This window comes from Dromaius novaehollandiae, chromosome 16 (genome assembly GCF_036370855.1).
Source record: "Dromaius novaehollandiae isolate bDroNov1 chromosome 16, bDroNov1.hap1, whole genome shotgun sequence".
Classification (NCBI taxonomy): domain Eukaryota; kingdom Metazoa; phylum Chordata; class Aves; order Casuariiformes; family Dromaiidae; genus Dromaius; species Dromaius novaehollandiae.
In genome coordinates, this window is record NC_088113.1 from 14,020,139 (window position 1) to 14,259,338 (window position 239,200).

Here is a 239,200-nt window from a genome sequence, read left to right on the forward strand (position 1 = left end):
AGCTACAAATTATTTATTGATTTTTCTCTAATATTATGAAGTTCTAAAGAATAATTACTGGTGTAATAGTTAGCCACGTTGTTATGAGAATTGTAAGCCCCTTTGCTTAATGCATGGCATATGTCTGAGGCATTCAGCTAATTCACATATCTGTCTGCACTATTAATAGAGAAGGTTACATGCCAATTATCCCGGGTTCAATCAGCCTGTTAGGATACAATAGCTGCAGTGTTCACACACTTGATGTGCCACATTCCTCACAGACATTATAAGCAGCTGGTCCAGATAAGACCACGGGGGCTTTAATATTTAGGAATCGCTCCTTCGCCCAACCTGGATTGCGATTTTTTTTATTGTCACCCTAACTGAGGTGCCTTTGTTACCTCTAATCTCTGTATTTTTAGATTCAGAAGTACTGAAGTCAACTGACATGTCCCTCCTGTTAGGAGGGAACGCAGGCCGCTGGAAACGGCTGTGGCGAACCCGTAGACACAACAGACTCAGGAGTTCCCCAAATTCCCCCAAACCAACAGCATTCTCCCGTCATGAGGAGGCACGTTCGTACCTCCCGTATCACCCAAACCTGGAAGAAGGAGCATGTTGACAAGACCCTGTTCCATACCAAATTCTTCATCTCATTTCATTATTTTGCCCGCTTTATTTAAAAACACAAAATAAAACCTGAAAAGAAACATTAGTTTAGCTTGACGTTGTTGCCATTCTGTATCTTACTATGACATTTTGGGGACAGCAACTTTGGAGAGCGTATTCTCCCTTTGTACAACCTAGCTAAAGGTACGAAACAGAGGGCAAACAACCAGATGGAGGGTGCCCCGTCCGCTGGCGCAGCGGCTGCGCGGGGATTTGGCCGCATGCAGAGCAGCCGTTGGGCTGTTCCCATGGAGATCCGCCTGCTGCGCTCCAGCACGGCAGCGGCTCCTTCCCGCTTCCCACAGAGAGATGCCCCCCCCCCCCTCCTCCTCCGCTTATCTATGGGCATTCTAGGTAACATTTAAACACCTATAAAACAAGCCATTATATTTTCAAACGATTAGGAGAAAAGTGTTTGCTGAGATTTGTGAAACTTGCAGCAAAATTAATGGAAGCCTAAACTGAATAAAAATTGAGGCCTTGCGGGGCACACACCCAACTTACACATACTCTAAACTTTTTTCCACTACAATTAGTCGTTCTTCATATTTGTTTGAAGATAAAATTAAGCTTATCTCTGCAGGACTTGTTTCCAGACCACCCCAGATGTGTGTGAAACAGTCTGAGAAAATTACATATAACATTTTAATTCTCAAAGCAGAACAACAACAACAACAACAACAACACAACCCACACAGAATAATTCTAGGAAAAATGCAAAGCGCGATAACTTATGGAGCCATTATCTATTTACTAAAAAAAAGAAACACATGCGAAGCTCTTGTACAAAATAAAGTGTAGGATGAAACAATCGTGTTAACAATGCTCTCAGGTATGTAGGATGGCTAATGGATACTAAGTCGGGCCATGTGGGCTGGATGCTTCATTAGTAACCTAGAATTACATTTTTCTTCATCTTTGTGCATTTTTTGCACGTTTGTGAATTTTAACATAAATGATTATAAATTTGTATGCATATATTTGTGAATATATGTACATCTATATGTACATTTATATGTTATTTGTAGGAAACGACAGGTGCCAGTCCCTGTGTTCCTAGCCTTACAAAAATCTTGCCTCACGCATGGTCAGATATTAAACTTTCCTCCCTCCGAATGCCTCTGAACTGCTGAGCTCCGGAAACGCCGCCACGCCGGCGGGCGTGGAGTGCCTCCACCCGAGGAGGGCTGCCTGCGCCGCTCGGCTCTGGAGCATCCCCTTCCCCTTAGCGCGAACGTCAGAGAGCACTTTCAGCAGAGCTGCTGCAATTTCAGTGACGACTGAGCCTTATTTCTATGAAACTGGCGGACTCAGAGGAGGAGAGAGCGTGCCCAAATGAGGGGAAAGCCGGGAAAATCCCAGCAGTGTTCACCAGGCAGGTGAGGGGCAGCACGTCCCTGCTGCAGCCTGTAGTCAGGGCAGCAGCAGGCCAGGGAGGACAGATCCGAGAGAGGAGGAGTATCGCAGTTGGATGGGGGGAGTCCTGGAGTTTCTCGCCGAGTGGGAATGGGCATAGTGCCTACTGTCATGGTGGTAGCACAGAAAGCTGTAAGAGTAGGTACCACAAGTGCAAAGGAAACTGAGGTTCATTAGCTCTCCTCAGAAAATAAATTGCTTAAAAGAGAGTTTGCACAGATGCTTGTGCCTGGAGAGCATTCGCACAGCTTTGCATATGCACGTGCAAAAGTTCGGTGTCGGATACGGGCACGCTGCTGCTTGGCTCAGGTGCCGTGCCTGTCTAATGGCACTATTAGTACCTAATCACTTTATAAATATTAATGTATGAAGGGCACTTCCCAGATTAAAAACACACACGCGTGCGTGCACACCAGCCACGACACTGCGCAGCGTCCTGCAAGGTCCTCCTGCAAGGTCCCGCAACGCCGTCTCCCCTGCGAGGCAGCAGCCCGTCCTGCCCAGGGGCGCAGGAGCGCCAGTCCCCTTATTCCCACCGCTGCGTTGTGCTTCCTCATACTCCATTTGATAACTGTCACATGTATTTTGAGACTAAACCCTTTAGAAAGTACACAGTGCTGCTTCTCTGGGGGATTCATAGGGGACCCCTTGGTGTTGCTGTATCACAAACACCAGGCGACGGTAACCAGCTCTGGCCAGGGGCTTCGGAGACGTGATCTGTCCCCTATGAAGTGTGTCAGCATTCGCAGGTACTTCCAACACACGGTCTAAAGAAAGTGACAGGAGATTAATCTGACAGCGTAAGTAGAAGATTCTTGTTCCACTGAAATTGCAGAGAGCGCTTTAAAAGAGGATTCGCGTTCAGCTCGCTGCGTAGGAGCAGAGCAGGAGCTGCAGATGACCCCGGGAGCCCGGCTGCACGAGTAAGTGACTGCCCTGCTTTTAATGAAGTCACTCGAGTACGGCTGAACAGCACAGCAGAGCAGTAAAGTCAATAGAGTTAAACTCTCCCGGCTTTAAACAAGACTGGCCAGTTACGCAGCTTCGCGGAAAATTACACCGAGGTCCCCACGCGGAGAACGGCCACTTCTCCGAGCAACTGGGCCAGGCCAAAGCAGCGCCATCCACCACACTGTCCTGGAGGCGATCCGCAAGTCCCCGGGGGGGGGGGGGGGGGGAGGAATAAATTCTGAAGTCAACGATAGTTCATAAACAAACAAAACGAAATTTCACACTGTAAACGTAACCTGGTACTAAGTGCCCTGCGTGTCATTCAGCAGGAACGCAGTGCCCACCTAGGCTTGCCGGTGGCTTCCCACCCACTGAGAGCGCGCATTTGCAAGTGACCTGCCCTCTGAAAGGCACGATACTCCTGAAGAGGGCCTGATGGGCTGGCACCTGGCCTTAAACCGCTTTTATCTATTGAAAAAGGCTTGCCTGAATTAACCATTTTAAAGAAGAGCCCTCTGTTTTCGCATACTGTAGTTAACCCATTAAAGGGACAACATGATCGCTCACGACTCTCCCCCCAGGTTTTCATCTTTCCTCTCCAGCTGGAGGAAACGGTCCTGCGCAAAACCAAGCTGCTTCCCATAACTGCTCAGCAGTGCTGAGGTGGCTGCGTAACCTCCTGCCTCAGCTTATTCAAACCGAGCACTTCCTCCTGAGTAATTTTGGGTCCTGCGCCTTGATGCAAAGCTTAGAAATTAGATCATGACCTTTCCTATCAGAGGTGCGGTAAACAGATACTGTGGGCCGGGTTCAGGACCTGCAACTCTAGGGATGTAAGTGAAAATTCAGCTAAATACGTGTGTGTAAATATATACAAAGATTTTTTATTAAATGATAGCTTATGATAAGGCCATGTTGATAAATAACATTATCAATGTCAAAAATACACTTACAAGTTTTATGTCTTTTTCTTTTTTATTTCTTTTTTTCTTTTTGCTTCTTTCATGGAGTATTTAAAACACTGTACAGCTGTACAGGCAGCAGAAACTGCTTAACTGGCCATGGCAAGGCAGGAGGATCTGACAACCATGAAAAGGAAGTTGCACATCATATTAAAAAAAGAAAAAAAAAAGCTAGAACTGTCTGCAATGGTAATAGACAAATAGAAAAAGGGAAAGTAGCAAACAAAACATTACCTGGAAAAAATAAATGTTCTCAAACCGAAAGCAGAACTTTTAAAGAGTAAGATCCTCAATTTGCAGCTATACCTAAGAAAAAGCTAAGGAAATCAGTGGACTAATTGATCCTAGAAGCAACCTGACTCCTCTTTAGGGCTTTTATGCTTGCAAAAGAGGGTGGAGGAAAACGAGGCAAGAATAACCAGTAGCAAGAAACCCTCCTCTCCCCAGAAAACCCACATCAGGTCTGAGGTGGAAATCTTGAGAGAAAACCTGGTTCCACTTAAATAAATAGGAACATGGCTATTTATTTCACTAAGATTAAGATCTTAGCCTAGGTGATAGAATTATTTCTGTAGACACTGAAGATTTACTGCCCCTGTCACAGGAAGAAAACCTAAAATGACTCGTTTGATCCAAAGTGAGCTGCTGGAAGTCCTACCATTCAACAGGAAAAACTATATTTGATGGAAGGAAACAGGCACTACCATCAGAGGGACCAAGCTGGGCGTTTGCCAGGTGCAATACCTTAAAACTATGGTCCTGATGATGTCTTATGATGTCCTGATCTAAATTTACAACTATATGGGTCCCATCCTATCCTGTCTGTGGGGCATCTAGGTCACGTGAGAAATGAGCAACAATGAAGTCAGCAGCCAGCAGAACATATCTATCATTTTTACATAATATTTGCATTTCTATATTGCCACTGTCCAGCAGAATAGTAGAGAGGGAGAGTGAGATGAATGCATTATTAGAACGGTTAAGTAGGGAGCTAGACAGAAGAGGCCAACAACCACATTACACTAGTGATTCATTTTCTGATTTTTACTATTCCACTGTGTGAGAAATTCTGGGGAAATCCTGAATCCTTTGGTGTCAGCAGCAAAACTCATTAATTTCAAGAGAACAGGATGAATATTTGTACTAGAGACAGGTCCCCACAGTCACCAGGTTCCATATTCAAGACTATATTTACAGAGTGAGTGAAATTAGGCTGAATTTAGATATCTTATCCTTGTGTGATATTTATCCAAAACAGACTTCTCAAATTCCTTACAAATCCTTAGAATAACTTTTAACCAAGTATTCAGATTGCACTGGACCAGTCTGCTCTAGATATCAGAAATGGTGATTTTTCTAAGCTTCCTTCACCAAAAATAGATCAAAGAAAAAGCTGGTAAACAACATGTAGGTTCCCATGAGCTAGCCTACAGAATCAGCCTGGAAAAATCCTACAGAAAAGAAAATATTAGTAGTGATATCTTATATGATTTATATTGGGTAGTTCTCAGGAACCCCAGTGATGAACGAGGACCTCAGGAGAATCCTAACACAGAACAAAGAGGTCCCAGAGGCCTCACAGTTTAGAGATTACAGGACTGTAAATATTAAATAGTACTGACTGCGGTGTATTTTCCTTAGGAGCCATACAGTTAAGAAAATAGTACCTACGAGACAAATTACATGATATGAGTTCCTTCCAGTAACATTATATTCTACAGTCCACAACTTCTGAAGCGTGGGGTTTTCATTGACCAAGCCGAGATATTAAGGAGTCTCAGACTGAGTAATATAAACGTACCCCGCAATGAGCAAATGGGGCTGACACATATGTTATTCACATCCTGATGCACTGTTTGTGCAATCTTTAACTTTGGAAACGATTTGGACAATACTATTAAGTGCAGAGGCATAGTGAAGAAATATGCTGTGGAATCCCGATCGCGGACAAACAGCAGACGCGATGATTGCTCTTGGGTTAGAAGAATATGTAAATGAAACGGCCAGAGAGACCCGAACCTATGCATGCTACATATTTATCTAAGCATAACTGTGCTGTGGAACAACCAAATCTCAGTGTATTCAGGAAATAAAGTTGTCTAACAGGATGTTATCAGAAGGAAATAAAGTAACTCAGTTTCTTAGGTATACTTATCGTGAGTTATTATTAGTTTTCCTGAATACACACAAACGAGGCCTTCAGTACAGTATCTAAACAGAATGTTATGACACAGTCATTGCTTTACCTTCAGGCAAAAAGGTAGTAAGTCTATTAGATGACTAATTATTATGTTTAATTATAAAACAAGCTGGTTACAGTAACAACATGCTCACCCAAAAATATAACTAGTAATAATAAATGATATCCACCAATTCTTTAAAGCCAGATAATAGCCTAAAGAAATTGAGGATATTACACAGTAGAAAAAAAACAGCCTCAAAAAAGCTCCTCATTTCCTTTGAGGCCTTTGCCCTCTGTTTGGAAATGTGGAAAAACATTTTTCTAAGATGAATGTCTTGTGTTACTGCAGCATGATTACATTAGTACCACAAGAGAAGAAAGAAACAGTGCAAACATGTGCACTGATTTTCATCACATGCATGGGAGTGTTTCTTGTAACACACATTTGTGTGAAGAAATCCCTACCAGTTCAGATACGCTGCTGATTGGAGTGTCATATCTGAAGTCCAATAGTTACACCAAGGGATTTTTTATTCTAATTCTTTGTTGAATTGGGTTTTTTGTAAAATGAAATAAAAAAAGAATATTAGGCCTCTGCTGAATTTTTTCAGGCTGACTCTTCATCCCATGAGTGATAATTTGGAAGGTTAATTTCTGTTCAGCTGTTTTGTCTTTTGTTTTCTAATTTGCACAACTGAAACTCAGGCGGTCAATAAACTGATACACCAGAACTGACTCAGCGCTCGAGTATGTCAGTGTATCTTGGGTGTGACTCCGCTGAAGTCAATTTGGGATAAAATTAAAATAAAAGTGAGCGTGAAGGGCACTCTGCGTGCCCCGTGCACACCAGGCGGCACAACGTGACAGCGATGGAGCCCCTTCGAGGGGTCCCCTCCTCCATCGCCTGCAGAAGTGGTTGCTACCCCCGAGATACACGATGCTGTGAAGAATGAGGCTTTGGAGCCCGAAGCATGTCTCTGGTAAACCCCATGTACACACACCGAAGAGAAACAGTCAGAAAGCACCAAGCCTGCTGAGTAAAGAAAATCTGCAAAAGGTCAGGGACTGAGAAAACACAGATCGGCCGAGCGCTGCGTGTTCGAAGGCAGACACCCTCGTTTTTGGTTTCATCTTTCGGCAGCTGTAAAAAACCCAGGCCCTCGCCCTCCCCCTTGCTGGCGATGGAGGCGTTCCTGCGCGCTCGCTCGCTGGGACGCGGCGGCTCTTCCTCATTCACGCGCCCCAGCTCGACGCCGCGGGAGACGCAGGATCCAATTAAGGTGGGGCCCAGCCCCGCGCCGAGCTCCGCATCCATGGGAGAGGCAAGGACACCAGCGAGTGTTGCAAAATAATTAAGGAAACTGTTCTTAATAGCAGAGGCCACTCCTGGCTGTCAGAAACAAAAGGCATTAATATTAACAGCATAAGAAAGAGAAGGCGGCAGATTATTTTAGGATAGGCATGCCAGTGTAAAACTGTAAGTGTTTTAACTCAGACCTGCTTTGAAGGGCATAAAAATTAAATAGGATCACAACTGTTCATAAAATTGTTGCTGAAACTCTTTCTGTTTCCTGGTCTGCTGTTGCTCAGGCCCCTTAAAATTTGGCACCAGGAACAACTCTCAAGAATATAGCTTTCCACTTATAGAAAGGCTATATATGTTCCCCACAGAGAGATGAACCTAAAGCTGAGAGCAAGCTCTGTATTGTCATTAGATCGTCATGAGCGCTTGCACTGGGAACTCAGATAGGAAGAGTATGCCAATTTTTTTTTTTTTATGTTTTATTTAATAAAACCCAGTGAACCATGTGCTTAAAGTTAAGCACATGTTTAAAATGCTTAAGGAAATAGGAATGGCTTAATGCATGTCTTTAGAGGGACTGAGCTGATAAGACAGATTACAGTTTTACCACAGAACTGACACAAAAATGGATTCAAAAATCTCTTTTGAACTAAAAACAGCTATAATACAAGCTTTGTCTCCACCAAGGACTTCTGGCTTAGTAACCAGCAAACTGATTTTTTATTACGTAAATTAAAAAAAAATCCTAACTGTGCTCTCATGCCATTTTTGCTAGCTCTTTTGAAAACAAACTATGAAGTCTTATTTGTACAGTTCTGACATTCTTGGTGCAGCCCAAGTGGTGAATTTAAACTGGCCCAGTAATACTAATATAACTTCATTGATGACTATTCCTCTTGGAGTGCAGCCAGCCAGCTAAGTACAGTTGTGTAAGAATAATTCAATAAACCAGAAAACTTGCCCATGTGGGCGAGCCCACATGACTTTTATTCCTGGCATATATCCCCTCAGTTTCGGCAAACAGGATTTCTGGGGGAAAGGACTGGCTTTTTCTTTTACCTTTTAACAGCTCAAAACCCCTGATCCATGACTGCATGGATTAATTAACATTAATCCATTCACTATTAATGTTAATTAATATTAATTGGCAAATTGCAGCTCGTCTGACCACAGTCTCTCTCCTTTGCAACCTACCAGCAGCGGTGCAGCACAGCTGCACTGACGCGCTCCCCGGGGACAGCGTGCTACATGTGACAGCAAGGACCCCATTTAAGTAAACAGTAAGATATAAAGCTGTTCGGGAGCAACCATCCGTGCTGTTAGGTGGCCAGGCCACAGCAAGGGATCGCGTCGGGCAAGGAGGGTGAAGCCCCAGCGGGAGCAGCGCTCCTGCCAGCCCAGCCCCAGCCCCAGCCCCAGCCCCAGCCGCGCATTTGGCCACAGCCTGAATTTCTTCCCTTCCCTGCCACCCCTCTCTCTCCTCTAACAATCAAACCAAAAAAAAAAAAAGAAAAAGTCAGTATTAAAATTAGAGGTTGTTAGGCAACTTAGCTAAATTTATATCCATTCTCAGCCCTCCGCTGCTTCCTTAGGAGAGCAGCTTTCCTGCAGCAGGGTTGTTGCTGTACATCTATCACTCTCTTTTCCAGGCTGCACAATGGTAAACACCTGTTCATTTAGCAGCTGATGGAAGACATAATAGCTGTGTAACTGTAAATAGTCAGCAGCTGTAAACGCTGATGCAAATCATACCTAAATGATTGAAAGAGCTGACAGAGCTCATTATGTGTCCTGGAAGCAAAGCCGCTCTGCTCTCATGGCATTTCATTTTTCCGGAGCCGCGACAAGCCTGGTTTTGCTCAAGTCAGGGGATGGAAGCACATTCTCTATTAGATCTAAGAATCTGCAACACCTTACTCCTGCGGTTAAAGTTTTAAAGTGATCTTCTGATAAGAGTTACTGTGCTCTGGCTCCTGTCCCAGCTCTGCTGAGGGCAGAGCCTGCAAGATGTATGTGAAGTTGCAACGCTAGAAGATTAGTTGCGAGTGGAAGCGAATGGTGAAACTGCCTGTTCTAACTGAAAATGACACTAGTTTCAAAAATACCTATGGTAACACCGTTCAGAAAACCGTTTTTAAAAAGCAGCTCACTGCCAACAAACTGCTTCTCCCAGGAGTCTTTGGCCAACTGGTACTTGCTATTCCCAAACGGGTAATGGCTCCAACTAAGGTTTTGTTTAAGGTCCTCCCCTGCGTGCCACAGCCGGGCTCAGTCTGCTCGGCGGCACGCGCAGCCGGCACGCTGCTTTTCCATGGTTAGTCGGGAGCGGCACGGTTTAGCGGCTAAATCACGGGGCTGGAGTTCAGGAAGCTTGAGCTGTATCGGTGCTGCTAACTGACGCTGGGACCGGCTTCCCAGGAAAAGGCCCTGGGCGTGTGTGCGATGGGAGCAGGGGGCAGCGGCCTCCCTGCAGCGCGGGCACGCTGGGCACGCCGCTGTGGCTGTCCTGCCTGCCTTGCCTCCTGAGGGAACACCGACGGTTTTAACTACGACAAAATGTTCTGCGGCTGAGGGTCAAACGTGCTTTTCAAGCAGTTCCCCGCTGGCGGCACTTAAATTCGGAGTTTAAGGAGAGGGAAGGGCATCGCACCTCCCGGCCGCGCCGGGTTGGGGGGTGCTGGGCTGTGAGCTCGCTGCCGCGGGGCTGGTTTGGGGCTACAGGTGCTTCTGCAAACACACAAACGTTTCGGTAGAGCTGTTTCTGGAAAAGCACTTAGGGGCTTCAGGAAGCTGGCTTACCTCCCCCAGCACCAGCTGAAGGACTTGTCGTCAGGACTCAAGCTGAACTCGGGTTCCCGGCCGTCGCCCGTGAGGCTCGGACATGAGGCCGCGGGTTTTGCGGAGAGCCAGGGCGCCGGGGGCAAGCGGGAGCCCCGGCGGGCGCTGCCTCCTCCCGATGGCACGGCCACCCCAGCCCCAGGCCGCCAGCCAGCACTGCAAGGCCACTGCCGCTCGCTCCCACGACGGAGGCGCCTTACTCTAGCAAAACTCCACGTTTGCTGCGCTAGCATCTGCCAGCCTCCTCCTTTCTGAAGCAAAAAAAAGCTACACCAGCAAACGCGCACTTCTGCCTGTATAATTGCTTCAACCCGACAGGATTTTTGCTCTTGAGGTTGGATAGTCATCGAACTAGCCTCCACTTCAGCCAAAGCCTGATTATGAACTTCTTTACGCCAACGCAAGCACACGGACACAACCGTGCTTGCGCGTCGTCTCCTGCTGCAGCTCCTGGACGAAGCTAAGCCACCAGCACCCGGTCTGCTGCCGAAACGGCAGCACCAGCCTCCGCGGCTGATGCCAGGCCGGGGAACCGAGCTGCTGAGGACAAACACAGACGCAGCGAGGAGTCACACCAGATCAGAGTTACTGCATAACCACAGGGCAAATGCTTATGTTCACATAAAAATGCCACCCAAAAATGGCATAACCTGATTGAACACGACTGCATCGGCAAATGTTTCTCCTGAACACCTGCCCAGCATCTTCTAAGCACCTTATAGAAATTAACTAAATTAATCTAAATTTGGAGATACAGGTTGAATGTATTTCTGTATCATTTATTGCCCAGACAAAATATTTATGAGCAGGGATTTTATTATTGCATTATCTGTTTTTATAAAGCCTCAGCTAAAAGAAGGAAACCTACAAAATAGGAAATTATATTCTTAAACACGTTTCTTTAGCAATGACTGTTAAAATCTTTATAATTTTACCTTTTAGCCACTGACATGTTATCTGTGACAATACAAAAACCTGCGAAACATGATTAATTGCAAAGCATTGCTTGTAACTATTTTTATCCTAAACACTGTTTCAGGATACTGATTAATTAATTTCATGACATAAAATAATGTCTCATGTTATAAATAAGAGCATTCTTTAATAGCTTTAACTGCATGTCTTCTTTCTTTCTGGCTCCCCTCTTCCTCCTACTCCAGCAGTGTCAAATTGCATTGGAGTCAATTAAGAACTGCTCATTTATTATACACACCTTGTTAAAGCAAGAAGGATAATTGAATGCCAAGGCTCCCTTTCGTTCATGTCCATGATTTAAAGTAACACGATAGGTAATAAGGATTTTTGAGATTAGATGGCTTATAAATAGATGTATAGGATTTTTTTAAAAGGCCCTATTGTAAGAAGGCCCATTTCTTTGATTTTAACTATTGAAGTGTGCATTAACCTGTGGGGTTGATGTTGCAGGGACAGGGGGATTAAGCCCTTTTCTGAATTTCTGTAAGCGAAAGGTTTTATTGGAGGAGGAGAACGAGGAGGGTGGCAAAGGCAAAAAGACAGCTGGGGAATGAATGATGAGCAGGATCCTTTGTGCCACCATTTGGTTTTAACACTAGGATTGCTGTGAAATGGTGGCTGTTGCTAATGCAGTGGCAGCACAAAAATATCCCAGCTGTGATCCCTTCTGGTTAAGCAAGGTGATGTAAAAAGGAGAGAGAGAAAAAAGAATCTCCCCAACATCTTTTAGTGTCTCTTGCTTTTGACAATGATGAATACAGAATGAGAAATAAACTTCTGTCTTATGCATGCATGGTTAGGTCCATTCATTACACCTGTACTACATGGATATTATCAAAAGAAGAAAGACTGAACTATTAAAAAGCACACTTTGCTTCAAAGTCCATCAAAACCTGGACTCCATCTAAAATCTTGGAGTTACTAAATAAAAACATATTAGAGATTCTGGAGAGGTACTTTGGACCCAGATCGATAGCCAGATTCATAGAAACGAGTTTCATCTTACTGGCCTCAATGCGAATGAAAGGTCCCACTAGCCGTATTCACTATGATGGTGAGCTGAATCTGGCCAAATACAGTTTATCTATGCGTAGGTAGCATGTAAAAGTATCTCTTTTATGAAAATCTCCCATTTCATAGGTGTCTTTTTCCAGAAAAGGAGAAGGATTTACTTTACAAAAGTAAAACATAGGCAGTTTTTCCCCACAGTGCCTGTTTTCATACTGCCTTCTTTTAGACCACTCTTATGCATAAGCAAAAATCTGAGTAGTCATTTTTTCCCCCCAGAGGAATGTACATACAAATCAGATAAAGTAAGGTTCAAACTACTGAAATTTGCACCCATAAATTACAGTTCAGACAAGAAAGCCTTGCCTGAGCCATGCTGAAAAATATCTCCTTAAATGTTCCTTCCTTCTAAGCAAGAGCAGTCTAGTTCATTCAAGGTGACTCATTTAAATACATATTTAAGGCCAAATGTCATTTCACTATTATTTATTAGCTGAACACAAAGTCCCCAAACAGAATTGCAAAGCCACAGTCCCTAACTTGAGGAGTTTGCAGCACAGTCACTACAGATTTATTTCGCTGCTTCCGAGAGATTAATTTACTCCAGAGGCTTTAAAATATTAATTCTCAGGTATAATAGAAAAAACCTCTTCAGGAACAGTTACCGGTTCCACATTCCAGCTGTCTGGTAAAGTTAAATATGCTGGATGTTTTCTGAACCAATACAAAGCAATTAGACTCGATTGTGGTTTAATGATTCTCCAAATGCCTTTTTTGTTTCGTGCCTTTGTCCTCGGGCTCTTCCTATTGCGCCGGCCTAGCCAAGGGCGGATGATAAAGTGTGCACGTTTGATTGGGAGCTTTGAATAAGAATTCGTTCCTAACAGCTTTTTTCCCCTCCAGGAAATAATAGTATGAAGTAAATAAATAAACAAGCAAGCAAATAAGAAAGTGCCTCTGCCCCACTTCCTCGAAGAAAGCAGTTTTGCTGCATTCTCTGTTTTGCTGCTTTTCCTGTGGGCCTCTTCCTCCCAGGCAGCCCCCCCCCGGGCAGCGTGGCAGCGCAGTGCGAGGAGGTTTCAAATGCCGATGTTTAAATGTTTTCAGCGAATATATTAATTCCAGTGGACAAGCCTTTAGCGTTGTGCTGAAACAGCAGCCTGAACACGGTGTCTTTAGCAGATCCTATAAGGTGATGACAGCTGGCAAGGAGTTGATAAACGCCATTCCTCCGAAAGATAGATGTAAACCAAACCTCAAACCTCTGGCGATTTATTCACAAATCCAATTATTTTACAATAACATCCTAAGTTTAAGGGAATGTGAATTTTAAAAAGCAGGAAAACAGCTTGGGCTTGGCTTTTATTTTTAAGAATTTAGCAAAACATGCTGTAAAATGCAAAAGTCAAAACAAAAGGAGGGTAGGAAGAAGACATTAATATTCTCCACTTGCATGGATCCCGGCTCCCTGCTGCGAGGGCTTCACACGCATGTCTTAATACCTGACTCCAAGCTAGTCCAGAATTGCAGAGCAAGTGCCCGCTCTTTTTTTGAGGTAATAGTATCTTTAGAAGATTGGAAGGAGCAGGTGAATTTCTGGGGTAATCTAGCTAGACAGCAGCACTGCTACGGCGAGCACACCCACGCTCGTGTGGGCCCCTCTCAACTTCGTGCTGACCCCGTGGGTGGGTGCCGGGGTGGGCCGCAGGACACAGACCGGGAGCCGGGGCCCGCGGAGCCGGGCCAGCCGGAGGGTTGGCGTGTGCTGCGGCTCAGCTGCCCGTCGCCACGCGCGGCGCGGGGCTAACAGTGATCATCGTCATCGCGGGGCAGCTCTGCCGGCAGAGCGGAGGGGAGGCGACCCCGATCCCGTCTGCCAGCAACAGCTCAAGAGGGGTTGAAGCAGGAGATGCTTTCCGGAGTCACCGCTGGATCCGGAAGAAGGCTGTGAATTACTGAATATCCCCCCTTATATTACTCCCTTAGTGAACCCGGGGAGCCGGGCTGATGCACTGCATTTTGGAGGATATTGGGAAAGAGGTGGAGGCACATCCCAAGCGCAGAAAGCAAAGCCTTCAACAATTTAATCTCGTTTTAAGGACACAGCTAGGTCGCCATCCACAGTTTTCTGTGCATTGTGACAAGGTCAGGGGACCATGGCAGCAAGAGCACATGGAGACAGAACTTGTTTTAAGATGTGATTGACACGGATATGGTCATGCTTAAAGCAGTTAAGCAAATTGGCCCACTATGGACCCAGCAATCACAGAGCTACTTGACTACCACAGCAACAATGAGGAGTAACCGAGTGCTTTTAAAGCATAAAACTTCCCTTAACTATCTTGTACTCTCGGCGAAGTGGAGATGGCCCAAGGGTGTGCGCATCCGCTCACCTCCCAGGTGTGCAGCCACCAGGGAGCCAGCTGGCAGCACCGCTGCCTCCCTCCTGCACACATCTGCAGCGTCCCCACGCAAACATTCGGTCCGCAAGAACGTGCTGTGGATTTGGGACAACACCTGGAGGCTTTTAGTTCTATAAAACATTTTGGCAGCTTGTTACAGGACCATAAGTCTGCTTAAAGATGTTTCAGGGTCATTATGCCCTTCTTACTGATAAACGCTCTCATAATATTATGGTTTCTTTATTAAAAAAAAGACTTACATTTTACTAGCAAAATAAAATATGCCTGAGTGGTTTTAATTTTGTATAGAAACCTCAGACTTTGGTCAGGGGAACCGTAGGTGCAGCTCTCTGTTAATTTTAGAAAAGGACACATGTGGGAGCCATGAAATGGAAGTTGCTGACATGCACACCACAAAAAAAAAAAAAAAAAAAAAAAAGAAAAAAAAAAGAGAGAGAGAGAGAGAGAGAGAAAAGACAGTTACCCCTGCTGCTTTCTTTTAGAACATAACTGCATGTAAACACAGCTTGACAAAAGCCCAGCGCAGGCACTGGCAGATGTTTGGTCAGTTGTGCTGTGTAATACTTTTGGCACATACAGATCTCTCTCTCTTTTTTTTTTCCCTCTACTGTTCATGCACTAAAGTGCTCACAGTTTTTGCATACCTGAATCACACAAGCCAAATATTTGCTGTGCACATACACCATGGGTCAGAGCGAGATCCAAAACTTCAGGGCCTCATTCAGAACTCTGCTTTGCGAATCCTGAAGTTCAGTTAATTGATTTTTTTGGTGACTAGTTCTAAAAAAAGCGATCTTTTGGACTGTATATTTTCAGGAGAAACTTTCCCTTGCAAAAAGGCCCTGTCCATAAAGAAAATCTGCTGCTCCTTGAGAAGGCACTTCCCATGGTGTAAGGAGGATAACTGTGCTCCAGGACAAGCAAGGAAACACTCGTGTGCCAGGGCAGCAGAAGCCGAAGCCTTGAATAAATAAGACACATAATAGAGACCCAAGATATATGTAAGTGTGCCTGTAGTCATGATGACAGGTTAATCCATGTTATAGCTTTGTTCAAACCAAAGGAATTGCACCACAGAGAATCCTGGCCCACTGGCAGGCCATACACTCCACCTGCTTTGAAAGCCCTTCAGCTGCTACTTAAAACATTGAGATGTTCCACTTTCATACACAATATGCCATCACATGTTTGCAGAGAACAAATCTCAAATTTCAAATCTGTCTGTGGTTATTTTCTTCCTACTAATAATCAATGGAGCTACATCTGATCTGATTCTGGCCTGCTGGGAAAGGTGTGTGAACCTGTGACATAGTATATGCTTTCAAGTTTTATCAATATCAATGCCAGTTAAGTGACTTCAGAATAAAATCAATGGCCACCACCAAATCCTCATTCTGCATCCTAGCCACAAGCCACTGAACGGGTAGTCCTGGCTGCTCTCCAGGCGGGCAGCTCCGAGAGCACGTGCAGGAAAACCCGATGAAGCACGAGGATGGGGCCCCGGGCCCCTCTGCTCCTAAAGCTCCCGTTCCAACCACCACCTAGACCTCTGCTAAACTCCGTGTTTTACTGATCCCCCAAACGGACAAATATATATATAGCTGTATTTATATATATACATATTTAAGCACAGAAATACTCATGCAACCTCCACATGGGGCTTTTCCGATGCAAATTGCATCAAGTAAACTGTAGCTGTGTGTTGACCGCACAGAACGACATCTAAGGCAGAAATTTCTCGTCCTTATTTCAGAAAGGAGCACGTGACGAGAGACTCACTTGCTCTACATACTTTAAAATTCTTTCATACCAGTTGACCCACTTGCTTGGCTGTAGTGGAGGTTTTAAATAGGCACAATGTTCATGGATTTGATTCATAAAGAATTAGGATGCTTACTGTGTGAAAGCATTTACAGAGATTCAACAGTTTCTTTTTTTAAATCAGCATCTTAATGACTCATTGGGAGTGCCTGCACACAAACTCACATAAAAACCCCCTCAAATGATGACTTATAGTAATTTTTTTAGGGTATGTGTCAATGATTGTAGAATAGGTAGCATTATAATTTGTCAAATCTTATTTGGTGTCTGGGCAAGTTTTCTTAAAAAAGTCCAATTATCTAAAATATTTTGGGGTATTTTCATTGGAAAATTTGAAAGTTATTGTCATCTACTGCATCTGCCTACATGAAGGAAATTTTATAGTTCCCACTGAGGTTATCATTTGTTCAGCTGCATAGGTGGGAGTCTTTATTTAGACAAAGCGCGAGCAAATTTCAGCATTTTTAGACTGTGTCGGCTGCTTTTGACCACAGACAGCTAACGCCAGTTCCTCAAAAGGTGGTATGTAGAGTTTGTTAATAAAGCAGTTTTATTGAGGAAGGTGCCCACGTCCACATGACCACGGGAAGAAAACTGAGGCACAGGTTACGTGATTTGCTCAAGATCACAGAACAGAACATGTCCTAACTCCAAAGGTACACCCTGTGGAGCAGGCTCTCCTGCTGATTCATTTTCAGCTGGGATTTTCCAAATGCAGTCTCTGTATTTCAACCCGTGCAGCATCTCCCGAATTCCAGCTAAATGCTTTGTGCCCCTCAGGAGACCGCACACATAACTGCTTGCTAATTATTCACCCTATTTGTTGTTGCAATATAACTCCCAAATTCTCTTTGGTTGCTTTCAAACTCAGATATAAGCATCCTATTTTCTGAATGCTAATATTTTTTAAATATATTAACATTTTAAAGTGATGAGAATTATAGTGAAAATTAAGATTTATTCCTTGATTTATATTACATCTACTTTAACTGTAAAGTTAGTACAAGTGGCAGCAGAAAATAGCAACATGAGCATCACAGCTTTAAATAGTATATTGCTTAGCCTAAAAATGTGTTATTTATTATTGTCTGAAAACTCCCATACATCTCTTAGCCCAACTGTCCCTACAGAAACATTTACAGAAAAAGTTGTGTTTCTAACCAAGAATGATACGTTACTTTTGTTTCATGCATGTACTGTATCTAATACTGTGGCTGTTAAGATCTTAGGTCATGGAAACAAGAGAAAAGAAGATATTAACATATCAATGAAACACTCTCCTCAGGAGCCATGGAATGGGAACAATATTTGCATCTACAGTTTGTTAACAGCACAGGCAAGACTGCTAGTGAAAATTCTTAAATTAGGGTTTAATGTGATGGTCTCTGTTTTCAAAAGAGAAACAAAGAGCCACCACAAAACCCACGTGTTCAGAAGTGGCTTGTTCTGTGTAAATATCACAGTAAATCACCAGTGAAAACCTGAGCCCCTTTTGGTTAGGTGAAGAATAAACTCCTGGAATAACAAACGAACCCAGAACGGCTTTGCGGTCGTCTTCTTTGGCTTCCAACCAGAAAAATTATGTAGCTAATTGTAAGTAGCGTTGCTCAAGGTATAATAAATTCATTTTCTTATTTACTTGAAAACATTATCGCTTCACAAAAGCACAGAAATCACCACATAGAACAAGACCTGTGGCTCGCAAGAGAAGCATCTTCTCCCCAATATCGGTCAGTCTTGTCTGCTACAGTCCAAGACCTTGCACTAGAAGATCCTGCCCATAGCAGATTTACTTTCTAATCCACATCTGTTAATAGTGTCTCATGCCTTGAAGGTTGCCAAGAAGCTGTAATTTTTTTTCTTGCCCCATCTAATGTACCTATGGCTATTTCTGATACACATCCAACCTTCGGGGCTGCAAGAACATCTTGTGATAGTGAGTTCCATGGGATATTTGTGTTGCACGGCAAAAAGTTTTTCCTTTAGCGATTTTAAACATGTCAGTCATCTCTCAGCCACCTTTGTTTATGAAGTACTTCTTGCTGAAATAAGATCCAACACAGTATTCCAGATGACATCACACCATTAATATATATCTATTTTTATTTTCTATCACATTCCTTATACGGTCTAATATATAAAAAAAGAAATTGAAATACTGACTGAATGCTGAATATAGATCCCATTAAACTGCCTTCAATCATGCTCAGGTCTTTTTTCACACTTGAAGAGCTCATTGGAAAAAATAAATTTTTTCTTTGAAACCACCTGTCAATGGAATTGGTAGCATATTCACTCTCAAGTTATATTTAAACATGTTGTTGGAATGAAAACAAATATCAAGACATCAGAGTTTTTCACAAAAGGGAACTGTTTACTGGAGAACCTTGTCAGTCAGTTTGCCTAGGTCTTCCAAGACATTATCCTTTCCTTAGGACTGAAAATCAGCTGAACCTGATGAATGCTCAGTATTTCTGAAATTATGGCCACTTATTCTGGAAAATAAACATGGAATTAGGGGACTGCCCATAGCCAATCCTCTCTGAAAACCATTAACTGGGTGATTTTATGTAGCGCTAAGAACTTAGCGTAAATTTTAACTTCCAAACTATGAGTTAAAGGGCCCAGTTTTCAGAGCGATGAGCACCTCTAGGTTCTACAAAAGCCACGGTGGACTCTAGCACTTCATAAAAATCAGGCCCCATGTTGTTTATTTAATATATTTTTAAAAGATTTTCTTTGCTTTAGTCCACTAACAACTAATTAAGCTGCATCCAGATTAAGAGACTGAGCCAAGAATTACAGGATATACCACATGCTTTCTCAAGGCAAATATTTACAGTTGTTTGTAGGGTTGATGTCTTTGACATCTATCTTCTACACATAGGCCATTAAAAAATGCAACATCACAAAAATCACCACATGACATTATGTGAAAGATTTGCTTTTTGAAAAGCAAGATGTATTCAACGCCAGCTTGCAAATTGTTTTGCAGATGCTATTTCTATAATGCTGGCATGGCTCCTTTTAGCAAGGGGGGCTGGTGGGGGGGAGAGAGAAACATAAAAGACTTAGATCAAAGATTCTTTTTTGGTAGGCAAAGGCTTCTGGCTTCTTTTTCCTAATAGAAAAAGTTTGTGATATCAGAGGAGACCGCACATCAAGCAGGGTTATGCAGCCCAGCTTTAGCATTCCCTTTATTCGTGCTTTGTGCTTGCTGCAGCTCCCTTGTCACTGTGTTGGGATTTCACGGGGGCCTCTGTGGGATTTAGAGAACACAGGCAGAAAATGTTGTAGAAATAAAGACTTCTGGTAATTTGTTTATCATTCCTGTTAGAGTAACCTTATGACTGACTGTCCTGAGTAAGTTTAATCCACTGAAGGGCTCCAATGGCTTCTCAGTGCTCTCAGTAAGCACTGAATGCCTTTATGCCTAATGGTGGCACGGCTGCGTGGGAGAGAGCAAGATCCTCCGAGCAAAGACAGTAAGGCACTGCCTGTCTTTTCTAAAAGCACATGCACCTCTGATTTCAACAGGAACAGATAAAAGCTTGCTTCCTTGGAAGAATCGGACAGTTATGCAAATAGAAATTTAAAATAAACAGATGTACATATAGCATGAGGCTGTCCAAAGCACTCACCGTTGCCTCAGTTCTGCAGCCACTCAAATTTAGGATAAAGCTTCCATTTTCTTAATGAGCTATGCCCAGGGTCCACGTGTCTGACCCGGCTGGTGACTGGTCAGCAGGCTTTCCCTGCAGGTTGCAGACGCAGCGCTGGCAGCTCAGGCAGCTCCCGGGGTCCCTGTGCTCCCCCCCACCGCCGGCCTGCAAGCGAGCTGAATGCGAGCAGCACCGCTCACGCCGAGCGTGGGTAGCACAGTGGTATGCGCCTCTTCCAGCCAACTCAGCAAATGGAGTTTGTCAAGTTACTAAATATATTAAAGTATAGACTTCAAAAGCCCCCGATCGGAAGATGGTGACAATGAAGGGCACCATGCAAACAAATAATCTAGCACTGTAGACCTGTTTAAGAGCTGGAAGAAGGGTAGAGAAGATTTTTCTCTCCCTCACCCCCATGGTTTTCAGGAAAAGGTCTTTGAACTTCTTTATCTGAGCACTTATATTTTTATTACAGGAAATTAAGAGGCTGAATGATGTGTGATTCAACTGTAGATCCATGGACATGAAATGAAGTCATAATAAAACATTTTAATATGAAATTAAAACTATAAGCTTGACTCTCCTACTTCTGACCTCCGCTCTATGCAGGGGCAACTACATAGTGGGAGGCTACAATTGCTCCTTCATTGTACTTCCCCAATAGCTGTTTAGGCAAGTTATGCGCTGCTTTAAATCATAATACTGGCCATGGAGTTCCTAAGGGCACATCTCAGTTGCATAACAGAAGGCAGCCCAGAGATGCCTGGCCAGTGCATGCACGTGGCAGGGTCGGGTGCTAGTTTGGTTTTACATTAGCACGGTTCTGCATATGCGCTCATACTGCATATGACTGGTCTTGTCATGCTGGTGAGTCCCAGCCCATTAATTTATTCTGCCCCCTCCTAATTCTGTGGAAAAGCAATACAATAAGATGTGACACTGAGAAGGTCTGGGATACAGATTTTGGTCTTAGCTTCAGAAGGAAAAAGTCAAGAATAGAGATTAGGCAAGAGAAAGTTGCTTTTTTTCTTCTTCCCCACGCTTTTTTTTTTTGCTTTGAATATTGCCACTTGGGAAGAATAAATGCAGCCATTCGGAGGATGTCATGGTGCTGCTAGCTGAGCTCGCAGAGGAAAACCATGTGAAAACTGTAAGCATTAGTCAAAGAAATCAAACTAATGCTCTAATCAGGTGCAGCTAAAATCTGTAATGTCCAATAACAGACAATCGGGGTAACTGGAAGAGCGCCAAACAACCCAACAATACAAATTTAGTTTTCCAGGGAGGGCCTCTCACACTAAACTCAAAAAATCAGCAGAGAGTGGAGGCTGCAGCCTGGCATTACAGCAAAACCAGTCCAATGGCTCATCCCACCCCCTTCGCCTCCCTTGTGCCAGCCTGATACTGCTCTGAGCACAGAGATCTGGTTCAGGGAGCTAAACCAGCCAAATACTAACAGCTCTTTTCTGACACTGAAGCTCTGTGAAATGACAAACGAGTGCTAGTGCCAGCACAAGGAAAGCAGCAAGAATATGTATCTGTGCGCAGAAGAGGAAAACCCTATCAGCTAGTCATTAGCTCGGGTACACCGTGGTGTTACTGGTAAAAAAAAGCAAACCGGAGTACTCGAATTTCCTGCCTGTTCTCTGTATGAGAACTAGAACTAGGATTTGCAATGAAACAGGCCACGGTTTGACAGCATGTGTGTGTTAGTACAACAGATTTACATCAACTGTTTTGAATTTACAATGGAATTGCATGTGTAAATCTGAATACCTAATAGCAGAAACAATAACCTCACGCCTGGGCTTCCAGAACAGTTCTCCGGTGGGTCGTTTAGTTCTCGCTTACTGGGCTACCTGATCTCCAAGGGAATATTTGAGTCATGCTAATCTTTAAATAGCTATCTGCTTCCAATAACCAAATACAACATTTTTCTCAGTCTTTGGAAGCCATTCAGAGAACTCTCTGGCAAATAAATCAGGTGCATATCTGCAAACTGGGTCCCATTTCTTCATTAATTAAGACTGTAATGGAAACACAGGGGAACTCACGTGATGAGAGGGTGGACTAGATGACCTCCTCAGGTCCCTTCCAATATGAATTATCTTACAATCCTATGATCCTGTGAGAGTGATTTTTCCTTTGTTCAGGACAGCTACTTTGGATAGAAACTAATCACCTGCAGTCCTGGAGAAAACAGCTCTTCCACCTCCTCATGCAAGTCAATGAGGCATACACTGCTCAGTGTGGGGAAAAAACGTTAACAGTTTTCTGCAAGATGCCTTTCACCAGGCATGGCTTGCTAAATGGGATACCTTGCTCCCACTCTTTACCCTTCATAGGGCATTGCTTATTCTGCCTTTCACATCAAATTTCTACTTAGAGATCTGCTCCATATTCCTGGGCCAGATCTTTCAGGCAGGCCTTTCCTTATCTCTTTGCTAAAATGGAAACAACAAGGGTAGACAGGAAAATGGTGTGAAGACTCAGAAATAATAGTTCAAAACACCCAGGAGAAGAACCACAGTCTGGCCTGCTAAAATAAAATAGACACATGGGCACATTATTCCAGGAATGTAAATACCGGCTGGGGTGTGATGACTCAGGTTGGGACAACTGTCCCTCGTGCACAGCTCAGTACCTCAGCTCATGTGGTATCTAAAGAAAGTGCCCCTTGCCGACGCCGGGATGCTGGCTTACGCAGCAACGCAACGCCCGCCGACGTGCCAAGCCTGGGTGACTAACGCAGGGGGCACGCTCGCACCCTGCGCGGGGGGAAGTCGGGACGTGACGAAGCCGAGAGCGGTGAGCACTGAAAAGCAGTGCCGTGGGGGACAGAAACAAGGCACAGAGAAGTGAAGTGACACAGAGCAGGGACCTGGAAATAAACAGAGGAGAATCAAAACCGAAGCTTGTATTTTCTGTTACCCAAATCTGAAATGAAAGATTTGTCCCTGTTCCATGCAATCTTTGCCTTTTTTTACGCTCTTAACCATCTCACATGCTGTCCAGAGTGCTCAAGTAAACGATTAAAAGCTGAGAGGATGCAGAAGACACTAGGACAGGGACTGTCTCTTTTGGTGCAGCACCTAGAACAGTGATCCTGGTCTGTGAATGCAGATTATACTCCCAGTACACAATAGTAACACTGATACGGTTGGTGTTATAGAAAGTATTTGTCCTACCAACAATTAAAAAACAAATAAAAGACATCTATTGAAACAGCTGATATTGCAGCATCTTTGTTACTGCTTCAGAATCAGTTCTTCCACCTGTAGTATTTGGCTTCCCATTTGCATTTAAAAGGATATGAAATATACAGTAACAAAACAGTCTTAGAACAAATAGGCCCAAGGAGACAAGTAAAAGAGGAAGTGAAAGGCTTAAAAAATAAAAATAAGAGTGAGACATAACACTTGTCTTTGACATTATTTGCTGATATGTCAAAATTGAAAAGTCACGTGGAAATGGTGCAAGTTTTGCCTTAGATACGAGTTCACTTGTCTGTCAGACGCTTTGCTCTTACCCTTAGTAATCCACGTATGAAACCAAGGACTCCCAAGGTGTGCAGCCTTCAGTCAGCCTTCCAGGCATAATGCCATGAAGCCAAAACTCTTCCACGCCATGGAAAACCTTGGAGTAGTTTTTGTTTTCCTTTCCAAATTAGAATTAAGGGAGATTTGAAAACATCAAAATTTTGCCATGAAACCTGGGAAATCAGCCAGCTGTACTAGAAATGCCTCTTCCAACAGCCTAACCAAGACATTCCCAAGCATAGCTCAGTTAGTCATTTTCTGTGAAGGCCATCACTGTGTCGTGCCACAACAGCAGATGCCCATGGCTCGACCCTGGCTTGCAAGACTGAGCAGAAAGAAACCTGCCTCTTCCCAAACTCCTCCTCTTACGTGGTGGAGAAAACAGCTGCAGCTACTGGGCCATGAGCATGGGTACTATGTGGCCTCTCCCATCTCCACCGGGGAGAAGCTAGCAGGACCCTGTTTCCTTGGTGTATCACTTTGAAATGGCTTGTGGATCACTATGGGATCTGTGCTTGCGTTTAGGAACGCTTATTTCAATTTATAACTTATGTTAAAATAGCCCCAGAAGCCCTGAACTTGATCAGAATCATGATATCCCACATCTTTCTCAATCCAGGTGAATGACTGGTAGAGACAATCCACAGCAAATTGAAATGACTTTCCAGACATCAAACAGAAAGTGAAAGTCCACCGCAAAACCAGAAACAGGAACCAGTCTTCCCCAAATCCTGGCAATCCCATGTTCACTAGATGATACAGCGCCTGCATCCAGCTCACACGGACCGTTCGCTACAGGACTCTCTTTGTTCATATTGGCGCAACTACAAGCCGTCATCAAGTATTTATAGCTTCAACCAGACTTTTGTGCAATGCCAGCAGATTGGGAGATATTAAGATGGGTCAGTTTAGCTTCAGGAGTTGAACTCTTCTATATTGGGGGATTGCTTAGATCCAAGATTTTGGATCGACATCTTAGAGACAAACAAAACATCTCAATTCACACTGCATATTCGAAGCCCTCAGCCTGGATTATCAGAAGCCCATTGACATAAATATAAACTTTCTGTGAGGACCTCTAAATCTGTAAGCAAAACGTACAGAACAGAACTACAAGGATGATGGCAGTTACAGTACAGAAGTCTTCTTTAGTTTTGAGGGATACATGTAGAAGTATTTTCAAGAAAAATTATATCCACTTTTTAGGCTATAACAGCCAGTGTTCAAAAGAGAATTTTGAGAGGCCTCAGTGTTGGGTCAGTATGTAAAATCTTCTTTGAATTCAGTGGGACCACAGCTAAATGCATTGGAAAGCCCTAACCTTGATGACTATGATACAGATTACCCAAGAATGAACACAGAGCTATACAAAACTCTGAAAGATGACCAACACAGAGCAAAAATAAGAGAAATCTGTTTTGGCCTTTTACTAAAGGATGTGTTATAAGAAGAGAGCTGAAAGGGGACTTCTCCCTCTTGCTAATTTAGAAATTAGAAAGGCAACTCCTAAACCTGACCAATTTCTGACAGATACAGACTTAATGAAATAACAGTACCACAATAGCCAAGAAGACCAAAGTGTCGCAATCAGGAGGGGAAGGGAGTTTTATCTAGTGTGTCACAAATGCTATTTGTTTGGTTAAACACTTTCTAAAAGTTATTGGCTTGCATGTTAATGAAAGGACACTAGGGCAATTTCGGTCCAGGCTGTCCTGCCTTTCCAAGTAATGCAAGAAATTACAATAAATATTTCACTTCAGAGAGAAAAAAAAGTTGTGTTGCTGTTTAAAAAAAACCACACAAACAAGAAAAAATTAAAGAGAAAATATCTTTTTTTCTCTAGTTCTTCTCAAAAGAAACACAAACTAAAGCACAACAATCCCCTTCTTCCCAAATGCCACTTCGTAGGCTCTCTTTATAATTAGAAAGAATAATTTAAAAAACCATCAAGAAATCCTTTGCCAATCTTTTCAGACTCTTTTCAGTTACACTGTATAATTCTCCTGAATAAATCTCCTCCATTTCACAGCATCTTTATTTAGGAAGCTTTTCTGAGGTTATTTCTAGGAAAAAGAAACTAGGAAATTACAATATTTGCTGTTGTTTCAGTACTGGGGTTTTCTTTCTTCTTCTAATGTGGTCATCCATAGACAACCGGAATGTACAGGAGCAACCCAGCACTCACGAGAATAAAGTTCAAAAATAATTTTATCACAGACCTAAAAAAATGCAAGCCTGGTAATTTTTCCTAATCCCTTCTGCCAAGAAACAGAAATGCTTTCTGGTTCATCGAGCAAATTGGTGGGTTTGGATTCCAGAAATCCCGATATCCTCACAAAGGCAGCCATTCTGAGCGACCAGGTTACGTGTCTAGAATTCTGGCCCGGTGCCACCGTGTTAATAAATACAAGTGTTGAATTCAGCTGGATTTAAAGATTGCGTTCTTTGCTTGAGCAAGTCTGCAAGTGCCAAAGTTGTAAAATTATCGCTGTGGCTTGTGCTTTGAAACTTGGAGACACCGTGGCAGATAAAGCATGGCTCTGATCCTGCAAAGAGGATCAGATGGGCAGGTCTCGCACGGAGCCCAGCTGACTGCAGTGACCTAAAACAGCGGTTTGCTGCATGGAACTATAAAAAAGGAGATTTCACAACCTGTAGCAAATCAAACACACAGATAAACTACCTGGCATCTGTAATCGGGCTTTTAATTTTGTTTTTAGAATAGGAATTCTAAAAGAGAAGAGAAACCAGTTAAAAACATGAATGTAAGAGCAGGGTTAGAATTGTTTCTTTCTGGTCTTTGTGTGCTCTATTTCATTAAAAAGAATTTCATTTTCTTCAATAAAATGGATTATATTGCATCATTAGTAACAATAATCAAATAGAACTTCAATAAAACCCTCCCAACAGTTTTTTTTTTTTTTTTAGTTAAAATACAGCTGATATTGATTTTTTTGAAAACTTTACTGTGTCTTTATTACACAGGACAACATTTGTGTTTTATATTATACAATGGCAGTTCTCAGAGCTGAACAATTCCAGGCAAAAGATTTATTTTCCTGTCTGTTCCAGTTCATCAAAAAATCTGAATTACTCAAAATATATTTGTTATTCAGAGTTAGTCAGTAGATACTATCTGCAATTACAGGTTAACAACTAGACAGACTTTTCTTGTGCAGAATAACCAGATCCATTTTACAGATTAAAAGCTGAGGCAAAAGGGGCATCTAATACTACATAAAACCAGCAGCACATACTACCTTCCTGTTCAAGCCCTGGACCACACAGGCTGAGACTGGTCAGATCCTTTGCAGTTCACTACCTGCTCACATTCACTTAAGGAGAGTCATCCTCCAATTTTATGCATGCAGTGCACTCATACCTGTCTATGCCAACACTCAAAGCTTTATCAATACCAGTTTCTACATATGCAAGACTGTTAACAACTTGAGCTTTGTTGTTTTTTGTTGTTGTTGTTGTTGTTTTGTGTTACTGTTTTTCAGTAAGTTTAAGTGCCAAGGAACTGCCATCACTTAAGTAGCCTAGAGGCAACTCCTCCTCCATCTTACATCTTAGTTCTCCTAATTGCTTTATGCTCCCTTTTGCTCTTCCTGAAAATTTGAAACTGCACTGGCATTAGCAAGAAAAAAAAATGCTGGCCCCCTCCCCCAACTCTGGTACAGATATAGGCTCAGGCCTGACTGAAAGCCTGGTTTCATGAGCAAAACTATTATTTGATTTGAAATGACTCAAATAAAGATTCTGCTCTGAATGTCTTCAGGGAAAACTGTTCATAAAATCCTTTTGTTATTAGCACAGATAGTTTGTTATTGGCATACTGTAATAAAGAAATACATCTGGATTGTCGCTGTCTGCACGAGAGATACGGCTTATCCATCCAGGTGCCGAATGCTCTGGCTTCTGGATTAAAGCGCGTTCAACACAACATAGCTCCCCATAGAAAGCTGAATCCAATTCTTTACAGTCTGTAGTAGCAAAGGTGCAGACAGGACCTAGCTGAAATTCAGAAGATTCCTTCTTTTCCTTACCCTTGAAATGCTTCCTTCAGTATGCCCAAGGAAGAAATACTGAGCATCTCCTTGAAGAATATGGTGAAAATTCCTGTGCTGATTTTTGTACCAGTAGGAATGGGCCCCAGGAGTATGGAAGCCAATTCAATCTTATTTTTTGCTTTAAATTAGGTCTTTCATTTACCAGTCCCCAGATTCCTAAGGAGCATAAAACAGCTATCCACCAGCACTATCCCAGGAGCAGGAGGAGTTTGTCAAAGAACAGGAATGAGGTTTTCTTCCTGTGCTGGAACTGGGTGTAGAGCAGGAGTGAAAGCACAGAGACTACTTGAATGCTCTGTTTTACAGGGACAGCTCAAGCTATTATTAACATTTCAGAGGTTCCTCATAGCCACTGAAGGATTTAATTGCTTTAGCCTAATGAAACTCTGCCACACCCCTTTGTTTTTCCTAGGATGGGGACACACAGAGCCGGGGGAGGGGAAGAGAAGAAGGAAAAAGGAAGAAAACAAATTTTTTTGTAAACTTGCTAGGTGCTTTTAACTACAGTATAGCAACTAATTGGCCAAAACAGTCCAATGACTCTAATGTTATGAAACCAGTCATTATTTGCATGATCAAAGCTCGTGAGACATTTGCCATTTTTTCAGACCCTGACCACACATGTGTTTGAAGACTTCCCCACTTTTCCCCACTTTAGGACTTTTCAAATCACAGATGCTTCAGCTGTACCTCATCATTTACATTGCTTCATGAGATCAACACATTCTTTGCAAATGAAGTGCATGTAAATATACATATGCATATATTTACACACCAAATGAAATACATACATTTGCAGAAGTGCATGCATATATATCAAGCTGTATGCTTTACTTCTGTATTTGTATAGCTCAAAAAAACAGTGTAGGTTTAACACTGTAATTTTTATGATTGTAATTCAAATGCTTGGGAGATATGTATAGTGCAACATCTCATCCTAGACATGTTGTACTGTACTAAGAACAGTTGGGAAGCATTTTTATCCATAAAAATGTTACTCACGAAGGCTGCCTCACTGAAATGATTTGTGATCCTCAAGTAAAGATCAGTCACAAGTAATAACTGGCTTAATATTTAAAATCAATGCCAAGAAGCTGCTGGAAGTTAGTGTCTGTCCACATCAGGATTGAATTGATCTGTCTCCACACTAAAAATACATTGAGAAACTTCTCTTACCGTAAGCTAGAACAAGAAGCTTCTAATTGTTTTACAAAAAAAGTTGAAGGTGTATACCACATCAGTCATTGGGGGGAAAAAAAAGCGGGTGAAGGTGTGATGACAGTTCAGTGTCTATTTTTATTCTAAGATATACTTGTGTCTACAGGGCAAATTTCTCAGATCTTGCTTTTACCTTCCATATTCATCTTCTGCTACTTGGCCTTTGCAGAAGACAGTGGGAACTGAAAAGGCAACTGGACATTCCATGCAGCTCGGAGGGAAGAACTTTGCTGCAGTATGCCTTCAGATAGAGCTTTTATGGTTAACCTTCAAAAATCTCTCACTTTCTCCCCACTTCTTATTCCTTAACAACATTTTCAGTATGAGCACCTGTATATTTAACTGTTGTAGTCAGAACAGAACCAAAAGGTCTTAACACGGAATCAAAAGCATGATTCCTCCTCCTCTTATCTTGTCATCATCTTAGAAAGTAGTGAAATGTCCTCAGACTTGTCAAAGGTCATTTTCAGGAATGCAAAAGTGTTCTGAGAAAAAAATAACTTTTCCCTTCTCATGACTTTAGTAGGATGAGGCCATTTGATTTCATTCACTATGAGAAATAAGTTTTTGCAATTATTTCACATATTGCAGATCTAAATATCTTTCTCCAAAATATTTGCTTAGCATCAGACAGTCTTCTAGCCATAGTCTGCTTACCTGACAATGTTAGATTTATTTTTTGGTCTTTTCCTCTACTTTTTCCCTGAAGTGTGGCCCACTAAATCCAGACAAAAGGAATGAATGAAGTTATTTAACTTTGAGAGATTCAACAAATATAATGAGAGATTAACCTACCAAATATTAAGCCCCTTAGCCAGCTGAGCACTGAGCTTATGGTTTCAGCTGTTCTGCTGTTTTTTCTTCAGTAAGTGCAGATTTTAAAAGGTTGGCAGATAATAATAATACAAAGACCCAGGTATTTTTTTAAACCAGTGGTACAAAGGAAGTGGTTTTGTTGCTAACAGGCACGCTGTTTGGGAAATTAAGATAATGAAAGTTCATCACCACAGACAAATTGTGACTGCACCCCATACAATCTGACCTCAAGCTTGAGTTACTGATGGATACAATCCTTCCTAATCCCCCAACAAAGCAAATTCACACCCCCTGAGCTGTTAGAAGAAATTTAACTTCTGTATGCATAGGTTTAAAGGAAGAAAAGGAAAATAATAAAACCAAAACAAACCAAATCTGTAACAGTAGAAGAGAGAGTGGGAGAGAGAAAAACAGCTGCAACAATAGATGAGGGGTTTTTTAACATGTACATAGGGCAAACACATCCCAGTGCTTTTGTGAATATTTGGCAAAAGGGTCAATCTTTGAAGCAAATGTAATAAATAGATACTAGATCAACGCTAAGTATAGTGCCTTCAAACAAAGAAAACTAAGGGATGGCATATCCCTGGGCATGTTCGGAAATTAAGGGTCCACCTTAGGAAACAGTAGCAAAATAGTCGCTGTGTGATCCGCTGTAATTCTGAAATTCTTGATGCTGCTATAGGGAAGGTCACATAAAATATTCAGTCTACCATTGATGCAGGACTGATCACAGTAGAAAGTTAGCACTGATACAGCAGCACCCACACAAGTTAATATTGATATATTTGATGTTTACATAAAACCTCAGTCAAGATGAAGGTATGACATTATGTCTATTTGGGGGCCTAAGAGGAAAATATAGTCAATTTAATAAAAAAAATCAGCCATTTTTCTAACACATACTTTTTTTTTTACTAGATCTGGTTTATAAAGTGTCACTGTCCCAGCTCAGCAAGTGTCATAATTATTTCCCATGTGGTCAAGAAAGGCCCCATAGAAGGCTGCCAAATTTCATTTACATGGAAAGATGCAAAAGGCTATCAAAATAAAAAGCTTGTTTGGAGTGGGCTTTCAAAACAAAGCAGCCCTACTTATTTGCAGCTTAACAATACAAATCAGCCCCTGCCCAACACTTAATTCAAAGGAACCGGGTTTCCTTATAGAAGATCAACAAAGATAGAAGGTTTCAATGGTGCTGCATATATGTATGCAAATAAAAGGCTGGTTCAAACTGTAATCAAATTTAGTTTTTGTTTCTCCCAGGAATTGCCCTGTTAATTATAACAATAATGTTTCCAAAAATGATGCTTAGAGAGGGGTGTCAAGAGTTACCTAACTAAAAAAACTTGATTTAAGAGCTAGATACAAAATGTTACAAATTCACCCCCATTTCTGCAAGGTCAGTCTCACACTAGAAGGAGTAGCTGCTTCTGCAGGAATCCAAGCAAAAGATTCCAAAATAGTATAGGGAACTGCATAGAGATCTGCACATGTGTGTTAATCTCAGCAACTGAATAACTGGACTAAATAAATAGCAATCAAGCCACTCCTAGATTTTTGCAGGCACGCCTATAAAACTGTTCTACACAGTCACGATTATTTATTTTTTTTACCGCTGAGTCTGGTGACTCGCTAGAATGGGTGTGGTGAGCACAGCCCGATCTGGCAGGAGAGCTCGGTAACCTTGTTAAAGGCACTTTCCCTCCAACTCCAAATGTTCACTTTTCCTGATTAAAATGGGTGAAAAATAATTTATGCTGGTGGTTGCAGTTTAAATAGTCTTGTACACTTCAAAAGCTTGTTTACCTGTGATTTAAAACCAGTGTCTTTTGATCAAAGAGATAAGCTGTCTCCACGCTGTCTGGTGATCACTGCTTTCGTAAGGCTTTTTCCACGTTTAGTTAATTTATTTTAGTTTTGCTGGAATATGAACGGATGCAAGTTTTTAGTTTGTCAATATAAGTTTGCATACGAGTTTGCTAGGGTCTGTAATGCTGCATCTGAGGTAATGCTTCAGCAATTTAAGATTTAACAGCTGCTGCAAAGAATTGCAATTGGATAATCACAGCACTGCAATTGCTTTGAAGTCGCCATCTCACAATAAAACCTGCAGCTTCTCGTGAATGCTGCATTTGGGGTGATTACCACTTAATTGGAAATGCTTTGAGCGCACAGAGGAGGGGGGGGGAAAATCACTAAAATACATTAGTTATTTCTGCTAACTTCATCTTGAAACCTGCAGCAAAACGAATCAAAACTTTATTCTTCTTAATGGCAGTTTGGAGTACAAAGAAAGAGATTAAAGTTTGACCTGACTTCCTTTTGTGCTTGTTTATATCATTGGAGCAGAAAGAATCTCAGTGCTTGGCAGCCCACTTCCTGAAGTCAGAGGAAAAAAAAATCTACGTTTACTGCAAATTGCATTGAGACTGTGAAGCTCTGATACTGCAAGTCATTGATCTGGTCAAATGTTAAAGGCAGAAGTGAGACTTCTCCTTTTCAGTTACAAATTCCAACGCAGGAGACAAGAAACCAACCCTTTACCTTCCCATCTGCACTTAAGCTGACTGCGAAGGAAGGGGACATGAGACGACATTTTCCCTCCCTGAGAGAAATAGCCACGTTATTTTTCTGTTTGCAACAAACAATTTGTTAAATATAAAATGACTTAACTGAGCCGCTCCGTGCTGAAGGGGCATCAACATTTATAAATATTTACTTGAAAATATCGTCAGAGTTGAAACTTAATTGAAATGCTAAAGCTTTGTTTGCTTCCCCTGGTTCAGCACAGCTGAAACAACAAAACCAGTTGGACGACTTTTTTTTTTTTTTTTTTTTTTTTTGGTCAGGTATGTGCTGAATTACTGACAAAAAGCTTTGGGGTCCTTAAAGAGCTGCAGCAGCCAGCGGCTTTCTCCCAGCTCCGGACAGAACGACTTCATCCAGCTACCTTTGTTGTTCTTTTTCTGATTGCCTTTTACTGGCTTGCACTGAACATGTACCTTGTGGTCAGACATGGGATTTAGTGTGAAAACACTACTGGAACATCTTTTCCTCAAACATTAATGGGGTTACAAATAAGAGTTCAAGGTTTCTGCACTGGCAATTTGCGAGTGTAAAGGGACAGGGTTTTGGTTTTGCTGTAAATCTCCCTCTCCAAGTACATAAGGACTGTGGAAATAAAAAGTGTATTCTCCATATTCCACTCCACTCCATTTTGTTTGTTTTCTGCATAAAATAAAATTTTGGAAACTCCCGGGGGGGGCTGGAACATTTTGTAGAATTTTCAAGTTTAGTAGATTCAGGTTTTGAAAAGGTGGCTAGAGCAGGTGTAATTGCACCCGTGCAGACTTCCGTAAAGTACCCTTACACCTCCCCTGCGCTAGTGTGTTAATGTCAAATAAATGCTACTGCCTTCGTTTTACAGATGGAAAACTTGGGCAAAGGTCCTCAAAATCTACCTAGGCAGATACCTTCCAACGCACTTGGCAGGCTGCGTGCGGTGAGCGGTCAGGCAGCTCCCACCCCGCTCGTTTGGGCAGAGACCCCGATTTGGCACTTAGCACCTGGCACACTTTACCTGGGAAGCTTGGTTATCTTTTCTCCAGACTGGGGTTTCCACCTGGAAACAGAGCTTGATGAACACAGACAGGAGAAGAGGTTTTGGTATATAAAGGAGAAGCAACAATCCCTTGCAGTATCCTGAATGCAGTTAATGTACTTTTTCTTCCTGATGATTCTTCACAGTGCTATTGTTTACCTGTGCTACCTGAACTAAAACCAGCAACAACTTATATATACCATAATGCTATTATTATTTCACTCTTGTGTAAACATAATTTCAGCTTATTTTGCTTTAATGCCTAAAAGACTTAGCTATCTCAGCCAAAAGTAGCCCAAACTGGAGAAAGCTTATAGGTCAGGATCCTTGAAAACAAAGACTCTAAATAAAGGTGCTATTCCCCATACACCTGGGCAAACTGGTGCTTGAAAAACCCCATTGCTGAAGGAGTTCCATAGTATGGGAAAAATATATCCTACTCCAAGCTTATGTCCTGGCTTCACATATTCAAGTTTTTCTCTTGTCTCTACAATACTCGAAACACATAAACAAAACAAGAAAAAGTCATCAAGATACAACAGAGATGCTTCTCAGCCCCAGCAGACATGCTTTAAATTAAGTACAAAGAAATTCATGAAATGGACAAAAGCCATGAAGACCATGAAAGCTGGAAAGATGGCAATCATCTGTATCCCCAGCTAGGGGGACAAATGGACTACAGCATGACAGAGGTTGTTTTCCCAGTGAGGACAAAGAATGTTTCAAGATGACTTCTACAGCAGTTACAGGAGGTGACAAAAGGAAGAATTTGAAGAAATACACATTTTTTTTAAAGGAGAACAAGCATTGTATCTGGACAGCACACAGACTAAATGGGCTAGTGAAGAGCATGTCAGAATCTGCTCCATAGACAACGCCTTTGCAAAAAACTCTCAGTCCAAGAATTTTCCTATATAGGTCTCTTAGCCCTGTTTTCACAAGGAAAGAGGTGAAAAACAAAATTTATCACTGTGTATGTGTGTCATAATACACAAAGATTCTCTTCTGTTTCATAAGAAAAATGTGGTGATGCATACCAGGATGTGGGTGACTGAAAGGTTAGCATTAATATTATGCAAAAAACACATGTAAGAAATGGGGAAATAAAATCTACAGAAAAGACATATATAAAATCTCTGGAACTCCCATTAGAAACAACCCCCGCACAAAGCCAGACAAATATTCATGTTTTAGCCTATTTTTCAATGTGCTTTTTCCCTGTAAAGAGCTTTTTAAAAGGCTGACAGCATAATAACCACCATCATCACAGTGTGTCTCTTTGATTGCTCTTCCGTGAGTTCTCAGGTAAGGGTTTTCAAATAAAGCACAACATACACATTTCGAGCTTCGCAAGGCCATCGTCTGGCTGCTGGGTTGTGCTGAGACTGACTTCAGCTGGTTATGGTCTGGTTATGGTCTGCACGGCGCAAGACAGACCGGTAGACTCTACTGGCCCTAAATATGACATCATACATCCAGATCACTTAGGGACAAATGCAGCATCTTACTCCACGCTTGTTGCCACCAACTGCAGTGAAGTAACTCAACAAAATGATTAATGGGAGGGAGTGAAGTTGCGAAGTGCTGATCCTATCAGTGCCTAAGTGTTAGGCAGTGTCTAAAGAAAATGACAGCCACAAAGACCTGGTAGCTGGAGGGCAGCATAAATTAGCAGAGGCAGGGGAGGAGTCTTCTGCCTTTGGACAAATCTTTGGTGTATTAGGAACATTTACTATCCTGAAAAATTCTACTTAATTTCCCTTATGATCCTTCCTCTTGACACCTCATTCTGTAGTTTTATAATCTTTTGTATTTCAAAATGAAACTACAAAATTATTACTATTTTTGTGGCAGTTTTTCAGGAACTAACAAGCTGTGCTGGGCACAGCAGAAACACAACAGCAAACTTACAGAGCTCTTTCAGTTTCTAAAGAGAGGTGCATAGGAGAGTTTGACACATTTAGAAGGTGGAATAGGTGCCTTGCCATTTTGAAGAATGGCTCTAGAAACCTAATGGTACTTTGAGATGTATCAGTGTCTTTACTCTCTGTCTTGAAGCACTTACGATTTCTAAAATAGTAATATAATGGTATAGCTATGTATTGTATTTTTGGCCAAAGCAAAATTAAAAAACTAATTATTGCTGGGGGTTTTCCCCATCCACTCAATATACTGAAGAGATGATAGTGATATTACATAGCGTACTGGAAGATTCTCCATCTGTAAGTAAAAAACCAAAAGATAATGAGTGGGTGAGAAGAGTCACCAATGTAAATACCAGACTCCAGAGCAAGATAGTCCATCTTGATAAGAAAAGGCAAATCAAAAAGCAAAAGATGTGTCTCAGAGGGCTAAACTGTGCAATCTCAAGATAAACCAGCAATGCGGTCACACTCACTGAACACTGGCCCCAGAAGAGGGAATTCTGTACCATCTACCTCTGTCCTTCTCCTCGCAGCGCTCTCTCACAAAGTATTTCATATGCCGTTCTTACAAGGTGAAAGTCAACCTGTGTAGAGCTACTGCAGGTTGATCCCCAGGTTAAATACCACTAACAGCCTCATCAGCCTGTAGCACAGAGGAGAATTTCACTCCTGTTGCTCAACTAATCAGATAGTGTGGTGCAACTGGAGACTGAACAAGAGGGGTAGAGCTTCTTCATCACCAGCATTTGTCTCCATGGTTTCATGTGCTTTTTGATGCCACAAAGACACAGCTAACAGAGGAGGAGGAGGGCAGCTATGGCCTTAATGATTTATTTTCCATAATTTGGGACTGTCAGTTGTACCTTCTCTTCCCATGCTGGGAGTCCATTATTAATATTTACAAGCAATTCTTTAGCAAGGCAAAGGTTCATAACTAGAATCAAATTACTGCACACATGATGATACTTTGAGAGATGAGCACTTTATTAGGAAACAAAAGCTTCCAGAGAGACTATTTAGCGATAAGTACATCAGTTTCTTTAATACTCTAATGTTAATTGCTGGTGAGACAATTATTTTTCTTGCCCGATGATTTACCCCCCAAGTGAGAACTGTTGCACTCAATGCTGAGAGCATAATATAATTATTCAGAGTTCATTAATAGGCAATATTGCTTTTCCCTTCATTAAACTAGATTTGTGCGTATGTTTGAATAAGGATATATAAGTCATTAACCATGCAGCACATAAGTTTTAATTTTCTTAAACTGCTCAGGAAGGAACAATGTGAGCCGGGCACTTACTACTCAAATGAGTTCAAGAAATGTGACTCCTAGTTACAGTTTGCTGTTCATGGTAGCATGAGCAGGTCTATCACTCAAAACATCTGCTCTGCTTCAGTTTCCCATATATCAAACAAGAACGATTCTTCCCCAATTTTGTAGGAAGCTTTGGGAATTTAGAGATGAATAACAGTGGGTGATTGATACTATTTTTCAGCTTCTATCAGGTAGCATGGAAGACAATGAGCAGTGATTAAGGCCTGATAATATGGCCAGAAGGATGGAAGAGACCAGAGACCGGTGGCTCTGTTGTCTCATAGGCCTTTTGGTGCCAGGAGAAGAGCTATGGCAGTGAACATCATTTTGGTGTGCCATTTGCATTGACATTCCTTTCCACCACAGGATTTCCTTACAAAGTCTTCCTCAGCCATAAGCCCCTTTTACAAATAAAGTGATGAAACAGACTCCTGTGTTGAATTTAGGTAGACGGGAGGGAAGTAACTGCCAGATCTTTTTTCCATGGCGCTCACAGTCCCTGGTCGGCCACACTTATGTTGGGTGATACTAACTAGAAACAAGAGCTAAGTAAAGTTGCATGCAAAAAGACAACAGGCACATCAAGAAGATGCTCTCGTGAATAATATCAGCACAGTGCACCTCTCACTGGGGGAAGAACAGAAAGAAACAGCAGCTATGCAGGTAGTTTGAGAGAGCTGCTTCACCTTGAAAGATCAAAACAGAACATTCCCCTTGTCTGAGCTTTCCTTGGGGCACTGCAGATTAGCATTAACTCCACTGCATGATTAAAATAGTCTATATCAATTTCTCCAAAATCTTATAAATGCCCTTAAAAAAGTATCTGCATTCAATCTGAAATTTTGGGACTCTATTCGGACTGTTTGCCTTATAAAATCCTAACCTTCCTAAAACCCAAGTTTCCTCATGAAGCAGAGAAAGCATCTTTTCTATTCTTTTCTATTTGCATCTGCAGATAAAATAAATGTGCATACTGAGGAGTCTAACAGCAACATTGTGAACTAGCAAGAAACAGGCAGGGGCTTGGTGAGATAGCAGTACACAGTGGGAAAGCACAAGGCCTAAAAGGAGAACAAAGAGAACAGACAGTGGTGGAGTATGATGCAGCAGAGAATTAAAACCAGCTCTCTCACAGATACCATTTTATGCAAACACAGTAATAGAAAAAGAAGTTCTGATGCTGAGCAAGTGGACTATAGGCAAGTGCTTCTACTCAATTAATGCTTCTACTTCAACGTCGTGCCACTAATTACTGCCAGTAACAAAGGAGAACAAGCTAATACATCCATCTGCAGTTGTATCACAGTACCGCAGCACCTAATACCAAGTTTCCTCTCTGTATGTTTTTGCATGCTAGGTGCTGATAAAGATCTTTTCCTCTAGTTTCACGTTTGCTTGGTATTCTTGTGTAATGGCCAAACCTGTCTGGTTACAGACTCCTCTGTCTATCCTGGTTAACGTCCTCCTCTCTGGACCCCATGAGGGAAGCTAGGAAGCCTTTGGTGTTTTTGGCCATTTGTTGCATTGTCTGGGCTGTCATTGTCTGTTTCAGCTGTGGACTGCTCAAAAACCAGCAGTCTACTCTGTGCATTACTTGAAGTCTTACTTAGCTTCGCTGATCTCCAGAGCAACTTTTGTTTGAATTGGTACTGAAATCAACTTTAGTAGTATCAGTGCTACAGGTGTACAATGTAGATATCCTGATTTCTCTTCAATCAAGAATCTCAAGTCCAGTGTTCACAGGGAGCCCATAAAACTGTTACAAATGGCATATGATTCTGGGCTTGTGAATTCACTATCACCTGGTAGTAGTGAACAAGAAATCCTGGATGCTTGTCAGTTTTTAAATGAAGAGACAACATGCGAAAGGTACCAATTGCAATGGAAAGAACATAACTTGCAGGCATTCCAGTCCCAGTGTGAGGCAAGGCAGTGTTAGCAAAATCCTCTCCTGGGGAACAAACTGACTACCAGGCCAGTGAGATATTCATTCATTCCTATGAACCTTAAAAAAATAAGCTCGCAGCAGAATGAGTTAACACCTGTCCTGTGGAGTACTATTACTTTAGCCTAAAGGCCCTGGCTGTATGGGAATATAAGGCACTAAAAGGTGAATTAAGTAAAATTACTCTGATGTGACATCCGCATAGCAACTGCTGTTATAGCAACAAGACCTTTAGTTCCTCAAGTCACTTAAAAATAAACAATAATAGTAAAAAGACACTTTGCTTCCCAAGCCATTAAGAAGTTTTTCAAAAAGAAAATTTCACCTGAGAAGAGCTTAGTATTAGTGTTATTATACTAGCTGTTAACAGATCCAGCAGGTGTACAGTATTGCAGTACTAAAATCACAACTTTTCCTAATTCTTATTCTGAGTTCATCACCCTTTTAATTAACAGATTGTAGCATTTAATACATCCCTCCCCAAAATACAAGAGGAAAAAAACCCCAATGCATTTGGCTACAATGTGTTATTATGAATGGCTGATAGAGAAACGGGGGAGGGTACATGTGTGAAAAATGAAAAGTATATTTTTTATTGATGCTCGCTATTAAATTTGACAGATAGCATTTGCCTCCAACCTTTAAAGCCAGAAGTGGAACAGATGTTCATGAAAAGCCAGTTAATTTCCTGCCATTTGTGAACTGATTAGAAACTGAAACATTAGCACACTGACACTTCTTTATTTTTAATCTTGCTCATGTTTTGAAAGGAAAAGAAAAGAACCACCAGGAGCTAAGCTCTGGTTTTCAGATAGGAATGGCTGCACACTCTTGTTTCCTCTTTTAACCCAAACCCTTTCTGCTAAGGAAATAGAAAAGAACAAAACTGATAGGCCACAGCCAGAAGCAAACTTAGCATTGCAAACCGTCTTCTTGTGCATAGCTGACACATGCTGCCAGCATAGTCGGTGAATGAGGAAGAGAGAGTGTAGCTGTTGCTTTCTAACACACCTATCTATTGTTGCAGTTGTGAAGTACATGAACAAAGGGTCTAAAGCTGGTTTCAAACGCTGATAGTAAACAGGTAGTTACGCTTGCATGGGTCGTTGTCAAAAACCAAGCGTTCTGCCCTGTAATGAGGAACAAGGAATGAGGAACTTTTCCAGTTTTAGTTTTGAAAAGTGTTGTTACTGAGTTGCATTCATAGGAGGCCAAACAATTTCTGTTTCAATAGTTCCCAGAACAGAATTCAGGGCCAAATACAAATCTGGTATAAGCAGGCTCAATTCCATTCAAAACTGAATGGTGTCTCCAGATCTTTTTCAAGGACAACTCACTTTTGTCATAAATATTTATGTACTATTATTAATCCCAGTGGGAGAACTTTGGGCATGCATTATCAGTTATTTATATACTCCCTGCCCCCAGAAAGCTGAAACTTTTACTCTCCTGGGTCAGATGTGGGAAGTTACTCAAAAGTAAAGCTGGTCAGAAATTTTCTGACAAAACAAGGTTTTGTTGGATAATAACAATTTGTTAAGCCTGAAACATGTTATTTAAAGCATCTTGGGGTTTGATGAACTGCCACTGAGGCTGCGGCAAGGTCCAGTAAAGCTCGTCCCGTATAGTGCCAAGCCGCCAGCCCTGGGGCAGCTGCTCAGAGAATTTGACTTTCTTGTCAGTTTCACTGCTGTTCATGTCAATTTCACTGAAGGAAGGCAAAGTCCAGGGAGTTTCCAATCTGCAGCGAATTTAGAAAAGTCATCCCCTCAGCAGGGAAAGCAAGTTCAGAACAAGCAAAGAACTTCCTGCAAACTGGAAACCCTGCTTTTCAAGCCAGCTCTATTAGCAAGTAATTAAAAAAACAAAACAAAACAAGTTCTCTGTATCTGAAACCAAGATTTAAAAGATGAGAATCTGTCAGGGGAAGTTCTCCATGAGGTCACCACATTAGTCCAAGTTCTGTATCCTTTGCCCATGCTGGGCATACATGTACAACTGAAAAAGCATAAGCTTGCAAGCATGTAATGTATACTTTGCTTATCTTTGCTTACCTATAGTTTGAACAGTGTAATTGTGATGAAACAGAAGACTCAGCGAGCAGATTTTCTCTTTCTCTTTCTGTGTGTGTGTGTTTGTGTACACCCATGTGTCTGATTGAAGTCAGAGTACAATTACAGAAATGAAAAGCTGGCATACAGTGAGAGCTGCTGGAAGTGTATCATGTTGAGTGAGAAAAGCCGATGTGCTTCCTATGAAAAATTTCTTGGTTCTAACAATTATTTCACCTAAGATGAATCTTTTTGTATGCATGTGGAAAGGTATGCAATTGTTTTCTGATTGAGTTTCATGTTTTAGTAACAGGTGGTTGGACTAATCCTCAGAAATCCGCATGCAACTCATAAAGCATAACTCGTTCTGAATACTGCTTTTGCCATGAAGCAGTATTGAATCAGCACACACCCAGCTTAAATGTTACGAAACCACTTGAGTGAAACTATCCAAGTTAGTTACCTCTCCCCTAATACAAGAACAGTGAGGATGTTACACAAATATTCTCTTCTGTATTTATCCTCAACCTTTAGACCAGACCTTCAGTTGGAATAAATTAGAATAACTAAACTGATGTCAGCAGGACAATGCATATGCTTAAAATTAAGCATAAAGCAAATGGCTTCCTGAATCCAGAGTTTTCACTATCTCACAGAATTTAGCCCTCTTTTCAAAGATTTGCTAAAAGGTGCACAGTTCCCCTTTAAATTCCTTTCCTTACTCCGCTTTCAAGTTTTCTTTACTTTTTAATTCCTTTCTTCTTCCTACTTCTACTACCACTCCTCTGCTTCCTCCCTCTACTGGGGGAGGGGAGAAGGAAGAATAAGTGCTTTGTTGTTACTCCCCGCCCCCAACTTGTAAAGTTTTCTTCTTCTCATACCCCACTGGAAAGTAGCATTTCGCCTATCATCTGAAGAAATGCTACAATTTTTAATTGACAAGTTCATGTTGAAAAAGAAAAGAAGAAAGGCTTTGTGGGGAGAAAGAATGCATCACGTCTTCCAGACGTGAAGTGCAGCACTGCAGAATGGGACTCTGTGGTATGATGTCTACATTAGTGATTGTATCACTCCTATTAGCCAGAGTCAGGCAAACTGAGCTAATTGAAAAGTGAGAAAAGCCACCCCCCCTAGCTGCTGCGACTCCATCTCCCTCTCTTTTAAGGCCTTTTAGGGTTTCACTTCTCTATTTTCTATTCTTCAGGAATTTCCTATTCCCAGCTATTTCAGTCCCTTTCCCTGTCCTTCCACTATAAACTGATCAGCTGTTAAACAATTCACAGGAAGCATCCTTACTACACTTGAACACCTAATGTTCCAGGGAGGGAGGAAATTCAAGGCAGCATGTAATTCTCAGCCTGTCCCAGGTTCTCTGCCTACTCAAACACATGAAGCACACATTTTTTTTTCAGCTTTCAGGCTTAGAAACTTCCTTTTGAAATGAAAATAGATTTGTAATTGCAGTTCCTTAACTGAGATGGATCAGATCTGTATAGCACTAATTTTGACATCTCTGCTTTAGACAGAAAACTAGACAGATTATGGGCTTATTCCTTTTTCAGCGTTAACTTCACTCCAAAAGCCAAGAGAACAAGTTGTTTGAAAGAAGCAATTTATTGTCTCAAATAAGGTCAACTGCATAATGATTAATTTCATACAAATCATAAATGTGCTAAATTAAATTGTTATTGAAGACCCTGGCAAAAAAATACAGAAGTCATGACTAATTTTAAAATCATACAAATCTAACCAGTGAAAGGAGCTCCGAACTTACAGGAAGGGGATCATAGAAAAACTGAGACTTAATTTGCACAAATGCTGCAATCTTTACACAGAGCCTTCATATCTAAGCAAAACTTAATCCTTTCCAATAATAATAAAGAAACTCAAACAGTTTATTACATTGTTTAGCATATTCTGATATTTCTGTATAAACTCATCTGTATTTAAAAAACTCTCCCCCCTCCCCCCAAGAATGTTTATCTGCTTATAGGGTCCTATTGTTAACTCAAGGTATAACAAAGTAACAAGACTTCTGGATAAATTCATTTATTAAAAAAGGTGGAAGGGTTGAATATATGTAACTTGGTAAAATTATGACTAAGGGAGGATATGATAACAGCCTAAAATATTTGAAGTGTGTAAACATGACAGACTGGCATGAAATGGTGTGGGCTGAAAATGAAATTAGACAGAATAGCAATGCAGTCTCCTAGACTGTGGAACATTTTGCTAACAGGAGTGGTGTTTGAATCATTTAAAACTAGACTGGACAAGGAACTGGAGAACATACTACATGGCTGGAGACTCAGCTACATCAAAGGGTGATTTTCAGTCTATGAGTCACCGTGACAGCTGTGCCCCTCTGGGAAAATGCAGATCACAAAGCTCAGGATGAAGCACATGAGAGCCAGAGACAAAGCATTCTCTGTCAAGGGGATCTGGCTACACAGCAGTCTTCAACGAAGAAATTGGGCAAATCCAGAGACTGAGCATCTTTAGGACACACTGCCAAACAGTCTTCCTTAAAAAAGGCTCTCCAGTATGAGACTAGCACAATATTGCTAGTCCCTTCTACTCTGAAAGGGCAACCAACCAACTAAAATGGTGGGGGGGAGGAACTCAAACCAAAAACAAACCACACCTCTTGGTAAACAACGATCTTCTCCCAGAAGAAGTTTGAGCCTGGAATGGTGAAATGACCCACAATGACTCTGTGAAGTTCATGACAGACTTTCCTTCTGCTGATGATCCTGTGCAAAGGTGCCCATACAGTGGGCTCCGGAGTAAAACTCCACAGTTAGAGTGGATGAAGTCAGTCAACAGTACCATTAGTCCAGAATGGCATCCGAAAGGAAAGTTATTCCAGAATAGGTACCTTGAAATACATTTTCTCTAACAGATGATTTTCTCATATAACTAACCAGGTTCAGAGCACAGAAGAATCCAGAAATAATAGGGAAATAAGTGAAATAGGTGCCCAAACATCTTTCATTTTTTTAAACTCACGATTTAATAGATTGTTCTAAAAATCTGCTCAGTAGAAGTTGTTATTTAAATCAGTTTATTGAATGAAGATAAACTGAGTCATATACTGATCTACACTCAGGATCTACATATATTTCCCAAATTCGAAGTTTGCCAGCATTGTTTTATTAACTAAAACTTAATCCAGCCTAGTCATCAAAATACTTGTGAAAGTCTCACATTACCAGTGCAGTTATGCTGCAGTGATGATCTGCGATTGTTTATATACTTCAGGTAATGTTTTTTCTGCTTAAATGACCAAAATGAAAGGAATGATCTAAACAGGGTCCACAAAACTAAAAACTGTAACAGAAATCCCTTTTCTTCATCCAAAATAACTGCAGCTGGAAATTACCAAAGACCAATTTCATAAACATGATATTCACTTTCATCTGAAAGCAAACAGGACTTTGGAAACATGCAGTGGTCATTCTCATTGTCTGTGTACCTGTTGTAAAGATCACCCGGGTAAAACAGGGACAAGCACGGCCCTCTAACATATGTGAAATTGTGTGCATAAAAATTGTTCTTGTGGACTAGCAAATTCACCTAAAAGTTAGAAATACTTACTTCATCCACTATGCTTTCAAGTGGTAATATTCTGCTCTTGCCTAATTCTACCAAAATTCATTTATCCTCCCTGCCCCCAAATACACCTAAAACCAGAAAATAAAACTACAGTCCTACAGAAAGTTTGACTTTACAGGGGGTTGAGAGATACTGAATTATTGGATTTATTCCAAATTAGAAGTCTCATTTCTGGAACTGAAGGTTTATTTTTTTTAAAGAAATACTGCACTGCAGTCTAAAATGTAATGCAAATGGTCATAAAAGTCCTGTTTTTCTCCTAAGAACTACGTGAAATGTGACTTTGTCAAGCTTTTCCAACCTTCTCCCTGAACAGAGTTCTAGTTATAGTGATGTGATTTCACAAAGCACTTCAATTCTAACAGTCCTGCATGCAGTCGCCCTTGATTTCCTCCGGGTGAACCACCCAATTCGCTGACTAACCCAGACCCTGCCGTGTCCAGGAAGACCCCCTGCTGCAGAAGAAGTGCCGCCGAGTACGAGCTACTCTGCCCGGCCTTATTTAGAACTGTTGGATTATTTATAGGTGTCTTAAATTGGAATGAAATATATATTCTTATATCTTCTTATATTCTTACATTCTTGTAGCCTGACATCTACCCCGTACAATGCATTCTGCTTTACATGAATTTCTCCTCCCTGCCCCCTCAACCTCCTTAATTACCAAAGATAGCTGGAAGTGAAGTGCATTCCAGCCGAGTATGAGTTTGTCAAAGGACACGGAGCTTGCTGACAGACACTGTTTGAACAGTCACTTTTTTTCTTAAGTATCTTCTTAATAAAGGTACCTCCAAAATGTGTCTTATTAGGAGGCATACAATTAGTTACGGACCTTTGTTTTTGTGTTATCTGATCTTGTGGTCTTTCATTTTCATTTAGACTGATGTTACAACGATGCAGTTGAGATTATTAAAAGAACTGTTATTTAGGCTACAGAAGATGAATGCAGGATACCGATCACTCAATATTAAATCTCACCCTCAAACATCACTTGCTTGTATTACTTATTCTTTTATATTTTTACTCAGTTACTAAGAGACGGTAGTACTGGGGCCATAACAGCATGCCCACTGAAACTGAAAGATATTATTTGTGGATGATAGAGGCCTACAATGTATCTGTGGCACTTGCACCTATAGTTTCATGTCTAATTTAAAAGATATTTGTGTGTGCACCAGTCAGGCAACACGTAGCCACTTGTACATGTAGTTTTACAATCTTTGTATGAAATCCTAGAACTACCTTTCTGCAGGGAGATGAAGAAAGTCACCTACAATGGTACATCAAGTCAACACCTCATCAGCTTCAAAGTTTTGATATAGGTTTTTAAGCCAAAGATGCATATAGCATCAGCAAAAAAATAAAGCCAAGCTTGTACATGGAGAGAGAACAGAGATTTGTGCATCTTTGTTCTCAAGAATACTGAAGAAAAGCAACTACATCATTAGCATTCATGCAAAATATATATGAGATAGAATAGTTAACAAGAAAAAATGTTCCTGGGACAATTTCGAAAGCTGTTATTTTATTTGCATAATAGATCAGATAATTTGCAAGACCTGACATCTCTTATTTCAGTCATCAAACAGGAAACAGAAATAACAGACTGTGACTTGTGACTGATCATGTGACAAGAAAACCGAACAACACAGAATCTCTTCCCGGCCTCTCTATGGAACAACCACCGGAGAGAATTTGTTTGCACAAGCTATTTGATGAATCATAGTGAATAAACAGACTCAAATCAGGTGATTTAAAAGCAGAAAGGGGCTAAATTAGATTATTCACAATGATTGCAATCAAATCTATTTTATCTTATTCTACAAAATATTTCTTTTTATCTAATCAGATTACCCAATGCCTAATAAATTTAAGTACCTCATGATAAAGTGAGCCATGCTGAGTAGTTTTTGTGTGAAGGAGAAGAAAGTTTTGAGCCTCTTGTAGTTCAGATTTGGGTCACTTGTTTTATTCAGCCTTGTCTGCTCTTTCCAAACCCAAACTTGACTTTCACTGACATTATAAATGTTGTTTGCCCTACTCCAGACATCATGAGACTTCTTTCTTATTCTCAAGCACACTAATATTCAAACATCATGTGCGTGGAAACAAGATCAGCAGTTTCTCTTTCTATAGCTATCTGTGCCTTTAGGTACAAGCAGCCAGAAGCTTTTGGCTGGGCCATCAGTAGCTCCACAAGGTCTGGGCACAGATCTCAAAATCATCCTAGAAGTAGCAGATTCCAGAATTACGCTATTTGGCTTGTTTCCATTTCCACTTGGAAAACTTTGAAGAAGCAACTGCTATTGCTGCTTCGCAGTGAAATAACTCATCCTGTAAAATATTGATCACTCAGTTCCAATAAACCACTCTGTACCTTGCAAACTATATTTTTCGCTGGACTTGATAGATCATTCTTCTTTCAGTACGCTTTCTCTCCAGAGTTTTATCGACAAGCCTAAAATGAGTGATTTCTCAGAGCAGAGCCCTGCTCTTTCTAAGAACACAGATATCTGTTAAATCTGCATCAAGACATTCAAAAAGCATTGGTGCACGTGGGAAGTTGCGTTTCACAAGCCTCTCACGACACTGCTTCTGTTGTGCATGCCAATAAAACCAGGGCACAGGCCCTGAGAGGCAAGTGCTGCCTTTATTTGGTCTTTAAGCTTTGATAGAGTATTAGCTGCTGTGTGATCTTTATTAGAAGCAAGGAAGCACTGTGTAGTTTGTCAGGCAGTGGCAGATGTGAAGCACTGTGGGCTTTTTTTGTGTATTTTTTGTTTGTTTTTACTCCTAGCAAGTTCTGACAGCCCTGCAAACAAACATTTGACCCTCTGTGTATCTGCATACAAGTACATTTATTTATTTATTTATTTATTAAGTTTTCATTCACTGTAGTGAGGTTATAGTCAGAAAAGCACTACCGAAAATATGCCCAGTCTTCCCCACTATTCTTTCAACTGTCTTATCAACCACAACTTTTGTACTGTCTGCTTGTACTGCACAGGTACCTGGAATATTGAGGGGAAAGCATATAAACTAGAATTATGCTGGTTGCCCACATCCACCCTGGTGATTTTCCCCATGTTATATAATAAATTAATATTTCCCTGTGCAGTAGAAACTGGAAGTAGCTTATCGCTGTCTCTTAAAGCAGAGACGGGTGTCTGTCCCCACTCAGCTGCTCATTGCTGCCATCTCAGAATTTGCTGGCAAGCTGCTTTTATGACTGCCTCTGGCTCATTTAGCCTGAAATCAATGAACTTAAATAACTAAAAAATTCCTGCTAACCTCGCTCACCTTACTGTAGTGGGCTGGGAACAACCACATAAGCAACATGGCCCACAGATAAGGCATGGGCAGAAGCTCTTTAGCCTCAGCGAGGCGGAGGTGTGCACCTGTGGCCTTAGCTCTAGCGCGCGTGCACCCACCATCCTGCAGCGAAAGCCGGAGTTCACCCTGGGCACTGCTCCATAGGCACGCTGGAAGTCAGTGCTCTCTTTCTGGATGGTCTGGTGTGGATGCTTAACTCCTGCCTGCAGAGTAACCTGAGCTTTGCTCAGCGCTCTGGAGGTGCTCCTTGCTACCTCTTCCCTCCCGAGCACACATTACCAGGTTGGCACTAAGGAAAACATTCGCTTCACAAAAGTGCAGTAAGAATTAAACTACCTGAATAGTTTATCCTGCCTTACTTACATGAAGGAAAGTTACAGGGAAATGTAATATTCTTTACTAAGCCAAGTGACAAATTATTTTTCTTCCTCTCCTTCCAGACAAACTTTTAAGCAAAAAACCCTTCTTGACAACTAGACTGAAGTAGCAGCCTTCAAACTGAGGAGAGGCTGAAAAAAACTGCTCCAAGTTTAACTTGATTACCTTGATGATCATGTTTGAGAGAACAGAGGGTTGCTATGGAATAGAAAAGGTTGCTGGTAAGGACAGAATATAAAGCATATCGTCTCTCAGGAAAAATAAACTATTAATTAGCATGCGTGGAATATGTAGAGACTAACCAGGTCTGAAGTGGGGTGAAAAGAAAGCATGCCTCAACACCAACAGCATCTCCAAGTCCATGATCTCAACACCCAGTAGAGCCATGAGTCTGAGCACCAACATTTTTCTTTAGAAATTGGCTGCAGGTTTCCCTTGAAGATCAAAGTGACATAAGACAGAGAAGTGCTAGCTGTGAACTTAAAAAAAAAAAAAAAAAAAGTCTCTGGTAACTAGGCCTTTCATCCACTGCAGGGTCCAAACGCGTGGAGAGTGAGAAATACACACCAAACTTTCCAGGGATGAAAATACAGCACACTGTGAGCACAAGGTCCTCAAATTATTTTTATATTTTCATTTTATCTAATACCTCCCCCCTTCCAATAACTTCTCTTTTAACCTGTGAGTTATAATTAAAGGGTAAAGTGATAATTGCTTCAGCCAACAAGCTTATACACCTTTTCTTATCACCAAAGCAATCTCAACGCAATGATATGCCTGTCAGAACCGACTAAGGAACCTGCACATGTGTGCTGCTTACACAAAAATTTGACCTGGATCCATGACTCATATCTGCCTGAACCAGAATGCTGACGCCAAATACCAGGAACTACAGACACCAAGTTGAGTAGGAACTGTCCTTTATCTTTAAAGAGAGAGTTCAGAATATACTTTTTCCATATACTGAAGTATGTATTAGTCAGTTTTTAGAAGAGGTTCACCATTTTCAGTCTCAGGGACTACAATAGTTCCCATGAGAGCCTCAGCCACAAACTAGTACCCTGTTGTGTGAGCTATTCTACAAAAAGACTGAAATACTTTATAAAGACAATACCTGCTCAAACTTATAATTCAAGCAGCAAATTAATTTTTCTCCTTTATGATAAGAGGACATAACTGATAATGCACGCTCTATTCTGGTCCTGCTGAGTAGGATAAATTTGCACTGGAAATAATACAGGAAATGCTGGCAAATCCTTTCTGAGCTTCAGTTAGGGGCAGGGAACAGGAATACTCAGGGCTGGTGCTGATGGCAGGATAAGCACACTTCCTCCCTTTCTCAGGCAACTGATTTTGCTGTGGCTATTCTGCTGAGGTTACACTGATGACAGTTAAGGATCCTAGTTGTCCCAGTACATGCAACGCTTTCTTACTAATAACTCACCTGTTCATCTAAGCTCAACCTATCGTGAAAGGTATGACTGCACTTCTATTTTACTCATGCAGTTATGATTCCACATGGAATTTAATTAATTATGTACATAACTGGACAATTATGTATCTCACTGGGCCGTTATAGTTACCTGACTTGTATATGAACTGAAAGCATCGAAATAACTGTGCAACAGTATATACATTTATGACAGAGTCTGAAGCCACAAATCAGTTGTCTTTGCTTAACTGTGTACAATTGCCAGCCCCCAACCCTATTTATTTCATACCTGACATGCTTCAGTAATTTCTGTTAGGTAGCAGCTTTCTCAACTGGATGGCAGTGTTAGGTGGGAAAGGTTTGCAACACGAGATTTCACAGGTCTCACGCAGAAAATTGCAAGCTGTTTTCTGAGAAGGATATGGTGAGAGTAAACAATGTGTTTTTTTCAAAGCAATGTGGTGAAGTACACAGGTAAGCATGTTTCCTCCCAAACAGCCATCTGTCCCAGCACAGTCTTTTTCCCTTCATTTGTCATTAGCATCTCTTTTATTTCAGTTCTAACATGAAAAAGGCGGTAAGAAAAGAACAATAACACATCCACAATAGCACACAAAGTGACTTCCGTGTTACGGTATAGACCAAATCTCTCTTGACCTTTTTGTTTCTTCTGCATTTGGAAGACAAAGAGAGAAAGGAGCAGGGAATATGGTTTTTCATACACAAAAGGCATTTATTCTCATTTAATTTATAAGCACTTCTGTGGTGCTTGCTTAATGTCCATGTCACACTATGCATAAATACATTTTTAGATAAGCTACAATTTTTTTTCCTGCCCTAAATATATTAGTTTTTGAAAAGCACCCGATGAAGAAGCCTCGCTCTCTCATTTCCCCTTGAGCTCATCTCTACCCCTCCTGTGCAACGCCGCTCTTCCACGCTCCCACACCCCTCACGTCCGCACGGGCCTGGCTGGGGCTGCGCGGGAGCACACACAGCACATCGCTCTTTAATCAGCGGGATCCTACAACACGCACCAAAGCGAGCCCAGCCTTCAGTGATGTCCTGAATGGTGCCAAATATTAAACATTAACCAATACAGTAACATGGCTTTAGTCTCTGTGAAGGAGGGTAGGAGCAACAGGCACCCGGAACAGCCTCCCGGGCACAACGTCCAGGCTGAGCTCTAAACTCTAACAGAAAAAAAGCAAAGAGTAAACAGAGGATGAAACAAGGGGTTGGAGATGTGCGCTATCACTCTGTACTCAGCACGAAGTCTGTAGTTAAGAGAAGCCACCATTTTGCTGAGGCTGCAGAAGTGCTATTTACCCTGAGCATCCCTGGGAAATGGTAAGGTACCCTGTGGAGAGCAGCCGAGCCCCGAAAACGTGCTGGAGGGCCCTTTCATCACCCTCCCTTGCTTAATCAGAAAGATTAAGGATCAGAAGGATCAGAAAGATCCTCCTCAAGGAAAGCGACGATCTGGGGAGTTTACCAAAGCGGTCCCCGCAGCGGGCTCCCCTGCAGGGCCGCCGCCGTGCCGCGGTGCCCACCGCTGGGCTCCGGCGGGGCGGGGACTGAGCCTCCAGGTTTCTATGAATGGGACAGCAGGGAAAAACTGCAAGTGCAACTGTTCCGATAGTCTCAGCGACCGAAACGTCCAAGAAACTAAATCCAGGTGCCCTCTACCGGCATTGGAGAGGAAAGCGTGGATGGGTGGCGTGGGAGGGGGAGCAGCAGGCGGACGGAGGAGGAGGGAAGTGAGACCGAGCACCAGTAAAAGGAAACTGCCAGTACAGTGGGTATGGCCTGACAGCCCCCCCCCACCCCGACAGCTACCCCCCCGGCAGCTGCCCCCCCTGACAGCTACCCCCCCCCGACGGGTACCCCCCCCGACAGCTATCCCCCCGGCAGCTGCCCCCCCCACCCCGACAGCTATCCCCCCGGCAGCTGCCCCCCCCACCCCGACAGCTACCCCCCCGGCAGCTGCCCCCCCTGACAGCTACCCCCCCCCGACGGCTACCCCCCCCGACAGCTACCCCCCCGGCAGCTGCCCCCCCTGACAGCTACCCCCGCCCGACGGGTACCCCCCCCGACAGCTATCCCCCCGGCAGCTGCCCCCCCCACCCCGACAGCTACCCCCCCGGCAGCTGCCCCCCCGACAGCTACCCCCCCCCGACGGCTACCCCCCCCCGACAGCTATCGCCCCGGCAGCTGCCCCCCCCCGACAGCTACCCCCGCGGAGCGGCCTGGGGTAGCTGCTGGCAGGCTGCGCCGGCAGGGAGACCTGCAGCATCGCTGGGGGGAACCAGCAGCAAGGCAGGATGTTGAAACAGCTTCTGTTTTGAGGGTGGGGAAAGGGGAGATAATGAACTTTGCTTTAAAGCAAAGTGATCTCTGCACTTCTGATACAGTAGCTCGCTTTTTTTTTCTTTTGGCTTTTAAATTTCACATTGGAAAAACTAGTGGGCGAGGTAAGGAAGAAAAAGTTTGATTCTTCAGTACTTAATGTCTTTATTTTAAAGCTGAGGAAAGCAGTTGCGCAACAATGACATTACCACATGAATCTAGTCCTGGAAGAAATTATATCATCATTCATGTGTGCTTATGGGAACTTAATCCATGAGGTCCCAGGAATGCCGGGACCGTATGTGTGTGCATGCACGCACACACACACACACTCACAGCTCATGGAAAATCTGTTTCAGACAGTCATTTTCGGATAGAGCAACTCATTCTTGCCCTGCTAGAAGAGCAGTTTGTACAATTTTATTGGTATAACCACGCTGACATTTAGCGAATTTGCAAGATTAAGAAACACCATGTAATACACAATTGTAACAGATCTCAGTGAGTTCAGTAATGCATAAGATTTTATCAACTGCCTCAGTAACAGTAAAGGAAACCTAAAAATATTAAAGACAAAGTGATTAACTGCAATAAAAATGCAGGGCTACATAACAAAAGAGAGTTTAAAAGAAATTCAGATGGCAAACCTATGTCTACTAGTGGTTAAAATATATATATCTCTGGGAAAGTGCTTCTGAATTCCTGTAGTAGCAGCAACACTTTTTTTCAGATTTACTTAGAGATGTCAAGAATGGGAGAGTCACAAAGCAGTTACACGGCCCAAAGCCATGGGGAAGGCGACGATGAGAACAGGAGAACTGGGCTGCGAAGGAATTCGGCCGCAGCATGACAAAGCAGCTTGGGGAAGTGACAATTTTGTCCGCTTTTCTGCCAGGAAGGCAGGGGAGGAGACTGCTCCGTACAACCTGAACAGGACTGGATGGGATTGCAGTTTCTCCCTGCGAGACTGATGTGACGATGGCAGATCTGAGTACTATCTCATCTGAGCCCTGCTCTACCCAAAGTCCGTTTCAGAAATATCATGTGCTAAGTAGCTCAGTCAGTAGCTACAACATTTATCATACTGCGAGAGGACAAATGCCGCTCAAGATTTGCTTCACTGCATCCACTCTACTCTCTATGATTCTACTAAGTAAAATTCAGCTTAGGTAATTCTCATTTATACCCACTTAATTACAGTAAAGATTAAAAAAAATTCAATTTCTGACATCTAAATTATCTTAACACATGTTGAAACCTACTAGAATGGTGACAAGACCTTGCATGAAATCAGATTGCTGCATTTTTACACACACACACACACACACACACACACACACGCACACACACTTACTAGGTATTTGTTTCACTGAAACTTGATGTGAGGATTGAGATCCCAGAAACTACCAACAGCAAATCAGCCACAGAGAATTACTGCCCTAAGAGCTTAAAATCTCAGTCACCTTTCTGATAAAAAAAAAAAATCTCCTGCTAGCCAGGTAGCTTAGGGTCCCTTTCTGAACAAAACACATGCTGGTATTTGATTTCTCCCTTTAATAGTGTCCATCTGTGGAAAGGGCTGCAGTGCAATAATCTTATTTTCAACACCAAGGATTCTTTTATCTGCTTTATCTTTAATACTTCACTCCTGGGAATAGGCTGTGCATCTGTTTCTGCAGCAGCTTGTTTGCAGGCCATTTCATTGTGAACACCTCCCTTTTCGCACTGGCCCTTTTCTACCTGAGCTGATCCTTTATGCAGAGTGCAGCAACATTAGCTTTAGATAATGTTCATCATCTGGCCCAAGCCTAAACCTCCTCATGGGCCGGATATTAAATCATAAACATCTCAGGGCTAGTTCTGATAATGAAAGCTGAATATCCTATCAAATGCAACAGGAAAAAAAAAGTGAAAAAGTCTGTTTTGCCTAAGCTTGGATACATCTCACTTGAACACTGACTGCATTTGATTCAGGGCTATGGTGAGGCTGGAAACATTGTCCCTGGAGACAGCTATCAAACCTGTCTTCTGGAGATATGTCTTATGTGTGAAACATACTGAGAAAAGCCAAATTAAACACGCACATAAATGTAGCTATCTTTTTACATGTTCCTTGTGTATTATTCTGGGAAGAACCCAGCTTGTTCCTATAGGGTGCACACAGTCTTTCACTTGGCATGAAAGTCACAGGTTTTGAGAGCTCCCATGAGCAGCCTGCAGAGGATAAGCAAGCCTACAGGCCCATTTTGGCTCTCTTACAAGAGATGATGTATGAGGCCTCCCATCTGCCCAATATTTCACTAAGAAGAGGCTATGAGGAAAACAGCCAACAGTGCACCAAGAACGCCTCATTTGCCACCCCTTGCAGCAGGATGCTCAGAGCAGTGCAGCAGCCATTAGGACAGTTCTCAGAATCACAGGCTTCCTGGTACGTAGCAATACGGAAGGGCCTTCAGGGTGACCTAATGTTGCCAGGATCCTCCTTGCACAACAAATGCATGCTATAGGAATAGCAGTACAGGATCTCCTCCCACTAATGCACATTACACTTTCACTGCACCTCAAATTCCCCTCTCCTGTTGGCAATGATATTTCAGCACCTTCCCTATCTCTGGCTTTAATGTAAGGAAGCCCTGTTACACCTATCATGTACAAATAAGTATGAGACCAATAATACATTATTCTACTGGAGGGGTCTATTTTGAAGGTAGACATTGTATTAACTTACAAAAGCTGATCTTTCCAGCCAGAGAAGACCATTTTTATTGCTAAGCAGACAGTTAACAGCAGGATGCAAATTCAGACAAGAACCTGAAGGAAGATCTCACTTTAAGTATCTAAGATGTTTCTTGCTGATAATGAGTGGATTACTCTCATTGCTTATAATTCTCATGTCGGATTGCAAACTGAGATCTTTCAGAAACATTTCTTGCTCACTTGTTGGCAGGGCAGAGCTCAACTAGACACACTAAGAGGAAGTCAGGCCCCCCAAAAAAACAAGAAAAAAAGCCCTTAGATCAATGCACTTGACTCATACAACATGATATTTTGATCCTGAAAACAGAAAAAAATTGTCAGAAGCAGATTACATTAAAATATCCCTGGAGTTACAAGTCCAATACAAAACTAACTTACCATATTTTTCAACTTTTATACAAACTAATACTACAGTCTCATGAAGAGTCAAATGGGGGGAATAAATTCAAAAGAAACAAGGAGGTTGAAAACATGCCAATAATGTCAGTAATGACCTTTAAAATATCTCACTGGCAAAGAATCAGCATTTATGAAAGGTTAAGTTCTTTGAGAAGTAGTAAGCTGAGTACCCCAAAATTGAAGCATCCATAATCATTAGTTGCTTAGGAAATTCTTGGCAAATGTGTGTACACAAGAACAAAGATACATCTGTGAACAAAAAGCTTAAGGAATACTTTCTGCAAAACCCTAAATGCTATTTCCATCCTAGAATATAGCCATTTACAAGTAATTCTGCCAGTAACCAGCAGTAATTTTAGTACAATGTTTGTTTCCAAGTAGTTGAAAGCACCTCTCTTGTGTCATTGACTAGGAATAGTAACCTCCATCTTTTACCCTGTCCACAGCAATTACAATTTTTTTTCTAAAGCTAGAAAAATAAGGCACAGATTTGATGGAAAGAGAATAATTTTTTCTAAATTCTTCCACTTCTGGCATATGGTTTACTTTCAGATTTCTCCAAGCTAGAACAATATGCTGTATAGGAGACAAGATGATGAATGCTTAATTTTGGGTTCAGTTAAAACAAACAACTTTCTCTAAAAGCACATGCTTTGTTTCAAAGTGACATTTGTTAAAACCCTCAGTGTCCACATTATATTACATCACTGCAGGTCAGCTATCATGACTGACACTGTGACATGGGACAAGGGAAGGATGCAGATTTGCCTTAACCCTTGCTGTTCCACATCTAGCGTGAGCTTTGGACACACCACGTAGGTCCGGTTCTTTTTTCACTGCTTCTAAACCTCTTCACAGCAATCAAAGCAGACTATGAACTTAAAATCTGTAGAGATTTTTGCTTATTGAAAAAGAACAAAATAAAATCTAAGATTAGTCCAGTAACCACTTAAAAATAGACTAAACTATTGACTACACAGCGCACACACAGAAACAATATTTCACCCTGTCTGGCACAGGCACACTTTCTGATGCAGACTTTCCAAAACTCAGCATCATTCTCCGACATCAAGATGTTCAATACAAGCATTGTCTAGTTCTGTCAGTAAAACTTTAGAGTGACATATTCTCTATGCAAGAAACACCAGTGTTTTACAGGGAAAGGCAACTTAAAAAGTAAGCTTGTTATTTCTGTGATGAATGTTCCTATGTACTTTTGGGCTTCAGTAAATTTACATTTAGTATTGCTATTCACCTCTAAATAAATATTGATTGAGGTAAAAGTTGTTTATGTTTTTGGAGCTGAAGTTAGGCTGCCAAGTCCACATTTAAGCTTCTAACAAAAAGGAACGAGCATATCACTTCACCGGGTTACAGGTGCACAACACTTTTGAAAATGTCATTTTTTTGAGGAGCCCTTGAACAAAGGCATTGCTGCAGCATTTCCAGACATATCAAGCCACAAACTCCAGCAGAGGCTAAAGCCAGAGAAGTTTATCAAGGACTGATATTCTCCTTCAGAGGCCATAAACAGACCCCACATGAAAGAGTGAACACACAGTCCAGATGGAAAAGACAACAAAACAACCCCATGCTTGCCTGCTTCCTGAGGGATGGCTCAGTAAACCGTAGCCCTAGCTAGTCCTCACCAAACCAGGCCTTCCTTGTGGCAGCTAACGTGCTAGCTCTGCTTGCCTTCCCAATCCCTTCCACAGGAGCTTCACCTTTCTCAGCAAGGCATCCATGAACACCAGCCCACTGCAGTAATTAACCCTTGCAAGTTCACTGTGGGACCCCTGCAACAGTAGATTGGCAGAGGACCCAGTTTTTACTTGAAAGTTTTACTGGCAGGATTGCATGGAGGTGAGAGGGTGGCAGAAGGGAGCAGAGATTTTTTGATTGTGAAATACCGTAAATTACTGACAAAAGCCCTAGTGAGGAGGTAGTCACACTGGTGTTAAATTTATGTAGTCCATGTCTCTGATAGGGGTGCTCTGCTGCAGTAGTAGTAGTACAACTGCTTATATCACCAAAATGCTCCTGATGTGCACCACTAGTATATTCTTTGGATACAGGGAGTATCTGCTTGTCTTCTGTTTCTACAACACCTAAGACCAGGCACTGCTCCATGATTGAGGATTTCAATATAGATACAGGCGTTCAGAGTCAATAAGCGCTAATGAAGTTATCCAGCCTGCTGAATTTGACTAAGGATGCCTGCTAATTTGTGAGGCAGACATTTAAGCGGTTACCGTTCCCAGCTACTTATTCTCCTATTCTGTAGGCAAGTGGCAGATCTGACATCCTTTCAGTCATCTCAGGTCACACCCAGGGATTTTAGCTTGAACAGAGATAAAAACACAAGGCTGTGAAATGCTTTAGCTGAAGAGACAGCATAGGTTTACTTCTGCAAGACTCCTATTACTTCCAGTAAGAATCACCAGACTTTAGAGACTCTCCATGCCTCTATCTAGATGTTTATACAACCTTGATCTCCACAGCAACCAAGCATGATGCACATTCATACATAACTTAGTATCACCTCCAGAGTGGTGGCAACAAGCACTTCTCTACTTACCACCATGCATTTACTAGAAATAGTGTAAACTATGTGGAGATTGGAATTCATGGTCTCGTGTACGGAGGTGGAGTGAGAAGGCTTTGAGAAGGAACAGATACAGGATCAGAAGCAGGCAGCGGGACATCCGCAATGTGAGCTGTAGCTGTTCCTACAGGCCTCACACTGCGGTAGCGATTACAGTGCTGCCCACTGCCCTGATAACCCATGCTCCCTCCAAGCCCATGCAGGTGGAGTATGAAGCCAGTTGCTGGCAAAACCCTAAACACTCTTCCAAACTCTTTCTTCATGCCCTTGAAGGAGGACCTTGCTGAGATGCCTGAATGCAGCACTTCATGGCAACATGCCTGCAGAGGAATCATGACAGCAGTGTTTTGATTCGGGCCTTCTAAAGTGAATGAGTGATAGGAAGCTTTTTAGTTCTACCAGACAGACATATGTTCTTATTTCTATCTGTCTTTTGCATATTGGGGATTACATAATCTACTTGTATAGACACAGGTCATTTGATAATTACATATTTTTCCAATAGTGTAAACCGGCATTTAAAAAAAAAAAGCTTCAGAGGCCAGTTCAATTGCAAATTTTTGCACAAGCAGTTCTTCTTTTCCTCCACATCAACACACCCACTGCCACTTATCAAACACTGCAAAGAGAAAGGTTCCTGTGATGTCAGTGCCTCAACATATAGGGATATTTCTATCTCATTTACTTGAATAATACAATTTCAGTTTATACCAACTAAGAATGTATTTCCCTGGTTGACTAGAAACTGCTGACAGAAAAAAAAAGTGAAAACTCTGCAAATTAATCCTCACTTCCCTTATGTTTTCCAAGCAGCTCTAATGAAGAGCTCACAAACATCCTTAAAATTTGCAAAGTGCTGCAGCAGAGATGAGTCTGCAAAATTCTAATCATGTTTAGAGTGTCCTCAAAGACTGGGTCCAATTGTATCCAGGGCCTGTCTTTATCACTCTCCATGCACCACAAGGAACACAAAGGACCTTACTCCTTCCTACTCTGTGTAAAGGTAAGTGAGGGGGTAGTGTCCAATGCTGCATCACCTGCTTGGAGTGGGATGTGATAAAGAAGGAATTTGGACTTTGTACCTTTCCGGTTTAAAAGCAAATCGTTAATGCTTCCTGCTCAGCAGGCTGCTTTCCTATACAGTTTAGTAGGTGACAAATTTAATAGGAAATGATTAAGTAAAAGCAAAGCATGTTGATAAGAGATATAGTCTTCTTCAAGGCTTCTGATAGTTTGTTTTCAGCAAATAATACAATCTTTAAGGAATTTATACACATCTTCAGCCTCTGTCAAGGCTGATGCAGAATTTCCTGTTTTTGTGTTCTCAGAACTGCTAAACTGCTGAAGCTGCCAGTAAAGACCTGGGGTGTTTCATCCAGAAGAGGTGGAGACTGTGGTGTATCCAGACTCCTCAGTGATACGCTCAAGCAGGTATACAGAAATCAGAGCCATACCATACGCGACCTCAAAAATGGGGTCAGTTCCCACAGCCACATCTCATCCGTGCTGCAAACCCCTTCCGTTCATCTTTTGTCACGCTATCCTTCTCGGGTACGAAACCACGGACTTTGCTGCGTAAGTCATCTCAAAGCCCGCTGTAAACATTTACACGTGGGAAGGCCCTAGGGCGGTCTCCAGACACGCTCCAGGCGCGGGTGCAGAGCTGGCACCGCGCAACGTGGACGCACCCGCACCAGCCCCGGCATGCGCTCGCACGCTTTGGGCCTGCTTCAGCGCACGCAAAACCTGACCCACAGCCTCGGCCCCCCTCAGCAAAGGGCCTAGCGCATGGAGCCGTGAGCCGCCAGCCGGGCTCCTCAAGCAGAGACCGCAGGTGGAGGCAGGCTCAGGGGGCTACGCCGCTGCCTCAGCGGCACGAGCATGGCGTGGCGGGCTGAGGCCTACAGTCAGCCACGGGAAGGTTTTACTGGACAAGCAGCCAGACAGGACTCTCGGAAGACCCTTCTATGCTTGAACGGGCTGGAATTAACGGTATTTTCAGGCAGGTAACGGTAACTTGGACAACCCAGAGCCCGTGAGGAGCAGCGACCCTGGCATGGCAGCGCCCCACGTAGCAACGCGCGGCTGCGAGGCCTTGTCCGCCGTGGTGCCGAGGGGCTGCGCTGCCCCGCGCTGGGCCGGCAGAGCAGAGAGCGGGCCGAGGGCGGGCAGGGCTGGGGAGGGCAGACCCCCAGCCCCAAGCGGCGCCCGCCCACCTGCACATGTGGCCTGTGCTGCTCTGGCATCAACCCAAGAAGCAACAGCTGCGCGCGCGCTGGCCACACACCCACCGCCCTCCGTCCTCCCCGCGCCCCGCCGCCATTTTGCAGCCCCCCAGACAAGACTCTCCTCCACAGACCTCCCGCAGAAAGCAGCCAGGTGCCGAGGGAAGGGGCGATGGCGGCAGCCCCCCAGAGGCCTACCTGAGCAGGCGGTGCTCTGCAGGGCGTGCCCGAGCGGCCACCCCGGCCAGCCGGGCCCCGCTCCCGGCGCTGCCTCAGTTTCCCCAGGCACCCCGCCATGGCGCAGCGCCACCTCAGCGCCCCCCCCGCCGCCCTGGGTCACGTGACACAGTGACATGGCCGACTGGCCATGGAGACGCGGCCTAGGCTGGGCCTGGGGGCTGCGGACAGGCCCCACCTGAGAAACCGCCAGGCTCTTCTCCCCGTTTTTGGCCTGGTAAGAGTCTGTAGGCAATACCTACAACAAATACACAATAGTAGCTGAAGTGCAATTACATATTTTTGTGTCCTGATAATTAGTGGCTGGTTATACACACAATTAAGGGGTGGACTGTTTAATACCGGAAACGGCATTGTTCTGTTCAGGCTGTATATGTAACCGTCAGGGCAGCTGTGCCAGGAATTATCTATAAAAACCCTCTTGAAGTTTAATGAAGTTAAACGTCTGGACAGCTTCCAGAGCAGAACAATTGAGCGCAAATGTACTTTCATGGCAGATAATTTGCTTTCAGGTTAGGGAAACCTGCAGCACCGAACTCGGCGTGAAATCTGATCACTTTTCTGCACTTGGCTTGCAGGGTTTGGCGCACAGATAACTCACCCTGCGAAGAGCAGCACTTGCGACAGCAGAGGGAGGCCTTCCTTATGCAAAAGGTAACAATTTTAACTCATTCCATGGGATATTTCTGTATTTCTGAGGTTGTATTTGGTTCTTAAAAGTTCTTTTAAAAATGCCTGCGGGAAACACACCTTAAGATCACGGAAGCAATCTGACTTGCTTCAATTCCACTCAAAAGGTCCTGTGTATAAAGACAGAGCTTATTTGTTGACAACAGAGCCTTAATACAGTGTAGTGGTTTGGCTACTTTTTAATTTGTCTTGGATTACAGCCTTTTCCAAAGCTTTGATTTCCAAATGACTCATTAAGCTTTACCGGGCCTGAACATAAAAGCTGTACTTTTAGGTTTCTTACATGACATGTAGAATGCGGAAGCTCGACTTAACTGTGGATGCATCTCCTAAGACCTTTCTTCCTCTTGGGGCTTCATGTGCTGCTGCTTTATGAGAAGGCTGACTCTGCTTCTTCAAAGCTTTTGTTCCTGTTATCAGAGAGGAATCAAACAAAACGGGGAGTTTCTGTGTGGGAGGCAGTGCCAACACTAACCGTTATTTCATCTGCAATAATAGCTCAGTGGCATAAGGACATCCACAGTCAGACTTACTGTTTTTCTTGTTTTTCTGCCAAGAGGGTTTCCTGATTCCTGAAATTAGCCCCAGTGCCGAGTGATATGGTCAAATCACGTGGTCGCCAGTCCTAATTGCCTCTAGAACTACAGACTTGTAATCAGTGTAGACCTGCTCTTAAAGTGCAGACTGAGAAGAGTTCGCCAGTTGTTCTCTTCCACAGAAGGCCTGATCTATCTATAATAATAATATCTATAACATAGTTAATTACCCAGAACATATTTTTAACTGAAATTTGCTTAAATGCCATCCCAATACAGAGGAAATTACACCAGTATGAAGACACTTATATAGCATATTCCTCTTTTCTGATAACAATCACTGTGCTGATATCTGGCAGTTTCATACCAGCATGTAACCATGGTGGATGCCTCGCTGTATGTAACTTTACATGCGTTGATCTAATTAAAGCTCTATACTCTTCTAACAGAGACAAAGCCTAAGGCTTTTCTCTTGCAGCAAAGCTGGATATAACAGGCCCAATTTCTCTTTTGCTACCATGAATGAGGATCCACAGAAGTCACTGGTCTTACACTGATGTAGAAGTAGGTTATTATGAATCAGGTCTGAAATCTGTAATCAGTCACTCTTGATTAATATTACTTTGTATGGCATCAAAGGCACATTGTACTAGGGAGAAGAACAGAAAATACTGTTGTAAGTAAAAGACGAAGGCAAGCTTTTGTGTTCTGTGCACAGAGAACCAGTGGCAAGTTTTGGTCCTCCGCTACGAGTCCACAGGTTTGCAGAGGCCACTGCAAAAATATTATCTGCCTACAATGTTTCTCCTATTGGGAAGCATGTTTCTTTTACCTCTAACTAGTAAGAAACGTAAATCTGCAAATTTTGCAGAATTTATGCAGTTTTTATGTGATGAATTTAGTGTCGCATCAGTCACCAGAAAACAGGGACATAAACAACAAACTTTGTTTTAGGATTAAAGAAGCAAATGAATTTTTTGAAAGGATAAGTATTAGTTTATTTCATCATAAGGAAATCAAAATATACAGTACAGTATAATTCAGATGCTAGTGTGAATTAAAATGTCAGGCCCATGGTTCCCTGTCTGAGCTAGTCCAGGGTTGAATAAACCACAGAAATCTTAATTTGCTGTAAAATTTATTAATTACAGTTATTACAAGAGTCTTGTAAAGCAGGGAGAGGCCTGATCAGCCTTGATTTTGGTTTTTACTAGGATTAATTACAAGTATGGATATAAACAAGTATTTGATGAAAAACTAAGGTTTTTTCCTATCATCTGCAAAACATTAATAACAGGATTGTAGGTACAGCCTTGGAGTTAGGACTGCAGTGGGGATGCGGGTGCCCCCTTGTGTTCCTATTAGAACCTTAAATAGTTTTTAATTTGTTATCCCACCTCACCAAGACGAGAGAAGTTGTTTCAATCATATAAAGCCTTTGCATTTTAGCTTTTTAATTTACATTAATAACCAATATGAAGCATAACCTTGATTCTATTATACTGCAGACTTTGCTAATTTCAGCACTATTGAAAACCACAAAAGATGGCTTGGTTGTTTTTACTCTTAAGTATAAAGTTTATCAAAGGAGATTAATCCCCCCCCTCCCCCTGGCTGTTTTAAAGCTTGCTAGTTGAGGATTTGTTTCTCATGCCTTACTGCACAAACTGCATTCCTTTGTCACATGCACTTTTTCTGCCATTTATTTAATTCACTACCACTTTCTTACCTTGCATACCCTACTCTCCATAGACTTAAAATCATCCACATGACCTTTCTTTAAATGTAATACTACACATTGCTTCTTGACAGAGTTTTGGTTTAATCTTTACAGTTACTTTCTAGCATCTAATCAACAAATCCTGTAAATCATATACCTTAAATGATACACCAATGTTTGCTTTAGTCCCAGGCATTTGATGACAGCCATATAAAGGAAAATGAGTCATCCTTACTGCATGGGAGCTCATAGAGAGCTGCTGATCCTTCAGCAGCCAAGTGTATTCATTACTTGGATTTCCCAGCAGGTAGGATAGACACAGGATCTGTTTGCACTTCGGCATCAGACATCCTTTTGGGACCCTGTGGAATAAGATATAGAAATTTAGAAATAGTCCTAGCTGAACATTTCGTAACAGTTAAGTCTGGAATTACGTGTTAGGGCTTTGCTAGCAGACATTTTCCACTCATATCACCTCACTGCTTTTTTTTAATTTGCCCTTTTAAAAATATGCTTAAGTATATGAGCACCATCTGCATCAAGACAATCCTAGAATTCCACTGTCTGTAATTTTCCCTAAAAGTGTTGGTTGCTTATTTTAATATATTTTTTTCAGTCAGCATGGGAAGAAATTGTACTCAGAAACTGGACTAACCAAATCAGAGATATGGTGCTGCATATCTGCAGTATTGTAGCTCTGGCATTCTCGCTGAAATATCCCTGGCCCAGATGGTTCACTGAAACCATCATCTCTGGGTTAAGAGTCCTTCAAGCATGATTAATAGTTATATTATAGCCAGCCTTGATCTGCTCTAAGTTAAAGGAACGTTAAATACTTTTATGCATGACAGGTATTTGACAATGTTAGAGTGATACAGCTTTTTTACGCTACAAATATAATTTTGCTTTTGGAATCAGTTCAAGACACTAATCTGTCTTAGGTGAAGGAAGAGCACTGGTCTAGATGTACCAACCAAATTTTTGACCAGTAATTGACAAAAACTTGGCTTTAGTTTAAGGTGCCCTGACCTGATTTTACTGGCCTTGAAGCCATTGAACATTTCAGAACAGCAGAATGGATCCACAAATACTCTTTTAGAGGTTACAGTTAACACTGTGTATGGATCCAAATCCTGTTTGTAGCCAGATGCCTATATCATTGCATGCTTAGCAGAAAAATGTAGTGACAAAGCTATAGCTGACTGCTAAATGCTTTCTCTACAATAAGAACTGTGAAGAATCATATGCTAACTTTCCTTTCACACAGTGTTATTTCACATGGGAAACCTGACTCATCACTTCAGGTCACCATAGGACTGTTCTGTATCAGACTGGGAGAGTGAAAGATCTTGACTTCCTCATTCCTTTTAAGGAGCCAACAGCAGTGTTTTAGGCTTGAATCATTGGTTTCCCTTTAATTTTTCACCTTTGAAAATCTCGGTATAAAAAAGAGCAGCTAACGATCACAATGGGCTAAGAGAATCCTCTGCCTTTTGCTAACTGCAAACCCGTGCTGGTGTGGGCAGTTACAGCTCCACTAACTGCAATGGATTTGCTTCTACTTACATCACTGTTGAATTTGGAACAGACACTAGAACAGAGTGGTGGTGGTTTCTTTTTTTTTTTCTGGCTACTTATATCCAACAGTGTACAGAAGACACTTAAAAATACATATTGTAGCATGTTCTAATGTCTGTCAAATGATACCAAATGAGCTAGTCCTTCCAAATTTGTCCAGCAATCCAAACAGTCTAGACATCTGTTAAATGATTTCCTACATTACAAGATTAATTTGGGGTCTGTCAGCTGTAACTGTTCCTGTGCATGGTTTAATAAAGATACTAAACCATATCTAGGCTGACCTAGGAAATAAGATGATACCATTTGTTGTACTTCCTATAAATGATGCAAACTGGGTGCTCCTTTCAGATAATCCACATTTTGACTCAGCACATTTGCAGAGCAGTGTCATATGTTAATGTCTGCCTATGTTACAGTCTCCCTGCTGCACCCCTTTTCAAGGTGGCTTGCTGATTAAAACAGGAAGCTTTGAAGGAGACTCACCAGTGATTCTTGTTAAACTGGAATTTCCAAGCCTTAAGTGAAATATAGAACTTTGTTCCTGTGCTTTTAACGGACAAATTCCAGCTCTGCTCTCGGGTTCAGAAGCACATGTACCGTAGGCTCACAAATTGCTCTCAGTTACTTTGCATAACCCTTGTAAGCTCAGTGGAAGTTGTCCACCTTTGTGATGGTTAAGCTGGAACTATTTAATTTGGGCAGAACACTTCAAAGTGCATACACAGGACTGTCATGGAGTTGGGGTAGTTTATTTTTCAGGTTGTGCATATCAGAAGCTTTTGTAAGTATACCTGATATTCTGATCTGAAATAGGCCAGGAAGACTGTTTCTGCACGCTAAGCACTCCCAGCTTCCAACAACTTCAGTATGACTTACTTCAGCTCACAAAACCATGCTTTTTTTTTTTTTTTTTTTGGTAAATACAAATCTTTCTAATTATCTAGATTACAAATTCATCTTTTTTGCTCTAGGAACAGTCATTGGATCTTACTGTCTGTGCCAAAACAGTGCAAGCTGGGTTTGCAGCCGTAATGCTGTTTGCTTGCCTAAGTGCCTCCGTTTGTATCAAAAGTTTCAACATTTGTTAGCCCAACTGAACACAGATGCCTGAACTGAAGTGTTCTCGTCAACCTTCCTTCATTCCTGCACTATGACATCCTTTAACACTGTTTCCAGCACCACACGCGCTTTCCCAATCAACAGATTCAGGAGAGACCATTGTTAAAATAGCTGCTATTGAAATATCTGACCAGAATTCAGGGAGAGCTCAGTGGGCATGGATTATGTGAGCAAGTAAGGCCTACTGGATCTCCTCTTAAATATCTTCCATTTTCTCAGCACAGAGCTCAATATTTTGTCTGAGAAGTCGTTACCAGATACCTAAGCTGTTATCTTTGAGGGAAATTCTGGGATTGGTTTCTTTCTGATGTAATACTTTCAGATTAATGATTACACCTTCCTGAGACTTAGTTTGATCATGTAGGAGATGTGGAGATTATTTTTTGGAACCATTGCAGAATAGGTTTCTTAGGTGTGGATAATCTTCTCAGTGAAATAGAAAGAGGTGGTCATTCTCTGTGAAATATTTTTCATATCTCTTTGGTTTTAAACATAATTCTTCTTTAAAGGAGCCAGAATGTCCAGTGCACTGGGAATATATACTTAATCACTTTAGGAGCAGGTTGTTTTTCCTAGTTTGAAAGCACAATAAACTGGCCAAATCAGCTATATTGTTATCAAAATTTTTTTTTAAGTCCCATCTTCTATTAATGGGAGATGGAAGATGTAAAGATCTTATTGGTCTGTATAAATACAGCAGAAGATAAGGGACTACACAGTCAAATTGTCTAGCATACTCTTTGAACATACAAAACTATCTCACAGAACATCTCTTCCTCCTCTGCCTTTTTTCTCCTTTTTTTTTTAATATGGTTGTCTTTTTACCTCTGCACAATCTTTCCTCTCTTGATCAAAAGCTTTCTCCCCCCCTTTGAATCAGAGATACCTTCTTTCCTGCATCTCTGAGTCTTTTAAGAACTTGCACTTGAAAGGATGTTTCCTTGCTTGCTTACACTTCCTAATCTCTCTAGAATAATTCTAAATTTGTACCTATTGTTAAACTCTACAAAAGATTTTTGGATACAATTTGTGTGAATGACATTATACAAAATAAAGTGCAACTGTCAACAAGCAGAAAAGCCCTTTCTCATACCCTGGCTTCGGTGAGAATTTTGACAGAGGAAGGCTCTCAGTACTTAATTTCAGCAGATCTCCAGACCAGGAAAACAAATCTCAATTATCTCTAGAAATAATAGAGGTAGATAACCTATGCCAGAAAAATGTGTCTCTTTCCCCTTTCCTCCAGTTGACATAAGAGATCTGTTACTATTTTCTAAGTGGTTTGAGTAACAGAACTCCTGATTTCACTTCTGGGAGTGGGGAGGGGCAGTTTCACATTTACATTGCAGAGTGCTACAGCTACACACTGTGGTTCCGAGTGTGACTCACATGTTACACAATCACACCAGTGCTGTGCACATGGGCAATTTCATACAGAAATCTGGAGGCAGGGGGTGAGGAAAGAAAAATATACATTCACAAGCATACATGTGTTTGATAATTTCAGTTAGCTAGTATATCATACAGATAAATAGAAAGCAACGGCCTGGCTTTTTCACATTATGCTAAGTAAAAAGATTTCTCCTCTTGATTTCAGTGGGTGCCCCAGATTAATGGAAGTTAATGGAAGTTGTTGGTTGCTACAGCTGAGCTCCATGACTTCCTTGTTCCATTGAAATCTACAGGAAAATCCCACTGATTCGTAATGGACCAGGATTTTACCACAGAACAGTGGGGTGAAACACAAAAAGCAGAAGTAAGTGGCTGGACTGTTATTAATAAATCCCACAGAAAGAGTTTCTTCTTAATCCTCCTGCTAACATGTAATTATTTTGGTAATGCAAATGGCTCTCTGTAGGATATAGAGTAATTCTGTGAAATGTGTGTAAATTAAACACTTCTTATGATGTGGAAAAACATCTGCCTCAAAATGAGTCATATTGGTCTGTATAGCTGCCTAACTTTATAACCGGGTGTTCTAACAGGGCTAACTTTCAAATCAGTGTTACCATTTCAATATGTATTACTTGACTTTTCTTCTTTCAGGGCTGCCTAAGTGTTTTTTTTCCTTCATGAAAGCCTTAGAAGCAGAGTAGTAAAGAAAGTAAAAAGCTGTATGTGTCTCAGAGGAACCAGATTCACTACGAAGCGTTGCAGCTAATGTAGTCAAATCAGTTTAGGTTCTTTGCAGCACTTAGAATTTGTGATGAAGCTTGGTTTGCAAATGAGCTTTCTAAAAGATGCTAAAAATCACCCCACAGCTCTGTGCATTCAATGCTGTTATGGCAGATTGCAAGGAAAAAGGTGTAAACAAAAAGCAATGGAAATCTGCCCTCTTGCATTGAGGCTTGAAAGGCAATCCCAGGTCTAACCTGTGTTTTTGTTTCTGCATTGACTTCTGAATGTGGTTGCAGGGGGGAAATGGAGCAGGGGGAGAAGAGTTCCCATCTGTTGAGTGCTCTGAGGAAGGTCTGGTTGCATCAGTAATACCAAGCCTTGTAGAAACTCAAATTTTTAGTATCCTGAATTCTTTTGTATCTATGTTTCAGGTTTTGGTGGAGGGAGCATGGCAAGCTGCGTGAGATTTTACAAAATAAGGTAGGAAGAAAAAATACGCCTGTATTTTTTCTGTTCTAACTAGTCTCTTACTGGCTGATAATTCAAGGAGCTTACCTAGTGACAGTTCTGTCAGCTCCCATCCACCAAGAGGTCTACTCTGTTTTTTCTCCTGGAGAAAATTCCTCCTTGCAAGGGATGCCTGTGCTGCTTTGAAGCAGCAGCTGAACCACCACTGCTGCAGGCAAATGTACTCTGGTAAACCTGCGCATCCTTCATTTTCCCTTAATATACACACCGTGATTTGTAGTTGGTTCAGTAGCTGCTACAGGAAGAGTTGGGTCATCCATGTAGCCAGGGCATGAACCCCTAAAACAGGGGTGTGGGAACAATTATGGCTGTCCCATAGTAAATTGTACTTGCCTATGAATCAGTACCCTGAGGCCCAAGGGTTTTTTGCCTTTGACTAAAAACTTGCTGTTGTTTGGCCTTAGTCCTGCAAGCTGCTTGTAAAGTTGCACTCATGTGTTCTAACCCTCAATGCCATCTGGGGCACTGTGCACCAGAGCACAAATCTCACGTGGTAAGCGACTTGCAGGTCTGGTGTTTACATCAGCTGAATAATGACTTAAAAAGATAGGATGAAATTAACGTACGAGGCCCTTTAAAAACCCTCCAAAGGACTGCCTCTTCTCTGTCTTCTTGGAGGAGGGTTCCTTTGAAGTGTCTCCTCCATTCTGGATGGATTCGGTCTCAGTTGTTTGCTGCTCTCTGGAGTCTGGCTGTTCTCTGGTTTCCTGTTTGTTGCCTTTCTGCTTGCTCAGCTCCACTGTCGACTTCTTGTCTTTTGAACTCTCTTTGCTCTTTTGGCCCACAGGTTCACTTTCAGCTGGGCCAACTGGCCTCTCTGTGGAGTTTGATGTCTAAAGCAGTTTCAAACAATGGTTATTTTTAGTGGGAGATGTAAACGTTTTGGCAGGCGATCCATAAATACATTAAAAAATGAAAGGCCACCTGTCAGGGAGAAATCCTGCTATCCAACAGGTTTTCATTTACAGAGTTTGAGACTGACTCCTGCAGCCTTGACTTTAGGAAATACTCCCAGGGAGATTACTTATGAGCAAAGACTGCAAGATAAAGCCATTACTGCACAGACTTGCTTTATTTTTGTATATGTCTATGCTGAAGCTGGTTTAGGAGGCAGAGGACATGCATGGAAAGATGCAAAGAGTCACATGCATGCACTTTCAACTGTGACTCCCTCAACTTCTGCATCCGAGGCTGTGAAAGCACCCGAAGAGCGCAGGGGTAAGGTTTGCGAGAGAAAGGAAGTAACTGGCATCAAAGTAAAGGATAAAAAAATAGTCCCCTCTATAAAATTGCAACACCCCACCAAAAATTAACAACATATGATTTGGCTGTGGAAAGCCAGTGTTATAGAAAATTCCATGTACAAGTGCAAAAGAAGAGATAGTGAATATTCCAAAGATAAACACAATGACAGAGCACCTATTTATAGTAAGGGCAAAGATTCTGAAACTTGGAAAAGAACGGGATATGATTGAAGTTCACAGGACAAGATTCAGATCTGTCAAAGGGGATAAGACAATGAAACTGTTTCCACAGTAGCAAATGACTAGATACATTTTTGCTAGGAAATGTGTTTGCAAATAGGATTTTCTTTTTCCTTATGCCAAAAATCATATTACTGTATTTATTTATTTATTTCTCATGTTTAAATGCTGGAAATCTGACATTTGCACTCAGGTGATAGCTTAGAGCTTAATGATGTGCAATTTTCCCAACTTTTGAGATATTATCATTACTCTTGAAAAGTTTAGTGCTCTTCTAAAAACCTAGTTATATGCTTACATGACAAGTTTAGCTTTCATTAAAAACAAATTTTCAGACAGCATGATTTCAGATAAAAATCTGAAAGCAGAAACTCTAGAAAAATAGTATGCAAATAAACCTATCAGATATATTTTAAAAAAAACCCTCTCAACCCAATCTCTGGGGTTTTGGAGAAACAAGAAAGAGAGGGGGTGGCAATACTACCACTGGCCTTTTTCACTTGATTCTCTTTTTTCCCCCACCTAATCTTTTTTTTCTTTTTAATTTCTAGAACCTTTTGTTCAGCAACCACTTAAGCTGAATAGTCAAAACTGAATGCATCAAGTCCTCAAAAAAATATGTGCTTATATTTAAGTATTTCCCTTTCCTAAGGGCAGACATTTATATGTGGGTGTATATTTGCTTATATCTGGATTTGTCTGCCTTTACACGCAAAATATACAGTCATGAAACTAGTCTTTCTTCCTTCTTTGCTCTTTCCCTCTTTGCTCTAGTCTCTGCAGCAGAGACATGCAGACAATGCATGACATCTGGAGGTGCAGTCCTATGATCAATAGCCCCGTGCACCACAGGCAGGCTATCTTAGAGCCAGTAGTTTATTAAAGCGAATTCAATAACCTCAAAATACAAGAGGACTGCTAGGTCTAGCTACACCGATATTGCATGCTATCTGCATCTTGTTCACCTCACTTGAGGAAAGAGATCTGCTCGGATGCACTTTTGAGTACCCAAGTGATGCAGGATCTCTCCCAGTACAAGGATGAGTAGAGCTTCATAAACCCAAATTTAATTCTGTGTGTTTTTCATTCTGACTCATTTCAGAATGAGAAGGGGAAGCAGTCAGTTGCTGGCCCCATCAGTTAGCTTGACAAGATCCGTGTAACTCTTATTTGCCCTGATTTGCTTTTGAAATGTTTCTCTTTGGTGCAGTTGCAGATGTGTACATTCAATTCAGAAATAACCACATCACCCAAAATTCACCTATGAGACTGGATATGTCTGCGTTCAAAGGTGCCAGAATGACTTCTATCCTGTATTAACACTCTGTGAAATCTGTGGGTTTACTTTGTGGGTGAAAAATTAGAGTAGGATCTTCCTTACCACACATATTTGATTGTATAGGTGCCCGATAGTTACGGTACTGCAGTCAAATTCAAACTGGATGCAAGAGGACTGTTTCTATGAGCAGGTTTTGGGCCTTTGATGTTAGTCAAACAAAACACTTTAAAAATATTCATAATACATTTTCCAGGCCAAAAAAAGAAAAAATCAGATAATCTCTTTGAGGTGTTTCATATTAACCTTGAAAGGCAGGAAATTGGCATATTTTATATGGATGGGAGCAGGTCAGGAAATACAAAGTGAAAGCTATGAATAATGAAACATGTTAATGTTTCTTATTCTAAAGGTTGATCTGCACCTGACAGATTGCTTTAACTCTCTTGGCATTAACAGTGCCACTGGAAGAAAAAAAAAAAAAAAAAAAAAAAGATTAACGTTATGTCATGTTACAGGAGGCCTTAATCCAAGGCTCCTTTCTAAATGCAAAAGAAAGACCTCATAAATTTCAGCAGACTTTGGATCAATGTTCGAATGCATTTCTGTAGCTCACAGAATGGCAGTAATGAAAAGTGAACAAGAATCACAGCATTCCAGAAACAGTACAGGATAATTTAAGGAGATTGTTTCATGCAAATTCTATAAAAGGAAAAAGTCACAAAAGCAGATACATTCCTCTCCTGAGCTTTTTTTATATAGTAAAATTGGGCTAATTTATACCAGTATAAGCGAGAGAAGAAGGAGGACTTATAAGTTGGTTTAAAAAAAAGGAAAGAAACTGGTTGCTACTTAATAAGAAATAGATGCAGGACTGTAACTTTCAGTCACCTGATCAGATTGTTTTTTTTTTTTTTAAAGAAAAAACACTATTGTACGAAATAAGGAATAAAGATCACAGGACAAGGCCTTCTGTATTCTGGGATGCTTTTTAAAAATTAACTTGCAAAGATTAACCTTAGTATCATGGGACATCAAGAAAACAGGAAAAGGGAGAACATCATTTTGCTATTAATAAAAACAGAAAATAAAAAAGGAAAGTTTGAAAGACCAGTTTCCAATACAACTTCAGATTTGCTCTTGGGTTAAACAAAACCCTATGTCTATACACAAACCTAATTCTTACTGTTGTTACTGGTGTTAATCGTGCTGAATAACTTGACTTGTAGCAGATGAGGGTTTCACTCAGAAAAGATAACAGTATTTGCATTTCCAATGAAAATGTGATTTTCTGAAGTATTTTTAAAGCTATAAAGAATGTAACATAAAGATCATATCCAAAGTTTTGGTTCATATTTTATGAACAAAGAATAAAAGAATCACAGAACAAAGAATAAGAAGGAACTATTTTCTTGTTTTTTCTTAAATTTCAGTGAAAAGTTTTCATTTTCACTTTTCTTCCATACAGTTTCCATCTAAATAATTCTGTCCTCAGCAGACAAAAATAAATCTACAAAATAAAAATTATTCTAGATGTATGTAGTTAGTTTCACTGCCTAAGCCAAAGAATGTGCAGAAAGTAAAATAATAGAGAGAGAGAGAAAAACAAAACTGAACATAAAAACACTCTAATTATTATATTTTAACAAAAGGAAAAAACTTGGAAAAAAAGCATGATTTTTAATCTGACAGTGTCTCTTTAAAATCATATTTAATAGGATGAATAGGTAAAATAAATAAATGGAGAAATAAATACATGAAACTTAGTGAGCATGAATCACTTTTCTGGCAGTGAATGTTAAATTTCCAAAGCTGGGAGTTGTATGGAAGTAGGCAACAGCAACCCATCACCAAAAGATGAAAAAAAAATTCAGGCACTTACTTGGTGATTGGGATTTGGACCATTTACCTCTTCTGATTTGGTTGTCCCTCCATCACCCTTGACTGACTAAAATAACAAAGCAATATAGGACTTCTAACTACGTTCTTGGTTTAAATATAAATTCAATAAGAAAACACACATGAATTGAACAATGCAAGGTTTGATTTAAGGATGTTCTCTACAACACTAAAACAAAACAAGACATTTCAGAGCATCTACTGACATTTTTGGAATACCCGCATCTCTAAGGTAGCTTTCTGCCAGTTCATTTCTATGTGATATGATTGTCTGTTTGAAGGCAGCTTTCCCATTAAGGCTTGAGAAATATGAATGGGGTCTCAGTGGACCAGAGATCATATCATCTGATAAACAAGATAGTGCTATCAACTCTTTTTTTTTTTTTTTTTTTCAGAAAAGAGCTTTTGCTTGCATTTCAGAGACAATCCTATCTTATAAGATCTAGCGGGACTTCCTTTTTATTTAGCCATCATATTAAGTGCATATAAGGAATAATTAAAACCTACTCAGCTTCCTGGATATATTTTTACATTCTGTCATTGGCATCCAATTTTCCCAATTTTCGCTTTTCAGTTTATGCCTTCTCTCTCAAATGAATACGTGCATTAGGGTAACAGCTCTTCTTGATGCCCAGTGTTTCCAGCCACAGCAATCAAAGCAGACCCCAAGGCTATAGCACAGGCAGGTCATTCAAAGCAAATCTTGACTCTGAAATATGTTTTTAAGATATAATCCCTTGTATGTATCTTAAAAATAATGAAAACCTCTTTGACAAAACTGGCTCAGTGAGTGAATATTACAAGATCTGTGACAATTAGATTGGATTTTGGTTACTATTAGTAATATAAAAGAAACAAAAGGGGTGGTATGTACATGTTTAATTTAAAAGTGTGTGAGAGGGTTCAACATGGTATTCTCCTGAGTATCATTTAAGCCACAGAGTATTAAAGCATAAAATAAACTCCAGAATTTCAAAGTGCCTGAATTTAAATGTCATTTTTCATTGCATAAGTTCAATGAAAACAATGAAAGGATGTGACTTTTGCTCTAAAGATAGATCAGGCGGATTTGTGGTTTTCTGCAGCTTGTAGATTTGTTACTTGCAGCACAACATTATCAGCTTGATCCTATGTACAATGTTACTATGAGGATCTATTTCAGCATCTGATTTTCCTATAAAGCCATGGAAAATCAATGTGTAGCAGCAGCATGATAAAGAACTAAACGGCTCTGTGACAATGCATTGCTTGTCACAAATTGTGAAAAAAAATGTTTTCCTTCTGGAACATGCCTTTGCTCAGTCTCTTGCACGGTTAGGCTCATGACAGTTTTTATCTGTGTGAGAGGTTGTAGAAAAGGAGGAGAGGAAGCACAGTGTGGTCTGTCTTAACATCACAGGCTAGTAACTCATCCCAGGGTGTATGAAGATGTATTGTGATAAGATCTAGTTTGCGTTTCTATTTCAGTGACTCTTTAAATGCCTTCAGAGAAATATAATGCTGTTAAGAAAGTTTATGCTATAAGAACAGCCACTTTGCTACCTTTTATTTTTTTAAAAAAGAACAGCTTTAGCCAAACTTAAATAATTGCCCTGAGTTTTCACGAGAAGAACATAGAAGAGTAAAAGCCTTGTGTACCTTACCTAGACAAAGTTCCCTATTGCTTTCAGTGCAACTTTTACCTAATGATTGTAAGGATTTTGTGCAGGAGCACTGCTAACTTCTTATTTTTGGCTTTGATCATTTAGGATTGCTGCTGCCAAGTTCCTGGAAGTGTTTTCTGCTTTCTGTGGCAGCAGGGGTGGATCAGCATATCTTTAAATGGAGAAGGGTGGGGTCAGGCAATAGACTTGCCACATTTTTGTGAATAATGAAGCGAAATTAAGGTGGGACAACATAAAATAATTACTTTTGAATCAGAAAGCTAATCATTATGTAAAAGTTTGTTTATGTGAGGCAGGGGGCCAGCATAGCTGTTGCAGAATAATTCCTACAACAGCAGGCACTTAATTTGGAAATAGCCTGTGTTGTTATTCCAGAATGATTTACTGAGTTTGGGAGTGTTTCCATTAATCCAGAAATCGGACATTTTATTTGCAGAGACCAGTGCTATTTCAGACCATCTGTGCTGCCAATCAATTTCTTGGTTGAAGACAAAGGTATGAACCTCAGTTTAAGCTTAGTATTTCTGCTCACTGTAATGAAAGAATGCCATTTTATGTTTTTGATAGGTCCACAAAATATCTCAGAAGAGAGATTTTGGAGGGATCTATCTTATCTAATTTCACATCTCTGTTTATATTCTGTGGAGAAAAACAGGAACTTCCTGGGTTCAGATCATCTGACCAATTCTAGATATTTACTTTTTTTTATCCTTGGAAGTGCTTACTCATTGTCCTTAAAGGGAGCCTTTGTGGCTAGCTCACGTGTAGCTGTTTCTATTAAGACATCTGCATCAAGTCAGTTGTATCCCACCCTGTATAAAAGGTAGCTATTTGATTTTGATTAATGAAGCATGAGTGACATTTTCAAGTGGCAGCACAGGATTTCATATTCATGTACAAGGTGCAGCCTGGTTAGATAAAATAGCAATGATATTTCTTCATCTCTCATTGAATCACAGGGCTTTAAACAAATACTTTATATCTTACCATAGTTTCCCAATAGCTTTTGTAGTATACTAACCCTCTCTCATTTCAACCTCAGTGATGACATTTGTGACCCTTGCAATTGCAGACAATTCATACCAGTTAAGAGTGGACATCTATACTGAGCAAGTCAGCAGGCAGCCTGGGACATGCACACTGCCTCTTCCAGAGTAAAATACTCCTAGTTTTAACAACGGCTATCCTTACATCAACAGCATTAATTATAGCACTATGGATCTAAATGTCTACTTGCTATGGGCCTGTGCTGGTACTGTCTGATCAGAATGTCACTTTTCTTTACCTAAGCCCCAATGTTTCTTTCTCCACAGTGAGCTGATGATTTAAAGATTCCTTTGAGTATAGAGATCCCTAAAGAGGTCAAGGAACTCAGCCCAGAAGCTGAACAGCAGGTTGTTTTCTGCTTATGCTTTCTATTCTGGAGAATAATCAAGGTTAGGAAGACGATCGGTGTTGGAGTATTACAGAAGGGATGTTTTGTAGGAGGAAAAGTATTTCTGACATTCTTTAAGTCTACTTAAGGTAGATTGTTCTACTCAGACTTCATAGTTTTCATTTACATCCAGGATGAGCAAACTTCATTTCTCCTTAGCTTCACTGAGAACACGTAACAATTCCAACTTTGCTAACTATGCTGTGGAGTACTGATGACAACGCATGTAGTGCTGGGCACTTCCCACCAGGCACACAGGCAATAATAGCTTCTTTCAGTTCCCTTCTGGAGGAGAGGACTCTATGGGTTATGTAATAATCAGGGACTTTCTATCTTGTTTGATAATCGAAAATTAAGCATATAAATCTTCATCAAATTGCATACAGTCTGCTGTTCCTTTTTCTTTTTTTTTTTTTTTTTTTAATATACTCCCAATGCCCAAACCATTCAAGGCACATAGAAACTTGCCTGTTTGGGCAATAGACTGTGAGGTAGAATTAAACTTAATTTTTTGAATCCCAGTCTTGACTCTTAAGAGGATAAGCTGCCTTTTCTTAGGCATCTCGATTGTTAACCTGTGTAATAAAACTGTGGATTTTCTCAATATGAACAAAACTGACAATCCTTATTCTTTGCTTTTTTAAATCATACTAAAACACTGTGTAGCACAGAATATTGGTATGCAATGCACTGTATAAAAAGTATTTCCTTCGATAGCTAATTTGCTTGCCTTTTTTTTCCTTGTATATCTGCTTACTCAGTTACGTGAAGGTATGAAGGGATGCATTTAGTGTCCTGACTGAAGGAGCTAGTCTGATATCAAAGGAAGGAAGGTGCAAATATCTCCTGTCTTTGCAAGAATTTATAAAGAAAGAAACCTTTAGATCGTTTCTGCAGGCAGAAGAGAAACACAGTAGATGATCATATTAATTTAAAAGTAAGTCAATCTCTTTCAGCAACCAGAGCAATAGTCAATCTATCACTAGATTGGAGACTGAACAACAAAATACAAGCGTGATTCTTTCAAAGACCTTAAACGCTTGTGCTTGTTAAGATTTTATCTGTCTTATACAAATTCATCACTTGTTCCATCTGCAACAAGCCAGGAGTGCTCCCGAGAGAAGGTGTCAGATGAGTCAGTGACCTGCGTTATGTGGGTGGCACGTTTTGTACAGGCTCTGCTATCTCTTCAAGGCATTTCCCACACCCCTAGAAGCCTCCTGCCACAGCATCCACCCGTGTAAAATGGAATAGCAGAAGGTACATTTAAGCACTGATTGAGGTTTGTCCAGTTTTGCAAGTGAAAGATTTAGACGTGTTGAAGAGATGCAAACATGTTAAGTCATCATTTTATCCCTGATGCTTCAGGTAACAGGTGCTAAGGACTGAGATCCTCACACACATGCAGGAGGTATAAAGGCATGTGTCAGGCATCTGGCTGTGTTCCTCCTCTACGTTCATGCTATAGTCAGAGGTGCAGTGTAAAGTCTCATGTGTTTGAGTTAGTTTTTTGATTAACTAGCATTAGCATGAATAGCAAACTAATGACATTAGCATGAGGATTGGGGAGGTTGCAAATGGAAACCCACAGAAAAGTGGAAATTGGTCTGCTCCGTGGTGCTAGGATTACACAGCTACCAGGATGTGAGCTAGTTATTTAAAAGCTGGCTCAGAAATGCCTCCAGTTTATGGCTATTACTGCAGGGCTGCCAGACCTCAAGAGAAAAGTACAGTTTCTGAGTGGAAATTATACCTTCCAGCACAGTCTGACAATATAGCTATTCTGGGCAAAGAGGGCCCTGTTAAACTTCTCTCTACAGTACTTATCCCAGCTGTTATCCCCACAGCACTGGAACTTTTTCCTGTTTTCCCTATATAGTCTCTTGTGAGGAAGTCAAGATTTTGTGAAGGGAGATGAAGGTGTAAATGGAGAAGCCAGCAAACACTTTGAAGTCGTAAACATTTCATCCATTTTCAACATGTAATAATTAGTTCAAAAGCTTTACAGAGGCTAATTGTTTAGGAGTGGTTTAAAATCCTTCAGTCTGCCTTAGGAATCAGAAGTAGTAATGCTAAGTGAGACAGGTGACCCATCAGGCAGCACATAGCTGTATGGCAGCTACAGAGCTAGGATTCTGTGCAACAGGAGGGCAAGTATGCAGTAATCCAAAAGTTATTCACTGGAAACTACTTGGGACATGCTTCAAGGACAGTAAATATATTAAAATAATTAGGATCTGTTTGGAATTGATAGTCAAAAGCAGACTGAATCAACACAGAAGGATTCATGAAGCAGCAAGACCAGTTATACAGTTCTGTTCCCCATAGGGGTGGGTGGGTGTTTGTCTGCATTCTGGTTCTGTCTTTCTGTGCCAAATCTGGACTAAACCTCTGCTCTGATTAGAAGAGTGTTACAGCTACCACTTTGTAACACAGCTCTCTTGTTTTTTTCCTCCATGATGACTAAGATGGGTGTGGAACACAGCTTTATTTTTATTCAGTACTTTTTTTTTTTTTTTTTTTTTTTTTGGTAGGGTGACATGATTTGAAATCAAGGTTGCCTCAGACATTAGTATTTGATAAACATTACTCCTGATTCACCTTCTGCATTCCTGACATGCTTTGGTGATAAACCTCGATGCAGGATGGCCACATAGCCCCTTGCAAAGACATGGATTTAGGAATAAAGTTGAGATTTTCCAAATACACTAATTTTGCTAAGTGTCCTTTGGAATTAAATGCATGTAGGGTGCACAATTTCTTGGTCAACCTAAAAAAAATTTAGCCTAGATCCTCAAATACAGCAGAATGGCTGTGTGGTAAAGTAACTTTGAAGGGGGAAAAAAAAGAAAATGTGCCCCTGATGCATTGCGCTGAGGCTACCAAAAACCTAAAAGAGTAAAAGCAACAGTATAATCTTCTGGAAGTAGGGAGGGGGAAAAAAATCACCATAGGATTTGGGGGGATCACCTGTACATTCCAGGATCTGATTCATGACTTTTAACCTTTGACAATGTGACTGTTCTCAGTTGTATGGGCACGTACTTGTGAGTATACAGGCAACTTGGGCTACTTACTATGTAGTGTTAGAGGAAACTGTTTTTCACATTTTAATGTGTAAGCTACTCTGACTCCTACACCGTGTAGCTGCCTAAAATTTAAACAACACTGATTAAAAATAAAAATCTTTTTCCTATTCCTTTGCAAACCTTCCAAAACAGATTAAAACTGTAACAGGCCTAAGGATTTATATAGCAATTAAACAGAGAAGTGTTAGTTCTAGGCTTGGATTATTTCCTTTCTCGGCCGCTTTTCTGGACTCTTTTGAGGAAGTTATAGTAGATACAGAATACTGTCTTGCTGCTTTTTGTACATAAATTCATCAGGATAGTAGTTCATACATTTAACCACAACAAGATACCAGCTACATTATCACCTCAACCACTATGTTTGAATAGTTTTCTTTTTCTTCACCCCAGCTTTCTTCTGGGCAGGATTAGATTCTATTTTGTGTCTTTCTTTTGTCAGCTACCTGATAACATCTTTGAAGCAGCAGTTATATTATGTGCCAGTTCAGCTAACTTAGCATAAGCTGCCAAAAAGGGCTTCACTACTGAAAATGTGGCGCTCTGAAGCAAGCACAGCATTTACAGTGGTACAGGGATGTTTGGTAGTGCAGGGGTTTCCTCTAGGAGCAGACTCCCCAAGCCTCACATCGTCTGCTGGGAGCAGTTTGTGAAAGTAAAGGCATGAGGCTTCCAGGGTGGAACTCAAGAATGCTAGATAGATCAAGACCTCTGAATTGCCCTACACCACCTTGACAGCAGAAAAGGGGCCAGGGCCCACTGAAGTTAGTTAAAAGACTCATGGGCTGGTGCTGGGAGCTGTGGCAGCCCCATGAATGTTCCTGGAAGAGCCACGAGAGGGAGATACAGAACATGAAATGCGCAGTGGGGGACTTGCAGCACCTCGCACACTGCCGGCTCAGGGCAAGAGCAGTGGGGCTTGGGTTCTTCAGCAACACTAACTGCCAGTGGAAAGAGAGAAGCAAATATTTCCAGAACAGTGCAACATCGAACACATGCACACCCTTCTGCAAATGAGCTATGTGATCCGGAAGCATAGCTTCACTCCTGTGCTCATATAGACATACTTATTTTGAAAAATTTTCAGATGTTACAACCCCCAAACTTGCAATGAGCATGTCACTCTAAAATCTTGAAATTTGCAATGCCCTGCTTACCAGTTTAAAAAATTTCCTCAGGTTTGCTTTGGGGGTTTTAATTTCTTCTCTTCTAGGTTTCACTTCTGAAGCTTCTGGGCTTTTACTCTCATCTTTATCAGGAGCCACTGCTTCTAAAGACGTATCTGCTTTTTCATTGCTTACAATCTCTGCTTCCTCCAATGGGTTCTGGTGTTATTTTTGGCAAATATTAAGAATGCAGAAAAAAACATTCAGACTTAGTCAGTGAGGTTTTGTTTCTTTAAAGAAGTTACAATCACATTGTGTCAGAAATGCAGTGAGTTGGTACAAAAGGAATGAACATGGTAGGGCAGTGTTCTCTCAAGACTTCACTACGTCTGTACAGGTTCTTAAGGAACTCAGTTCTTCACGATTCAAGAAAATATATAACAAGTATAAACCAGTAGTTTTTTAAACACTTGTTTAAATTAAAGAAATAGGCTTTCCTGAATTGTGGCACCAGTTACCAAACACTATCATTTCTCTTTGGTTACCGTTTAAAGCAAAATTTAAATGAAATTATCAACGCTTACACTGTTATGAGCCAGGAGTAGGTGACACTTATGTAAAACCAGTAAGAATGAGAGAAAGATCGTGCCCAGGAGTTTGCACATAAAAGCAGGAATAGTATTAAATAATTAAAAAGAAAAACTACATACAACACTGTAGACATTATTAATTGTTAAAACTCTGTTTAGCACCCTTCTTAGAGTGAAATACAAAAGCAAGACATCTCAGCCTCAGTGTTCTCAGGCCGTCACATCAGCAGCACTAGCTTCCTTTTCCAGTTGCAAAGATATGACTTCTTGAGGCACAGGCTAGTTAAGTAGCTCATCTATTACCTCACCTAATCTCATGGGTCACAGGGGCTCTCTTGCATAGTCTTGACCCCATTTGAGTTCAAGAAAACCTACTGAGAACTCAGCAACTTTGTCTTTATAGAAAGATTTTGGGTCCCACTGAGCTTTTGTGTATTACTGAAAAGTTCCTTCTATTAGAATACTACTTCAACCAGAGGCATACAGTTTATAAATTCCCCTGAAATACAGATCCCTGTAAGATTTATTTGTTAATCTCCTGCATACCTCCATTTCACAGCCTTCTCAAGGCTATCCTGGGAGTGCTCAATGTATTTAAGTGAACAACAGAAACTGTGCAGTGCAGAATACACGAACAGGGGGCACGTATCTGCTCTAGTAGGCTTAGTGGCACAGCTGGGCTGGAGGCTAGATATACATTTCTTTAGCTAACTCTTCTGCCTTATATAAATGCCCTGGCATATAACACCTTCTTCCATTCCTTCAGGAATCCCTAATTAATTCCCATCCCACTGTAACTATATAGAGAAGCATCTTCCTTTCTTCTATAAAGAATGAGCTATTATCATGCTAATAACCAAGTAATTTGACCTGAAACAAGCCCTTTATCATTTTCAGCCTATTGCAGAAAGGTGCAATACATTATAAAAGCAGGATAAGTTACACAGTCAGCCTTCAATAGTGAATCAAATGGAAGCAGTTACCCTAGGTATTGGCATTTCAAGAACAGGCTCCTTAAATATACAGCACAGTAACAACTTAAATATATACTATGGTTACTGTAGAAGAGAACTGTTGTAAATACATCTCACAATATTTATATTTCACAAACTTTACACGTACTTACAGGAACTCACTTTTAATGCATCTGTGATTATTTTGACAAAATTAATTTTACCCACATGAAGAACATGAGAACAATTTACAGGGTAAGACTGAAGGTTCACTGTAGTGCCATATCCTGACTCAGAGTGGCCAAAAATGTATGCCTCCTCCAGTGCAAGCTTGCGGTAATACTGCCCTCATACTTTTCCAGTCACCTTCAACTCAGTGATTCCTATGTAGCATCTTTGGTTTAATAGCCCTTGATGGATTTTTCCTACAGAAATTTAGCTAAACACTTTGAGTTAATGTCAACTTCTGACATCCAGCAGCATCCTGTTGCAATTAATTCCACAGCTAATGTGTGCTTTTTTTTTTCTTTTTGAGAAGTACTTTGTTTGTCGTCAGATAATATCATTTGAAACTTTGTACTGCTTGTATTTTGAGAAACAATGACTGATCTTTCCTTTTCACCTTTTTATGGGACAGTAGTTGCTCTATATTCCTCTGTCATCTTCCATTCCAACAACTCTTTTCTGGGCCAGAAAGCCTTAATTTATGTAGTTGTTCTTCATACAGAAGCCATTCAATACCCTACCGCATTTTCTCTCTCATTACTATACCTTTTAGGCCTACTATATTCTTTCTGGGTTGGGGGGACCAGGACTGCACGCCACGTGTAAGACGGGGACTCACTGTGGACTTCCGCAGCAGCATGAGGGATTCCGTTTGGTTCTTTACTCCTTTTCTTTTGTGGATGAAATGAACAAGGATTTGGGGGCTGTGCACAGCCCCCTTCCCCACAGAATTGTAGATTTAATTTATATTTATGAACATTTCTGAGATAATCTATAATAATTTTAATCTATATTTCTGCCTCATTCACACATACATATAATCAATTCACCATCTATTTGCTTGACGGAAGTGATTCATTGCATGAGTTGGAACAGTGGCTCGATAAAGCAGCAGCCTAGCTTCTGGGAGCTCATCATTCACAGATTACAGTTTGGGATCATATTACCGCTACGCTCTTACAGCTGCAGCCCAAATGAGTTTTGTGTCTCAAGCTATGTCTATGCAACGGCTTTAGTGTCACTAGTGATAACAAATGCATCCGAGGCAGAAATGCTAAAATGCACTGTCTGTTTAAAAAAAGGAAAGAGTAAAGTGATACTTACCTACTCAGAGCAACTAATTTGTTTAGAATAGTCAGTGACTTTTTTTATATATATTTCTTGCTGGATACCATAGAAAGCTTAAATCATATTTCCATAGAAAGTCTAAATCGTATTTTAGAATACTTAATTTTGCCATTTTTTTTAATGTAAGTGTCCAGTGTACCATATGCACTCATTTTAATTTTGTGCTTTATTAGACATATCAAGTTGTTGCAGAAGCTATGGGTTGTTTAAGGTCTTAGGTTTGGTATTAAAAATGACATTTTATGATAATATTCTTACAATTACCCATAGGAGTTATTCTGATATACACCTATATCTCTCTAAGACTGAGTTATCTGACCCTGCAGATTTTTTTTCTGAGGTCACAAAAATTTATAAAAGATATCTCTGGACATCTCTTCCAGCCTCCTGCTCAAAGCAATTACATCAGGTTCCACAACTTTCATGTAATCAGAACAGGCTATTCGGACATGCTGGGACAAAATGAAATTCTAAGACACCGCAAAATCCTCTCAAATAAGACTGATCAACGTGGCAGATCGTTGGAGACTGATGACGCATGAAGGTGGTATATTGCACACGCCAGAGATGCAGAGAATAGCTGTGCATGTCCTTTCAAAAGCGGAGAACCCCCCTTCCAAATAAGAGTATTTTCTGACATACTTTTAAAGAACAGAGGTTTTTATTTTCATTCCTGCTTCCCTTAGGAAACTAGAAGAAAGGTTTCCTTTTATGCATTCCAGAGATATTGAAAGATGATTTTGGGAGGAACTGGAAGTTTAATAGGAAAAGCCTGACAAAGATAAATGGTCAGTAAACTTTGAATGATGTTACACTACCCTAAACTCTTCTCTGGAGAAACAGGCTAAGTTTCCTCTCTACATCACCTAGGACAAAAATAGAATTTGCCTTAAGTTTCATGACTAGTTCTATGATGCAGAAACTACAATTTGTTTATAATATTAATTTAAAAAACAGCCCAGCTCTATCAACTTCATGTTCATATTTCCATAAGTTATATCCCTAAACCTATAAATTGCATGTGTCCAAATTCTGCCTCCAGTTTACTTGGACACAAATTGTAATAAATTCTACCTAAGTCAGTAAGCTATTCCTATTATGCACCAAAGAGACAGAAGTGCTGTTTATTTTAACTTTTTTCTTTTTTTTTAAAGGGGAAAAATGCATTCTTTGCCAAGCTTAGAATACTATTTTAAGAAACATTTGTTTGAAGAAGTAAGATGAGCTCCATCCTCTGTTATTTGTATTACAGAGCTACCATCGTTGTTTCTCTTTTCAAAATAATATTTTAGTATGTATTCCCTCATTTTGTTTTATAAGAATATTTTCCTAGCCTCTTTGTTTCAATATGTTTGGAAAGCATTCTTCCACCTCTTAAAGGATAGTATCCCTGATTTTCTTTTAGTAGTTAGCTTAAAACAGTTACAGTGCAAAGTTATCGTCCACTCCGAGTCCTCATTCTGGTTCCTACAAGCCCTCCTGTTGTTTTCAGAAACTGCTACTATGTCACTTGCTTGTCTGAGTTTCTGACCATACAAGTTGTTGCCTTATGAGAATGTAACTTATTTTGTGACCTGGAGAACTTCATGAGTTTTCCTTTTACTTGCTGCACCTTTCGTCAGGTTTGAGCTAAGTGCTGTACCCTTCTTTGGTGCTGTGCTATAGTCTGAGTTTGGCACTCTCCACTCTAGCTCATCTGACTCAAAATACAGTAGTTCTGTTTTTCCCAGGGCATATTCTCTTTATGAAGCAACTTTTCTTTCGTCTTAATCAAATGACCTTTTACTGAAAAAATTTCCACTTAAAAGAACAGTTATGCTTGAGATCTGTCCTGCTTCTCCTAGACCCACAGGCAGGAGGCAGGGAGGGTTAGAGAGGCTTTCACGCACCTTGGTGCTCCCCTGGTGTCACACGTTGCTGCTGAAGACGGAGGTTGCCAGTTAGGCAGCTCACCTCCCTCCTCTACCCAGCAGTGCTCTCTGGGACCTCCCCTTGGTACGCAGAGCCCTCTGCTCTGGGCATCCTGCCACCTGCAGCTGCTGGCAGAAGATGCCACTCAGCAGACCTTGAGCTATCACAGTTCAGAGACTATTACCCAATAAGTATTGGTCAATGCTGTCAGCTTACATTAAAAAAAAAAAGCAGCACTAGGTCTGTAAACTGAACTGGAACATGGTTCTGACTCACAGGTCCTATTGATCTTAGTCAGTCAGTTGAAGAGGCTAAAGCCCTGCTGCAAGGATGGCAGGTATGCCAGCAATCATGGTTAAAATCAGACAGTTTGTGTACTGGCCTCAAAAGCCCACTGCTTGCTTACTCTCTGCACTAGGGCAAATTCTCTCCATTTCTTCAGGCATTTACCCAGCAAAACATGGCCAGAATGCCATTCTCTCCTGCCTTTCAAGTGGTATATTTCAGGATGGAAGCAGGTGAACTACTTCAGGAACTAGATAAGCCCTGGGCAATTTTAACATTTATCTCACACGCTCCACCCAAATACTTATCTCTTCTTTCCTATGGTAGAGTATGGTTGCAGGCTCATCAATAAAAGGTGTTATTCTGCTTCTCTTAACAGCTAGCCAGGTTGCTGTGTGCATTATCAGGGCATAAATTCTCCCTCCTTAGTAAAACATGTGTGATCTTGCTGTGTTTATATGGCAACAGAATTGCAACAGCTTAAAATTCTATTTTTTTCAACTAAATCCACTCTTAAAGATGAGTCACAGAGGAATGTAAATGATACTCCCTGAATGACTTTCCTCCATCATTTATTTGCATGCTTTGATCAGATATAGATGATGTGACATGTATCTCTGCCCTGATCAGACATGTACAAGGTCTTGGAACCAGGTTTCCAACACAAATGTGTTACATTGCTAAATGTAATTTTCTGTTATTCTTTAGTATTTGCTAAAAAATGCTAGTATGACAAATATTTGAGTAACACTTATGAGAACTCTTAGGCAGACTGATCAGGAAATGGGACGAATACAGCTGAAGTGGTTTTCATCTGAGGTGTTGAATAAGAATTCTTTTTTTTTTTCTTTTACATATTTATTCATCTCTAGTCAAAGCAGCAGCAGTATTAACTGCAATGTGTTGACAGGCACTTCATTAGCAATACTTTGAAGTGAAACCTTGTCAGAAGATAGATATTTGAGAGGTTGCCTGAAAGGGGAGAAGTTAGAACTGAATCTTGCATCTAGTGAGTGTTATGGTTGCTGTTTGTTAGTTCAAAAAAAAGCTACACATTAGTGTGAGTTATACACCTATTTGAAACAGTTGCTATCTTTAACTTTCTAACCTAGCAAAAGAACAGAACATTAAGGGTGTCAGAATGCATGATAAAATCATTTCAGGGGAGAAAGAAAGAAAGAAAAAGAATCCTCAACCCAAGCTGAGTCTGAGTCTACCCTGTAGTCTAAGGACTTTTTTTTACATCTATCCTCATTTTTTCAGCCTCAAGCTGACTGGGTCAACAAGGTCTGTCCATCAAAGGAAATGTATTCTTCAGTCAAGAAAATTCAGTAAAGTAACAGCCATCTTTTATGGGTAAGAATTCAACACTCAAGCAGGTAGCTTCCTTGTTTTTAAATACTTAAAATTCAGTCCTCTGCTGCAGAAATTTACTCCAGAAATCTCAAAGACATTTTGTCTCAGGACACTTTCAGATCTAAGAAGTTCAAAGAAGGCAGAAGTGGCTCGTGTTGCAAAGTTCAAAGTCAGACTTCATGCACTCATGTAGTGTAGTGTATTTGGGTGCAATGATATAACTAACCCTTAGCATTTTCAGTGGCAACCAAAGTCCGCACTGAGTTATAGAGAGTTCTCTACCTCAGAGGCCGGGAAGTGTCGTAACCATCTTTATTTTAATGACGATGTAGGATGAATTAAACCTAGCATTAGAACAAACAGCAGAGAAGTACACCATAGAATTTTGGTGAAGGGTTTATACCGTGAGATGTTTGAGTTCCTAGGACTTTAGTGAAGAATATTGTAAGGTAAAAAAGACATAGGGTAGTTATCTAGACCTAGTTTAGTTGTAAAATGATATATGAGGAGCTGATATTCACTGTGGGCAGAATTTACATTTTACAGAGCAGTGAAATATCTATGTACTATGTTTGTTTGGTTTAATCTTTCAAAGTAACATTTTGAAATCTTACCAGATTCATGACATTTTTTACCTCCCATTCCTGCACAGGAGTGATTTTCACTATTTTTATGCCAGAAAAGATATCCCTTCTTCCATGTTTTTTATTTCTCAGATACAAAGGGCTTTGTTACTTCATTATGACAATACTGAACCTCAGACCAGATTCATTACTCTCACAGTTTTACACCAAGAATACTTATGACTGTTTGCCAAAGAAACTTTTTTCTTCCTTATTTTGTCCTGATGTTCAGCATACATCCTTCTTCCCATCTCAGTTTTGAAGTGAGCCAGATTATTCAGACACTGGAGGAGGTTTCTGTAGCAATAGTAACTATATGAAAAGTCTCCCTCTGCACTTTCTTTACAGGTTTCCTGTCATTATAAATACCTGATTCACTCCGTTCCACAGGAGATTAAGTTCCAGATAGCAACTATTTCAAGCTTAGATGTGAAATGAAGCCAGCAAATTGTTTACTTTGTAAACATCTAAACTCTTTAGCTTTTTAGAGCATGTAGCAAACTATCTCTAGTATCTCTACCCAGCAGAGCAAATACAGCTAAAGCAGCTCAAAGGCTAGCCCTCATCCAGCATCTGCTTATTTGGAAGTATTTCATTTCTGGGATTTGAACTTGAACAGAAGCCCTGGAAAGCAGTTATTCAAAATAAAGTGATTCAATAAAGTTTAATACAGCTTTTCTCTTAAATGAAATGAGAAAAGAACAAGCCTTCAGAACAAACCTTTCTAAACCACAAAAAAATCATGGAAACAGGAAGCATGTTTTCAAAGTTAGTCCTACTTTAAAAGGAAATCATTGTTTAACCTGAAGAAAAAATGCATCTTCCCAAGCAGTCAGTCTCAATTCCCCAACTTAAAGGTTGATCCACTCTTGTTTGAAGCTTTTCTTACTGAATAAAGATAGGCACACCAGAATCCAGGTTTTCAGACTTGTAGAGCTAAATCAAGCAGTTCTCATAAAAACTATATCTCTCTAAACTATATCCAGCTATATTTCTATTAATGATATAATTTGGTAAAGAATAATACAGTCTCTGTGGGATTTTTATCAAGTATGTTGAACCAGAGATTAATACTCCTTCCATAATATTTAAAAATACTACAGACAGCTTTAAAAGATTGTGGTTTTATAGAACTTTGAGAGGAGTCAAACTGCCATTATTAGCCGTGTATATATGTGATTGCCCATAGCTCGCATAAGCATTACTAATTGCATGTATCATTTTTGTCTCACGCGTTTAACACTAGCTGTGCTTGGCCTTCCAGAGTTAACTGCCTTATTATGAGTACATCCCCCAGCAGTAACTCTAGGCTCTGTGTGAAGAGGGAACCATGGAGTGCCCCAGCTCTGAAACCCAGACATACCTTTTTCCGAAAGAGTTTGCTCAGAGGCATGGGAGCAGAGGATGCTTTCTCCTTAGTCAGCTCTTTGGGTGCTTCAGTAGCTGCTGCTGCTGCCTGCTGCTGGGCTGCAGGTTCAGGGGCTTTTGCGTTGTGCTTAGTTGTTTGAGGCTCTTGAGAAGATGGCGTGTTTTTTTCTGACTTTACAGAGGTAACAGGCTGCTGTTCAGTGCTCTAGAAACAAACCCATGGGCAATTACAGCACTGTTGGAAGTGTGTAAGCAACAAGAAAAATCAGAGCACATTCAGGCATTGTCTGGGACAAGAGCTAAGTCCACACTGAACTACTGCTGCACAAGACATACAAAGCAACAAGGGGGGTTTAACCACATCCCCCTTACAAGCTGCATTGCCCTGTCCTTTTGAATGAAGTAATGTCTTGAAGAGAGGAAGCAAACTGAATAGGAACGCACCCGCCACAACAGAGATGATAAATAGATAATGAAATTAAAACACTGTCTTTCAGACTGAAAAGAACAGCGAGAGTAATTACACTTTGACTGCATTAATCACACAGATAAATCATCGTACTTACTTTGGTATTAGTAGTCTGTTGGGCCTCTTTTGCAGCCTGAAGGGGAAAAAAACCACAAAGACAAGTCCATTTTTGACAATGCCAGCCCTCACAGTTATACAGTTCAGGAATCGTCTGTGCCACAAGTTATTTTATTTTTAGTAAATGTTTGTGAAAGTCCTGGCTCCTGCAACCATGGAGACTGATCTTTCAACAGAAGCAAGGCTGCCTTTTACCTGACCTAAAGAGATTGTCAGCTTGTGTCCTTCTACCTGTAGATACTTGGAGCCTTGTACTGAATTGCTTTGTACTCACTCTGCTGTGTTTACAGTTCTCAACTCATTCTTTAAAAATGTACCTGTGGAAACCTGTGGAAATACATGTAAGACATTACACAGTTTTAAGATTTGGCAGAATTTTTTCTGAGCTGGGTCTGCACATGCAACACTTAGGGCACACATAGAAGTCTGAGCCAGGTCTTTTCCACTGAGAGGATTGTATCCCAGTCAGGGATATGCTGAAGTGTGCCTTCAAATCAGGAAGCTTTGCTTTTTGGAATATGAAACATGGGCAGATGCATGCCACAGGGCAGGTTAGCAAATACAGCCGCCATTTGCTAAGCTCTTTAAAGAGGCCCTTTCATTTTTAAAGATCTGATGCAAGCAGTTTTTCAGGATGGATTTGTGGCTATATTGGGCCCTGATACAGTCTGCTTTTTTTCCTCAGTTTCTGCATTAAGCTGTAATATTTTTTGCATGTTGTAAACAAGCACATAAAAAATGTGTTTATCAGTTCTTACAGCTGAGCTTTAAATGCATTGTATATACTCAAACTGTAAGATAAATGCAAATGTAGAAGGTTATCTGTTGCCTTCTGAGTTGGCAATACAGCTGCGCAAGGGGAGAAGGCAACAGCCTGCTTGTATGCTGTCACCCAGAAGCCTCATGTTGCTTGGAGATACTCCCGGAGATGCAAGATTGCATAGGTCTAGTGGCTGGGAATGAAGGGCACAGAACAGCAATGGTTTTATAACACAGAAGCGGGAGATGTAGCTCTGCAAAAAGCAGCTCTATAGGTGCTAGAGGGTTGTTTATTCCATTCCCCAAACTTTAATTTATACTTCTGTGAGCAGTTAGGATTTCTTTGTTGCTTCAAGTAGTCTTATAGTTTTATCAAAAATAGGAAGCCAGGAGAAATCTAGTTTGTTGAACTCATTTCTAGCTAGCGCTATGGATCAGTATCTATTGACTCTAACATACATCCAAACTTATACTGAAGGTGTCCGAGTTATACAGAAAGAGGAGCAGCAAGCCACAAACCAAAATAACAGCAATCTGAGCACCCCTGGTTCTAGGCAGCCTGCCACACTCCTTGGAGACTTCTTGAAAGAATAGGTGAGAACTATTTTGCAGGAGCCAAGAACTTCTTTTTGTGGTTAGCTCTACTGAACAAGATCCAGAGCAAGTGGTAAAAAGCAGTGTAATGCTACAAGCTGACTTCAGTAATAATGCTGAAAATAACTGATTAACCCTTTTCTTCCCAAAATCCCTTAAGTCAATACAGTTACACTGCAAAACCAGCCTGCAGTGTAAGACAAACATAAATGGAAGTAATAGAACGCACAGAGACCCAGCGGTCAAATCCCATCCAAACTCATTCTTTAAGGTTTAATGGCCAAATCCCACTGCATCAGGCTTATTGTATGCATTTATAGCATCTATGTTGCTGTTTGAAAACAACATTTACAAGTCTTAGTATGGTTGCTTTGATGTTAGTATTTATATAAACACAGGACACTGAAAAACAATGTTTGTTGTTTTTCTTTAAGCTAATAGTGTTAACATACTGAGAAGCAACAGGGTGAAGTGCTTAAAATTAAATATGACTACATAGATTTCATTAAAATAGTGATAATTTCAAATAAAGCAGTTCATTACCTAGTCATCTCGTTGGCACATCATGATAAGGCATTTCAAGTGAAGGAAGATAAAAGTACATCCTTTTTTCTTACTAGAAGTGATAACTTCAGGACTTGCCTGTCACATCAGCACTCTGAGTTTTAGTCAGCCAGACAGGCAAACTGTTAATTGCATTTTAATCCATCTCCTTTACTATTATGTATCACACATGATACCCCACCTGTTGCTTCTGCATTTTGTATCTGGAAAGGAAAGCTATCTAAATAGCTTAGAAACAAAAACCTCTATTCAAAAATAGTGAGATTTTTATAACAACAAGGTATCCAGTTATAAAGTACAGAGCTGTTACTTTCCTTCAAGATAATTGCTTTCATTCCAGACCCAAAGAAAAGCCTTTAAAATTTTATCAATTAGCCTAATGAAAAACTATCCCCTCTTCCAACAGCTTGGTTCAAATTTTCAAACTATTTTTTAGAAGAGGCTTAGCATCTTAAGATGATGTTAGCTGGTCATGTTTGTACCTAGAAGGAAGCCCTAGTTAATGATGAACACATAATTTACATTTTAAATGTGTTAAATATCAAAATTAGTTATGGATGTGATAGTTAAAATACTTTTTTTATCTATTTTAAGCTATTGGGAAGAATTGTAGTCATACGTGCATTGGAAAATTATTCCTTTGGTGATATGCAATAACATTTTTATCTCAAATATGGGAAGACAGTGGAAAGAACTTTTGTTTTGAAAATATCTTAACTTCCCTCTGTCTTGCTAATATAACCCCTGATTATAAAGACCCCTGCTCACCAAAAATTGTGTAGGTGTTTTGAATGCGCAATAAATATTAATTACTTTCCTCCCCCAGTGTAAGGGGCTCTGCTTCTACATTCTTCAGGCTAAAAGGCTGCTGTTCTTTGCTTCCCTGCCACAGCACGTCATTACATATATTATCCTCTTCAGAATAAGTATTGATGCTCATGCAATACCTTGAGTCCAAAGTTGATGAAAAGTTTTCAGTGACTTTTTTCTTAAGTTAATATTTTCTCTAAAACAACCAAATACTTGCATGAAAAATGTGTTTCTCAACTTCTAAAGTATCCATGAAAGAAAAAAATATTTTCCTTCCAAACTAAATTCAGAATTGAATCATTATTACTCTATTCTGTTTTCAGGGAAAAGTCAGTATTTCTGATGGATATTTCCTGTTTCCAACCTTCTCCTCTTCTGTATCAGTTCAGTGTCCAAGTTCAGCAAAGCACTAATTTTAACCACACAACTCAGCATGTTAAGTCAATGCGGGTCTTATGGCTTTAACCATGGCTGGATCGAGCTCTCAAACTTGTCTTATAATGAATTATGCAGATATATGTATCTCCTTCAATTGTTTGTCAAGACCTGCTTTTTTTTTTTTTTTTAATTAAGTGTCCAGTAAAGTTTAGTTAGCGTTAGTAAGAGTAACATAGCAGGCATGTAACACAAGCTTAGAGGAATTTTTCAGAATCCTGGATTCACAGATGGTATGTATAAGAAACATTTCCCATTTTAAAAAATACTGTTTTTATAATATATGGTACAGAAATGCTCACGCCATTAGTTTTCAAAATGCTGAACAGTTGGCCAGATTCTGATTTTAGTTACCAATTATATATACTTCATTCTGTGACAGGAGCCATCTGTTACTGCTCAGGATTCTGCTCTTGCTAGAGTTTCATACAGACCTTATGCCTAAAGAGTTTGCTAAATGTACTGTGTCCTAACTTGGGACTCTCTGACTTCTTTTTCTTGGCTCCTTTCGTTTGGGATTCAGCAGCTGTCTTCAGAGCAGGTTGCCCACCATGGCCTTTTTCCACTTTCGATCCCTTTTGTAAACATCATTCACAGTTGAGTACTTGGTAACAAGTTCACATCCTTTTGTTCATGAAAAGCATTCAAATACTCATGCATGTTGTATTAAAACTATTTCCTTTTTGTCTTGGACAAAAAAAATAATATATATTTTCTGTCCCACAGTAATTATTCAGTTCTTAGATTTTTCTTTGGGATGAGTAGCAAAAGAAATTTAAAAATGCATACCACTAGGGCAATGCAGTTTATTCAAAATTAGATCAGAATTTGCCCCCTGATTCTTCATTAAATTATTTGAGACCCCAATCCTGCAAAGCCTGAGGCTTGTCTGTTACTCTAAATTCATGAGTAACCAATTCAATTTGGGATTATTTATGGGTTTAAATTAGGCAGGTATATAAATCTTTGAAAATATCTTTATTCCTATTTGTATTGTGGTATTACAGGGACTTTAAAATGTGTTTTCTATAATGTATTATTTATGAAAGGGGCAGTATGAATAGTAGTGATACATTTATTATTTATACATACTTGTATACACATTACATAAAATTACAGATTTGCACTGGTGTTCATGAAACAAGTTAGAAATAAAAGTATCAGAAACAGTGATGATAGGCTGATACTAACATTCTTAAATTAGAAAGCACTGTTTCCTGTTCTCTCCATTATGTCTGCAAAAGGCATTAGTTTTGGGAATCATCTCCCAGTGCAATTAAAAACAGGATCTCTAAAAACCTAGGTATCACATGGAAAAATCCATTACAAAGGAATATAAATTAAAGAGCAACACATTGATTTTGATGACTGTACAGAAAGATATTGGCTAGCCATTTTAAATAGCAGTAGCAGGCTACATGCAGCTCAGTGAAGACTAAATTACCCTGAGAATAAAGATGGATCTGTCTGAATAGGTAACATTTCTGAGTCTTTGGAAAACTTAAGTAACATTTGCTAGAATATTCCATTTAGCTTTTCATTGCATGAAAAAAATTATTTTGCAAAACTGAAATACTTCCTCAAAGTTTCACTGTTCAGATTTTCTTTTTCCAAATACTCAGCCCTCCAGATTTATCAGTGCTCTAAAAAAGTTTAAGTTTTCGTATTATGGATATTTTTCTTCTTCCTTCCACACCATTTTCACCTTTCTCTATAATAAGTGGTAGAAGAAAAAGGATGCAGAGGTGGGGGAAAACAAACTCAAATATCCAAGACAGCTTAACTGGGCTTCAGCACACAAGTTAATGCAAGTCTCTGTCCTATGGTAACTGTCCTGTATGTATCCTCATAATGTGATTAATCACAGATAATGAGGTAGCATTCCTCACTCTTCAGTGTTTCACAGTGTCTAGTTTTAAAGCAGCAAGAAGCCGTTGTAATTACCTAGTCCAAAGAAGGATATCCTGGACTTCATTCCGTTCTCCCTTAACTTCATCTTAGGCAATTTAGTCCTGATCTAATTAAGAACCAGACCCAGTTTGGGGAAGAAATGTTTCTTAAATTATATTTCAATGAAAAATAACTTCACGCAAGTCTTCACCTTCAGGCTAATTAAATTCTACATTTGCAGACTTTATTCTGATTTCTTTTGCACTTGAACAAGGCAAAAGCTTCCACCTAGCAAAAAAGCTTTGAACAGAGTTGACAAATTTCCAGGACCTACAAAAATGCCAAACTCCAGAATCTACATCTTCAATGTAAATTATCAAACCCTGTGGTTGACCACAACTAATAGGATGCTTCCTAGAAAATGCTTTGAATTATGTAATTGGACTGAATGAAACAACCTTGAAAGCAAGATCTTTCCCAAACATGCCTGAAATTGTTCTCCTCTGAACCTTTTGCCCTATGAAGAGGCTGTGGCAAATCAGGTCTAAATTAGCCATTTCTCTCTTTAGTACTCTGTAACATAGCAATCCCAGTATTTCCATACAATGATGAAATCAGGACCTGCTAGAGAAGGGTCAAGTTGTGGTACAGAGCAGATATGATCCAAATGAATATGCAGTGTCAGTTTGTAAAAGCCTGTAAAGGATCAATTAATCCCAGGAAATTTGACTCAACTATTTATTATGTATGCTAAACTCTTCTGTTTACACAGATGAAGTGACAATAATATTAAGGGTGCACCCATATTACTGAAAGCATGACCTGCCTTAGCCAGCTGATTGAAATCAGAGGTGTAGCTTATGACAGCATTGCTTCAAAAGACACCAAGCTCAGCCTGATGCTGAATTTTCACTGATACTACACACCTCTATTTCCCCAAGAGGGAGTACACCGAGTACACCTTGGTGCTTTGGTAGGCAAAGCAGCAAGAGCCACTGAGCTTCCTTCTCAGAGAAAGATGAGAAAACTTGTCTGTTGTTTTAGCACATGGTAGAGTACTGCTGAGACACACTGGACACATCAACCCTTGTGTGATCAAACCCAGCTCCTCCCTGCTAAGGCAGCCAAAATGCAGACATGACCAGGACTCAAGCCCACAGCAGTCCCCAGGCCAGCCAAACCGTTCAAGTTTTATGGAACTCGGGAGCTGCTCAGACCACATGAAGAAAGTCTAGCTTAATGCCATAGTAAAAGCACATTCTTAAGGAACTTACATCTCAGGGAAAAAAGTGACCATTTTTATAACACAAAGCTGTAAAATAGTCTAATGTCATACAGAAAAAATTCAAAGTTAACCTTTTAAATATATTTTTCCTGAATGTAGTGGAAATGTAGGTTTTTTTGGTTGGGAATTCAGGAAATACAAGCAAAGATGAACATATTATTTGTAGAAAAACTCCCATTAGCCTCTATGCAGTGAGTTTGCATATCCTGCTGAAGTCATCTGGATATGTTTACCTTCACAGGTGTGATAGCAAACCAAACCCAAACAGCATATTTGTTTCCAAATTAGTGTGCCTGCACTGGCAGTCATCTGTTATCAAACACACCCACATGCTTCTATAAAGTTAGGTATGCAAACTGTACAAACAGCTGGATTTTTCAGAAGCTGAAAGAGCTACAAATCTCCCTGAAACAGAGATTTGATGACTACCTTTTCTGGCTATCTTGGAAAACCTCAGCCCTGTACACCCATTTCTAGAACTGAGTTAGATCAGGGAAGGTTTCTGGAAAAGTTGACTTGACCATTCTAGTATCAGACCGTATGAGAACTGAATGGGACAAAATACCCATTGGGCTAGAAAACAAAATTTTGATGACAATAGAGATCTTTATTACTTAATGAGTGCATGGAAAACTCATTTTTTTAGGGTTTTATCCTTTGTGTGTTAATTCAATTTGATCACATGCATTGCAGGAAACATTTTAGTTATTATAGTCATAAAAGTGCATTTAATGTGGAAGCTCCCAGTTGTTCAGTCAGTGATAATTCTTGTAGGCCGCTGAAGCATAAGATAGAAGGCAGCTTAATACAGCTTTTTGTCTAGCACATTTCTTCTCCCATTGAAAATATTGTAAGCTTTAGCACCAACTTAACAATGAGAAAAGAGTGGGGAAAAAGTAGTCTTTAAATATCTATGTTTTTTCATTATAGGTGTGTTTTGAATTTTTTTTTTTTTTTTTTACACATTTTTACAAGTTAAGTGTAAAGACTGGATCAGTTGGAGGGTTTCAGTATCTGCAATAACGGAAATAAAAGCTATAATGAAGTTCTCCTAAATTCACACAAAGAACTGTCACTGCTCATAAATGCTAAAATCAAATTTCTTGCTGCCAGTGGAATCCAAAAATGAACATATTTTTAAAGGGACACAACAGGCCCTGTTTTCCAGTTACATTGAGGAGCGTTTCTCAAACTGAGTTCTTGTCTGTGTAGCCAATGTGCATTTCAGCTCTTACAGGGAATGTCACTATAACTGCGTTTGCGGTCGGCTTGAGGCATTACATTAGAACAGTTTGCATGTTCATTTTATCCCACCTTGAAATCCAAGCTTGCAAAATTGAAACTGTTCTGCATCCCTGCAGGTAAATGAAAGAACCCTAAACAATCAAGGGAAGGACAGACTTCACCCTGCAAATCCTGATCGCACCCAGAGCAGCTCTAGCCTCTGAGGTTTTGGCTGCTAAATAGAAACAGCACATCAGCTCCAACCACAGCACACTCCTTATGGAGGTGCCTAGGCCCAGAGGGGTCTTCTCCACTTGCTATGGCTTTTTATTGATTTCAGTGGGAGGTTGACTCTCCCCCAGCTCCCTTCCCCAAGGTGGGACCCCAGTGCCTCCAACCATGACTGCTGCCTACCTAACTTCACAGCTGCCACCACTGCTGGGCTGCAGGGAAGCCTCCTCATCTGGCCCTGACAGTCTCAGCAGGTATGAGGAGAAGGAGAAAAAAAAAAAAAGAGAGACTTGTGTATCAGTAACTAGAAGTTAAAAAACAGAAGCTTTGCACAGATCTATGAGCAAATGGAGTTTTCTGGGGAGTTCAAGAGGATTTCACTGCAAGGACCCCCACTTGGTGAGATCAAGGATAAGTCAGAGTACCAGTGAATGAAAACATGTTTCCAGTTCATCATCCACCTTACAGAAAGTGCTACAGTTCTGATCTTCAATTGTAACATATGGTATGAAGAATGACATTTTGTTTATGTTCATCTTCCTTACAAATATATTCAGGAAAAAATATTTTAAGTTATTACTGCAAATGGTAACATCAGTTGGAGGTAAAAAAAAAAGCAATACATTAAAGAGGAAAAGCCTGTATTAAAAACACTTAATGACCAGTGATAGATAGCAAGGAATCTGCCTACCTTGTCTTCAGAATCACTTTTGGCATCAGCTTTGCTTGGGGAGACCTTAAATATATTTGAGAGAATAAACAGTCACACCCAACTCAATCTTTCAGAAGAAGAAGTTTGAAAGTTCATCTATTAGCTTGAAACTAGCAGTGTTTTCTATCACAAAAGTTAAAACTGCAAACATTGCTTTATTTTCTACATGGAAAAATTTGTAATACAAACATGTCTTGAGTGTAACTTCAGGGCAACAACTAAGAAAACTCTACCAACCAAAAATACATTTCTCAAGCTTATACATCGTATTACTCTATAGAAATGAACTTGTAGAGATCTTCAGAGTTTCAACATGCAGAGGATATGCATGTTTAGACATGCTAAAGACATAGGACAGCTAAATACCTCCAGTTCTGGAAGTGTCTATAATAGCAGAGGAAGTTTTCTGAATAAAACATCATTTGATCACAACTGTACTGTATCTGCATATCTCTCAATCTCAGATCATTCCTTAAGCCATCTGTTTGGCTTCATAACATTACTCCTTGGTGCCTGTGACAGTGAACATGTTACATTTAGTTAAGTATGTCCACATGGGATTTTTATAATCATCCTTAATTTAAAGCATAGCCTAGAGATGAAAACTAAAGGCGTAGACTTACCAGCGTTTTAAGGAAACTCATGACAGAATTATCCTTGTCCACTGCAGCAGCTGCTTGAGGGTTCTCTTGTTTTACCTCTGCCTTTTCAGGTTGCTCAGTGGTGGCACAGTTGACACCTGCTGCGTCCTGCTGTATGTCTTTTTGGTTGCAGTCATCTATCTCCTAAAAAAGGGGCAGAGTTTCTTCAGTCCCAGCTTGCTTAATTTCTAGTGGAATGTAAAAGTAACATTTGTGACTTGCATTATGTTGCTCTCAGTCACAACCCTAATTCCAGCCATACTTCTCCAGCCTACATATTTAGAACAATTGAGCATTTATACATCTTTTCCCTCTTTTCTAATATATTCAGCATTTGCCATTGGAGGAACATTGTTCCTACCTACCAAGTATAAGAAACACAAGTGAAGCTGCATACTGCATCCCAAACACTACCACTTTCTTATGAGCAAGACTGAGAACTTGTGAATAGGAGCAAACACTGAGATTTTGGCCTTTGATGGCTCGGTGTCTGAATGTACCACACAAATTGTTTCAGTCTGCATTCTGCAATTCCAGAAATAATTTTTATCTAGTAAGCAAACATGGTATATATTAAAGAAAAGCAACAATCCAAGCATGAGTAATTCTTCTGAGCCAGATGCAGAAAAAGAGACAGCTGTAATCAGATTTACCAGAGCCCCAAAACAGTTTCCTAGGGCACAAGCACTCGAGTAGATAACATTCTTAAAGTTACTAATTTTCTATTTAGACACCTAAAGAGGGGCCTGGTTTTCAAAGACACTTTAGACTAATTTTTGGCACAAGTTTAGAGTACTTGGCAGCCCCTTACACTCAGCTTGCTACACCAGCCACTTTTGACTTGAGCCTGCACAGGTAAAGCCAATGCAGACTTTGTTCAAGATAAGTTTGAGACACCTTCAAATCCCTTCCAGCATTTCTCTTTTTAATATTTAATAAATCTGGCTATCTATCTGCAAGTCTGTTATCAATAATGCTCCTTCTCCTCCCTTTTGTTTATCTGTCCATATTGTAAACTCATGAGGGCTGGATCTGTCAGTTATTATTAGAGAAGCAAATTGTGCTAGCACAATGGTGGCATTGATTTTGGTAGGGAATCTGAGACATTATTGAATGAGCAATCATTTGCAACAGTACAGTATTTCTTAAGCAAGTGAACACTCCCAACTATCTAGACAGCAGGACACATATCTGGTCACTTAAAAAATGATGACCACAGAAGCAGTCAGTCATTAGGAAATGAGATGCCCAGATTACTTGAAAGAAAAAATAGGGACCAGAAAAACAAATGAGCTTGAGCTTGTCCACTTCTCTTCAGTACATGATATCTTTGAAATACTGTCTCTCAAAAGACTGCCTAGAGTTCTAAATGACAAAGATACTTTTTTTTTTGAGTATCAATTAGACATGCTTGTTCAGGGCCATTTTTATTAGGAAATTTTAAAGTTGTACCCTTGAGAACCTTACCCTTCACTGAGGGATTTAAAATTAGTATTTGTATAGGATTTATGAAGGACAGATTTCTGTAGGTAGCTCCAGAAGGTAAGAGACCAAACACATACAAATCACATGCAGTTAAAACTTCAGAGGGCTAGTTTGGCACCAGGAAACATGAGCATAGAGGGACCAGTCTCCCTGCAGCATTCAAGGAGTTAAAAACACAAGTTTTTACTTACAAGAACAGAATTCTGTCTAACTCTCCACCCACCATTTTCCAAATTTGCCCAGGAAGAAAGCAGCACAGTAGTTCAGAATGCCTCAACAAGCTATTTAGCAGTTTCTTGTAAGGGCCTGACACACCACTTTGTACAGCTGCCAGTTACAGGCCAGAGTCACTCCAGGAACAGTATGTTCCATGCAGAACATGGATGGCCCATGCCAGCTTCAGCAGCCCTTCTCCCAAGGATGCCACCTCAACAGCTCTGGTCATATGAAAAATGCTGGCTTTATTTCAGATATTAGAAGGGCAACAAAAGCATGAGGCAAGGGAGCAGAGAAGCAGGAGGGAGAATACATGTTGCTAAACAAAACTAACGTCAGTCAAAGTCCTGATTCTATAAAACTCGCCAGCAACAGGTCAGACATTTAGCCTGAGTTTTTCCTTTTACGAGAGATACATGCATCATGCATATATGTGCACATGTGCACACACACATATATGACAGTTGCAGAGGCAACAGTTCTCAGCATTTGCAGCATTAGCTGTTCCAGTGCCCCTCACTCCTAAAGCCAGGCTTTGCACAGCAGATGTGAAAGGTGGTGCCAAGGGTGCAGAGCTCAAGGCATCGCACCACCCCTAAACCTCAACTCAGAGCACACGTCGGCCCACTGCCCTTCACTGTGATTCTCAAGCCACAGCCCCTGTTGGCTATGGAGATGCAGCTCAGATGAATCAGGCCTTTGGTAGATGCTGTGATCCATCTTGTGCTTTCTTGGGAATACTGCTGTAGGAAGGAGTACAGACTCAGGCTCTGTGCGAGTGAGGGAGAGATAACATGGAGTCTTATCATACCACAATTTCACAGCCATAGTCAAATAACCACAAAAACCTATACAGCAACTCACTCAATATGCTGTGCAAAGCCCTAGAGACAAGAAATAGTGGAAAAAAAGGTCTAGAAACAGAAGAAAGTCAGCATTAGATGCTAACAGATCCTGTGTAAATGTTCAATTCATTTCTTTGAGGAGCCAAATTTGAGGGGGGGGGGGTAATAAGCACCTTAAATACTTATATTGTAGTTTTAATTCAGTCATTAGAAAAATTTATCAAAAGAACATGTTCCTGCCAGCACTTTTGTTTGCATGAATCATGGCTCAGTGAAACATTTCAGGCATATAATTTATCTTTTCTTTGGCTTAAATAGTAAATGCTTCATGAACTCATGAATTCTGTCCTTGTTTTAATTATGCTGTGTTCTGAATGTAGTTTTGTAGACCACAAAAAATAAAGACTGGTTCACCAAACACAGCATGTTTGTGCAGCTCCTAAGCTGCAACTGCAGCGTCTCTCTCTTACCAGCAGCCCTGTTTGCTGTGTGCTGGCACTCACTTCAGGGAAACTTTGCTTTAGCTCTCTCAAATACAACAAACCATAATCCACCCAAAAAAAGCTGTATTGGCAGCGATATCTGGATTTTTAGTATGATTATTATTTGGTAACAGTTTGTAGTTACTACAGTAACAGCAATTAAATTAGAAGCTATTTGGTAAATTAGGCTTAGTCATTCTCTCATCCTGCATGAGAACTAGCAACTTTACAGGGAACAGAGGGCAACTGTGCTGGAAGGCAGAGCCAAAGCCTTTGTTTTAAAAATAGGGTTAAAGCAAGTTTGGCAGCATACCAAAAGTGCTTAGTCAATATATTCTTGCCAGGAAAGGTCTTAACAACCCTCCTCCTCCCCCCCAACACACACATTTATATACTTGAAGGATAAAAAACAAAAGGTATGGTGAGGAAATTCAAGATAAGTTTAAAATTTCATGCCCCCTCATGGCTTAGTTCTGCCACTGTCATTCACACTGAGTAACTCAAGCCCCAATTTTGTGAGCTCTTAAACATTCAGCAGTGCAGCTTTAAGGACACATGTAAAGGATGTACAGGCACTTTTGGTAAACAGGAGACTTGTCCACAAGCAGGCCCCCAGGCCTCAAAAGGCTATTGTGTGGGCTAGCATCCTGCAAATACTTACAAACATACCAAACACAAGCTAAATCTGACGAGTGCCTATGATTTCAAGATTATTCCCGTTAGTAAAGTTTAACATACAGATAGATATAAGATGAAGATTGGAACAGAATTCCAAATGAATAGGAAAACCAGACATCACTGCCATAAAAACCTAGATCTGAATGAACAAAAGTGTCCTCAGTATTTGTTTGAACTAGGGAAGACAGACTGGATTTTCTTGGTTCTCTCCCCTCCCTCCCCCCCCCCCCCCCAGTCGTTGCTTGGTACAGTTGCTTACCTGAGCTTTCCCAATATAAATACTGCTACCAGCAAGTGCTTAACTCTGATTCCTGGTTAAAGCTACTTCCGATTGCTCACTTCACTCTACCATGCACATTTCACATTGTACCGTTTCCACAGCATCAACTGCACTTTCACATTCTGTACTTTGCAATCACAACAAAACAAGAAATAAATGCAAATTTTGCATTCAGTTGTAAGAGTAGCAATTCTTGTAAGCCACAGGCAAAACTTATCCTTCATGTGTATTCTTAAATTCATGCAAATATTTTGATTATGTTGGAAAACTTAAGTCTGAATAGCCACAAACAGAGGAAATGGCACTATGCACCAAGTAGATTATTATTCACACGGCTCTGTTTATGTAGTGAATGACTTGAGATCCTAGTAGGCTAAGACTATATATTCTTTAAATGCACATATACAGCTGAGATACTAGTGATGGTTGCCACTTCTGGAAGGCAATAGTCAAAAATGCTAGTGTTTGTACTCTACAACTAAACTTCAGAGAATTAAAATTGATAAGAACAGAAATCTTAAGATTTGAGCAGAAGATACAGAAGACTTGTTAGAGGAATAGAAACCTAAGAGACCTTTGCAGAAAGCCTGCAGTGATATCAGTACAGGCAATGAGCATTTTCTGAGCTATGTTCATAAAGAGTTAGTGATCATACAACAGTGTTACTGGAAAAGCTGGACTGCGTTCCTAGAAAACAATTACAGTTAATAATGCTTTCATACAGATTCTGGTGAGGGGGTCATGCAGCTAGTTTCTCCCTCCTGTTCCCCAGATTAAACAGGATTTAAACTAGATCATTAAGGAGTGAGTATAAATTGGCTCTTCTCCAGTAAAACTAATGACAGTTATGCCACTTCATCCGGGGGACTGACTTTTTCAGTAGTCTAGTTATTTTAATATTAATCATGTAGTATATTTGCTGATATCAAACTTCACAGGAGGTATAAAATCTCATCCTGCTGTCCTTACAAAAAAGCTTGTTTTAGGTACTCTTCTGGGCTAAAGTGGAACTTGGCTGTAGGCAATAAATTATACAGGAAATGATCTGACACATAGCTGATGCTGTGCTCATGTGTTCTAGTAACATAGGACTAGCATGAACTTGGATTTTATTTCCTTCTGATAATTTTCTCATGCTGATGATCCTGAATAAATAACAAATTAAGTAAAACCTAGCTTTTCTCAATTGCTGTCTCCCATTCTGCATTCGACAGTGATCATGTTTGAGTCACAAAATGGCTACAGCTAAAAGTAACAACGGTTTCATGACATGTAATGAAGCACACTAAACTAGTCTGTTTTTCCTTTCTCCTTTCTTTGATTAGTGCGCCAAGTTACCCAATTTCTTTCTTCGCATTCTCCTCCTATAAATTCAGTTCTAAGAACTGTATTTCCTTGACAAAAAAAAAATCACAGTAGCTAAGAGCACCAAAAATTGTTATTGCATATTATTCTTGATTCTGGTATGTAGGCTATGCAATAAGCAGCTATTGCTCAAGAAAAGTATTTTATTACCACAACAAAGAACATGCCAAAGAATTTTAGACCATCCAGTGTCAAACTCTAAACTCCTAAAGCACAGAAAGCAATTTTACTTTCAGGTATTTTTGTTTTCATTTGTAGCCAGCTGCTGTTCATCATCCAGACTATTGGAGCATGAACACAGCTAAAGCTTTCATAGAAATACAAATGAACTTAAACTCTAGGGCAGGTGCCGGCATTTAGTCAGGAAGCAGACATCAGAGCTATTATTCCTCTGCCACAGATGCTTCTCCCATACCTCTACTCAGTCACCCTTCAGGGGGGTTACTTCCTATGAGTTTAAGAGTAACACTGATTCACCCATACAGCCATCATGACATGAAGTTGTCCTGTACTTTTAATATTCCTAAGAGACTTCATTAAGCATGAAGTAAATATTCCTATTCAAACACTTGCCTTCCGCTGCGGGACACTGCTTGACGTGCTCTGTAATCCGACAGCCTCTTTTGCTGGGATGCTTCCGTCAGGAGTGTCTGAAGCCTGCCCTTCCTCTTGGGTATCAATCTGTGTTTTACTCCTTTCCTTTTTCTTCTCCAGTTTGAAGATTCTGTCAAAAAAGGTTACTTGTTTCGACTCTGACGCGGCTGCATCCTCTCCCTCAGGTGTCCCCGGTGCTGCAAGTTCGACTTCACTGAGCGATGCTGCAGGAGGGGCCTGGGTCAGGTTTTTATGCGAGCATTGCTCCAGTGCAGCTGCTGCGGGAAACTCCACACTTTGACTTAGTGCTTTGTTCACTTCAGGCGTCTCTGAGCTGACATCAAGTTTAGCTGATCCAGCTGATGAATCTGTAGCTTGATCTTCAGTACGCCCTGGTACAGGCCATGAAAATGCAAAGACAGAACGAGATTTAGCAGATGGCATGGTTTTCTTGGCATCGTTCCCCAGATTCTTTCCGCCTGCATCAGAAACAGAGCTTATCTCCATTGTCTTCGGGGAAGAAACAGCCACATTATCCCGTGCAACACTCGCCTTTGCATCCACTACAAACAGAAGCATAAAACAGTAATTATCCACCACAGCAAAGAAGTTATACTAGTTGTACAATTAATCATGGTGACCTCGCTCTTTAATAAACTAATTCTGAAATATGGAGCCTCAGGGAAGACCACACACAGTGTAACTTGTTTAAAGATCCTATTGTTTTCCTGTACAAAACAGGAGCTGCAGCTCATCTATTGGACCTGCCTGTCTGATTTCTTTCCTCTCTCCTCTTTCTCATTGAAGTCAGTGCAAATTTTATTTTCTCTAACACCACTGTCCTAGTGTCAGTCAGTGGCTGAGGTTTTTGACTACTCAGTTTAGTGAGCACACTAAAAGAAATGCCAGTCAACTCTGATGCCTTCAGCATTTTAATCAAGTGGACTGGGAGATTCCATTTTAAAGATATTTTACTTTCTAATTAAAAAGCAATATGCAAAAATTTATTAATAAAGACTTGAGACAAAGTTACATAATATAACACTTTCCTCTGTGAAAGCTAAATGGGAATAGAGAATGGAAACAGAGGTATGATTTTTGTTTCCTGCCTTGCCAAGTTCCCCAAAGGGCTTTGTAGTCATAACTTATTTTATTCATTTTTCCAACCCTGTTTCTTGCCTTGTGGCATCCTTACTGCAGTACAGCTTCTACTTGCACTTTTCTTCTATTTTCTGTAAGTTAGTGTAAGCCTGACTTGAACAGTTGCAAGTCAAACCTGAGCCATGCTTTTTATCCTTATATTCCTTGTGGGTAAAAAGTCAGAAATACGGGTCAGTCATATTTTTCCCCGTCAACATTCTCACAAATAATTTTCCATTGTGTACACATAACCATCATACTTTAGAGGTGAAAAAATTTTCATCTTTAAAGTATATTTTATGATTTATATTGCAGTTACGCTTTGATCACAAGCGAGATGAAAATCCCTAGTACTGTATAGGCAGATAGGAGAATGGTTGTGCTTTACAAAAGACAAACAAGAGACAGAAGAAAGAAATCTCTTGTATCTGTTTTGCACATGGGAGACTGAATCACAGATAGATTATGTGGTTTGAAACCCCAGTAAATAAGAGAAGTCTTGTAGAGAGGTAAGCCTTACAGCTTCTCCTCAGCTTGAGCTTTTCTGCTTTACTTTCTGACTGGAATATGTGTCTAATTGCACTGTCAATCATCACCACAGATTTCAAGCATGAATTTAGATCTAATTATAACTGTGCAGAGCTGTCAGTCTCAAACTGACTTGTTAAATTAAAATTTAAAAATTGTCAGTTTCAGTGTGAAACTGAAATTATTTCAGATAATTGTAACTGTCTTCAGTCAATATTATGCCCTTCATACTTTACTGTATAACAGAAATGAAAAGCTACATACCAATAAAATTTGACTAAAATGTCTTTCATAATACCCATTTAAGTTTTTTTTTTTTTAATTCCTTTAAGTTAAGAAATGCCTATTGTCCAGATAATAGCTTTCAAAACCACCAGTTAGTTTTCTACAGCAAAATTACACCAACTCTCTAACTTTTCCCCTAGGATTTTGCATGATAGCACCCATGTCAGCATTAACAGGCACAATATATACAGTGATGACCAGTATGTTTTTATCCATTTATTATTATTCTCTTGTAATAGTGCTCAGGGACCAAAGTTATATGTCTGTACAAAGACAGAACAAAACCACTGCCCCAGCAGCTGGACATAACATCTCATTCTTGACAACGTTAACTCAGTGGAAGTCCCCGCTGGACTGTTGTTTCACAGCACAGTGTCCATACGGACTGGCAGGAGCTGGGAACTTCCATAAAACAGCGAGAGGAGGGAAGCGCAAGAGTGCACTGGCTTGCCAGCGTGAATGTCAATTGAATTTACCAAAATACTTGCCAGCAATAGAGGCAGCAGCTGACAAAGTGAGGACTGTCATGGCAAGATTCACAACTGTGGCTAGCATTTTACCAGCTGCCAGGAGAGCTGGTGCTTTTAGCTTCTCTACTTCTAACATTTTTATTCTGGAATCTGCCTCCTTATTGTGCTTTGTGCATATGCAAGCATACGAAAAGGGCAGAGTGCCTGAGTACATCCTGTTCTGTTCAGGTAAATAGATTTCTTTGTGCACCCTAATAGGCAAAATTTCTTCCCTGGATTGTCTTTGTTACTATTCATGTAAGAAAATGACTCATGCTGGCAAGAATTCCCGTTGTCAGTAATATTCAACATGCACCTAGCTGAACATATTGGCATGCAAAGAGATACACATAATTTCTTGATCACCGCTCACTCCTTATCGATTAGGGCCACTAAGTATCAGTTCCTAAGCCTCCTGGAGTACTATATGAAAGAGGAGTGAAGCACTAATTACGTTATAGTTGGAAACCTGGGAAGCAAGCCTTAGAAAGGCAAACAGACATGCAAGACAATCCCAGAAAAAGTAAATGCTTCCCCAAGCTAGAAGTGAAAACAACATTCATTGGAAAAATAATTGTAATAGATACAGAATTTCTGCTTTATGTCATAGATAAAGTGAAACACAGAAAAACAGTATTTGGCATAAAAATAGGTATACAAGCTCATCATTAAGAAAACCAACCAAACAAAAAGTAGCTCATGAACCTATCAAAATCCTTTTATCTCTAATTATCATGGAAGGAATGAAAGATCTGGAAAATATCACTGGCATGAGCTCTGCAGCATGTCTCTTGTGTCAAAACAGTTCAAACTGTTTCAGGGAAAGTCTGCTCAGACACCAGGCAGAGCAGATCCTACCACTAGAGAGGAAATATTATTGTGGTGGGCTGAAAAGAGTTTGACTCATGCCATATTCACAGAAAACTGAAGAAAACAGATTTTGAGATTGCAGTATTTGGATGAAAATGTTTCAGTTTTGACAACATTATTCAACCTCTCAAAACATTTCATTTCAGCCTTTTTTGTTTCCACAAAGTCTGTTTCATTTTCATTAAGAGTCCGTACCACTGCTTGCGAATGCACAAAGATGTCCACAAGACTTGAGAGGATCTTTACAAGTGTCTCTTTCCAACTTGATTTCTCCTCTGAACTAGCCGATTGAAGCTTATTTCACCTCTCAGTGAATTCACTGGCCCTTGAACCCCACGTATGGCAGAAAACTCAACAACTCCCAACTGCCTGCCCTTCTCCAAATTCCATTTATTTTAGAGCACTCTAATCCTTACTGCCCAAACTCAGCTTCCACTCTTTCATTTCTGTCAGAGCCTTGATAATAAAAGCACACCATTTGTTATATTTATTCATATAGAAACAGCTATAAGCCAGAGAGCTGAAAGTAGATGAAATTTGTTTTTAACGAGAGCCCCATACAATTCCTTCCAAGATTATTTAGCAATCCAGAGGCAGTTAGGAATAGAAGCAAAGCTTCCTGAATCCTAGGCCAGTTGTGCAAGTAGATCAAAGCTGCTCACTCTGAATAAGATTAGTAACTACTCTGAAGCCAAAATCAATGCACAATTTACAGCACTGCTGTGAGATTGCAGTTCATACTACTACACGGACATTTTCCTATCAGCTATTTAACACAGGACAGTCACAATGCAGGAGATTTGTTCTCCCTTCTCCTTCACTTCAGCAGTATATGTAAACAAATGCAAGACTGCAGCTGCACACGAAGTCCTGCTTGTGTGAAAACACACTGAAGTTAAAGATATTTTTCCAGGCTTTGCTAGATGAGGCCTGTAATTTTTTCCATGATTTAGAAGAAAAAGGCACAGAGAAGCATAATGATTACTATTCTGCTGATTCCATTTCCTTGGTCAAAAAATTGCTGAGACAAGACTTTCTCCCCCATCTTTTTGTATGCTTGATTTTAGCATTAAGCACTTTCATGGGCTGAGAACAAAAAATAACACCATCTTTGCTGACCAATAACAGGACAAGTCTACAGAAGTATTCCTGAATTTTAAAAAGCAAGAGGTTGGGTTTTAATAGATAGAACCAGTAAATAAATGAGTATAATGGACAAACCTGTGGTATAGTCTTAGGTTGACCATATTAACTGCCAAACTGATCATATAACTATGGAATTATCTCTGTTCATTACAGGACAATGTACTCAGAAACCCATAGGCAGGTAGCATAGATCAGAAAGTGTTGGTGTAAGGTGCCTGCAGTGAAGCACTTATTTTAGACATTTGGGACCAGTTTCAAGCAATCTTAAGATATAGCTCAGCAATAGAGGCAACTGCAGATGCAAGAAGGAATGCTGAGGATGTGATTGACACAAAAGGGAAGGTCAAAGCTGCCCAGTCAGACATGACCAAAAAGGCTTTCCCAGCTTTTGTCACTTGATTTGCTGTTGCAGATCAGTGGGAATAGCAGCAGACATCAGCCAGCTACATATAACAGATGGCAGACAAACTCCTTCAAGAGAGGGACCCAGAGCAATTCTGGACAGCACTTCCAAATTGTCTTCCCTCATTCCTCTACTATAACCCGATTTCCTCTGAAGCTCAGTTTGCTCTGTTTATTCCAGGCAGCAGCATAAGCAGTGTACTGCATAGGTACCTATTTCTGATGCCATCTTTCCCAGGTTGCCTCCTTCACATCTGTTCTTAAAACATGCTTCTTTTCCTTAGCCTGTGCTTGCCAGTCTGATTTTACGAGTTCTGTACACTCTCAGAGCTAATGCTTAGACATTGGGAACATCTAAAGTAAAGCTCAGTCCTGTGATATTCTATGTTGGCAACTTCTTTCCTCCTGCCATTTACCCTACTGACTTCAATGGGGCAATTCATTTTTAGTTGTTGCATGAGGAACAGCTCGAACTGGCAAGGCCCTCAGCGTAGATGTCTCTCCTCCAGGCCACTAACATGTGATGAACATGCTATACAATAAATGCTAGGAGAAAATGTTTTCTGATACTATTGCTTTTGATAACAGAAAAATCCATACTTCTTGAAACTGAATTGAGCAGGCCATTAGTTAAAAGACATGGTTAGCATCTCTGGCTATTCTGAATACAAGCCAATTACAAACAGGTATTTTGTTTAGCAATGTAATTATAGCACTGCAGCAATATCTTGTTCCTAGCAGTTCACTGATAATTACAGAGACAATAGACTTTAATGGCCATGAGGGAGCCATTAAGGGCTACAGGCAGCATTTGGCACTATAAAAGGTCCATCAATGTAGACTAGCATGGTGGACCTATAATAGCCCTGAGTGAGTTACTGCAGCGAATACAGCACTTAAAGAAAAAACTGAATGCCTAGTTACACAGAAGTGAATTTTTCTACTTAACATTTCTGATCTATTTTTATACCTACTTACTGTGTAGGCTTTTTCCTTTCAGTACTTCAAACTGAGTTTGGTGTCATAACACTAAGGTAGACATAAAATTCCAGTCTCTAAATACATATAGTATTTGTGTGGGAGATATGCCAAAATGCTTCAAAAAGCTGTTTTGACAAGACTAAATGACTTGGAGTTTTCAGAATCATTACAGCATTCCAAAATAAGACATTTTCCCCCTTTCTTTACAAAAAACCACACGAATATTCTTTTGCAATCTTGCTTGGCAGAATTTCATACAAATAGTGTTGAGGGTGCATTTGTGCTCTAAGAATAATTTTGTTGCACTAAGTTAATTAGCACTGATATTTACCTAACACTTACTGAAAATAATTGAGATGGGGAAAGAGAAAGGAACAGTAAGGATGGCAATAACTGTTCTTAAAAAATCCATTTCATTTCACACACTACATACACAAAAGTGTTATTGCAGCACACCCATTTCTTTCAGATACTGGCTGGTAGCAGAATTTGCTAGATCAGATTTATTCTCTGGAACAAAGGAATTGCATCTTAATCAAACTTTTCTTCCTGTGTGATATTTCTGTTCGTGAACATTATTAGTCAGGTCACTGCTTTAAGAATCTGCATATAATGACCACCCAAACAGAAACAAAATTCTTCCCATTTTGTCCTGCTAATACATCTCTGTTCCCTGATAATCTAAGTCCCAGAGATATGCTGCTGTTACTTCTGGCCTCCTCTTCTATTCTCCAGTACTTTATTACTTGCAGTTCAAAGTAGCCAACTCAAAGCATTAGGAAAAGTCACAGTCAAATTGTCCATCCTTTTTCTTGCAAAGCAGGATGTCAAGGAACAGAAGTAGGGCACCACTGCTATTTAAATGATTTTAGAGGAGGAAAAGATGGATGCTACCACTCTATACAATGTCTGCAGCCCTGATAATCAATAGGAGCAGGAAAGGCAAGTAATGGAAAGAATCCCTAAGTCCACACATCTGTCAGCCTGTTTGAGCAGAAGCAGCAAATGTAGGGAACCAGTCACCAATCTGTTCACCCAGATGTGAAGCAGATGGTGATGGGGCTCTTCCAAATAACATTACTTCCTCTGGTCATATTAAGTTAACTCTCTGGATTCCTTTTTTCATTATATTAGCAGATATAGATTTCATAGACTCATTCATCAATCATTCTGTTTAATGCACAGCACATGGGCAGGTCACTGGCAATCAGAGAAACTCAAACTAACAAGACAAAGACTACAAATACACATATTATTAAAAAATCCTCTTGCTTCACTAGCATCTTCTGCAGCAAAGAGCTTTATTGTCTTCTCCAGAAATGCTCACTTTACAACCATAAATTAGGTCACAGTACTATTTCATGCAGTCTTTCTAGAAATACTATCAACTACACTTTCTGTAGGAACAACCATCTCTAAACAGCAGTTGCACTTCTCTTTCACAAAAATCTAGACCAAATTACACAAACCAGTGAGATTTCAGGGGTATCTTAATAGTTAATGATTTTAACTGGTTTTTAAATAACAATAAAATATGGGTAATATCAGCACAGGACAATTCAATTTTTCAACTTGCTATTTAAGCTGATTCAGTAATTATATTAATTAGGTTATCCTTTTAAGTAAAACAATGCCATATGTTGCATTTTATATATTAAAGATGTACACTCATTCTCTAGGTCTTCAAATAGTGTAAATCCAGCTTGTTTACTTCACAGAACTTTTTTTTTTTTTTCAAAATAGGCAACCATTGACTTATTATAGCTAGATGGCATTAGGAAGTTAGCCACGGAATGGAGATTCTGAACTGTAATCTGTACCATCTGCATATTTCCATACTAGTCTTTGATTATTTTTTTCTAAGCTTAGATTTTTTTTTCAACTGGATATAACAGACAGAGGTTTCTCTTAACAATGAATAATAGAGTAATATTTTCTTTTCTTACAGAGACTGGAGAGAATTGTTGGCTTTTATTATATTCTGAAAACAGAAAGAAATCCAATACAAGGAAAACAGTGATAAAATTAACTTGGCTGGATCTTCAGAGATGTGATCTGAAGCAACACTGCTACATGTGAGTGCTGCCTGAGGACACAGTTCAGTGCTCAATAAGGCTCCAAAACCAACAATAGGTGGTAAGAGAAATTAATGAGGTGCAGAAAGGCTAGGAGACTCATATCTGTGGCTGAGAGCAATTGCCCATAAATATGTAGAGACAACTTTTCTAAACAACTTGGAGCCAAACTTTTAGTGCTCAGGTCATATAGTTCAGACCAGATTTTCAAAGAGATGTAAACAGTGAAAGCAGGGCTCAGCTGCTGGCAGGCAGCTCTTAGGAGGGGAGCCTACAATCCAGCCTGCCACCAGTGTGATCACTTAAATACAGTTACTGTCTTGCTATTAAGACCATCCAAATAGATTTGAAATGGGATGCACTTAATGAGTGGTGCTTCACCTGTACCCCACAAAAGCACCTCATACCCGTCTCTCCTTTTTTGATCCTTGTATAGAATAGCATTTTATGAGAGCCAAGCTATGTCAGGTACCAGGTGCAGCTTCCAGGCTAACACCCACAGTTTAATACATAATACAGACATATCAGGTTGAGTTTGTTAGTGTACAAGAAAACTCCACCCTCATGCTCTAGTTAAGCAACAGTTAAACAACATCTAACACATCCTATAACAGTAATAGGAGAGGGGTGGTCTGGATTATAACGTTAGTCATTTATGACAGTTTGAATAACTTTTGGTAAATAACACTAAACTTTAGTTAATGATATTATCAGCCTTGCCACATTCCTGAAGTCACATGTCTAGCTGTATAAATTGTGCCATACCCTAAATTCTCAAGAATTCAAACACAAGCAACTGACATTGAGTTGGATTTCATTTATGAAGATCTCACTGCAGATGAGACAGACATACTCTGCTGTCTTGGAAAAGCTCTACTGCCTCTCAAATATGAGCATAAGATAGGTTTTTGCTTATGAAGGATATTGTTAGGGCCCAGCTCAGGATCAGAAGTGCTATTTCACTGCAAAACCACTTACACAGGCCCAGAAGCATTGCTGTAATAGCACAACTGCAGGTGAACTGGCTGCCACATTACTGTAATTCTCCCAGCCAATCATTTTTTCTAAATGACAAATAGGACAAAAAAGTTCCTATACATGTTTCACTGTTAACAAATAACTTTTTGGTATCTTTGAAGTCAAAAGAATACACCTAGTCAGGAATGCAACATCAGGAACCCGAAAACAAGATGGAAATGCTTAGAGGAATGCAAGCGCATTCACACTTCTACCACGTAATTTGTTGAAATTGCTACTGAAATGGCCAGGCACATAGTTTAATAGAAAAGCAGAGGTGATTTCTCAAACTTTACAATCCAGTGGGTGGGAACACAGAACTAAGGCTTAGACTTTATTTTAGTTTTAATTTTATTTCACTTTTTGTAACCAGCTTACAACATGTTACTTCCTTGTTAAGTAAGAGCATTTTTGAGCCATTTAGCATTATTTAAATTCCAAAAGCTTGAGCACATAGAAAAAATTTCAAGACAAAGTCTTATTGCAATAAAAAACTAACCGTATCAAAACCCAGTTTTGCACTACCTCCTCCACCCACCTTCTTTCCATAATACAATATTATTTGGGTGCTTAAATGATTTATACTTGTAGCTTCACTTATTTTGAGCCTGCAGGCTTCCCTCACCCTTTCCTACACCAGATACTGTAACAATCTGTGACTCTTGCTGAACACCCATCACATAGTCAGATACCTGAAGGGCCAGCTCAGTGGAGTAAACTCCTGTTATTTCAGCTGCAAAAATCCCTTAAAACTCTTTCCTCAGGTTCTTTACAGAACTTAAATCATCAAGCAAGACAGGCTGAGCTCATTAGTAATCAACTCAGTGTTACCTAGAGGGAAGCGGTGGTCATTCCTCAAGCCCATTACTACCTTTTCTGTCCATCACAGGATACTCCTCCTTTCTTGCAGAGCTCTGTACTCTTCTACACTACCTATCTTTACACATCATTATGATGCATTATGCAGTTTCAGAATAAACCTTTAGATCTAGAGTACATTATTAACCTTTTCACAGAAAGAACTATAGTGGCTGCCTGCCTAACAGCCCAGTTTCTGTGTAGGCCCAGCCTTGTGCCCACTGTGATCCAAAAATGGGTTTGGCAGGACAAAGCAGCCTGATCAACAGAGCAAGTATTTGCCTCCTGAAAGTCTGATTCCTCCACAGCAGTCAGGGAATATTTTAAAGCTTAACTAATTTAGTTTCTAGCCCACTTACATTCACATTCCTTAATCCATTCAGTCTCCATTCTTTTTTTGATCATCTCCTGCATCCCCTCCAGACTATCAGTTTCCACATCAGTGGATATTTCAGTTTGACATCCAAGCACAATGACATCACTTGGTTACTCCCAGTTAGCATCAGGGATGTCAGGATGTTAAAGGCATCTCATGCTCCCCTGCCAAATACAAGCTGCCCTCTTTTATTCCATTTTATAAAAGAGTTTTCTATCATATCCTCCACAAACACAGGCCTGCTCCTCCTTGCATTGCTGCCATTGCAACTCTGTACTCCTTTGAGCAGCCCTAACTTGTGCACTTTGCAGCAATTGATCCTCTGAGACTTTTTAGGGGCACTAATTGCACCACAGCCCAAGCAGTGGTAGTTTATACAAAATGCCCTGAGGCTTCTGCAGACCTGAAAGGGACCAATGCCAAACTACACCTGCCCTACAATATTCACACTAATCAAAATATTCAGTACATTAACCACTTTTTTTTAGACCAGAGGCAGACCAGATTCCTATAACAAATAAACAAATAGCTTCCAGAGGACTTTGGCATTCACTTCCTATTTTGCTATTTGTTAGCTTCTCTCCTTTAAACTCTCAAGCTTCTGAAAATCATATCTGTTTATTCACAGGCAAGAGCTAAAACATAAGCTCATCTTCTAAGGTGATACTGTACATCAATATTTATTGCTGCTTCAGCATAAACCTCTCTCTGCCTGGTGGCAGAAGAATTGTGAACATGCCACACTTCCCAATACATACCTTTACCATTCATTGTAGGAGAAGTAGCCTGAACAACTGCAACAGATCCATTTTTAATATTGTCAGGAGATTCAGATATAGCCTGAAATATCAAACAATATGGTACTTAGCATTGAGTACAACAAGGGATTTGAAAACTATTGGCAATACTATGCAATGGTCACAAAAGATGAGAGCAGGCAGTTCTTGGTTACCTGGTAGCTCTTTATCGTGCAGGTATTGTCTTCTTCACTGCTTTCTGGGACACTCAATGTATTCCCCATACTGGCTGCAGGAAAAAAAACCACAACACTTCTTTCTCATTAATATGAACTTCCTGCCTTATTCAAATTAGGAGGTAGCAAATGGTGACAGGCTGTTTACATTTCTAATAAGCCCCACCTGCTTTCCCCAGAGCACCCTGCCCTGGTCAGCAGCCTAGGGCAAACTTACTTGCACTAGATTGCTCACAGGGGCTCACAGCTGCACACTAAAAAGGGCACAGATGAACAAACCCTTCCTGGTTATTGAGGAAAACTGGATGCAGTCACACCTTCATCATTAGTTGGGAGTCAGTAGACAGTAAAGGTACATGGAGTTAGCAGCCACAAGCACCGAGCAGAATAAAGTGAAAAAGAACAAAGTAAATGAATGAATTACAACAGTTTTGTGGGGTTTTATATTTTTTCTTTGCTTTCTGATAAACAAGAAGAAGAGAGAAAAGAGGCAACATGTAAAGAAATTAAGCACCTAAACTCTGAAAATTAGGCCCTATATGTCAGGCAACTATGTTTAACAAATCCCCTGGGGGAAATCCTGTCCTAGCCTGCAGCTTGGAAATAGTTGGCTTGCCCTGGACAGCTTCCTGGTCGACCCCTGTGCAGAGACATAGCTGAGCTAGGTTTTCTTGGCTAGTTTAAGCACTTGTAGCTGCAGCAAGTCAGAGACAACATGCACCAACCACCCCAGGACTCATCTATGGTCCTGGGCACGGTTCTAGAGCACACTGCATCTTGTGTTGCTACAGGTTTGACACTACCGCTACCTAAACTAGTTGGCTTACAATTTGCTTTTTTATGATTGTACCCACGGGAGTCTCAGCTCTGACTACAATTCAGGCATAATCTTAATTAATTAATTACAAATAGTTCATTAGATGGTCTAATGCAATACCTACTGAAATTAGTGAAAAGACAGCACTGATTTCTTTAAGCTTTGTTTCAGGATCAATACGTTTGATTCAATTTTAGGCTCTGTCCTATATAAAGTACACATAAAACTGTTTCTGTTCATAATTTAAACTACATTTATATATTGTCTGAACTCATTGTGCCTTTGGACTGTAAATTGTTCGGGCCAAACATACTCCCAACTTAGCAACTTGGTTGAAGGACAAACCAGGCTGAAACCAAGAGGAAGGTTCCTATTGACTTTGGCTCAGGATCTGTGTGTACTGTTAAAGCTAAACAAACAAACAATAAGGAGAGATTATTCTGAGCCACACCTTGAAAGAGAAAGGTCTCCAAAGGGAGGAGTGCTGAGGGCTGGAGCCAGCTCCAGGCTTAGCACTCACGCGGTGAGATCTCCTCCGCAGGTACCATGGGTACCAAGTGCTGTCCAGTTTATTATTGCTCTGGTTTATGTCTGCATGAATTAGTGAACCAGCAGAGGTACAGAAGAGAGCAACTTCTTTCTGGGTGTTTTAATTAGACAGTCATTGACTATTGGAGAAAAGGAGGAAAAGAATAGTTTTGCTAAACCATATTCATTAGAATTTGAATCTGACACCTGGAGGGAAAGTCTTTTCAGCATTTCGGCATACAGCAATTTCAGCAATTTCAGCATACGTCCCCAAGTATCTGGTTCTGGTTATTGTTTACAGAGTTCAAGCTGGTTGTGTTTTTTTGCTAACCCCAATCTACAAACCTTTGCTTTACAGCGATAGTTCAGATCTGGTTTCTATTTTCTGCTGCATCCTAACTGAAGTGAAATCCAAGCTGGGCCTCTCTTCCAGACTTGGTTATTGTTCTCTGCTAATGCTGAGCCGGACACTGAATGGCCCCCACAGATACTGAAACATGAACTGTAGTCATGCGCTGCTGAGAACCGCTGCATAAATAGTGGCTGCAGGACAGAGCCCTTATTTCAGAGTGCAGAGCTGTTTGACAGCGATTTTATCTTCTCAGCTGATATTTCCACTATAAATCAGAACTTCTGATTTATTGTGGAAAACAGCCAGTGTTTCCCCATGGATATACAATGGCCTCTTGTCCTTGCTATGTAATTCTGTTACCTAGCAACATTAAGTATTATCCTTTCAGAAGACAAAAAACCAAGATTCAAATCTTACTGCTTGGTCTTGATGGTAATTTTAGTATCTAGTTGAATCTGGAGGATTTATTTTTGTTTTCCATTCGCAAGACCCCCTGGTTTATGCCAGGAAACAACTTAAGCAGGGGATGGAATATTTGCAGGTTACTTGCTTTCTTTTTCTCATCAGCTGTAAAAGCAGTATATATTAGAGGGAGTGAGAGACGCAGGGTTCCTATTTATTTTTATTTCTACAATGATTTGTAGCCTGATTCTCAGTTACTCCAGTTTCCCGGTGATGTAACTCTACTGATGTCAAGTAAGTTATCTTTAACTGCTATATAGCAGAGATCACAAGCTCTGATCTCTGGCGTATTTTGTTGTAGGTGAGATTACCCGTTTTCCACAATCAGGTTTATAATTCTAATGGAAATAAAACACACACAGTGATCGTGTGGAATTTTAAAAGATTTTCACTCGCCAGAACCTCTGTCTCGTAGAAAGCTGGAAGAGATAAAGCAGACTTGAGGGCTATTTTTGAAAAAAGACTGCTATTAATTTCTTACATAATCATCCTGGACTATGTGCCCAGAGCACCAGGCACAGTATTCCATCATGCACATACGTGAAGTCTCTTCAGACATTTTTCCTTCTTGTAACAGTAATTGATTATTGTGTATTACAGCTGCCCATTTAACATGCTTAGGGGAAAGTGACTACAGAAGAAAGGGAACAAGTCTGTTGCTGTTACTGGGGTACAGAACTCCAGTCAAGGGCACAGCTTAATAGTAATGGCCCTAATAAAATAGGGAATCTCTAATAAGATAAGGAAGATATTTATGCATGTATGCTTCTGCCTTATTTTAAAGAAAAAATGAAAGGTCACTGCCATCTATAGACAAAACTGAGTATCAGCAGAAGTGATAACATACAAAATGGTATCAGATTGGCAGAATTTCAAGATGCCAAGCAAACAATGTGACAGACATTCATTTCTGCCATTGCATTTAGAAATTGTTGCTGCAGACTGTTGCATCTGATTCATGTGGATCTAGATTTGCATAAAAGAGCTCTGCTGTAACTGTCATTAAATGAAACAGTTATGTTTTTCCCAAAGTGGTCAATCCTCTAGTTTATAGGAATGAATCCATTTTTCTCTCTTTTGGGACACTTTTTCAGGTCTGAAGCAGAGACTTAGCTTCAATCTAAAGCAGTGTGCTTGAAGCTAGTTATTAAACATGTAGCTAAGAAGGTTTTAGGAAAAATAAGTCAGGTTCCCAGTGCTAGCTCAAGTTACATGTACAGTGGTATGGATCCCTTCCTCCTCCTGTGGGGATCCTAGCCTCTATCAGCCAGGCCTATTGCTGCAGCATGTTTTTAAAACCTTCCAGCATTACCCCATACCAGAGACTTGCAATTTGGATTTCCTTCTTTTCTTAAAAGAAGTTTTGGAGGCCATGAGCATGGTCACTTGATAAGATACAGCATGGAAATGGAGTTGATAGGTGATAAAGCTGTCCCTGGAACTTGTCTTACACTATAAAGCCCCCATAAGGCTCTCATTTGGTATCTTTTTTCACTAGTGCGTTTACAAAGACCACCATTTTTGGCTCTGGGCTGCAAAAATCTAAGCACCAACCCCCATTCTGGCATCCTGCTAAAAACTTTACATGAACAACTGAATTTTCAAAAGCTGCTGAGGACTCTCAGTTTGTTATGACTTGTGTGAGAACTGTAAGTCCTCAGTATCTCTCAGGATGTGGCCACATACCTGTCTCCAGTGGGCAGAGTCAGACAGCATTAGTTACTGTCTGAGAACCACTCTCCAGCTCTGAATGATGCACAGTCTCATAGGATGCTGACATGGTCTCTTCGTTGGATGATTTTGGTTTATCTCAGTTATTAATAATGGCTATTTATTAGTGGTACAACCACCAGGCAGGACCTATTTGTGCCCTTTGTTCTGTGTCTGAAAAGCACCAGGTCTCTATTCTAAGCTGTGAGTATGAAGCAAACCTTTAGCCAGACCTGGGAGGTATTGCTGGCAATATGTCTATTTTATGAGAGGAGGTTTGGCAACTTTTATAGGGACAAGACAATTCTCAGGGATTAGAAGGGGAAAAGAGATGATCCTGATGCAAGAACATCTTTTAAAAATGCAAAGAAAGCCCTTAGAAGTGGAGAAGATGAAGCGTAAATTCATTCTCCTACTTAGGTTTCCGTTCTAGATACAGATTTTTATATTAAGTTTCAAGCATATTATCCTTGTGGGGGGTTCATTTAAACCAGCTGGAATGTAGTCTAACTGGTTTAAAAAGGAACAGGCACTACCAGCCTCCGAATCAGACACAGTTCTTAAACAGTTCCTTTTCCAGATTATGCTTCACTGCTTCTCTTGTAATGAAGAAAAGAATCCAAAAGATAAATTGTATTTGAGGGTTTTTTTGAAATTTGTTGTTTTGTTTTAGTGTTCTCCAAGTCTTGACAAATTTCTTTCCTTTCCCTTACTCTCAAAATTCATTGGTTTGGTCTTGGCAAAGTGGTAAAAGTTTTCACAGGTTGAAAGCTAAATGAGAAGATTAAAACAAAATCTGTGATCTGCTGTGTACTCTAGCTAAAGCCAGATGAGCTTGCCCTTTTAAGGTATTGAACAACCTAGAATATCACAATTGCCTGTGTCACAGTGTCTGTTGATATGAAAAAGTACGTGTGGATGCTATTAATGCCTCACTAAAACTTGCCATATGTTTTACTTAAATGCCAGAAAAGAAAAAAAATCATCTTTACTTAGTTCTCTTTGTATCTCATTTCATTATAGATCTGTCCCCTCTACAAGTGTTGGGGAAAGATTTAAATAACCTAACATGTTTGAGAAGCAGAGGAGGGACCTAGCATGCATTAATTCATGCAGGAAGCACTCTGCAGTGCAGGCGCAGGCCAGGACTGGATCCTGAGCTGTTCAGTACCCACCTGTCCTGTATCCTGCCTCTCAGAAAACTGGTGAATGTGAGAACATGTCACTCAGTGTTTGGCTAGAGAGGTGGAGTTCCTACTCCGATTCATGTGTTTTAGAAAGGGTGTTAGAAAGTCTCCCTGTCTTCCTTCAGTGCAGCTCTTGATTGCCCTCATGCAGAAAAAGGTAACTCAGATGCACATTGGGTATGACTGAAACCAGGGACAAATGCATCTGAACATTATCACTGGTTAAGCAAGAGGAATGGACATACTTCAGACAGTAAGGAAGGGACAGGAAAAGGAAGGACTGAAATGACTCACCCAGAGCAAACAAGAAACACCCAAGAACAATCTGAATAACAACTAGGCAGCTGGCTGTGCATTCAGGACATGCAATATTACAGTCATTAAGGCTTTGCAGGTCATTTTTTAATACAATTCTTTCAGCCATTCTGTATTGTAGTCAAATGAGAAAGGTAAAATAATTCAAACATTCACACCCTGGGCTTTCACGGAGGGGACAGTTCAACAATGTCACCAAAGCAAGCGATCCCAATCGGCTTGGTAGAACCAACCATCAGAAAGCAGATCTTTTTATTCTTCTGACCATTTGCAGAAGATAGCAGTGCACAGAAATGGAAAACTTAACACCAGGTACCTTAAAGAACAAGCTAAAAATATATGTTTTTAAAGCTGACCACTTGGTAGGAGCTCCCACAGTCTAAACTGAAGCATAGGATAGAAGTGGCACCACAAGGAAGAATAAAAGCAAAACCTAAGAAAAGCCAGAAGAAGAAGAGCAGCATGAATTACCTCGGGGAGGATGTGGCCAGAGCACCCCAGCCCCGCGGGCGCTGGCGCTGTTCAGGAAGAGGTGCTGCACTCGCTCTGCCCCAGCCTGGCAGCTCTCGCCGGTTATGCCTTTGGTAATCAGCCTCTCCGCGCTCACAAACACTGGGTGCAAATACACAGAGGGGTGGAGTATTCCACCTTCCCAGCCCTTCTCAAAATATTTTCCGTTCCTGAGGTTTCTGGCCACCCAAACCTGTTCAAATGCATATTTGACTTTCTGGCTTCGGGGGCAGCCCAACATGGGTGTTCTGTTGCTGGAATTTGCAACCATGTGCTGAACACTTAAAAACCCCTTCCAAACGTGGATGTTTCCCACAATTGCAAAATAGCTCCCCAAAAGTGCATCTGATGACATGTTAGCTTTCTGTAATCAAAGTGGATCCTAAGATCCTGCTGTAATGTGCCTGCTGACCAAGCGGTTATATTTTGATTCTATTGTCACAATTTACTGCTCCCTTACATGAGTCACTACTGAGATGTCTCTGGGGCAGGGGCAGACTTTCTGTTCCATGTTTCACACCTCCTTGCCCAATAAGACTCAGACTCATGGGTTCCCAGAGGCTGTCATAATACAGACAAAAAAATCCTTATTTTGTACATTGAGAAAGCAGTAACAAGACGATACCATAAAGCGGCTTCAGGGCTGGCTGCAACTCCTGCTGCACGACTCAGAAAGACCACGCTCCTTCCCAGAGCAGCGCAGAACAGCGGGAATGCTGTTAACACTGTAGTGGTGTGAAGATACTAAAAGCACAATGTCAACTTCACCTTAATTTTTAATGTAATATCCTGAGGCCAGGGCTTCTCAGAGGTTCTCTTTAGGGTTCCTTTCATCCCAGCCCCATGTACGTAGATGACTTGACTGTCAGCTTCAAGGGTTCAGATATAATAGTCAGCTTGTTTCATGTAGTACGTCGTCCGCACAGTATGTCTCAAGATTCAACTAAATTAGAATTCTGTTGCAATCCCATAGATCTTTTTTCCCTTTTGACTTGCTGATATCATCTTGATGGCCCTTTTATTTCTATGTAGCTCGATGTTTTTGAATATAATTCCGTTATAAACCGTGATATAGAAACAGGAACAGCTCTGTAACAGAGGTGATGTGCTGCCTGTGAATGGTGAGTGTCAGATGCTTCAAAAGATGAAGAAACTGTAAAAAGCTGGACAGCACATTTGGAAATGGCAACAAAAGTTATCTACAGCCTAAGTTACAAAATGCCGACCTGGCTGCCCTACTGGTCATCTGTTCTGTGACTCTGAACTACCTTCACTTGTTTTGATCTTTTTGGTTTTGGCAGGTGATACTTTACTTTCTGCTTGGGTTTAATTTTTATCATGAAATAATTTTGAAATGCAAGTTGCAAGTATTTCATTACAGATATACTTCATTTCTTTAAAGAAAATGCCATTCTTATTCAGCATGTTTTGCAATATATTTTGCTTTCTGTGGAACTATTTGCTTCTAAACAATTGTCAGTTTCAGTCTTAAAAACTGAACGTAGATCATGAAAGAAATAATGGACTATCATATACTTCTGCACCTTATGGTATGTGCTGTGAACGTCAGAAAAAATACTCACTTTCCTCAAAAGAGGATATTCTTAGAATTTAGCCTCTAACAGATGGCACTGTTGCTGTAGGATGCTTGTTCATTGTCCTTTATGTGCCACAGGATTGTTCCTGCCATTATTTATCCAGGCACTTTTTTCCCTCCTGATTTGAATTAGGAGGACTGACTTAGATACTCTTAAAAGAAAAGGTCACTGCTAGCTTTGGGCATTTAACATAAGCGCTTCAGTGAGGGGACAAATCTCCTTTGGATCTTACATAGGCTGTGCTGTGACATTAACCTGGACAAATTAGGATGTTGTTCTGACACATGCCTGAAGTGCCCTTTTCTCTCCCTCAGCTGACTCTCTCTCAAGTCCAGTCCCTAAATTTAGGCAACTGAGTTGGATACCTACAACTAGGCAGGGTGAATACTCTCAGTGCCTCCGTGTTTCTTTCCGCATTAGCAAGGCTATTTGTGTTGAAACCAAAGCCATTGCTCCCTCCCATCCTTCTTGTACCTCGTCATTCTCTGACCTGGTTTGGCAGCACTTATGACAACAGAAATAACTAACTGTACAGCAAATAGCAGAGGAAGTGCCTTTCTGCTGTGACTCCTCCAACATGACTGAAGCTATCCTGGGAGCTAATTTGATGTGCAATAGCTGAGATGTTCTTCTTGAGCACACTGCTGTAACTTTATTAAATTAGAGAAATAAGAGCGAGGTTTGTACGGATTTAATTTTTCACAGTTATGTGATCCTAAAGGGCAATTATCCATCCATTCTTTGAGGCATATTTCATATCTGTTTTCATTATTTTTTTACAGCCAGAGACAGTCCGTATATTCAGCAAAGACAGAACAGAGGTGCACACAGTGATGTGCCATCTGGTTCTGTGCCCTGGCTGTGATTTTAACTCAGTAACTATTTAGCCTGAGTGGCAGCTGAGGGAGGAAAACTTGAGCTTGGAGGACAATTCTCCTGAAGCAGAGCAAACTGTTTCGTTCATTATTTCTTAGTGATCAAAATGCTGTTTTTTTCTATCCAAAATCTATAGTGAAACTGTCACCAAATAAATCTCTCTCTCCTCAGGAAATGCTCAGCTTGTGCATCTGGCAGCTGCATAAAACTTCCTGTTAATTAATGGCACAGAGCTCCCAACAATTATATATGATTAGCCAGTTTCATTTATTACTGTCCAAAATGAGAGCCAACACCATTCAAATATTGAGAATTGAAGAGCAGATTAATATCGGTCTATATTCGCATCTGGTTTTTCTAGCTGAAGGGGCTGATGTGTTAATTTAAGGTGAGGACTTTCAGCCAGCTGTTACATTCAAGGTTTGTTTAGCACAGCAGCATGGCTAAGTAGCAATACATCCTTATCAACACTAGAGAGAGCTGAAAGAAAGAACCTGCAGGAGAATGGCTGAGGAAAAAAATTAGACACAACTTCAGGCAAATTCTAACAGTTTTAGACAAAATACAAATGAAGCTTTGACTCAGCCTTTCCCATTCCAGTCCCAAACAGATGGATGAAGTGAGTCATGGACTTCCTTCTTTCCCACAAGGGGGGACAAGCCCAGCCTTTGCATTGCTTAATTTGTTCAGGATCTTGAGTGGGAAGAGCCGTGTAGCTGTCTAATGCCTTCAGCCAGGACAGTCCCCAGCCAGGCAGTCAGTAGGAGGGACTCACTGCCCACCTGCCCCGCGGGCATCTGCATGGGTTTTGGACTGCCTCCCCGGGGGGGTGCCCCAGAGTCTCTGAGGTCGGAAGGGTTAGCTCCACGCTGATGGCTGAGTAACAGCCGTAAACATTGACAAATTGTGAAATAAAAGATGTTTCATTTACAGTGAAAAATTCCAAGTTCATTGAGTTCAATTTCATTCTTGTCCAGGATGACTGTGGAAAGGATAAACTGGGTACATGTTTGCCTTCTTTAGTCAGAGAAGCTAACTGGGTAACATACAAGGAATCTGATAGGGTTACAAGTCTGCTTTAGGTGATTAGGTACCTCTGGGCCAACCTTTGAAGGAAGTAGACACTGAAGCAAATTAAGGTGGTGACATAGAATTGTTTCTCATAGTAACTTGTTAAGTCCATCAGGAGCTACATAACCATCTCTCTTTTCACCATTCCATGATTTCAGCTTAATCTGAATGTCCAGACTACGTTTAATGCCATCCTAATATCTCAGTGGAAATTTTCCCCACTGAAAATGTTGGCCAAATGGGTCATTTAATGCTAGGTACTCAGGGAAGGATGTGCTAGCAGTGAGAACTTTTGCACTCTGGCACAGTCATTTCAGAAGAATGGGAGAAACTCTATCCTTTCTAAGACTTCAAAGTAGATGGAAAATGGCAAATGATATAGCATGAGTCTTCAGTCTTTGGATGTAATGTTTCATTTGTATGAAACTATGAGTGAGACCTCTGAGGTTCAGATTTGTCAGATAAATTTAAGTTACTTTAGTAGAGTAGGTTTCTAGAAGCTCCAAGGCAGTGCAATGAATGATGTTATTACAGATTTGGGGCTTCAACAGCTGATGCTGTTGAAAATAAGGGCCAAATCAAGATGCTGGTACTCCTGTACCCTTGATTCCTGGAGTGAGATCCAGAATCCTTGGAACAGACATAGGATCAAAAGACAGAGCTGAGAGAGTCAGACACATCACAACATCAGTGCAAATATCCCCTCCTTCAGAGAGTGGGTACTGTTTTGAACTAGCCAACAGAAAAGACTGAGCACAAAAGCACATATGAACTCCCGTCCCTCAAGGCTTAAATGCCTGGCTCAGTGTTACAGGCACAACTTCATTCCAGTCAAGCTTCAGACTGCTTGCTTGAGATAGGTATTTATAATACTATTCCCACAAATTGCAATCTGGTCCCTTGGCTGCAGACAGACTTAATGCTAGCCTGTTGGAGCAGTTGCCCAGGAATGGTGAGACTTGACTTCTTTTCAACCTGAAGGAGTTGCAAACCTATGTCTCAACTCCTGTGAGATTAACCACCAAACGTAGATTTACCGGGTAGGAATTTGCTCAGTCACAGTTCGGATTGCAAGTGCCTCAATTTTGCCTAGTTTTAAGCTTTATTGAATCTGGCTCCTTTACAGTTAGTGATTCCTAGTGATTACTAAAGAATTATGTTTTCAGCACGTAGGTTTTCCCCACTGTCTCTTATGGACTCCATATTAATTGTGAAAGCTGTCTTGTGTTTAGCCAGTGCAGTTTGAATGGGTAATGAAAAGGAGTGAATAATTGCTGCACTGCAGGGAGCTCTGGGGCAGCAGAAGCACCCGTAGTTATTACCATGCTTACAGTATCTCTCAGCAGGGACTGCGAGCAAAGCTGTATCCTGAGTTACTGTGGTCTAGCTCGGAAATTACACCATTGAACTCAGTGGCATCCTTCCAAATTTACTCTAAGGTTAGAGCGGAGTTTGGCTCACACACTCCAGCTAAAATACCATTCTGAATAAGAAACATTTGCTAGTGTGCCTTACCAGAAAGAATCTGAACATGATGTTTTAAATGGTGTATTGCAATCCCTAGTTTCTCCAGAAGTTGACTGTGGTTCACAGTGTCAATGTAGAAAGAGAGCTAGTAATCAGTTATTGTCTTTCTTTCCCCCACCACAAAAAAACAGGTTCCTGCTGTCATTATTTTTTTTAAGAGAGAGAATTACAAAATATATACCAGCTATTTCTTCATGTGGGAGCTTCCAGAAGAGATAAAAGGTTGCTGTGTTGGACTGAAACAGAGAGTTATTGTAGACATAGTTCCACCGTGGGTGGGACAGGCATGTGAACCACAATCATTCTCCTGTACGAGCATTTTATGTTTCCATCAAATATGCACTGATAATAACAATACTATGTTAAATATTTCACTTCATTAATACAGTTTCTGCAAAGGTTAGGTCATTACTTTTGCCAGCTGTCACTGCTTTGGAAGCCTGCTGGCTGTACTTTCCCCCTATCAGGCTATCACCCTTCTCACTCCCAAGCCTTAAATATTAAATCTCAGGAGCTTGATTTACTGGCAAAAAGAAAAAAAAAGAGAGAGAGAGAGAAAAAAGAGAAAGCTTATTCTTGGTTAGGTATTTCATTCTTCACTTTACTGAGAAACTAGCCTGGTCACACACAAAGAGCATGAATCTACAGCAATGTTATATTATTATTAGAGATGTAATTATCTTAAAGAGACTGCTTGATCTATGTTGATGATATCCATGATGCCTCTCTGCCCTGAGGAAAAGCCGTGCGTGAAGTCGAGCTCGTACCAGCAGCCTGCAGGGCGTGCGGAGCTGGGGGTGGGTGCTGGCTTTAGGCAAAGTGCCTGGGCAGGTTTTGGCTCTGCAAACGCCTAGCACCAACGACCATGAAGGTGAAGTGGTGTTAGTTGTCCTGCCTTTCTGTGTCATAGTTTTGATTTTGAATCTGTATTTTGCCACCAGCTGCCCCCATGGCTTTATGCCAAGTTACCTCCTTGGGAAAATGCCACACTTATCTTTCCTTTGGACTTTCTCCAGGGAAAACTACATTCACTGGTCTCTTGGATGCCTCCTTTTGATGTTTCATGCTCTCAGGGGAAACTGTGTGTACAAGTCCAGTTCTGGACACCCTGCAGCTGACACACTGTACAGAGTTAATATTCCTCTTCAGTGCATAAGAAATCCATTAGGTCACTGAAGGACTAGGACAGCTGGAGCCAATTGTTCTTCCTGAAAAAATATGGTTCGGTAAACTTAAGTAAAAATACAAGCACGAATAGTCCTAACTTTAGTACACCAAAGGGGTAAAAGCTTTAAACTATGCAAGGAAACATTCATTTCAGAGAAGGAGTTTAAAGTATAAGGATAACGTTTCATCTTATTGCCACCACTGGCAGTGAGCTTCACCTGAAATACCAGATATGAGCCCCGTGCAATTTTCTGATGCAGAAGATAGAGCCGCTGGTGCAGACTGTGCCCAGTCTCCAGGACTTGAGATGACCGCGGTTCCACGCGGCGTCAGGTCAGCTCTTGCCGGCGTCTCTGCAGGAGGTAGCTTCCACAGTGAGACGGTTCCTTCCAGAGCCGTTAGATGTAAACAGATACATTTCATTTAAGGGAGTTATCACAAAACCTCCTCCTGTTTGCCCCCTTCTCTGCGGGTGAGTCACGCTGAGCTCCCCGCACGTGCGTGCCCTTCTGCTCGCGCTCGGGCGTCCTCCACGGGTGACAGCAGCAGGGGAGACAGTGAGGTGGGGGTCAGGAGACAGGAGATGCTCTGTAGTGTTCAAGCAAACTCTGACAGATGATAACCCCATACAAACAGACCCTTCTATCTGTTCACTTTCCCCCGCAAGCGAGTCAAATGCTGTGTGGCCCTGTGCCTTTTTGTTAAAGAATTCACAGTCTTTTTCCTAAGGCTGGAAAGAACAAACCCAAAAAAGGATCTGGGAGTAGAAGGAGAGGGGAAGACGAGCAGGATCCATTCCATTTTTATTATTTTTCTTCTCCCAAGAAATTCGGAAGTTATTACAAATCTATTAGAAAAGTGGTAATGTTGGAAAGGCATAAACTAACACCAGACATGGCTGACGTTGACTTTTACTAATAAGATTGCCTGAAGTTCTGAGATTTTGAAACTCCACTTCCATTACTTATGGCAATTGCATGTATTCCTCTGCCAGTTCCTGCACTGCTCCTTCCCCTTTCTCAAATCATCTTCTCAGCACTTCAGTTAAACGCTGCAACTCCGACATATTACTCAGCAAGTTCTTGATTATTGCAAGCTAAAGCTTTATTTTGGGATAGCTCCCAGCTTTAAACGGATGGGCCTGTCCTGCGTAGCTCCGTGGAAGTCAGGGACACGTCATCAACGGATCAGTTCAGCAGCCAGCTGATGTGACAGGAGGGAGCTGGGAGAAACACGGCAGGAATTTCAGGCAGTGTGGGATGATTCTTGTAAATCCGCCTGGTTCATGAAACCAGTTGTGTCATGTACAAAAAAATACAACATATATCCTGGGATTTCATAGTTTTATTTATCCAGTGGTGCCTGTTGTAGTCTCTTGTGCCTGAATGCTTTTAGGAACATTTTGGTAGCTTTGAGGGGTTTTAAAAATAATTATCAGTAAAAGGATCGAAAAAAAATTCTATATGGAAAGAAGAAGCAAAAAGGAATTAACAGATTTTCAGATTTCTTATTTCAATTCAAGAGCTCTACAGCTTAATTATAACTCATTATAAATCCAGTAATATTTGACATTCTTTGTAGGGGATAGTTTTACCAGATAGTTACTTCATGACTAAATTTAGTATTTAAAGCTGTGAGTTCTCAATAGTGAAAGTGAGAGCCATGCATGAGAAAGATAGCAGCTAAACAAATTCCTCTCATGCCTAGCTCTGACCTATACAGTTCAGCTCTAACCTCCCAGTATTATACCTCCTATGAATGATTACCAAGTTAAACTGTTTCCCCTCACAAATTAACCTGAAAACACCTATGATGTTGGGTTTTTTTAGGGTGTATTTGTTTGAATTCAGATGTTGAGTTAATCTGTCAATACATTCCAGAGTACGGTAGCAGCTGGATTACAGGTACTGCTATAACTGTGACAGATTTTCTAATGCAGCACAGGTCACTGTGTTGTGTTTAGAAAACAGAGTTTTTGCAGTCAGTCTCTTTGGAAACAGGTCATCATATAGATGCATGAGCAAAATGACACTCCCTCAGATTTCATGGACCCGTAACAACATAAAATTTACGAAAATTTAAGATTTTCTCTCATTCGAAGTCCTTAGCGAATATTGTCCAGATTCCTAATGCTTTGGTATAATACCACAGAGTTTCTTACATCCCCCAGAATGACCATTGAGGAAATACAATAAAACAATCCAGCTGATGGCAGAATAAATAATGCTTACAAAAGTAAGTAAATTATAGCTCAGCTAAATAAACACAGCCCAGAAGCAAATGTGGGCTGGGAGAAGCACCTGTTGGTCTTGTTAGTACAGAGCAGCGGCACTCTGCCTCGGGAACGATGCCAAGGTGAAGGCCTGGCAGGCGGAAAAGCATGTCTTCTGGCCAGCTTTAGTAATGGCTTGGGCTGAGACTATGCAGCGAATGCCTTGACTCGTTTAATCCTCCAGCGAGGAGGTGAAATGTGTGCATTGCCAGACCCCAGCTGCAGCACAGCGCTTCTGCACCACTCTAGCTGCAGCTGCTTCCTTTTCAGCACACGCTGGCTGCACTGCTCTGAAAATGAGACCTCCTATTGCTGTCTGCAAACTGCCATAAACTTTCACCTAAAGGTCAAAAGCATGAAACAGGTGTTTAAATATTGTAAAATATGCACACAGATCCAGGTTCCTGGAACAGCTCATTGCAAGAGATGTGAGTTAGCCGTCCCCGGCAGTAAACACTAACTGGTAATTGGAAATAGCCTGAATGTTTTGGCCACTTACTCCAGAAGGCCAGTGAATCAGTCAGTTTGAGTGCCGGGCAGCCTCTCACCTTCCAGCGAACCGCCGTGTGTGTCAGGCTGCACCGGGGGGCTCACACTGCTAACGAGGGATAGGTAAAGATGTAACTGTGGGGAAGCAACTGTGCTTGAAAAACAAAAAAGACAAAACAGAATGATTTGTAATTAAAAGCAACCTGCTTAAAGGGATACTTTTTTTACAGGACTTTTTTTTGAACACGTTAGGCACATTTTCTACTGCCCGTAATAAGTGTTGACTCCTAAGTTGCGTGTTGGATGAAATCCCAGTCCCATTCCCTTCATGTTCTGGGATACCAACCAGGCAGGCCTATGCCAGAAAATTTCAGCACAATAGAAACTATACAAAAGTAGATTTTCTGAAATGGCACGGTGAAAGAGCAGTGATGCACAAGCGTCCATTCCTCTGTAATTTGTTGCCCACATAGACCCAAAGCTTTTACTGAGTCTGCTCCCGTTGGCGGCTGTTGCAGAGCTGGGGGTCAGTGTGTGCCAGCTCCCAGCCCTGCCCCTGCCTTTGGCTCCTTGTCTGTGACGAAACCGGGTGGCAGGTTTGAACGGTGCTGTCCCCTGGGCTGGACAGAGAGCCGGCCCCGGTGCTCTGCTGCTTTCCCCGAACGTCGCAGCGTGCAGGAAGGGAAGGGGCAGCGCATGCCTGGAGGTGGCTCTGGAGCCCCTCGTACGGCAGGCTCTAGCGGGACACCCAGAACCCTTGCAGGAGAACTCCCTGGCACTTTCTGCATTTTACAAGTGGAAAATGAGCAGTCCAGCTTTCAGTTTGGCAGGGTTTCCTTTTACCTCTTAAAAATGCGAAATACAGAGTACAAATATTTCTGAGTCGTCTACCTATTTTTCACCCGCCGTTTGACAGAACTAGTGTAAGAGCAAGAGATGTGTAAGACACTGTTTTGTTGACAGCTTTCTCTTGACTTACTTCACATTGTTTCTAATAAACCCTCGATGACGTCTTCTCATTCCATGATTTTTTTAAATTTAATCTCCCTCTGATAACCACAAGCCACCTAACCTTTGTTCTGATACTTAAACATGAGAGTTCTTTTAATGTGTCTTTACATTGAAGCTCCTGTTCATTTTGATAGCTATTCTAGGGCCTTTTTCTACTTTGCCAAATTGGAAATGATGTACATAAGCTAAATGCATAAATGTCATCTTAATTCCAATGTGATCACAGGAAAGGTAGTTTGTGATGGTATGTCTTTATGAATGCAGTTTTGAAAGACTTTTGTGTAGTTACCCTGTGGGTCAAATGATTAATTTGCTATCCATTGCTAGCTGTGATTTTTCATATTCACTGTATCCTGCTTTTCCCCTTCCTGTAAGACTCTACATTGAAGGATGTTTTTTCCATAGTTAGTTTTGGTTTGTTTTTTTCCAGTGTGCACTATTCTTTATCCTCTATTCTACTTCTGCATAGGCTATTTACAGCACTATAATGAATGGTTGCTGCTCTCCACATTATTTTTTCCTGCTAGTTCAATAAAATGAAAGTTTACCTTGAACAACATGAGTCATCATCAGGTGAGTCAGAGTAAATGGGAGATTGCATGAATTAACAAACAAAAGTAACACTAGAGCCTGCCTTTCTGTAGCTTTACTGTGACAAAGAGGAAAGCTTTGGACACCAAGGCCCTCTAATTTTTAACTTACGGAATTTACATGCCCAGACAGCTCTCAGGAAGAGACCCAAGAATTCACCTAAGATTTCTGCTGAGAAATAGGTTAGAAGAAATTAATTCTTTACTAACTAATACTTCTTCCACTACAGAGACTAAAGCTTCTTCCTAAGAAATACCTATACATTTTCAGCTATTAGTAAGAATAGTTACTTTTGGAATATTATAACCTTTTGCAGTTCTTTTCGCAATGATAGGATGCCTATTGTCTGTTTTGCACCTTTTATCCCTCTCTGCATTATTCTTCTGTTGTCTTTGGCTGTACATTTAGACTGTACGGGGTAGGAAACCATATGGGCTGGCGTTCGTATGGCACACAGTGCAGTGGGATGCAGGTCCAGAGCTGTGGTGTGTAGGAAGTACAGCATTAAAAATTATAACTTCTCTTAACAGCACTTTTTAAAGAGCTGCCTTTTTTATGACAAAGAATGAGAGCACAGACGAGGTTGTTGCTGCAACTGACATAATGCATTGATGGATGGAAGCTAATTTACCTTAGTGATTCTGTTTGGAAGCTATCATCAAATTACAGAATTACCAACACAGCTTTTGCAGGTCCTGTTTTTTCTTTCTTTAATCCTGAATTAGGGAGATAATGGCAACTGTAATGTGTGAGGTCACACTACAAAAATGCAAAGAGGAAAAAAAAAGCAAAAAATATTTAAAAATGCAACTTTCAAACTACATCAACCATGAAATGTAAAAATGGGGAGGAATCTACCCTGCTGGAAATAATCTTCCCATTCTCCTAGAAGTGTGCAATGTCGATGTCAACAATTCCCACGAGGTTTCTGGGTGTGAGCAAGCGAGCTCCTGATTCCTCGTAACCTGTCAGCAGATGGCAGCCTTAAAGCGCTGTGGAGGAAGAGTCTCACACTGTGCTGCTGGTGTGGCCGACGTTTTAGACCAAAAGGAGGAATAGTGGCAGTAATGAAATAGTCCCATGGATTTAAAATGCACCATCCATTAGAAAGGTTTAAGAATTTGAAATCAGCTTTGGATCTGAATTTCACTGCTGTGTAACCACCTTAAAATAGCTAAATAGATAAAACCACACCTAAGTGTCAATGCTTTGGGTTTCAAATGGTCTTTTCTGCATCTGCATATTTCTGCCTACTCGCCACTATTGTGATTGGACAGATATGTTCCCAGTAAGACAAAATGCCTTTAGATAGGATAATCTTCCATTTGGGTTATTAGACTGAAAGGCAGGAATCCCTTTTTCTGCACTGTTGTGTCATACGTTCACCAAGTCATCTGGGAAATGTCGCTTAACTCCCACCAACTCACTTCCTCTGCGTATCTCTGCTTTGCAAGTAGTCTGATCTGAAGATTTTACTCAAAGCAAGGTTAATAGCAGAGTACCCAACATAAAATAGAGAAGTCTAGAATTAAAGCTGTGTAAACAATGTTCATTCCAGTTCAATGAATGAAAAAAATATCCAGGGATGACTCAAAATATTTCTCAAGAAAGTGAAAAAGAATCCTCAAATGAGTTAGGTCAGCTGGAAGATTTTATTTGACCGGAAACTCTGCATTACATAACTCATTCTAACTCATTGGAAAATCAGATTTCAGGAATTTTCAAAGTGAAACAAACATTTTGATTTTATTGGATTAGTTCTCCTACTTTTTTTCCTGCAAAAACTGTTCAGAGGGTTTGAGTAGTTTCATCCACATCTGAGAACAATTTCCCTCAAGCTCCATTTTTCAAAGGATAAATTAGCTGCTGACCATAATTTGCCCATCCTTACTAAGCACAGAATGTTGTTTGGCTAGACACTTACACTTAGTAGACACGTGCACATTTAACCATACCTGAATCACTTTGTATTCATCTATTTACAAACTGGCTGGGCCCAAACACTATAGCACAAGACCTAAACATTTGAGGAGAGAGAGACAGACAAAAGGTCATTCTATGTTACCGATACTATGATGACAGATGCACAACTCTTGCACTTGTTCGCTTACAGAAAGAATGCTATAAATCAATGGGAGCATGTTGTTTGGCACCGCTTTTATTAAGTATCACTACTGCAAAATCTGCAAATGGAATTGGGAAGATGTATGCCTTGCTAGTTACCAAATGAATGATATAGGCAGCTGGATGGAGAACAGCCTCTCTGAATTACAAGCGGAGAGTCTCAGAGGCCAGACTCTCACTTGAGCTGCATGCTGTCATTTCTCAGCTATGCTGAAAGCTGGTGAGAGCTGCAGGCAGATGATTGGTAGTAAGGAGCTGTTCAAAAGGTGTATATTTAACAGCTTAAGAACAAAGAGAGATTTGTGAATAGCAGTGTTAAGGAAACAATACCTGGGGAGGGAATGGAAAACCAGCAATCTGCATTTCTCATTGATGCTGTCTGCTGTAACAGTGACTCATTGCGGAGTGACTCAAACACCAAGTCTGGTTTGCATTTCACTTTCCCCATCGATCTGATCAGTATGGTCAGCTACACATCTCAGGGGCTGAGGCCTCACAACTAGCATTTGTCATGGACTTAGGGATTTTTGGATTTAATTGTTAAAGTAATACTTAAGGTAGCTGTTATAGCTGTTTCATCAGTTGGCACCTTTATATCCCCGATGAGCTGTAGAGCTTATCAGTTTGATAAATATTGTTCCTCCTGCCCCACCTGTCTCCCTCCTGTCTTTGCACCTCTCACTTTTAGGCTCGGAATTTCCTCTTTTCAGATGCTGGTGTTTTTGTGAACACAGTGACTGTTAGAAAGGGCATAAGTTGGACTACAGTGCACGCAAAGCTAAGATTTCAGAAACCTTCAAAGGAGATTGGCTAGCCACATGAACAATGAAAAAATCCCGGATAACAATAGTTACTACTGATGTGCTTTGAAATGATGTTAAATAAGACATGTCAGGATTGAAGACAACCTTTTACTAGAGATTAAGAGACCAGCAAGCAGGAACAGAGTGTTTGGCATCTAGCCAAAACCATCTTTCTACCTCTTCGCTTTGAAGGTGCCAGATCACTCCTGGAGACAGCCAGTTCATTCACTGATGAAAGATCTCACCTAGAATAGTAATTCTAATGGTTCCACAGTCTGCTTGTTCAATAATTTAGATAGCACCTACATAGCTATAGGAAAGAAGAGAGTTCCTTAACAAAAAGCCATTTTTTCTCGTATTATGTCTACCAAATGAAAGTACTGTATCCATCAAAAAGTTCCATTGTTCTAGCAAGTTTCAGTCTTGTCCATTATTTGGTATTTTTTTTTCTGTCTAGAATCTAGATTCAAGTTTCCAGAGGACATTACAGTGATAACAATCTGAGCATGTGGACTTCTGGACTTCTTGGCTCATTCTTCAGGAATGACTTTGGAATTTTGCCTTTCCAGACCTGTTTGGTCTGGTTCATAGTTGTCCACTGTGTAGATCTTTGTGTAATTGTTCTTGAGTCAGTTTATGGATGTGGGATTAGAAAGAACTCAATGCCTTAAGTGAAGTGCTGTTAAAACCACCAATTTTTTTCCAAGTCAGAAATATTTGTATAATTTCCCCAAGAGAAACTGTCCTTCAGTCATATGCTGTCCTTGAGGCCAAGCTAAAGGTTGTCTGAAACATCAGCCCTATGAATATTGGGAACACAAATCTGGAGTGTCTGGGAATTTGGCAGATGCTACCTTGGAACATAATCTCTATTCATTTGGCAACTGGTACAGGGTAGTCTGAAAATAAGTTTGTCTCATCAGTGCTGAATCCTAAGTTAGCGAGGGGTTGAAGTTCAAGACATACTTTATACAGCTATTTCTGACATGTCTGTCCTGCAACTTGCCTTGCCAGAACACAGGCCATCCCCTGCCTTGCCTTTTCCTCGTGGATGGCAGGTGTCACCTGGTAATCAACCTCATTTTTAAGTTTATGAACATTTCTGTAACTGGAAATGGAATATTCTGATGCCACCCTGTGCTTTGTTTCTGGCCACTGGTACTTTCAGCCACTTCCTCCCTCCTGCAAAGGAATTTCCTACCTGTTCTTTCTTTCCTTCAACCCAGGAAGAAGTGTCCCAATTAACCATAAAAGAGGTTATGTATGTGCATATTTGTATGAATCAAACTGGAAGTGATACTTCTCCTATTTAATCTCCAACCTCTGGAAAAGACTTATCTTTTTAAGCACTCATTTTTTTATGCAGCTACAGTACATTCTGCTCATTTTGTGTTATTAAAATAGACAAACTGTAAAATTGTATCTTGTGATGCATGAATGGAGTGTTTGGCTGTAAAAGAGCTGTTCTTGTCACTGACACGTTCATGGCTAGGTCTGCTTTTTAACATCCGAAGTAATATCATAAATTACAACTGTGAAAATAATATGTAGGCATTATCATGCTGAAGAAATAGATATATGCCCTCAAAAAAATTAGATAGTAGCCCAGCAAGAATCAAAACCCTGGACATGACACTTTTCCGTGACACTTGGTTAATAAAGAGTAATGTAAATGTTTCCTTAACGGACTACTATCAGATTTCTCTCTTCAGCATAGGCTGGACAGAAGGGGAATGTACTAGTTGTTATGATCACCTCCTTGGGCCACCAAGGTATTTCCTATTCTAGGTTTATTCTTTTCTTCTTATTTTGACCAAGCAGTCCAATTTAGAAATGACAGATGTTCTAAAGATGGATCTACCTCCTCCAGCGATACTGGGTCAGCGCAGAGAAGATGGTTGTGATTTGGCAGCAGTTCTCTGCCCTTGTTCCTGTTGTCCCCCCCTTCCTTGCCTACGCAGCCCTCCTGTCCCATCACGGCCCTGCTGTGGGTCAGCCTTGACATGACACAGGCTCTCTCAAGACACATGACTGGCTATGTTTGGTCTGAACTAGTCTCATCCTAAAGTTAGCTTTTTCAGACCAAGTTTTTGTGCTGTTAAACTTGTTCCCTGGGGTCACAGAGTCCACACTGACATTTGCAGGTGGGGTTAATGATTTAATGTGAGTCATATGTCAGTTCTAACTCACTCGGGTCTCATTTAACAAATCCATCCAATGACTCAGGAAACCTTTTTCTTGTTGTATTAAGATGATGTGTGCTTACAGGGACTAAAACTTCTAAAAGAAAGAGAAATAGTGTTATGGTAATCGGCGAGCCTGACTTTCACAGTGCGTGGCTTTTTCAGCCGAAGGGTCCCCTCTTCGGTTCCCAGGTTATACGCACTCACCCTAGCTGCAGTACCCGTGCTATCCACACGCCCGTTAGTCACCGTACCCGGTACGCCGTACGCTGATCAGCCTGCGCGCCCCTTACCTGGCACGCCGTACACTGATCAGCCTGCGTGCCCCTTACGGTGCGCTTTATTACCGAGCCAGATTTTAGAATTTAGGTGGGAATTTAAGACTCACCCTTTCGGTGCCTCCCATCGCCAAAGATCCCAGGTGAACTCACCCGATGGCGCCAGATGATCATTTGGAGACAAGAGGCCCCGACCGTGGTCACCTAGGGTCCCATCCGGGTCGCCAAACTGCTACGGAAAGTTAGGCTAGCTGGTTACCATAACAGGGTCCGACCCTAGGTTCCCGCTGAGACTAAAGTTCGAAGCCAAATCAGAGCGAAATAAACTTTAATGACACGTGTGCAGTAATTACACATCGAGCTGTAATTACTTTGCCTCCAGAGGGGGGGGACCCCGAACGAAGAAATCCCTGGGCAATTATACCCTTACAATCCAAGTTCCCCACCCCTGACGCGATAGTTCGGACCAATAGTAATATTTAGGTCTGGGGTCTTCCCCTTCTTCATTGGGTCCTTTCATCGTCTCTAGGCGGGCCGTTTCCTTATCTCTAGGGTTGCAGCTTCTGCTGTGGGTTGTAACTTTCTTATCTTCCAGCCTGGACCAGCTCTGGGGCCTCCCTTTACTTAACTAGGTAAAAGTTCAGCATATTTTCTGAGTGCGGCCTAAGGCTTCAGCAAATTTAGCTACTAATGATAAGCAAGTTTTATATAAGTAGTGTTAACTCATGCATGTTTGCATAAGCAAAAGGGTTCATCTCTAGTTCGCCTTTATGGCCTAATGCTGAACGATTATCTCTAGACAGCTTCAGTCCAATATTCTTTAGCGGTAGTGTCTATTTGGCAGAATTTTTGTCCATACTATTTATTTTCAGCTTTGTGAAATGATTAGATAGCCTTTATCAGAAATGCACATCTCCCAGAAGACACCAGCCAGCAGCCTCCCTGCTTCTGATAGAGGCTTGAGTTTAAAGAGGACATAGTTGTTAATGTTTTTGCAGTTAGTGTGTGACTTCAATCAGAGAGGACTTAGGAGTAAGAAGATAACGGGGATCTGTGTATCATATAGCAGTGTCAGTGCTGCCAAGTGCGAAAGGTGGAATCATTTCAGGTCTCTAAGCATATCTGAAGTCAATAGAAAGCATCCTATTACTTTTTGAAAAGTTTTGCAAACCACCATTAATATGCACAAAGATTAATATTAGTAATAATATTATAGAAATACTCTTACTTTTGCATGTAATGATGTACCTAACCCAAGCAGTCAGATTCGTGGTCAAGGAGGAGAAGAATGGGTCCCAGTTTAGATGTAAGAGTGCATTCCAGATCCATACCAGAATGAGACCTTTGCACGAATCCTTTCACCCCACTCCTGATTTCTGTGGGGTATGGGCCAGAAAGGAGCCACAGGATGTTCCAGCCAAACGTACTCATGAGTCCTGCCCTGCAGCTTAGATGTAGCCAGCAAGAACTACTAGTTCCATGGCAGAGACATTTATTCAGTAGAACACCTTCAAACGTATTTCCTTCTTCATTTCTGAAGATTGTGGGATTATGGTAGATATGATTGTCACATGTCACTGTCCCTGTTGATTTGCCAGAGACAGAGTTAGTATAAATAGCAGCTGGGGTTTTGGTCAAAAGTAAGGAATGAGGTGGAAACGCTGAATCATAAGACATACCACACAGGAAAAGTGTGGGCACAGAGCTGAGTCCTGGAGGTGGCTAGCAAAATGGGGGACTTCTTTAGCAGGTATTAGTAATAACCTAAACATAGTGTTATATAAATGCAAGTCTTTGTTACACTGGTGAGAAACAGGGACTACTTTTTTTTACACAAATTTAGTCTGGAAATTCTAAGAGCATCTTTATTATATTTGTGAATCCTGCAATTTCCTATTAATACATTCTGGATGAGGGATCCTGATATTTACCTAACTCTGGCTTTTCAAGAGTTATAAATAACTGGTAGCAAGTACCAGCTGTACCACTAGTTTGTATAATATTTAAACTAGGTCCATGTGCAATGGACTCTTCAGGTGATGGAGTCCAGTAGACAATTATTGCCTGACACTTCAGTTTTCTGTTTGGATAATTTGACCTTTTAATTGAGCACTTAACCTGAAAGTTTACACAGTTTGGCACCACTTTGGGGAGAAAAAACCTCTAGTATATGTATTATTTTACAAGCTTTCCAATCAAAAAAAAAAAAAAGAAAGAAAGAAAAGAAAAAAAGGAAAAGAAGGAAGAGTTTTCATTTAGCTGACGACTGATGTTAAAGCTCACAGGAAAAATGCAGCGGCGCTTTCAGACTGCAAGTGGTAGTGCCCATTTTTTCTGACAGGGCAGTGTGGGTCACGTACACACGGCAGTGTTGGGATAGGCTGCACTCTTTGGCCCCTTTCTTATCGTGTAAGAGATTCACGCTGTGTGTTTGTTCTGTGCACGCATAGTAGATTCAGTGTGAGCTAGATTTGCTGTGCATACATCAGATGACTATATTTCATGTTTTCCCAAAACCTGATGCCTTCCCGGAAGCACTGGATTCACTGTGTGTGTGCACTGAAATCATTGCAAATCCTTAATGACAGGCTGGGAGAAGGCTTGAGGAGACAGCAGCCAGGACTGGGTTGTTGCCTCTGCCCATGCAGTTCATCAGGCTCCCTTGCATTCCCAAATTCCCCCAAGAAAAGGTGTTCCCAAGGGTGCACTGAGTGCTCTTTTAATTGCCTTGATGATCTAGATATTGCCTGCAAGCTGCAGGCTGAGCTGCGTGCCTAAATATTAAGACTGGCTAGAAATGAGAATTCTGCTGAAACAATTTTTTTTGGCAATGTAGAAAAGCCATGTCTTGCTAAAAAATATTCTTCATTAATACTGTCTACTTACTATAGCAACTAGTTAATTTTATGGCTCTTCTGAGCTGCCCAACTGGTAAATGGGCTGTAAAGCAGCCAAGGAACTAACAACGACTTTTTGAAGCCACAAATTCCAATGGGCTTTTTTCCACCTTTGATAGTGTCTAAAAAAAAGATAAAGGATGAAAAGCAAACTGTTTTTCTTGAGATCAAGGATTGCTGAAAGCGAGGGCAGTGCTCTTACTCATGAGCAAACTTGATAATCCCAATAAACTCACTCATACACTCCACATTTCAGTTCACATCACGCAGCTCATTGCTGGTAAGAAGGAGGGACAAACATTTGTAGCAAGTTCCTACTAGCTGATAATCAGTTTCTGCTGGCCTTTTTCTAACAGCTTCCCAGGAAAACTAGAAAACGCTAAATCAACTTTTCCACACCACCAACTACCCAGTGCTTTTGTTGGCTGCAGAAAACCTGAACTTGGAAGACTGCACTGTGTAGATAAACCAGGCAATGGGAAGAGTAACCAAAAATGCAAAACCAACCTCAGGGCTTGGGATGTAGGATTTAGGATGCTTCCGCTTTGGTGCTTTGAGTGAGAGAGAGGGAGAAAGAGAGAGAGGAAAGAAAAGAGAAGTTTGACACAACCAGTTCTAGCAGAAAATTCTAAGTAAAATTATAGAGAATCCAGGAAAAAAAGAGGAATGTGAGAAATAATTTTTGTAACAGTTTTCAAAACTTTTACATAGGCAAAGGAAAAACACTGGATATAAAGACTTTCATGTCTTTGTTGCCAGTTAGACTCAAAATATTTTTAGTATCTTCTGAAATAAGCAAGTGGTCTTGGCTGAAATCTCCCTGCACAAGGTATCCACAACTGTCTTTATTGGCAGTTCTAGCTGAAAAACAAGCAATTAATACATAAAATGAATTACAATCTGTTTTATAGAAGGGGACCTTTGAGGTAAGGTCTAAGGGAGCTTTAACAATGTCTATATAGAAAATGGAAATGATCATTTCCAGCACAGCCAGCCATATCCCTTCTGACCATCAAAAACAGGAAAGTAATCTTATGCATCTGGGATTGTATATGTTGTCATGAGATGGAGGTATATGTTTGGAGACACAAGCTTTATATCAAAGAAAGTATAAAGAATCTTGCAGAGGAAGTACAGTGACTCCAACCTCCTCCCGCTGTGGCTAACAGCAGTGGCCATGTATTTCCTTGTACTTGATCAGTTTTGTTTAATAATAAACCATCAACTGAAACCATAAGTGGAAAACAAAGAAAAAGGTTAAAAAACAGTTTTCAAAGAACAGCACGTAGCTACATTCCTTTTTTCGCGCACCACTGTGGGTAGGGGTGTGTCAGATAGATTTCTCTCAGCTGCAGTGTAAGGCTTGTCATCAGGTGCAGATATTCCCAGCAAGGCTAAGGGATGTTTAGCACTAATGCTGTATCCCACAATGTGCTCCACACATTGCATGCCGTGCTGGTGGCTGCACCGTTCGCCTTTCTCCTGCCTTGCTCTCCGTCAGGCATCTGTGAGGGCTAAATCCATTCCTGCCTAATGGATTGGAGCCTAAAGAGTTCCCATCATCTGGCAGAACAGAAGTCAAAATCTGCATGTATTTGCTAGACAGTCAGCCAGCTCACTGTAACACCAGCCTGGCCACGAGAGACAGCCGTCCCAAACCTTAGGTTCCCGGTACTCTGGCCATAAGAGGCTGCGTAGGCTTTTCGCCTAGAGGGTGGGATCTGGGTGCACTGAACTGAGAAGAGCTGGTGGAAAGCCTGATTCAGGAGTGCCCTGAGAAAGAATGCTTAACCGCTAAGAGCAGGGAAGAGCAAGCCATTATTCTGCATGTTTTTATTATTTGTGTTTTAATCCTGTCCAGTTTGGAAAAGTTTAAAAACAAAGGATACATTCTTCCTAATGCAAACATAAATACGGATTAATTCCTCTAACCTTACAGGAAAACTGGGAGTGTAGAGAGATCAAAATGAGGGGAAATACACATGGTCCTAGAAAAATGTTAACATTTTTTACAAATAAACATAATATGAAGTAGGATGATCAAAGTTGTTGAATTAGTTCAAATATTTTTCTTGGAACAGAGTAACAAACACTCCATTTCTGTTTTTCACTTAACTTTTCAAGTAAACATACCCATTAGGCATGAGAGTGTCATATATAGCTCTGAAATATATGTAGCTCTCCTGACCCATTTTTTTCTACTGTTTTCCCTCAATTCTTCTGAGGAAAGACAGCCAGTATGTGCTGTTTATCCACACAGTGACATGAACTCCTATGTGCTGCATTCATAACCCATAGTGGCATTTTTGGTTTACACATACGATCCACGTTATCTCTGTGCAACAAGTTGTCTTAAAATGGTCTGAATCTTTTTTTTTTTACTCTTTGCATGTTAAATCATGACTCTTCCTTGCTTTTCAGATGCACTCTTTGGCTTCTTTGGACTCAAACCAGCCCCAAACGCACTAACATTAGGAAGTCTGGGAGAAATTTGCACCTGAGACTTGTTTCCAACTGTACTAGAGGATGCTACCTGAACTGTAAGTGCCATTCGTTGTGCAGCTATGCCAGACCAGACCGTGCCTCAGCTGCATGGCAAGGCAGAGGGAAAAGGGGCAGAAGGGGCCCCTTGGGGGACGTCTAAATGGGATTTAGGAAACCGCTGTTTGGCCTGCATCATCACTGTCCATGGTTAGCACGAAGCCCCTTGTGAACTAGTAGACTCTGCTCAGCTGCATTTACCTGGCTCCTGCTTGGTTCAAGGCGCAGGCAGGGACAGCGTGCATCTGCCTGCAAAGCGCTGCGTAGGTGTGCTGTGGAAGAACACTTGTCCCTGTGCTGCTTCCCCGTTCCCAGGGAGGTGTCCTACCACTCCATTCTTCTCCTCTCCTCCTACCTAAATGGATGTGTTGAGACAGGAAGTTTGTGGAAATTTGGCTCAGCAATCCTGAATCTGCAGGCTCTGTTAGCTCAGTCACCAGGCAAGGGGAAGTTTGCCACACCAGGGATGAGCCTGGCAGCGGTCAGGCTCCTGCAGAGCAGAGGGGAGCTGGAGCGGCGTGCGGCTGAGTCACACGCGGTGCCCGCCGGGCAGCTCGGGCAACTGCAGGCACCTGCTCCTTCTTGCTCAGGAAGCCTGGCAAAGCCAGCTATTGTTTTTAAGTGGGTACCAAGTCATAAAGTTCACAGAAGTAGATTGCAAAGAAGTAGGTTTGTATTATCATGCACTGTGAGACTGATTACTTATTAAACTCTTTTTCTATTAATAGTAAAACACCACTGGGAGGTCAGGAGTGCAAGTTCACTCAGTGCGTTTTTCAACCGAAGAGAGCCAAAAATAGATCCACAAAAGTCCAATCCTGATAAAACTTTAATTTGTTTAGTAAAAAACATACTATACTAACTCTGTGAGCCCTAGAGGCACTGATCCCTGATACTCACTTGCTAGTTCCTTGGAAACTGTAAGATAAATACAGTGTCAAAGAAAAAAAAACAGGTGAGCATCATCTACTTGATTTTTAATGTCTCCTTTGGTAGTATTTCCAAACTAAGATATCTCAAAATTTTCTTCTATTTTTAACTTTCCAAGATTTTTGCCTATGAGCTGAAATGGAGTTCCAGAACGTTTTAATGCATTGTATTAAGTATAGTCAAAGTGAATATAAAGCAACTGTTAAGTCAGTTCTAACTCAAAAAAGTTTTAGATTTCAGTTTCAGTGTTACCAGTCTTCCAGTATTGATCTGGTAGTAATCACCTGTATGGATATGTGCCAGCATATCTGACATCCTACCTGGTCCAAAATATCCACTGAGGAAAAAAAAGTCCACTTAGGACTCAAAGCTACATTTATTGGACACTTCCCAAGTCACAAGGAAGTCAACAAATATTTGCAGTATTCATGCAAGATGGGATTGAACCCTGCAGTACATAAAGACTAACAAAAAGGAGGTTGTTCTTCATTTCTGAAGAACTGTTAACCAGAAGGACAGGGGAAATAACATCAGATAAATGGAGACATTCAAATAAAACTGTCAAGCCAACTAGTAAAGCACAAGTAAGTATCAGACTGTTGACATGAGGGAAATTCTTTCTCCAGCTGGAACTCAAAGCGATTGCAGAAAAGGGTTTAAAGATGACATTCCCAGACACATCTTCCTTAAGGTCTTCCTTTACAGATGACTTATTTCAGTTTTGAAATAAGCCTCTTAATACAAAAGAATTCAGCAGGTGACACAAAGTAGTGTCTCAGGTTATTTTAGAAAAACATTTATCACAGGTCAAACCAGTTTACTGAAGAGGCAAAATAGATGTGTTTTTTTTGCTGGAGAGTAAATGTACATCACCCCAACTCATTCCACCTAATCTTACCATGTGGGAGTTTTGAAGGAGCTACCATCTGTATTGCTGACAACATCAAGCTAAGCTCAAAATTAAAAGTAGGTTGAGAGCACAGTATAAAGTCTCATGACTTTTTAATTTAATTGAGATTCACAGGTCATCAGCTGGCTTTCCAGTTGGCAGCCCTCATCTCCTGTAAATAAAGATCAGTGATAGTTAGACTTTCACCCAATAATTAATGCCATTACAGCACCCTCTGTGTTTATTCAGTCATAGTCCATCCAGAGATATGTCATCTCACTGGGAATATCCACATGTGGAGGTATGTCCCAGTTCCTTTTAATTCAGTTAACGGCATGACCCAAATCTAATGAGAAACACGTTTCATTAATACTAGTGCTATCTCATGCAACTATTTAATCTTTGTCTGAACTTTCAGTGTTTAACAGTTAAGTAGTTAAATCTCCTGTTTCCAGGGTGAGCTGAACAGCACAAATATTTGATGTGGGAGCTGCTCTGGATCCCTCTGGACAGACTCTTAGCTAATTTTTCTCCATGCCCTTCCAGAGGAAGGAATAGTGACAAACACAAAAAGCTGAAAGGGCCCAGAAGAAGGGCTGTATAGCTGTACTGGCTATACCCTGTGTTCCCCTACTAGCAGCAGTTGCAAGATATTGCAGAGATGATGAATCATTACTGTGCTTAGACACATTTTGTTAATTTTTCAGCACCTTAAAGAAGATAAAAGAGGTGCTGTGTGGCATGGTCCCTTTTTTGCATCTCAGCTACTGGATGTCATTCATGAATGGTCACAGGTTCATATTCTTCCAAATCACCCACCGCACTGCATTTCTGGGGCAATAGCTCTGTACTAAAACAAGCCTTCTGGGCATAATGTGATTGTCCAGTCATGGACAAGGACAGAATGTGTTATCTCCATTGCTCTGTCTGGTTTTGCTCATCAAGGTCATTTGTATGCAAGCTAAGAATATTGAAAAGTCATGCACAGACTGTGAGAAGTGGTTTAGGGGACAGGTTTTCCCCATAGATGACACTGTCCAGTTACGTTATGTATGATCCTCGGTGTCAGGTACCATACAAGCAAAACTCTAGCCCTGGAATAAATTGGAAAATAACCCAGGTGATTCTGTGTGTACATGCAATGACAAGAACGCATTGGAAAGAGAAGGATATTTCCATATTTCTGAGGAGGTGGTGTCCACACACCAAAGCAAGTTTGACCAAAGTCCAGTGTAAAGTTTTCTGATGAATACCGCACTCAGGTCAATGAAGGTCTTCTTGCTGACTCAAATAGGCTTTGTGTGGAGTCTTGTATATGTATGATGGACTTGTTTAATAAGCTTTTCTACATCTGATCACAGACTGTGTTTCATCAGGGTCTTCTAAATTGTATGAACAGAGAATACTTTCATGGGGCAGGTTAGCTATCTAATCAATTAAAACTTTGGTGCCATAGAAATAAGGTAGAATGAGAACATATCTGTGTAGATGTATAGAGCACTAGGTCTTTTCACACAAAAAATATTAATAGTTTAAGCAGCATCTGCAAAATTTTAGATATCTATCATTCATGCTGCAATCATTAATCAAGGAACAAATGGGTGTTTATCATATAGCTTTCAGAGATTTAGAAGTCTCTAGGGGAAAGGGTATGTTTTAAAAGCAAGACTGAGAGTTTCTTGGACACTTCCTACTCAGAGCAACTTTGTCCTGATGTTTTTACAGAATCTGATGTTGCTGAATTGTGCCTGATGATGACATGACACTGGAGATACTTCAACAGATCTGTTTTCTTAAAATCTGAATGTGCCATGAGATTAAGTCAGTTTTCATGAAATGCCAAAATGAAAATGGAGAGTTGTTGACATAATAATGTAGAAAGCTACCATTTAGGAGCTTGACTGAAAGAAAAATCTTTGTTCCAGCATAATTTCTTATTATAGCCCTATTTTTTTCTTAAAAACAGTTTCAAGTTTTCTAAAAGATTTCTTTTCTCAAAGCAAAATATTTGGATTAACCCTGAAGTATCTCTTTTCTCCAAAACTTCATTTTGCTAAAAATTTTTTTGTTTTGTTTATTTTTATTTCATTTCATTTCCCAAATACAAAAGAATTTGAAATTTCAAAAAATAGCAGAGCTATTCAGTTTCTATAGTTCCTATTCAGTTTTAGGTGCACCAGCATCTGCCAGCAAGATACAGAAACAAGGAGCCGTCAACTTCAACAGACATTATGCAGAAGTACAATATACGTCTAGAAAGAAAAATAAGTGAATGACTGTGAGTTTGGCCAGCATTAGGTGTGGGGCTTTACAGGGCTGCATGGTCACTTTGTTGAGAAATTTTGAGTATCCTGTGGGACCTTTAGGGAAGGAGAGGGATGAGCCCTAATAAAGAATTCATGAGTGTCAAGGGAGCGGTTGGGCTCTGAGCTATAACAGAGCACGCAGAGCAAGCCCTGGGGAAAGAAGGAGATTATTAGCCAAGTAAATTGTGCCCCAGGAAAAAGTGAGGAAATGAGAGAAATGAGCACTGATGTACATGCACGTTTTACTGTAACCATACAAGCACGCTTCTCTGCAGTGTAGGTGTCCCTGCTCGTTCGGGTCGTGCAGGTCTCGGCGCCAGAGCCCGTATGCCTTCGCCTGGCCTCCTTCCCCGGTTCGCGCTGCCGTTGGGCAAGAAGCAGCCGTGGGAGCCGCAGAGCCCGGCCGGAGCCTGCTCCTCTCGCGGGCTCTGTCCCAACAGGCGTGCGCTCCGGCTGCTGGCTCAGGCAGCCAAGCACAATATCCACTTCCTTGCATAATCTACAGCATTCTCGTACCCATTCTTTGTTGAGACAGGCATGGTAGTGATTGCTGTATGATCTGTCTGAACTCTCTCTATTTACACTTCCCTTGTGAGCATGTTATTTCCATTACACAGAATTCACACCTTTGTTTATTTGCCTAGGAGCTCCGATTTCCCCTCTCCCTCCCCTGGAACTGCTAGTTATTCCTTCTATTGTTTTTCCCTGGATCCCAGCAACTTCTATATATAGCACAGTAGTCTTCGCGTCCTCAAAAATCTGTTGCCTTTTCCAGTGAAACACACTAGGTGCCAAACACAACCTAAGCAGGGCTCTGAGGAAACAGCAGCTTCCCCAGGGGCCACTGAATATGCAGAAAGATGTGGGCCCTGTATTTCTAAGGACACCTGCCAGAACCCTGTTGATGGATCAAAGCACAGATCAAATATTTGGCATCAGCCATATCCCCACGAAATTTCCACCTACAGGTAGTAGAATATGTTATTTTTAAATATTTATTTCATTCATTTGGATCTACACATAAATAAAAGCTTCTGTTCCCGCCCCCTCCTACAGTGAGTGGTAAATACATGCATGCTGTTGGCTCTCTGCTAGCTCTTTGATTCCCCAAGCAACAAGCTGATCCAGTTTCTCTTTCAATTCTGCCCTTGGGCAAGAGAAACTTTGCTAGGGTTATGAGTCAACTCTATTTGAAGCTACCCTGTTTCCTGGAAAATGTCCTCAAGCACATCTTCAAGTGTGTTAGTTGCCAGACATCCCTCTGAGTATGCCCCTTTGTTAGGATTTTGTTTTGCCAAGGTTTAACAACAATGACGCCTTGTGCAATTAGTTCTTTTCTCAGTTGTTGAAAACACAGAGAAAGTTCCTGAGAGGTTCTTGCATATCTAAAGTGAAACTTTGTCATTTAGAAAAAAAAAAACCTTTTGGATTTAGATGCTTAAATTTCATGTAAGTATTTAAGAATCTGAGGACTGGCATCTTAAGCTACATGCTTGAGCACCTATCTTTCTCTTAATAGTGGTCTTGAGAATCACTCCCTATGTCTGTCAGTGTCTAAAGGTGCAGTTACACAGCTGCTTTGACTAACACAAAACTGTGCTTCTGCTAAAAAAGAGCAGTGGTCCCATCCTTTCCAGGTCCATGGTCTCTTCCCCTAAATATATGTTTTGCCACCTTCCTAGTGTTGACCCTTGCAATTTTGCAGCTGTGAGGTGCGTCAGAGCAGCTTTCTGATCTGACTAAAACCAACCCTGCAAAAAAAGTTTTCAAATGGATCAAAGTCTCATGGTTGAGAGAGGTTATGACATACGGTCATGAGAGGAGTGGAGGACAACAGCCCATAGCTGGTCTGTGAACCCACAAGCTAAGTTCCTGCAGCGTACAGTCTCCCCAGGGCTTTTATTGCAGGTTAGCTAACCACACCTGAAAAATTTACTCTTCTACCCTATCTCTTAATTTGAATTGGTGTCATTGGCTTTTATGGACAGGCCCTTTTTCCTATTTTCAGAAGTGACTGCAAAGTGCAACTCTCATTGACAGTTAATGTCATTGAAGCCGCAGGATGTCTAAATCAATGATGGAAACATGATTTATAAAGAGACCTTAGAAGAATAAATGTCCTTACAAATGTGGGCCTAGTTTTCTTCTTGTAACTCAGCTGCACTTTCTCTCCCTGAAATGTCTTTCTCCATCTGCATGGAGACAGATGTTTAATAGACAGGCAGTCTGGGTGGAAAGCCTCCGCAAAGATACAGGCCTGCTCCTGCATTTAATAAAGCTGATGAAGCAAGATTTCAGTTCACTGCAAATGCTTTCCTCAGTCTGGGCTTTTCATCAATCCTTTCAAGAGAAAGCACTTAAATGTGAACTTTGAAAATACTGTTTTCTTAGGAATTGCAAATGCCTGCTATCTTGTGGAGCTGGTTAATTGCAAAGTGTACTTGGATCTTTGTTAGGTAGAATGGTATCAACTTTTCACTGAATAAATCATTGTAGGACAACAATGATTCTTTTCTTTTTAAAAATCTGATGTTTACTAAACCTTCTTTTCAAGAAGGTATACTTTTGATCTGTACCAAAATGCGACTTCTTATAGCTTTCCTGATGGCAACCCAGAATTAATTTGGGTCCTCTAAAAAATTTCCATTCCTTCAATGATTTTTCTGTATTCTTTAAAGCTAAATGTCAGCCAGTCTGGTATGCCTTCCTTAGTAGAAACAGAGCAAATGAAAAATCTCTTTACTTACCCCTTCACAAATAATCACTTTCTCATTAGCTGGTGAATGAATTGTATTAAAATGTAAAATCAAATTATTTTCAGCAGAAACTCTCTCCACTTCATGAGGAATTTTATTTGGTCACTAGTCTTGATTGGAAAACATTCTGATTTTTTACTAAGCATTTTTAGAGAGGTTATCCGTACTTTATCATATAATTTTATATTTTTAACATTCATACACACACACACAATATATATATATTTATATAAATTTGTCGTCACCAACTTACAGAAAGAAAGGCAGAATTTAAGACTGAGTGAAGAACTGGAAAACTGGAATATGGATGGTTTGTAGCTCATATATAGTTGTGGGCACACTTGTGGACCCAAATATTCAGAAACACTTGTTAAACAAATGTGTGTACACACAGCTGCAGCTTGGAATCAAAACCTTGTGGCTCAGAAAATTAGCAGTCACATTTGCAAGTGTCATAGCAAGTGAGACCATCACGACAGTCATCTGTAAAATGGCTTTAATACCACCTCACGTTGTGGCTGAGAAGCTCATAAAGCATTTTGCTATAAAACAATTATGTTGATAATGAGATTTTACTTAAGGAATAGTAAGAGTCTAGGTTTTCAGCCCACTTTCGCTGCTTGGCAGCAGTCGGAGATAGCCAAGTTTCCCCAAATCAGCTCAGCTTGCTTTCTGTAGCCCTCCTCTATAACAGCATTTGAAGAGTTTGTGTAGCAGTTTCTGTGCTACCCCTCTAAGCACTCCCGTAGCATGGTTTGAGATGTCCTTCTGCGTTTGAGAGCCCAGCACCAGGTCAGCACAGATGGTGCAGGACCTGCCAGGCTCTGGAGTGATGGTTCAAAGGCATAGGAGATACCCCACAGTGACAAACTGTCCAGTCAGCTGAAGCCCTTAGTGTCTGGCCTGTATATAAGTGGATTTCTTCAGTTTATTGGGTTTAATGCATTCACACCACTTCCTTCTTGTCCCTAAACTGTCATGTAGATTCCCAGCTGTGTGAGAATTAGCAGCTTTGGAGCAAATGAGCTGAAAGTTGTCATATGCAGGTTGGGCATTGGGTGCACCCTGGTACAGGAGATAAGGATGAGCTAGAGACATAGCTCCAGTAGCTCTTTGGAAGCGAAAGTGCTCCAAAGTGGGTTGGGGAGGGGAAGGTCTAAGACACAACATGTGATCTTTGCCCAAGAGACTATTTATTGTATATTATACTTCCTTCTGCAATATCTCAGAGGTTTGCTTGCTTACCTCATGGGCAGAGCACCAGGAAGCTCTCTGGTCTGTAAGGGACATTTTAAGTCCCATGAGCTCTTTCCTTTGTAGAGACAATGCAATCCCGGAGCTGGACATGATTTATATTTTGAAATGTGTAATTCACTGTGATTCCTGCAAAACCACATCAGTTAAACATTGCTGTGAGATGCTAAAGTAAATATATGTTTGCCTATGAGAGTATGCAAACAGAACATTGGTTTCAGCTTTGTTTTTAAGCAGAAAAGCTTCTATTTTTCCAAAGTCAGAAGTTGCAGTTAGCATCCAGAATTAATATGCCGGTTAACATAGTAAAGGTATATTGTTGTGAATCAGACAACATTAGCAATTCAAACATGTGAAGCATTTTAAACAAATCTTAACAGTTAATTTGGTCTTCTTTGAAGTTATTTAAAGGTTTCACAATTCTGCAAGTTGCACAACCTTCCTCCATCATGTGGAAAATCCAAGATGCTCCTCGGTTTAGTCTTTAATGATTAAAAACACTTCTTTGTGGCATGCCAGTCTCTGGTACATTTATTATAAGGGAGAGGCTGTGGTGGAAGCTGCCAATAAGAGTTTAATAATATGTCTAGGCTGTCCAATTAGTTGAGAAATTTAAATCAACATGTTTAGTGACTGCATACAAGACGTCTCCTGTCTTTTCTTTTTTTTTTATGGAGTGTGCTTTGAAGCTTTTCGCTTGCCTTGAAGTGAGATGATGCACTTGTATGTCACAAGGAGCAACATACATTTGTACTTAAACCTTTTTTTTCCCCATTTTTCTGACTTTCAGGCATAGTTAGGGGGGAGACAGCATCATTCTGAAGTACCAAAATTTGGCATCTCCTTAACTAAGCAGAAGATGTATGTAATCTGAACTATCCTTATCTCTTGCTGACCTGGAACCTGGCTCCCAAAAAGTCTTGCTTGTTGTGCTTATGCTCTGCAGGTCCCATTCAAAATGACTCAGATTTGGATTCTAGCTGAGGCTTTCTCCTGTGTTTTATAATAGGACAGTCAGTTTTATGCTATTGCCTGGCAGCCCTCCACATGATGAGCACGTTGACAAGAAAGTCTGCAGTTGTGCATTTGCGGTCTGTGACTGAATGTTGCTGTAGGGCCACTAGAGCAGCTCCCAGGTTTGGATTGAGTACAGTCCTTGGCCATGGACTCAACTGGCTCTTGGTTGGCCCCCGATCTAATATGTGCGTACCTTTGCCCCTGCAGCAAGTGAGATTGTGCTTGAGTTAGGGACCAAGCTCATCTGCAGAACTATTTGTGATTTCTGGTCGTATAACTGAGATCAGAATAGGGGGCTTTTGTGGGAACTTGAAATACAGTTACACAGACACAGACACAGTTACACAGATAAGCGTAACCCGTACCACTACAGGGATGAAGTTTTCAAAGATTTCCTTCCGTTTTTTCCGTTAAATTCAGACATTATTTTTGCTTTCTTCAACTTGAAAAACTCATGCATATCTTAGCGCTACTGGAAGTGCCTCCAACTAGGATGGACTACCTGATAGTTCCAGGTAAGCAAGATCTGCACCATTCCTCTGCTTCTCCCCTATCTCCTTTTCTTATGTGGACCACAGTTCGATAACACAATGAATCAGACTTTAATAGTGGTTTATTTGATTTACTATCAAGGTCCTGTGCACCTAAGCTGATAGTGGAAGGTAAAGTATAAGATAAGTGCATAGCAATTTGGGAAGACCAGGAGGTAATTCCCTTATTCAGAGAACCCCTTCATTGCCCTGTTGTGCTCAGTGACTAGCTCCGCTGGCTTCCCTTCTTCTTGACATGCAGTGCTTGGAGCTCATTCAACACACTTAACAATTAAAGGCAAAGAGTTCGAACTTGTCGGGCGGAACACGCCCAAGAAAGCAAAGTATAATTTACCCAGGTTATAAAATGCATTCCATTCCACACTTGTTTTGACATTGTCCCTTGGAGAAAAGTATTTTATCTCATGAAGGAGTCTCATTGCTGCTTTCCTTGTCAGGAGGATGATTGCTCCATAAGAGTTCAGCTCCACACAAATCCCACAAGGCAAAGATTTGTAAAGCTCCTTCTCGATCCAAATATTGTAGTTTAAGTTTCACTTTTCATGTTCTTTAAAAAGCCACAGGCTACTAATCATACACCTGAAGGAACAGAGGTCAAAAAAACTGTGAACAAGAGATGAGAATCAATGTAGACCTTCCTCTGACAGTAAAGAAAACTGTAGGAATATAGGATATAGGGTCAAGATAGTTATTGTGTGAGGTGCATTAGCACTTCTGCATAAACAAACAGAAAAGAAGTGAATAGTAAAATTCATATAGAGAGCTGGGCTGTCTTGGAAAATGTACACCATAGTGTACAACCAGATCCCAAGTATGATGTCCATCTGTACCAATTACACTTCTTTCACAAAGAATTCATAAGTACTGATTCTCTTGTGACTGATACCAGTTCTAGATTAGTTTACATCTATCAACATCAACAAATTTATTCCTGGGTTATACAGTGGTGTGCGAAAGGGAGTTATGGCAGTGGGATTGCAGCCCTGAGTTATAGTACAAGAGTGGAGAACTAGCAGTATCAATAATAGCAGAGATTTCAGAAAGGTCAGTCAGCATGTTATTTCTGTGACAGAACAATTTAGTTCTCTCTGGTTTTTTTACTCTCTTGAAAACTGATACTCAGAAATACCCAAGAATAAATGTTAGTGAGTAAGTATAATGCTCGTTTTCATAATGTAACATTCATCAGTTTTCCCAAACCATGCATGGAAGAACATATCAAAAAAACGTTGAATACAGCCACCCACACTGCAGTATATCATTTCATGAGTTATCACAACGACACACACATCCATGGTAAGCAATTAATGAGGCTGCCTGTAGTCTCAGTCTCAATAGACCCTTTTGTTTCAGTTCTCTGAAGTAAACAGGCAGCTTTTTCTTCTAAAGCTGCACTTCTTACATGGATTTTGGATATGTGTGCCACGAATACCACGCTGGAAATTGTAAACTTTCTCCTTTTAAAAGAATTGATAATATCCTAAAAGTTAAAATTTCCACACAAAAGTAAAAAAGTCCACATATATATATATGCAGTGCCATGGAGGCAAATGTGATGTTTCACATGTTTAAAATTAAACAGGTGCTAAGTTGTTCCACTAAAATTTGTTCTGAGATGAACTTTAGCTATCATCATTTCTCAGAATTAATTTTTCAGAGCTTGGATTATTTTATCATATCAGTTAAGGTCAGCATTGACACAGACATGAATTCTATCTTTGGTTGTTTAGAACAAATGTACTTCTTCATATGGAAAAAGTCAAACTGGAACACATTATCTGTGGCCTAATCATAGCACTGCAAGTTATATATAGAGATTGACTCATAAAATGCTATATAATAATCAGCTTATAATGAACAGAACATCCATGAAAAATGCCAGAACATCAGTCCTGAGAACTGGCATTCTTTATCCATAAAAAAGCACAGATTAGTTGGCTCCAGCTTTGTCTGTTTTACTCTCACTAACATGCCTAAAGCCTGAACAGAATTAACTTCCTTTTGGATATGTAAACCTAGTTCACTTCCTTATTGAGAAAGTTAATGTGGAGGCCAATTAATTCCATTCGTTTTATGATCCAGATATCTTCCTTTAAGGAGTTTCTGCGAGAAATGGTAGCAGTGAAGCAGTATTGCCAGTCATTTGAATAAGTAGTTCTCAAAGAACAAATAATTTCAAAGAAACAATGACCTGGATCAACTAAGTTTATCCAGATCACCAATAGGTGAAAGGTTTCATAGGCATTTATTAATCTTGGAAGCATCATGCTCTTTTTGACACTTTTGAAATATGAAAATAAGAAAGCCATACAGATTTCTTAATGTGAAAGTCTGGCCTGGTCATTCATTGTCTGTGTAGTTTGATATTTATCTATTTCCATTTTGGACATGCACTCTGGGGTAGCAGATTAATAAAGTTCTTTGAAAAATTCAGGAACTTGAAAATCCGCAAAGCTCCCGGAACAAAAATTTCCAGGTCAGCAGTTATTGTACTTTTGAGAAATCTGGAGGACAGCACACATTTGTACTACAGCTTATACAGATTTGGTCAAAATCTTACTCAGAGTAGCACTGTTACAGATCTTTGGGTCCACTAAATCTAATTTGTGAAATGACGTAGTAAACACGGACCTGTGATTTGTAATACAGAAGCAATTAATGACTTCGAAATAGCTGATTGCTGGGCTGTCAAGGTCAGTTCAAATAAATAATATCCCGTCTCTTTGGTTGTCTTTAAAACTTAAATAAGAAGATGTGTGAGCAGCATGATACACTTGGAATTGAACAATAATCCTGACTTTCTGTTGACACTTGTTTCACATTGACACAACTCCATTGGCTCTAACGTCATAACGTTAGTTTATAATTCCATAAAAAGAGACTTAGTGTATATATTATTAATGTCATAGCAGCTTGGGTAGATCTACCCGCATGGTCTCAGAGGTTAGCATGGGCTGCCGAGGGCTGCCAAGCCTCCCCAGGAAGGGGGCAAGCACCCCGCCGTCTTGCAGTCCACCTTGCCCTGCGCTAGTACCGAGGATTTCTGGCTGTCCCAGTAGTTACAGCAGCGTGAACTGCAGTCACTGCAAAGTACCCACTGCAGCAGGATTTGCAGAAGAGTGACATTTTCGCATAGCGCTGTATGATTTTTCTTACTCCATCATTCATTCAGCCAGAGGCAGCGTTAACTTGGCACAGACAGCGCGGTTTTGGTAACGGGCAGACTGCTGTGTGCGTAACTGTCAGGCTGCCTGTCAAGGTGTGCTGGGTAGATGGCTTTTTTTTATATATACATCATTTCTTCTGATCTTGCGAGGGTTCAAACTATTTCCATCCCTCCTCAAAACTTTGGAAAGATTTTATCTTGCGATAACGGATGAGAAACAAAACCATCGCATCCCTGGGCTCCCCGGTGCTGTGCGCGCAGGGGAGAAGCATGCGCTGCTCAGCCCGTGCTGTGCCGCAGGGAGCCTCCTCACCGACCCACGCCCACGACACCCGAAAAGGTTATACGGAGGGAAAGGGCTTAACACATTCCTGAATACTCAGGATAGCCCCGATTGCAAAGATAGCATGGTGGTTAATGGTTAAATACACAAAAGGAGTGGGAAGTCAAAGCTCTGTGCTGCAGGGCTTAACTCCTGTGAGCCTTTGCCTTGCCACCTGGTGCAAGCCACCTCTCGGGGCTGGCCCCGTGCGGGGCAGTGCCCGCTGCTCCCTCAGGCCAGGAACGGGGCTTGGAGGAGTTACCAAGCCAGCCAGGTGAGACAGGCCCTGAAGGAAGACGTAGCCTGGACACACTCGTGGGCTTAGGCATCTGAACAGTGCCAGGAATGAACCTTTAGAAAGTCTCGTTGATAGAAGTGGGGCAGTCAAATGGTATCAAAAGTCCTGATAAAAGATTTCAGAGTCAACCACAGTGAGAATCAAAACCTCTTTGAGTCTTCAATGGCTACAGGTTACAGCTATCACCAGCCCCACAATCCTTCAGCTCTGCACCCTTAGCCATCTCTACTGCTGCTGGACAGAACTGCAGTGCTCATGCTCAAGTGTTGTTACTTAAAGGTGTAGTTTTTGGCATGGATTATTGATATAAGAGAACGTACTTGAAGAGCAATGACAACTTATAGCAATATAGATTTTAAATGACTGATGAGCAGGGTAGAAGTTTAAGTATTCTCTCTTCCAGCTGTTTCTTCTATTCTGAATATAGGCATGTAAGCCAAAGAACCTGGGGGAATCATAAAGCAGAAGGATTTTAGTGCTTGAATTTAAGTAACATGATTGTGTAAAATTTCAAGTTGAAGCCCAATAAGAATATTAATGAGAGGGATGAAAATACCACAGTATTTTTCAAGAAGTTACCCTGAAAGACTTGCAAGATTTTTGTCACACTGCAAAGACTTGAGAATAAAATTATGGAAGACTCTTTATAGAAAAAGAACATTATTTTATTACAAATTTGACTATTACAAAATTGACTAGAAAGATTCAAATAATGCACAAATTGCTTTACACATTGTAATATTGCTACATTTACATGTCCAAGAAAAACCAACACCAAAGGAAAACAAACAAAACAAGAGGCCGACAAATGCTAAGATTTTTCATCATTTCAGAATATAAAAAATAACCATTAATGGTTACATATATAAACCCGCACTTGAAACTGCAGCATGGGAAAAATACTAGTGACCATAATAACTAAGACTGTATTACATGCAGGGCAATGACCACTTTAACCCTTCAATACAGGTATTGAAGTCTCCACAATAAATAAACCTCTTGGAAATGTTTAGGTTCCCTATTTCCTACAGTGCTTTGAAACACACATTTTACATTACTCATCTGATGAAGTAACTATCCTGTTAGGATAACCATTATTTATGGCAGAACCCATAGGATTCCAGTGATTCCATTTATGGATGGAGCCTCTCATACAATAAAAGGCTACTAAGATTTTTGTAATAAAGACGTGATGAGACAGTTTGTGTGGGAGCTGGAGGCATAAAACACTATAGGTCTGAGTGGAGTATGAGGCAGTCACAATATTGCAACTGTTAAAATTTAAGTACTGTGCAGGCACGATGAATAATTCTGATTATGTAGCTTTGTCCTTACTTCCCTTTTATTAAGGAAGGGAAAAAACTTAAGGGAAAATATACTTCTTCCATTATCCTAATTTTTAATTCCTGTTGTTAGCCTTATTACAGACTGGCAGCCTAATTCCCTGTTTAATTCATGAGACAACTAGTCCAATAAGGATTAAGCAATTTTCTTTTCCCTTCAACTGAGTTCTCAAAGCACTTCATCTGAGCTAACAGGGCCAGTTCAGCCCTGCCTGTTGTTCCCCCAGGTGTCCCAAGCTTGAAACCAGCTCTTTTCGGCTAGCCTGTTGACCAGCCTGCAGCTGTAATAATTTCACTGTGTGCTAATAAGAGCTATATATAACCGCTCCACAGCTCATTATCAAACTTTATCCTGCAGAATCCCTTGGCTGCACTAAATTGCTGTATTTCCACAGGTATATGAATGTGCAGAGTATTTTTCTTTCCTTTTGACACTGCTAAGTAAAGCTGAACTAACCACATTTGCCAAAGAAACACGAGGGGAGCTTTTGTCGACACTATTTCCATCTCTCAGTGGCTGGTCAAGGGGTGTCTGTTGCAGTTTCTCCACTGGTTACCACAGGTTTTGGCTTTCCCCAGGGGTATATGTTGTCTTCAGTAAAGGCAGCAGTAGGATTGTCATTTGTCTTCTATGACCTGTATGGGAGGGGGGAAGTATATAAGTGATCTGTTATTTAAAGGAAACAGAGCACTGAACAACCTTCAGAATGCAGTTAATACCCTCACTCAAATCATATTGAGTGATTTTTCCAGTGATATTGGCCAGCGAAGTAGTATCCCACATACTATTTAAGTAGCACTTAATTTCTAAATTGAAGTCTTAATCCTATATCTGAGGCCCAATTTCTGATTTAGATTGGTATATAAATAAGCTAACAAAAAGCTTGTGAGCAGGGAAAATTTAACATTCAAATTTTTGAAATTGAAGACTCACATAATGAACGGTGATAGAATGGTGCAAGCTTACGTAAAGATGGTTCTTTTGTTCGCCCTTCAGCCTAAAGTCTAAAATAAGTTTTCTAATCTAAGCTCTTTAGTCTGGTGTACTATTTCTTGACTAGGGCATTTTCTTTTTAATTTGGACACCTAGAAGACAGCGTAAACACAGATGCTCAAAAAATCAAATGCTATTTTTCAGGAGATATATTCTAGAAATAGAGTGGAGAATTGCATTATGCTATAGCAAAATAATGGTTATTTTCCCTGGTAGTACAGATTTGCTAGTTTTTTCCCCACCATTCCTGCTCTTCACCACAGACAGAAAACATGTTCTATGGCAGTTTAAAACTAGAATGTGAACATCAGAAATAGGCCATACAAGACTTGCTGTTTTTATTGCATAGAATAGTTTTTTTGTTCGAAGTAATGAACCATGATGTCATTTGATAATCTCACACTGTAAGAATAGAGCACTGGGGGGGGGGAGTCTGTACTCTTTCACTCACAGTTCTACGAAAACTTTAAGTGAGGTTTGAAGATAAGTCTGTCATACTCAGGAGGCCCTTCCGTGCATACCTTAGCGTCTTTGAAATGCAATGGGAAGCTCCCGGTTAGGAATCAGTATTCCCGAATGGAGTGTTTCTACTGGCTTGCTGTCAGTTGCTACAATTTGGTATTTGCGAATGAGCTGAAACACAAACATTTGCGTTAGCATGCTTTGGCTTCTAGACTATCTGATTAGGATAAGTTTTGAACAATTGTGCATTGTGTGAAGACTGCCATTTGCAAGTACTTACCCAGCAGAGGGCTAAATGAAGCTGTAGTTCTGCTAAGCGACGTCCGATGCACATCCTCTTCCCCATGCCAAATGGAAGATGAGTAAAAGGGTTTATTAAGTTCTTCTGTAGCCAGCGCTCTGGTTTAAATTGAGTCCAGCCATTAAAGTACTCCTCATTGCAACCCAGCGCATGGGTATTTATCATTAGTACTGTCTATAAACAAAGCAGTAGACACAGTCTCAATTACAAATTGGCTTATAGTTGCTAAGTGAATCAGCTTGTTAGTGGGAAAGTTTAATGTAACAGTACAGATGAGGCAGTTTTGTCTAAAAAAGTCTTGTAATTCTCTAAAGATTAATTCAAACACAGTAAAGGTCATTTTCCTCAGAAAATAGCATGGAAAATCTGAAAAAAAATCTTGAAATCCCACACCAAAATATTTTTGTCTCAATTCAACAGTTGTGCAGGCAGGTACAATACCATGAAACTACCTCAGGACACATTCTAGAGAAGTGATTAGGTAGGAAGCTACTGAATTATTTCAGTCTGTGAAATAAAACATTAGAAAACCTTAGGAAAGAAAAACAGAAAACGGGAAAAAAATGAGACAACCATCCTTCTGAAGTCAGGGCATCAGCTCCTCTAATTTAATTTTATCCTACGTTTCAACATTTTTCAATTTATGGGAAATCTTGGCCCATATTTCTCATTCAAGCCTTATTTGGGAACTAGTCCTTCAGCAAAGGAGCGAAATATGACAAGCTTCAGTGTTTTAGAGGACAGTTAAAGATAAACTGCAATGAAATATTTAAATAACTAAATTGACTTACTCCTTTGGGTAGTACATAATCTCCTAGAACCATTTCTTTGTCAATAGTGCGAGTGGTAAATGGCACAGATGGTGTTAATCTGCAGTGAAAGAAACAAAATGTGTTAAATTCCCAGGATTTTTTCCTTCCTGTATGTGTAATAGTTTACTCTAAATAGCAAGATGCCCAAAATTATAGGTACTAGAAAATTCTTTCTCCATACTGCAGATTAGATGGTAAAACTGGTCATTTACTTTTTGCAAGTTATTTGAAAATTTTACCTCATGGATTCTTTCAGACATGCTTTTAGGTAAGGCATTTTCTTCAAGTTCTCAGCACTTGGACTCTCATTAGCAGCCAAAACACTCTGTATTTCCGTAAAAAGTTTCTGCTGAACATGTGGATTGCGCGAAATGTTATACAAAGCCCACAGTAAACTATTGGCAGTCTGAAACAAGCCAAAAAGAAACATAAGACCTCCACTTACGGTGACAGAAACACAAGTTCCCAGAAGTTCAAAGCAACATTTTTAGCATGAGCACTTTATGGTTGGCCACTGCCTAATAGGATTTTTTAAGCCTGGGAGATTATGACTTATATCAGTTTTTCTCTGAGAGAAACCAATAGAAGAAAGAATTTTTCCAGGTAAAATTTCAATTGCATTTAGGCCACTGAAGCAATTACAAGATGAGCTTTTTGTTCTCTTGCAGGTTATGGAGGAAAGCAGAGAGTTGCAAGGCTGCTAATTTTAAAGGGCTCTTGAACAGCCAGGTTTACCGTTTCAACTCCCGCAATCTGGAGCTCGGCAATGGCAGCATACAGCTCTTTCTTGGAAAGTTGTCCTCCGGAATAGATGTCACACAGGAAATCCTCGTGAGGGTTTGCAGAATGTTTTTCCAGTCGACTGTCAATGGACTGCTTGGCTGAGGAGGGAAGAACAGGAGGTAATTAATGGAAAGTTGCTAAAAATGCTATCAAAATAAAAGTGAAAATATGGCTCACATGCAGGATTGTGAAAGAGGATAGCAAGCTGTGCTTTGGTTTCAAGAGATGAGCATTGTACCAAATAAATAATGTTATTTTCACATTTTAGGCAAACACTAAACAGTTACAAAAATTGTTTATAAACAGAAAGAACATCTGAAAACTACTAGGAATTCCATATTGTAGTATTAGGAAAAGAAATCAGTGATGTGTTGAGTGACAGATTTAGCAAACAGAAATCCAAGTGTGTAAAACCTACTGGCTTGGATTTTCCAAGGGGATCAAGATATTAAAAACCAAAGAGATTTTTAGTGCTCAGGCTCCCTGAGGAAAGTTTAAGCCTTTGATTTACTATGGCAAGGTAAAAATAGATGCCATTTCTATGTGCATTTTTCAAAATATAGTTGACTACATTTTGCCCACCCTTTCTTGTGAATATCCTGATTGTTAAGACCAGCTCTTAGTAAGGAACTATTCATGTCAAGTGAAGGTGCCAAGCTCTTTTTTGTTTTTTTTGGAATAAAACTTGTTTAAAATGTCTTTCTTAAAAGCCATAAACTAAAAAGCAATAGAATAAGCGCACACATGACTGGCATGAGAAACTCCCCTGAAGTATCAGGTACTCAAATACTTAAGAGAAATATGCCACTCAGCATTACAATAATCCAAGGACCAAAACCTTGTTTAATCTTTAGCTAGAATTATCACAGACTAGGAAAAAACTGAAAAATATAAACTTAACTTCATATCTGGCATTAGAGTAATTTTTGCAATCTTGAAGGCCAGTCTATCTTAATAGACAGAAAGTTCTGTCAGAAAACCAAGTTGTACCTTATGATTAATTGCTTCTGTTTTAAGACTTACAACTATGTTCCAGGTTACTCAGAAAGCATGATTTCTTTTTTAGTAAACAAACCTTTGTTGTGTGTGAAATTCTTATTTCTCAATAGTGAAACTGCCCTTCCTTTTCTCACTCATATGCCTTGCCTTTAAAGTGATATACCCTTTCCAGCTCTATACTTTTATGATAGTCTCGACTGCACTCAGCTTTGCTGGCACCTTAATTTCTGGGGCTTCCTTGGGTATGGGGTGTTGCCACACAACCAGCGCTGAGCATTAGTCAGAAGAAAACAGTGCTCCTGTGTTTGGAATCAAGAGATTTGTGGTCAGCAGCAGCAAAGGTGTCTCAATCTGTGCTCAGGGGAGCAAATGACAGCAGAGTTAGACATAGCAATTATAAAGAAAGTTAATTCCACAAAGTAGGAGACAGAGCAGAAGGGAAAGGAGAAAAATTATGTTAAAAATAATAATAACCTGTTTTAAATATATTATCCCATGCTTTAGTGTGAGCTTGCCAGACTTTTGTATTCAAACCCTTGTGAAGCTCCACTGGGGTCACCATCATCATTCCAAAAGTAGCCATCATCTGTGGTGGAGAAACAGCTTTTGAAATCTTTCTTTAAACTACCTACTTGTAATTTGTGAACAAAACTAGACTGTACAGTAGAAGGCAATTTTCACTGGATCAGAAAGTCAGGGTTCTGATAGTGTTTCTGTCCTGGATAGAAAGGGTAGGATTCACCCTAACTAGACCTCATTGAGCTAAAAAATAGGTACAACCAGTGGAGAATAAGAGGTTTTAGGCACCTGTTTTAGAATGATACAAACCATCCTTTGGCAGGGCCTCTCTCTCCATTGAGAGCAGATGGAGCTGAACAGCTAGGCTAGACCAGATGCCTATCTTTTAGATGGCTAAAATTAGTGAGATAAGTATCACTAAAGTCCAAGTTGCAGCAAGATGCACAGCATGTGTGCTTGCAAGAGTGACTAACCTCCAAATCTGGCATATTTGCATAATCCCACACAACTCCAGAAGTCCCACCTAGCACAAATAGCAATGTTGCACAACAGGTGTCTATGAGGGAGAGAAAAATTAACCAACCAACCTGACAGCTGTATTTCAGGGATTACCCCGATGTCCATACAGCATTTTCACCGCACGGGTTTAGGCTCTTTGTCAATTGGACAGTCAGACGGTCAGTTACTAGCTTTGCACATTTGAGTGTGGCCTCAGATGTGCAAGGATGCCAATACATATGCAAAATAGAAGCTTGAGTTTCTTTTTTCAGGGGACTTATTTAAACTGCTACCCTTTCAGAAGAATCACTACAGCCCCAGGTAAAGACTAAGGCGTTTCTTCCATACCGTTTTCACAGCCTTGATGAAGTTCAAACCTTCTTCTTCTACATCATGCTGCAGGAGACCAAACCTTTTCCCATACAGCACCAGGCAGATACCTGTTGTTAAGCAATATTCTCATTAAATGATATAGAGGAGAGGGTGTGTAGTGTCCACCATTAATTGTCACCACACCATTTCAATTATCCCTATGAAAAACATTCTCTGCTCTAGGATACATGCCTATGAAAAAGGTAGTTCAAAAACCTTCTGCACAGCTGACTTAGACCCGCTGTAACAGTACTATCTAGCTGTCGTGCCCTTTCAGCAGTACCTCTTCACAAATGAGGGAACCACTGGACCCCTCACACGAGCAGCAGATCTTTCTGCCAAGCATGGCTGGTGTATTTGGCAACTAAGCTATTAAGCAGCACTCCTGGAGAGAGCTGAGTGGCAAGGCCCAAAGAGGCCATCTAGTGCAGTGTCCCCCTCCGCAGCCAGAAATCACCTGCCAACACTGGCAGCGTTCCACACCCCAGCAGCTTCCATCTCTTTCCATCTGCTTTCCATTTTATTTTTTAAGCTGACACTTCTTTCTCCTTTCCCAAAGCAGCCACCACCACCACTGACAATGGAAGAACACATTTTCAGGAGCTCAGTGCATGGGTAACCATGAGAAGCCAGCCCAGAGCAGGAGGCATCTGGCAGAGCTTGTTGCGTTAAGCACTACGCCTGGCCATGCTTTTTTGTTGAGGACTTCGGGTGTAGCTTTTCCTTCTGCCCTAAGTCATTCCTGGCTGATGCTTCCTTAATCTACTCTGAAAGGCTTCTGAAGATGGAGACTCCTTTCTGGGTAACTATCTGGAGAACTGCGCTGCAATTCCCACAAGTTTTGGATGTATAAGTCACTATCAGTGTTTGAAACTTCATACAAGCCACGTGCACAGTCAGAGAGAACTGGAGAGTTTGTGTGGTTGATGATGAACTTTGCATGTGTACTGGTTGTCCCCTGGCTTTTCTGCAGCCCATTTACCATGGTATTGTAGCTTACAGTTCAGAAATAGATAGCCTACACTGTCCTCACTGGTTTCACTCTCTCTGGAACGCCATGACAGGTAGAAAATGCATACCATTCTCAGGAAAAAACAAAAAACTTACTTTCAAATGACCATTTGTTGAATTCTGAATATACATCTTCAATTTGTCCATTGTGGTTACAGAGATCATCCATTCTATACATGAAGTCCTCCAGGACCTAAGTGGTGGAGAGAAGAGAGGAAAAAAAGCGAATAAAGAGGAGACCAACTAATAGAAATCCTGGGTAATTTAACATTTTCATTCATCTTTTAAATAGATGACAATCTCACATAAAACAGGAATACTTATGTTTCCTGTTCTTTGAACATGATTCAATTTCCCCTGTATTAATATATGTTTGGATTTTGCATGACTCTCATCCTCTTGCTGTTTATACTTGGATGAAACAAATTTTCCTCCGTGGGGATGAAGTGCTTCAGTCAGACACCGGGATAACACCACAGAGTTTCACAATAAAGAGGATTAAGCTGTTTAATCACAGATGCTCCTCAAACTCGGTGAGGAATGTAGAGGTTAAAGAGGGAGCTGTTCCCTGGGAGAGGAATACGAGAGCCAAGGGGTAAAGGCACAAAACGCTGAATGCCAGAAAAGTATGCCGGAGCCCTGCAGGAGCCCGTGTCACTGCGGAGTAACCTTGTTGCTCTGAACAGACAGCCTCAGCTACAGGTTTCTGCGTGGTCCTGCTTTTGGTCAGACCCTGATAATACTCTAAAACTATGCAGGGAATAATAGGTACCGAGCGATTAACTCATACTGTTAGCACTGTGGAGCGGCTCAACAGCTATCCAGGTAAACCAGATCACTTGATCCGGTTTTATTTCCCAGGCTTCCAGGAGCATGGGGAGAGAGAGAGTTTCTCGGAGTCGCAGTACCTCATTGATTGTGGCATCCAGCTTCACAACTTCCGCGGGCTTCATTAACTTCTTCTGAAAGGCGCTTCTAACCCTCTGCCAGTCCTTTCCTTCCCTGGGTTGAAGTGAAGACAGCAAGGATGAAAAGAGAGCGTAGGTTAAATGGAAGAAGAAGAAGGAAAAAAAAGTGCAGCATGTGCAAGAAGACGTCACTGCTAGCGGGGAGCGGGCACGGCACGTCGGCCGGTCCGGGCTGCCCGCCCTCAGCATCCCCAGAGCCGCCGGAGACCCTCCCCGGCCGGCTGCTGCCGCTGCCCCGCGCCACTTACAGGATCAGCAGCCCGTAGCCCTCATCGCGATAGTCGCGATAGGCTTTCCAAGGCTTGATCTCCAGGCGCTGGGGGCAGGCGCTCTCCCGCCGGTACAGGGCTTCCAAGAGGCAGGGGGCTGCGATGTGGACGGAGTCGAAGGCCCCCAGCTTCATGCGGAAAATCTTGCCAAATTTCCTGTGGTAGTCGGCCTGGGGGGGGGAGCGGAGGAGACCGCGGTGAGCGCCGGGCGCCCCCTCCCCATCCCGGCCCGGCCCGGCCCGGGCCCCCGCCGCTCACCAGCGTCTCGTGCTGCCGCTTGAGCCCCCCCTTCCAGAGCACGTCGGGCAGGCTGCCCATGAGCGGCCAGCGCGGGGGGCCCGGCAGGGCGGCCAGGGGGTGCCCGCGGCCCCGCGCCGCCTCCCGCGCCGCGCACAGCGAGGAGGAGGAGGCGGCGGCGGGCGGGCGCGGCGCGGGGGCTGCGCGGGCTGCGGGGGCTGCGCGGGCTGCGGGGCGCAGCGCGGCGCGGCCGCAGGTGAGGGCGGGGCGCCGCAGGAGGATGCTGCAGCCGCCCATCGCCGCGGCGAGATGTGCCATCGGCCCGGGCGCATATATGTATATATAGCACCGGGGAGGCTCGCTGGACTTTAATCGGGGGCCAATGGGAGCTCGGGGTGGGGTGAGGTGGGGCTGGCCCGGGGAGGCTGCGGGGCAGGCGGTTCGCGGAGGGTTCAGGCGAGGCGGGAGGGCGCCGCGCCAGAGCCGCGGAGCCTCGCGGGGCGGCCCCGGCCCCGGCCCCGGCCCCGGCCCCGGCCGCGCCGCCCCCGACGGCCGCCAGCGCCGCAGGTAGCGGCCCCGGCCTGCGCCACCCCCGGCCTGCGCCACCCCCGTCCTGCGCCCCCCCTTCCTGCGCGCCCCCCCATCCTGCGCGGCGCCGCCTCGAGCTCGCCCAAGCGCTCTTCTCGGCCTTTTTCTTTTCTTTTCGTTTCTTTTCTTTTCTTTGCTTTTCTTTTCTCTTTTCCTTTCCTTTCCTTTCCTTTCCTTTCCTTTCCTTTCCTTTCCTTTCCTTTCCTTTCCTTTCCTTTCCTTTCCTTTCCTTTCCTTTCCTTTCCTTTCCTTTCTCCTTTCCTTTCTTTTCTTTTCCTTTCTTTTCTTTTCTCCCCCCTCTCCTCTTCCCATTTAGCGTCTCAGAGGTGCGAGGCCGCCGGGACGCGTCTGCGGGAAGCGTGGGGTCCCCCCCGTGCGCCGGCGACTGACCACACAGCCTTCCTTTGGGCTCTGCAGTTTACAGGGAGGGGATAAAAAGTCAGGGAAGCCGAGGAGCAGCGAGCTTTGCTGCGTGGACCGTCCTTACCCCATCTGGTGACGAACTACTTGCTTATGAAAAGGGCATGCGAGTGCATCACCTGCGAAGGCAAAATTCCCTTCGCTATTAATTCTGGCAGCTATTAAATTCTGACAAAAGCCAGCTGTTGACACAAGAGTTTTAGTCGAAAACCACACTGTAGGATAGAGACAGCCAAAGACTTTCATGCTAAGTGGAGTCAGCAGAGGTGGCCAGCAGGGATACAGCAGCTCGGGACACCTCTGTGCTCAGCTCTCCGCCCCTCTCTTCTTGCAAGGGCAGTCAGGGAGGCAGTGGATTTTGCTGCCATGGATACCTGTAAACCACACGTTTTTCAGGAAGGACAGGCATACTATTATAAGGACTGGATCTTCTCCCCCCACACACTACCTTTTTTTCCCATCTTTCTCCGGTTGCATTTTGTGACTCAGTTCTTCATCTCCTTTATTTAAGAAGCTGGTGGTGTGATGTGGAGTCTGCAGAAGGGTGTGTTAGACACGGGATAGAGCAGGAGCCAGAAGGTAGGGTTTAACTCTGAACCCGAGATCAGCCTGTGAAGGGTGTGTGTGCACGTCTCGAAGTCAAATTAGTAACAAAAAAAGGTGGCAGTGAACAATACAGAGAAAAAATGGATAATAGCAGGAGCAGGACATCTCACTCCAGAGTTTTACTGCAGTTTTTCTATGTCTTCTCAGCGAACAATCCCTTCCTTTATTTCAGTGTTTTTCTTCTAGGGGCTCATACGCAGGCCACAGGATCAGAGCACTTTCTAGGTGGGCTGTAGTGATGTGCTTTGAAATTAAAGCTGGTTCAAAGGCTTGCCTTTTTTTTTTTTGTTTGCTTCGAACCAGTTCTGAAAACACATCTCGCTGTCCTTGTAAATCAGGTGCAGTTCAGGCTTCATTCAATGGTAAGTGCTGAGAAAACAGAAAAGAGAAGAGACAATCTGTGTGCTCTGTGGACACCTGTCTATCTGAGGAATCAAAATGAACTCATTTGAAGGGTCACAGCTCAGTGCCTGTGAAATGATGTCTTTAGAAGAGTCTGGAATAGACAAGTCAAGACTAAACTGGGCACAGGTCAATTTTTCCATGTTCCTAGCTGCAATAGAGATGAAACCACCCTGTTAATACGAAATCTTCTCTATTAAGCCATTTTTAAGTTACAGAATGGAAAAGGTTTTACTGAACTTCTGCGGTCGTGATGTAACTTTCTGGCAAGGACACTTGTGTATCTGTAGCTCAGCTAGGCCTGGAGCTGAGAGAGCTAATGATTGTCTCAATTTCTGGTAAAGTGCGGTTCTAAGGGCATTTTCGATCTTCACTTCTTCCACCCCTCCCTTTTAAGAGATCTCAAAAACAAGTCTTTCAGCAAGATCTTCTCATGTGACCTTTAGAGCATATCAAGGGTTATTTTAAGTGTCAAGTGACTTATAGGGTTTTCGAGCTCAAGAATTGTGGCCATACCCTCATGTGAGTTCACAGCCTAACTTGTCCCTCCACAGAGGTAGCTGTAACGGGAGCATGTCACCATCGTCCCACAGGTGTCTATCCACAGGACCTTCTATGTGTGAGGTCCAAACTTTTCTAATAATGGTGACGGCTAGTGACAACTGCAAGTGGAAGACCCTGTTCACTTTTACAACACTGACAAAAAGTATTACTAGGTGAAAGACCAGGAAATATTTTCTGAAAATCAAGGCTAAACAGTGTGTGATACATACTCTTCTATGCTTTTTCTTTTGCTACAGAAAAATTGTGTTTTGATTTCCGAAGCTTCAAATGTCAGGAGAGGATGTTGTTCAAAAATGATCTGCCAAAGTGATACTTCTGTAGAAGATCCAAGGTGGACTGTTGTAGATGTACAGAAACACTGTATTACAGCCTATCTTTTTCATCACTAAAACATTAATTGGTACCTGAAGTCCTGGTTTTATCGCTGCTTCCAAAGCACAAGTGATTGCTAGACCTACCTCTTGGGAAACAGTAGTAAAATATTCTTTAAATAAGGCTTGAAAAACCCTCAAACTAATAACATCTCCCCAGGCTTTATGAGACTGAACTGTGATCAGAAATCTTACTGCAGGAAAATAGCTGAACTTCCAATATTGTAAAAAGACCCAAAAGCATTGAACTAATGCACAGTGAACTGACTGTTTTTCATATAGTGAACTTCAAATATACTAAACATTATCAAACCAACTCCTCAGTCTGAAGGAGTCATTAACTGGTAGTGGATTTTCTTCCTTAATACCTGTAATTCTGGAAGGTTTCTTATTGCGGCATATTACACAATTCCTGTCTCCTGATCACTACTCTTTCTCCTTGCTGGAGTAAGGTTTTTACTATTTTCACCCTAAAAATACTTTCAAAGTCTTATGTGTTTTTTTAAATGCTACAACTTACAAGTGCCACAGGAGAATGGGTAGACTAGGTAAACAGTGTATCTGTCACGGACAAGGTATTTCACAATGCTGAGGAAGACAAACTGAACGCAACTTGTAAACTCCAGTGTCTAAACACAAAGCTGTTATTCCAGATTTTTAGTAATGTTTGCTTATACACTTTTAATTCTGTGTCTCTTTCTAGCTGAGGATCTTAGAGTTTTGTAAATATTAATGAATTGAGCCTCAGCCTAGGAAATGGGAAAGTACTGTAATTCCCATTCTACAGAAGAGAAACTGAAATGTATTTGAAAATCAAGATCACAAAGCTATACATAAGCCCTCAATATAAAATGAAAGCAAAAGAAACCTTTTATATTTTTACTCAAATACTAGTTTTATAGCACTAAACTTCTGATTTCACTGCATACGAGATGATTACACTCCTACATGATGCTAGTAGCTATGTGGAAAAATAGGTCTGCTGAGCAAACTGAGAACAGGGTAATCCTTAGAGAGGCATCCAGAACAGCAGAAAGGGAGAAGAATAGCTCAAACTCCACCAGCCAAGGAATCTTCTAGCTGGCCATGACCTGTTTGAGATCTCTACCTCTGCAATAAACATTGCAACATTTAATTACTGAAGAAGTCTCTCATTGGTAAGTAAGTATACGGTTCAAGAAAATTAACAGAGGTCTTTTGTCTTAAATTAAGTGCAGTTAATATTTAAATTTACCAAAAAATAAGTTTAATCACCTTTTCTATAAATAAATATTTATTATCTGCTTTGCATTGTAAAAGTAATGCTCACTGCAGTTCTCTCTATATGTTAAGCATATAGGTTGGGTGACAAGATGTTCAGTCAGTCATCTGGGAAGTACTTGGGACGTGATTGGCGCTTCCTTTTCTTCCAGTAACTAGAACCATGCGCTGGGCTTTTTCAAAGTGCTGTGGCTCTTTTAGCAATTTTACCCTCCTTGAGCTGGGAAGGGAATTGTTGTAGTGAAGGATCTGTGCATTAGGAGGCTATGAGAACGAGCGCCTGTTTACACATCAGGCTGAATTTTTCTCTTTGGACAGAGTTGGCAGAAGGCTAGAAGCTTTCTTCGCCTTCCACACAGCACTGTTGAGAGGCGCGCCTGGTTTAAAAAGAAGTAGAATTTAGGAATATGTAGGAACATCTCATTTTTGAAAGCCCTGAAATCATGATTTCATGACTAACCAATACCTGCAGGTGGATTCCTTCGTACTGCATTAGCGTAAGGCTAGGCCTGCTGCTTCTGTCAGTTGTGTTTCCCCCAGATGTTCATAACCCCCTTGCTTTCTCCCGTTGACACCCATCCTGCCCTTCTCTACTCTGCAGTTATTGACAGGCTTAATGTACGGTAGAACCAATCTAACAGAACCAATCTACATTTTATGTTTGTCCATCTAATTTGAGATCTAATTTGGTTACTTACTTGTGAAAGCATTATGTATGTTTATGACAGTGTAAAAATAACAGAGTCAATTTACTACTGATGTTATCACCGGGAACAGGAGCTTCTGAATTGAATGTTGGCTCACCTTCTCTCTCTTCTAATTTCTATTAGGAGAGAGAAAGACTTAATTATGTTATATTTTTCCATGGTTGATGGTGCAAGATACACTGTAAATTGGTTAAACGTTGTTTAGGTCAGTGTCACTTGTATGTTCAGAGGCAGAATGCAAAGCAAATCTTAGAGGACATAAAAAGGTATAATGTAAATAATATTTTCCTCACCACTTCAACAGAATGACTTATCCGCTCTTATACTTCCTAATGATCTGTGATATGTAGGCAGAGTGCACTTAAGTTTGGTCTGTGTTGAAACATCTTAGTTGTATAGGAGTATCAGCAAAAGTCCTTTTATATAGTTTCCATAAATTACCATTTAATTCCATTTTTGTGGTGGGCAATGGTGACTCTAGATGATGTAACTGAGAATCAGGCTAACGTGCATCCACATCAGTCTAAAGCTACAGACAGTCCTGTATAAATACACAGTATCTTGTTCTTCTAGGCAGGGTTTTATTAGAGTATCCTAACGCTCTAGAGGGCAGGAGGGGCCTGGGAAATGTTAGAAGGAACTGTGAAAGATTCTGCTTAAAGTCTAAAGAAGCATCTTGGTGGTCAAGTTTTGCCCAAGATTCAGGCCAAAGGAATCAGCTGAGATTTGCTGTGTTGTATGGAGACATGGAGGGTTAAACCTCTATACTTGGCAAAACGTAGATCCTCAAGCATCCTTAACCCAGAAGGAATGTAAATTCTTTAGGCATTTATATTTCCACCTATAAAGAGCCTGCGTGTCTGGCAACATGAATGTACACAGCTATCCACATTCTGGGACATTAATCCCTGGTGACTTTTCCCCATTGGGAAATTAATCTTGAATTTAGCTCCGCTTCCAGAAATAGTATACTTCAGAGAAATCATGTATTTGTACTTAATTTTTATGTGCAGTTATACATGTGATTGCACAAAAAAAGGTACAAAGGCACAAACAAAGACTTAGTGGAAGCGTAAGTCTTCCACTTAGACATTTTACATTATGTACAGTTGCTTTGTTCACATGCAGTTAGCAGAGACGTAGTACATCAGTTCTAGTACTGAAAAATGATGAAAATGTTTTCAGTTCTAGTGGTATTAATATCTCTACAATATAATTGAGTGATCCAAAACTGTTTGCAAAAGGCAAGGAGAGCTTTCAAAAGCAAGAAATGTTAAGTATTCCTTTAATTTAAACAGCACTTCAAATCTAAAATAAACATCAACTTTTATAAATCTGAGGCTTTTAGTTATTGTGTGACTGTCTTAATTGCCTAGAAAAAAAATAGCTGTTATCTAACTTCTTGAGAAAATTTGCTGAAGTTAGTTCTGCAAACACTTGAATCAGACCCAAACTCATGTAACTTACTGGATTTGTTGATTAAGGCTGTAATGTTTGCACAGATTACTTTGTTTTACTTTCGGTCTGATGGATGTGTTTCTGCTGAAGTAAATCTGACATCATACAAAGTCTTTTGTAAGCAAACCGATTCCTATTACTGACAGAGATTTTCAAGGCTCAATTTCTATGGGATGCTACTAGACAGTTTGTCAAAGAAGGGACACTAACAGTATTGCTCCTGTAAAATTTTTCTCAAGTTTATCTTATGATAATAAATATTTATCTCATTGTTCCTGCATTTACATCTTAAGTTATAAAGCACGCTTTATGAGAATGTTTTATAAACTGTAATTGTAGGAATACAGTCTTTCATGTGTTTTTAAACAGCTCACCAAAGAGCAATTTGTATTGTATTTCTAGAGCTTCACACATAATTTATAGCCTCTAATTTCGCTTCAAATACCAAAAAAGTGGGAGATTTTTCATGTTTTTTACTATCACAGGGCACTGTTGGAAAACTCAGTCACAACTTGCTGTTGGGAGCTTCCGTGCTGGCTGCAGCTAATGTCTTTTGAATGATACACAAAACCAGTTATGACCATTTGCAGGTGTTCAGAGGGAAGGAGTGTCAGCTGTTAGTGTTATCATGATTCCAGTTTGGTAATAATATCCGGCCTCCAAATTCCCCAGAAATGCCATATTTTTTACTAACTATTATGAAGCACTGTTGTGTTTCATGCTAGGGGTGGATGAAATGATCCTTGTCTGTGGCCTTTAGAGTCTTTTCTGATGAAAGGTTTAATAGATATCTAACAGATACTGTTATTACCGCAGTACATCTCTAAGATCACAAAGAAATGAGTTTGAACTTTAACTAGTGAATTGCTGTGAGCCCAGTGCATTTTGCTTCCCTTGTCTTCATTAGAGCCTTAGGAAAATATCAAAACTCTATCTCTCTTTACCATTAGTCAAGCAAATGGCACTTGGGTTATGCTTCACTGAACTCGACACCCTCTGGGCCACATCCTGGTTACTCCTATTCATTGCTTATGGAGGGATTAGAGCAGACTGCTTCAGCGGTTCATCAGATAAAGCCTTTGCCTGAAATCCTGCTGTTTATTTCAGTTTAAGTGCCTGGCCACAGAGCTCCCTAGGGAAGAGTTTAGTTTCCCCATACGTATGACTACTGAACACAAATATTGCCCTTGGGAAAACACTTAATATATTTATTGCTCTATTTGGTAGAGTATCAAATGAACACATCAGAAGCCCCTTAGGAAAAGTCTTCTCCAAAACTCTGTTGTGATTCTGCCAGAAAAAAGACAGACTTGCGCAGTTTAAAGGATGCTGAATAACAATACAGACAGGACACGTCACAGACAGGCGTCCTAAGGATTTGTAATGCGTTAAGAGAAAAGAATCCTGCAGGGTCATGGTTAAGCAGGGAGCTGGATTCTGTTCCTCCTTACAAGTAGTTTTTAAGAAATACACATCAAGTTTTAAAATTGGCAGTGGCAGTGCTCCTGTTAAAGAGGAAATTGTTTCTAGCTGTACAGGTATAACCGAAGACCTAATTTCAGGTAGTGTAGTGAGCAGTTCTTATGGATGATGAACCACAAAAATAAACAAAACAAAGCAAAAAAATCAAAGCCGACACTTCAATTGTTAGCCCAGCACGAACCTGAAAGGCTTCCAGTAAGGGCCAAAAAAAGTTTCTGGTAAACTGAGAGATGTCTCATCACCAGAAGCGTTTTCAGAACAGGATGCAGTGTGGAGTTACAGGAATACATAACTAATATTTTGGACCCAGGTGTGTTCCCTATTGGTACTGAGGTGCCAAACGGTGATCACGAAGGGCAGGGCTGCAGAAATAGCCCTGTATTAGCCGTATACCTTTTTATTTTATTTATTTATAAAACTAGTGCTGGGCAACAACTGTTCTGCTGGGCCAGAATCATGGGATTAAAGCACTATATTTACAGTACATCCTGCCCACAAAGGTGGAGTAAGGTCTCCTACTGTGCTTCACCATGAAGGGATTCCCCTGCAAAAGGGAATCTCCAGCTTCCATTTTAGACTGTCAGAGGCAGCAGAAACTCCCGCAGCTTAATGGGCCCAGCTGAGGCTGCAGAACACAAAGCCTGGCAGCAAGGGCAAAGAGAAATTTCCTTCACCGAGGGTGAAGTTTTTTGGGGATGACTTGAGGAAAGTAGCTGATATGATTTACTAAGCTCTAATGCTGGATATATATGAATACCAAGCAGGCCTTGAATGGCGACGTTGCTTTTGAGTAACAGGAGGGATTTTCTTTCTTTGAAAGAAGAAACCTGAGCATATCTGCCTTCTTTTCTTCAGAATACAAGGGAATGAAAATCTAAGAAGGGACCCAGGATTTGTCCTTTAAATAATTAAGACTTGCTTCATTAAGACCTGGTATTCCCTTTTGGAAAAGAATAGCGGCCTTAGAAGGCGATTTTTTTTTAAGTTTTTTTTTTTTTAAGTCCCATCCCTCCACCCCATGCTCTTACAAGGGCAGTCATAGGCATGCTGACATAAAGTAGTGTATATATATATATATGTATATATATATTAGATAAATATATATATTTATACCAGAATAAGTCATATTGTCTAATATTGGAAATGCTAGGCTACTACCAGAACTGCACCTACATGATATGGAAACTGTACCCCTCGATTTATACTGGTACAATTAGAATATTATAACTTTTTCCATCCTTTGCTAATGGTGCTTGATCCACTTCAGAAGACAAAGTCTTGGCAAACCAATGATTTCTTTTGTCTCCATTAAGTTTTCTCTGTTTCTAATGCATCCTGTATTAAGAAACATTTTTGATGTATAGTGTTTCAAGATGCTCAGACACAGGCAGTTACCCTTTTATCTGTGTAACTTGAGAGAAAAGGGTAAAGAGTTTGTGAGTCCAAAGCAAGTCAGGCAAAGAGCATGACAAGATTCTCTCCCACCGAGCTGTATTGCAAAAGGCAAGTAACATGAGGGGAAAATGTGAAAAGAACCACAGAGGAGACGTAAGACGAAGGGTGTGTGGGTTTTACACACCACAGATGGGATCCCACCAAGGTGCAAGATGGAGCTAACCACATCTGCAACAACAATGAAGAACAGTACAAGAAAGAGCAAGTCCTTTTATGCAACTGAAAGAGAAATGAGGTCACTGAGTTCAATGAGTTTATCTTACTCCACCACTAGATGTTTGCACTCGTGCACTGTTTTCACTTTTATTTACATAAGAAAGGTCTACAGTAAGTTACTCTTGGCAACATGCTCATACCACAAATCTTGCCTGAGCATGTGGAAGAAAAAGATTTATTTTCAAAGCCTCCGAGTCATCAAATTCTTATGAAATCCACTCCTTTTCTCTTGAAGGAAATTACACTGGCTCAGACCTAACAAAAGTTATTCAGTTAATCCACCCGCGGAAATAAGCATGGTTTAGATTATATCCTTTCATAGTAGGATCTTTAAGAAGAGAGATGATAACTGACTAGCAGACTGGCCAGAGAAATTACAGTTTATCTCTGAGAAAAAGAGACTTAGGATTATGTTTTCACATCCAGGGAGAACTTTTGTCATGATTTTTTTCCCTCAATGGCAAACAAGTTAAAATCATGCACTAAAAGAAAACATAAAAGTCAGCTTGAGGGCCATTCAAAATGTTTTCTTTTTCTTTCTGAAAACTTTTTCCTTCAACTCATTTTTGAGCTAGAAAGCTACTACAATCTTTCCCACAGGCAGATGTGACTTTCTTAAATGTATTCAACAAAAAACAGTTACTGAAATGGAGCTCCCAACCAGCTCTACTACAGAATGAAGCTCAGTATTTCTGAATTTTACAGTCTGTGTGGAGTGAGCTCCAAGCTCGTTTGTAATAAGGCAGAAACCCAAACTTCTCATTTTCCAGGCAGGCAGTAGGGCTGCTATGTTGTTTCCATCTATGAAGGACAAAGCCAAGGCTGGGGGAGAATATTGTTAGTATATGTGCTAGGACTTGAATGGAGCATGTCATATTCCAGCTTTCCCTAATGAGGCCCAATTGCAGAAATTTAATAGGAAAACTTTTTAAGTATTCACCCATTCTTCTTCTGGGTTGTTGTCCTCTGTTGTTCTCCACAGATCCCCTTTCGAATGGACTTTTATGAGCTATCATGGAGCAAGGATTCTCTTGTGGCTAAAGCACTGGATTTTGGCTCAGGAACACTGTGTTCTAACAAAATCAAACGCTAACTATGTTCCACTGATTGTTTCTATATTTCTCATTAAAACAGTTGTTGGTTAATATTCTTCAGGCATTATGAGGGAGGTGAGATGCAAGGCTGGATGCCATCAGACAGAGCAGGGAACCGTATGCAAGTCTCACGTATCACAAACAAGTGTTGGGACAACAAGACTGTTGCACAGGAGTGCTTTTTAAAGCATAGCTTTAAAAGAAAGGTTATACATTGTTCCCTTCAGGAAACGCTTTTGATCTTTGGACTCCAAACTGGTGGAGGTAATTCTCAGCCGCTCTGAGAAAAGGCTCAGCAGTTTTGGCTGCCAAGTGCTGAACGTGCTGGCCGTAGACAGCTCCCCGCTTGGAAGGCTGTTTGGTGGGATTTTCTTTCTGGAGCTCCAAACTCTCCCCACACGCGGCACAACGAGCCAGGGACCCTAGCCCAGAGTCTGGAATCCCTTTCCAAAGCTACACACTTTAAAAATACACCTTATAGGGCTTGACTCTATGTACCCAGGTACTTTCGGGGGGTCTAACTCTGCAGTTTGACCGCAATTCACAGGAGCGCAGAGCAGAAAGGTGAATCACAGTAAAACACCTGAAGCTACTTTCAAAGACTTTTCTGAAGCTTTCAGTGCAGGTTTGTTACCTCCTGCACCTGTTGTTGGCACAATAGCGTGTCCCTTGGAAACCACACTATTCGATGTGCAGTCCCTATGTGTACGTTTTTGAAAGCTAGTGTGTCCCAGGGATCAGGTGGCTTGGGCAGACTGAGGCCAGTCACCAAGCATCGAGGGGCTCTGCCTGAGCCATTCAGCAACTGTTTTTATTAAAAGGAGGCTAGGCCGGTCCCCATCGGCGCAAATGCTTTCAAAAATCCTGGCGATTTTCAGCCTTCGCTTCATGTAGCGACGGCACCGACCCGCCTGCCAAGGCGCTGGGACCCCAGGCCTCGTTCGTACCCACTGCAGCCGAGCACCAGGGCCACGCCGTGCCAGGACTCTCCCCCGCAGTTGTGAAATGCTACGATGGCCCCATTTTTTTGTTTTGTAGCTGTGACATAAGCTAAATAAACTGAAGCATGTGGAGGCAATTATGCAGCGTAAATGCCAGATATCCTCATGTCTTGTTTAGAGGCGGCCAGCCAGCCATCTAAGAGAAATAAAATATTTATTTTTGCTTAAAAAGCCCCTCTGCACGGATTTGAACTTGAAAGCCTCTTCCGCCCCCGTTTCCAGAAAGAGGAGGCTGGTTCGGCTGGCGAAGCCCAGCGAAACCTCGGGCTAATCCCTGGCGCGAGGGTGGGCGCGGGGCCCTGTCGCTCGGGGTGCCCCTGCCTCGGGGGGCGCCGCCGCTTCGGGACGGGGCGGGGGGTCAGTGCCGGGAAGCGGCCTTCCCCGAGGGGGGGCAGCGCAGCGGGACGCTGGGGCTGGCGGTGGCGAGCCGCGACCTCCAGGCCCAAGCCCAGGCCCAAGCGCAGGTCCGGGCCCGGGCGCCGCCGCTGTGCCATGGCGCCACCGCGTGGCAGCGCTCGCGGGCCGCTGCCCCGTTTTCTGTCGGCCGAGTCGGCCTCGCATCCTCTTTAAGCGGGCCGTACCAAGCGCGGCGCGGGGGCAGAGGTGCGCCCGGCGCCCCGCGGCCGGACCTCAGCGCTGGCGGCGGTGGCGGAGAACGGGCAGCGCCGCAGCACCGCACCGCGCGGGGCAGGCCGCCGGCAGGCGCCCGCTGTCGTCCTCGCCTCGTCCCGCTCCTCCTCTGCGAGGCGAGCGAATGGTTCAGCCCCGCCCAACATGGCCGCCACCATGAAGAAAGCGGTGAGTGTCGCCGAGGCGGCGGCGGCGGCGCTTCCGCGGCCCCTCGGGAACGGCCGTGTTCCCCCTTCCCGCGCGCTGAGGGCGCGGCGGGCGCCATGTCACCTCAGCGCGGCCCCGAGCCCCGCTGGCCCCGGCGGCGGCTCCTCCCCCTCGGGCCCCGTGGCGGCGGGTCCCTGCCGGGGGCCCGCTCCCGCTCGGCCCGGGGTGCCGCGGTGCCCGGCGAGGAGGGAGGGGGGCTCAGCGGCGCTGAGGCCTGGCACGGCCGGCGGAGGGGGCAGCCGCTATGGGCTCGCGCGGGGAGCGCGGGCTGCGCGCTCGGTGGTGCCGCCTGTCTGTGGGGAGGCACCTTTGCCGTGAAGATGGCGCCGCCGCTGGGGGCGCTGCCTGGGTGCCGCCGGGAGCCAGCCCGGCTGCCTGAGTCCTGGTGTCGTCAAGGGGCTGTTTCAACCAAATGCATAAGCAAAATGTAAAGCCCATAAAACTGCCTTTTTCCCCCCTCCTCCCCCCAAAAGCTTTGTAGAAATAATTTATGGTGCGATTAAAAATAAAGCCAGTCTTCATTATAAGTAATGAATTCTTTGCTTTGACCTTTCCTTGCAGGCTGCAGAAGATGTCAATGTCACTTTTGAGGATCAACAGAAAATTAATAAATTTGCAAGAAATACTAGCAGGATCACAGAGCTGAAAGAAGAAATAGAAGTCAAAAAGGTATTTTTGCTACCAGGTCACTTACTTTTTGTTGCCCTGAATTAATTTCTGAGCTGTAGCTCAGAAAATGGGCAGAAAATAGGGACTGTGGATTAACGTAAGTTATAGTTCTAGTCTGGGGTTTCTGATACTGAAGATAGCTAGAGAACGTTAAGATGGCAAAGCAATGAAAATCATGGGAAGTAAAGGAAACCTGAAAGAACTGCAAGTGTATTATTGCATGCAGTACTTAGAACTCCTTAATTGTCATTTATGAAATGTTGACCATATGTGATGGCTATTTGCAATGTTCCTAAAATTTCCTGCCTGAGGTTATTCATATCTGTTTTTCTTGCATCAGTGAGACATTCGTACATCATCTTTTTGACATGTTTACAGAGGTGAATCATTTTCTGCTCAGAGATTTTCTTTTACTGAATAGGGTGCGTTATTCTAATTTACTCTTCCAGTATTATTTCATTTTCCTTTAAGATCAATCACAGTATTTCCAATTAAGTTTTACCGTGATTTCTAAAATGCTTACCCTGTCTCTTCTATAATTACCTTGTCTGATACATACTGTAAAAATGTGATATTTTTAGTTTGATGTTCCACTAGTGGCTTAAGGTGCTAGGACCTAAGCCATCCCACTTTTGTGATAATACTTGCCATCTTATTTGTCTTCCTGTTTTCTGGTTAAATTCAGAAATTCCTGTGTAATAACGTTTCAGATCTTAGTAAAATTAATTCAATTGTATTTCACTTGTCTAGGCAGTTATTGGTCCTATTAATGATAGATACTGAGTATTGACTAGAACTTTGTACTGGTAAACTCCACAGAATTTAATGCTTACGCTAAATTATATATCTGAAACAACTTTGTCAAACATACTGATATTATATTAGTAGGTAGGGTTTTTGCCCGAAATGCAGAACCTCCTCGCATTCGTTATGCAACATGAATAGTATGTTAATGCATCCATTATAGTAATTTACATAGGACAAAGTGACCAGCTTTCTTGTGTCTTGATAAAATAGAAGCAGCTTCAGAATTTGGAAGATGCCTGTGATGACATAATGATGCTTGATGATGATGATTCACTACTGATACCCTACCAAATTGGAGATGTCTTCATTAGTCATTCCCAAGAAGAGACACAAGAGATGCTGGAGGAGGCAAAGGTTTGTGGGGAAAAAAAGAGTTCCTTTAGCACTGTCTGCTACAGTGTGATGAGTGTTGCAGTGGAATGGTCTGTTCATTCTTTGAACTCTTTGCTTTCTGATATCTTTACTATGATATTATGTAATACTACTGATTAAGCCTGTTAATTGGCCACAAGCATCAGCAAGGAAATATTCTTTCATTCGCATTTGTCTTTATGTCTTATCTTGATCTTGAGGAGCAATATATTTAGGTTAGCAATAGCTGAGGCATGACTCTTTCAATTTCTGATTTTTTTCTGAAGTTTTATGATGTCCTGCAATTGTTCATTTGGACAGTTTGTCCATTTGTCCTTTGACTGGCTCCATCAAAGGAGCCAGACTTGGCAAAAACTTAAGGTTCCTTTGATTATATACATTGCTGACAAACATGACTCAGTTTGTTTTCATAATTAATTGGACTTTTTTTTTTTCTTTTCCAGAAAAGTTTACAAGAAGAAATTGAAGCATTAGAATCTCGAGTGGAATCAATTCAGAGAGTGCTATCTGACCTGAAAGTTCAGCTCTATGCAAAGTTTGGAAATAACATAAATCTTGAGGCTGAGGACAGTTAAAGGTTTTCTAAATATATCATATTTTTTTTCATTGTTTTATCAAATATTTTGCCTTTCTTCTTTTCCAGTAATGTTTAAAAAAATTCCACCAGTTTCTGTTTTTTGACTTTCCTGTTTTGCGTTCCATCTATTTAATGAGAGCTTTCTTATTTTGCTTGTTGCAGTTATTTATTGTTCAGGAAAGCATTAGCATCATACTGTTGATAAAGCATCAAGATTGGAATATTTGCGCTGTTTATTAAAATAATAAAGTCAGGCACATATCATAGTTTCCCTGGTCTTATTTTCAACTCATGAAAATACTTATGTAGTACAAAAACACTGGAAGTGGGGAATTTCTATTTTGCACTGTATTGGCTGTTGGCTAGAAGTTCCTCTACAGTATTTTGGGCATGGTCTCACAGTCAGCTGTAATGTTGCTTAAGTTGGTCCAGGCAGCTCCTTCTGGAAATACTAAATCTATCCTTTGTGTTTCTCTCAATCTTAGCTCCAAAGTTTTGTGGCCAGAGAATAAACCAGATAAAGAAATCGAGTCCTGCCCTGGGCGGTTTTGTTTTTTTCCAAGAGAGATCAGTTCCTCAGTCATTTCACAGACAGCTGCAGAAACACCGATAGCTCAGTGCACAAAGTGGCAACAAGTTGACAGGGGAGAAAGAAGGGCTCCTTAAAGTTTGCATTGGTATTGAAGAAGTGCTTTTGGAGCCACAGTTTGTTTAGTCATTTACTACTTTCTATTTGGGAATCGTGAAAGATGTCATAATGGTGAGTCTTAACTTCTTTCAATTTTCCTGAACAACAGTTTCTAGATATGCATGCTAATTCCAAATTTATGTGCCAAATTAGTGTCAGAATTGTTCATAGATTATGTTACTTTTGTCAGCATCCATCCCTGCATATCCATCCATGATTCCTGGAACTATGCCTCCATCATTATGTGAAGTTGGTAGCTACTTTTTTTTTTTTTTTTTTTTTTAAATTGTCTTAATTTCTTGACTCCTTAGATCTCTTAAAAACTAGATGAAGTCTCACTGTAACCCTTCTTCTTTTGGACTTGCCCTCTTTGATTAATGTATTGTTCTGTGCAAATATCTGTTCATTATGACTTTTTTTAAAATAATTTTTAGCATACTTTAATAATCTTTTTAAGGTATTCTCCAAAACAGTGTGGACTGAGATAATTCAGTTGGCCAAATACTAATCTACAATCATTGTTTTGTAATATAAATGCTCATAGTGTGAGATGAGTGTATTTTTATAAAATGAATTATTCCTACCTATCATGTTTCAGTTGTGCAGTACCTCTGCTTCAAACCATGTGAATATGGAAGTATTATTGAAGTAGTTCTTCTGATATTATAACTGAATAGTAATACTGAACTTGATCTTCAGTACACCTCAGCAGGATCTCACTAATGTGTTGTTAATAATGAATTACAGCATTGTAACTTAAATGGCTGTTTAAATGCTGAAGCCTTTTGACATCTGGAATTCTTCTGAAATTCTTCAATGTTGTATATAAGGTATAACACAGCCACAAAGGAAGAGTCTTCCATGGTAAGGATCTAATACCTTAACAAAAGCACTATTATTACACACAGTGTAAATCAACAGGGGGCCAAGAGTCTCAAAAGTTGTGCTAAACTTCTTCCTAGCCCTGGAGTTGCTTAAGTTTCTTTGTAGTGTCCCAGTGCTTAATATGCTTCCACCGTGGGCCGTGTGTACAAATATCATAGCCCTAGCTGTATGAATTTTTAACTTGTGTTTTTAACGAGTTGTGACTCTAAGCCAAACCTATGCTCCAGAAAAGAACCAAAGTTATCTCTTACTTCCTAAGTGAATACTTCAGCTACTCTTTTAGATAAAATGCGGATATATGGTAGCCAGGGCAACTCTGCCGGTGCATCTACTAGCCAGTGACGAGAGCAAATCAAGTGTGTTGGGTCTTCAAAGAGATGTGGATGTTCCTCTACGTAATTTAAAAATCCTCTGTATAACTTCCTAAATTTAGTCAGGAATTTGGTGCTAAACTACGCCAGAGCAGTTCTAGGTTGACCCAAGGTTACAGTTTTAGGCACTGAAGGGAGAATAAAATGTCCAGTGATCTGGTAGCAACAGATAGGAGTGTTCTGTCTTCCAGGACAGAGCAATTTGAAACCTAAGTAGGGCAGGTTTACAATCTTAGGAGTCGCTGGTTTTTCTGCACACCCAAGCCATTTATTTGGTATGTTAAGGTAAATCCTTCCAACACATTTGTCTTTATAATTATATAAACCAGATAAAATGTAAAAGACTTCTTTTTCCCAGGTGACAACTGAGGTAGTGGTGGAGTTAGACTCATAATGAGAAGCATCCAGCAGATGGCACCAGCATACTGGAAAACCTGTTTTAGGATAAACCTGCGCCTAGGCTGTGAGTGAAACTTTGGCTTCAGGAATCACGTTCTCATTAACTCATGTTCTCGGTAATTGGTTGCCGATGCTTCAAAATTCTCACCTAAGTGTGACCTTTGTGCCAGCTTTACTATTCTGAATACGTGCATGGCTGGGTTGCCTGCAGGCTTTGGCTCTTTAAAATGATTGTAATTTCCAAATAGGCCTTAGTGTGGGTATGACTTATTTAAAGAAAAGAAAAAGGCAGGTAGTAAGGTTTAAACATTTATTTCCAATGGCAGCTCTAAGAAGGATAAGGAATGTAGTGCAGTAAATGACCCAAAGGGAGAACACTGGTGAGGTGCAGAACTTGCATTATTCCTGCTGTTCTTTTATATCCTAGAAATGGCATTGTCCATATGCACAGCTGTGATGTTTAGGGCAAAGATGATGATGCCAGAGATACCTTCTGAGTTTAAGGGTGGAGCAGAATCATCTCTTCTATCTTTTTGTTACTGGATTTTTGTTCTTTGGGGTTTGTTTTGCATGTTTCTTGTTTGTTTGTTAGTTTAACCTAACAACATCTCTCTGTTTATCGTGGTGCTGATATATTTTAAGTCACTTCATTAGGGTCTTCCTGGATTAGTAGTTTCCATGTTTTTGTGTGTATGATGTGTGCTTTTCTGTTTTCTTAGTCCTTACTGCAATTTGTGCGTCATTGCAGCCTTATAAATCTAGCTTCATGTTTGCACATGCAGTGTCCAGTTTGCTTATATGTTTTGGAAAATTGTACTTGCAAATCAGGCATGATTTCTTGTTTTTTAAGCTGTCATTGTGGAAGTTAATGTGCAGATTCTCAATCAGTTGCTTGAAAGTATTTGCCATAGACGCCCTTTTTCATTTTTATAAACTACTTCTTCCCTCATGAATGTATGGAATTGTTCATCAGTTGACTTTTATTCTGTATAGTTTCCCACCTGGTAAGTACTTCTTATTTTCTATAGACTGGAAATTTCTCTCATCTCTAATAATGTTTGCCTTACAGTTATCTTGTTCAGACAGTGTAAATATAAACCATGAAAATGCTCCATCAAAAAGCTTTGCTCCCCTATGCACCTTTGTACATGTCATGAATCACTTAGCTACACTTGACAATATATATATATATATTTTTTTAATATCATTGACAGAATGCAAATTGTTTACTGTCATTCTCTATGCTGTCAAGGGAATCACATTTGTAAAGCACTTTGAAGATGAAATGTGCTGTAAAAGTGCTAAGTGTTGTTTTACTCTATGGGCATTGTTTAGAGGGATTGGCCAGTGATCCTTGAGTGAGTGAACAGCTTTCAGCTCCATTTTTGTATTAAAATACAGTTTCCATACTGTTTTTGTTTCACAAGTCATAGAGTCACCGGAGGCCGGCTTTTCACCTAATTGCGGCAATTAGAGGAGATGAGCTAGTAAAACTGCCACTACGGAAATACAGCTTATTTTAGTGCATGGTGTCATGGAGACTTAACTTACCAGTTTTTCAAAGTAGCGTGATGAAAATCCTCTGAAACACAGTCAGGCACAAGTCTTTATTTTCAAGAGCTTGTTTGTGCTTCTTTATTTTCTTTGTTTTCTTAGCTGATGTAAAATGTACTTTTTTTTTTTTCCCCCACATGATAATCTCCAGCATAAACTTGTCCAGCAGAACCTTCATTATTGCTCATTTCTTTTCTACAGAAGATACTCAGATATCGCTATACTCTTTAATAAATACCTGTTTAATAATTATTTGATAATTGTAGGAGTTGGTGTATAGCTGAAGTGTAAATGATTTTGTGCTATTAACTGTCACATCTGAGAGCAGGAAGATTGAATCCTGAATGCTGGAGCCATGTTTTCTGTAGGAGCAACAGAATTTAAGTAGTTTGGTTTGCATGAGTCAGTGGTTCAGATCGTTTATTTGATGTTATTCTAATAGGCTGATTCAAGAAAGGAAAAAAAAATGTGGCTGTATGTAGGCATGATAAGGCCTGACAGAAATTATTTACAACCAGGTTTTTTTCTATATTGATTGCATGAGTCATACAGAAAAACAAATGATTCTGTAATTAAATGCTAGCTGCTGATCAGACTGCACAGAACACAGTGCACAAAACAGGCATAAATGGCTGTGAAGGATTTCCCTCAGCAAGAAATAAAACAGGCTTACAGTTAAGGGAGACTGGATCCAGCTGTTATAGTTGTAGTTAAATAAATAAATAAACCTGTCATTTACTTCACATTCGCAAAAATCTTTTGTTCACTGTTTCTCTTTGCCCGTTTCAAAGCTGGTTAGTATATTGTGACTTGGATCTCAGTTTATAGACTGCGGGTCTCACCAGGGTTCCCCTACACTCACAACAGTAAAACCTTTGCTTTGTAATAGCTGGTGATGGCACGTAGTATGGGAGAGGGTCCCTGTGTGAGTTCGTCGAAGGATGGCTTCAGGTACCCACTGTGGTCTGCTCTGGTATTGTCACCGCTTCTAGAGGGGAGAGGAGAGATGGGATGGAGTGATGTACTTGCCAAGCCTGTTTTTCAACACCTGGCCATTTCTTTTTTCTATTAAGAAAATGTCCTGTTTGGCTTTCTCAGTGTAGTCTGGCCCAAGTGAGGGAAGCCACTCTTCAGTGTATTTTTAGACTTCGGTTGAGTTTTACTTCCTTTGAGCATGACGCAGAAGTCCATCATATCCATGTATATTTGGATGATTTCCTTGCCTTGTTAACCGTTACTAAAAGGATCGTGCATGCCAGACTGTGCTCTGGTGAAATAAAGTGACTATTTGTAATTTTTATTGATTATATTTACAGTTAAAATTTCTACTGTCTGCTAGGTATCTGGATAGACGTGTGAATGAAGCCATTGACTGGTAAGGGCTAGTCATTGACCAAGGATAGCTTATAACACACACGTATAAAACTTAATTGCCTTTGGGTGCACAGTAGCAGTAAATCAACTCAGATAAAAATTAACAATCTTGGCACACAATGGTAGGGACTAGTGGTAGGTCTATACCCGAGAGTTTTTTATTAGCACTTCAGGGAAACTAATAAAACTTTCAGTTTCATTTCTGCTGTAAAAGCTCTTCCTGCCCCCCCCCACCTCATCCCCCCAGTTGCTTAATATCATTATTAAAAGCTTGTCCTTAAAAGCTTCAGTTTTCTTTTGAAAATGTCTCCCAGCATAAATGGTAAAGGTGTCTGTGCTTTCAAACAGCCTCTGGGGAAAATTTTAAACTTGATTGCTCTCTCCTTTGTAGGCACTACAGAAGCGTTCGTGTATGTTGTTCATTTTTGCGATACCTAGGACAAAAAAGTTCTGATAATTCATGCTCTTGAGAAGAAGAGCAATGGGCATGTTTGAGATGTTCAGGATAGCATTTATACTGGTTGACTTTTGGTGAGGGAAGCAAGAGTGATGTCAGCCACAGATGGAAATCCTATCAGTTCCTGTGCTGTGCATGTAGGTAGCTATGATAAAGTTCCCTGTAAGAGTGAACCCCAGGCTTTCTACATCTGATTGGATTTTTACTTGAGGTACAAAGTCAAAATTAGCTGAAGGATGGCAATACATTCCCCCTTTGCCCCTTTCTTCCTGCATATAACTTACAAGAAAGGAAGCGCAATTAAGAGAGATGGATTTTCTAACGCAAACATTTGCCTTAAAGTCAACAGTTCGTTATGCTTAGTCATTGCTATACCTGTAATTATTCTGCAGATACAGAAATGTTAGCAAACAGATCACTTCATGCTGTGGCCAAGATCCTGCACAAAGGCAGGTCTTTCAACTCTACAGCCTTTCCTTTACATTTTTTCTCTCCTCTCCAGCCTTTTTCCTGCCGTAGCAGAGAGTAAATCTTGAAGGTTTATTGAAGCATGGTAGGAGAAGGCAGATATATGTAGTATATAAGCAGATAGGACAGTGTTAGTACACTGGGTGTTCCTTGCAGAAAATGCTGCTACAATGCATATGCAGACAAAAACAAATATTAGAGTTATCATTACAAAAAAAAGCCTAAAAACAAACAAAAAACAATCAGTGGGAGCAGAACAGACTTTGCTGCACAAGTTTTTGCCTTGATTACACATTTTATTACACTCATGACTTTTGACTTCACAAAAGTGGTAACAAAATCAACCTTAGAATTTATTAGTTTATTTTACAACATTTGATGAAGCTAAAGTTGAGGACATTTTTCTTTCTGCTCTCTCATCCCCCTCCAGCTTTGTGCAGTAGTGAGATACAGTAGCTGTACTACAGCTCCTAAATGTTACTGTGGCATCACTGTTGCAGAGGTTTTGCAGTGATTCTCCCCCAGATTATCCTCCTCACAGTTGATTCCTATGTGATGTAGTGAGTGAGAGGGTAGTGATATTAATATCAGAGTCTTCTGAAGAGTATGTTATAGCACTCATGTTTGCCTGTCAAGTCTTTGTACCTGCAATAATGAGATTTCAAAGTACCATGAGATGAGTATGGTATGTGACACTCTATAGAAAACTCTTTATTTCTTAAGGAAAGAGTAACTGGGGAATACAAAGTGCACGTTTATAGCCACTTTTGCATTGGATACTGTAGCTATCAAATTCTGCCTTTAACACAGGCTGTTAGAGGTTTGAAGGTTCTGATACTCATATATATTTAACAAAGTTCAAAACACCCATACTTTGCCTATATGATATTGTTGCTTTCTACTGTGGCAGACATCTTTATCTTAAATGAAACATTGAAATTACATATTATTTTTAGTGCTTAACAGTCAATATTTTGCATTTCAACCATTTACTCATTGTATGTCATGTAAATGACATTTAATTGGTGCTTTGCATTTTGACATCTACTTTGAGCATCATTTGCTTTTCCAGAGAACAGACTGCTAAGTAGCTGTATGCGTTTAAAATGCTGTTTCTTGTCAGTGACATCAACACAAGGATTTCACATCAGGCTTTTATTCATTGTCACTGGCTAAAACTTCTTAACACGTAATTTTATTGCCATTATATTTGATATGACAAACATCTAATCAAATAAAATTGCATTTCCTTTTATATCAGATCGAAGATTTGTTTAATATCATCAAGTTTCAACTGATGCCTGTTGCTATGACAACACAGAGTAACTTTATGGTTAGCACAGGAATTATCTCAAGAACTTCCTAAGTTTCACATCAAATATGAATAGCTCACAAGGCTTTCTTTATACCAAACAGGACATGTAGGAGGAAGGTCACAGCCTCTTTTCCTCCTCTTAAATGCTGGTTCCAGTTCCGTCTTATTTCAAAGGTAAATTTCCTCTTGATATCAAAGTTGATATAGAAGTTAGAAAATCTTTCACTGTAGTTTCTCTGTAACCTGCTATTTTCATTTGTCCTGTGTACTGCAAGGGAAAATACAAAGTTTGCTTTTTGTTTCACAGTAGATCCGATGCATTAATAGGGAGCTTTGGATCAGTCCCAGGTATAGTTTACTGCTGGCTGCATCACAGTCCTCCAGAGAATGATTTGCCAAGCTTCCTAACACCCTGAAAAGATATGTATTCAGGCCCTCACTTCTCTGCTTACATGATGAGCTCTGGCTTCTGAGGTGTTTACAACTAATGCTTTTGCAATTAATGCTTTTATATAATGCATTTACAGTAAAAGCTTTTAAGGTGTTCTCAATTTATGGAGGTGTATAGATGCTAAGGTAATTAACAGCATTCACAAACTGGAAAATAAAAGTAAATCACGCAATTAAAATAATGTAAGATGAAAAAGTGATTGATTCATAGCCAGATGAAATCAATGCCCATTAACTGTAATGGACTTTGAGCTGAGCTAACAAGATATGTTCTCTATAAATGCCTACAGCTTTTATGAAAAATCTCAGCTATTTCCAGTGATGTCTTCGTTAATATATATATCTAAGCTTGTTCTGTATTATTTTTTATATCTGTACGAGCCACAAAGTTAGTTGTCTTATGTATTGATACCCCATTTTCACCTAGCTGAAGTATATGAACCAAAATTGTGTCACATTCTGTTTTGTTAATCAGTGTAATGAAAGGAGAAAGTTCTAGTTCAGCTTTGAAAATGCTGCTGTCTTTTGCTTGTGTAATAGAACTGAATTAATGAGCTATAGTATTTTGCATAATTACATGGGAACAGTTTTTTTTTAAATTTATTTAAGGCACAAAGCAAACATTTATTGAGTTGTAAATTTCCGTGTAATAGAATGATTTCCATTTCACAGCTATTATAGTTCATTTGGGAAGCAACTGAATAAGCAAAATCTAAGAACCACCTTACAGCCTACTGTGAAAAGGTGACACTAGCACCACTTGAAATTTCTATATCGTATTTTGTAGATGAGAGAAGTATTCATCTGTGTTCAGAGTGCATTAATGAGCTCCATTCTAGCCATTCTGAGGGGGTTCTGAGCACACGTGGAAAAACAAACGACACTTTAGAAAAGCACCTAAGCTTGGTTTTACATACACTGGTGTAGATTTTCTGAATTTGTTGATGTTGCATTTATACAAGTAACATGTATGTGAACATAGGAGTGCAAATATCATGTGAAAATCATTTTCATTTTTGTTTCCTGTGTTGTCTTTTGGGATCTTGTTTTGGCATTAGTACCTTCATTGAAAGTCCTGGAGTTTCATGGTGTTTGAGACTTTGTCTCCCATACAGAGAAAGCTGTGGAGCTCTCTCTAAATTCTTCTTTCTACCTACATGTTAAATTTTACAGCATTTGTAGAGAGAAGTAATAGCTCTTACTAATGTAGCTGGGAACAACAGATGAGATTTGTGGATGTTCAAGCTTTTCCTATGTTTGAAATGGACACCATTGCTTCTGATCTTAAGCTATCACAGGAACAGCAGTGCAGAGCAGGAAAATCCTCAGCAATCTGCCCACTTTTCCTCATCATTGACTGAGAGTTGACCCTCGTCTGCTAAACCATAATCCAGGTGCCCCAGACACACATTAGATTAGGGAAAGGAAGTGATGTGGGTTAAACATAAAAACATTAGCATTACCTATAAAGTGATGAATGTAAGACCAGACATGCAAAAAAATCTGCATTAGAAGAAGAGAATATCCTCGATTCAGTCTGCAAAAGTTGGGGGTAATTTGCGTTAAGCACACCGTTTAAATTTTTCGTGGATGTTCTAATACAGTTGACTCAAAATCAGCACCAAAGCTACTATTCTGCGAGAAATATTGATTTAGAACAAAATGCGGTAAGTGATCTTATCTCTTAAGTGAATAGGCAAAACCTGAAATTGAAAAAAGTGATTGACATATGCGTACATTTTTACTTCTCTGCAATTTAATTTTGTAATTTTTTAAAATTATTATTATTTTACCCAAATGGTAGATATTGAAAAGCACATGTTGTTACTCACCATACTTTCTTACTTCCCTGCGGCTTAGAAAGGAGTACAATCAGTAGGCTAGGCAGCATTACTGTGAGAAGAAAGGACACAGCCATTTTATAAAGAATAATGAGACGAAAAATACAGTAAAGCCCACAACTGTGCTTTCCTTGATTATTGATACAGAGCTTTATTAGAGCATTTAAAAGCTAGGTAGGAAGGGATTACAGTCACAGTTTCCTGGCTACTGGGGAAATGCCACTTCAAATGATAAACCCCTTAGAGTGACATTGGTATTTCAGAGGATATCACAAGTAATTATTCAGGTGAAAAAGTGAACTTTCAGCAGCTCTTGGAATTGATTTCTTCCCTACTCCTTCCCTCTGCCTTTTTTAAAGAGCCACTCCTATTCCCCCTCTGTTTTCTGTGAAACAGGTATTTGGAATGTTTATCTCATTGCTTTTCAAAGCAGTATACAGTGCAGTGATGGCAGCTGATGACGCCTATCCCTAGTGACTACAAGATGGTAAAACAGAGAAGTATGAGAATTTCTTAATCACTAAGGAGAGGAAAATTCTTGTCTATTAGCTGTTGTAACAGTATCAGAATGGAATAGAGCCAGACAGAGCTGTGGTGATGCACAGTCTAGTTTAGCTAAAGACATAAAGTGCATAAAGTTGTCCTGGTTTCAACTCGTTCTTTATCTGGACCAAGAAGAGTTGGATTTGGGTTTGAAAGTATATTTGGAAGACTTGGAAATTTGCCTCTGGTATTTAGCCAGAGCCTGCTAGGTACAACAGTTATTAAAATAGGAAGAGTTTAATACGTGTCAAGGTTTATTTTTTCCGAGACAGTTTGTGTCATACTATACCTTATCTGAAATAGTTCACGAAAATTTAAGAAGAAAGATGAGTATTTGGGCACATAAAGCATGTTCTTGTGAGTACAATGAGAGTTGTAAACTTTGGTGATAGCAGAAGCCTAAATTCCAGAATTCTGTTAGCCTTTTTTTTTTTTTTTTTTTTTTTTTGAGTTTCAGTGTCAAAATAACTCACCTATTCTCAGATGAACATAAGAAGCCAAATACCTTTTGCATAAAGATCCAGTCCATCCTAGAGGCTTCACTAAAATAAAATACATATACTCTGTGTTCTAGGTAGGTCACAATGACTGTCTAAATATTTTTGTAAAGCTATGTACTGATATTCCTCCAAACCCAGGAATTAGTGTAAAGCATCCAAAATACTCCAGAGCTGTGCATCAGCTATTCAGCTGGAATCTGTGTGCACTGCATATAAGCAGTTCTCATGTCCTAGTTCCCAGTTTGTCTCAGTTTTCATTGGTTGCCTCATAATCCAGTTTATGCTTACAGGAACATCTATGTCTCCCAGTTGTGATTCAGTGCTGTACACTGGGAGGATGAGCCAAGTTTTACATGCCAGTAACACAGAACTGGAAAATCCAGACCTCTTGATTTCCTCTAGGGAAGATAGGCAGCGAGAGCACTGACAACTTTCCGCTTTTGTGACAGATGAAGCCACATAATTGAAATACAAGTTTGTAGCATGTGCGTTCAAATATAACTGTTTGGGACAAGGGCCTTATATTCCCATACCTTTAGCTTTATTTGTCTCTTTCTTCTTTGTCACCAAGTAGCAGAAATACAGGAGAGAAAATATCTGCTTCAGTAAAAGATACCAGGTTCAACAGAGTCATTGCGGTTCTCTATAAATATCTGGTGAATCAGTGTGGAGGTGCTCTGGAGTTGAGAGCTGAGGATAATGTGAATTCTGACTCACTACAACAGTAACTGTGCATTTCGATAGGGTCCTGTGAGAGTATCAAAAAGCTTGATTTCTTATCTTCTGAGCATTTAACCAAGCTGGTATGCTTTTGAAAATGTGTAATTAGACAATCTCCTATTTTAAAATTGTTCTTATGAAGAGTTTCTTTTCCATTCTACCTTCTCTCCATCTCAGATTAGCTAAACGTATTACCTGACTCTTAGCTATTGCAAATATGAATTAGTCAATGTTTTCAGAGCTTTGTAAAGAATCATTTACGTGTCAAGATTTTTACTAATCTCTCTGATAGCATTTATCACTGTATTTAGTAGGCTTTCAATTAAAATACCAATTAAAACAGATTTGTTTTTAAGAAACAGCCATTATATTTTTAATTACAGCATGCACATTCAGTCTTGCATTTAATTGCAGCTGGATTGTGAAATGCTAGCTTTATTCATATAAGCACTTAAACAACGACAAAGCTTTTACTCAATTCTCTGCAATTAGGATAGGATAGGAATGCTTGTCTCAGCAGGTGCAGAACAGCTCAAAAGGGAAGATGTGAGGAGATTCTATGGTCATGCTGGTTGAATGCTTAATGTTCTAAAGAGATCCAAACCAGGATCTGATAGTCTGTTTATTGTGCTGAAGTCCACAAATGCAGGCTGAAGAGAAGTTGGAATTGGTTCTGGTTAGGTCTGGAGTTATATCTCCCATTTCTGCTAGAGTTCTACCATCCTGTATTGAAATTCTTCACAACCCCCATGACTAATTAGTCAAGAAAGTAGCGCTGCTGTAGACAGTGGTGTTGTGGCACAGATCCTTAGCTCCCGTTCAGTCTGCTCTGTGCCATTTCCATGGGGAAGGAAGGACATGATGCTCTATGACAAGAAATATTGATCGTGTTCAGCTGGAGCTGGCACAATCTGCCTTATGTAAGCTACTCTTGACCCTCCTGGACAGTAATGGTAGACCAGAGGAATGGTTTAAGTGAGACCGCTTGTGTTTAGCGTACTGCACCCTGAGGGCAAGAAGGGCAGGCTCCAGCCCTTAGGGTCTGATCCAACAAAGACTTGAAGTGTATGTGAAATTCCTGGCTGTGAGTAGTATCACCGAAAACAATGGGACTGTACAAATATTTCAGAAGTTTGGTATCCAGCAAAATGTCCTCCTAAATCAGGGGTATCCAGAATCCACAAAACCAAAGCCCGCATTCAGCATTATTTTCTTTATGGCGTGTTCTCAGATTTCCTTTCGCAGGTTCTATTTGTGTTCTCTTACCTTGGAACACACTATGCTGGTATTATAAATGAGTTGGATTTATGCTTTAGATTTTTTTGTCCATTTGAAAAGCAGCACACAGTCTTAATATGTCATCTCTCATCACTTTAAATCTCATGCTTCTAGATATTCTGATGGCAAGGCAAACTGCAGTCTTTGAAGTTTTAATATAATAATCCCCTTACTAGCTGAAGGAAAGGCTTTCAAGGTATCCATTTTCTTCAGTTTTTCAGCGTGTGGATATGACTTACACACAAAAGCTGTGCTTCACTTGTTACAGTTAAAGGACGGGCACCTTTTGTGACGTTTCTCATAGTTAACTATATTCTTACAGGATATGTCACATCACATCAGTGAACTAACATCAGTGTCACTGTTTAATTTAAAATATTTTATTCCAAATCTACACTTAAAATCCTTAGCTGTATTCTCACAACCAGCAGAGCCCGAGTTTGTTTCTTAGTGAAGTTGCTGCTTGTCAGCTAAGCCAGGATAACTGACTACATGCATGGCATTTTGCAAAAGCAAAATAGGTTATGTTAGCTTAAACTACCACAAACAGCTTTTGCCATCAGTCATTCTCATTAAAAACACTTGACTTCAGGTTACTCTTCTTGCTACTCAGTGTCAAAATTCTCATACTCCTTTTAAGAAAACAGTGGCTAAACAGTGAATTTGTAGGTTATCTTTATTTGGAGGATGCACAGCATGGCATTATGAATAGCAGCTGTAATGACAGTTCAGTCCTGCATGAATATTTAAGTACTACTTTTCTGTAAGATTTGAAGGTAAAAAGTTGAAGATTGAAGTAATTTTGAAGCAGAATGTGACACAAGTGTCTGGACTGAGCCATATGCAAAATAGGACAGAGTAAGCTTTTCAGCCACTTCCATAATTAAATAAGGCTAAAAATAATCTCAGAGTGGAAAATAAATTGAGCTGTGAGGCTATGATTACACCTAATTTTCATGGGCTTCATGTCTTTCTACATTCACAGCATAATTCTCCTTTACCACAACTGTAAACACTTTCTTCTTATCTGATCGTTGGTTCCTCTTGTCCTAAGGAACAATTTTATGCATAAGCATCAAGAGCAATACAAGTGTCCAGCCCCTCTCCATGATAAAAGATGTCACATATACATAGATATAGGGAAAAAACTCCGTTTGAATGCTTTCTGCCCTCTGCTGCTATGTTCTTGGTGCATACTCCAAATTTCAGCAAAAAAACAGACCTAGTCTTGTGAGTCATTTTCTTGATTGATCTAATTTACCTTGAAGGTTAATGTATTCTAAACTAATTCAGAGATTAATAACTACTTAAAGATATATGAAAGACATTTAACTGTATACCAGATGAGTGTTGTAACATAGTTTATTATCTCTTCAATGACTTTGGGAGTTCATTTGATGAAATTTAAGGGTTATTTGATTGTTCAATACACAGAGTGGCAGGTGCAGAGCATAAAGGTGTTTTCAGAGCTTACTCTAGTTAATTGTGAAAAAAGGGATGTAATTCTATTTGCTTATACTGCATATTTCAAATAAAACATTTATTTTCAAGGTGATAATTAATTTTCTTATTCCTTTGGCATTTTAAGTAGTCTGTTCATTAAAATTCTATCAATGATTAAATAATTAGTTGGACAAGAACAATGCTGGACCTATTCTCCACCTTGCTTTTGACTTCTAGGACAGAATCGATGAAGCTAGACTTTTTTTTTTTCCTTTTCCCCTCACAAGAGGACCCCAGAATATCAAGGCAAAACTTTGTCTTTATCTATAAGGAACTGTGTCAAGTTTAACTGTTGCCTTTTAAAAAAAATATAAATCAGTGCAAGTCTATTATAAGCCTAGTGCTTATATGTCCTTTTTTTCCCACTGGAAAACTTTGTCCAGGCATATTCTGGAGAATCTGTGTCTGACCTGATAGAACTACCAAATGGAAATGCAAGACAGTATTGCATGTGCCCAGAAGCTCTAACTGGGCTGCCATATGCTCAGAAGTTTCAGACATTTCCCTTTGCTAGGAAGTGGAGATGTTATTTGTTGCCCAGAGATATTTTCACTGAACACCTGCCTAGTACGTCCACCTTTTGTGGGAAGCTCTGTACATATGCAAGAAACAGAAACATTCCTGGCTGCATCAGATATATTGCACATGTACAGAAAGATTGTGTGGCATGCATGCAATAGGTCCAAAACTTTTCAAAATCCTGTACAGAAGTATTGTTCCCTGTGGCTGTACTGTGCTTGTTTTGGCCTGGCTGGTCTCAGCAATAGATCAAAGTTGAATGGAAGGACCAGCTCTGTTCATCCTTCTGATAGTCCAGTTTCAGATTTCCTCCCATTTTGGAGAAGGAACATAGGCTCTTATCTGTGTTGCATAAGGTATGTAACAGCTTTACACATGAGTTTGTGGCCTAAATATTTTTGAGTAGAGCTAAGGATCCCAGATCAGGAACTCTGTTCTGTATGAACAGGAGAGACTATAGTTTGATGCTTGCAAATGCTGAGCATCTTCAGCTCTTTAAAAATGGGTAAGAATTGCAAATGCTAAGCACCAGCAGGACACAAACCAGACAAGTAGTGTCTACTTTAGATATAGTTTTCTATATCTATGACCAGATAGGTACGAAACTATGAGTGAGTTGCTAGGCATGTTAATACCTCTGAATGTGTATGTGGTCCCATTCAGTGACCTTTAAAAATAACAAAGATGCTATACAAGGTGTTTTGTGGCCAAGAGTATAGTATCTTACTGCTTCTAGGGATTGTATCATGTTTTATCTGGGTTTTTATCTCAAGCCATTGATGCGTAAACAATGGATGCATAATGAGCCCTGGCTACCTGATTTATCTCCACAAGTACTGATGACTTAATAGCTCATGAGTGTCAGAGCAAAACTGAGGCCAGAGTGATTTATGAACTGTCTTCAATAACAAGAGTGGCAGAAAAAGATGGATCTAGAATAAGGACGTTGTATGCAACACTGTGCCAGACAGGTAGCAAAATAAAACCTAAAATTTTAATTTTGAGGTTTTGCTAGACTGACAGAGGGAAAAGACCTAGTAAAAGATTAGATAAAAGACATGTACATTAAGAATCAGTGAAAACCTTACAAGTATTGAGAAACAAAGTCACATGGATGAACTGATGAACAGATGTACAAATCCATTAGAAAATGCAGTATGCTAGTGGCTTGCTTAAGACGTGTCCCCTCAGCAGTCTTAGTTGTCTATATCCTGCTACCCAGTTCAATGTAGTCTGTCAGGGCTGTGTCCCCCCTCGCTTTGATCAAACTGGAATACACAGGATAAAAACTAGAGTTTCAAAGTTGCCATTTTCAGTATTACAAACAGTGGCAAGAAATATCCAGTCTTGGATAGCACACTACTAGAATGATTTTTTGAGAATATAGTCCAATGCATGCTATTTGACTCATGATGTAGTTTAAGATGCAGAAGAGGTGCAACTAGTGAGGTATTTGTCAGAGAAGTGTACCACACAAGAGCGTATCTGTTTCTTAACAGTGAATTTGACTGAAGCATTTGATACTGTCAAGATCTGGACTTTCAAAAGTACCTGCAAGTTAAGTTCTCTAAGGAAATATCAGAAACACCTGTAACAAATTCCCTCAGGACCCTTCGGATTTTAACATACTCCAAAGAGGAGAGGATTGTTTCTAAAGAACGCAGCCAGAGACAGAATCAGATACAAGCCAGGAAAGCTCCCATAGCAAGTTAAGATGAGTAGTTGTGACAGTACCATGAGATGGTTCTGTGATGGAAAGCCTGGCAGAGGGTGCAAGCTCATGCTTGTACCATCATGACTGGTGCACGGTGATGGGCCAAGCACTGTTCTGTGAACACAGTTGAACAGACTATGAAGTTCTACAAAACACTGAGCTGCAGTTATTCCAGAGAACTGCCCAGTTGAAGCGAATACACAGAGAAAATCATGAAGCTTGAGTAAGAACAGGTTTGAGAAGTATGGATTCATAATAAACTTGAGGAGAAAAGGACATTATGCTTGTCATTTTGCATCACAGTATGTCATTAGTCATTATAATCCACAACATATGTTAGTCATGAAAATTTTTGCTGTTTTGGAAATACATAATTGGAGGGTGTTCTCTTGGACAAAGAACTGTCAAATATCATTAGTACAGTCTTTCTTTTTTTTAAAGAAAGGTTGGAAGCAAGATTGCATCAGTCTCTAGATTAAATTAAATGTCTGCAAATATCCAATTTTCTGTTCAAGCAGAAGATCCAGACCTTCTACTGATAATACATACAGCTCAGGAGAGATTTCAACTGCTTACCACACTGTGCATTCAAAGTAGGAAGAATTTTTTTCTAAAATCATTTTGGAGCATAGCAGTCTTCTAGGGAACTGAAAGGGTGATTGTTACAGCACACTGCACTGGGCTGGTCTTATATCTGGAATGGAAGATACGAAATTTTAGAAGATTTCACCAAATCAGCTGTTATTTGGTGAAATGAAAGAGGGCAATGGGGCAGACAGATGAAAATCTTCAAGGAAATGTTAAAGCGCTATCTCAACCAACATAAAATTGATGTCAACAGCTGGAAATTACTGACAGCAAAGAGGACAAGCTGGCACTTGGCAGTTTATGTTGGAATGGCTTGGTCTGACCAGCAATGCGTAGCTAATTTCAAAGCAAATAGGACTGAAACCTAACAGGTTGAAAGCAGAGGTTCCAAGATTTTCCAACTTGACTTGCACCTGATCATGGAAAAAAAATGAATGCCATCCATACACTGGCTTTTCAGGATTTGATCGCCCAAGATGCAATACAACAGTATATTATCTTTGATTCAAAAGGACATATTATAATGTCACTGATTACTGCAGTGTCTTATGATACAGCAACACACAGCGATATTTATATTATGAGATAGGTCCTTCAGTTGTTACCATGTGCGTCTGAAGACTGAAAAAGATCTTGAAGACATATCTGGTTTTTTAGTCTGATCCAGTTTTGCTCTGCGCTTTGAGCTTCTCTTTGGCTTTGATCTGAAAAAAAAACACCCAAAAAACAAACAAAAAAACCCCCCAAAGATCAGTACTTTCTGCTTCCAGTTCATGAACAAAAGCATATAGTCTTTCTTACCAGAAACATCTTAATTTGTTCTCATTTTTTTCCACACAGTATCAATTCAATTGTGATGGTGGTTTAAACTAGAGACAGTTGAATCGCTTTTTCAGTGCAGACTGTTGAATTCAACTAGATACAAAAGCAAACCTGTTCCCACTGTCAAAAACATAGGATGAAATCATGCCTTTTATCCTGTGTTTGGTCAGCCTCCAGATCAGTTTCATGCTTTATGGTTCTTTATAAAAAGCATTCAAAATTTTGAACAAAGTTTTTATGAAGGAATGACTTTTCAGTGATAAAAGAGCAATGTTTTCTCAGAAAGTGTGATCTATTTTTAACCAGTTCTAATGATGTAGTAGTAGCTGGAACCATAATTATCAAGTAAGAGCTTCATTTATTAAGCATTACAGACCTAACAAAAATATTTTCACTGTGTCAAGAAACTTCAGTACAAAATATGTGGTAAAATGTAAGACTATGATGTCCATTGGCTTTGGCCCAGATTCTTTTGACTTTTCTTGAAAAAGTTATGCAGCATAGAAGATCTATGAACTGATATATAAATTGCAGTTGTGACATTTTGGCATTAATACTGAATTTTCTTGACTCTTAGCTTCCAGTTTAAGTTCATTATTTCACAAGTTTTCCAACATTTATTTCCTTGGTGACTGTAGACATTTAGCAAGTTCAGTGGTAGCTTCAAAGTGTTAGGTTCAGAGACCCTGGAGATAGGATTGATTTTCTGTTTGAGGCTAAGCATTTTAATCATCATGTTTAAAATCTCTCTCCCCCTTCAAATAGGGAAAATTATCCATAGCGTGCTCTTCTGTGCAGAGCTTTCAAAACAAAGAAATCCAACTACACAAAAAAACAACATTTCCATTACTTGAGTTTAATGGCAGGCATTAAGTCCCTTAGTCACTTTGCAATTTTAGATAAACAGACGAACTATAGACATTCCAGTTACACTAAACTCCCAGTATTTAGCAACATGGTGCTACTTACAGGGATATCTTCCATTTCACTGGTTGTGCTGATTGGTTGAAAACTTTTTCCGTAAAATAGAACATTACTTCTTTCCTTTGTATTTCCTATTTGATTTGCTTTGGTATCTATGTCCATTGCAATTTTTCTGTCTAACTTCTCAGAGTGATTTTGTAATTCTTATGATTACATGTGCAATTAAGGCTTAAGTGCTATTAGCGCAAGGGATTTTGAAATTAGGATGAGACTATATCATTGACATCAAATTTAAATGTCAGCACTACTGGAATAGAAAGTGTGACATCTGTCTTTCAGTAAAGAGCTATGTGGCTCTGCCATACAATTTGCTAACAGGTATAAAGTATGATGAGGCATCAGGACTCCAAGTTCCCAGCAGCAGTACTTAGCAGACCTAAAATGGATTTACCCACGGTAATTTTTGGAATTATCTGTATGCTGACAGCATACAAATGACACAGTGCAAATTATATTATTTTAACTTGTTTATCAGCTTGTCATCATAGCCTTTTTTCTTTTTTTGCAATGCAGCACTGTAAATCTGACTCATGCAGAGAAAGTCACAAAGACGCACTGGCCTGTCTAGATTTCCAGCAATATTATTATGAGAAATACATTAGTTTGTCTGTATGGAAAGGATTTAAAGGTTGTTGCATTCATTTGTTACCACAGACTGAGCACTTAATCACACAGACTCTGTTCAGCAAGAAAATTATCTCTTCTCAAGTCCATTAACAGTACTTTTACTGAGTCTTGAGAAATATAAATATTGGAGCATATTAATGAAAATGACATCTATACCCAACGCATTAGTGCCCAAAAATGTGACTAAGTGCCCTGTTAATTAACTTTTTTGCTGTGATACTTGTAAAAGTACAATCATTTTTTAAAGCTAACTGAACTGCCTTGAAAAGGCCAGTAGCCTGGTCTGGGAGAACTGTTGGTCCATCGATGATTCAATTCCTTGGGGCAACAACATACAGCACACCCTGGACATGTCTTGCTCTATAAAAGTGCTGGAGTTACAATGTTATTATTACAGCAGTAACTCTATGGGCAGTGTTCTTGCTACTTTTCTACCACCAAGGAAAACTGTTGCAAGAATGACATTTCATCTCCCATCTAGCATATTTTCATCCAACATTATAGTGGATATCTGATGTTGATGGAGCTGTATCTTCCCCATTCCCAAACATGTCATACAGAGAATAAACTACTGTAGAGCTACCTTAATATTTTTTAATATTAAAATAGCTGAGTAAGCCCACACTGGATCAAGAATGTGTTAGACATAGTTATAGGGCAACACTGCAATCTAAAGAAGTCAGATAAAGATGAGAAAAAAGAAATATCTATTTTCATTTTACAGATCAGAATTTGAGGCCTAAAAAAATTAAAGGTCGCAAAGCATAAAAAGACCTCCCAATAAATGGCCATGTTTTTCCTGAGTTTGAGACAGCAGAAGCAGAGCTGTTTTGAAGTTACAGCCCTCTGGGACTTAGGCAAGGTCACTCAGAGAAAACATGGCAAAAGCAAGGACTGAACTCAAGGCTCCAATGCAATCTGCAGGTCCATCCTTCTCTCTAGAAGTTATCTAAAGTCTGTCTTCTGACACCAATGGACTTTTAATAGCTAGAGGAAACCAAATAGCTCTGAAATAGTGTTTTCATTGACAGATCTGCTATTAGTTCTTAACTCAAAAAGCTTTCAGTGAGTTAAGTGGAAGCTGAGTGAATGTAGGGTTTCCAGAGTCAGGTAGCAAGATGTGGGTATTTCTAACAAATTCCTCAGCTGGCTGAAGTAGATCAAGTTTGACTAAAACTACCTCCAATACATATATGATGTGGTATAATACAAAGCTAAATATTACACAGGATATTATTCACAAGTGTTTCTGCCCAGCCTCTGTTCCTGTTGGTGTTTTGCATTCTATCAGTGCAATTGTTCTGATCATCTCCATGAAAAGACACAGTAAAAGATACATTTTTTGAGTATTACAATAAGAAAAAATGGCAAGATTGGTACCTTTAGGAACAGCTATTTACCTCAAGAAGAAAAAAATAATATTATATTTTAAAGTGTATCATTTAGAAAAGTAGTTCATTCCCCTCATTGCCTGATGGCTGTTTCTATTATTCAGAAGCAAAAATTGATTCCTGTATTTTTTTTAATAGTGCTTTTGGGGGGGCTTCTTTCATTGACAGAACCACTCTAATAATAATTGTAAAACATTTTATTACCCCAGCACTGCAACATACTTTACAACCAAGGAAACATTAAATTCACTCTACCTCAGTGCATTTGCTATTCTGCAGTTAGGATCTGTACAGTTTTAATGGAAAGAATATAAATGAAGAAACGAAAGGATATTAGAGTGAGTGAAGCCCATGAGTGAAGGCTTTCATTACACTCCCATCTTTGGGTCATTAGCTACATAACTACCTGTGGACAGGTTGGTAATTACTCTTTCATGGTGCTAATGAATATGCTTTTCTTTGGCTTGGTAGAAGTGTTAATATCCTTTCTATGAACAATTAAACTCACTGACATGAGGTGTATATCACACACAAGAGGTGCAGCCAACATACATGACCATGCTCTGCATGTCTTCCTCCCCCCCGGCCTGCTACATACTGTCTTTAATTAGATGCCTCTCCATAGATAATGGCTTCCCATTAATTTTACTACAATTTGGAATACAAATATCTTCAGTAGCTTTTAAATCGACAGTCAAAAAGCATTTCATTTTTCATAAGAGGAAATTGCTAAGTGTTCTGGGAGATTTTTTTTTTAAATAATGCTTAAATGCCTTACAGACTTCTCAGGCATGCAACAACTTGGGCTGAGCAAGAAAAAAGACATGTAGGAAAGTTACAACTTTTATAAAATGAACACCTTATGTTTTCCAACAAAGAGCAACTAAATACTACCTTGTTAGTATCATCTTGAAAATAAGCAGGCTATACTTTTCTTGTTTTGTACTATATTGTTCTTTTTAAAGATGAGCTATGTTATTTTTGTCACTGCATGTTAAGACAGAGCCAAAAGATGACTTTTAGCTAGGTTTACAAAGTCCTTGGAGAGAGTGGAGCCCATGCCCACTAGGTAAGAGCTGCCCCTGCTTCACTCTTACAGATTAAGTCTGTCCCAGAACATTTACAGTCTTGGATCAGCAAGAGACCAGACCACCAGTGTATGAGTTCTCCCGTTATAATGCTTGGCCTATGCTTACACAGAGTTCAGGTGATTTCTCATGATCTGCTAAGTTAGCAGCGAACGTACTCTGCTAGCCTCACGTCAGCCTTTCGAACTGACGCTCTGAGTTATAAGGCATTTGTCACATGACGTTTTTCATACACAGTCTCGGTTTGAATTCTTCAGGTGTCAGACGCAGAGAAAGTAAATGACAACCAGAAACTAGAAACCTGTCACCTTGGGGTCAGTTTTGGAGGCTGTCAAGAATGTCAATAGCCAGATTAACTAACTTGATTCTGAACTTGAAACAGAGGTGTTATCAAAAAACATTAGGATGCTCAGAAAATTAAAAGGCTGGTTGTCATAGAGGCAAAACCAAAGCATCAGCTTCACCTGTTGTGTTTATAGATACACAGAAGTCTGTAACTCTACTTCTCATGAAGATACTCTGTGGACATTGAGAACAAAAATGTGTAAAATTTAAAAGTGCCTTTGAAAATGCCCATGCTATGGAAGGCCCCAGACCTACTTTGAACTGAAAACTGACATTACATCACTCATTTAACTGGTTTCAGAGTCAAAAAGACAGATTCCCTGCTTTGATCTCACATTGGATCTGTTAATTTATAGATCAGGAAGGACAGGAAGAGAGCATGCAACTAATCAAAGCGGGATCACCACACTGTTTGCAGGTGGCCTGGTAGTGTTGAATAACTTGTAGGAGACCATGAAGAGTAATGCGATTAAGTTATTAGGTACATTAATCAATTTGAAAATGCAGGACAAAAGCCCATGACATTTTTGCCAAGTCATGATTTAGATTAAGTTGATAAGAAGCCTGGATTATTGATTTAGGAGTTATGCCTGCATGGGACAAGAACAGGCAACTGAGTGCTATTTACAGCCCAGGAATTGGCCTGGTCAGACCAGATCTTAGTCTGAATTAGGAAGCTTGCTGATATCATTTCTGAAGTGAACTATCATGAATATGTTTTGCAGTACACTGTTTCTGTACCAGGGCAATCATAGTAGGGTTAAAGCAAATACCTTTCCCTCCATCTCCACTTGAGGTTTTGAGAATTTAAGGTTCTCTTCTGCCCTCTCTCTCTCTTTTTTTTTTTTTTTTTAAACAACCCTTTCTGTTCACCCCCCCCCCCCAAAAAAAAAATCTTTATTGGGGTTACAAGTTACTCAGGCTGAGTACATCAACTTTGACTACAGTTAATAAGCCACTTGTGCAACTCCAGTGACTCAAGGAAGTCCCTTTGGGAGTTCTGCTGTGCCTGCTCTGATTTACATGCATACAAGAAATGAAAACATCTTTCAAATAGGAAAATTTCAGTGTTAGCATGAAGTTAAGATATTGGGCTTTATTCATTAAAACTGTAAACTTTAGTGGCCAGCTTTGACCATCTACAGAGTTTGTTAGAATATTTACCCCAAAATTACAGGGCTTAATCCCACTATTGACCTACTTCAGTTTGACAGTTCTCACACTTGGCAGAGGAGGGAAGTGGGGAGGCAGCAAATGTTTAGTAGGTTAGTGAACTGATAATACATGTTATGTGAACACTGGAAACTCATGTTATGAGAAAACCTAACATGCATTTTCTCCCATAACAAAAATAAATTTGTGATTATCTAGACTCAAAAAGCCACCATGAACAAATAACACTTTTGTTCTTTTGAGACTTTGTTCTATATATTTTTATCATTATTAAAAGCTAGTAGCCCAGACCACTTTTTCTGACCAGTGTGATTTAAGTCCAGAGAAATTTTGCTACGCATCATTTAGCTTTTCTTTTTGAAGAATTAAAAGACGCCCGAGAGAGGTTCTGACCGCTATAGAATTCATAATAGTGCAATTCCTTATTGGCCGTCTAATTTAACAAATGCTTAAAAGGAAAACACGGCCAAAATATTGAATAGAAGAACATACTCTCTCAGGAAAATCTACAGACAGTGTTATTTTGAAATCTCATGACAGTTAAGTTTTGAGTTTGGGTTTTGTAAGCTAGAACTAAATTCCACAAAATTATAGAAGCACTATTTCTGAATTTATTCAGGAATGATTATATGAAATACAAATTAAAAGAAGCATACTTTGCGTAGTTTGCCTGCTCGATTGCTCTTGGGATAAAGCCATTCTTATTGTACAGAAATACCTGCTGTAGCTGACTACAGAATAAAAATGAAGATACAATTGCTGCGTATAGAAATATACCTGTCAGCTGAATCTGCCTAACGTATGTAACAGTAACAACGATGACAATGACGTGACATTAGCAGGTTCCTGCGGGGACCCTTTCCAATTTAAAGTGTTGTCTATTAGAAATGTAAAGACTCAGATCTCAAGAGAAGCTTAAAAAAAAGAAAGAAAGAAAATAACCCACTGAAATGAGAACAGCTACCCACTTGGAAAAACATGAATATTTAAATTACTTAATTAGAGCTTTTTAGAAAAGACATATTGTTCTGGCCAGTTAAGTATCAAGGGACATAATCTATACATTTTATATCATTTTGTTGCTATAATTAATTCAGTATATGTGCACAGATTAGTAGTGCTAGACAGGTAGTTTTCACAGCCAGCTCCCACATAGTTGGTAACACATGCTGTGCAAGCTCAAAATGCAAGCTTTTATTACAACTGGCTTTATTAACAAATAAAACCAAGATGAACAGCATCTCCAGCTCAAGTTTTAATTAAAAGAGCAGTTAATTCTAGGACCCCCCCTCTGTTTGAGGACTGCTCAGGGACACACTAGATTTTTTTGCTTTGAAGAGAACTGCTCCAATCTCAAACATATCCAAAAAGGATAATAGAATGGCACAACTACTACCTTCACAAAACAAGTAAATTGTCTTAACACAGTGGGTAAATAGCAGATAAGGTCTTCATGGGTTTCAGACCATGTATTACACATTAATTATATTACACATTTGTCAGGCTGCTTCTCTTCAAACTAAATGATCATCATTGCATGGCATGGGGAAGACAACTTGAGGACATCTTTCTTTTGATTTCCGGTGAATCCCTTGGTGAGGCTCAGACATACTCATGAGGTGGATTCACTTTTTCTGATAGTATTTCTATACTTAGTTTTTCACTAATAGCCTTTTATTACCCAAAGCTCACTCTTTTGGCTTATTCATTCTGATTATATACATACCAATATATACCATAGGTAGGTGTCTTTTGTATTACTAATATGATTCCAGTGATTTTTTTTTTTTAAATGGGTTATATAGGCAAGTAGTTCATCTGGGAAATGAATGTGACAGATGTTAAGCTATTTCTCACCTAGTTAAACATTTAAATATACTAATGACCAGGTCCAAGTGCTGCAATCCATAGAAAGAAACAGTATGAAATGACTCAAAATATTCTAAGTAATGTTCAAGAGTTCAATTTTTGTATATCAAGTAATTGTTGCAGGGGATTTCAAAATGCTAATGCTTGCCCAAGTAAGCGGTTTTCACTATTGCTAGAGAACATCCTTAGACTGTAGAACAAAGACAAATTGTGAAACAACATCACTTGGGGAACATGAATCCCAGGATTTCAAAGGGTTAAGGCTTCAAATACAAGTTCCTTTTTCCAGTCAAATGATATATTTATTGGGTGATTGCACAAGCCACTTTCCTAATTATCTATTTAATCCTTTAATTATTTAATCTGCAAATGCAAACCCAGTTGAATTTTTTTTTTTTTTTTTAATTCAGACCCAAAGGAGGATGAAAGATTGTTTCTGGAATGTAAGTGTAAGAAGTGATACTTGTAGGAAATAGGTGATAAGACATGGTAAGAAATCCTTGGAAAACCAGTGTTACTGATGGCAATAAGAGTGCACAGGCCTTCCAGCGCACTGCACTGCAGGTAAGTACACCACAGTGAATAATGCGTTTCTTCCTCTTTGTGGCCCAGCCTGATCAGCTGAGCTGGCAGGTACAATCATAAGCACAGCCTCAAAGTCATCCGCCCTCCTGGCAGTTACTGTCTATAGAAATCAAGCCAAAAAACCCTGAAAAAAGTAATAGCCTGATTGTTCTGGAATTGCACTCTACTTGTCAGAAAGGAGTTGTGTTTTGTTTTCCCATCACAACACCTCATTTGCCAGTGAAGCAGCCAAAGCTCTTTTGAACTGCTTAGGCTTCTTAATATGAAATATCTGCCAAATTTATTAGTTATATTACACATAAATCTGAGAAGTGTTTACTTAAAAATTGAAGTCAAAGGGTAATAGAATAGTAATTTATCATGAGATCTTGGTTCAGTAATTCAGAACATGAAGCATAAGAAATACTAAAGGGCTCGTTGTGTAAGAAGACAGCCTTGAGGAGATATAAAATTAAAGAAAAAGAAATCGGACTTGTGGAACACTATCATCTTAAGCAAGCTGATTTAGTTTTGTTAAAAACAAAAGGGGATATCTAGATTTGTATTAAGGAAGAAGTACAAAGTTTATATGGACCTTCTGGTCCATATCGCTGAACCAGAAGTGTGTTCTTTCAGAAAAAGATGAATAGCACTAATATTTGATAATTAGTGTGACCCAAAAGAAGTGTCCACAAATGTGGTCATACTTTAATGTATAATTCAGAATGGTTATTTTTCAGTCCACTCTAAAATACAAAACCAAAATATCACATAGGCTATCTGAAGTCATGAGCTGGAAGTGAGCCAGAGTAAATCCCTAGGAGGTTCAGTTCTGTGGTTTAATGCAGCAGGTCAGTATCACCTGATCTTTAAGATTTTACTAAAAATCAAGTCAAATATGTTCTCTTTTGCTCAGCACTAACTGTTAGACTTTACCACCCTTGTGCTGAATTGCTGTGCCAAAGGGAGCAGTTAGCGTAGTGCTTAAGCCCCTGACTTAGCCGTCAGATGCCACACTGGCACCACATCCTTCAGCTTTGATGATCATATCAATAATCCAGTCTGTTTCTCAAGAGAGATGGAGTACTGCATGCACAGAGTTACTCCAACATTTCCTTGTACCTGGAGAAGCAGGAGATTCTTCTAGGCACAGGAGATGTCAGATTCTTTGACTTTGGCTGAAAGAATATTTGTCTTTTGATACAACACTGCTGAATCAGAGGTTAATTTTTTTTCCCCTAAACCTAGAAAGCATCTTTTGTTGTACTTGTTTCCACACACCCTTACAGTATGGCATCTTTTTTTTTTTTTCCAGAAGCCTATACTGGTTTGGATTTGTTTCATTGTAACTGAAATCAAATCTACACAACATTCAAGGTTTAAGTCATTTTTAGTATGTTAATTCCTCTGTAAAACATGTGCAAGTACAAATGATCTCATATATGGCTGTTTTGCAAGTGTGATAATGTTTTTTCCTACCTCCTTTCATGGCACCTCAGTCTTAAATGTGGCAAAAGTTCACTTTCCTGAGTTTTATGATAAATGATATGGAAACACCAAGTATCAACAGCAAATATGAGCAACCTTAGGTAAGACAGTAGACATTTTCAGCTTGGTATTCTGGTGGTATTTAGAATAGTTCAGACAAGGGCTAGGAACACACACAGCATGACAGGACTTTGGGGATAAGTTGACTTGCAAAAAATCATTGTGGGATCTTTAATATCCCTTGAGACAGTAAAAACATCTGTTTGTCTCTCAGCCCTAAAGAGAGAAGTTATAATATTAATCAGCTTCAGCAGCAGATTTGGAGTTTTGTAGATTCAATTTCAAAAGCCCATTTAGGGAAAGAAAAAATAAAAGGAATCCAAAGGGAAGACTGAGAATGCAGCTGTTCTGTAGATCAATATTTATTTAAAAGATGATGCTTTATATGTAAGAAGAATGTCATGACTCAGCCCTGCCTGCTCAGCTAACACCACTGGAGCCTAATTACATTTGTACTGTTGATACTACTTCACCTTTCTTTAGGTTCTTTCACATGAAGATGTCAAAACTTTGTAAGTTTTCCAGTTACTTGTTGCAGCAACCATGGCTAGAAATTACTTTTCCATTTTATTTCTTTGATCTTTTGTTTACAGATAAAGAAAAAAAGCAGTCCAGTTACTTTGCCCATGATCACTCAGAACAGAATAGAGAACAGAGCTCAAAAGTTGCAGCTCCCAAAACTGCATGTAAACCAATCAACCATATTCCCTCCACTGGATAATTTTGGAGAGGTTGCTTGGCAAATGTAATACATACCATTAGCATTTATTTTAGCTATTCTGAAAAGGCTAGTTTAAGAAAATACACTAAGGGAAAAATTTTTGAAGAGGTTCCAAGCCTGCCTGATCCATTTTTCTCTGCACTTTACATGTGTAATTGCACTTTCATGCAAAGAGCATTTGAGTGAATGCACAGATCAAGTAAGCTGACAGCTCACATATACAAATCCTATTTGCATCTGATGTAGAGCTATGGGGCTAGATATTTGCATGCATAAATATATGGCTAATTTTTGATTTGTTGAAGTTCCAATGGAATCAAGCAGTATCAATCATAGTCTAAAAGTTAGTAGTCTCCTTATGTCTCTTTTTATATAAATGGAGCCTGGATATTTCAAAGTTACCTACAACATAAAAGCAAAGTAAGGATAATCAGAAATGGAGACAGTTTTAAATACTCCAGCCAAAGGAAATAAATAGGCAGAGAACAAGATTCTAAAACAAATCTTCCACCTTCATAAGTTGGTTATCTGAAGCAGGTGTCAGAGATTGAAGTTATTCAGGCAGGAACCACAGCAGCAGCCAAGCCATTCAATATGCCACATTTATTTTAATGAAACTGCTAAGAGGCAGGAACCACACACCAGCCACTGCACAGAGAGCAGGCCTATGCAAAGCATTCAGTTGCATCATTTGCCCTATTTTCCCATCAATTGGAAAGGAAGAGCCTCTGATAACTAGGCTAACTGCTAACAGCTTACAGGATTAGACTCTACATTAACTAAATGATTTTTAAGCTAGAAATAAAGAATTAATTTACTTTCTTTAAATGGTTGTCTGATTGATAGATACCATGATATGCAGAATTGGGACAAAAGGTTAAACTGGTATGACCATTACTTTTTCCTAAGCTTTTTGGGTTGCTATAGCTGTGAAGATAAATTGATGTTTCAGTACTGTTTAGACTTAGATGCTTCTGTATTACTAACTCTTTCCCTGATTTTATCATTAGGGGCATGTCCCTGAAAACATAATATGCCTCTCAGTTTGTTTCCTCACTTCAACTGCAAAATAATTACCTGTAATTTGCAGCATTAGCTTGCTTGTGTGCTGGGAGATGGAGATCACATATACACATTTTAAGTGACATATTCAACAATCAGAACCCGATGAAGTTATTTGTCCTGAAAGGTGAAGCAACAGTGACTTTCTCTAGATTACATCTTGATTTGACTGGGAAAACATTATATTAGAAGCACCAAGAACTGACTTTTTCAAACACATTGGGGTTAATAATTAGTAAGTGTTAAACACTAGAAGCACAGCTGAGCAGAATAATGAAGAAATTAAAGTTTAAGAAATATGCAAATCAAAGTAAAATTCTATTCCTAGACTATATCCTGTGGATTCATGTAGTCCAAAATCCATCCCTGTGAATTTTCCCTTCTTGCATTTTATAGACATCTTCTGCAAGCAAAAGAAAAAGAGAAAGCAGGCACAAGTTTATACTGGCTGAAAAGGTAATTCACTGGAATAGAGAGAATGTAAAAGCTAGTTTAAAAACAAATAAGTTGAGTTTTTCTCCTTAGATACTGTGGTTCCCTAACACCTGCTTTTTTTTGTTTCAAGCAAAGGGAGCCTGCTTGCTCCCTGAATTTTAAGAGAGCTTCACAGTTATGTCCACAGATGTATAATTTTTGAATAAGCCAGAGTTGAGCAAACTATGAGGAAAGTAGATCCCTGACCCTGGAATCTTTCCTTCCTCTTCCACCATCTGTCCCTGCCCAAACTACTACTTTCCAGCCAAGACCAGTAACAACAACAGCCCTTATTGTTGTCTTTGTGCAATTGCCTGATGGACTAAGAAAAAATATTAGTTTTCAGGAGCAACTCTTACCTAAATTCTGTTCTCACTCTTTTTGACCTGTTTGTTGGAACTCTAGCAGGCTTAATATCCTCTTCAAGAAAGTTTGTTATAGAAGAGATACTTTATTTAATATTTACCACTCATTAATTGACTTAACAGAAAAACAAAAGAGTTTTTTAGTGAACCTAGTCTGTATAATATATGTGAAATAATTATATCCTAGAAAAATATCTTTTTAATATGCTTGGATTTTCATATACATTAAGGCATGCACACTTAGTTTAAGAGTTTTACAGGGATATGTAGATGCATAGCTAGAAACTAATATACTTTACAAGTCTTCTAGAATGAAGCATTCAGTTTTACTTAACAGTTTTTAACTAACAAATATCTTCTAAACTCAAGACAGGAGAAGTTCTTAATCTAGAGCTTGCATCTTATTTTTAAATAGCTATAGAAAGCTTATTATCAATTTACAACTAAAAATGGGCACTATTTTCTAAAGTAGATGTTACTTACCTTTTAATTATTTATCTTATATTTATAAGCACTCACCTGTAGTACAGACTTGATGCTAAGAACCTAGAATACAAGTCTTCTTAAAAAAACATGCATATATAAGTAAAGACTTATATTCTTTCTTCCAGCAAAAAGATCTTTTTGTTCTGCTGATCATTAGACTCTGCTCAAATAAGCAATTAATTCCTTTATCATTCAGATCCTACACTAATAAAGAAACAATTTCTTTATATTTTAATCTAGCTAACTAAATAGAATAGCAGAAGGCACACCAATAGTTAATACTTTGTCTCATGTTTCTAAAGACAAGACTTACTCCCTAAATTCTCAAACATCACTAGGGGCTGACTTTCAGATCTTTTATACTTTCAGCCTAAAAAGCAATAAAAAAAAAAAAGCTGTTTTTATAATTGACCCTAAGGTGAGTGATCTCAGCTGAGTTCATACACCTTCTCATTGCTGTCCTTATAAATTGTGGTGGGTTGACTCCTTGTTTTTATTTTTCTTAAGAGAAAAGTAGAAGTTTCTTGATGTGTCTCTCTGCTTTGCTATGAACTCTAAAGAGAAATTCTTATAGTTAGTGTGTTATGCTGTTTTAGAGAAACAAGGTAAGTATAAGAAAGAACTTTTTTTGAAGCTTTTATTCAGGTATGTACTTTTTCATTTTGTGATGATGCTCCCTTGCTCAAGGGGTCTACTGTAAGCTTAATTTTATTTTTAAATGTACTGTGATAGTTTACAGCTAAATTATTCTATGTAGAAGTTTAACTGTCTCTCTTTAGTCTCCCTTCTGTTTCTTAGGTTTGGTATAAGCAGAAATACCAGACTGTATTTCTTTTGTGTCTCTAACTGAGCAACAGCAAGTTGCTGGAAAGCTATACTGTGGATTTTTGAGGCAGAAAAAAAATAAACACAATTCACTTCATGCTTATAATTAGTTCTGATTTCCTTCAGTAAGGAAATATATTGATTTTTATACTCACTAGCAGAAATCTTTGGAAAAAAATTCTCTTAAGATGTCTTATCACCAAATAATTGCTCACATGTCCACTTCTATAAGCTGTTACTCTTGGAATTGCCAACAATTTTTTTAGAAAAAATTGAGGGGGCTTATACTGAAGCTAGTGGAGCAGCAAGTTAAAAAATAAGATGACAATAAAGATAGCAACTTTGAGAGAGCTGTGTGGTAAGGAAAATCCTGGTAGTTTTTTTGACTTGTTCTGTAGACAGTTGTGAAATGGGGAATAAGGCATAGGGAGCTTTTAAAGATCTGGTAGAAAAATCTATTTGTCTCCTAAACTTTAAACCTCTCTAGGTAGTAACAAAAACTCTAAACCTGAGAATTTTCAGCTAACTGCTTTGCACCATCTTGCATTTGAGCCATGTGCATGAAGCCTAATGGTTAGTTTGTCTATGCTAACAGTTCTTAGCTATCTGCACTAGGTTATTTGCGGGTGTTTTAACAAGCACTGATGTATATATCCAGACACTACAGGAGTGTATGAGTGAAGAGTGCCTCCCATGGTGCTGTTCAACAAGGTGTGGCTTTGATGCTTACCTGTGGCACAAGATGTAATGTGTATTTCTAGCTTGCTTGGTAGGTCTGAAATCTTAGTAACTCAGGAGACTAATATCACTTTGCAGTATTGGTGGTATCTAATATTAAGCAAGGGGAGAATGGTTGGCTCAAGGATGGGAAGCTTGAGTTTTGGTAGTTTGACATGAAAATTGGATGGTGTGTCAAAATTCTGAATGTATTTCAATTGCCTTTTTACATTTCCCTCAGTCATAGCTGGACCCCTGTGTGAGGTGCACTGTATACAGGATGAAAATCTGTTCACATTTAAAACTAGAAAAGGTTTTGGTGGTGCCCTAGCCAAGTATTTACCTGTTGTAGTGATACCTTAAGGTAAAAAAACTTCTAGTCTAAACAGGTAAAGCAGAGAGGCTGGGAAAAGTGGAGAGGAGAGTTGCCCAGTGTCATAAAGCTAGTAATAGGTCTTAAGTCTCCTTAGGTAAGTTATTTACTAACTGCTCTGAGACTTGGAATTACTTTTTGCTCCATAGGGGAGGCCTAATTATTCACTCAGGCCTACATAGCTAGTGAATTATGAAGCCATCTGTATCTCATGAATATAAATTCCATTCTCTCTGGTGTAGTTATATATAGTTATATCATTAGGGGGATGGCATATTCCATATGCAGAGAAGGATAGAGAGAGATATTCCTCTACTTAAAAAACAGGAACAGTTTTCTGGCAACACAAATGATCATGTGTCCAGAAAGATAGATTATTTCATTTCACTCCTGCTGACATGCAATATGTCAATTAAAATATTAACATATTTTTAACTCAGTAGATTGATTTTCACTTTGCCTTATTTTTAAGTAATTCTTCTTTGTTTGCTGCCTGAAAGAAACGTGATACGTTTATTCATCCCCTGAGCCAAATTGGTGACTGTTGCATGAAATACTCTTATCCACTGATGTTTTGCCCTAAAACTAACAGCGCTTTCAGCCTTTACTCCTTGGAGGCAGGAAGCATAGAAGAAAGAAATGACTTTATTTTGTATTATGTTACACTTCCAGAAAAGTCCAGTATTTGGTGTGTGTGTAGGCCATATGATGCTTCCATTTCAGCTTTCCCTGATGAAAGCCCATCAAAATTTGCAGTGGTATAACAGAGTCCTGTCCATTATGCTTAAGATGCACTGACTTCTGAAAAACAACCTGAAGAAAGGGCTGCTTTTATGTCAGCTTTTGTGCAAGAATGAGAGGTTAATGATGTTAGAAGCTTCCAACCATTAGAGCAGGGAAATGGGCTTCTTAGCTGAAATTACCAGTGTTGGGGCATATGGGGTAGTTTGCTCTGGACCTTGTGTTTTGGAAAGTGAGAGAGGATACAGATTTATTGCTTGACAAGGCATGAGAAAAAGTCACACTCTGCTTGTCTGCAGTCCCTTGAAATGCCTGTGCTGCTCCCAAGCCTTAAACTTGTTTATCAGTGACTCACTGAGACCAGTATTGGGCTGACATTTTCCAGGGTAGACTTCTGAAGCTGTGCAGTGAGTTGGCACTGAAATAATTGGCCTAATTTTTCCGAAGTGATGAAGATTTGGGTGACATCTTCATTACATCCTGAGACATTTAAGAAGATAACACTAGGTGCCTGCATTTGAAATTCCCAGCCTTTTACTTCACCAGAAATTTACCTCAAAAGGAATTTGTGAAGATTACTAGGTTTCTAATGCCTTTTGAATTTCTTATTTAAAAGATTCTGCAAGCAAAGAGTAAGAACAGCAATGTTAACAATATACAGTCTTCTGTGGCTCTGTTAACTCTTCAGGTCAAAAACCATGCTAGGCAACCAGTGATACTCTATACCAGAAGTTTGGGGGTAGGGTATAGAATATAGGGGACCAAGAGTTTTGCTTGCAGTATTCTGTGCCCAGCCAACTGCAGGTTCTGTGGTGACATTTATTTTAAAATGTAGTTTATAGCAGTAATGCTGACTAGACATTTTTCTGTGTAAATCTGATTTCAAAGATATAGTTATTCCCTTATTTCAGACCTAGAAGCTAATGAGAAGTGACAGGCTTCAGGGAAGGACTCTGTTCTCCCATCTTCCAGGTGTGAACAGAGTGCCCTGAACTGCCTTCTCAGTCATTTGGGAAGAAGGGTATTAATTAGAAATATCAACAGTGAAATGAATGATAGGCTATTCTCAGTTTTCCAGTCAGAGCTATTTATCACTTCAGTATATGGGGTTTTGTTCCATGTTCAGTGAAGTCAAACATCCGTTCTTTCCGTTGCATGGTTTGCACAGACACATAGGAGCTTCAGAATTTGCATGATCTAAATTGCAGAATTCCTTGTTTTCATGAGCTACAAGCAAAAAATGAAAAGGTCATTGTTTATAATTTGTCCTGTTAGTACTTATCTTCAAATAAGATTAATTAAACTTATGACTGTCTGTGCCTACCACTTCACTCACTTGGCTTGCATTACAATCAAATCATCCTTTTAGACATTTGAAAACTAAGCACAGAAATTACTCAACTGGCTAAGAATTTCGATCTGAACCATACTTCACTTTTAAAAGCAATTATGAAGGTTCTTGACAGATGTAATATTCTAGCTGTAATCTTATTAGTAGAAGCAGCAATGGTAGGACAAGTTGCAGTCTGGATAAATTTACTGCCAAGGCTAAACTATTTATTTCCAGCAACACTCATTTTTCAAAGAGCAGATGGTTTAATTCTCTGAACCAGCTGCTAATAAATAGGATAAGGAAAATCAGAGGTGGGGAATCAAATAATTATCTGCCCTTGAAAAATTCAACAAGGTTTGAAGGTATGCAGGCATTCCTGCCTCAAGTAATGGATTTTTCTTTTCATCTCAGACTGAAGTATCTACAGCCTCAAGTGGTATAACATAATGAAGTTCAATGTAAAATGGCCACCTCTTCAAAAATAGTCTAAGGAAGCAAAGAAAATACTTTTAGATAAGCTTTAGATGCTCAAAGTTTCAAAACCTTGGATTTGTTTCTTTACAAATAATTTCCCAGTGTTTTGAGGCAAAAAACACTCCTGACAGCAGCAAAGATGTGAATTATGCTCTGCGTCCTGTCCCTCTTGACTGGCCTCCATGATGTGGTGGTTGACAAGAGGAGAGGATTGCTGTGCCTGCTCAGGCAGGGCCATTTTTCTTATCTGGTTCCCTACTCTGTCCTTCCTGCGGCAGCTCTGGCAGCCCTGGTGTGGTGGCTGTGCTCCCCATGGAGCAGAATGTAAATGCTGCACATCTGTACACATCAGCAAGAGTCAACACAGGATTGTAAATGATAGCTCTTGCTATGTAAAAGAGCAAACCTTAAGGTGCAAGCCACCTTTTTGAACCACTAATGATATTTTAATAGGGCTATCTCGCAAAGCAATGTAGACCACAGCTGTGCTAGATGCATTGGCAGTTTCAGGCTTTCCAGGAGTAATGGCATGCAGCCTGTTGGTTTTAATCTCTATCTCAATCTCTTTAATATACTCCATGCTTGACATTTTCTTGTAGTTAGTTTCACATTTAACCACTTGCTAGTCAAACCTCTTACTAATCTAAGAGACCTGGCTTTCTTCATCCCTTTATTAATCAAATAATGAACAGAAAGGAAATGGATGTATCTATTAAAATCTTTGCCTAAGCAGAAACAATTAAATTTTCTGGCTCAGGGACAAAGCAAGCTAGTCTTTGGCAGTGATCATAATCCACTCGAAGTAGTGATCCACTCGAAGTAGTGAATAGTGCAGCCAGGATTCTGATGCCCTATCTGAAGGGCTATTGAGATTTCTTGGAGGTTAGGACAAGACATAGCCTAAACAACATAAGACCATCTCATAGGTATAACCAAATTCATCTAGTCTGATGCTGTAAAATAAAGCTAATGTGCAGAAGTGTTTGGGGGGGGAAAAGAACTTTCACAATAGCTATGGTTTTATTATTCACTGTTCTTCATAAATGGGAAAGTAAAATAATGCCATATCATTGTTGTCAACTCAAGGGTTCTCAGAATATTAAATTGCTTCTTGGGCTTGTAGTTCATTCCTGTTTGCATCTTTATTCTGTTTGGATACTAGCATATTCTGGAGCATGGCAGAGCTCCTTTTGTTTACTTTCATTTATTTTACCAATGTAGGGAGATATGTAGGAAGCAAGATAATAGGCTCCTTCATATAACTATTCAATAAAATGTCATCACTCAGGAGAGAAATCTGTACTTGTTTAACCATTGCCTCAATGGAACTGAAATATGTGATTATGTACTTTCCTGAATTGAGATCTAAACTGTTTATGCTTCAAATACTATTCATAGTGGACTGTGACTTGAGTTTTTTTGCATATAGACATAATTTTGATGAAATAATAGATGCAAGATCTGTTAGCTGTACTGGTCTTTTTCATAATTGCTTTGATATTACCATGATACTTGCTGCCCTGAGTAGAGTCTGGATCCAATGGACAGATTTAGAGATAACCAATGTGTTAGCAGTGTCATTTTCTCTGGAGCAGAGACAGTTTTGCTGCCAAATTTTAATTCCCTTTCAGTAAGGAAATAGCAAGCCTAGAGACTGCATGGTTCTTACTGCATCTTTTTGCCAATAAACCATATGGGAAATTGAGCAATACTCCTATCTAGACACTACCTGCCTATCTGCACATTGTGAATCATGCAATTTGGTGAATTGTATAAACCACTACTTAAATAGCATCTAAGAGTGTGTAATATTACAAAGACTTTAATTCCCTTTTTTGGTTGCATCTCTTCAGTTTAATAACACACTACCAGCAAGAGCACCAGCTTATCTTCCCCTGGGGACCATGTGTGAATAACTGCCCTTGAGAGTAGGCAACCCTGGTAAAAATGAAGGCACTATTGATTACCCATTAGTTTCAAAGTGAGTCACGCAAATACTGACCTATATTTTAATTAGGTATAGCCATTTACTCAAAAGGCATGCTAGTGCTGCCCTTGGATTATTTTTTATGCCTAACTGAATAGATTAGGGATGTTCCCAAAAATGAAATTGGGATTATTTAGCTGTCAACAGATCTATGAAGAGAGAAACTCATTGAAAGGAAGGGTCAATATTGCCATGGTTTCCACTGCTGGCTAATTGCATCTCTGTATCCTGCCCATTTGGATGACAAAACTCCTTATTTGTGGAATAGGGCAGTGACACACCCAAGTTTTAATAGCATCGAGGGGAGCAGGGCTGAGGGAGGATAGCAGCTGAATTACGTGACAAAGGTTATTTGATTCATTATTCTCAATTTAGGGCTTTCATAGTTGGGTGCCTCTTATAAAAGGAGAAGGAAATTGGAAAGGGTAAGATTGGTTCAAAATGAGTATTGCAGTACATTAAATTGGGACTTTCTCTGCTTCACTATTCTTGAATGCAGTTTTGAAGCTCTGAGGATAGGTTGGCAGCATTTCTTCCTCTTCCTGAGAAGCAAAAAGAAAAATGGTCTTTAAATTGAGTAAGCCTAATTGCCCCAAGGCAGAAGAACATGGACCCAGCAGTCATTTTCACTAGCCTAGTAGTGGTGAGAAGTGCAGTTTAGAGCAAGTTCTGTGTGAAATTGTGCAGACTTCATTAGGAGGAAAGGCCTTGCTGGGCAAAACCAGGTGTATTTGTATTGCCTGACTAATTTTCTTTGTTTTTATGAGCACGTTTCTGTTTCCCCCACAGTTTGTGCATTGTTGCACATGGAGCTGAGCTTTGTGTGCATTTACTCCTCATGTTTTGTCTTTGACCTTCCTTCCCCATTGTGCAAATAGGTGTGAAACCAATTGCATAAAAGCAAGAACTACGCAGCTGAAAAATAGTTGTGTGTTGGGCCTTGAAGGTGTAAACTCTGCCATCGGCCTGCTCCAGGGCATTGTGCCTTCCAGTTCATTCAAGCATTTTGCCCTTCTACCTCACTGGCAAATAGATCAATGTTTTCCCATGAATTAATCAAGCAATACACAAACCATAATGGTTTTATCCATTGTAAGTTTTCCAAGAGAAAATGAGTGTTTTGTCAGGATAGAAATATTTCAGTGACTCTAATTTTTGGCAATGTGCTTGATAGGACAGATGAAAACATACCATTTAGGCTTCCTTATTTTGTTCTGATAGTCTTCCATATTTTGTTTAGTCTCAGATTTAAATGTTTAATATTAAATCATTGTATACTGAATTTGGCATATTTCATTTAATTTTGACCTTTAACAATATTGTTTATACATGTCCTACATGAAACTATGCTGAATTTTTATTCTGCGAATAATGTCAGAATTTTCACTTCATTCTGAATAGGAATGAAAATGAATGCCAAAACTAAGAGTATTTCACAGAATATATGTTCCATTTTTTTCAATGAATGTAATAATAGATAATTCGAAATGATGCAACTTTGAAAAAATAGCTTCAATTTACCTTCAAAACCTTAAAAATCAGTCATTGATTTTGTCATCTTGCTTGTATATGGATTTTAGCTTGTGATTTTGGATTGTTCAACAGTTAAAAGTATCAAGAAAGCAAGCCTAGAGGTACATACTAAAATGATGTAAGTAAATAAACCATGCATGATGAGGAAAATGGCAGACTGGAGTAATAATGCTAATTTCATTTTAACTGTAAAAAAATCTAGAGTTTAAATTTGTTTTTGATTTAAGTTTGATTTTGATGTAAGAAGGTGACAGACAACTGTATTTAGTCAATCTGGATTTGTAAAACCAAGTCTACACATGCAAATCAGCTTCTGTGGCCACAGTGATAGAATTTTTTTCACAAATGCATTCATATTTGGATATTTGTGCACTTATATTTATAAACATTCTTTGATATCTGGGTTTTGAGTAGTTCATGAAATTATGCCATGAGAAATGTTGAAATAACCCTAGAAATACATATATATTGAATATTTTAAAATATTTTCATTTTTGCAAGTAAAAAAATGGATTTTACTGCAGAGCATATCAGAAGCAAGATGGGGAAGCTGAGTGAAAGGAGGAGACAGATGGATTGACAGAAGGACTAATATAGTAAAGTTTATTTGCTTTTGGCCATGTATTTGCTTGGCATCCAGTGGAGTGTTTGATTATTATTCCAATGAAACACAAGCTTTTTCCTCTTGAATGTCACTGCAGAATGTCTTGGCCTAATTTAGAAGCTATTCTTTTGGTATTTGTTTTGCAGGTTTTTTTCTCCATATCTGTGCCTATTAATGAATTTTGTATCAGTTTGAATATATATCATTTGGTGCCACAGTGCAAAAGTGTGGAAAACCAGAAATAAGAAGATTCTCTATGGAAAAGGTAGTGAATCTCATGATAAATAACGAGTAGGATGCCAGCTACCAGTATGGCAGCTTCTAGGGATCACTTTTCACCTAGATATGTAACAGGAGCATGCAGTGGCAGAGGAAGAACTGTGCATACACTTCCTTATGGCTGTACACAACTGTTGCCATTACACCCTGATCAGTAAAGGGGGATTCTCAGTGCATAGTCAGAGGTTCAGGCTTGTCTCAGCTGGAGTAACTGTTGGTGGATGCCTTTAGAGACTTCTTGAGGTCTTAGGTTAAATAAGTTTCTGCCCCAGCTGTGACTTGAACAAAGTCCTAGAACAATGTATAGAATTAATCCAGAGGAATCATCTAAAGGCAGTTCATTGTATTGCCATGAAAAGATCCAATATCCAGCCTGTATGGTACCCTTAGTCTGAAAAATTCTTTGCAGTCCCTGAAATACTGCTGATTTTATCACTTAGTGCCTGGAATACAGTATGGCCCTGACTGCCAGTGCTTAGAAACAAGAGAGCAAAATACTTTGGCCCTATCATCACAGAGCAGACCATATGGCAGCCTTTGCCAGCCAAGCAGTCACCCAGGTCAAGGGCTAATATACCCCACTAAAGGAGGTGGAGGGATAAGAAAAGTGTGGGTCTAACCACTTAACCAGTGAAGCTGTAGGTCTAACCAGTTATGAACACTGGGAGAGGAAGGGGCAGATTTGTTTTCCCAGTTTATTTCCTCATTCAACATAGACTCTGAAATATTCATTTGTTTGTGCCTTCAGTTTTTACTTTCCCTGTACTCAGATTTAACCAAGAGTTTCAAAACTAGGCTATTTCATATTTCAGAATAGGCTTGCCATTATAGGTAGGTTCCCAAGCAAGTAGCCTGTTTCACAAAATCATGAATGTTTGACAGCTCCTCTTAAATTCAGTGATTGCTTCTGAAGTCCAGGACCAAGAATTTACCTTTTAGGCCTGGGACATACCATAGCTATTTCCCGATTCCATTTTAAGATGAAGTTCAGGCAAGTATGGTGTTTCCCATGTGGGAAGGATGTTGGATGTATGACAGAGTGCTCTGGCCTTTTTTCTAATCTGAGTGGCAGGAGAGCCAAGACTACCAAGGATGCTGCAGAATACAGCTAGTGCCAAGAGGCTTGGCATTTTTGAAATGTGGATCATTTATTGGAGTCCCTAAATGACGTTATGCACATGAAGTTTTTTCTGCTGAATAGTCGAGATCTACTGAGCCAGGCTTATGGGAGCTTGTTGTTTGAGCTCCAGCTCCCAATTAGCTGTTTCATTTCAGTATCTTTTCCTTTGAAGATATCTGCAAAACTGGGGAGAATTCTGAATAGTAATGTATAAATTGTGCTATGTTTTGATACCATTGTGCATTTGGAATAGCAGTTTTGATAGCATTCATCTAGGTTTAGCATGGAGTAAGTGAAAGCTGTAATACCTTATTCTTTTCCACCTCTTTCACTTGCTACATGTTTTAGGCTGTTTATAAAATGCTATATGGTTAGAAAAGATTGTATTAACAGAATTCCATATTCATTTCTCTCTAACTTCTAGGTCAAATTTGATCAGCTTACAAGTCAAAGAATGCTTTCTGCCGTAGCTGTAAACAGCTGAGATGTGGAAGTCAAGCTGTGAAGAGAAAGCTCTGGTCTCTTCTTTGCCTCACACAATTTCATTGTCAGCTAAATTTTTCTTTCAGGTGCTTACCTGGAAGAAAGACAACTAGGACCATACCAGGAAGAAAAACAACTTCTGAATTTCACAAGCCCAGGTTATCTGAGCCTCAGAATAGTATGTGAATCCTGTCACAGATCGGTCATTCTCAAGAAATCACAGCTCTGCAAGTGCTGAGGGGAAAAATGTATTTCTTTAGTGAAGCCACAATATATGAATCAAAAATATAGAGGAAATACTTTATTGTGTAAGAAGGTGTTGTGTTTTTTGTCATGGTCCAGTTTTCTGACAATGATCAGACCTGTCTGCAATATTGCACAAAATATCCCTTAAAGTTGTCAGAAGATTGCTCATTTTCATCAGTTTATCAAATTCCTCTCCTCACTTCTCATGTATATAGTCCTCTCTTGGACTGGAAAACAACTATTTTGTTGTTTTCCTATTTTGGAAAAAGATGCTGTCACATCTTGCTGAGAAGATGGTTTGGGGTTGGTAATAATCAGTGTTATGGGATACACTTCAATGCACTAAATTATAAACATTTCTGACTATTAAACTGACTTTTAGTAATGCTTATCTTTAAGGTGTGCTGAAACCACACCTATATCATGTAGACTGGGTATAAGCTTTCTCTTCTAGAAGCTTTGAATGTCAGTGATTAATGTAAATAATACTTAAGAGTTGGAAAGAAATAAAGCAATGTTATAGCTGAAGGTGAACAAAGGTAAAAGTGTGTTTGCTTTGGGCTGTGGAGAATTTGTGTACTTCTCATGTACATAATGTAGATCTGAGTAAAGATGCTTATCTGTTTACAGTTCTATAACTGCATAATATGGAAAGAAAAGGCATTTGTCTATCAATTATTGACGTGGAAAAATGGAATCATACAGTGCAGTATCATCTTTTGTAGAAATCCTTAATTCTGACAATTTCAATGTATATTCTGTGAAGGAATCAATTTTCTTGTTTTGAAAGAGTTGCATTTCACAAAAAGGAAATATTTGATAATGAGATGATACTTTTTCACAAATGTCACATTGTTTTTTAGTATTTTCCATTTCTGATTGCCTAATGTAGACCTCTTCTGAAATGAATGCTTTAAATCACTTTGATAATTATACTGAATAATTTTAATTCAATATAATTATCAATAATTATCAATAATCAAATCTTTTATCCAATTATCTATTTATTTAGTTGCCCCTTGAAAGTTAACTCATCTCATCTGTATTGAGATTCAGCCATGACCAGTTTCTGTCTTAACCTCTGACTTGGCTGCACCCAAGTCCCAGCTGGAGGGTCCCAGTGTTGGCACAAAATGCCAGGCTTTACAAAACATCTTGAAACTTTTGGACCTATAGAAGAAATGGAATGATGTTTTTGGTTTTGAGTATGTTTACATCTCTAAGTCTTGGCTTTCTGGGAAGCTGGGAATGCACATGGGAAATGCCCATTTGTCAGTGCTTTTCTACCTTCATGCGAAGAGAAAGTAGAAGCTACATGCTTGAATGCAAGCTAGTAAGAAATGAAAAGCATGGCAGTGCCAGAGGCTGGGAAGTAATGAGCCTTGCTAAATTCTTACCACCTAGCAAAACACAGTAGGTCATCTTTGTCATCTTCAGTTTTAAGAAAATGGTAGAGTCACTTAGAAAGTTGATTCTTACTTGACACCAGTGAGAAGCCAGCCTGCAACATAAGTCCCTGCACTTCTCATTTACTCCCTTTGGCAGGATTGCTTCTTCATTGAAAAATGAAGTTTCATTTTATCTTATGGGCTGCCAACAACTTAGCAAGTCAGTCTTTTGTATGATTATCCAAAATGAACTAAATACTGTTATTCACAGTCTGAATGGCTCTAAAACTTTGTGTCATGGACTATCTAAAGGACCTTGTACTGAGTGAAGATCAAGAACAGATTAAAAACCATTGCCTTTAAAAATTATACTTTTTTTTTAAACTGAGCAGCAGAAATTAGACTTGAGCAGGCTTCCTGCTGCTCAAACTTATGTTCAGTCTGGGAACAGCAGGAACTTTCACCCTCTCTGGCAGTTGACTGCTGCAGAGTTGAATTTAGTCCATGATTCTGTCAGGTCTGTGGGAAAAGTGCTTGGACTCCATTTTCTCTTGGTTCAAGGAACTCATGCACAACTCCATATTCTTCCCTCTTTGTAGCCTTGGTTCAGCAGCCTCCAGCTGAAAAGTCCTGAGGCTGTTATGCTGCCTGATCCCCAGGTGTGCTGTGGACATTGGTCACTTGAATGGTAAGTTGAAGCTCTCAGCTAGTGTGGCTGGTGACAAAACTGGTGGAGGGTTATTGGTACCTGAAGGACCTTTGCTGCTCTTGTTTATTCTTAGTGATGACCCAAGCTGCACACAGATTACTGCTCCTGAAATGATTTTGGGCAACAGGAGCCTTCCCTGATGCCTGTCATGATGCCAAACTCTCCAGGTTTCCTTGGGTTATATTCTTTGGATATCTGGTCACCCTATGGATGTTGGGGGGAAAAAGTAATGCACTCAGCAATCCTTTTGTGCAACTGGCCCATGTGAAAGAAAGCCAAGATAGCCTCCCTGCAGCTATGCCTATTCATACCATGAGTTTGTGATTCTGTTTTTGTGATAGTTAAGGGAAACTGCTCTTATCAAGATGTTAGGCAAAAAGGCATTTCTTCCCACTGTTATGGTCAGTCCTCTCCAGCCACAGGCAAAACAAAACTGTTACGACTTCTGCCCTTTGTACAACAGCTTTGGTTTGAAGAAACCACTTGGGTCTGGTAGTATCTAAAAAACTGTTTCATTATTTATAACATGGAAAGCCTGGTTGCATCTACAAAAAGCTGCTTTGGCATGTTTCTGAAAGAGAACTCAGTAGAGGTCGGTAGAGAGCTCTTAAATGTTTAAAGGAAGACTACTGAGCTGCTGGATACCGTGGGAGTCCTCCCTATGTGTTGGCCATCCTGTTCCTCCTGTGCAACTAACAGTTTTGTTGCTGGTTCTGGCAGTCTGTTACTGCAATTCCTCCCAAAACTTAAAATGTGATTTCTTTAGTTAGAGGCTGATCTATGCCATATTGCAGTGCGAAGAAAAATTTTATGCTGGAGTTCTTATAAATGCTCAAAAATGTAGGGTTTTTATTGGAAATGCTAGCATAGCTTAACTAAAGCAGAGCAAACAGGTTCATAAAGTACTACGATGTGAATTACTGCTAAAATATAATTAGCATGGTGAATGCAAATACCATGGAATAATTTCACCAAAATAATTAGAATAGGTTTCATTATTCTGATGTATTTTTGCAAGCTTGTATTAGTTGTCTAAATTAATCAAAAAATGAGTATAATTCTCTGATTGTAGTATTTTTCTAAAATTGTAAAGAAATAAATTGTACAGCATGTTCTGAATATTAGAAAGCACTTCCTCACTTGGTCAGAAGCCAGTGATAAAAATAATAATAATAAAAAAAGCTAATTTCAATTCAAAATGAACTCATTCCTATACTGGCTGCTGAAATACATGAGACAGGCATACTGGCAGAAGCTGGCTCAGATGCTACCTTCTTCTGCCTGTCTGCCTCCAGAAAAAAAATCCAAACTGAAATATTTCAAAACAAATGGGTTTTAGAACAAAATTAACAGATGTTACAGTATTGGCCCATGGCATTCTCTGGCCTGTTTTCCAAACTCCTAATCCACCCAGAGAGCTTTTAAAAAGGTTAAAGAATAGACACAAACACATGAGTATGATTCCTTTTATTGCACGGACTATACAAACAGGTTGCAAGATGCTGGGAAAATAATATTCCATTCCTGCAGGTGTGGGAGATTCATGTGCTGATTCTGGTGAAATAAATGAAGGGAACACATGTAAGAAACAGATGAAACAATTGCTGTGAATAGGTGTGGATTTAGCTGATGTCTGTATTTGATTCATCTGTGAAACAGTAGGAGGGGTGGCATATACATTCCTGAGAAGTCTCTACAGCTCACCTCCCCTCCCTCTCATTTTTCATTTTGGATACTTAATGAATCCCTTCTACATTGCAGTCTCTTTCTGAGAAATGTTTCATGCCTGTGAACCCAGCAGACTGGAATACCTATTTTACAGTTTTCCTAGGGGACAAACTCCACCCAGACCTCTCCAGAAAGATCATTTTCTAGTCCTATTTCCAACTTCAAATTGCCTAATGATGTGTCTGAAGCTGGGGGTAGAATTTTTTATGTGATACCCCTGCTCTGTCTCAAGGGGAAGGCTTTTCTGGGGCAGTATAGCCATGGTTATCTTTCATAAAACATTCCCGTGACCTTGGTGTAACAAATTAGTCCAGCTGAAATCTTCTGTTATATCTGCTGCCATACAGAACAAAACCCACGGAATGAGTCTACTGATCAGTTCGGCTAAATGTTGCCTTCTGACATGAGCTGGTCATGAAAATAGCTGCCTGCCTTTATTGAGAAAATTTCAATTTTTCATGAAAAATATAAATATCCCTGTACTCCAGCAGAAAATTGCCAGGACTGGAGAAAAAATGTCGCTATTCCTCCTTTTTCACCCCCCATGCTCCCAAACTGTTTTGAAGGAATTTTTTTCTGTCAGTATTTAGTGCTGAAATGTTGCCTTCAAAGGGCTTGAGTTCTTGTATGATGGCTTGCTGAAAAAAATTGACTGTTTGAACACACATAAAACAACATATTCCATAGAAAAGTTAGCAAGGTAGTACTACATGGGAGAAGCAGTAACTGGGGCTTGTTGCCTTAGGTTGTAATCACAACCAATAATCAAATAGAAAAAAATTTACGGGCTAGAACAAACTACACCAGATATCACCTCCTACTCCTGCTTGCCTCAGACAGTGTTCTCCATTGGTCCTGCTTTCCTCCCTTTCCCATTTAATCCTGGATTCTTTTAAACACTTTAAGTAGGCATTAAATAGTTAATTTTTCTAGAGCATTTGAAAATAAAATGTGTGCTATGGTATTCATTATTCCGAACTTTTTCAAGCCAAAGACGGGAGAAAGCTGATTATTATTTGCCAAGCCAGTAATTGGAAAACTGATTATCTGTTAGCAACCCTAGTTTACCCTATTCCAGAAGAGGAAAACATTGACCTTTCTACCTGTCACCATGAAGTGAGTCATGGCTGACACGTTTGAAGCTGATGTGCACTATTTGCAAGATAAATCAGTATTGCAAGTCATCCTGCTTCATTTTTGTCTCAGTCCTTCTGACGGGCCCACAAAAGAGCCTCAGGCTTCTCCTGTCTCATTCAATTACTCAGCAGGCCCAGGCACATTATCTGAAAATAACTTCCTAGACCATTTCTTGCTCTTGAGGCGAACCGCGCTCCCCCGGCCGTGACCCACGCCTCCCCCAGCGCTGATGGCACCGGCTGGACACCAAAGTCTGCTGAGATACAGCAGGGGAAGTCCTCCCTGGCCAGGTGGTGGGGTTGGCACGGGTCTCATCTGGTGTCGTGGCTGTAACTGAGGAGCTTGGTGCTCGGTGCTTCCACTCAACCTTTCCCTTCCGGCCTTCCCTGGCGCGGCAGCGGTGAGGAAGCGGAAGGGCATCGCGGCTGCCCCCGTTCCTGCGCTGCCGTCTCTCGCTGGAGAACGGAGACGTTCTTTAAGAAGGGGCGATCAAGTCATGTGGCTGCTTCTGCCAGGATACAGCTGGAGGAAGATTTGGGCAAAAAATTTAGAAAGAACAACGCATGATGCCAGCGCAACCTTTCCCAAGGTGATAAGGCAAGGTGTTACTTTAATTAGATTAGACCATAGTCCTAGAGCAAGCCATGACTTCTCATCCCTAGGAGATAGAAAGCCATGCTGTCAGATCGCTGCCTGTCTGGGTGGAGCATCCTGGCAGGCTTTGGGCAAGAACCTGGCTCTGAACGCTTGGTTTCGAACATTTGAATGTTTTGGTGAACTCGCTTTCCCTCTCCCCCTCTCCCAAAATCTCAGTTGTGTGAGTGGACAGTGCACTGAGGCTCGAAAACTCCCTTTCTAGCCAAGGTGAAAGATTCTTTGTTTAATTTTTTCTAACAGAACTTAATTACAAACTATTGGGTATGATTTTAAGTTTGGTTTGAGTCTGATGGAAGGGTTGTTTTTATCTCTCAGCTTGAGAGGACTGACTTGTAAACATCAGCTGACAGGCATATCTTTCATCTTCTTGACAGAAAACCTATCTGTCAGAGTTTCCACTTAATATGCAGAGATGGAGAAAAGTAATGCAATTCAAATTAGGTGAAATCGCTTGCGTTAGGATTTGGAAGTTTTCCCTTGGAATATCTTGGGTATTTCTTTAAGGTACTCTTCTTCATATGCAGTGTCCAGCTGCAGTAACTGCCTTTGCGTCTCTAGAAAAAACTGGCCCGTTGTGCAGCTTCGTGCTTTTTCCAAGGTCCTTGTTTGTGCTCCTGCCTTGCCCGTCGATCGGGGTGCCTTAGGCAAGGAAGCTGTTTGTTTCTCAGTGTATGTTATTCACCAATATTTGTGCATTTCCTGCAGCAAAAATAAATATTTTCTTTCCACATATCCCATTTGCTGTAGTTGTTCATAAGTTTCTTATTTACATTTTAAAAGACATGAAGTCGAATGCACAGCACGGCAGCAAGCACAATCTGCACATTTTGGAGAGCGTTGCTAATGTTCGCATTTTAGCTGGCCTTCACAAATGAGTCTGTGCAGCCCACCAAAGGCATGCCTGGATAACCACATTACGATGCCCTTTGAATGCACAATGTTGACATGTATGACAAAACCCAAGCATTTTGCCATACTGACATATTGAACACATATATTTGGATTGATATTTCAGTTGAGAATCATTCATATTCATGTCTTCACTTGACAGTTTTGGAAATCAATATTCAGGTCTTAATTTGACAGTTTTAGAAATCAGTAGACAAAAAAATCTCTGTATTCAATTCGCTTTCCTCTTGAGCCAGCCATTGCCCACATTTATGCAGTAAATATTACTGATGAGTTTTGACGACAATATGAGTCTAAATTTGTGGATTTGTGTCTGGAAGTAGCTAGACTGGAAATGCAGAAAACTAGTCCTCCCACTTTGCAGCGCACTGAGAGAAACACGACTGCCCACTATTTTTCTCAGTCCTAATTAAAGTTTTCTAATACGTGGCTGCTTTATTACAGTGCATCATGACTTCATTATATGTATTTCAATGTCAAATGCAAAAGGTTCGGTTAAAAAGCCCTTTCTCCAATATTACCCAGCTAATCACATGAACTATGTGGTATTAGGCAAGAAATGACAAATGGATGTCAGTTAAGTTTGGATGCCTGCTATCTGGACAAATAGTGCTTGCTTAAATGCAATCCCTGTAACAGACAGAAGAAAATAAAATGCTTATTCTTAAGTGGATTCTCTTGCTATAGGAACAACTGCTGCAATGTTTGCAACTATTCTGGTAAGGCTAAGTTAAATAATTCTTAAAACTCATTTTTTTGCTTGAGAGATGAAGGTGTTAGGTTTAATTTAAAATTTTTTTGACTCTATTTCTGTAAAATATAGACATAATTATCATGATTCTTATATACTAATATAGCGTAATAGAGGATGGCAATGTGCTAAGCACCTTTACTTGTTTGACCTGCTTCAAAGTTCACTCAGATCAAAGGAAGATTTCTCATTGACTTCAGGAAATTTTAAGTAGTTAAAAACAAAGCCAGCACTTGTGCAAGGTTATTAGATGTTATATTGTAGAAAAAGTTTCCAGATAAGAATGTGAGGAGCTTACGTTCATCTTTGATGCTACCGATTTTTCCCCTTATCCTTTCCTTCTCAGTGATCACCAAAGCAACCTGTTAGCCCCCAGGTCAGATTCTGCATCGCATTTTCAGATATTATATCTGTGATGAATCCGTGTTAGCATTTCTAACTGCCAGACATGCCAACTCGGGGCTCCAACCCTGTGTGTGCTGTAGCACGGTTGAATACGACGTTGCAGCTCCTTTGCCGTGTCTGTGAGAGGTCTAGTTAACTTTCCCCAGTTCTCTTTCTCTTTTGTTTTGTTTTGCTTTTTTTCTGGGTAAGTTTGCCAGTCTCTAGGTCTCACAAGTCCTAATGAGCAATCTGTTACCACTTTGTTGAGATGAATTTTGCTCACATAACCTGTTAATGTCATTGGACAAGGTACCAGTCAGCTCAGCCCTGAATTTTTTACTACAAGTCACTCTGACAAGAGAGACAGTTATTCCTCCATGGGACTTTTTAATCATAGTGCACTGTCAGTTCGAGCACTGGTCCATTCTGATGCAGAGATATTAGAAAAGCCTTTTGCTCTCCACATTTTTATGATAATGGCTCTGTAGATGCATTTTTTCTTACCTTTGTTTTTGCATTTGATGCTGCAGCCCTGGTTCCACCCTCCCAGGCATTTGGTCTTAAGTGAACCCAGATTTGTTACATAACACTTCCTTATGCAAATTCAGAAACATTTATACCTGGCAAAGTAATGTCAGAGATAACAGACCGTCCTTCTTTAGAACTAAACAAATGTGATGATTTTCTCTGTAACTGTAGCTACTGTTGACACAGCTGGTGAATTTTGTTTTTTTAAAAAACACACAAGCTGATTAGCATCATACTAAGTTCTAAAACTTGAGCCTGCCATCCATTAAAAAGAAAAAAAACAATAAACACCTACATTTCTACATAATATAGCTACAGTAAATTCACATAACATATGTATAGAGCTTTTCAATGAGTTGATTTCTGAAATTGTGTGTCTGTACATTAGCTCATAGGTAAACTGGAAGACGAGCAAAGCAAACTCACGTGCCACTGCAAGAGAACTTTAATTTGCATGCAAATTCATTGATGAAAGATGGGTTCAAGAAAAAAAAAGAAAGAAGTAGATCTAGGTAAGAGACAAAAAGCATTAATATCTGGCATTTATAATCATCTAATGTTAGAGCAGAGAACAGGTGGGCTTCCCATCTGTAAGGACAAACTCTTTTAATAATAATACATATTTCATACAAGTGAAAATACTAATTGATCTAATTTACATTAGCATGTAAATTATTCATTAGTGAAATGCATAGAATAAAATTAGACTAGCCAGTGGAAAGACTTATTATTTGTCTGTGTTCCTGCCCTCAGTGTGAGATATATTCTGTACAGCTGGCAAATTCTTAAATGATATATAATTTCAGCAAAGAGCAGTGCTGTGCAGATGACACACATGAAAACAACCATCTAAAATGTCATTATATTTTGGTACAGAGATTTTTTGATATATTGTTATTTAAACAGAGAGACATGGCCAAAGCTGTTTGCCTTCAATTTTCTTATACTTTATTTTTAGTTCCTTCTATTTGTAATTCCTATATGGAAGCTTGAAAATAACCCTTCTTTCCCTCCTATTACCCCTCATGTGTCTTTCATTTAGCAAACATTTCATTTTGCTGTCTCTCTCCAACGGAATGGCATAAAACTGGATGACTCTAATATTTAGGTATTAGTCATTTGTTCCTCTCAGAAGGAGTGCTTGCCACACCATTTTTCTAACTTGTTCTTGCGCATGGACATTCACAGAGGCAGTCTGGGTACACGCGTGAGTATCCGTTTCTCACGTGCTTTTATCTATTTCGCTAATGACTCGGTCCCATGGGAAGATCCTCCGTTCAGATCAGTGGGAACTGGTTGCATTAGCAGCCCTTCAGAGAGATTTTGGATCCATTTGGCTCAGCCCTTCTGCTCACCAGGGAAGGTTTGCAGACTCTAGGGCTGTAGCTGCTCCGTGCAATTCTCGTGGAGACACCCAGGGCAGGGAAAACCAGCAGGATAGATATGTCTTTTGGGTGATGGCTCCTAAAAGACATTATCAGAAAAGACATTTTCAAAAAAGATCTTTTCTCCAGGGACCTTCATATTTCATCCAGTGTGCTGATGTGTTTGAAAATAAATAACAGCACAGTCCTTTTCTATTGAGCTTTTCTTCCAGAATCTCCAAGGGCCTTGCATACCTACATTTGTATGCAGTAAAAACCGATTGAGATAATTTCATCCATCACTAAGTACATCTAGCTGCAGAGCGGGCTGCAACAGCTATTTCATAGTGACAAGATGGCTTTGGGAGGAGAATGCAGAATATCATATCCAGCTGAAACTGAAGGGTACTTAGACTGAACGTAATTACATGAAATAAGAGTTTGGCCAGAGCACCAAGAGTAGCTACAGATGCCGTCGTCATCACTACAAGAAGTGATGCTGTGGGGCTGCAGGCAATGTGCTTGCTGGAGGATTCAGTTCACCAACCAAACAAAAGCTGTTGAAGAGGAAAACCATCAAAACAGGGATTAGAGAGTCTAAGTGGGCCTGTGCACAAGCACATGAATGTCGAAAGTACTCTAAATTAATCACATTAAATCTGTGCAAATGGACATTTTTTTCCAAAAAAACTAATGAAATTAATTAGATTTGGGTTGTATCACATTGGATTGAAGGATATCAGACCATATTAGTGAGAGAACATGTTGTTTTACATCTCTGCTTTCTACAAAATTCTGTGAGTAAACTTGACAAAATTTTAACCTAAAAATCCCATTGGCCAAACTTTTAACTTAAATCAGTCTTAACGTAAGATGTCCTGGGAAGGAAATCCAGAGGCAAACAAGAAGTGATGCTGGTGTTTCTTTCCTGGTGATATGAAAGAAAAGGCAAAAAGTTCCAGGAGGTAGTGTGCATGGGGGAGAGTGGAAACAAAGGAGAAAAGCTACCTGCAGTTGATGCTCAAAATAATCAGCAAATTCAGTACAGTCACTTTGGCTGTGTGTATGAAGATTACATTTCCTTCTTCCTTATTCCAGCAATGATTTGTAGAGAGTGGAAGTAAACTGCTATTTTCTTAATGCTAGTGTCCTTCCACTGAGGACTTTCATTTAGGAAATCTTGGAAAAAACAGTTGGTGCATGCACCTCAGGGCCACGCTTTGGGAGTGCTCGAGCACTGCACATGCAGTGTAGATACAGAAGTCCTGGGCACCAGGACACCCTGCTTGGAGGTGCTGAAATCTCCAAAATTTCTAGTATGTAAAAAAGTTTCTTGGCAGAAAAGGAGGTTCTAGGGAAATCTGTGTGTCAGACATCCCCAAAGACTTCATCTCTTTGAGAAAATTCCCAGCCACCTCTGCCACCCATGAATTCTTCAGAAGTTTGGGGCTGAACTTCTGTTTCAGGATGCCCTACCAAATGCCTGCAGTTCCTGCTTGCTCGTGGTGTCCCTGGCAGGGTTTCCTTCACCGTGTTTGATTAAGTGTGGTCAACAGAGTTTTCTGATCAAAACTTTATCACTTGATTTTTGCATTCAAGACAATTTATTGCAGATAGACTAGACCCAGCTCACTTTTAACCTCACCTGCAGTTGTTCCAAGCAGCATAAAATGAGACACAAATTCAAATATAAAATAATTTCCATTCCATTACATCTTTGCTAAATTGTCTGTGTTTTAAATTCAGAAAGTGCAATGGGCCAATAATACTCCTAGTATAACTTTTCTGGCATTGTAGAGCAACTGAGAGCAGCGTTTGATCTAGTTTCCCTGTTGTTAATCACCATAATGGTAAACAAAGCCTAATGTCATGAATGCATTAACAGTAAATTAAAAATGGCACTGCAAAGTAAAGTGGCGGGTGGCTGCATTTGCTCATTATACGCTAAATAACCCTAGCAGTTAACGTCTTTGCTGGCTAATTGCTTTGCCTTCTATTTTAGACCAGAAGAAGTCATATTTGAATGTAAATTGGGGTGCCATGTTCATCATGTACCATTTTTATGACTAATTACTTTCCTTCACATTTAAGCCACCAAAACCATTTGAACTTCAGACTCACAAGCACCATTCTCTCCATTTGGGAACACATTTAAATTCTAGCAAGGGATAGCAGACCATCTGAAATTCATTATTGGCTATTACACCAATACTTCAGATTACTGGGAGAACAAAGTGGTATTGCAAAGATTATTTGTTGTGCAATCACTTTCAAAGCTCTCTGCTATTCGCAGAGCAACCTGATGAAATACAGACATGTTTATGAAAGCTTGTTCATAGCCAATCATTTCAAACACCCTAGTTAAATCTTTCTATTTGGTATGTTAATTGCTCTTTCACAATAACAGTGGGGAGTTTAAAAGAGTCACCTTATTATTGGAGATGCATTTTCAGATCTGAGGGTTTCTGTTTCTTTCTCTCTCTTTTTTTTTTTTTTTTTTTTTTTTTTTTTTTGCTTTAAGTGTCCACAAGGTAAGTTGGACTACTATGAATGGCTTGGCCTGGAGGAAGGTATGTATTTTTAACATTATTTAATTGGAAAACACATTCCATAAAGGAGAGCTTTTGCACCATTCATCCCTTGAACTTATTTTCTATTTTAGTATTTTGATAACAGTCTTTTGCAGCTATAAATGCACAGGTAGAACATCTCTTCAAATATTACAGTAGTAGACATGCCCTCCTAAACATGATGCCTGGGTTCTATCAAGAGTGAGTTGCTTTAACAGATTATACTCCAACAGCAGTAGGGCTTGGGGGGAGGAAGTATCATCTAGGGGTTAAATAATCAGGTTGGATTCGATGCCCAGCTCTGACCCTGGTTCCTTTTGTTCTTGGGCAGATTAATCTCTGCTCCAGCTGAGCAGCCTAGGGAAGCATATTCTGAATTGGCCTTATCCTGCCATTTTTATTTTTCTGGCTATCCTTGGGAATAAAAGGACATGGGAGGAAAGCAAATTTCTTTTGTTCTGTCTAGTTTGGTGCATGCTAAATTCCAAGATAATTTGTACCGGGTAGTCCCAGAGGATCTGAATCCTTACGCGGGACTCACAAAGCTGCCTTGGTGTGTGGGTTTGGGTGACTGCATTCCAGCTTACTGAGAGGTTTTCATTCCCAGCCAGGGTTACTAAGACAACAGCTTCACTCCATTCTTTAAAACAAGTCCATATTTGAATGACGGTAACAAGCCCTTCTGCCACTCCTTACATTTCTCCAGTCATTTTTAGCTCCCAAGTTGCCTCAGGGTAGTTGCAGGGTGCTGACTTGTTAATTATACAGCCTCTCTATTCACTGAAACGCCTAAGAATATGATGGCAGATGCTGCCGTGCCGGCTCTCAGTTCGAGCTGGTATGGGATGCTGGCGTGCGAGGGTTTGTGCTGACCAGCTTTGGTCCAATAGGCAAGTGCCAGGTTTCTGGTACATATTCATTGTACACAGTCATCAAAAGAAAGTCGCATCATCCCGCTGTTGCAAACCATCGTGATTCAAATGACTGCAGACACGCTGTTCCTCCTAACATGCACTGCGCTGAAAACCAAACAGTGGGATGGCAAGAAATAGTTTTTATGTGATAAGACTTTCTGTAAGTGTATTAGAAATATACATTAATGGTCCTTAAGTAATCTAGGGATGTAGCTCAGATGCAGTGCTCCCGAAACTGAGCATTACTAGGATGTTTTCAATGGCATGTGAGGTATAGCAAAGGTGTGGCACGGTTAGATTTCAAACATTTCCAACATTTTCAAGACTAAGCAGTGATATGATTTTGATGCCTTTGTTCCTTAATTTGAGGGACTCTGATTTTCAAAAAAAGTGCTGAACATTAACTTCCTGCAGATTCGACTATTGCTATAAATTTTGCATGGAGGTTGCTCCAATATTACAAAGACGGTTGGCAGTAGAAAACTTTAAGACAGGAAGAGAGGTTAGATGAAAAAAACACCCTAATCACATAAATCATTACTCTAGGGCAAAATGTAATAAGTATTTTTTTAAACATGTGCTGTCTGCACTGTGACATCCATTTAACATCATACCATTATGCCACACCAATAATTCATTAACTTTAATGAAATCCTCCTCCCCCTTCACATTACTCGTGCTTTTGATCAGTCTGATGGTATTCGCAACAATACTCAGTATTGATTTCGCTATAAAGAATGCTACTTGGTCTCCGTGGATACATGTGGAGCAAGTGACACTTCTTATGACCATTCAGATTTCAGATTAATGGGCTACTTTACTATGACTAAAAGAAATGATAGGCACCTTGGGGTATTAATCATTTTGTGACAGTCCATCCTAATTGCACCATTTTTAAACCTCTGTAGAAAATTTAGCTTTCAGGGTTAAATCATCCTATTGCATATCATCCATCCTCACAGTGACGACCCATGCTTTCAGCACAAAACATTGGATAAAAATGGTGCAGAAGAGCAGATGCTACACTGAGGCATTTTCCAGGTTTCCTATCACCTTTGACTTCTGACCAGACATAAACAAGCTCCCATACAGATCACAGTGATAGAAATGTCTTTGAAGGCACAGGTGAAAATCTGGAACAAAACTAAAGATACATTTTTTTATTTAGTAATGGCCTCACTTGAAAGAATGATTGCAAGAGAGGATCTGTCTGAGAGGCCATATTAATCCACTTGATGCATATGCATGTTTACCTATATTTACATAGGAAAAATAGTCTGACGCGTTCAGCTTTCACTTCCCCATAAGGGAAATGTAAGTGTCGATTTCAGTAATTAAAATACAGCCATCTTTGCAATTGCTTGCATCTTTTCCTCCATAACTCAAAGGGATGGCTTGAACACCAGGAATGTGGATCTCTGGAATCTTGTTAACTCCCATACGGGAAACCCAGCTTTTATTGTCTTCCAGCCCTATTGGTAAGGAGACAAAAGAAGCTTTTCGTCTTATTATTTTGTCTTTTACTCAAAGAATTACAGGTTTGATCCCATTAAGCTCTTAGTGAGCTATGGATCATTTTCCTCTTGCAAAGCTGCTCTTCCCCTTCCTTCTGTTAGCTGTTAAGAAGAGGTGATAGCCTCCACCAGCTGTTATCTGGCCTTGGTGTCGTGCTCCTAATGTTCCTTAACCGCTAGCCAACATCATTTGCAGAACTGTGCTAACACCAATGTAATGAAATCATACTAAGAAAATGACTTAACTTTTTTGTCTGTATTTTTGTACCTTTAAATTGAAAAAAACGTCAGCAATATACCTACGTGACAGAGGTGTTATGTGGATTCACAGAATGGTTGTGGCAAAGCTTTAAATATGATACTTAGTGTGTAAGTATATAGATACACATGTATAGAAGCATGCGCTCCTCGGTAAAAATGATGCTTTTGACTGACTTGCACTCTGTATCTGGCAGACGATGATTCATCCAAGATGTTTCTTGTAATCACACATACTCTGAAGCATAAAATGGGCATGTCTCCAACATGAACTCTACTGCCAGGACCTTGCTGCGTGCTGTAGTGAGAAAACGCACGTCCTTTTTTATTTGTGCAGACTCTGAATCACTGAGAAGTCGTTTGCACTGTGACTTTGTAGCAGCATATCCCGTGGCCCTCGCTTTCTACCATGGTACTATGCTGAAACAAGAAAAGGCTGTAACGTTTTTCAGAGAACCAAAGCCAACAAACATGCTTTTGCCAGTATTTGTACAGGTTTTAACACAGCAAAGTCCTGGGCAAAAACTGAGATTCCTTAGCCTAATCGTAATAGAAACAGTGGTATTAAGGAGACTCTTTTTAAAGGAAAGACTGTGGAATTTACCCATCAAGAAATAAAATGGTGGCACAGACAGTTTAACTCCTCCAAGTCCTGCTAAGTTGCAGCGGAGAGGCTGAAGCCGGTGGCCTCCAGCTCTTCCTACGCCCCCCGCGCTGAGCAGGGGCCGGCGGTGCAGCTGGGGGACCGGGGCACGCTGCTGCCCGCCGAAAGCTCCCGAGCCGCCCCGGTATCGCCCAGAGGGGACAGGCATTTTTTTTATTTGAAAACTCAAAGCTGGTGGACACTGCTTATGCTTGCTGCTCACGGGGTGTCGATGAGAAACCAATAAGGAAATGTGTCCTTATACGACAATTGCTGATTTTCTGTTGCCATAGACTGAGTCAATCTCATTAGCACACCAGTTCATTAAGTTTTGCTCTTAATTGCTTCAGTGGGTTAAGCTTCAGTAAGCACCTGAGAATATTTTTCCGTTCAGCAATACAGAAAGCGGGAGAGGTACAGTGCATGATGTTGTTTATGTGGGCTGACGGTGGAATAGAGATGGGAATGTTTTTACTTTGATGTAGCAGGTTTGGGGTTTTCTTCCTATTTGTGATTAAAAGAACAAACATCAATCACCAGAGTTAGAACGAATGAGAGTTACAAAGAATGAATGTGAGGCAGAAGTATGACTTTTCACTGTATTTTTTTTCTTAATTTCACCAAGGTCCATGAAGATCGATTGGATCCACAATGCCAGGGGACATCAGGCTGAATAGTTCCATTGAAACTTCGGTGGTGACATCTTCCAAAACATTGCCTTTGTCTAAGTTGAATTTTTTTTAATTTTTAACTGATTCTAAAATTCTTGTCCCTGAAAGTTTTAGGAGTTGGAGGCTGGAGTGTAATACATTTGCTCTTGTCTCTCAGTCATGCACATTCTCACCGGCTTTTAGTTAATTTGTCACATATTTCATAATTACCATTAACCTTAAGAAATCTCCTGCAAATGCACTACCGACATGGTCTTTTGCAAGTATTCATTTTCAGTTAAGCAGATCTTTTTTAAAAAAGCCAAAACCCTCTTTTGATCTTGTGCATCGGTTCAGGAGCTTTCTTTTAGCTTCATTATACTGGATTTTGAGTTCTAGTTCATCAGTTTTGAGCAGCCTTTTTGGCCAAATATCTCCAGAAATATTACGAAGCTCGCATAGGTTGATTTTACTTTGCATGTGTTAATTGACATTCTTGAACCCATACTTTATTTATTCCCCTTCTCCTATACTTCAAAGTAGAAATATTTTTCATCAAAATTCATTCTTTACAGTAAGTTACAAGGAACTATTTAGTTTCCTTGTGTGCATGCACACATGAGTTATAGGATGACATTCTTGCATGGAAAATGGTCTTTTTTTGGTCAAAGAGAAACTTTCAGAAAAGTCTAAATTATCACAACAGTTGCAATACAATCTTGAGAGCTGGCAACAGTGCCTGGACATATTTAGAAAGGATTTACACAGAATCCACTTGATCTGTTTTATTCTATCAGTGCTTTCAGGGAGCTGTTAACAACACAGAACAGGCAAGTTACTTAATTTGAGATGGATGCATACAGAAAATAAATCTTAGAGAGAAAAAACACTGGAAAATTCTATTCAAAAATCACC

General features: G+C 40.2%; 3 protein-coding genes and 3 long non-coding RNA genes across 14 annotated transcripts; 4 read left to right on the forward strand and 2 right to left on the reverse strand.

Annotated features, from left to right (window-relative positions):
- Nucleotides 1-60,414: 60,414 nt before the first annotated feature.
- Nucleotides 60,415-162,113, forward strand: LOC135330123 (uncharacterized). 2 transcript variants are annotated; one of them, XR_010391922.1, is made up of 7 exons: nucleotides 60,415-60,665; nucleotides 68,207-68,255; nucleotides 75,063-75,121; nucleotides 86,609-86,701; nucleotides 112,178-112,304; nucleotides 142,718-142,836; nucleotides 160,907-162,113. It is a non-coding gene; the product is annotated as an uncharacterized LOC135330123 (long non-coding RNA). The 2 variants fall into 2 exon arrangements; XR_010391921.1 differs by lacking the exon at nucleotides 60,415-60,665 and adding an exon at nucleotides 67,271-67,413.
- On the reverse strand, nucleotides 62,211-121,488 carry BCAS1 (brain enriched myelin associated protein 1). 8 transcript variants are annotated; one of them, XM_026099607.2, is made up of 13 exons: nucleotides 121,371-121,487; nucleotides 115,508-115,581; nucleotides 115,314-115,395; nucleotides 104,348-104,931; nucleotides 98,406-98,567; nucleotides 97,762-97,806; nucleotides 92,875-93,015; nucleotides 89,259-89,294; nucleotides 88,688-88,897; nucleotides 80,305-80,472; nucleotides 72,946-73,011; nucleotides 68,870-69,136; nucleotides 62,211-63,319 (listed from the first exon to the last, which is right to left on the reverse strand). In XM_026099607.2, exons 2-13 carry the CDS (start codon nucleotides 115,574-115,576, stop codon nucleotides 63,245-63,247), a joined length of 1,905 nt encoding a protein of 634 aa, XP_025955392.1. In that variant the 5' UTR covers nucleotides 115,577-115,581; nucleotides 121,371-121,487; the 3' UTR covers nucleotides 62,211-63,244. The 8 variants fall into 8 exon arrangements, with proteins under 8 accessions (XP_025955392.1, XP_025955397.1, XP_025955394.1 ...); XM_026099612.2 differs by lacking the exon at nucleotides 68,870-69,136 and having other exon boundaries at nucleotides 121,371-121,488; XM_026099609.2 differs by lacking the exon at nucleotides 92,875-93,015.
- Nucleotides 156,970-166,215, reverse strand: LOC112982887 (1,25-dihydroxyvitamin D(3) 24-hydroxylase, mitochondrial). Its single transcript, XM_026099613.2, has 12 exons — nucleotides 165,916-166,215; nucleotides 165,637-165,827; nucleotides 165,329-165,422; nucleotides 164,517-164,613; nucleotides 163,386-163,477; nucleotides 162,495-162,606; nucleotides 160,974-161,119; nucleotides 160,478-160,644; nucleotides 160,218-160,296; nucleotides 159,406-159,600; nucleotides 159,185-159,296; nucleotides 156,970-158,305 (listed from the first exon to the last, which is right to left on the reverse strand). The coding sequence occupies exons 1-11, from the start codon at nucleotides 166,210-166,212 to the stop codon at nucleotides 159,186-159,188; spliced, it is 1,581 nt and encodes a 526-aa protein (XP_025955398.2). The 5' UTR covers nucleotides 166,213-166,215; the 3' UTR covers nucleotides 156,970-158,305; nucleotide 159,185.
- Nucleotides 164,568-168,877, forward strand: LOC135330124 (uncharacterized). The gene is made up of 2 exons (XR_010391923.1): nucleotides 164,568-164,679; nucleotides 168,711-168,877. It is a non-coding gene; the product is annotated as an uncharacterized LOC135330124 (long non-coding RNA).
- A 9,191-nt stretch (nucleotides 168,878-178,068) lies between these two features.
- Nucleotides 178,069-181,041, forward strand: PFDN4 (prefoldin subunit 4). Its single transcript, XM_026101909.2, has 4 exons — nucleotides 178,069-178,316; nucleotides 178,917-179,024; nucleotides 180,042-180,185; nucleotides 180,647-181,041. The coding sequence occupies exons 1-4, from the start codon at nucleotides 178,293-178,295 to the stop codon at nucleotides 180,776-180,778; spliced, it is 408 nt and encodes a 135-aa protein (XP_025957694.1). The 5' UTR covers nucleotides 178,069-178,292; the 3' UTR covers nucleotides 180,779-181,041.
- A 25,620-nt stretch (nucleotides 181,042-206,661) lies between these two features.
- On the forward strand, nucleotides 206,662-222,250 carry LOC135330125 (uncharacterized). Its single transcript, XR_010391924.1, has 2 exons — nucleotides 206,662-206,810; nucleotides 222,022-222,250. It is a non-coding gene; the product is annotated as an uncharacterized LOC135330125 (long non-coding RNA).
- The last annotated feature ends 16,950 nt before the right edge of the window (nucleotides 222,251-239,200 follow it).

What these genes read in the sequence shown, in the direction of transcription:
- LOC112982887 (XM_026099613.2), bottom strand. Translation starts at nt 166,212, where the DNA reads ATGGCACATCTCGCCGCGGCGATGGGCGGCTGCAGCATCCTCCTGCGG. An exon ending in TGGATGCCACAATCAATGAG is followed by an intron (nt 164,614 to 165,328) that starts GTACTGCGACTC and finishes TCCACCACTTAG; the next exon opens with GTCCTGGAGGACTTCATGTA. An exon ending in AGATTGCGGGAGTTGAAACG is followed by an intron (nt 160,645 to 160,973) that starts GTAAACCTGGCT and finishes GGCTTGTTTCAG; the next exon opens with ACTGCCAATAGTTTACTGTG.
- BCAS1 (XM_026099607.2), bottom strand. Translation starts at nt 115,576, where the DNA reads ATGGGGAATACATTGAGTGTCCCAGAAAGCAGTGAAGAAGACAATACC. An exon ending in GCAAACTCTTTCGGAAAAAG is followed by an intron (nt 80,473 to 88,687) that starts GTATGTCTGGGT and finishes AAATAACACCAG; the next exon opens with AACCCATTGGAGGAAGCAGA. An exon ending in GTCCAAATCCCAATCACCAA is followed by an intron (nt 69,137 to 72,945) that starts GTAAGTGCCTGA and finishes AAACTGCTTTAG; the next exon opens with ACATCAAACTCCACAGAGAG.
- PFDN4 (XM_026101909.2), top strand. Translation starts at nt 178,293, where the DNA reads ATGGCCGCCACCATGAAGAAAGCG. An exon ending in CCGCCACCATGAAGAAAGCG is followed by an intron (nt 178,317 to 178,916) that starts GTGAGTGTCGCC and finishes CTTTCCTTGCAG; the next exon opens with GCTGCAGAAGATGTCAATGT. An exon ending in AAGAAATAGAAGTCAAAAAG is followed by an intron (nt 179,025 to 180,041) that starts GTATTTTTGCTA and finishes TTGATAAAATAG; the next exon opens with AAGCAGCTTCAGAATTTGGA.